We start from the raw sequence: 288,358 nt of genomic DNA on the forward strand, positions 1-288,358 counted from the left end.
ACCTATTTATCTACTCGTGTAGAACATGTGTTTGAATGGTTAGGTGGGCAGAATCTGAGGTGAATGATGGGAGCTCACCCTGCCACGCAGAACTAAGATTCAAACTGCTGGAGTAGAGACCATCTCCAGCGTCATAAAGCCACTGAGCCACCGCGCCTCTTTATTCCAAGAAATAATTTAAGGTAACTGCAAGCAAGCCAAGCGAGGCTTCATTTTGGAGAAGTTGAAAGGATCCTCATGCTTGAAATCTTATTTTTGGAGAGCACATCTCGAATACATGTGACAAAAGGATGACATTTTAGAATGTACTGACAAATGAAAAAATAATGAGCCACTGAGGCCAAATGGCATCCGCATCACTTGAACATCCTTAATATACATACATACATACATATACATACATACATACATATATATATATATATATATATATATATATATATATGTAAGCCCGACTATTGCTGATTGGTGACTTGCAGCTCCACTAAAATATGACCTTGAGGATTAAAATATGAACCACCCAAAAGAGAGCAGCAAAATCCCTTTCGCCCAATTCCCATCCTAGACAAACGAAGGGAGGGCGGCCTTAGAGTTATCGATATCGAAGGAAAAAGATTTGGTGGGAAACAATCAACACGGCTTCTGCATAGGTTCTGCTCTGCATTATTCATTAGAGTGTGCAAATCCTTCAAAAGAGAACAGATAGGAGCGCAGAAGAGTGCATTTCTTTTCAAAGTGTCAAAGCAGCTGTATCAAGCTTGACTCAAGGGAGCCTTTAGCTTTTTGCGAGTAAATGCGCTACGCGGAGGAGAAACATCTCTGGAATTCCTCCTGCCAGCATCTCCAAAATAGTTTTGTTTTTTTTTGCATCACCTTATTCAGGCTCTGAAGTGTTTCTCAGGTGCAATGAAAATGAGGTTGGGGGGGATCTTTAATCTGTTTCTATCTTTGTTGCCGAGCATCAAGAGAATACTGTCTATTCTCAGGGGAAACCATCAGGTGATTTCAAGCACTTAGCATTGAAAAGCAACACCATATTGGGGGTCTGGAGAGGGTTGCTATTAGACTGTGGTATTGTCAGGCCCAAGGAGCCAAGGATGACATGAGGAGTTACTTCAAAGTAGTTCCTTTATTGTTGTTTGTCTATAAACAGAAATCTTGCCAGAGTAAAGCACTTACCTGCATAACTATTAGGTGTATCCTGTGAACAGCTAGGAGGGGTCCACCTTAATCCTGTCTCTTTGCTTCCTGGGAAAGAGGCCCCCCTCCCCTTGGCGGGCTCTGGACTATGTTCCATTACAGCAGGGGTGTGAAACTCAAGATCCAGGGGCCGGATTCAGCCCGCGGGTTGCTTCAATCTGGCCTATGGGGCCAGCCTGGAAACAGCAAAGGACTGGACCACAGTGCCTCTACTAGCTAAGATGCAGCTTGCAGGGGAGAGGGCTGCGCACTGCCCCCCCATGCCCTGTTTTTGCTGGCAGAGGGCTATCAAAACAAACTAAAAAGAAAACAAAAGGAGAAATGTTTCCCCTTTTGCATTTGAGTATGCACGAAGGAACAGGAAAGGAGAAAGGAAAAGAGGAAAGACAAAGAAAAAGTAGGGAAGATGGAAAGAGAGCAAGGAAGGAAAAATAAGAAAAGAAGGGAAGGAAGAAGAAAGGAGAATGAAGAGGGAAGGAAAAAGGAGAAAAGGAAGGAAGGAAGGAAGGAAGGAAGGAAGGAAGGAGGGAGGGAGGGAGGGAGGGAGATTATAATGAGAGTGAGGGAGGGTCTCAGTGAAGTTCTGTCTTAGCACTTGGCCACCACAAGTGCCCTCGACACAAATCCTGTGTCATACCCACCATGGCCCTGCCCCAGCTCCGGCCCTCTAAAGTCAAACAGAACCCTGATGTGGCCCTCAATGAAATCGAGTTTGATACCCCTGCACTACAGGTATACAGGTAGTCCTCAACTTAGAACAGATCATTTACGGACCCTTCAATGTTACAACAGCAGTGAAAAATTGACTTCAGGCCATTTTTCACAGTTACAACCTTTGTAGCATCCCCATGATCATGTGATCAAAATTCAGGTGCTTGGGAACTGGCTCATACTTATGACCATTGGTGTGCCTCAAGGTCATTGATCAGCTTTTGCAAACTTCTCATGAGCAAAGTCAGCGAGGAAACCAGATTCACTTAAGAACTGGGTTACTAACCTATAAACCGCAGTGATTCACTTAACAACTGTAACAAGAAAGGACGTAAAATGGGGCAAAACTCACTTAAATGTCTCATTTAATAACAGAAATGTGGGGTTCAGTTGTGAGCATAAGTCGAGGACTACCTGTAATTGTTAAAGTTCCAGACCTCCATTCACACGCTGTCAGGTACATGCAAACAAAACAACTCCAAGAATGGGTCAAAGAAGTTACTTTATTGTTTATCACCCCTTTACAAGAATCTCACCAGATTGTCTGCTGGAAAGGAACAGGTTTATTTATTTATTTATTTATTTATTTGATTTTTATACCGCCCTTCTCCCGAAGGACTCAGGGCGGTGTACAGGCAAGATAAGACCAACAATGCAATATACAGTTAAAATACAATTTAAAAAACTTATTTAAATTAGCCTGAAGATTAAAAATTGCCATACTAAAAACCCCGTTTAAAAATTAGTAAATTTAACCATATTAAAATTTGCAAGTTTATATTAAAGGTTGCAAGTTTGAAAGAAAGTAATAAAGCAAAGAGCAAGATGTCTGAGTTTTGCAACCATCTTTTGGTAAAACCTCTGGGTTAGGTAGAGATTGAGGCTCAGCATCGGGAAAAATTGAAGTTTGCTTTAAAAATCAAAGCACCGTCTGCTCAACCCCGTTGCATATTTGTCAAATTAGGTATCACAAACCTACCCTGAGACTTGAGTGCTGCAGGAAACTGGGCACAAAACATTAGTCTAGAAATTATTCTCCTGCCATTAAAAGGGTAACAAAGCTGATCGTTGGCCAATGGGGGCAACGGAAGATGATTAATGAGAAGAGAAGAGAAACGAAACAGGGAGGTTCCTTTCAGGCCCTCTCATTATTCTTAGAAAATAAGCCATCAAGTGTTGCTGCTACCACAGCCATCAGGTGCACAAAGTGTCATTTAGTTATTAATGGCCTATTAAATGTAAAAGGTTGTACTTCCCCTTCCTAATCTTCAGCCGCTGAGACAATGCAGAACTTTCCTGAAAGTCAGCCTTACCCATAACAAGTCCATATGGAGTACATTTACCTTCTTGACATAGCAATCTCTGCATTTTCTTTTAGGGTAGATAAGTCCTGTGGGGTTTGTAGCTCACCTTTATGTTAATACTTCAGAAATGCCATCCCAGCACTTAAATGGATATTACATGAGACAGAAGCTCAAGAAGGGCAGCTGTCGAGGAGGGGAAAAGCAGAGACATGGTTTGGCAATTTAACAAAATTCAGCTTCTTAGTATTGTGGCCCAGGCCCAAGTAGGTAGTAGTAGACACAATCAGTTCAAAAGCAAACAGACTTTATTAGAATGGCTGAGAATTAACTCATTCTCAGCGTAGTCCAAACGAAATCAAAGCAAATTCTCCATAACACAATTGTTCAGTCTTATCACCAATGTTGGTCTAATTAGGCAAACTGCCAAAGGCTTTTCTTGGCAAAAGTTCAAAAGCAGAAGATGCCAACAAGAAATAAATGCAGCAAGACAAGGAGCAAGGCTATCAAAGTTGTTTTCCAGCAAAGAGCCCAAATGCCGTTGCTGGTCTTTTAAGCCTTATGGGAAGGGCCAATCATCTCTTGGCCCTATTCCTGAGTCGTCCTCTTTGCTTTAGCTGCTCTTGTCTTCTGGCAGCTCTTCTCATGCGTGCATTAGGAACAAGCTCCTCCTGTTCCTCTGCCTCACTAATGTTAGCCTCTGGAGGCTCCGGAGTCCACACATCACTCCCAGATGGCCCTGGCCCCACCTCTGCCTCTGACGCAGAGTCCTCATATGGGCCTTCCCCAGCTTCCAGGACTGGCCTCAGCTTCACTGCTGTCCAACCCCGTTGCAGCTCCGCAGGCTGCTGGCGAACCACAACAGTTAGCCTCTGAAGTTTAAGAACCAATGTTTTCCATCCTCAAGGCCATATAATTGAAAAGGCCCTCTTGGTGCCTTCAAAAAAGAGAATCCATCACAAAGGAAATAGGTGGACAGGATTTTGTGTACATCCCAGGCGGAGGTGGGATTCACTTATCTTCCCTATGGGTTTGCAAATGTGAGTGCGCACCTCCTCTGCGCATGCGCACGGCCTTCCGTGCATGCTCTTTGCTCATGCATTATGTTTGAACAGGTGGACGGAGCCTCCTGCAGTCACCACTACTGGTTCGACCAAACCGGACAGAACCGGCTGAATCCCACCTCTGAACCCAGGTGTTTTTCTATATAGGCTGGCATTTTAATCTATTGGGGTTTTTTAAGGACTTTTTTAAAAAATATCTGTAAGAACATAGCAAATGCTTTCTATTTATTACTTTTCCAAATTAATGGGGCTTTGTATCTAATTTTCCTTCAGTTTAAGTGTGAGAAATAAATGTGAATATTAGCCTAAAAATGTAAGGTGTCTTTTTTCTTATCCCTTTATTAATTCTGAGCTGAGTTGTCCTTCTGTTCTTTATAGTAATATCAGAGTTGGAAGGGACCTTGGAGGTCTTCTAGTCCAACCCCCTGCCCAGGCAGGAAACCCTACACCATTTCAGACAAATGGCTATCCAACATTTTCTTAAAGATTTCCAGTGTTGGAGCATTTACAACTTCTGCAGGCAAGTTGTTCCGCTGATTAATTGTTCTAACTGTCAGGAAATTTCTCCTTAGTTCTAGGTTGCTTCTCTCCTTAATTAGTTTCCACCCATTGCTTCTTGTTCTACCCTCAGGTGCTTTGGAGAATAGTTTGATTCCCTCTTCTTTGTGGTAACCTCTGAGATATCGGAACACTGCTATCATGTCTCTCCTAGTCCTTCTTTTCATTAAACTAGACATGCCCAGTTCCTGCAACCGTTCTTCATATGTTTTAGCCTCCAGTCCCCTAATCATCTTCATTGCTCTTCTCTGCACTCTTTCTAGAGTCTCAACATCCTTTCTTCAACCATGTTGGGAAGCTGAAAGATGGTAAAGTAAGCACAAAAGAGTCCATTTCTCCCTTGCTGCTTTTGGAAGAAATATTCATCTGGTTCAGTTCCAAGCTGGGAGAAAGGCATTGGAAATAAAATGGAGGCTGGAGGCTGATTGGAAAGAGGGTCCATTTATTGATGAAGGAGAACCACCAGTTGGTGGTTTTCGGCGGCTGACAAAATGGAGTTGAGAGTGGTGTTTTTTTTATACTTTCTTTGGGCTTTGCACTTGAGGTTCCTGTTCCTGTGCAAGGACATGTATTCTATTGGCTGTTGTCAGATTCCTATGGGGTTATGTAGGAGTCATAGCTGACTCTATAGTCAAAAGATGAAATGGGTGTTTGACTGAGCTCCCAGGTTTGGCTCAAGTTTGGACTGCTCTGGGGGGTGATGCAATGAAGGGGCTTGTGTCCTGAAAGGGTGTTGGGCAATTCCTATTGTGGCTTAATGGCTTTTGTCCCAATTTGGATCTTGAGTGAGGACTGATCCTACCATTCTGCTGTTGTTCAGACTTTGCTGCAGGGAGTTTCAAATTATCCTGTCTTGAATGGATTATCAAAGCTGCATTTCTAAAAGCTGCCTCCTCAGTTTCTGCTTGGGGGCAGGGAGATGGGGCTGGTTTCTGAATAGGCTGGCCCAATCGTTCTTAATGGATACAAAATATCTGCTGGGGGCTATTAAGAAAGACTGACCCTGCTTCCTGCCTCTAAAAAAACATGTTTCTCCATTTCTCATTTAGGGAACTATAATATTCTGCATTTTTTAAAATATTCCTCAACATATTCCATTCTTCTAGGAGGGTGGGTGCTGACTTTCTACACCAGGGGTCTCCAACCTTGATCCCTTTAAGACTTGTGGACTTCAACTCCCAGAGTCCCTCAGCCAGCAAAGCTGGCTGAGGAACTCTGGGAGTTGAAGTCCACAAGTCTTAAAGGGACCAAGGTTGGAGACCCCTGTTCTACACTACTATTCTTTCTTACAGTCTCTTTGACTTTCCTTTTATCTTGATTCTTTGGCTCACAGTTATCTTATAAGATAAAATCTCCCAGCCCCCCCGCCACTTTTTGTTATATTTTGCATACCTCATCAACCATATCTTTGATCTTAGTCGAATCTTTATACACTTAAGCTATAAATTTGTTCACCGTCATTGGCTAAAGATGGGACTGATTTACATCATCTCTGGAAAACCATTTGAGAAAAGCAACCAAACAGTTCATAACATAACATAACATCAGAGTTGGAAAGGACCTTGGAGGCCTTCTAGTCCAACCTCCTGCCCAGGCAGGAAACCCTACACCATCTCAGTCAGATGGTTATCCAACATTTTCTTAAAAATTTCCAGTGTTGGAGCATTCACAACTTCTGAAGGCAAGTCGTTCCACTTATTAATTGTTCTAACTGTCAGGAAATTTCTCCTTAGTTCTAAGTTGCTTCTTTCTTTGACCAGTTTCCACCCATTGCTTCTTGTTCTACCCTCAGGTGCTTTGGTGAACAGCCTGACTCCCTCTTCTTTGTGGCAGCCCCTAAGATATTGGAACACAGCTATCATGTCTCCCTTAGTCCTTCTTTTTGTTAAACTAGACATACCCAGTTCCTGCAACCGTTCTTCATATGTTTTATCCTCCAGTCCCCTAATCATCTTTGTTGCTCTTCTCTGCACTCTTTCTAGAGTCTCAACATCTTTTTTACATCGTGGCGACCAAAACTGGATGCAATATTCCAAGTGTGGCCTTACCAAGGCATTATAAAGTGGCACTAACACTTCACGTGATCTTGATTCTATCCCTCTGTTTATGCAGCCCAGAACTGTGTTGGCTTTTTTAACAGCTGCACACTGCTGGCTCATATCTAAATGGTTATCCACAAGGACTCCAAGATCCCTCTCACAGGTACTACTATTGAGCACGATACCACATATACGGTACTGGTGCATTTTGTTTTTTTGGCCTAAATGTAGAACCTTACTTTTTTCACTGTTGAATTTCATTTTGTTAGATAGCGCCCAATGTTCAAGTCTGTCAAGATCTTTCTGTAACTTGAGCCTATCTTCTGGAGTGTTGGCTATTCCTGCCAGCTTGGTGTCATCTGCAAATTTGATGAGTTCCCCATCTATCCCCTCGTCCAAGTCATTGATGAAGATGTTGAAGAGTACTGGGCCTAAAACAGAGCCTTGGGGTACTCCACTGCATACTTCCCTCCATGTGGATGTAGTTCCGTTGAGGACTACACGTTGAGTGCGGTTGGTCAGCCAGTTACGAATCCATCTGGTGGTGGTGCTGTCTAACCCACATTTTTCTACTTTATCTAGTAGTAGGTTATGGTCTACTTTATCAAATGTTTTACTGAAGTCCAAGTAAATTATATCGACAGCATTCCTCTGGTCTACTAATTTTGTCATTTTGTCAAAGAATGTGATAAGATTAGTCTGGCATGATCTGTTTTTGAATTCAAGTTCCAAACACTTGAATTGACTGCAAAGGAATTATTCAGAAATGATACTTGTTTATGATCTTGGTAGCATCCCCATGATCATGTGATCAAAATTCAGATGCTTGGCAACTGACTCATTTATGATGGTTGCAATGTTCCAGGATCAGTTTTTGTGAACTTCTGAAAAACAGTGTCAATGAGAAAGCCAGATTCACTTAACAACCATGTTACTAACTTAACAACTGCAGTGATTCACTTAACAACTGTGCCAAGAAACATTGTAAAATGGGGCAAAACCCACTTAACAAATGTCTGACATAACAACAGAAATCGTGTTTGTAAGTCAGGAACTGCTACTATAGAGAGCCAGTTTGTTCTAATGGTTAAGGGAACCAGACTAGAAAGTGGGATTTTAAGTCCCGACTTAGCCATGAAAGGTAGCTGAGTGACTTTGGGTCTCTCTCTTTCTCCCTCTCAGTCCAATCCACCTCACAGGATTGTTGTTATGGGGAGAATAGGAGGAAGAAGATGTGTTGGATATGTTTGCCATCTTGACTTCTTGGCAAAAATAATAAAGGTGAGACAATTAAGTAAAATGAAATAAATAGTTTTGACCTTATGTAAACCATAAGTATCTGGAGTGCAAATAACTTCGGTCACCACCCTGAAAAAGAAGATACCAAAAAGGGATGATCAAAACTCTTCGTAAGAGGATAACTGAGCTTTTGGATGGAAATGGCAGACGGGAGCATCTCCAAAGAGTGAGGCTGATCGTGAGGGAAAATTTTTGTGAAATGTTAATGGAGAACAGAGAAAATACGCCTGTTTGTAAAAAGCTGCTTCTTTTTTTCTAATATCCCTTTTTCTCTCTCCGTTGCATTTTTTCATTTATCTTTTTTTTTAACTTTGTGCTTTATATTTTTCAAGTTACTTAATTTTAACTTTAATCATGTTAAAAAAGAAGTTCAGTAAAATTATATGAGTCAAATGCTTAGGAGGTTAAAGCAGCTCTTCTATAAAGTGGAGTAACCTCTGGGCCTTGCTGGTGTGGAGCAAAGACAGATAAGGAGACACAGAAGAGAAATATATAAAGATATGTAAAAATGCAAACAAACTCACATGTTTACTACAGCCTCAGCTCATCCCTTAAAACTAATGCAGAAAGATTCCCCAGCAGATCAAAATAAGTTTTTCTTTACAACATATAAACTGTTGGCATCAGCTGTGATGCTTGAAGCAAACATAGATGTTTCTTAGATGGTACAGGAGAATTCAATTTACAACGACAATTGTGACCAGAATTACTAAGCAAGGTACCAATGTCTATGGAGATTCTCAGTCATCCAGGTCACGGTTGTCTCAAAGGTGACTTTTCAAGAGGCAGCTGGACCTTCTGGTTTTTTGCTTCTCGTCCAAGAATAAGTGCATGGCACAACATAGAATAGAATAGAATAGAATTTCTATTTAGGAGAACAAACACATCAGGACTAGATTCAGCTGTCCGTCTGCATTTAAAAGACACAGGCCACTCTTTTGAAGACAGCAAAGTCCACATTTTGGACACAGAAGACTGCTGGTTTGAAAGAGAGGTCAAAGAGGCCATCTGTGTCAAAATTGAACAGCCCTCTCTCAACAGAGGGGGAGGGATATGACATCATCTATCTCCAGTCTACAACAAGGTCCTTTCAACAGTTCCAAGAAGGCTCCACACCCATTTGCACCACTCAGGTGACCCTGATGACACAGACAAACTTCCAGGAGGCCTTAATGACTCTCTAAAAAGAATGCAAATGACCATCTGTCTGCAAGGAGCATAAATCCTTCCATTCCACACCATCCAGTTAGAGCTAAAGAAGCTTCTTGGATGGGAAGCGAAACATCTTCAAAGAAAAACCAGAAAGTCCGGTTGCCTCTTGAAAAAGCACCTTTGGGACAAGGTGCCCAATTTTATGACTTTTCTTGTTACGGTTAAGGTATCACTGCAGCTGCTAAGGGAATCATGCAGTTGTTGAGTGAATCCAACTTCCCTCATTGACTTTGCTCATCAGAAGCTGGCTGGGAAGGTCACAAATGGTAATCACGTCGCTTGGGATGCTGCGCCTGTGTAAATACATGCTGGTTGCCAAGTGTTTTTGATCACACGACTGTGGGGATGTTGTGAGGATCATAAGTGTGAGGATCGGAGGAAATTCAAAGTAATTTTTCCAGTGCAGTGTAACTTTGAATGGTGGCTAAATGAATGATTGTAAGTCAAGGCTCACCTGTACCGAACAAATTCTAGAGAATTGAACTATATTTCCCTGCTATCATAGCATGCACCATCTCTAGCATCACATAGAAACATGGTTATCTGTGTTTGAAATGGGGTTTATTCCAATCATAACATAACATAACATAATAGCAGAGTTGGAAGGGACCTTGGAGGCCTTCTAGTCCAACCACCCTGCTCAGGCAGGAAACTCTACACCATTTCAGACAAATGGTTATCCAACATTTTCTTAAAAATTTCCAGTGTTGGAGCATTCAAAACTTCTGCAGGCAAGTTGTTCCACTTATTGATTGTTCTAACTGTCAGGAAGTTTCTCCTTAGTTCTAAGTTGCTTCTCTCCTTAATTAGTTTCCACCCATTGCTTCTTGTTCTACCTTCAGGTGCTTTGGAGAATAGTTTGACTCCTTCTTCTTTGTGGCAACCCCTGAGATATTGGAACACTGCTATCATGTCTCCCCAGTCCTTCTTTTCATTAAACTAGGCATACCGAGTTCTTGCAACCATTCTTCATGTTTTAGCCTCCAGTCCCCTAATCATCTTTGTTGCTCTTCTCTGCACCCTTTCTAGAGTCTCAACATCTTTTTTACATTGTGGCGACCAAAACTGAATGGAATATTCCAAGTGTGGCCTTACCAAGGCATTATAAAGTGGTATTAACACTTCAGGTGATCTTGATTCTATCCCTCTGTTTATGCAGCCCAGAATTGTGTTGGCTTTTTTGGCAGCTGCTGCACACTGTTGGCTCATATCTAAATGGTTGTCCACTAGGACTCCAAGATCCCTCTCACAATTACTACTATTGAGCAAGGTACCCAGAGGTGGGTTTCAGCAGGTTCTGACCAGTTCTGGAGAATTCTGAGTAGTTCGGAGAACTGGTAGTAAAAATTCTGACTGGTCTCACCCTCATCTATTCTCTGCCTCCCAAGTCCCAGCTGATGGGGAGGAAATGGGGATTTTGTAGTAACCTTCCCCTGGATTGGGGACGGAATGGAGATTTTACAGTATCCTCCCCCAGAGTGGGGTGGGAATGGAAATTTTACAGTATCCTTCCCCTGCCACAGCCACCAAGCCATGCAGCCAAGCCATGCCATGCCCACCAAGCACACCCACAGAACCTGTAGTAAAATTTTTTGAAACCCACCACTGAAGGTACCACTGAAGGTACCACGGTACATGTGCATTTTTTTTTTGCCTAAATGTAGAACCTTACTTTTTTCACTGTTGAATTTCATTTTGTTAGTTAGCGCCCAATGTTCAAATCTGTCAAGATTCTTCTGTATCTTGAGCCTCAATCAATCCCATGTGCAGATGCAAGTGACTGAATTCAGAACATTTAGCATGCAAACAGCTGTTCTTTTCCCCGAGTTACTGCCTGTTTTCTTTCCCTTGAAAGGATCTTGGAAAATGTGTCGGAGAATTAAAAGTACAGAACTAGATTGGCTGGATAAAAGCACAGTATCAGTGCTCAGGGGCATCTATAGCAGTGGTCACCATCCATGGACTACTGGTGGTCCGCAAGAAAATTTTGGTAGTCCACAGAAAAAAATATTTGCATTTTTTTATATCGCAGTAAATCAGGGGTCCTCAAACAACAGCCCCTGGGATGGATACATGTAATGAACATTTGTGTTGCTGCAGAGACCCCCTTTGGGGTCTTTTTGTGCAGGTCAGAGGGGGGCAGAAATACCAACTTGGGGTCTGCTTCAGCCTCCTGGTGCAGGGCTTTGGGTGAAGGCTGGAGGGAAGTGCCGCTGGTGGCAAAGAGCCAGAGGGCCTTGTTCCAGTGGGACTGCATCATGGCCTGGAACTGCCTGACCAACTCAGCCCGCTGAGCCTGGCCTTGAACTCCCACAGGTCTTCCCACTGCATGGAAAGCCTATGCTCCTAGTCCTCAGTGAGGTGCTTCTGCTGAGCCTCCTTCTCGGTCAGATCCAATTTGAACTGAGCTGTTTTGCCAACTCTTTCTTGTGGTGACTGCTTAGGTCCAACAACTGCTTCCTGTTGGGACCCTAAGGAGCCTGGTGGGGAACCAAGGAGTGGCTGGGAGAGGAAAGGTGAATAGAGGCTGGCGAGATACCCCTTGATGTGAGTGACATCAAGTTGGCCACACCCACCCAGCCACGTGACCAGTTAGCCACACCCACCCAGCCGGTCATTAGGCAAATCATATTAGTGGTCCACGGGATTTAAAATTACAAATTTTGTGGTCCCTGAGGTCCAAAATGTTGGTGACCCCTGATCTATAGTATATAAAAATAGCCAAGAGGGCAATCATAGACCCCACTCCTTTTGAAAATGCATTAATCTCATATTCACAGACATAGAAACAGGACTTCGGTTGCATGGTTCTGGCCATCATCCTGAGGTTTTGGAATCTTTTCATCTGCCTCCATCCCATAATATACAGATGGTCCTCAATTTACAATCATTTTTTAACAACCTAGGTTACAACGGCACTGAAAATAATGACTTATGGCCATTTTTCTGACTATGGCAGCATCCCCACTGCCATAGTCAGAAGTGTGAAAAATGGCCATAAGTGATCAAAATTAAGACACCTGGCAACTGGCCTGCATTTAAGAAGTGTCCAGGGATCATGTGATCCTCTTTTGCGACCTTTTGACAAGCGAATCTGGGGAAACCAGATTCATTTAACAACCATGTTATTTAACTTAAGAACTCCAGTGATTCACTTAATAACTGTGGCAGGAAAATTCATAACCTGGGGAAAACCCAATTAACAGGTGTCTTGGTTAGCGATGGAAATTTGGGGTTCAGTTGTGGTTCTAAGTCGAGGACTATCTGTAATGCAGCTAATGCCCTTTCAAAATTTTTCAGCAAATCTGTAGGCATTGAAATAAGATAGGCAGCTTCCTTGAATTTCTCATGAGGATGAAGGTATCCAAAGCCATCTTACAACAAGAATCAGGACTCACGGGAAAACGTCTTGCCTGTGGAGTAAATTGGAGTGTCCAATCTTGGCAAAATTAAAACTTGTGGACTTCAAATCCCAGAATTCCCCAGCCAGCGATGTTGAGGAATTCTGGGAGTTGAAGTCCATACTTTTTAAAGTTGCCAAGGTTGGACATCCTTGACTAAATGAATACATGAGAAGCCAGAAGTAAATGAATACATGAGAAGCCATGATGCAGATCCATAGAGAGATGATTGTATGAGATGTTGGAAGAAATGTCCATCTGGGTTCAGTTCCAAGTGGGGGAAAAAGACACTGGATTCATGGAAGTTGCTTGGAAAGAAGGATTATTGATGAACAGGATCATATGACTTGAGATCCTGGGCAAAAAGGGAAGAGAAGCTGAGAGTCCCTGGGTTTTATACCCTCTCTGGCTTTGAACTTCTTTGGGTACAGGAAGAGTATCCTGATTGCTTGCTATCAGAGGTCATAGCTAGTTTTTTAGATTGTCTGTGTGTTAAGTTTGGTTGAGCCTTGTGGGTGATGATATAATGAAGGGGCTTTGAGCAATACCTACTATGGCTCTGCCTGAAGGAGGTAGATCTTTGTTATGTAGAATAGACTGGCCCAAGTCTTAATGGCCCATTGAAAAAGGTGGGGGGGGGCTGAGTTTCTCCCTCCCTTTGATGGGTAATATTCTGCCCTTTTTAATATCTCCTAAAATATCTCATTTTCTTACGAGACGGGTGGGCAGGGGTGAAATTCAGCAGGTGTCAGGCCTGGAAACCATATTAGACTTTAGGTTTCCAGACGCTGCCACATTTTTCTCCTGAGGGGAGGAGGGGGGGGTTGTGGGGTATGGTAACATTCTTCAAGCAGTCAAGGTCGGATGGCGTTCACGTCTGCAGGAAGAGTGGCAAGAAGATACTCGAATGAACTGGGAGAATGTGGGACCATGTGACCATCAAAGGGGTCAGGGGGGTGGGACTCTTGGGGTTTGTATAACTGGGGAAACGAATCCGGAACTTCAGTTTTGGGAATTGCACTCATCGCGTGCCAGTCTCCTCATGCTAGTAAAGAACTTTGAGAAAAAACAAAAAATGCCTTTGAGTTTCTTTTACGCAGAAGAGGTATTTCTGGAACCTTGACAGCAGGTTCTGGAGAACCGGTAGTGGAAATTTTGAGTAGCTCAGAGAATCGGCAAATACCACCTCTGGCTGGCCCCAGAGTTGGGTGGGAATGGAGATTTTGCAATATCTTCCCCCAGGAGTGAGGTGGGAATGGGGATTTTGCAGTATCCTTCCCCTGCAGTGGGGTGGGAATGGGGATTTTGCAGTATCCTTCCCCTGCAGTGGGGTGGGAATGGGGATTTTGCAGTATCCTTCCCCTGTCACACCCACCAAGCCACGCCACACCCACAGAACCGGTAGTAAAAAAAATTAGAATTCCACCACTGGGAGTGGGTGCTAACTTCCTACAGAGGAAAGAAAAGGGAACCTGTCCACCTTATAAATGACATGAGCCAAAATGTCAGGAAACACCCAGGAGACTTTCTCCAAAAATTCTCTTCCGCTTTGAAAGGATGTCAGACGAACTTCTTTCCCCAGAGGGGATAAAAATTGGTAGGAAGAATGCAAGAGAATTTCTCTGCCTGGCATTCAACCAATTAGCAGATACAGTTTCATCTGTATGCTAAACCCACGGTTCATCTTTCCTGGAACGCGAATCTGCGCTTACACATGTGATGGAAATCAGCCATCGCTGAGCCACCTGGGAATGTGTCCCAAACATAATGGTCCTGATGCATGGAAGTTAAATATTTTCAAAACACTTATTTTTGGAAGCGACAAATATTTCTCGTCTGCCTGCATAAGATTTATCATAATTAATGAGGGGGGAAGATTCACAATAATAGACCAGGTGTATAATGAGTAAACAGGAAATCAGAAACCCCGCAAATTCTAACATTTCACACTGTTCCTTTGCTTCTTTTCAACCGCCTCCTAATTGTTGAGTAATTAATGGCTTCTTGCTTGGAAGAGTTTCCTTCCCCACCCCAGGAAAAGCCACTACTGTTCTTGGCGAGGAGCCCTTGAATTTAGTTTAGGATTTTATTTTGAACCGAATATGTTTATTGGGATGCAAAAAACATGTCAGGAAATGTTGATTCCCCCATAGCTCTTCAGAGGAATTGTTGCATGACAGGGGCAAGTGGAGTACAGGTATTCTTTGACTTATGGCCATAATTGAACCAAAAGAATCAAGGCACTTATGGCCATAAGTCAGGGTGGTTGTTAAGTGAATCACCGTGCGACCGCAATTGATTTTACAACTTAATTTGAAGTGCTTGGTATGCGAAGGGTGCAGTCGTTCAGTGAACACAGTGGTTGTTAAAACAAACTCTTTTTCTTCAATGGGTGGGTTTTTGTTTTTTTTGTTTTTTGCCAAAAATCAAAAGTAAACCTCAGAAACTGGCAAAACCCACCAAAAATAAAGGTCAGGTGACCACTTGGAAATGCCACAAATGTGAGTCAGTGCTCAAGTACTCAAAATGTTATCATGTGACCATGGAGAGATATGTGTGACCATCAGAACTCCATAATTGGGTCATAAGTAGCTCTGCAGAAGCCTTCCCAAAGGTACTTTTCTCAAGAGGCAACTGGACTTTCTGGTTTTTCTTTGAAGATGTTTCGTTTCTCATCCGAGGAATGCAAATGGCCAGCTGTCTGCAAAGAGTATAAATCCTTCCATTCCCCACCATCCAGTCAGAGCTGAAGAAGCTTCTTGGATGAGAAGTGAAACCTCTTCAAAGAAAAACCATAAAGTCCAGTTGGCTCTTGAAAAAAAAACACCTTTGGGACAATCGTGATCTGGATGACTGAGACTCTCCATAGACATTGTCTGTTAAGCGAGGACTACCTGTAGAATGGAGATGGATAAGGAATCTGGATATTTGCCTCCCTTGTACCACTTCACACCTCAGTAACTGTCAGAATATACAGACGAGCCAAACTCAGCTTTTCTTCACTATTGTGACTTGAAACTTAAGAATTAGACACAAGTATATTTACAATGGGGAAATAATACACGGGGTAGGGGTGGGGAGGGATACCAAATCTAGGCTGCTGAACACCAGCTGATGACTTCATGGCAGCAAAGATTTAAAAGTTTGTTTTTCTTTTTCCTTATTCCATCTAGCACATGCCCAGATCTGATAGCTCAAAGTAATAAAGCAGAAATCATTTAAAAATTCAATTCAGTGTCTAAAGGGTTAAATATCTCATGTTTTTGGAAGATAAGATTATCTTCTAATATTTTCTGCAATCATTCTAAATTCACTGTAATTTATTTTATTTTATTTTGGGTTCATTTCTTTCTCATGATCCACCTTTGGACTTATCAGATAAAGATCTGTCCCATATTTAGGATCTCCCACCATCCTTGTATCCTTGCCCAATTCTATCAACCTTCCATCATAAACAACTGAATCAATTGTGCTTTTAGTTTTATATTCATATATACATAAGAATAGAAATTTACTTAAACCTGGCATTTGAAACAGATCTTTAGTTTCACATAAACACAATATATATTCCTCTTACACGCCAAGTAGTAATTTTCCGTACACTTATAATCATCACCAGATGGACACAAAGATATTGACCCTGGCCACTGATCATGGCTTTGGTTAAGCAAGGCTTTAACTTAATGCTTTTTAATAAGATGAAGGATGGATTAGATCAGTGGTTTTCAATTGGTGGTCTGCAGTCCCCTGGAGGGCTGCAATATCATATTAAGTCTTGGGGGGTGCGTGGCCCAAACTATTTAAAGGTTGTCCATGGTAAAGAAAAGGTTGAGAACCACTGGACTAGATCACCAGATCTAGATCTATGACATATATGGTATATGCTCACTAATAGTAATGATGGTACTACCATGATTTTCCCCAAAATAAGACGAGGTCTTATATTAATTTTTGCTCCCAAAAACACATGATGGCTTATTTTCTGGTTAGGTCTTATTTTGGGGGAAATACAGTATTAAATGCTTCCATCTGCTGACAATCTTAACTGGGGGTTATTTTTTGGGTCGAGCTTATATTACAAGCATCCTGAAAAATCATGCTAGGCCTTATTTTTTGGTTGAGTCTTATTTTCGGGAAAACAGGGTACTTTGGACTAAAACGAAAACAAATGCATGAAAGCTTGTTTGTGTGCTGCAAGCATGCTCACATTGAAGGCCAGGACTCTACTTTAGAAAGTACCTTGTAAGCCAACGTACTGCTGCCTGCATACCACGAATATGGAGGTACATGCACTTTACTAAAACACATGAAATTTGTATAAAATTGTATATAAATGCCTACAGGTTTAGACAGGAACCATGGGGGTGCAGTGGTTAGAATGCAGTATTGCAGGCTAACTCGCTCCTCACTGCCAGCAGTTTGATTCTGACCGGTTCAAGGTTGACTCAATCTTCTGAAGTCAGTAAAATGAGGACTCAGATTATTGGAGGCAACATGCTGACTCTGTAAACTCCTTAGAGAGGGCTATAAAGCACTGTGAAGTCTAAGTGTTATTGCTATTGCTACAGTTTTAAGAAGAGTTTTCTTGTATTTCCTAGAGGTCAGCAACCTTAAACACTCAAAGAGCCACACAGGTTCTAACTGGAAGCCCCCCGTTCAATTCTGGAGCTGACCGGAAGTCCAGTTCCCCCACCATAGAGTCTACTCCTAGCACGGTGTCCTTTTTCCTCTACCTGTCCTAACCAAAAGCCCTATCAATTGTGGAGCCAACCAGTGACAGCAGAGCCGCAGCAGAGGGATGAAAGAGCCATATGTGGCTCCAGAGCCACGGGTTGCCGACCCCTGTCCTAGATCAATATGCCAGAATAATCTCATGAATAGAAAAAGAAAGTGATACTGAAAGATTCACCTACCCTTTCAAAAAAAATGTGTTTCCAAACACAACTTTTCATACTGTGAGGCCCCACATACCAAGAACCTCTGAGTGGAGTTACTTCTGTCTGAGTAGTTTATTTGTTGTTGTTCCCTTACAGACAGATTCTTGCCAGACCAAAGCAACTACCTGCATGATTATAGATATCATCTGGGAACTGCTAGGGAGGGTCAGTCCTTTCCCTCTTCTTGCCTAGCAGATATTCCAAATTCCACTTAGAACTCTCTTTGCCCTCTAGGAAGCATCCCCTCCCTCCTGTGACTCAAGACTTCATTTCACTATGTTTTCTTTGTTTACTCTGAGAAGTACTTATTGGGAAGTAATGAATCAGTCAGTAAACTGGTAGCAGTTAAAATAATTTTAACAGATTAACAGATTTGGAAGGGACTGTAGTGTTCTAAATTCTCCCCCCCCCCCGGGGTAACAATATAATATAATATAATATAATATAATTAATATAATATAATATAATATATAATATAATATAATATAATATAATATAATATAATATAATATAATATAATATAATATAATATAATATAATATAATATAATATAATATAATATAATATAATAATATAATATAATATAATATAATATAATACAATATTATAATATAATATAATATAATATAATATAATATAATATAATATAATATAATATAATATAATATAATATAATATAATATAACAGGGACTTTGTAGGTCATCTAGTCCAACCCCCTGCCCAAGCAGGAAACCCTACACCATTTCTGACAAATGACAGTCCAGTCTCTTATTGAAAACCTCCAGTGATGAAGCTCCCACAACTTCCAAAGGCAAGCTGTTCCATTGGTTGATTGTTCTCACGGTCAGAAAATTTGTCCTTACTTCTAGGTTGATTCTTCCCTTGATCAGCTTCCATCCATTATCCCTTGTCTGGCTTTCAGTGGAAAATAGCTTGACACCCCCCCCCCTCCTCTCTGTGGCAGCCCTTCAAATATTGGAATACTGCTGTCATGTCTCCCCTGGTCCTTCTCTTCACTAGACTAGCCATGCCAAGTACTTGCAACCATTCATCGTATGTTGTAGTCTCCAGTCCCCTAATCATCTTGGTTGCTCTTCTCTGCACTTTGAAAGTACCATGTCTGGATGAGAAAAGCTTATCTGTCCATATAACGTGCTAGCCTTTTTTGTTTGGTTGCTGTATCTCACCTTTATTATCTTTACAAACAATTCAAGGTAGCGAGCACATCTAATGCGCCTACCTCCTCCAATTTTCACCACCACAACAATCCTGTGAGGTGGGCTGGGCTAAGAGAGAGAGTGGCAAACCCGAGCTGGCTTTCATGACTAAGGTGGGACTTGAACTCATGCTCTCCTGCTTCCTAGCCTGGTGCCTTAACCACTAGACCAAACTGTTCATAGAGATAAAGGAAGAAGTTGTTTTTCTTACTGAAAGAAACAAAATCTGTTTCTTATACAAACAACTATCTGATTCTTGCACCTCATAAAACTTGGAATTGTTTAACAATGGATTGTTAACTAACCTCACAGTTGACTGAATTTTCAAAATATTTTAAGCCAAAATCAAGCAAACCACACTTTGGTTTATCACGGCAACATCTAATGTCAACGTTAATCCTGCTTTTTCCATACAGAGACCTTCATTGTGAAACAATCTGCTGCTTGAACTGAAGCAAGTCTTTTCTGTATTATTCTTTAGGGAGGCACTTAGAAACTCTCTTTGAGGCAAGCCTTTCCCTGTTTTATGACTTTAGGTTGATGATTTTTTAATGTTTACATACAGTATATGGCTCCTCCATTTGTATTCTAAGGCATCTTTTAGTTATGGGTTTTTAAAGCTCACTAACAAAAGATGCCTAATAATGGCATGTATTATTATATAAAAATATAGCAATCTAGGAGTTATAAAAATAAAAAAAAGAGACCAAGCCATTAGCTCAACAGTCTATTGCTATAAGCTCTCACTGTCATGTTGGTATTTGTGTGCCATTAATTGCTTGGAAGTTCACCACGCTTCAAAAAAAAAAGTTCTTTTAGATAGCAATAGCACTTAGACTTATATACCACTTCACAGTGCTTTACAGTCTTCTCTTAAGAGGTTTAAGTGTCAGCATATTGCCCCCAACAATTTGGGTCCTCATTTTACTGACCTCAAAAGGATGGGGTTAATCTTGAGTCGGTGAGAATTGAACTGCCAAATTGCTGGCAGCCGGCAATCAGCAGAGGTAGCCTGCAGTACTGCATTCTAACCACTGCGCCACCACAGCTCTAAGATACTGAAAAGCTGAAGAGAAGAACAGACAAAAGGATCCGTGAGTTGGAACAATATTTTGGTAATCACTTAGGACATTCAGAGCATCACACACACACACACACACACACCCCAAAACCCAAATAGGAGGGGGACATGAGTGAAGTGCATGAATATATGGTATGCTATGGAGTAATTTTTCTCCTTCTTTGAATATACTGGAATCTGGGGACAGCCAACAAAGCTGATCACTGGGACAAAAATACTTTTTCAAGAGGCAGCTGGGCTTTCTTTGTTTACTCTGAGAAGTACTTATTGGGAAGTAATGAATCAGTCAGTAAACTGGTAGCAGTTAAAATAATTTTAACAGATTAACAGATTTGGAAGGACTGTAGTGTTCTAAATTCTCTCCCCCGGGTAACAATATAATATAATATAATATAATATAATATAATATAATATAATATAATATAATATAATATAATATAATATAATATAATATAATATAATATAATATAATATAATATAATATAATATAATATAATATAATATAATATAATATAATATAATATAATATAATATAATATAATATAATATAATATAATATAATATAATATAATATAATATAATATAATATAATATAATATAATATAATATAATATAATATAACAGGGACTTTGTAGGTCATCTAGTCCAACCCCCTGCCCAAGCAGGAAACCCTACACCATTTCTGACAAATGACAGTCCAGTCTCTTATTGAAAACCTCCAGTGATGAAGCTCCCACAACTTCCAAAGGCAAGCTGTTCCATTGGTTGATTGTTCTCACGGTCAGAAAATTTGTCCTTACTTCTAGGTTGATTCTTCCCTTGATCAGCTTCCATCCATTATCCCTTGTCTGGCTTTCAGTGGAAAATAGCTTGACACTCCCCCCCCTCCTCTCTGTGGCAGTCCTTCAAAATATTGGAATACTGCTGTCATGTCTCCCCTGGTCCTTCTCTTCACTAGACTAGCCATGCCAAGTACTTGCAACCATTCATCGTATGTTGTAGTCTCCAGTCCCCTAATCATCTTGGTTGCTCTTCTCTGCACTTTGAAAGTACCATGTCTGGATGAGAAAAGCTTATCTGTCCATATAACGTGCTAGCCTTTTTTGTTTGGTTGCTGTATCTCACCTTTATTATCTTTACAAACAATTCAAGGTAGCGAGCACATCTAATGCGCCTACCTCCTCCAATTTTCACCACCACAACAATCCTGTGAGGTGGGCTGGGCTAAGAGACAGAGTGGCAGACCCGAGCTGGCTTTCATGACTAAGGTGGGACTTGAACTCATGCTCTCCTGCTTCCTAGCCTGGTGCCTTAACCACTAGACCAAACTGTTCATAGAGATAAAGGAAGAAGTTGTTTTTCTTACTGAAAGAAACAAAATCTGTTTCTTATACAAACAACTATCTGATTCTTGCACCTCATAAAACTTGGAATTGTTTAACAATGGATTGTTAACTAACCTCACAGTTGACTGAATTTTCAAAATATTTTAAGCCAAAATCAAGCAAACCACACTTTGGTTTATCACGGCAACATCTAATGTCAACGTTAATCCTGCTTTTTCCATACAGAGACCTTCATTGTGAAACAATCTGCTGCTTGAACTGAAGCAAGTCTTTTCTGTATTATTCTTTAGGGAGGCACTTAGAAACTCTCTTTGAGGCAAGCCTTTCCCTGTTTTATGACTTTAGGTTGATGATTTTTTAATGTTTACATACAGTATATGGCTCCTCCATTTGTATTCTAAGGCATCTTTTAGTTATGGGTTTTTAAAGCTCACTAACAAAAGATGCCTAATAATAATGTATTATTATATAAAAATATAGCAATCTAGGAGTTATAAAAATAAAAAAAAGAGACCAAGCCATTAGCTCAACAGTCTATTGCTATAAGCTCTCACTGTCATGTTGGTATTTGTGTGCCATTAATTGCTTGGAAGTTCACCACACTTCAAAAAAAAAAGTTCTTTTAGATAGCAATAGCACTTAGACTTATATACCACTTCACAGTGCTTTACAGTCTTCTCTTAAGAGGTTTAAGTGTCAGCATATTGCCCCCAACAATTTGGGTCCTCATTTTACTGACCTCAAAAGGATGGGGTTAATCTTGAGTCGGTGAGAATTGAACTGCCAAATTGCTGGCAGCCGGCAATCAGCAGAGGTAGCCTGCAGTACTGCATTCTAACCACTGCGCCACCACAGCTCTAAGATACTGAAAAGCTGAAGAGAAGAACAGACAAAAGGATCCGTGAGTTGGAACAATATTTTGGTAATCACTTAGGACATTCAGAGCATCACACACACACACACACACACACACACACACCCCAAAACCCAAATAGGAGGGGGACATGAGTGAAGTGCATGAATATATGGTATGCTATGGAGTAATTTTTCTCCTTCTTTGAATATACTGGAATCTGGGGACAGCCAACAAAGCTGATCACTGGGACAAAAATACTTTTTCAAGAGGCAGCTGGGCTTTCTTTGTTTTTCCTTGAAGATGTTTCACTTCCCATCCAAGAAGCTTCTGCATAACTAAGTGAGTCAAGCTATTCTCCAAAGCACCCGAGGGTAGAACAAGAAGCAATGGGTGGAAACTAATCAAGGAGAGAAGCAACTTAGAACTAAGGAGAAATTTCCTGGCAGTTAGAACAATTAATCAGTGGAACAACTTGCCTCTAGAAGCTGTGAATGCTCCAACACTGGAAATTTTTAAGAAGATGTTGGATAATCATTTGTCTGAAGTGGTGTAGGGTTTCCTGCCTAATGGGGCTGGCCTTGAAGACCTCTAAGGTCCCTTCCAACTCTGTTATTCTATTCTAAGTGTTTATGGAGATTCTCAATCATCCAGGTCATGGTTTGTCCTTGATGGGGACAATCCTGACGGGGATGGATATGACACCACCTATCTCCTTTAACAACACAGTCCTTTCAACAGTTCCAAGAAGTGCACCCATTTGCACTATTCAGGTGACACTGAGGGCACAGATAATCCTCCAAGTGGCCTCAACCACTCTAAGAGAGAGAGAGAGAGAGAGAGAGAGAGAGAGAGGGAGAGGGAGAGGGAGAGGGAGAGGGAGAGGGAGAGAGACTGCTAATGACCAGATGACTGCAAGGGATATAAATCCTTCTATTCTCCACCATTCAGTCAGAAGTGAAGAAGCTTCTTGGATGACAAGTGAAATGTCTTCAAGGGAAAACAAAGGAAGTCCAGTTGCCTCTTGAAAAAGCACCCTTGGGACAACCATGACCTGGATGACTGAGAATCTCCACATCACTGATCACCAGGACATTGACAGGCTGTCAACCCTGAAGCTGGCCTGACTGAGGCCATTTTGAGACTTCAGTGCTGACACTGAAAGAGGGACAGGGAGAAAAGGGAGGGGGAATAGAAATAGTTGGGGTGTTGTAGTCAAAACAAAATATTTTCTCTTGGGAACCAAGGACGTTCCTGCAGGTGCTCAGAAGGAGGGGACTGGAGTCACCTAGCAACTAGACAGTATCCTGATTGGATCATGTGACTGATTGTTTTGAGAAAGTGAAAAAGTTTTACTTTTAATTAGGTGAAAACCAGGGGAATAATCAGAGTCGGTTTTCACCAGCCTGTGCCAATATGACATATCCAATACATTTATCCCTTGAGGAATCTACCTGCCTCAGAGTTTTGTTTGCTACAGGTATGTTACTTGGAACCCTGACACAAGCCAAAAATGTACTTCTTTCCACAGACATAGCACGTATGGAGGGGAAGTGTTGCAGTGGGTATACTTTATGACTAGATATTAATTAGTAATTAATTAATAAGTGGAACGACTTGCCTGCAGAAGTTGTGAATGCTCCAACACTGGAAATTTTTAAGAAAATGTTGGATAACCATCTGTCTGAGATGGTGTAGGGTTTCCTGCCTGGGCAGGGGGTTGGACTAGAAGGCCTCCAAGGTCCCTTCCAACTCTGTTGTTGTTGTTGTTGCCTCTAAGGTCCCTTCCAACTCTGTTGTTGTTGTTGTTGTTGCCTCTAAGGTCCCTTCCAACTCTGTTGTTGTTGTTGTTGTTGTTGTTATTATTATTATTATTATTATTATTATATGACTATTAAAACACACATTGTTGTCTGACATTGGAGAGTCAGGACAAATAATGGCCTCCAGTTAAGGGAAACCAAAATATTCTTCCCAACAGAGCAGCTGGGCAGTGGAATTCCCAAAAGAACTATTCACCAAAAGAAATGGCGAATTTCCCATTCCACAGTTTTAAGCAGAGGCTGGAATGTGTGCCATCTGCAGAGAGGTTTTCATATGGAGTCCCATTATTGAATAGGGAATTAGTTAATATCCTTAATTGACCCTTCCAAACCTCCAGGGTCCTGATCCTACTATCTAGCAGAACCCAAGATAGATTCTAATGATTGCCAATAATTAAAAGGAGGAAGAATAGTTGTGATTACCCATTTATTCTCTGTGTGGGCTTTCCAGGGGTATCTGGTTGGGTGTGATAGATTTTTGGCCTGATCTCTAGCACAGCACTTGTGATTTGTGTTGGCTTCCCTCCCAGGAGAAATAATATTTTCGCACCGTTCAACTGTGGCGACTGTTTGAATGAGCCACTGCTCAGAGGCAAAGAAGTCTCTGCTTTGCTAATCAAACAGAAATACCAAGGGTACAAGACGCAGTTTTTCCTTCTGGCTGACTCTGTTTTCTTGGCTTCTGAACTGATTTTGCATTGTTCGGATACAGAGAAATCCGATTTACAACCAAAGATTGAAGGAAAGAAAGGAGAGACAAGTGCACAAGAAATGATCACTCCTTAAATGATTTATAGCAGTGGTGGGATCCCCTGGCTTAACAACTGGCTTGGTGATTGGCACGTGCACAGTTTGAACAAATCTTCACTTCTGGATTTCTTCTGAGGAGTAACACAGCTGACTCAAGCAGCAATCAGCTCTGCCCTGCAAATCAGCTGAGGAGATAAAGGTGGGAAAATAGCCCCGGCAGGCAGGCGGGCCCATCTGATCGTTGGGGCAAACCAGTGTGCTCCCAGCTGATTGTCAGAGCTACCGGTTCGCCCGAACTAGACCAAACCGGTAGAATCCCACCACTGACATTAGAAATCTGTCTCAAGATAGCAAATCAAGATGAGATTGTGCTTTTTTTCCCAGGCCAACACAAAGTCTTGCTTTGAATACACCTTCACAGTAGTTATGCATTGAATGATATTGCTTTTTGCTTTATATACACCAAAAGAGATATTCAAATTCAGGTAGCTCCCATGTCTTCTTTTGACTTGGTCTCTAAGACCAGGGCTTCCCAATCTTGGCAACTTTAAGATATGTGGACTTTAACTTCCAGAATTCCATGGCTGGCTGGAGAATTCTGGGAGTTGAAGTCTATGCATCTTAAAAGTTGCCAAGGTTGAGAAACCCTGTATTAGATTGCATCACGTATTTCCAGTTTCCCCAGATGAACCTTAGTTAAAGAATTCTAGAGGAATTGAGACCCTTTCCCCACCTTTCTCTTTCTTCATCTTCTCCAGATGCTGCAGCATGTTCTCAGCGGTGCAATTTTCTGTGATCAAGCTTTCCTGCTTCAGCTTTCCATAGAAGTGCTGCTCATTGGAGATATTCCATTATCTCCCACAGCTCAATAGGATGAAAACCAGATTCCCCTCCCTACCATTTGAGATGGCATTTTCCTGAGTAGAAGATAGATGACCTAAAGCTCAGTGGGGAAATGTAGGGAACTGGTAATGGATGAGCTACTCCGATGACAGGAGTTATCTGCATTCTGGGCCAGTGAAGCCATTAGCTCTTTTACTGACCTAATTAAGTTTATTGCATGAACCTAGTCAGTAAACGGGGTGTAATGCTTCTGTTGGAGTGATTGTAGACATAGAAAGGTCTTCACTGAGGGCAAATATGAGCATTTTTCTAAGAGCTGAGAAATGAAGCAGAATTATTCCCAAGGCTCATTTGTAGACCCCCTCATGTTATGTGCTTTCTATATAAAACTGACAATTGCAGCTAATCTTCTGCAGGGGTTTGTGGATGCCTACTTCAAGTGGCTGAGTTCATACAACCTTTTATACCCATAAAATACCCTTTTATATTATCAAAACACAATTACTGACAGGAACAAGCAACCAGAGGAATTTATAAATAGCAAGCAACTTTATTATTGTCTACCTAGATTACAGGAATTTCTCCAGATTGCTAGCCTTCTCTTGGGAATGATCAGTTAAGATCTCACAGATCTTAACTGGGGGAGGTCAGGTTTGTGCCTCTTTTGGCTGTGCAATGACTCTAAACTAAGCCCTTGCTTGATTTCTTCCTACCAGCTTAGCTGGTAGTTTCCCAACAGTTACGGTGTTCCCATACCAGGCAGTGCCAAGACAAATAAATTATACTGAAGCCTAGCATAATAACCTGATAGGTGGATGTGATTGGAGGTTTTGTGATTTTACCGAGACCTGGTGGCACAGTGGTTAAAGTGCAGTATTGCAGGTGAGCTCTGCCCACAGCCTGGAGTTCAATCCTGACTGGCTCATGGTTGACAGCCTTCCATTCTTCTGAGATCAGTAAAATGAGGACCCAGATTGTTAGGGGCAATATGCAGAATATTGTAAACTGCTGAGAGAGTGCTGTAAAAGTGCTAAAAATGCCTAAAATGCTAATGCTACTTAACCTTGATATAGTTTTATGTAGCTTTGGGGATGGGAGACAATGGAATCTCTGCAATGAACAGAACTCCTTCTATGGAAAGATGAAGCTGGGAAGAAACATTCAAAAAGGCAAGCTCACACCTGCATAGTGGTAGTCCTCACTCACCCCATCACTCTTCTAAACAAATAATTCCCTCAACACTGTCAAACTGTTCACTATGTCTGCATTACTATTACTATTAATCTTCTCATTGTTCCTATCACCCATCTCCTTCCACTTACGACTGCATGACTGTAACTTTGTTGCTGGTAGCCTTAGGATTTATATTGATTGTTTCCTAGTGTGATTTGACTGCTTACTTGGACCCTATGACTATCATTAAGTGTTGTACCTTATGATTCTTGATGAATGTCTCTTGTCTTTTTATGTACACTGAGAGCATATGCACCAAAGACAAATTCCTTGTGTATCCAATCACACTTGGCCCATAAAGAATTCTATAGTTCTATAGTTCTACAATTAACAACCGATCACTTAGCAGCCATTGGAAATTATAACTTACCCAAAACTGGATTCAAAGTTCCAATGAGTCCTCCCCTCCATGGTCATGTGATCATATTTTGGGCACTTGGCAACTGGCCTGCATTTATGGGCATGTGACCATGATTTGCAAAGGATTTTTTTGCTGGAATCTGGCATTTACTTGCAGTTGTTGGCAAAAAATGCCCATTGTGAACAATGGATTTGCTTAATGGCTGTGGTGTTTGCAATTCACTTTAGGACCAGGGTGGCGACTGTTAGAAAAAATATGTCATAACATTGGATCAGTCCCGTGATGCTATTTAACAACTGGCATGACTTAATGACAATAACTCCAGGCTCCATTATGGTAATAAATCAAGGACTATCTGTTCTGAATTGACCAATAGTGCTGGAGAAAAGTATTTGCCAAGAGATGTCCTGAAACATGAGAAAGAAGGATAATTTATGTGGGAACTCAAGTTAATTCCCTCCCCTCCTTTCTAAATAATCTGGCAAAAGGGGCCTTTAAAATTCAGCCGTTCTGTTAAAAATCCATGAAAGCTCGTGCCTGGAAACTATTCAAGTATTAAGCCATTAAACAACCCGACAGGCCATGTTCAATCATGGGGATAAATAAAAATAAGATTTACATGGCACTTTAGAGGTTGAAGGAAAAGTACTTAGTAACTTAGTAACTGACCTCTTTCTGATGCTTTTATCCAACCTATCTGGTAAAGAGCTTCATGCATTGGGAACAAACCTATTAAAAATAAGTTTCTTGCATCATCTCGCTCCCATTGGGACCTCCCTTGGTGCTTGACAGCCTAAGCGCTTCATCTGATTTGTATTTTTCTTTTCAAAAAATGAAAACAGAGATAAATGGAAGGTTAATACTCCACAGAGCAAAGTACCAGCCTCCTGCATCATCGGTCTAAAAATGCCTCTGGGCTTGATATAGATCCCAAAGGCATCTTTAGAAATGGATAAAAATTGGGAGGGGGGGTGTTGGCTGCAACATAGTGCATACAAACAAGACAAAACAAAGCCGATAAAATAAGTAATATTTGGGAGGTTAGTAGCTACAGAAAAGGAACTAATTCAAAGAATATAACATACTTGAGGCCAGCTTTAAGGGTCCTAAATTGTTGAAGGTACGAACAAGTTAAATCAAGTTAACAGTAAATGTCCAAATAATTAAAAACAGTGGTAATATATCACCTTGACCAAGAAGATAGGGCTATCCTTGAAGAGTGTTTGGAAGCTACAATTGGTCCAGAACAGAGTGGTGGGAACAGTTTTGGAGGCTCCTATGGTGGCACACCACTGTTACGTGAGTTGCAATGGCTGTTGACTTGCTTCCGGGTGCAATTCAAGGTTTTGGTTACTATTTTTAAAGTCTTTTATGGTCCAGGACCTGCAGAACCATCTTTCCCCAAAGGGATTGGCCCACCCCATTCATACTAGCAGAAGGAGCCTTCTGCAGATCCCATCAGCCAAGGAAGTTTGGCTGGTGAGATCCAGAATAACAGAATACAGAGTTGGAGGTCTTCTATTCCAATCCCCTGCTCAAACAGGAAACCCTATACTATTCCAGACAAATGATGGAGTGATGGAGCACCCATTATGGCAAGCCACTCTACTGATTAATTGTTCTCACTGACAGGAAATTTCTCCTTAATTCTAGGTTGGATCTTCCTTTGATAAGTTTCCATTTGTTACTTCTTGTCTTGCCCTCAGTTGTTTTGGAGAATAGGTTGACCCCCTCTTCTCTGTGACAGCTTCTATCATGTCACTCCTAGTTCTCTTTGTTAGACTAGACATAAGCAGTTCCTGCAACTGTTTGTTGTACAGTTTAGCCTCCAGTCCCCTAATCATCTTTGTTGCTGTTCTCTGAATTCTTTCTAGACTTATCATTATATGCCAGCTGACATGGTGTCCTAAAAGAAAAGCTGTTGTCTGGAGATGGTTGGTGCACTAATAAAGAAGGCACCCCCCATCTCTTCCTTCCAACCCATGTTTTTAGTTTGTTTTAATTTTTGTAATTTTAATCAGTTTTTATATTTATAATTATAAAATTGGTGTATTTGTGTGTTTTATCTTGCTGTAAAAATGTTTTTTCTTATGACAGCTCAGTTGAGGGAAGAGAAGGAGAAAGGATGCATGGAGAGATCTTAGCTGCTTTCAGGAAACCATCTGTGAACTTTTCCCCCTCGACTTATCATTATGAATTTCATAAAATAATAAAGGTAGAAATAACCTAGCCCAATTCCCTGTTTAGTGTAGGCTGCGACAGATGACCATGCAGCCTCTCTACTTGAAGACTATTAAAGAAGCAGAATTTACTTCTTTATGCAGTAGCTTATTCCAAAGTTTGACAACTCATCGAGTCAGGAAGTTTATTCTGATGTCCACCTGAACCTTCTTCCTTGAAAATTTCTAGCTTCCAGTCTTGCCTCTGGAACAAGAGAGAATAAGTCTTCCTCCTGTCTGACAACCCTTCAAGTATTTGGAGACTGCTATCATAGCTCTGTCCAGTCAACTACATGAATAGAGTAGAGTAGAGTAGAGTAGAGTAGAGTAGAGTAGAGTAGAGTAGAGTAGAGTAGAGTAGAAGAATAGAATAGAATAGAATAGAATAGAATAGAATAGAATAGAATAGAATAGAATAGAATAGAGTAGAGTAGAGTAGGGTAGGGTAGGGTAGGGTAGGGTAGGGTAGGGTAGGGTAGGGTAATTTTTATTGGCCAAGTGTGACTGGACACACAAGGAATTTGTCTCTGGTACATAAGCTTTCAGTGTACACGCAACAAAGTAATATAATCATAAGATACCAATAAGAGAACATAATAGAAAAAATGAGAATGATAATAGTAATACAGCTCTACTGTGAGTAAATATCCTTAGATATAAGATAGTGCTATGTTATGTCTAAGGTTAATAATGTCAAGTAATTGTTTTTGCTTGTTCAAGGAATTGTTCTCCTGCATAACTGACCGATTTTATTACAGTCCTGTTCTGAGACCACTCATGTATTGTCACCACCTTGTCACCTTACAGCATCACAAACTATAACTTGTCAGTTAGCTCCTATAGTCTGCAATGGACTGACCAAGTTTACAGGCAAGCTTGTGGAGGAATCTTATTGCAGTTTCTCGAGTGACACACATTGACTATATGAAGAGATACAAAGGCAAATGCCATTGTGAAAACCATAGCATGACAAAGATAAGCTTTCTTCTTACTAATGTTCAGCAAGAAATTACATAAATGGAGTCATTCCTAGCCATAGGCAGGAAGTACAGATGAGAACCTGAGGAACAGGGGCATTCTCTAGCATTACTCTAGTGTTGTATGTGATTCCAAAACAGGTCCCTCTCTCACACACACACTGTCTAGGTGGCAAAAACAAGCCTTCTGCCTCCTAGATTGGCCATAGTCTACAAAGCACAGCACCTAAACACTTTACGGATCGATTGCAACATATGGATTTTACGGAATCTATCAAGGAGCCACATAGATTGGAGGAAAATGTAAGTACCACAGTTACAATAGACCCTATTTATTCTTTTTCACAAGTTGATTCCCTTTCATTCATCCTCTCCCGCTTACTCAGTCTTAAAATTATGATTATTTAATCTTTACATAATTTATTGAACATTGTTTGGAATTGAAATGGAATTGAGAGAATCACCCCAGGCAAGGTTGATGGCTTCTGAACATACAGGTTACACATCCTTGGGGAAGAGTAGTTGTGGTCCCCCCCATATGTGATTCACATCCCTGATCCTTAGAGGAACCTATTTCTACAAGCACGTTTTATCTTATTCTGCAATATTTCTATCAACTTGGGTGGATTCTGGATTGATTTAATTGATAGATGGCTGTTTGTCACTCTGTGCTTTCTATGTCCCCCCTATTTGTTCAAACCCTCATTTATACAGTCACAGGCTGGTTAATGCATTCTAATGCTGACACTTCCATTGTTCTCTGCTTGTTTCAAGATTTAATTAATGCCTGGTTTCTCAGAGTTGGGTTGGTAGTTTCCTCCATGGTTGTCATTCTAATCTGAGTCAATTAGCAATTGATGTTCAGTTGGGAGAATTAAAACGTGGGAACAGCAGCGCCCCTCATCATCTTTTACTTAGCAGAGATCACTAATGGATTTATAGACAATGTGGCAAAGCATACAGTACAATACCAATAAAGGAGACTATTTGTAGCTCAGTGTTAAAACGAGGGGTCCCTAGTGCTCTCCGAGCTTGGTTGTTTTCTTGCAGATGTTTCATTACCCAAATTAGGTAACATCGCTAGCACTGATGATGTTTTCTAACTTGGGAAAGGAAACGTCTTCAAGAAAACAACCAAAGCTCAGAGAGCAACCAAGGACCTCTCATTTCAACCGTCAGCTACAACATTCTTGGCTTATATTTCCTTTCTCTCAGATTGTGTGTGCGGTATAAAACCAATTAATATCTGGCATCTTTTTTTGCCATATTCCTGCTAAGCGGGAAAATAGAACACTTATATGTGTAAAAAAATGGCAGAGTATTTGTAGTGCCAGATACGATGAAGTGCACATAATACTAGCTACAACCACAACCATCAGAAGATTGATTTTAGCACCTAATGCTTTAGCAGCCATTTCTTGCTGCCTGTGAATAGCTGGGAAAATGTGAGACTCCCTTGTGTCTCAGAGTGTCACCAGGTGAAGTTACCCTACTGGGCATCAAAACCAGAAGGAAACCAAAGTATAGAGTTGAAGCAGCAGAAAAAAATTAGAAATATCAAATGCAAGAGGGCTTCTCTCTCACCATTTTTCATATCAGGTGTAATGTTGACCCAGAGCTCTTTCTTTAAAGTCATTTTTAGGCAACTGGATATAAGAACAACTCAGTAAAAACCATGTTTTGTTATCTATTTCCCTTTTCTGTTTCAAAAGTGACATATTTCTACTATTCAAGCAGCTTTTTCCAAAGAAAGCTAGAAAGATGTTGAATATTTTAGGTGGAAATGCTACATTGCCTTAAGCCTTCACACATATTCTCGAAGTCTTTTCTTCCTCCATCTAACTTAAGCAATCGGAACCGTTTTAGTCCTGTCTTACTCTTCAGTAATGTGACGGACAGTCAATGTATTTATTTTTTATATGTGTGACATCATTCTCGGGGCAAAGTCCTTTTCATTTTTTCGACTCCTTTTTGGGAAAACAAACATGTAGAGAGGAATTCTTCTCAGTAAATTCATGGATTTGGTCTGAATCGGCTTCCCCTAATTTGACATGAGGGAGGGAGTATCAAAATATAGAAGATGCAGGTGTAGTGACATCCTGAATCAACGCTTCACCCCAATACAAGGACACACAAGGGGCTGAATTTAAATCATGACATTGCATTGGGTATCTGGTAGATGTTGGTATCATTAATACCTCTTGATGATAATGATGATGATTTTGCACTTATGTTGGACTTAACCCTCAGTCTTCTAAATCAGCATGACCTTTGATAGTACTGGCTGTGAATTGAGATGGAGGATTTTGAAGACCCCCCCCACATTGGGAAAGCTGCCCTAAAACATCCTTTTCAACTTTTTTGTGGGATGTGTGTGTGTGTGTGCCTGTCTGCCTGCTTGCCTTCAAGTCAGCATCAATTCCTGGATGCTGCCTGGAAAAGTCCTTGCAATTTTCTTGATAAAAATGTTGAAGTGGTTTGCCATTGCTTCCTTTCTAGGGCTGAGAGGAAGTGACTGACACAAGGTCACCCAGCTGGCTTTGTAACAAGGATGGGATTAGAATTCATGGTCTCTTGGTTTCTAGCCTGACGCTTTAGCCACACCACCGAACTGGATCTCACTTCCAACTCTCAAGGAGTTGTAATTTTAAAATCTCTTTTGAAGCAAACCCTTGGTTATTTCAAGGATGTGTTGTAAAGTTCAAGTAGTTCAGCACTGAGGACAGCTCCTCTGGGCACTGTCTCAGAATTGTTGTGCATGGCTATGTATTTGCGAATAGAATTTGAGAGATAAAGCTCTCCTTGGAATGCTTTATTAGGATTCAAGGAACTAAAAATAAGGAATAAAGAGCATTGGAAAAGTAAGGGGGAACTGCAGAGAGATTATTTTCTTCATTTTCCTTTTTTTTGAGACAATCAAAGATATTGTGCACATGCACAGGTTTTGTTACAAGAATTATTACTATTACTTTGCTCCCTAGATTTCTCCATCACCTTGAGAGCATTTTCCAGATGGTTGCAAATATTTAAGCAGCAGCAGCATTAGCAATCACTGAGGTGGCTCATCCAGTTGATAGATTCAGATTAGATCTGAGGTATCCAACTATGGTTTCTTCAAGACTTATGGACTTCAACTCTGGCTGGGGAATTCTGGGAGTTGAAATCCACAAGTCTTAAAGCTGCCAAGGTTAGCTGCCCTGAACTAGATAAAGCATCGAAGTTACTATCACAGACAAGGGGGCAATTCCACAAAAGCCAACAAACTATCCACACAAGGTCCTGCTAAGCCTAGACTTGCAAGATATATGTCCAGAGGGTCCCCAAATTCAACTCTGAGCCGAGATTGAAATTTGCATGAGATGCTTAATTTGGTTATTGAAATACTCTTTTTCTGGGTTGGTACAATGCACTGAATCGATTCACAAAATGCACTGGGTTCACACAACATGTTAAGCCATGAGAAAGCTAACTTAGGTTAGCCCTCACCCAAGCTTAGCATGATATGTGAATCCAATCACTAATTTTTTTCCCCCTGATTTTATTAAGTCTGTTTTGTGAACACAGAAACATAGTTTTGAGGGGTAAATGGAAACAGTCCTGTTCAAGAAATGAGGATGAGGAAAGATTATTTCCTGCTGCTGTCTGACTAGATATACCGTATTTTTCGGAGTATATGACACTCCGGACTATAAAACGCACCTACCATTTTGGTGAGGAAAACAAGAAAAAGAAATCTGCCTCTGCCTACCAGCAATTTTGCCTCATTGCAGCAAACAGCAAATAGCCTGCTTTGCTTTCCTTTTCATTTTCAGCATAGCTTGATTAGCACAAGAAAAAAAAAATCTGCTTCCAGCAATTTACTTCCTTGTAGCAGCAGCAGGGGCCCTTGCAGCAATAGGCAATGGCAATCCCTGCAGCCTGAAACAGCTGAGAGTCGGGAGGCTGATCCAAGGGACAATCAACTTGTGCTAATTAGGTTGTGCTGAAGCTGAAATGGGCTGTTTCTTCTTGCTGTTTGCTGCAAGGAGGTAAATTGCTGGGAGGCAGAGGCCAAAGGGTGGGGGCCAGTGGGCGGAGAGACTACATTCGGTATATAAGACACACCCAAATTTTCACCCCCTTTTAGGTGGGAAAATGGTGTGTCTTATATTTCAAACAATACACTGTCCGTTTGCTTTTCCTGTCCCTTCTGCTTTTCTGGAGCCTTAAAATCTCTCTGGAGAAAAATGGGGAAGTCAGAAAACAACTGCATGGGGATGCTGTCCTAAAAAGTAGTGGAATCAAACTCCATGAGATGGAGTGACTTGAAGCAGGGGGCTCCAACTTTGGCAACTTTAAGACTTGTGGACTTCAACTCCCAGAATTCCTCAGCCAGCAAAGTTGAAGACCACAAGTCTTAAAGTTGCCAAGGTTGGAGACCCCTGACCTGGAGGACATCAGGCCGCTGAAGCTGGCAGTTGAGTTTCTCACACCTCTTGGAGTAAAGTTGGCTTTACTTCATCCCTGTACATCTCAGGGCATTTGAGGTTGAAAAACAGCAGCTTCCTTAAGACTGTCCACTGAAATTTTAATGAGATCTTTCTGGCTTATGACTGCCACTCTGAAATGTTACGTCAGCTTTCACATGTAGCTCAGGCATTTTCCACTTGCTAGCTTTTCTCTCCATCTCTTGGCACAGAGATGTGCAACTCAGCCCGTGAAGTTTGCAAAAATGTCAACTCGTGAAATAAATTTTAGCTTCCCCTATTTTAGAAACCTAGGCCTCCCTAGCAGGGGGGGAGCAGCATCTGTGGGTCAGGGATTAGGGGCAGTGAGCTCTAGCAGGATGTTTGCTTGAGATGGAGACAAAGCAACCATAGTTCCAAGCAATGCAATAGAGCAGAGGTCTTCAAACTTGTCAGCTTTAAGACTTGTGGACTTCAACTCCCAGAATTCTCCAGCCAGCTATGCTGGGAGTTGAAGTCCACAAGTCTTAAAGCTGACAAGTTTGAAGACCTCTGCAATAGAGGCTTGGCTTCAGGGAAATGCTATCAGAGGCAGACTGAAAGCTGGCCAGGCTCCAGCCTGGAATACTAAACAGAAAGTGGCAAGAATATTTGTTCTGTATTGTGAAGACCTTGCATAAAGACCATTTGACGGCTGTCTCCAGGAGAGCTTTTTACCAGGTCCGCCTGGTCCGCCAGTTGCGCCCCTTTCTAGACCGGGATGCCCTATGCACGGTCACTCACGCTCTCGTGACATCTCGTCTGGATTACTGCAATGCTCTCTACATGGGGCTCCCCTTGAGGAGCACCCGGAGACTCCAGGTAGTTCAGAATGCGGCTGCGCGGGTGATAGAGGGAGCCCCTCGTGGCTCCCACGTAACACCTCTCCTGCGCAGACTGCACTGGCTGCCTGTGGCCTTCCGGGTGCGCTTCAAGGTTTTGGTAATTATCTTCAAAGCGCTCCATGGCATAGGGCCGGGCTACTTACGGGACCGTCTGCTGCCACCGATTGCCTCTCACCGACCCGTGCACTCTCATAGAGAGGGACTCCTCAGGGTGCCGTCGGCCAGGCAGTGCCGACTGGCGACACCCAGGGGAAGGGCCTTTTCTGTGGGGGCTCCCACCCTCTGGAACGAGCTTCCCCCAGGACTTCGCCAACTTCCTGACCTTCGAACCTTCCGCCGCGAGCTTAAGACACATCTATTTATTTGCGCAGGACTGGACTAGGATTTTTAAATTTTTAAATTTTATATTTGGTTTTAAATGGGGTTTTATTGTTTATATTTCTATTTTAAACATTTGGCCTATTGAATAAGTTTTTTAAATCAATGTTTTATTCTGTATATATTTATGTTTTTATCTGGCTGTAAACCGCCCTGAGTCCCTAGGGAGATAGGGCGGTATAAAAGTATGAACAAATAAATAAATAAATAAATAATTATGTAAAAATAGAAATCCTTCGGAGATTGTTCTGCACCAGGAAAGGTTTAGAAATGTTTTTCAACCTTGGCAACTTTAAGTTGATGGGACTTCAACTCCCAGAATTCTCCAGCCAGCATGGTGGCTGGGGATTTCTAGGAATCGAAGTCCCATACATTTTGAGAAAAAATCCAGTTGGTTCTGTGACTGAATGGAGTGTTAAAGCAGAAATCCTGAAAGGTCATTTTTAAGCCTTCCCTCTGAAGGGGCTTGTGATCCTTGAGCAGAAGGACAACTGATCTTGAGAGCCATTCTCTTCTGTAACCAGGGATGATAGGCAGTTGATTGTGCAAATGAAAAGAGCTCCAGAATGTCTATGGAGATTCTCAGTCTTCCAAGTCATGGTTGTCCCAAAGATGCTTTTTTCAAGAGGCAACTGGACTTTCTGGTTTTTCTTTGAAGATGTTTTTTCTTTGAAGATGTTTTACTTCTAATTCAAGGAGATTCTTCTTCTCAGAGCTGAAGTAGTTTCTTGGATGAGAAGTGTAACGTCTCCAAATAAAAACAAAAAAGGTTCAGTTGCCTCTTGAAAAAGCACCTTTGGGACAGAGTTCCAGAATGTTTATCCATTGTAGGCACTGCTATGAATTCTCTGAAAGTGTTAAGGAGTAGTAGGAAAGAGTTGAAAGAGCTGGGGAAATACAGATAGTCCTCCACTTACAACAGTTCATTTAGTGACCATGGTTCATTTAGTGACCATTCAAAAGTTATAACAGCACTGAAAAAAGTGACTTTATGTTTTTCACACTTTACAACCATTGCAGAATTCCCACGGTCACACGATCAAAATTCGAATCCTTGGCTCATATTTATGACAGGAGTGTCCCGGGGTCATGTAATCACCTTTTGTGACTGTCTTACAAGCACGGTCAATGGGAAAGCCAGATTCCCTTAACAACTGTGCTAACTTAATAACCACAGTGATTCGCTTAATAACTGTGGCAAGAGAAGTCGTAATACGTGGCAAAATTCACTTAACAAATGTTTCACTTAGCAACAGTATTTTTGGGGATCTATTGTGATCATTAAGTCAAGGACTACCTGCAAACGTAGCTGGAGGATTCTACCCATGATTTAGCATTTCTATTAGTTCTTCTAACCTCGATCTATGCAGCAAGAGGCAATTACGTGTGCGTTTGTACAGAGAGGGAGTTTGTATCAACTGGGAGGTTTAGAGTAGGGGTCTCCAACCTTGGCCACTTTAACCCTGGTTGACTTCAGCTCCCAGGCTTAAAGTGCCAAGGTTGGAGACCCCTGGTTTAGAGGGTCTGTGTTATTTCAAGATTCTCATATGCGCTGCCTGCAACCAGCCTCTTCTTTCCATCTGTCTGTCTCGCACATAAACACTATGAGAAAAGAACCATCAAACCTAGGTCCTTTTAATTTTTTTGTCAAGACATCTAGTGACAGATAACAATCAACCTCCAATTATATGGAATTTATTGGAGGGAAAACAAATCTAATTTGGTTTGATGTCTCAAAGGTCAGTCAATTGTTTCAGGATGAGCACCCTGGAATAATGAAGGGCAATGGTGGAACACACTAGGTGTGTCAGGTACTTTTAATTAAGCAGGGGAGAGATGACGGCTGTCCATTAGAGGCCAGAGTTTAGGTAAAGACATTTTCTTGGGCTATATTCCAAGTAAGCTTTAGAAATGGTTTCAAGCATCTTAAAATTACATTTTGTTTTATTCTGATAGTCACCTCAAAGAAACAGATAGTGCTTGAATTATGAACTATCGCTTAGCAACTGTTCAAAGTTACAAAGGACCTCCCTGGGGTTGCTTAATACCTGGTTCTGACTGCTGTTGCTTGGTTTCTCTCTCTCTCTCTCTCTCTCTCTCTCTCTCTCTCACACACACACACACACACACACACACACACACACACACAGAGTCATGTGACATTTCAGACACTTGGCAACCATCCCGCATTGGCAGCCATTTACAGTGTTCCTTTATCTCATGTTTTACAAAAACTGGCATTTACTTTTCAGCAAAAACTGGCCCAAAGGGAACAATTGGCTCACTTAAAGTCATAAAATCATAAAAGTCATAAAATCCAGTTGATCACATTGGTGACTCATTTTACGATCGTTACAACTTACGACTGTAATGGGCAGGCCCATTGTAGTCATAAGTTGAAAATTACCCGGATGCCTGCTTAATTCTACAAAGGTTTATTGTAGCTGTTGCTGGGACAGTCGAAGGAGAGTCAGAAAAGGGACAAAGCTATCTTCTTTGACTAGTTGATGTTGTGTCAAAGGCTGAAAAAAAAAGCCTTCTAAATTTATGACATTGATTGCGTTTTGTGATAGCCAGTTCCACAAACTAATTACACAATGGAGGAATACATCTTATTCTTTCTATACAATATTCTTTTTCATAAAACGTGGCTGTCCCAATCCCAAAATGGATGCTGCAATAGATATGGCCAGTCACAAAACTATATATTCATGGTTGACCAGTAATTCTACTCCTTGCCTTCCTCTCTAGCTTTCCAGGATCTTTTCCACAAACTTCTCTCTCACACACACACACACCATTGTTTAAATTTTCCAGTAATGCTTACGGAGACTCATGTGGAATCCAAGGGTCTTCTAAAAATGCAGATTTATATTTTTAATTTAACATTAAAATATATTTGCTTTTTAAAAAATAAAAATGGTAGGACAGGGCAAAGTCTGATAGATATCTTCAAGGGCAGATTGGTGCTGATGGGTGCCACAATAGGGATTTCAATGTCACCTTTTTCCTTTTCAAAAATAGATGGTGAGGTTCCTTTGTTGTGAGCTGCACCTTCTTCCCACCTTCACATCACAAGTTTCTGACAGTTTATAAACAGTTCCAGATCTAAAACATGAAAGTGATTTCTCTTTGCCCTACACATTTCTCTCTGGCTGTAAAAATAATAGTAATAGTAATAATTGAGTTTAGTTTCCTGCTCATTCCTAACAACCAAAAAAAAAAGTTGTCAAAATTTTAAATCAGTAACAACTCATTAATTATTACACACACAAAAAAATGTTGAAGCTAGCTTCGAAACAATTGGTTGCTGCTGTATGGATCTAGTCCAGATTTTTCTTAGCATTATAAGTTGGAATTTCATACAAGAGACTCTGGGTCCTGGTTATCTTTCTTTAAGGTAAACTTAAACTGGACTTTAATATTGTTTGTCTCCACCCAGGAGATGAACTTGGCATTTTGGGGAAGCAATGGACCAACTCATACGAATAATCCATTCATGTGCTGATTACAATAATCTTGAAACTCATTCTCTAAATACTTCCATTCCAGCTCAGTGGGAAACTTTATTTCGTACAGAGCCTAATTCCCAATATTAAAAAAATCCTGTAGTTGCAGTATCCCAAGGCATATTGTCCATTTCCACAGCCTCAAAATCCATCCTACATTAGGCATTTAAAGGCTAAGAGAAGAAAGTAGTTTGGTTTGTTTATGCTAGACAATGGCCTCTTGTTACTTTTTATATAGCCCCCCCCCCAAGTGTTTTACTCTCAAATTGCTATTTATCCTGGATTTACTAAGTAAGTTAAAGGGCATAAAAGGACAACTGTCAAGCAAAATGCTGGTTTCTCCCTGCAAGAAAACTTCAAAACTTTACTCAACTTGATATCATACAGACGGCTTGTCATCATTTTCATCTTGAAGACATTCGGTGGTTTGTGCCTACTGCATTCACAGTCAAGAAGGGGTTATGAAGCAGGATAAAAGGAGCAGCTAATAGCCAGAGTAATCCTTAGGATCTTCAAAGGAAGAATCCCCAAAGAAAAGGCTACTTCTAGTACTGAAATATACGTTTCAATCCTTAATCACCATTCATGGCAGAGTTGAGTGATCTTCAACCTGGGAGTTCCACTAAACAAGACTTGCTGCATGCTAAACCGAGACTATGATCTCCGCATACCCCAAACATTTAGCAGAATTCAGTACCTTACCACCACCATTTCAGATTTTGATTTGGGATTGGCTTCCTTCCTGTGCAAAGAAACATGAATTTTAGCATGATCCTGTGAAGCAAGTTGCATGCTTGCCTCGCTCATGGATTTCCGGAGGTATGTGGATGGCTATTGTAAAAATAGAGAAATCTTATGTTTTTGAGAACTGTGTTTTTAAATTTCATAGCTCTACTAGAAAGGGACCTTCAAGCCCTAGAGAGCAAAGTATTCATTTTAATAAAGGTCGCATATCGAATCGTCGAAGGATAAAATAGTCGTGGTAGAACACAGTGTTTCATAAATTGTTGGAAAATGGATAAGTTTAAAAGACAGGTGATTTTTGCTCAGTTTTGGCCTTGGTATGCATAGATGACCTGGAACATCCTACCAGCCTCATGGAGAAAGTGGATCCTTCAAAACCTCAAGCTATATCCAAGTGATCTAACTTAGGCAAGGAAAGAGTGGAGTCCCCGGCACTGTTCATTATGCTTTTTTTCTGGAATCCTGTTCTTTTTATGAACAAATCACTATGCAAATGCTCATATTAAAACATTTATTTTGAGGGGTGGTGTGACATAATGGATCATTTTACAGTCTGTGAACTCAACCACCACCACCAGAAACCACAAATATGAAGAACAGAGGTCAAAGGGTTCCACTCAGCTCTCTCTCTCTCTGTGTTATTTGCTTTACCCGACTCCCTCCCCTGCCCCCAAAAAGTCCTGAAGGCCAGAAAAAGACACTTGCTGGCAGGATTTGGGTGGAGAAAAGAAAAGAGGAAAAGGGGGAAAAGGGATTCCACAAAGAAAAATGGGGAAGACCATGTCTCCAGCATCTCTGGTCTCTGGATTCTCGAAGCAGGCCTGAGGCACCAGGTGTGAAGTTCCTGCTGGTGGAGCAAAATTTGGCCCTATCAATCTTCGGTGAGTTGAAATCGAATGGATTTTTGTCGCGTGCAAACATTAGTGGCCACGTTTTCAGGAGGCTGAGGAGGCAGGCAAGCACTCTTCAGGCTACTGCCAGCTTCTGTGTGGTAGAAACAGAAACAGAGAGAACTATAAGGAGATAAAATGTCTTGACGCAGCTCACCCATCAAACTTGCAAATCTATAAGACTTTGGTCTTCCTAGAGTGGCTGTCATTCAACCAGAACAGAAATTTTTGGAATATATGGAACAAGGAAGGAAGGAAGGAAGGAAGACAGACAGTTTGCCTTTTTTTTTTTAATCAGCACATGCCTTTCTCCTCTTGCGAATGAAACAGAAAGATTTAAGAGTTCTTAATACACTATTCATTGCTGAATTATACCTACTACCATAACATAGATGACTTTGAAAATGAATTAAACCAATTATGGCAGCGGAAGAGAAACTTATTTATAGCAACTGAGAAACGTGTGTATACTAGATTTGGCTGAACACCAAATAACACCAAATAAGTCTAAACAGGATCAACCCAACTGAAAATTAATTGTGAGCAAAATGGTCCCATGTCGCCTTGGCAATATAACTGGACCACAGACTATCAAGCTAAAGAGAGGGAGAAGAGGAAAAGGACTGACTAGTCCACTTTTTAATTACAGAGAACAATTCATCCAACTATATCAACCAGGAATGGTAAAACACGGGGACACGGCGCTACTACCCTTGGTACCTGCTAATATGCTGCTGTCCTTATAGTATCTGATAAGTACCTCAATTTTGCCTTGCCTTATCTGCCAAAGGCAGAATATACCAAACTGAATCTTCCCCACAAGGTTGCAATAATTTCCATCGCAAAATTCTATCACTCTATGATCGTCCTAATTGCTTGAACTTTGGTCAGTACTATGGAGGCAAATGTCAACTAATTGTATTTGAAAACAGTACAGGCAAAACAGCAACAGCATCTCCCCCCCTCCCCCCCGTAATGGAATAACAGTCCTGCAAATTTCCTCACGTCTACTGAAAACCCTTTTTGCTTTCCTCATTGGAGCCAACGAGACAGGATTTTCACTGCAGATTAGACCTCAGGTTGAAGTGGCAGCTTCCGTTTTGTCACAAAGGGAAACACGCTATTTCCTGAAGCACCGAATCATGACTGGAATTCAACTCTATAGTTAGTGCACACACCTTAACTAATTGATTCGGATGCCTTGCTGTGAAACAAACAAGGCTAAAGAGAAGGCTGTGCTGAATGTGAGGATTAGAATAAAATGCAGAAAGTGATTCCATAACATTCTGGGTTCATTTTTTAAACACAAACATATAACTCAAGAATAATAGTCAGCTTGGCAAAAGACAGCCCAATGAGCAATTAATCTGCATTCATGGCTTGCTGGACTCAATCATGCTGGGAAATATTTATGTACAGAGCAAAAGGGAGTTGCATTAATGTAAAGAAATTCCTTTTGTTCTCATGGATACCTGCTATTTTGAGTATTAATTTATGGGAATGCATGTATATCTTAAGAGAGCCAGTTCGGCGTAGTGGTTAAGGCATCAGACTAGAAACAGGGAGACCGTGAGTTCTAGTCCTGCCTGAGGCACAAAGCTAGTTGGGTGACTTAGGGCTAGTCATTTTCTCTCAGCCTTAGGAAGGAGGAGATGCCAAATCATTTCTGAAAACCTTTGCCAGGAAAACTTCAGGGACTGGTAAAGAAGTCTCATAATTTCATAATAACAGAGTTGGAAGGGACCTTGGAGGTCTTCTAGTCCAACCCCCTGCCCAGGCAGGAAACCCTACATCATTTCAGACAAATGGTTATCCAACATTTTCTTAAAAATTTCCAGTGCTGGAGCATTCACAACTTTTGCAGGCAAGTTCATTCCGCTGATTAATTGTTAACTGTCAGGAAATTTCTCCTTAGTTCTAAGTTGCTTCTCTCCTTGATTAGTTTCCACCCATTGCTTCTTGTTCTGCCCTCAGGTGCTTTGGAGAATAGTTTGACTCCCTCTTCTTTATGGCAGCCCCTGAGATATTGGAACACTGCTATCACCCTAGTCCTTCTTTTCATTAAACTAGATATACCGAGTTCCTGCAACCATTCTTCATATGTTTTAGCCTCCAGTCCCCTAATCATCTTTGTTGCTCTTCTCTGCACTCTTTCTAGAGTCTCAACATCTTTTGTCAACATCGTGGTGACCAAAACTGAATGCAGTAGTCCAAGTGTGGCCTTACCAAGGCATTATAAAGTGGCACTAACACTTCACGTGATCTTGATTCTATCCCTCTGTTTATGCAGCCCAGAACTGTGTTGGCTTTTTTGGCAGCTGCTGCACACTGCTGGCTCATATCTAAATGGTTGTCCACTAGGACTCCAAGAATTGGATATGATTGAACAGAAGGGGGGGAAATATGTATCTTGTGTCTGGCAATCAGGAAAAACTAGAGACTCTGCTGCTGTATTTTCAAACAGTCTCTCTGCTGGAGCTGGAGCTGAAGCAAACAACCTTTTCCATGACTCGTTTCTCAGGATGACTCCTTTGGAGAACCTCAATACACACGCAAAAGGCCTGATTCCCGAGTCACACGAGATGAAACTCTTTTGTGGATGGGATCTGCAGTATTCGCCTTCTGTCAGACATGTTGGGAAAGGCAATTATAATTGGGTGGAGGTGGTTCCCTCAAATAACCTGTCCCCATGCCATGAAAAGTTATTAAAAGTCAAAATCAATCCCTTGAGTTGGACTGCACCTTACAGAGCAGAGGTGTGCTGTGCCATTGTAGGGACATAAGAACTGCCTGCAATGCTGCATTTTGTACCAGCTGAGACTTCCAGATACTATTCAAGGGTAGCCTCATGTAGGGCGCATTGCTGTAGTCCGTTTGAAATGTGAATAGGGCATGAGTGATGGTGAGTAGAGCCTCTCAGTCAAGGAACATGTAAAATTGGAGCATAACACAAAGCTGTGCAAAAACCTTCCTAGCCACAACTTCCACCTGGCTCTTTGAGTAGGAATCATAATATCCTCAAGGTGTTCTGTCAACTTATGATGATTCAAGGCAGGGGTCAAATGTTACCGGTTCACTCCGGACCGGGTGAACCGGAAGTGATAAAAACTACCGGTTCAGGCGAATGGGTAGTAAAAAAATGCTTTAGAAAAGTAAAAAAAAAAAAGATGTTCCAACAATCACAGCTGTGCTACGTGATCATCAGAACCTTTTTTTTTACTTTTTTAAAGCATTTTTTTACTACCGGTTCGGGCGAATAGGTAGTAAAAAAATGCTTTAAAAAGTAAAAAGTAAGAAGTTGACCACACCCACCATCACATGACCCCTCACCAAGCCATGCCCACCAAGCCACACCCACAAAACCAGTAGCAAAAAATTGTGCATTTCACCACTGATTCAAGGGCATGTTGGAATAAATCTGCATGTTGGAATAAATTTTCTGCTGTGGCACCTGCCCTGTGGAACATTGTTTCACCCCTGAGATGAGATTGGCCCCATCCTTCACACTCTTCTAGAAATCATGGCTGTGCTAAGAAGCCTGGGGATCTCAAGGAAAAGAGAAATGATGAGATGGCTGCATTGTTTTTAATATCGATTATATATATATATATAAAACCCGAATAACCAAAGACCTACATATATATATCGTGTCCTGTGGCTTCTTCCCTGGTCCAACACCTTAAAGCCACAGGACACGATATTGACTTTAAAAAGACCAGAACTATCGCCAAAACTGTACACTTTAACAGCAGAATAATCAGAGAAGCCATCGAGATAGAAAAATGCCCACACAGCATGAACAAACGAGATGATACCTCCCGCCTAGCAGCCCGCCCTTATTGACAAACGAGTCCCTAACACGAGGAATGACACCAGACCCACACTCATGAAGTCCACACAGGATGTCACCACCACACATCCACCCAGAAAGCAGACCCAAACCCACACTGATCAGGAAGCACGACCAAGGACCAGAAGCCAGACCGCAGCTGCAACATTAGCCATTTCAAACCCCTCTAATCCATACATACAGCAGACAGACACCCACTATGAAGATGTAGCACGACCACAAACACGAAGCCAAACAACAGCAATGCAACTCACCAGCTCAAATCCCCCTGCAACTCACATTAATCTGAGCACAACCAAGCCCCCACCCAAACAGGACACACCCCCAGCCAATCAGAGCACAAAAAAAACCCCATCCAATCAGAGCACAGCCAAGCTCCCACCCAATCAGTTCAAACCCCCACTAGCAGTTAAAAAGGAAGAAACAGCTGCAATCACACATTGCTCCCAGAAGACGAAGCTGAAGCCTGAAGATGACGAATTGCTGATAAACAAATAAAATATTTCTTTATCAGCAAATATATATTTGGTTTAATATATATATATTTGTCGTGAATGCGACTGCCTGAGGGCTCCTGGATTGGAGCTGAAAGGCGAAAGGGAAGTAGTATGCTCCCTCCCACATTGGGGCAAACCAGGTACTTTGAGAGAAAAACACTTAGATAGATAGATAGATAGATAGATAGATAGATAGATAGATAGATAGATAGATAGATAGATAGATAGATAGATAGATAGATAGATAGATAGATACACAAGAGAGAGAGAGGGAGGGAGGGAGGGAGGGAGATATGATAGAGATGACAGATGGACAGACAGATAGATTTTATCATAGTCGGATCACTTTCTGATTTAGAGTTGCTTCTTTTTCTTCTTTTATAAAGGCTGAGAAAGGTTAATGGATTTCAAAGTCTGTTTCTCACAGACTCTGGGGAAATTTTCAGCTCTTATGATTTGAAGTCCAGACTGCTGCGTGAGATAACAGGCACGTTTGCCAAAACTGCATATGTATATGCAGTTATGCTGTATACCTGAACCTCCTATGCCTGTATACAGAGTTATGCAAGTCTTTGGCATATTCTTCAGCAAAAGGTAATGAAGAAACAGTCAGAAATGATAATGCAGATAAAAAAATACAGGCTAGTCCAACACAGATTTGATGTTCTCATTTAGCATATCTTGAGACATTAACAGTGGAAAAGGGTGTGTCCTACTATTACTGTTTCTTCAAAGTGTTGGCATCACAGCTCCTCTGGATGTTTAGGGGGTTCACCGTAGTCAGTTCTCTAAAACAATTAATAGCAGGAATCTAGGCATTATGCTAAGGCATATTTGTGACTATTTTCAAAATCACAGGGCTTAGATTCCGCATTTCATGTAATTGCTATAAATGGAGCTTCAGTCCAATGTAATATTCTGAATGATTAATAACTGATAAAATGCTGACCACCTGAGAAACTAACATTTAAGTCTTCTTGGCTTATGATACAAGAGAGATGGGGGTGCCAGACTCAGAAAGGTATAAGGTATCCTTTGAGAGGAGATGATTTGTCTATACCTGAAGCAACTGGAACTCTTGACTAGTTGCTTAAGAAATTATCCCAACACAACATAAAATGTTCTTACATGAGAGCTCCATTTAGATCCAGTTCTATCAGGTTTTACCTCTGGTTTTGAAGGAGAAAAATGCCATACTCACTCCACAGGATAGCCTTTATCAAGAGAGGATAGGAAGCACATGATATTGGTATTAGTAGCTTTTTAGCTTTGTATACTAGGTGTTTAGACTGAATTTGGAATTTCTGGCCCCCTATCGAGTCTTTCCCGAGATAGGCAGTTGTTGTTGCTGTTTAATAGTATTAAAGGTATCATCTTAGGTTGTAAGCCAGGGTGTCAAACCAGCAGCCTATGGGCCACCACATGGAGGTCACACCCACCCCAGCTCCGCAAATGGGAAAAACGCCACAAAACATCATGTGACGACAATGTTACACCACAAGTTTAACACCCATGCTATAAGCTGTTTCAAGTGAAACTGCTTTTTGCAATTGACTGGTAGTGATTTTGTCAATGCCAATGATGTTGGTGTCTAAGATGTTTTGGAATTGCATCCAGGGTGCCTATTACTATCGATACTATCTTTGCTTTCTTTTGCCACAGTCATTCTAATTCTTATTTTTACTACTATTATTCAGACAGTAATCCATTTGGACAGGGGTAAAATCTACTTACCTTCCTTACAAGTTCAGAAGTGCACATGTGTGCCATATGCACGCACAGACCTTCTGCGCATGCGCAAAACCTTCTGCACAGAAGGTAAAAAACACATTACTTCCTGGTTAAAACCAAGAAGTAATGACACCCGATTGGGTGGGCAGAGATTTGCTCCGCCATCGGTACCGGATCGCCGAACCAGCAGCCACGATCGCTACCAGATCATGCGATCCGGTCCGAACCGGGAACATTTCACCCCTGCATTTGGACCAATTTGGCATAATGGATAAGACACCAGTCCAGAAACCAGGAAACTGTGAGTCCTAGTCCCACCTTAGAGTCAAAGCTAATCCAGCGAACTTGGACCAGTCATTAACTCTGAGTCCTAGGAAGCAGGCAATGGGAAACCTCTTCAGAAATCTTGCCATAACTAGTCCTTGCAGTTTTCTTGGCAAGATCTCTGAAGTGGTTTACCATTGTTTGCTTCCTAGGACTGACCCAAGTTCACTTGATTCTAGGCAGTTGCCTAAATCAACATTGATTTCTCTTTCCCAGCAGGGGAAGGTCAGCAATTAATATTAATATTTATTAGTTATAAAGCACTACTATTTCAATTGATTTTACCATGGAAATAGCAAGGAAAAACAACTCATACAGCTGAATTTGATACTAGTAAAATAGTGAGTATCCTGGGTGGAAAACCTGTTGGCATGCATTTCTTATCCCTCTTTCTCATTGTCTTAAAAATATTTCTTTTTTATTCTCATATTCTCCCATTCTTTTTTCTCTCTTTAAAAAACCTAATCCTCAAGATGCTTCTCTGTCATGCTCTTGGACTTATATGACTTCTAAAAAGACTCTTAAACACTTTAAATAGCTAAATGGGATGCTGGCATTGTGCAGGGTAAAGTATCAACTTATAGTATCATGTATATTTTTTAGCATTCCTGTGAGGCTCACTGAAATCCATCCAGCATCGAGATTATTCTTTTTATGAACTATAGCAGCATTTTTCAAACCTGGCCACTTGAAGATGTCTCAATTTCAGCTCCCAAAATTCTGGAGGCAGCACATGGAATGGGTAATTCTGAGAGTTGAAGTCCAGACACCTTAAGCTGGGGTGAAATTCAGCAAGTTCCGACAGGTTCTAGAGAACCGGTAGCGGAAATTTTGAGTAGTTCGGAGAATGGACAAATACCACTTCTGGCTAGTCCCAGAGTGGGGTGGGAATGGAGATTTTGCAATATCCTGCCCCCAGGAATGGGAAGGGAATGGGGATTTTGCAATATCCTCCCCCGGGAGTGGGGTGGGAATGTAGATTTTGCAGTATCTTTCCCCTGCCACGCCCACCAAACTACGGCCACAAACCAATAGTAAAAAAAATTGAATTTAATCACTGCCTTAAACTGGCCAGGGTTAAGAAACACTGAACTAGAATATTTAATTGTGCTCTTTTGGCAAAAGTATATCATGTGTAGGCTCAGAGTTTACTTCTGCCTTTTACTTAGTTTTTTTTAATAAAAAGCTTCCTCAAGATGCACTCTACTTCTGGTGACTTTATATATGTTCATGTCATTTCTTTGGCAGGAGTTTGGCAGAACTGTCTTTATTTTCTGGAATATTTGTCTCCGCTCATTCTCATTTACAGGGCTGGCCTATGCTTGTATGGTCCTCATCAAACTACTAACTAGTTCAATATCTGCTTAGTGTTTTCAAGATCAGCCAAGGTTGGCTAAGTGCTGCCGCCTTGTACAACTTGCCTTCTAACAAATAAGAATTTTGTAACTGGACACAAAGCCTCCATAATATCCATTCTATGAATATAGCCATAACAGGTTCTTGTAATTCAGGCCCCAAATTGGCCCCCAAATTGAAGGAGCTTCATGAAACAATGTAGTCCTTCATCATAGACCATCTGAGGTTCCTTCATTTTGCAGCCTGGAACTTTTAAACCATTGGTCAAATATATTATGTACAACAGGATGTGCAATGATCCAATCGTGTTATTTGCACAACGGCACTTGACAACAATTTGCAGATCATCAAGTTGTGCAGCAATAGAAAGAAAGCAACTATGCAAAATTTACCAGACCAGAAGACTTTGTGGAAAGGTGGGGATGGGAATGAAAAGGATCGCTATCTTCATAACATCAAACCACAAAAATCCATAGGACAATGTAATACAGGCTCCCTCTTTCTATCCAGGCCCTCATTCCAGCCAGAATAAGAGTAAGTTTGTAGGAACAAGCTGAAACATTTGGCACAAAAGTTCACACACACAAATGGCAAAAAGTCAACAAAAAGAGTGGGGGGAGTTAATTCTACTCATTGCTCCTTTGATCAAGATGGCTTAATGGGCTTACATTTTTGGTTGTCTGCTTCAATGAAATGAACCTAAAGTCAAAGAGGGATATGTGATCCATCTATGCTGCTAAACTACAACTCCAGATAACAAGATCAATGTTGAGGAATGCTAGGAGGGTGTTTTCAAGATCTGGAAGGCTGCAGATTTCCCTTCTTTGTGGTTGTCAGCACTTCCTGTAATTTCGCATAGCAATAGAAATAGCACTTAGGCTTATATACTGCTCCATAGTGCTTTACAGCACTCTCTGAGCAGTTTACAATGTCAGCATCTTGCCTCCTACAATTTGGGCTCTCATTTTACCAACCTTGAAAGGATGGAAGGCTGACTCAGCCTTAAGCCCCGTCAAGATCAAATGCTAGACTGTGGGCAGAGTTTTCCTGCAATATTGCATTCTAACCACTGCACCACCAGGGCTCCAAGGAAGGCAGCCAATGCAGAAAAACCAGCATGGGATCAATTAAAAGTCTGGCCAAAAAAAAAAAAAAGGGCCTACAAGTCTGGAGCCTTTCTAATCGTCTCTATTCTCTTGCTAAGCTTTTCTGTTCCTCCCAGCTATTCGACATTATTTTTATTCCATCTATTCAGGACATATAAATGTAGTCGTTCTATGGATAACCCAACTCAAAAGCTGACCATCTCCCACAAGGTTTCATTCGAGAGACTACCAATGATAGAAGAAACCAACTCAACTTCTCTTGCTCAATGCTGCATCAACTGAAATTCAAATAGGTCATACAATGTAGAGAGCTGGCTAATGTCTCAGCAGTGAATTGGCACTGTGACCAGAAATCCTTGGTAGGAGGGCAGAGATTGAATTAGCACATCTGCCAACCCAATGAAGACTGCCAAATATTGTTTTTTCAAGTACAGAAATAAGGGTGAGACACAAATGTTTTGGGAGAAAAGAATCAAGAGGCACAACTGGAAATCTATTCACAAGCTAGCTAGTTGGTTACTACCCTAACTTGTTAGTTCGACTTGGTTATCCTGGTGATCTTCTTTCTGCTTTGATTTTGCTTAGTTTTTTTCAAGATCAGCCAAGGTCAACTATATGCTGCCACGTTGCTGCGCAGAGATTGCCCTACTGCCACCTAAAATTGACCCTCAACATGAGAAGGGAAATGGAAAAAAAGAAGACAGAAATGCAACTTAATAAAAAAAAAACACCTCAAATCAAATACTGGAAAGAGGCTTTTTCTGACACTCGTTTTTTTTTCCCAGTAAACCCCGCCCCCCAACTATTTAAATAATGATGCACTGATACAGATTTTAAAAATAACAATTTGTCCAATGAAATCTGCTCCTTTAAGCAACTGCTTCACAGCAGCCATGTTTGAACAACACAACTGACCCTGTAATCTCTGATCAAGTGACCTACTGTCATGTGCTAGCAATACACAGTCTAGAACAATCACCCAAGGGTCATTTTAAATAGATATATATTTAAATCTATATCACAACTAATATGACCAGGATTGGCAATTCACATTTACAGCCCATTTTCCATCCCAGTGTGACCACAGAGGTATGAAGAAAAACCAAATATCCCAGAGAGAGCTTGTACTTAGAGAAGACCAAAGATTCATCTCAATCATGGACAATAGAAAGAACTATTAATGTTCAGGCAATATTACCGGACCAGTAACTCCAAATCAATCCTGGGGAAAAAATGGGTGGGTCAATTCATTATGTTCCATAGTTTGCAGAACATACTAACATTCCTCACCCATCCACTGATTAGCGTAAGTAGGAGAATTATTAAAGGAGAACAAGCCTTACTACACTGCCTAATCTAGATAGCAATTGTCCACAGCAGTTCAAGCAGTGCATCTACTAGTTCAAAGAGTTCCGGAAACTTTACTTACATCTTCCATACTGAATTTGATAGAACTGCCCAGAATGGCTCATTGCTGAATCATGATAAACCTCTTTAAATCAATGGTCTTATATAATAATGCCAGGTTATATTTGTACTGCTTGAGCAATGGACTCCATGGAATATAGGCCGGTAACTTCCCTGCTTTACCTCAACCAATCTCCTTGAAGTCTGTCAAAAAGCAAGAGAGGCTGCACCATTTGAGAGCAGTCTTTAAAGACTAATGCAAACTCCTGCACCAGGACATTTAGTGAGTGATACATAGAACTGGTATCAGGGGTGGTAGTCACTTACCTTCGCTACTGGTTTGCAAATATGAGCGTGCGCCTCCTCCATGCATGCGCAGAGCCTTCTGCGCATGCGCAGAGGGTCAAAAATGGGATGTGATGACGTCTGGGTGGGTGGACGGAGCCTACTGCCACTGGCGCTAACAGATCGTGTGATCCGGATAGAGCCAGCTGAATTTCACCACTGAAATTACAATCACTTACAAATTGAGTTAAACCACAAATGTACAGGAAGATTTAGGGCAGGAACAGTGGATCTTGTGGATGAGAGTTAGATAATACTAATATTCTTCTGTGAAACACTTTTGTGATTTGGGGGGAAGGCAAGCTTGGGTTGCTAATCAGATCACTCCCACTCCCAGTTTCAACTGTCTTCAGATTTCTTGAAAAAAAAACTATTAATTTTGAGTCTGATGAAATGCAAAATTTCCAACACTTTTGAGTTTGAGTTTGATATCTTTTTTTCCTGATAAGTACCATCAAAACATGTCTTATTCATTAAAACACAGAAAAGAGGTCATAAAAGTTTCAATCCCATAATTATATACGATAGCACCAAACCAAAAAAGAATCAAAACGCACTTTTTTTAAAAAAAAAAAATCCTGGTAATACCTCAACAACTTGAACGGGAACTCTGAAAAATGCAGTAAACTCTGCCATGTGCATTAATAGGCATATTTTCACTTCAGCCAAAAGAACAAAGGACTGAGAACGTTTTTAATGACCCTCCAAAATTAAGATGAAGTCATTCAGAAGCCAAATTTCCAACCATGTTGGCTGATGGTTCTCAGGTTGTAGCCTCAATAAATCTTGAGAGCACTTAGTCTGGGGAACCTTCTTCCCACTAATCTCTCCTCCTGTCCCTTTTGTTACGCTGAGTAGCATCCTCTCGGCAAAGGTAGATTTCGGTACCTTTCAAAGCAACGTGAGATCAACTTTATCAAACCTAAATGTCACTGACTCAATCCTGATAATACGTCTCAGCCATCAACAGGAAAGGAACAACAGGAAATTCGGACACTATTCGACACCATTTCGCTTAGAAGCTAAAGATAGACAGAAGCTTTTGCTGGCTCTACTGCTGCTAGAGATCGAAAGCTCTCCCAGACTCCCATTCAGGCTGGGAACTTTCTTGATTTGCTTAGCCAACTTCTCATGCTGTAAAACTTTTGATATGCCTGCCCCCAGGAGTTTCGTTCGGAACCGGGCCTCAGCTGGCAATGTACAGAAACCAACAGGAGTAAAATCGAACATACCTGAACCCAGGAGATCAAGCTATTCCCCCTTCTTTCCATCCGCTACACAGATGGGACAGGGACACTATTCACCAGAACACCTGAGCCCTGATTCAAGGCAAGAGGGGGGAGGGGGGAACCTCTTGTAACACTGACTGAGTGTAGTTATGGAATATTTTATTTTACACAATATAACAACATAGAGTTGTTGAGATTTTACAGCATTTGCCTGAAAATGAAGGCAACACCATTACCATGTGGGGGAGGGGAAGGGGGAGGGGGAGGAGAGAGGGAAGAAAAAGACACTCAGGATTGCTTTAAAAAATATTCTTTTTTGATGTTTGATCCATTAAATGGTTGGTGTAGAGGAAAGACCAACGGCCTCCACACAAGACCTTTTTCCACCCATGCGCTTTTGTTCTTGACCTGCCATTGGAGAACCAAGATGCCAATCCAAGGAAAAAGGAAGGCACTAGTGTCATTTCGTGCTTTTTCCTTGATCGCTTTTTTTTTATTTTTTAAATGAGCTCTTTGAACATGATATTTGCCTTCGGTTGTTATACTAAAAACAAAGAAACCCCAAATGGGAACAAGTGGAAGTTGCCTTGTGGATTGAGCCCAACTCTGCCCATAAACAATAAGGGTGGGAAAAAATGCAAACTGCTCGAATGGATACACGTTTTCCAACAATGTTTGGAGGACGGGGGTAGGTGGGGGTACTCCGTACTTTTCTTTTTTTAATTTAGAAAAAAAAAAAAACCACACATCACAGCTGATCACACAGTGCTTTCCAATATCCACTCGGAGCTTGAGAAAGTTGCTTTGCCACTATCCACATTGGAACAGTCTGTCTGCATGAGCATCCCATTCATAGACAAGCTCCGCTTAGACCAAAATCCACCTGCATTTGAGGAGTTAATATAACAATGGTATTCCATTAATTCTCCGTTCAGGGAGTACCTGCGTTTTGCCCGGGATGGGTCAGCTGGCAAAGTGAGGAACTTACTTGACTTGGCTTGTGCTCTTTTGTACTGGGATCCCCCTTTGGCATAGTCTGGGGTTTGGCTAGACAACTGCAGAGCAGTTGAGTTGTTGCGATTAGTGTTCTGGGTTTCTAGGCTGGCAACGGCGCCTTCGCTCGGCGGTGGAGGATCACTGCTGGGCTTTGGCATGGGCTTACGCTTCAGCTTTTGGGAAGTGGGAGGGCCAGGAGTCCACATGGGAGGCAAAGAGGAGGTAGCAGTGGAGGAGTCCTGGCTGCAGCAGGCTTCCGACGACTGCGCCACATTGTCGTTGCTGACTTTGCAGCACTGCAGGCTCTCCTCACGCCCCACGGCCTGCTTGGACCCAGACTGGGACATGACGGCTCCACTGCACCCCTGGGCCTGAGCCCCGTTGGTCTGGGAGTAAACGTTGCTGACCTTGGTCACCTTGGGGTGCCCGCCGTTGTTACACACCTTATAGCGAATCATGAGGATGATGATGAAGACCAGGACGGAAGCCACGATAATCCCTCCGATGATGATGATCATGGTCCCGCCCAGGAACTGGGACTGCATGAAATGGCAGCGCACGTAGTCCTGTTCCGTCGTGAACTGGGTGCACCCCACCACGCGAGTGGCTGTCAAGGAGGTGATGCCATCGTCATAGATTGCTAAGACACACAAGTCGTACATCGTCCCCGCGGCCAAGTTGTTGACCAGGAAGGTCTTGCTCATGGGAGGTATCATTCTACGAGATGATAGGATAAGACATAGATTAATACATTGGATGGAATGGAGAGGATATACAGCATGAAGTGGATTTCCAGGTGCTCTGCCCAAGCCTCCTTTCCCAGCGCCTCCTAGTGGTGATGGGAGATCCAGTCCCAATACAACTGGAGAACATCATTTGGAAAGGAACTTTTGTCTTTCCTTTTCCGTTCAACACAACAGTCAATCTAAATAAAGCAGAGTTTGACACTAGGTTAAATAAGGAAAGGGAAAAGGAAAACTATTGGCAGAGCACTGGAAGAATTCCCCATGTACTTTCTCCTCAAAAACATACTCTGTTGCCAGATATTATTGCTTCTTGCCCCAGGTTATCAAACCTAAATCTAGGGCACTCAGTGTTTTAAATATGCACCAGCACATTACATAGTAATAAATAGCATTTCAATACAGTCTATATACATGGGACGTTTTCTCAACTATTCAAAACAATCCACCACTGGTTAAAAATGGTAAAGCAATTCCAAATGATACATGGAAACATCCATATAATATAGGAATAAAGCAAATCCAGATGAAAGGAAAAATATTATCCAAAGCTCAGGCAAGTATGAAAGTCAGGAAAAGGCCAAAATAATTACACTTCTTGCTTTCATGTTTCCTTTAGAATATAGAAGTTGTTCCATTTATTAGATTTAAGTATGCAGCTCCCAGAGTTCCCTAAAGCATTCTTCAGTCAGCAGTGTTGAACTGTAAGTCTGCATAGAAGCTCCTGCTATTTATTATCCAAAACAAAATAATATTCCTTTTCTTTTTTGAAAGCTTGGAAACAAGGCCCAGGGGCAACCTAAATGGGCTGGGAGCTGCCTGGTTACTACCCTTGTTTCTTTTTTTGCTTCTCATGAGCTCAGAAACAAGCTTGACTAGATAATTAATTATTTATTCATTCATACATTCATTCAATTTATCTAGCTGCCCTCCTCAGCACAGAAACTCATAGTCCCTCAAGCCTCTCGGTCTCCATCCTAATTCATATACATTGATATATAAAATGTATGTTCTTCCTACACCGGAAGAAAAGTAAACTTGATCTTCACAACCATTTTGTAAGGGATGAGTTGGTAGCATCTCCTGTTCATAGATGGACAGATAGATCTCTAGACCTGGGAGGGATAAGCAGCAAAATTAATTCCAAGGCTTTGTTCTGTGCTGGAATCATAGTGCCTGAACTATTACATTTTCTATTATCCCAGCTTAGAGAGTTAAATATCCTTATTCTATCTGAGAGTGAGTATAGGTACACAACAGGTGATTCAACCCAAGACCAAAGTGGTCTCAAAGTGATCTTAAAGTGGACCAAAGAGACCAAAGACCCAATTTAGCAATAGCAATAGCTTTGCAGCCCTCTCTAAGTGGTTCACAGAGTCAGCATATTGCCCCAACAATCGGAGTCCTCATTTTACCAACTTCGGAAGGATGGAAGGCTGAGTCAACTTTGAGCCGCTCAGAATCGAACTCCTGGAGTGAGCAGTGAGTTAGCCTGCAGTACTGCATTCTAACCACTGCACCAGCACAACTTTTATTTACCAAGTCACAAAGGACATTCTCAGAGTCACCAAAAAGCCAGGCATCTGAGGTTCAACTAGAACTTTCTTTAATGTAGCGACTTCCCTCATCTAAGACCTCTGAATCTTTTCCATATCAACAGAAGGGAATGTTTGTAGCTCAGGGTCAAACTGTTGGGCCCTTATTGCTTCTGAGCTTAGTTGTTTTCTTGCAGACCTTTCATTACCCAACTAGGTAACATCATCAGTTCACTGATGATATTAGCTAGTTGAGTAATGAAATATCTTTCCCATATACCTCTCATCTATTTTTCTTTCTTTCTTTCAGTATACTTTTAAAAGTACTAAGAGTAACTATATTTTAATCCCAATCATCCTTGCACACATTTCGCTTAAATGATCAGAAAATGATATGCTTATTGCAAAAAAAAATAAAAAATCACCATCTTGATTGGGTGTTTTTTTAAGTGGGGGGAGGGATTGTTCCTGATTCTTTTAATCTGCAGGACCAGCTCCCATCCAAGGATATGACACTTTTAAAAAAAGATACTAAGGGATAAACTGTTCTTGAACCGTAACAGCTCCATTAATAGTTTTCAGAGCAAATCCTTATTTAGCAAATGAAAGTCATTGCCTCTTTTCCTCTCTGTTGCCAAATGAGATTGAATAATCGGAATTTTCCTGAGAGGCAAATAAGGGCCTCTTTTTTTAGAACTGTTTCCACTGTCGTCCCAAATAGAGGGTATTAATGTCTTCTTAGCAGTCCAGCTAAATTAACCAGATTACCTTGAAGGATTAAAGTTCAACAAGGATTTGTACAAAAATAAAACAAATTTAAATAAATCAGACTTCAACGCTGAAAACAACACTGCCCTTTGCCCATAAAGGAGGACTCAGGCCTCCCTCTGGATGGAAGCCAAGGTCTAATAGTTCTCATTAATTTATTAATTGGTTTATTTATTTATTTTTTTTAAAAAAACCCGGATCCTGCTTTTTAGTTTGCTAGAATTCTCAGAGTTGCTTAGAACATTCACAAATAACCAGAACATAAAAACAGTAATGAAATAGCCTCGGGGAAATAAAATAAAACCATCGTCAGCTGTTCTTAACATTTGGGCAGGAACATACGGAGGCATATAATCATCTGGGTCATTCTCCTAAGCAATCAAGAACCCTATTTTAAAAGTCAGTTCCTGGAATATGCAGACAATACATACACATTTTTACACTCTTCCTCAAAAGACCTGTGAACAAGAAATCAATGCATTTAACACAGCTGTCACTACTGCTGTTCATCATGTTGTTAGGGGTTTGTTTGTTTTTTTGAGCCTAGTTAGACAATTAGCTCTCCCAGGCCCTGGCCCATTAATGGTTGCAGCAGTCAGTTTATTTACCTGCAGAAATATTATTTGATCGCTTTCTATACCGCAGCTTTTAATACAACCTTTCACCCAAACCACCATGTAGTGCTCAGTAGCATTAATGCAGCACTTTGGAAATAATTTAAAAGGTTACTTTGGGGGACACAAGGACTTGAATGCATTTCTTGCCTGCATTTCTCTTAAACCATAGAATTTCCTGTGCCTAGGAAAAGACAAAGTTACTTTAAAGTAGAGGTGGGGAACTATGGCCCTTTTATGACCTGTGGACTTCAACTCCCAGAATTCCTGACCCCAGCCATGCTGGGTCAAGAATTTATTTTATTTATTTATTTATTTATTTTGTCAAACACAACAGTATATATAAGTATAAGCATGAAATAACCATACGAATTGGATACAATCAAAGGGAACATTAGGACAGGAAAGGTAGGCACGCTGGTGCTCTTATGCACACCCCTTATAGACCTCTTAGGAATGGGGTGAAGTCAACAGTAGACTGTCTTTGGTTAAAGTTTGGGGGATTTTGGGAAGAGACCACGGAGTCAGGTAGTGCATTCCGGGCATTAACAACTCTGTTACTGAAATCATATTTTCTGCAATCAAGATTGGAGCGGTTCACATTAAGTTTAAATCTATTGTGTGCTCGTGTATTGTTGTGATTGAAGCTGAAGTACTTCCTGTTGAAGACATTGTAACAGATGATTCTATGAGTTAAACTCAGGTCATATCGAAGGCGGCGGAGTTCTAAATTTTCTAAACCCAGGATTTCAAGTCTGGTGGTATAAGGTATTTTGTTGTAATCAGAGGAGTGGAGAACTCTTCTTGTAAAATATTTCTGGACACGCTCAATGAAGTCCACAAGACATAAAGGGGCCATATTTCCTTACCTTTGCTTTAAAGAATGGTTGTCCAACCTTTTAGCTTGCCTAGGCCACATTGACTGAAGAGGAAATGTCTTGGGATGCACATAAAACATATAATATAGTTAATGTGTATAAATTATATAAAGTTAGACATTTACGACCTTGTGGAGCTGCATTATTAGCTGTCCAGGGCTGCAGATTGGGCACAGCTGTATTAAAAGGTTAACAGGGAGCTACTACTTTTATGCTCTCACATACTGATTATCTTTTCTGAATTAACTCCAAAGCACTATACAACCCTAGCACCTGATCCGTCATTCTCTCGCCTGTGACACAAACCCAAGCATGGCATAATTCTTCCTTTTCTGAAGACAAGAACCCCAAACTCTGACTGGGATAAGAGTTCATATCCAAAGCAAATGTACCACCCATCATTCCTTTCCTTAAACATATCCAGTGAGCAATTCAGCAGTCAGAGATCGGTTACATAAACTACAGAGAAACATCTCAGGAAGCCGACACCCATGCTTTCCAAACACAGTACTGACAATACCCCAAACCCTTTAAAAGATGATTACGCTAATGGATCAACAAATACAGTAGTGTGATTGTGGAGCTGCAAACTACAGATGTAGACCTACAAACCATTCAAGATCATTCTGCAACTTTAAAAAACAACCACCAGAGTTCTTGGATTATGCTTGAGAGCCAATCTGCTGCCACATGAGCTAGGTAACCTCTTTATGTTGTTTTCTCCTTCCAGGTGGTTGTTACATTATCACTCTTTCCATCCCAACCTATATATATTTAACCATCTGTCCAATAGGCAAAAGGTTTCATTCCTGATTTTTCTGGAGTTTCAGCTGGGCCGGAATCCCCTACCTGTAAACAAGCGAATCATCATATGTTCCATTATACTGAATTTGGAACATACGTATCCCGGGTATATTCCTTTGGAAATTAAATTTGAGCAGGGCAGTGGATGATGTGGCTTCTGCTATCACCACCTTCTTGTCCTGGCTAACTTTTGTTTCCCCGTTGCTACTGCTTGCATTTGAGCCAGATTTGGTCGAAGTTGATATATCCGAGGAGCCAGGATCTGGCTCATGGATGTGGTTTGTGCTGTTTACTATGTGAGGCAGTTTGATAATGTGAAGATCTACAGACTGGGTGTCTTCCCCCGCTGGGTTGGAAGCAATACAGGTGAAAGAGCCTGTATCCTTCATGGTTGTAATATGAATGTCAAGAGTTCCATTGTCGTACACCAGAGACCGAGTTGCATTAGAAATCAGCTTGCCTTCCGGGGAAATCCAATGTATAGCAGGCTCTGGGTCACCACGGGCTTTACATCTCAGGATAGCTCTTTGGCCCTCTAGCACTCTGAGCTCATGAGTGTGCCTAGTAATGAGGGGAGGTTCACACAGGAACTCCTCCTCGGGGACCGACCAGAAATAGCGGCCAGACAGAACAGAAGGTGAAGCACACGTCTCCAGGTCATCCTCCCTGGAAAGGCGTCTCAGCCACAAGAGTTCACAATTGCAATGAAGAGGGTTCCCTCCAAAGCTCAGTGCAAATGTGGATGGGCTGATGATTCCTGAGGTGGCTAAAACCTGAGCTCGCTGGAAGAGAGGGTCAGGCGGCAGTTTATGCAGTTTGTTGGATGTGACGTCCAGCCGGGTCATCTTGTGGAGGTGGGAGAAGGTCCCCTTGGGAATGTTGATGATCATGTTGTGGTCCAAACTGAGGGTGTGCAAGCTGACCATCTTCTCAACAGCATCCCAAGGAATGGTCTCCAGGTTGTTGTAGGACAAATCCAGCTCCTCAAGAGCCAAGACATCGTCAAAAGCAGTGGACGAGATCATAGTCAGCTGGTTATTGTTCAATATCAAATGATGCAGATTGGAAAGCCCACTTAGCATATCATGGGTGATCTTAGTCAATCGGTTACTGTTCAAGTGCAAAGCCCTCAGGTTGCGCAGGTCAGCAAATGCATGAGGGGTGATGAAACTAATTGTATTCCTAGACAGCGTCAGGTCCACCAGGCTGGTCATGTTGGCAAAATCTTTCCGCTTGATACTTGTAACAAAGTTGTCCGCCAGTCGCAATTCTACTGTCTTCCTATCAATGTCAGGAGGGACAAACAATAGCCCTTTCTTTGCACAAAGTGTAGCAAGATTGGGAGACCAGATCTGGCATACGCAGCGCTTGGGACAAGTCTCGGCCTTCAGCACTAAGCCAATGAAGAACAGATATAGAAGCAGTTTTTCCATTGTAGAACAGGGTCAGGATCCTGGGGGGGAAAAGAGAGAATACACAGCATTAGAGGAGAGCATGTCAAGGGCAGGGAAATCAAGAAGTCCAGGCAGTTCAAAAGAATATAAAGGTTTATTGTACTCTTATGTTCTCTACAAGAATCTGAACTACTAACAGTCAAAGCAAATTGATGGTAGATATGAGTCAATAGACATCAAGGTAGGCTGGACTTAAATCTCTTGTGGGCATGAAGGGATTCGAGATTGATGATCCACTTGACACCCACCCCTGTGTTCAGATTTCAGCCTCCTACAGAGCAATTCTACAGAGAAAACAAGAACTCAGAAGCGTATATGGAAGAAATCAGTAAGTATTTCACCAGGGGATTAAAGATTCTACTTCACTATATACCAGCTCACAAGAGAATTAAGTGGACAGAGCTATCTAAGAATTCAGTGCATCATTTCTAGCAAAAAATACATGACTGCAAAATATATGTCTTTTGATAGGCCTTTCAGGTACATTAGGTGTCTGGGAATTCCAATTCATGTCCAATAACTTGATTTCCTTCCATAATAAATGAACCACACTGACTTAATCCTCTTAGTAACTAAAGATTAACATTACATCCACCATCAGAAGAAAACACAACGAAGGATTCTTAGAGCCTTATTTTGCATTTTTATTCAAATAAGCTTGCTAGATCGGGCTGTTAAAGGTTACTTGCTCATGGGAATCTGGAACATTTCATTCAGCTTTGCCTGCAAGTTTATGATGCTGAATTCTTGCCAAAAATGGGCTCCCTCCTGCACACAATCAACCAAAATTGATGGTCTGGAGATGCAGACATTTTGTTTTACTTACATCCTTCCTGGGAAATTCACCTCCAGGTATTTTATAGAAAAATACTGGAGCGTGTCATAAAATCACAAGGTGACACAGAACTGAATTTCACAATCACAATCCAAGTCTCCAGTAATAGAATAACAAAGTTGGAAGGGACCTTGGAGGGTCTTCTAATCCAGGGGTCTCCAACCTTGGCAACTTTAAGACTTGTGGCAACTTTAAGATTTCAACTCCCAGAATACCTCAGCCAGCTTTGCTGTGTTCTGAATTCTGGGAGTTGAAGTCCACAAGTCTTAAAGTTGTCACGGTTGGAGACCCCTGTTCTAATCTAAACACCCTGCTCAAGCGGAAGAACTTATATCATGTTTCAGACAAACGGTTGTCCAATTGCTTCTTAAAAACCTCCAGTGACAACAGAAGTAAATGCCCTTTTTTAAAGACCTCCATTAGATAATTTACCACTCCCAATCTCAGGCTTTATTGCTTTAGGACAGGGGTCTCCAATCCTGGTCCCTTTAAGACTTGTGGACTTCAACTCCCAGAGTCCTGGCTGAGGAACTCTGGGAGTTGAAGTCCACAAGTCTTAAAGAGACCAAGGTTGGAGACCTCTGCTTTGGGAAACATTGACTCAGTCAAGTCCTGTTCCCTCATTAATTTCTGATGCAACATAAGTTTCTTACATCACCCACAGGTAGCAAAATATTTGGGTGGCTGAGGGACTGTCCAAATGGGAATTACATCTTTATTCAATGAGACCCACTTGGCTTATCTGAAAACTTAAGTCTTGTATAGGTTCTTACAATATGTATGACACACCACAGATACTCACATTTGTTATTAAGCACCTCTAAAGTATATAGATGGGGGCACAGTGGCCTATGGGGATAAAGTGGCCTAGCAGTTAAGACACTGGGCTTGTCAACCAGAAGATTGGCAGTGTGAGACCCAAATATCATGATGGGTCAGTTGAGCTCCCGTTCCTGCCCCAGATACTTGCAAATGGAAGTAGATAAATAGGTACCACTTCGATGAGAAGGTAACAGGGTTCTGTGTAGCTTGGCATACAGTACAGCCATGCCAGCCGCATGAACTATGGAAGCGTCTTCGGACAATGCTGGCTCTCTCTACTAGGAAACGGAGATGACACCACCCCCTAGAGTCAGACACACCTGAACAGGGGAAACTTTACCTTTATCTTTAAAGTATATAGGGTGCCTATGCTTTCACCTCAATACATAACTGATCCACCCTTTGGAAGTGCCCAAACTACTAGCAAAGGTGGGATTTAGCCGGTTCTGTCTGGTTCAGGCGAACCAGTAGTGGCAACCGTGGGAGCCTCTGCCCACCCACCCAGATGTAATATGCGAGCAAAGAGCATGCACGGAAGGCCATGCGCATGCGCACACTCACATTTGCAAACCAGTAGGGAAAGTAAGTGAATCCCACCTCTGGCTACTAGCAATTGTGCCAGCAAAATCCTGGTATTATTAAGAGCAGAAAAAATTGGGAGAAATATTTAAAAATAGAGATATTAGAATGGAGATTGGTTTGGGTCCAAGATAAGCACGACTGACTGAGGACAAAGACGTGATAATGTGCAAGTTATTTATTCCACACATTGTCTAAGATGACACATATCTTTATCTAGATGGCACTGTTCAGCAACACTAGCTGAAAAATATGCAAATGTCTGGTAAAACTGATACAACTTTTGTTGTAGTCTGAAGACTGTCTGCCAAGAAGCAGCAGTTGTTCACTGTTCTCTCCTCCTACACTTTGGCATCTTGCACATATTCAAAAAAAAAAATAATCACCAAGATTAGGGTCACCTGATATTTCAAGTCACAGATTCAATGCTTGGAAAGCTGCTGCCATTTGATCATTACATCTCTTCACAACTGAACCATCTTGTAATAAAAACTACCTCCAATTCACCCTTCTTTTCCATAAAGGGCATATAGAGGGTGAGCTCAGAGAAGGAACGTATAGATGCAGTTGAGCCATATACACAAGACATGCACGTTCAATTATTAATATATTCTATTCTGATTGTCTGTATTATCGCAATTTCTTTTATACACCCAAGAGAACCCTGCTTTACATTTTCTCAGGTCACTTTCACAGATTTGCATTTTGTGTGCGTCTGGAACACATTTTTCATTAATAAACACATTTTTGCATACATACATTTATTTTCCTGGTTTCCCAAATAGATGTGTTTATTTCACACTTTTTGTGCTCAGCTACATTTCAAGACAGATGTTGACAGCCTCAGTGAATTACCTGCTTGTTTACAGTGGAACAGATTTTGTTTTAGCAGTTAGACGATTCTGCATGGAAATGAATCCATTAACATTTTTCTGGCACCCCTAGTTCAGCAATTCCCAATTCAAACTTTCACCTCCGGGAGCCCAAGACAAGCTATGACTCTCACGGCTTTGACAAAACGAAAACCATGTATATCCACACTTTTATAAGCTGCTTCTCAAAGCTACTTATTGTAAGATGCAAAGAAGGGTTTAAGAGATTAAAAGGGAAAAGCAGCAACAAAAATTTACATTTCAATAGGAAAACCCCAACAACCTGCAACAACCTAATAATATCAGCAGGTTGCCTTTAAAGCATGCTAAGTCTGAGTAAAATAAAAAGAGGCTTGCTTTATTATTTATTTATTTCATTATTTATATCCTGCCTTTATTATTTTACAAATAACTCAAGTTGGCAAACATATCCAACACACTTTCTTCCTCCTATTTTCCCAACACCACCACCAGTAAGGTGTGTTGAGCTAAGAGAGAGTGACTGGCCCATGCTCATCCAGATGGCTTTCATGGCTAGGAAAGGACTAGAACTGACGGTCTCTAGCTTTCTAGCCTGGTACCTTAACTACTAGATTATTGCCAATAATCTTCATCAGGAAGATTATTATAGGAAGTCGAATAAATAGATTAATCGATTAATCAATACACTAAAACCCACTTTGCCCAGACCAAAATAACACTATTATGTAAAACCTCAATAGAGGCCCCACAGTTGTCCAGCTCTGGAAATAGAGTCTTAAGAGACTTCTGGAAACCAAGAAGAGAGGGAATCGTGTGTGTGTGTGTGTGTGTGTGTGTGTGTGTGTGTGTGTGTTGTGTGTATCTCCAGAAGGAAGAAAGCCTGTTTTCTTGGCCCCATAAGATCACAATATAAAATTGATGGGACTTGGAATGTTCCTTTCTCCTGACCACATTGAACAGGCAGAAACCACTGGAAAAAGCCAATCCCTTAAATAACCAGGGCCTATTCCATGGCTAGCACCGTTTTGAATTTATCAAGGTGTCATGAATATTTTTATTAACAAAGCTGTCCGTAAGTGTTACCTATGTCTATTTTCTTCATTTAATTTTTTCTCTCCCTAAAATATGACATTCTGATGGTCTGTGAGCAAAAGTTATCTTGGGGGTATTTTGTTTCTAAGATATGGAGACTTTAAAGATTTAGAAATGCTAATATAATTCATTTCAAGTGGACCCTGATTTAGATTTTAAGTTCATTTTAATTGAATGGTTTCTTGGCTGAATTTCTAGGTTGAATTGCAGGTAAATGTTTCAGATTTTTTTTCAGGGAAATTCAGCTATTTCTGTTTTGAAATAAAACTATATCCCCTTACTTAGCTCCAAATGTTTCAATTTTCCTTTTTGTTCCATATTTCGAAATTGATTCAGCCATGTACTGATAAAGAAGTTGCAGTATATGTAGAGTGTTATAAAACTTCGAACTGATAAAAACGGACTTTGGCAAAAAGATAATGACACAGATATTTGCATAATTTCTTAACTGTGCGGAGTCCAGATGTGAATTTCTGCTGGGAATTAAATGGGGGGAAAAGGAAAACCCTTACTAGTTACAGTTCTAGAAAATTTATGAAATTGTTCTATCGATTCCTAGTTAGAAGTAGCAACTTAAATCAAAAACAGATTTTAAAAATCAGCCCAGTTTTTTCAACATCAGCTTGTTATGTTCCATGTAGCATTTTTCCCCTTTGCTGCAGTTTTAAAAAATAATTTCAGGGATAAAGATATGAACTTTCCAGATATTCTGAAGGCACCAAAAACCTGATTCTGTTGTTCAGGGAAAAAGATTACCCATTACAGATGTAATTCACTTTGCTATTTTAAGAAGATACACCACCACATGTAAAATGTGGTTTATTTGCATAATTTTCAGTTTGCTAAATTTATTAACACTAAAGCTATAATTTAGTTGTATAATAATTATGTTTGCCAGTTGAATTTATTTTAAAATGTTATTTACACATTGCTTTTGCACTCCTTTGTCCTCTGAAGCGAAGGACAAAGAGGAGAACCGCTGATCTCTCGATAAAAAATCAGCAATAGATAAACCCAGGTGCAAATCAGTATGAATTTCTCCTTTCTTCTTTAGTGAAAATGGAAGACCAACAGAAGTAGCGGGGGAGGGGGGAATCCATTTTCGGTGTTGGCTGGGGAATTCTGGGAGTTGAAGTTCACACACCATAAAATTGCTCAGGTTGAAAAACACTGCTCTAGATCAGGGATTTCCAACCTTGCCAACTTTAAGACTTGTGGACTTCAACTCCCAGAATACCTCAGCCAGCAAAGCTGGCTGAGGAATTCTAGGAGCTGAAGTCCACAAGTCTTAAAGTTGGCAAGGTTGGAGACCCCTGATCTAGATAAGAGACTTCTATAAAAAAACATTTGGAAGGAACAGAGACAAGCAACATAAGCACTTTTTTGTGGTGTTTTGTTGTTGTTTTTCAGAAACTGTCTATTCAAGAGCAGCCGCTATGCCAATTCCAATAGCAATAGCTGCATTCTCTCTACCACTAACGATAGCTGGTAAACCACCATAGGCTAATGAAAGATGCTTTTGTTCCAGCAAACTACTTGACTTCTCAAACATAAAAACAGAGCCAATGGCATGAACCAATTACAAACACGATCCATTCAAAATATAGTCTCTCTCATAAATTTTATAGACTAAATAATTTATTCCAAAACTAGCTTCTGTGGATTTAAGTTCATGAATGTCACAATAACTGTCTTTCTCTATGGCACCACAACACTCTGCGGTTTTGAAGTCAAACACTATAAAATCAATTTAGATCATCCAACAAAACAATCTGCAGAGTATCAGGATGAGTTTTGGTCTGCCTGTTGCTATTTGTTTCGGCAAGTATTATTCCCAGTTACCAATTCAAGGAAAAGCTCTTTAAAGTTCCCAGAAACTATAAACGGATATAAAATGCAGCAGCTAGGCTGATAATCACTGAAGTAATGATGCTACTATTGAAAATCTACACTGCGCACCAATTGCTTAGCAGGCACATTTTAAGGGGGATTTACCCATAAAGCCTAAATGTACAGTGGTATCCAGTATTCATCGTTAATTGGTTCCAGGAGTGAAAGTAATGAATACCAAAAAAGCAATGGGTACCAAACAATTTTTTTCCATGAAGAATAATGTAATGAGGCACAAGGGAGCTGACAACAATAAGTTTTAGCTTTGGTACTCAAGTAGCTTGAGTACCAAACAAACTGTGAGTACCAGGCAGTGGTGGGATTCAAAATTTTTTACTACCAGTTCTGTCGGCGTGGCTTGGTGGGCATGGCAGAAGGAGGATACTGTAAAATCTCCATTCCCTCCCCACTCCAGGGGAAGGTTCCTGCAAAATCCCCATTTCCTCCCAATCAGCTGAGACTCAAGAGGCAGGTAATAGATGGGGGCGGAGCCAGTCAGAGGTGGTATTTACTGGTTCTCTGAACTACTCAAAATTTCCGCTACCAGTTCTACAGAACTGGTCAGAACCTCTGGTACAGGGACAAAATTCTTGCATCAAAATGCATTGAATACCAAATTTGATGAGTTTCAAAGCAGTTGAGTATCAAGGTACCACTGTATATAGAGGAAGAGCCATATTTCCTCCTTAGGTTGTTAAGTAAATCAGAAGCATTTCTGTTGAAGATGCTTCCAACAGGATTATTTTTCTAGGGCATAAGAGAGGGCCCTCCCTGTATTGCTCCCTGCAATGCAGTATATTCTATTGGGAATACTGATTCATCCTCACTCTCTCAGCATTTAGAAAATATCTAATGACACATGGCTTTCACCAGGCTTTTAATTGTTAAAATTATTTTTAGTAACAAGTTTCTTCTTTGAGGGAAATGGGTGGTTCAGAAGTATGAAAAAAATAAACAAGCAAACAAATTAAAAAAATTATAGTTAATTTTAATCTGACTCATCAACTTTTTATATGCTGTTCTGTTTTTCGATTTGGTTCAACCATGTTGAGTATTCACCAAGAACAGAAAAGGGGGGTAAAATCATGAGGATATTGCTCCTTTCAAAAGCAATATTTAGATGTTAACGCCAGCATGCAAAATAGACGTACTAAATTATGGGAAGTAGCCATTCAAATGGGATTTTGAAAGGGATTGAAATTTGTCCAATTACTTTATTTGAAGAAAAAAAAAACCTCCATGACCATGTTTGTGATTCCTTCCAAACCTAGAGAAGGGTATAGGGATATTTTTATTAGATTATTTATTTATTTATTTATTTGATTTTTATACCGCCCTTCTCCCGAAGGACTCAGGCAGATATTAGATTCATTCAACAATGTACCAAGCCAAAACTTTCATCTGCTCAACAGATCAGTACGATGCAAGATATTTGGCTGGTGCAGACGTTTTCTGACAAAGATGCTTTGGACCAAGTCAGGAATGCAGAAGGCAGACATCTAGGATGCTTCTGATTGCTTCACAGCTGAGCATGAAACTTGCACGCACATTGAAAGTCACCTGAATTTTTCTGTGCAAATTCTTCTGCTCTCTTCACCCTCTTCTACAGTACAATAACATCAGCATTTTCGCCTACCAAGCTCAAGGAATTCTCAAAGTTGCAGTCCCAACACCAGTTTCACAGAAGGCTATTCTATGAAAATTGGAGAATTCCACTATCCAGAGTCAGCTTAGAATAATTACCAGCAAAAATGTCACCTACTCAAAAAAAAAAAGGCATAATCTCCAGGGGTGAAATCTACTTACCTCCCTTACCAGCTTGGGAGTATACGCACCACATGTGTGTCACATACGCGCACAGACCTTCTGCGCATGTGCAAAACCTTTGCATGTGTCAAAAACACTTACTTCCTGGTTAAAACCAAGAAGTAATGACACCCAGGCGGATTGGCGGAACTTCGCTCTGCCATCGTTACCAGATCGCTGAACTACCAGCCGTGATTACTACCGGATTGCACGATCCGGTACGATCCAGTAGCATTTCACTCCTGATAATCTCTACTATGATTCTTCCTTGGAAACTGTTTCATGTTTGGCAAACTTCTTTTGCTAGGTGAAGACAACCAATTTTGGCTTGGGGTTTTTTTAAAAACTTTCTAGGATTCTTCCTGCAAATGCAAAATCTGCTTTTTTGGATCAATTGGCTATTGATCCATTGGTTGCAACACAAATTGTCTAATCAGTTTGTCACCCAAGCTTGATTTGTTGGGCTAAGTGAGAATGACTGGTCCAAAGTCACCCAGCTGGCTACCATTCCTAAGGAGGGAGTAGAAATCACAGTTCCCGATTTCAAGCTTGGTGTCTTAACTACTGGAACAATTCTTACCATAGCTTAATTATTTGTATTTCTCCCCTGACTGCTTTACACTGTGAACACTAGTCTTCCTGCAGACTTTATTGAGGACAAAGCCAATATAATTGTAAGTGTATGCTGGCTTTTATTAACTTCCTGCTTCATATCTATCACTTGGGTTCAGCTCTCCCTACCCCTTTAAATATTTCTCCATCTGTAGCGAACATGCAGGGGTGTAATTTGCTATGAAAAATGTGTTGTTTTCACGTCTCCACACCTCACCCTCTAGAAAATTTCAGCCACTAGTTTCAGAGTTTAGGAGCTAGGAGAAGCAGCTAACGACTCTCTTGCCAGCCCCATCATAAATGCTGAGGGAATCAGTGTTCAGTGGTTTTAAGGGAAAGTCACATAAGAACAAATTCATTTTTTACAGGCAGCTGAGAGGGTAATCTCTTCTCTGCAGAATCCAATATTGCTCCAATTTATACATTCAGTTAAAAAGAAAGCTACTGGGGTCCATCATGGAGAACCAGACAGCTCAGGACTATAAATGGAGCAATTAAATTTGCTTCCTTTTGTGCCAGCCTCAATTCAAGAGAGAAAGATTGTTCTGACATGTTTTTTCTTTTTTTAAATCTCTCTGTTGGAAAAGAATGAACAAACACATGGGCATTAATTCTAACAATAAGCAAAGTGATGTTTAAGTGCATCTTTTCAGAGTTAGGTGTTACACCTTTTGAGGCCATCCATGTGTGACACCCCTGAAAATAGTGGATTTGTGTGCACCAGAGATTCAACAGTTGGAATTTGTAGAGACTGATCCTTGATATTTAGTAATGGACATCTTAAAGGCCGATTGTGCGGTATCATGAATCTCTTAGGCTTAGTAATAGAAAATACCACCAATGGAAAACAGTGCAGAAAAGATCAATTCTCATATTTGTCAATACAAGCCAAACCTATAAAGTTAAGGGATATTCTTTTGCTTAGCAGATTGGCATTTGGCTGCTGTCTTCCATATACTTCATACTACTCTTTGTGTGATTTTTCTTATAGGTATTTGATGTGTTAGAACCCAACCTGAAAGGCATTCCCTATGAACTTTAGGTTCTAAAATTTATAAACCACAGGTAGTCCTTGATCACAATTGAACCCAAAATTTCAGTTGTTAAATGAGACATTTGCTAAGTGACTTTTGCCCCATTTTACGACCTCTCTTGCCACAGTTGTTAAGTGAATCTCTCCGGTTGATAAGTTAGTAACACGGTTGTTATGTGAATCTGGCTTCCCTATTGACTTTGCTTGTCATGACCTGGGACATAGCAAAGGTCGTAAGTATGAACCAGTTGCCAAGCATCTGAATTTTGATCACATGAGCATGGGTAATGCTACAAAGATTGTGTGAAAAATGGTCATAAGTAATTTTTTTCAGTGCCAATGTACCTTTGAATGGTCATTAAATGAGCTGTTGTAAGTTGAGGACTACCTGGACCAGAGAAATTAATAAAGTTTTTCAGAAACACTATTTCCACCCAACAAATGTTTGAAAATGATGACCATAAAAAAGGCATTTGGGAGTCTTGGAATATGCAGAGGTGTATGCTGCCCAGATAAACTGCAGAGTTTTCTCTGCCTAAAACGTGAAGAGGAGGCAAGAATATTTGAAGCTGTCTTAATAATGAGTGGATAATCTGTCCATCTAGCTATTCTGGTCTACTGTGATAGGCCACAGGTCTTCAGGTAGGTAAGCATCAGTGGTGGTATTCAGCCAGTTCGCACCAGTTCGGGCGAACCAGTAGAGGCAATTTGGCCTGGGTCGTCAAACCGGTAGCAACTTCTAGATGGCCACACACCCCACCCAGTCGCCTGCTTGCCGCTCGCTCACGCCTTCTGCCCACTCGATCTCACTTACCCCTTCTGCTGCTATGAAAGATTTCAGGGATGCCAGAAAATATATTTTCTGCCACTAACAACTGCAGTGATTCACTTAACAGTTGTGGCAGGAAAAGTCGTAAAATGGGGGCAAAATTCACTTAACAAATGTTTCCCTTAGCAACAAAAATTTGGGGCTCAATTGTGGTAGTAAGTCAAGGACTACCTGTATTGTCAACTCATTCTATCATTCCAACAAAACTACCATAGTCACTACAATACAGAGAGAGTTCGTTTCCTAACATTTCCAAAATCACTGAGCCTGATGTCTTTGGAAGACATAAGGGGCACTTTTGATTTGCAATCAGCCTTTTTGCTTCCAAATCTAATTCAGAATTGCAGTTTGATACAATGCAGAGGCTCTAACAATTCTTTTAAGGCTGAGAGTCTACACTATTTCTACACACCCATACAGCTTTTAAACAACTATCCAAAATTAAAGAGGTGAATGTGGGAATTATTTTCAGATCACACTTCAAGGGCAGTGGGGAATTAGAACTTTTCTTCCCGATTTACCAACAGCTACAGAAGAATCCTCCAGCATTTGAAGTGATAACTGCAATTCCAATTAAACAGCCTTTGCGCATTAAATGCAAATGACTATGAAATGGATTCCTCTCTAGCGTGCTATTCAGCACTCCAAGCTTCTTCCACCTGTGCAGGCTGAAGATTGAATTGCAGCCATACAAAGAAGTAAGTGTCTTCATCGGTTATCAGACCAAAAAAAAAAATGGCAGAAGTCCCCGGAATATCCAGTGCTAATTAGCTAACTTCAGCAATTTGTAGGGACAGATGGATGCAAGTAACCTGTGCTGGCCTATTGTTGAAACATATGGTATCCCTTCCAGGTTAAAGCTGCCCTACCTGCTTCAGCCACAGGCCAGCTATACAGTGCCAAAATAAGCACACTGTGATAGAAAAGGAGAGTCTGGAAGACCTGTAGATAAAGGGCTGCTGGCATGCTCCTGAAATATTTAATCCGCAAGTGTTCAGCTGGTGCTAAGGAAGCAGCTCCCTCCTACATCAGTATGGACTTCCCAGGTATAACGATCACAATGTTATCTAAACAGTAATATGATCAACCATGATTAAATCTCCATAACTAAATAAAGTGTTCTTTGAGTCAAGCCTGACATCTGGTGACTGCATGGACATGCCTGCATAGTTTTCTTGACAACAATCCAGAAGAATACATGCCTTTCTTCCTTCCTTCTTTTTCTTTCTTTCTTTCGTTTCTATCTGGATGGGTGGGTGGGTGGGTGGGTGGATGATAAATGAATAGATTTTCCAGTCTAAATTGCAGCCTGGGATTTCAGCCAAGGTCAGCCAGGTGCAGCCAAAAACAGTTGCTTCTGTATAGGGATGTTTGTGTTAAAGGCTCAATTATTTGTAAGCACGTTTCAGCCAAGATTGATCTGAGAAACCAATTCCCTTTCCCTTCTTACTTATTTATTTTATTTATTTATTTATTTTTGTCACAACATCATATAAAAAGGATTATATAGTATATAAACATATATACGAGTAAATATTAGGAGGTATAAGCATCAATATATATATAGGAAGAAGAAAAGAAAAGAAAAACAATAGGACAAGAATGGTAGGCACGTTTGTGCGCTTATGCACGCCCCTTATGGTCCTCTTAGGAATGGGGTGAGGTCAATAGTAGAAAGTTTTTGGTTGAAGCTTTTAGGATTATGGGAAGGGACCACAGAGTCAGGTAAAGTATTCCAAGCACTGATGATTCTGTTACAGAAGTCATATTTCCTGCAATCTAGACTAAAGCGGTTAACATTAAGTTTAAATCTGTTGGTTGCTCTTGTATTGTTGCAATTAAAGCTGAAGTAGTCTTTAACAGGAAGGACATTACAATAGATGATTCTATGAGTTAAACTTAGGTCTTGTCGAAGGCGACGGAGTTCCAAGTTTTCTAAGCCTAGGATTTCAAGTCTGGTGGGATAAGTATTTTGTTGTTTTCAAAGGAATGGAGAACTCTTCTTGTAAAATATTTCTGGACTCGTTCAATTGTATTGATGTCAGAGATGTGGTGAGGGTTCCAAACAGGCGAGCTGTATTCTAGAATTGGTATTCTAGAATACTTCTGCATGAGGTTCTATCGATTGGTCTTATGTTTATTATTTTGTGTTTAGAGATGTAGAAGCAACATTCCCTTGCATCTTGTAGCCTACGGACAAAAGAGATAGTAGGAATAAGAAGCAAGGGACTTCCCTTTGAAGCAACTCTTCTTTCCCTAGACTGGAAGGTTGACACTGGTAGACTTGCCTCTTGAATTTGCTTCCTCCATGAAGAATACAGTATTTCCTTTCTACAGTTGCTTTTTCTTATCATGAAAGCTGAGAAATGCAAATTATTAGAGTGTATAGCTGTCTTGCTCCTGGGGAGGAAAGCTAAAAAGCAGAGACATCACCCTGCCAACAAAAGTGCGTATAGTCAAGGCCATGATTTTCCCAGTTGCAATGTATGGCTGTGAAAGTTGGACCATAAGGAAGGCTGAGAGCCAAAGAATTGAGGCCTTTGAACTCTGGTGCTGGAGAAGACTCTTGCGAGTCCCTTGGACTGCAAGGCAATCAAACCGGTCAGTCCTAGAGGAGATCAACCCTGACTGCTCTTTAGAAAGCCAGATCCTGAAGATGAAACTCAAAATACTTTGACCACCTAATGAGAAGGAAGGACTCACTGGAGAAGTGCCTAATCCTGGGAAAGATTGAGGGCAAAAGAAGAAGGGGATGACAGAGAATGAGGTGGCTGGATGGAGTCACTGAAGCTGTAGGCATGAACTTAAATGGACTCCAGGGGAATGGTAGAGGACAGGAAGGCCTGGACGAATGTTGTCCATGGGCTCACGATGGGTTGGACACGACTTTGCACCTAACAACTACAATAGAATTTTTTATAGAACAGAATTTTTTTATTGGCCAAGTGTGATTGAACATGCAAGGAATTTGTCTTGCATATGCTCTCAGTGTACATAAAAGAAAAGATACGTAACATAACTCTCTTAAACTTTACTTGCTTTGAGGGATTCTAAACATGTCTCTAGGTCAGTGTTTCTCAACTTTAGCAAGGCTGGTTGGGGAATTCTAGGAATTGAAGTCTACATATTTTAAAAGTTGCCAATGTTTAGAAACATTGCCCTATATGCTCCCAAATAAATATGCTGGAAGTTTTCCAAAAAGGTTACCCTTAAGTTTTCCCTCCAGTTTGTACATGCAATGGAAAACCATGTTTGGTCAATTAGGTTATAACAGCAGAGAGTGAAATGAAAGCAAATGGAAACATGGAATAAAAGTCCAGAAATTCTTTGTGAGGACATGCAAAAAAGAGGAGTGCTGATTTTCCTATATAAAAGCCCCTATATTTTTATTTGCAGTGAATGTATTTATCATAGTAAGTGCATTACAAACAGAATAAAATAGCGGTACAACTTACTAGACTCAATATGAAATCACGATATAAATAATAAGATCAAAAGTGCTTATAACTTCTAATAATATTAACATTTATGAAATAAATAAAAGCAGAAACAAAAGTTAACTGCCAGGTACAGAAGAAGAAGAAAAGAGTTTATTATTTTATTTTATTTTAGATTTAAGAGATCTGGTGGAAGTCAATTCCAAAGAATCAGAACCAGAAGATAAAAAGGTCTCAACTATGACCTGGCTAGTCTAGTATGTGGAAGAATCCTTTAGCCCAAAAATCCAATCAAGCAGACAAGATCATGAATTAGAGGTAACCATATACCACATTTTTTGGAGTATAAGACGCACCAGAGTATAAGACCCACCTTAGTTTTTGGGGAGGAAAATAAGAAAAAAGCTGATTGGCAGGTGGATTGGCCTCCCAGAATATCCCCAATCAGCTGTTCCCAGAGGTGAATTTTAGCAACAGGTTCCTTGGTTGTGAGCTCTGTGCCTTGCTTTTTTTGGCTTTTTATTTCTGCCTCTGAAACCCTCTGAAACAGAGCTTCAGAAAAAAAACCTCTGAAGCTCTGTTTGGGGGCTTCTTTTCTGAAGCTCCGTTTGGGGGCTTTTTTTCTGAAGCTTTGTTTCTGATGCTTTTTTTCAGCCTCTGAAACCTCAGTTTGAGAAGCTGGGTGGGGCTACATTCAGAGTATAAGACGCACTCAGATTTTCACTCTCTTTTTTGGGGGGAAAAGTTGCATCTTATACTCCGAAAAATAGGGTAATCATCAATGAAGTGAATCAGTCAAGGTGAAATCTATTTCTTACTAAGAACAAAGACTAAATATTTTGACTTTCATTAAAATCAAGCAGGAAATTAACAAAGTAGGGTTTTTTTTACTCATTTTGCAGAAGGCCACCCTTACATGAGCAAAATATGGCTGTACTTTTAGTTGGGCTACACAGATACTCCTCCAACTTACAACAGTTCGCTTAGTGACCGTTAGAAGTTAAAAGGGCACTGAAAAAAGTGACTTATGAGCATTTTTTGCACTTATCATTGTTGCAGCATCTCCATGGTCATGTGCCATGTACATTCAGATGCTTGACAACTGGTTCATATTTATGACGGTTGCAATGTCCTGGGGTCATGTGATCACCATTTGTGACCTTCTGACAAGCAAAGTCAATGGGGAAGCCAGATTCCCTTAACAACCATGTTACCAGTTTAACAAATGCAGTGATTCACTTAACAAATGTGGCAGGAAAAGTCGTAAAATGGGACAAAACTCACTGAACAAATTTCTCCCTTAACAACATAAATTTTGGGCTCAATTGTGCTCGTAAAGCTGAGGATTACCTGTAAAATATCCAATACTAAGCCTTTGTGGCCCTTGGATAATCACCCACTAAATTGCTGTAGTGGTTTATCTTCACTTATTATTGAGTTGAGTTGAGCCTTGCAACTACAGTTCAATCAACAAGCAACAAAAAACATATCCACCATGCCTCTCCAAAGCTAAGTTTGCTATGCTTTTCCCAGATTCAATTATAAGATGTAACCAGGAAAGCTGCTAAGCAGTACAAGATAGTCATTAAAGGTTATCTCTGCTCATCTATCCAAGTTAACATAAAGAATGGCACATTAAAATCTGTATCTTTTACATGGTAAGACATCCAAGGAATGGATGCCCACAGCAGGAAAGACTTGCATGGCTAGACTGACATAGGAGATTATGCTGAAGTTGAAACCGAATTAGAATAACTCTTGCTATCAGTAAATAAAGTCATAAAAGGAGAGGTTTCATTTGTTTGAAGTATGTCCGAATAATATGACTGCTTATGGTGCAGATTAGATTACCCAGGAGTAAGCCTTTCCATTAGTAGCTCCCTGACTTAAGAATGCCATTACAACTGAGACATGCTTCATGGCGTCTTTATTGTCTATATTCCCCCCAGACCATTTAATGTTGTGATATTTTTAACATTTGGTTACTTACTGTTTCTACTCTCTTATTATCGTTTTTTGGTTTGTTTGTTCTTTTGCATATTTTATTGTCTGTTCTTCCTATATAGTCCAAGGAAGGAGAAAAACATAAGCAAGAGACTCCAAAGAAACTCCACCTCAGTTACATGTGGTTCTGTGATGCTGCCCTGCTAGCAATAAAGATCATTTTTGAAATCAAAGAGGTGCCTTGAATTTGAATTGTCCAGCTTCAAAAAGGCTTGATACCTATCCGTTTTTCCCTGAAAATAAGACTCTGTCTTATATTTTTTTGCCACCAAAAAAGGCACCAGGTCTTATTTTCGGGGGGATGTCATTCACTGATTCACCTCACTTGCAGGCGTCAGCCCCGGCCTTCTTTTTGCTGACAGAAGCCTTCAGAAACTTCTTCATCTGGCAAGGACAACAAGGCTTTCCTGAAAGCTTCTGCAGCTGGTAATAGCGCTCTGGTGTACGAGGTCTGGCTGCAACTATCAAAAGGTAAGTAGTACGGCAGCTCCGTACATCCCACCCTCACCATAGCTTAATTTATACCAGTGCACCCTGGAATGGGTGGGGTCTTGATTAGGGCTTATTTTGGGGTAGGGCTTATATTGGGGGCATGTGTAAAAATCAAGATAGGACTCGCTTTCTGAGTATGTCATATTTTCAGGGAAACATGTTATTACAAGTAGTCCTCAACTTACAACAGTTCATTTAGTGACCATTTGAAGTTACAATGGCACCAGAAAAAGTGACCTATGATCATTTTTCACACTTACATCCATTGTAGCATTTGGTCACGTAATCAAAATTCAGGCATTTGGCAACTGGCTTATATTTATGACAGTTGTAGTGTCCCGGGCTCATGTGATCCCCTTTTGTAATCTTCTGACAAACAAAGTCAATGGAGGAACCAGATTCACTTAACAACCGTGTTATGAACATAACAACTGCAGTGATTCACTTAACAAATGTGACAAGAAATGTCGCAAGATGGGACAAAATTCACTTAACAAATTTCTGTTCATGTAGCAACAGAAATTTTGGGTTCAATTGTGGCTGAAAGTTGAGGACTACCAGTATTTCCAGAAAAAAATTGGGGGATGGTGTTTATTTAGTCAGTTTATATAACTACTCATCTTGGCAGGTGACTCTTGGCAATTGTAATTAAATCAACTGTAATTGCTTTATTGTAATTAAAGTAATTACAATAAAAACAATAAAACATTAACAATACATAGCATCCTTCATACATTTGGGGGATCCAAGTCCAGGTACTCCTTGATTTATTACCATAAGTCATGTCATCCATACGTCAAAGAACCCACATGACTGACCCGATTTTACAATCTTAAGTGAACCCTGTGGTCATTATGTGAATGCCACAGATGGAAAGTGAGTCCATTCATCCCTACAGGCATTTTGCCAGAAACCAACCAAAAAGGCCAGAAAGTGGCAAGAAACATTACAAATCATGGTTAAGAAGGACTAATATATAAAGTGCAATGGTGAAATCCAAATTTTTTTATGACCCGTTTCATGGGCATGGCTTGGTAGGCGTGGTGTGGCTTGGTGGGCGTGGCTTGGTGGGCATGGCAGGGGAAGGATACTGCAAAATCTCCATTCCCACCCCGCTCTGGGGCCAGCCAGAGGTGGTATTTGCTGGTTCTCCAAACTACTCGTAATTTCCGCTACCGGTTCTCCAGAACCTGTCAGAACCTGCTGGATTTCACCCCGATAAAGTGAATTGAGTCTTTAATCCACCATTGGTTGATTGAGGAAGGCACTATTCTGATGTTTTTCATTTTAATGAATCTTCCATAATAAAATATTAAATGATACAGGATAGATTCTTATTTAAAAAATGAAGAAATTGATCATTTTTATTTTAGATCTTTTTCTATAACGTAACTTCTCAGCATACTCAATCATAAGAAAGAGGTGTCATGAAGCTGATGATAAACTATCAGAGAGATCCTAGAAAGGAATAGATTATTTTATTTATTTTTCCAACCCATCCCAAAAAAATGGGAATCGTTAGTATCTTTTTATTTTTATATTCCCAAAAAGACTTAACTCACTGAAAGGAATCTCATCTTTCCTGCTAAGGAAATCCCTCTCTATCTGTAGTTTAATTATTTCCCAAAATAATTTTAAAAAATGGCAGGGCTGGTTGTCCATACAGGCTTTATTGCAGTTGTGAGTGTAGATGGAATACTAGGAATCCATTTCTGAAGTTAATCCACTGAGAACAGCCATCCGGAGTACAAGTGAGTTATCTCATCATCTCCCTTTCATCCAGGGTGATTTTGCTGGCCAGCATCTGCCCTTTAGCTAGCATGCTCACCTGCAGTGTCTCTCAGCTCCTACAGAGATATCAGTCCAACATAATTCCTCACTGAAAGCTTTCAGTACTTCCAGTTTTTAAACTCTACTTAATGGAACTGAAACTACTAACATTTAGAATCTAACCATTTCATTCAACTGAGCCGTGGTGGTGCAGTGGTTAGAGTGCAGTACTGCAGGCTACTTCTGCTGACTGCTGGTTGCCTGCAATTGGTAGTTCAAATCTCACCAGGCTCAAGGTTGACTAAACCTTCCATCCTTCCAAGGTGGGTAAAACGAGGAACCAAATTGTTGGGGGGCAATATGCTGACTCTGTAAAGCACTTACAGAGGGCTGCAAAGCACTATGAAGTGGTATATAATTCTAAGTGCTATTGCTATTCCAAAGTCCCCTTACTGACTAGATTAATGTTACATTGTAATGCTCCTTAGCTGGGTTTGGGGCAGTGTGATGTGTAATTTATGGAGCAAACTATCAATCATGGATTAGTGTGATATGTGACTCCAACTGCTGCTCCAGTAAAACGAATGGTATAATATAGTACATTCTTTGTATTCACAGATGACAAAAAGCTCGAGGCATACTCTAAAGATCTTAGAAAAACAGAATTAGTTCCAGGTCATTTGATTCTCAGAGCTTGCCAAGGTGGCACAACAATGGGTGCAACAATGGTAGCTTACCTTCGACCCATATTCCTGTGTCCTCACAATCCAGATTCAAGCAGATGGTGACCAATTGGCCAAGAGATTCTAATCATATCAACAATAAACCTGCCAAGTAGAATTTCTCCTCTTAAAACGTTAACCTTTTAAAAATAATTAAAATGTTAAGTAGCTGGTCATACTTGCTGCTATAATTATTGCCACCCTGAAAAGACTATGCGCCAATGGAAAGCTCTCCATGGGTCTGCCTTTCAAGGGACATGAACCCGGAGCAAAGGTTAGAATGGAAATGAGTCAAAGAGAATGATGGGTTCCACACTTATTTCTTTTTGGAAAAGATTGAGTTGAAAAGCTGACCTTATCCTTGCTTCCCTTGGTCTGAGCAACAAACTGAGGTCCTGAAACAAGAAATGGAAACTACTTTTTGAAATTAATCCCTTAGGGACTTGGGGCTTAAAAAATATCTCAGAGGTTGTTGGTTGTTTTTTTTTAAAGTGTTTGCAAAGTGCTATATAACCCTACTGACATGAGAGGTTTTTCTGGGGAAATTAAACCATTCTTCCAAAATATTAAAAAGCATCAGCTCTGATGTAAGGTTTTTTTTTTGTTTGTTTTTTGATATTGAAAAGAAAAATTGGAACCAAAAGGGAGGTGGGGTGAAGAATCAAAAGGCTTTTATGGAAAGACATTAATCAAAATGCAAATGAAATTAAAACTCACAAAGATGCAAAGCACTTGCATTCTAATAACGTTTGAGAGGGAAAATGTATTTGTAACAAGGTAGGTAATATATAGAATACAATTAGGATACAAACATTCTGGTCCTGCTTACTGTTTTGAGGGAAGGGATGTCTACCATAGGAGGGGCTGACAATAAGGACAAGCATACACAACATGTTCTTTCCATGGTGGGAACAGCTGCAGGTCTGGCCCTACCACTGGGCAAACTAAGGCAGTGGCTGAAGGTAGCACAACCTAAGAAAGAATAAATGGCCCATTTTCTAACTTACCCTGTCCAAGATATAAATACCTAGCTCTCTGGAGAAGGTTCTAATGCTGCAAAAGGTGGAAGGAAAGAGAAGAAGAGAAGTAGCAGCGTGGTGGACTCAGTTACAGTGGTGATGGGGCTGCTGTTGGAAGAGCTGAAGGACCGGCTTAGATACAGAGCATCATGGAGAAAATCTACCTATGTGATCTCTATGAGTCAAAAACAATGATGGCATATAATCAACGCTAGCCTGCCACCTTCGCATGTTAAACTAATTGTCCACTCAGCTTCTAACTGCCAAGCTAGACAGGTTTCGCACAAGGAAGGGGAGAAGGCACCAACTTCTTTTTCACTACAAGTAACAAAGATCTTGACCTAGTCTTGAACAGCTGCACCCACTGAATGTGGTCAGGGCAGATGAGTGAAAACTTTGTTGGGATTCCCTTTTAAGAGCTTACACAATATGCATATTCTTTTGCAAATGGAACAAAAAGAATGAAACAAAAGGAATGTGGGAGAAGCCCAATTAGCAATTATGGGCATTAAGGCAAAAGGTTGTGCCCCATGTAGCTTAGAATCTCTTTGGAGAGAGATCAGGTCCTAAGAAACTTAAATCTCAGTGGCAGAACATAGTAGTGGAATTCAATTTTTTTTACTACCGGTTCTGTGGTTGTGGCTTGGTGGGTGTGGCAGGGGAAGGATACTGCAAAATCTCCATTCCCACCCACTCCAGGGGAAGGATACGGCAAAATCTCCATTCCCACCCACTCCAGGGGAAGGATACGGCAAAATCTCCATTCCCTCCCCACTCTGGGGCCAGCCAAAAGTGGTAATTGTCAGTTCCCCAAACTACTCAAAATATCTGCTACCGATTCTCCAGAACCTGCTGAATAGCACCCACCACTGGCAGAACACATGGCTTCCCGTGATATAAAACTATTTAGCTCATATCTAATGTGAATTTCTATATTTTGAAGAAGGCCAGCGAAAAAGAAGGGACCTAAAGAAAAGAAATCCATTTCTGATTGCATGCCATTTTAGTCAACATTTTCAGAAGAAGCTATTTTTTGATCCACTGAAGAAAAGGAACTGCAAAATAGGAAGAAGAACCAGATAGACGGGACCATCAAGACACAATCAGAGTCTCTGGTAGATCTCTAATCTCAACAGGCAAAATCCAGATGCACAATAAAGTTAAACCGGAACAGGGCCCTAATATCTTTCAAATTTCTGAAGATGTTTTTCATACATTTTCTTTTAAAGAGAGAAAGACACATTTCTCAAAGGGTACCATTAATGGCATCACCTCTCAGAGTCACTGGTTGGAGGTGGGTGGCATACAAATTGATTGATTGAATGAATAAAATAAATAAATTAGCCCATTCCTTCCCCAATTAGCCTCAGTCTTAACAAGGTGGCCTTGAGCACAACACAGCTCTTAAGCAGAGCACAGCCCTGTCGGCTTCTCCTGTTTTATATAATGGCAGACAAATTAAGAAGTATGGATTATAGCACATGTTGAGTGTTTAAGGGAGGGCTGGAGCAGAAAACTGCTGTCAAGACAGCATTTAAAAAAAACAAAACCTCACCACTCCCACCTACAAATAGGTTCGGGTTCCTGACATCTTGCTTCTCTTTTAATGGATGCAGACAGGGAGTCTTCTCGGAGCCACAGTAGTAGACACTGAATAATTGATGGAGGAAATAGTGTGCACTGAATGTGCAGCACGTAGAGAGACCTTTTCTACTCTGCAGCCATTTTGTAGATACCCAACCCTGTCCTCCCCCATCCAGGCATTCTCATTGGAGAGAAACGAGTTGTGCTTGAGAAGTTGGTACAGGTAGTTCTCGACTTACGACCACAACTGAGCCCCAGAATTTTTGTTGCTAAGTGAGAAATTTGTTAAGTGAGCTTTGCCCCATTTTACAACTTTTCTTGACCCATTTGTTAAGTGAATTGCTGCAGTTGTTCAGTTAGTGACAGGGTTGTTAAGTGAATCTAGCTTCCACTCTGACTTTACTTGTCTGAAGATCACAAAAGATGATCACATGGCCCTGGGAAATTGCAATTGTCATTAATATGAACCAGCTGTCAAGCATCTGAATGTAAATCATGCAACCATGGGGATGCCGCAATGGTCTTGAGTGTGAAAAATGGTCATAAGTCACTTTTTTTCAGTGACACTGTAACTTTGAATGGTCACTAAATGAACTGTTGTAAGACGAGAACCATCTGTACTTTCCTCTGTCTTCCCTCCTCTTCCAAGGCAAGAAGTTCACTAAAGTGTCAACCCATAATGAAACTTAGCAATGAAAGCAGGGGTGAAATCCAGCAGGTTCTGGAGAAACTGGTATTGGAAAATCTGAGTACTTGTTCAACCAACCATAGTTCATCCAACCAACCTCCAACTGCCTGTTGAACAAAACCTCCAACCATTCGTAGCTCAACCAACCAACCTTCAAATGCCCTTAGAACAGAACCTCCAAACATTCGTGGATCAGAACCTTCAACAAACTGTCATCAACAAATAGGTACGCACGCCCCTTATTTCCTCTTCACCAAACGTAGCAGATCTTAAATGCAAATGGATAAACGCAAGAAGCATTATAAATAAATTGCCTGAATTTATCCTCATGTTAAACAATGGTACATTTGATATTATATTTGTATGAAACATGGCTGAACTCATCCATCCCTGACTCCATTATTTCAAACAAAGAGTACCATGTTTTTAGATCAGATCGTGAAACCCGCAGAGGAGGTGGAGTAGCTATCTTTCATAAAAGTCACTGAATGTAAATCATGCAACCATGGGGATGCCGCAATGGTCTTGAGTGTGAAAAATGGTCATAAGTCACTTTTTTTCAGTGACACTGTAACTTTGAATGGTCACTAAATGAACTGTTGTAAGACGAGAACCATCTGTACTTTCCTCTGTCTTCCCTCCTCTTCCAAGGCAAGAAGTTCACTAAAGTGTCAACCCATAATGAAACTTAGCAATGAAAGCAGGGGTGAAATCCAGCAGGTTCTGGAGAAACTGGTATTGGAAAATCTGAGTAGTTGTTCAACCAACCGTAGTTCATCCAACCAACCTCCAACTGCCTGTTGAACAAAACCTCCAACCATTCGTAGCTCAACCAACCAACCTTCAAATGCCCTTAGAACAGAACCTCCAAACATTCGTGGATCAGAACCTTCAACAAACTGTCATCAACAAATAGGTACGCACGCCCCTTATTTCCTCTTCACCAAACGTAGCAGATCTTAAATGCAAATGGATAAACGCAAGAAGCATTATAAATAAATTGCCTGAATTTATCCTCATGTTAAACAATGGTACATTTGATATTATATTTGTATGCGAAACATGGCTTAACTCATCCATCCCTGACTCCATTATTTTAAACAAAGAGTACCATGTTTTTAGATCAGATCGTGAAACCCGCAGAGGAGGTGGAGTAGCTATCTTTCATAAAAAGTCACTGAATCTAAAAAATGTTCAAGTTGCACATAAACTTGCTATCCCAGAAACTATTATATGTGACCTGTCTCTTAACACCACACTTCGATTCCTACTATGCTATAGAGCCCGACTACGACATCGCACATGCGAACATGTTAACCTCACTACTAACTTGGGCTACCTCTTGCCCATATCCTCTCATCTTGCTGGGTGACCTCAATATACCTCTTATTAACTGGATAACTAACGAATGTACAACTGAACCCATCCATACTACCCTATACAACGCTGTTACAAATATAGGTCTTGAACAACTAGTAACTAACAATACAAGACTTAACAACTGCCTTAACCTCATCTTCTGCAACAACTCAAACTCAATTTATGGACTACAAATAAAAGAACCCTTTTCCAACAGTGACCACAGCATGATAGACTTTTGTCTCAATATACGCCCTTACAAAAATCATCATAATAATAGTATTCCAAACTACAATTTCAAAAAAGCCAACTATGACCTTATAAACACCTACCTCTCATTTCTTGACTGGCAAAATCTATTCTCAACCTGTATCACTACTGAAGACCACTACAGAGTTTTCCTACTCGAAGTCAATAGAGTCATTAAACTCTACATACCACAAACCACCAAAATCAGGAAAAACAAATTACCCATATCAATAAAAAAGCTTCAATCCAAAAAAAAATCCCTTTGGAGAAAAAACAAAAAGGGATGTAGCTAATTTCAAAAAACACTACAGAGATATATACAACCAAATAAAAATTGAATGCACCAATTATCACACCAAGCAAGAAGAAGACCTTCTGGGCCCAAATTCCAATCGTGCTTTTTATAATTCTGTGAACAACAAACTTAATGATTCGAGATCCATCCCACCACTAAAAGAATCCAACAGCAAAGAAAATAATGATGAAGCAGTTAAAGCAAACCTCTTTAACACATTCTTCGGTTCAATCTTTGTTAACAGTAATGGCTCATACCCGACATTCCCCAACCGCACCAACAATGACCTAACACATATAGATTTCACTGAAGAAAATGTTGAAAAAGCTCTTCGCAAACTGAAACCATCCCTATCTATATATAGGACCTGATGGACTATGTGCATACTTCTTAAAAAAAGCTTTCCTCTAACATAGCAGAACCCCTAAGCCTTTGGAAAAGCCTTCACGACCAGTTCCCTTCCAAACTTTGGTCACTAGCCACAGTCATCCCTATCTTCAAAAAAGGAGACCCCAGCTTAGTTGAAAATTACAGACCTATCTCTCTATGTTGTGTCATCTGTAAAGTTATGGAATCATCAACTAATCCATTACCCTCCACCTAGAAGCAAACAATCTACTCTCTAATAAACAATTTGGTTTCAGAAAAAAATTATCATGTAACTTACAACTTCTTCACTGCAAAAACATATGGACTACAAATCTTGATCAAGGCAAAACAATAGATGCAATTTACATAGACTTCTGTAAAGCTTTTGACTCAGTGGTACATGACAAACTTCTCCTAAAACTAAAATTCTACGGCATCTCTGGACCCCTCCACAACTGGATAACAGCGTTCTATCAAACAGACAACAAGTAGTCAAAATAGGCAGTGCCCTATCAAATCCTTTTCCTGTCAATAGCGGCATTCCCCAAGGCAGTGTTCTTGGACCAACACTCTTTATATTATACATTAATGATCTCTGTGACTATATTAAAAGTAATTGTGTTCTCTTCGCTGACGATGTCAAAATGTTTAACACTACCACAATACAGTTACCCTCCAAAAAGACCTTGACTTTATGTCAGAATGGTCAAAAACTTGGCAAACTCCAGATCTCAACCAGCAAATGCTCTGTCTTACACATTGGAAAAAAGAATCTAAATGCTAAGTACAAACTCGATGGACATTACCTTACAGATGACCCACACCCTGTTACAGACCTTGGAGTTTTCATATCCAATGATCTAAGTGCCAAAGCCCACTGCAACTACATCGCAAAAAAGGCTTTAAGAGTTGTAAACCTAATCTTACGTAGCTTCTTCTCCAGAAACACTACACTGCTAACCAGATCTTATAAAACATTTGCTAGACCAATTCCTGAATACAGCTCGCCTTTCTGGAACCCATACCACATTTCAGATATCAATACAATTGAACGTGTCCAGAAATAGAAGAGTTCTCCACTCCTCTGAATACAACAAAATACCTTATGCCACCAGAGTTGAAATCTTGAATTTAGAAAACTTACAATTATCTATTGCAATGTCCTTCCTGTTGAAGACTACTTCAGCTTTAATCATAACAATACAAGAGCAAACAATAGATTTAAACTCAATATTAACCGTTTCAATCTTGATTGCAGAAAATATGACTTCTGTAACAGAGTTATTAGTGCTTGGAACACACTACCTGACTCTGTGGTCTCTTCTCAAAATCCCCAAAGCTTTAACTAAAAACTCTCTACTATTGACCTCACCCCATTCCTAAGAGGTCTATAAGGGGCGTGAATAAGAGCACAAACGTGCCTACTGTTCCTCTCCTATTGTTTCCTTTCATTATATCCAATTAATATAGTTATCACATACTTATGCTCATATATATGCTTGTATATTGTATAGTTATTTTCATGTTTATTCTTATATATACTGTTGTGACAAATAAAATAAATAAAAAATAAAAATAAATAGTTTGGAGAACTGGCAAATACCACCTCTGGCTAGTCCCAGAGTGGGGAGGGAATGGGGATTTTGCAGTATCCTTCCCCTGCCACGCCCACCAAGCCACACCCACAGAACCGCTAGTAAAAAAATTGGATTTTACCACTGAATGAAAGTCTATTGTTTCTGCCACCAAGGTAGCATCAGGGGTATCTACAAGCAAACATTCCCTTCAAACTCAACCCTCCAAATCTTTCTTTTGCAACTTCCTCCAGTATTATTTGTTCAATTTCCCAGTCCAGTCAACAGCCCTAATATTTTCTGATGGTTTCCCTCATCCATGTACTAACCAGGTCCCATCTTTCTTATCTGGCAAAGCAGATTAGTGCAGAAAAAGGAGAAAGAAAGAGGAAGATTGCAGGAAGATAGTCCAGCCAACTAACTCTCCTTACCCCAGTTTATTTATTATTTATTTTATTTTTATTATTTAAATTTGTATACCGCCCTTCTCCCGAAGGACTCAGGGCGGTTCACAGCCAGGTAAAAATACAATACAATAAATACAAATTAAAATACAATTAAAAAACTTATTAAAATTGGCCAGGATTAAAATTTGGAGCTAAAAACCCATTAAAACCCATTAAAACACTAACCCAGTCCAGCGCAGATGAATAAGTAGGTTTTAAGCTCGCGGCGAAAGGTTCGGAGGTCCGGAAGTTGACGAAGTCCAGGGGGGAGTTCGTTCCAGAGGGCGGAGCCCCACAGAGAAGGCCCTCCCCCTGGGCGCCGCCAGACGACACTGTCGCGCCGACGGCACCCTGAGGAGCCCCTCTCTGTGAGAGCGCACGGGTCGGTGAGAGGTATTCGGTAGCAGCAGGCGGTCCCGTAAATATCCCGGCCCTATGCCATGGAGCGCTTTAAAGACATTCACCAACACCTTGAAGCGCACCCGGAAGGCCACAGGTAGCCAGTGCAGCCGACGCAGGATAGGTGTCACTCGGGAGCCACGAGGGGCTCCCTCAATCACCCGCGCAGCTGCATTCTGGACTAACTGTAGCCTCCGGATGCCCCTCAAGGGGAGCCCCATGTAGAGAGCATTGCAGTAGTCCAGACGAGACGTCACAAGGGCGTGAGTGACTGTGCACAATGTGGTACCAAGAAAAGAAGAACGGCGCTTTTAAACGCCATTAAATTCCTCAGACCTTTTGTGTGATCTTTAAGGATTTCTCCCTTCCAATCGATTATTATCTGTAGCAGGGGTGTCAAACTCGATTTCATTGAGGGCCGCATCAGGGTTGTGTTTGACCTCAGGGGGCTGGGGTGGGGGTGGGGGCTGGGGTTGGCGGGGGCATGGCCCAGGATGGGCATGACCAGGGGACATGGCCAGCTCGGTGTCAGCCACGACAGCCTCCTGCAGCCCTCTGCCAGCGAAAATGGAGCTCCGCAAACTCTTTTGGTTGCCAGATGCACCACGGGCTGGTCCTTTGCTGTTTCCAGCCTTGAATTTAATGCCCCTGATCTGTAGGATTAGCTGCAGGACCAGCTCGCCACTATAGTTCTGAGGAAAATGAGGGCATCAAATCACAAGGAACTTCTACCATGTGGGAAGAAAGTATAGCATCCTTCTTACTAATTGAGGTTGTTTTTTTTAGATTTTTTTTTATCCAATCTTCATTATTTTTATAAAAAACCCAACGTGGCAAACATACCTAATTCTCCTTCCTTTTCCTATTTTCCCTACAACAACCCTGTGAGGTGAATTGGGAGATAATGATTGATCCAAGGTCACCCAGCCAGCTTTTATTCTCGTTCTAGTCCAGAATTCCCAGTCTCCTCCTTTTTAGCCTTATACTTTAAACTGACTAGACCAAACTGACTCTTTTGCTTGAATTATTATACTAAAATCAAATGCCGGAGCAGATATACTCCTCCAAATCTATATGTATAAAAGCAAAAACCACTCAACCATTAATCACAAAACTTCCAGAACCTTAAAACCTACAAACTTGAAATTTGCCACATATGTTCCTCTTGGCTTCTAGGTGCTCGCTAAGAAAGGATTTTTCAAAATGATCATCAGAGCATTAGTATCACCTATATTATTATAACACGCTGTGATGCTAATTAGTTAGACATTCTACTCCCCCTCCCAACTTGAAAATAATTCTGGAGAGAATGGAATAGGATGGGGGAGGCGTCTGTGGGGCAAACCCCATGGAGAGAAGGGGCTAGAAAGCCTGAGGGAGAGAAGGGGAGAGGATAGGAGACGTTTCTGTGGGGCAAGGCTGAGGGAGAGAAGGGGAGAGGACAGGGGAGGATTCAAGCTGTAAGTGTCGATTTATCAAGCCCAATCACATAGTTTTGTAGTGAAGCACAAGGATCCAGCTAGTTAAAAATAATGGAAACAAAATGTGACAAACAAAGATTAATTTTATCTGGCCACTAACATTTCATTTCCTTTCGTATTGGAGGAATTCTAGTCCAGATGTCTGGAGTTGCAAGGTAAATAGTCTCAGGTAAAAAAAAAAACCAATATGTTCCCAATACCATTATGGAGCACAGCTATTTAATAACAATATTCCTCTGAGTTGGCATCAATCTTCCCAAGGCTTAGCGGCATTCTACCCTAGAAGAGTGACCTGAAATTGTTCAGCCTCATGCAAATAAAATATTTTATGGCATACCAGGAAAATGTCAAATGTCTCGTAACTTGGGTATGGAGCGAAGGTGCAACTTGGTGCAATTCAATAATATGTCCACCGCTGTTGTGAGGAACAGAATACTGATAAGTAGAAATGGGTCTTAAAAAACAGCATAATGAAGCAGGAAGGAAGTTTTTAGCCTAATTATGTCACTGGATCCCTCATAGCCCTTTTGGCATTTTTAGTTCTGTGAAGCCAAAGTTCAACTGCAATTCAGAAGCCCCCACAATTCCAATAAGCAAGCAGGACAGCTCTATAATCAAGCTGAAGTGTATACAGTAACAGAATTATGGTCCACAGCTGCTATACATATAGTCCTTAAGCTTTTTTATAGCTCCTGGAATCCATGGAGATTCTGCTGAGTGCATAATATGGCTCTAACTATTGATATGAAACAGCGGGAACTTCAGTGAAAGCTAACATTAAGTTTATTGCAAATGTCATAACTAGAGATTTGATTTCCCATCACTGTATTAAAAGCAAAGGAAAAAGGTTTTATAAGCTGAAGGTAGGTTTAGTACAGACCTTTATTTAAAGGGTATTTTTAAAAGCCTAACCAACCTGAAAATAAGGAAAGCAATAATACCATTGCTATTTTCTTCAATTTTGCTCTATTTTTTATTTCCACAAGACAAAGTCTTAATTCATAAGACATATTTAAAAAATGTAAAGATCTAACCAGCATATAACTTTTCCATTCTTTATAGTCAGGGGGGAAAAAGCACCAACAGAAACATTTCAGCCCATAATAAAACACACTTTTCTCCTAATTTTGTTTAATCTTCTCTCATTCTTCAAGGTGAACAAGCACAGCAGATGGACCCAAGGAAAGAACCGTCTTCCTTTTGCTTCTATTTTATTCCTATACCATTCAATTCTGCAGAGCCTAGCAGAATAACAAGCTGCCCCATTTCAGTTTAAGTGTTCATACAACAAAGAAAGAATTGTTGATATTACCCAGCACTGGCTCTTTGTTGCAATGATGAAGTTCTTCAACTTTGTCTGAAGATGCAAAAATCAGAATCTACTTTCTATATGCAAAATTATTGCTTGATCATTGTCACTGAGGTTAAAGAGAGGTGAGACTCTCCTTTCACTTCTACGTCTCCGTCTCCCTCTCCCATTCCCTTGCACTTTTCATTAGAGTAGAAACAGGTTCTTCTAGAACAGGGGTGTCAGAACTCACATCATGGTGGCATCATGTGGCATATTGGGACTTTCCCTCCCCTTTATTAGACCGGGCGTGGCCAGCACATGACAGATCCGGCCCATGGGCCAGGATTGTGACAACCCTGTTCTAGAATCTAGAAGAACAGCTTCTCCTTGCTATTTGGTAAGTTTCTATGCATGATATTTAACAGAACAACAGAACAGAATGACAGACTTGGAAGGGACATTGGAGGTCTTCTAGTCCAACCCCTACTCAAGCAGGAGACCCTATACCATTTCAGACAAATGTTGTCCAATCTCTTCTTAAAAACCTCCAGTATTGGAGCACCCAAAGCTTTTGGAGGCAAGTTGTTCCACTGATTAATTGTTCTCACTGTCAGCAAGTTTCTCCTTAGTTCTAGGTTGGTTCTCTCCTTGATTAGTTCCCATCCATTGCTTCTTGTCTTACCTTCAGGTGCTTTGGAGAAGAGATTGACCTCCTCTTTTTTTGTGACAGCCCCTTAAGATATTGGAACACTGCTACTATTTCACCCCTAGTTCTGTCATTAAACTAGAGATACCCAATTACTACCCAATTTAAAGTACGGTTTCTACTTCTACTGCCTGCCTGCAGTTTGGCAATTCAAATCTCACCAGGCTCAACGTTGACTCAGCCTTCCATCCTTCTGAGGTGGGTTAAATGAGGACCCAGATTGTTAGGGGCAATATGCTGACTCTATAAACAGCTTAGAGAGGGCTATAAAACAGTGTGAAGTGTAAATAAATCTTAGTGCTATTTCTAACCCAGTCTTTCTTAACCAGGTAACCAAGGCCAGAGAAGATGATAAAATTAGGATTATATTTAGGAACATGAAAGATGTAATCCATCATATCTACAGGACACTCCAGATGGGGCAACCTGCCACAATTCATTCAACTTTAAATTGGCATGTAATTTGTAATATAATTACTTGAGGGTAGATGTTGTGTTTATTTTTTTCACGAGGCCAACCCTCAACCAATTCATTTGCTTTGTTTGCAACAGTCACATCATTTGGGGACCTGGAATAAGTGACAGTGACAACTGTTTGGCAGGGGTGAGATACAATTTTGAAAAGTAGCTTAAAGAGCAACTTGATGGAAAGATCACCCTTAACCAAGGAACCTCTCAGCAGGGAAGAGCTATTAGAATAGATTGCCTTACATGAAGAAAATTTGAGACTCTAATTTCTTGCAGCTCATCCTATACTTGTGCACTTGATTGGCCTCATTTCACAAACTGAAATAAATTAAGAAAACAAAGCAAAAAAAAAATCAATGGGCAAAGGATAAGAAGTACCTGGCTAGGTAATATTATGTAAAAAAAAAAGATCTTGAACTGTAGTAATCACAAGCTGAATATAAATCATTAATGTGGCTTCAAAAAAGGCAAACATAGTTTTAGAGCAGGGGTCTCCAACCTTGGCAACTTTAAGCCTGGAGGAGTTGAATTCTGGGAGTTGAAGTCCTCCAGGCTTAAAGTTGCCAAGGTTGGAGACCCCTGTTTTAGAGTATATCAATAGTATTGAATACAAATTTTACAACAACAGAAAGCAGCTTTTTTGGTAATGAGCTGAAACTATTTTTATTTTATTTTTTTGGTCCCAGATTAAAGAGTATAAATTAGGCTTTGGGGTTGTATTAATTGACAGATATGTGTCCTAGAGCAGACATGGTATAAATCACTAAGAGAACTGAGTATGTTTAGCCCTGAGAAAAGCAACTGATGGCAGATTTAATTGCATTAAATCTGAAGCTCTACCCCCCCACAAATAAAGCTGTGTTCATTTTCTAGCATCCCAAAGTACAAAATGTGAAACAATGGCCTTAAGTTTTTAGAAGACAGATTCTTGCTGCAAGTTAGGCAAAACTTCCTAATGGTAAAAATAGTTAATCATTATTAATTATTTCTTCAGATCATATTCTGAAGATATGTTTAAAGAGGATTTGAAATAACTGTTCGTCATGATTGCTTTTATTTAGATTGAAGTTTATAAATCTACAGCATGTTTGATGTTGTGAAAAAGTAGGGCAATGTTAATTGCCTGCTAAATCCATTAAAGCCTAGGCAACTAAACCAACATTTACAGATCTACCCATTATATTTTCATTCCAACCTCTTGCGAGAATGGAATTCAAGATATCATTCCTGGAATTTTACAGGCAGGTTCCCAGCCAAACACCAACCTGCTCACTTTTAGCCAGGTATTTCATCACTTACCTCTGGACTAAGCTGGTACAAGTAGTCCTCAATGTACAACCACAACTGAACCCGAAATTTCTGTTGCTTTAGCGAGACAATGGTTAAGTGAGTTTTGCCTCATTTTATGACCTTTCTTGCCACAGTCCTTAAGTGAATCACTGCAGTTGTTAAATAAGTAAAAGGGTTGTTAAGGGATTCTGCCTTCCCCATTGGCTTTGCTTGTCAGAAGGTCACAAAAGGTGATCGCGTGACCCCAGGACAGTGCAACCGTCATAAATATGAGTCAGTTGCCAAGCACCTGAATTTTGATCAGATGACCATGGGGATGCTGCAACAGTCATTAAGTGTGAAAAACGGTCGTTTCAGTGCCGTTGCAACTTTGAAGAGACACTAAACGAATGACTGTAAATCAAGGATTGTAATTCATCTCTTAATCATCCGGATACACCATTTTTGCAGTTCTGCATTCTATTTAGATCTGGAAAGGGAAACTGAGAAATTAACAGATTTCCTATTTGCTTCTCTGTGGGTGAAAATGTTCCTGAGCTTGTTCACTAGTATTTTCCAAGCTTGGTTGCTCTCAAACCCAATTACAACCCTATCTCAGTTTACAAAATGCACAAGTCTTCTCCCCTGTACTTCTATACCTCAGTCTAAAGAAAAATTATGTTACAATGTTCATACAAAATGGAAGGCATGGATTACCCACTGTTCTTCTGAAACTCATTGAATTTCATTGAAGGGCAAGGAACAAGTTTGTGTGCTTGAAAACTAAATATTCTGAACCTTAGAGAAACAGGGAATGATTGATAGACAACATACAGTTTTGTTTTACAAAAGGCAGATAGTAAATATCCATGCTTTTTGGCAACCATAAAATTGGGTTATTTTTATTGGCTTGGCATTGTTTAATTTCCAAAGGATTTCCAGATGGGCTAACAAAAGCTAAAAAAGTAAAGTAAATGCCCATAAACAATATAATTAACTATGTAAAGCAACTAGAAATCTTAGCATTAAAACATTCAAGACATAAATTTCGAGACTTAAAAGCACTGAGTCATTTAAAAGAGAGGACACATCAAAATCTTATGATTCTGCATCAGAAAAACATCTTTTGGAAAGCTTCTTCAAAAGCAAAGCACCACAATTCAAATGTTCTATTTTAAGGGCATGTGGTTTTAAATTAAATGAGGGCTTATCTTTTTCCCTTAACCCTTCATTTAAAACTAAATTGATACAGAGATCAGGTTACTAGAAAGACCAATATAATGTCAATGCACAAATGCCCCTTTCCTGATTCAATTAGAAAAATGAAATCAACTCCCATTTCCAAATTGGTTCAAATTATTAATTCAAATTGGATTAACAATTGATTAGACAATACAAATCAGATTAGGGCCATTTTCATAGCACTACTTTAAATGTAAAAGATTGGGAAAATGGATTACAAAACCCAGAACGCTATTATTACTCAAGTATCCATAATCCCTAACCAGATTTGTGCTTAACCAGTATATTTCTATATAAATGGTCAAACATTGATCCCATGAGACTTTTTATTTCCTAGTAAAGAGTGATGAATATCACAATACCTTTATATTCTCACTTGATTTGCTGTAGGTTAGTTTAGTTCATGAGTGTCAAACTTACGGCGTCACATTGCCATCACGTGATGTATTGCAACATTTTTCCCTTCGCAGAGCTGGGTTGGGCGTGGCCTGCATGTGACGCATCCAGCCCATGAGCCACCAGTTTGACATCCCTGGTTTAGTCAAACATTAATTAATACGGTGGATGGCCATCATTGTCACACTCTTCCAAAAATTAGTAAAAACTCAGCTTTTCTGGAAGCCCTTAAGGTGTGGATATAGAGCTATAGGTGCCTCTTTTTTTGTATGTGTGCATGTGTGTGTATTTTTCTGATTTATTAAAAATTATACTTTCTCTATTGATATTTAAAATGCAGTATTATTTTATTGCTATTTTCATATCTGTGAACCACCTAGAATCTATGAGGACATGTGGAATAAGTAGATTGCCCCAAAAGATAAATATATATGGACTTAGATTCGTTCTGACATGTCAAAGAGAAAAATGAAATCCTTGGCCCCCATTCTCCAATTCTAGGAGTTCTTTGTAGCAAAGATTTTTTTTTTCTCAGTTTTGAAGACCAGTGGCAGATTTTTAAAACAATGTATATAAAAATGGGGCAACCATCTTGACAAAGTTTTGCTTAAAAAGAAGACAAGGAAACAGGAAACCAATTAATCAAACCTTAAACCACTTCAGATGCAAATTTAAGCATGAACTTGTTCAATAGCTGGGATTCAGCATGGCTAAGTAATCTCCGTTTTAGGCAAAAGGTGTTCTTTATATTCAGAACCCAGGTAGCCAACTCAATCATCCTTTTTTTTTTCCTTTGCAATTCCTGGAGTTCCCCAGTCTTCTTCAAAAACTTTGAAATAAATAGCTGTATTAATCCCTCCAAATTGAAATAGACCCCTCCAAAGGCTGCAACAATTGTGTCTTTTTGAGGGGCAGTGTCAATCATACCTTCTGAAACTGTTGGCTTCTGGGAGGAAATGATTAAAAAAACAATTACAAAACAGTTGTCCCACTGGATGTAATAATCTGTAGCTGTCAGGCACAAAAAATCAGGAACTAAGGCTGTTCAAATAGGTACAAGTTTATTCCATACTACCTCTCTACAAGAAGCTGAACTATTAATGGTCAAGGCAAATTGACAGTAGATAAAGAGTCAAGGAATTCAAGGAGGACTTGACTTAGATCTCTTGTGGGTGTGATGGGACTCCAAACTGATGACGTGCTTGATCCTTGAGCTCAGTCTGGTCATCTCCCACAGTAATACAGTTAATAAAACAATGTTCTCTGGAAGCCAGAGAAAATTTTTTGAGAGGGTGCAAATGTTTTACGTGCATACAGATTTCTTTCCAAAAAGTAGTCACCTTGATATGTGACAGAGCTCAGTAGGTTGAATGGTGCTGAGAACAATGCTGTTGGGAATGTGAGTGCTGTAAGGATAACCTTGATATCAAAATGAAAGGGGGAGGGGTGCTACCAAGGGATCCACCATAATTAGAATGAGAGTCAGTGGGACTTTGCAGGTAAGGAGAAGCCAACAATCTAAGAAGTGCAACTCCAAAATTATATTCAGAAGGCAGAGCGCTAATGTTACCAAGAAAGCTGTGGATCTAACTGAAATACACAGACTAATTTGTGTGAGAGATAATGAGTTTCTCCAGATCAAAAGGCACTTTCTAGTGACTGGAGAAAAATGCTGAATACTGATGGTGTGACCAGGCCGAAGTTGCATGAATTTTAATCACTGATGAGTCTAATACAAAAAGAGGAGTAACTTGTTTTACACAGAGAAATATAATTGGAATTGGAATAGGGGTAGTTTGAGCCAAGGAATACTTAAAATTATCAAAGTGAAATGAAGTGTATTAAATTAGAATCTGAGAGCATCTGGAATGCAATCGTGCAGGAGGTAAGTTGATAAGAGTTTTGCAAAGAAATTTTTTATTGCTAATACCTGCTTCAAGCAACATAAATTCAGACTCTATAATGGGATATTACGATATTACCAGATGGGCAACATCAAAATAAAAACAAAATTGGGAGTTGGAAAAGAACAATCCAGTCAACCAGGACATTTCCAGGGCAGATTGTGAACAGACCATAAATTATTGATGTCAAATATATGGGTTAAACATAGGAAAAAATCTTAACAGGTAAATTGTACCAGCAAGATGTGATCTGGAAACGTACCATTAATATTGAAGATCAATAAGGTATAGATTCAGTAATCTTAGCTTGATGTAGGAGGAGAGAAAAAATTTGAAAAAAAAAACTATGGGAAAAATAAAGACACTACAAAAAAACTGAAGCATCAAAAATCCCAACATTTCAAAGAGGAAAAGAGCCAATTAACTTGCAAAATAAGCTATTTTGAAGGCCAGGGAAGACACAGGATGAAAGTTGGGCAAGGAAAAAAGAAACACCGATTACAGACTTTCAACATCAAGCAAGAAACAAAAAAAGAAATACAGCTCAGGCAATAATGACAACAAATAGAAGAAAATAACTAGAAAAGAGAAATGAGAGGTTTCTTTTAAAAAGATCAGAAAAATCACACACAAAAAGTACAGCCCAAGTAGGGCTATTCAAGAATATCCAAAAACGGGGTTAGTAGAGGCAAGTGAGATTAAAAGAAAATGGAAAGATTATACTAAACAATGCATATGTAATTATACAATGACAGAAATCATTGTAAAGAAAGGGAGAGAACCAACTCCCTTAAAAATTGTAGTATGAGAAGCAATAGACCAGCTGTCAAATAGAAAACCACCAGGTGCAGATGAAACACCCATTGAGCTGTTTAAAGCTGCAGGAGCAGAGGCAGTTAAAATAATAACAGCCAACAAATCTGGAACAAGATTGTATGATCTGGAGAACTGAAAAGAATGGTCTTATAAAACTGCCAAAGAAGAGAAATACAGGAGAATGTGCAAATTTCAGAGTGACTGTATTAATTTCTCAGACAAGCAAAGTTTAAATTCTTACAGTGAATAAAAACATACATGGAGAGAGAAATTCCAAATAAATAGGCAGGTTTCATGGGGACTCAAGATAAGATAACTAACATAAGATACATAATGAAGACAGCAAGAGAATTTAAGAAGTTTATCTTTTCTGTATAGATGCAGAGATCAGGTCAGAGTGTGACATATTAAAGCTCATGGATATATCAAAACACCTGATTATTCTTCTTCTTAGAAATTTGTACAATGAAAAAGAAATCTACTGTAAGAACATTTGAAGAAACAGATTTTTAAAAAATAGCAAAGGTATAAGCCTTTGATGTGTATTATCCCCAGATTTGTTTAACTTATTTAGCATATAAATTATAAGAATGCCACAGTTGGAAGATATGACAGCCAAATCAAAAGTGGTGGCTAAAACATTATTAGTCTGAGATATATAGATGATACCACTCTGTAATTTGAAAATAAAGACTTAGAAGATACCATGGAGAATGTAAAACTAGAAAGTGAAAAAGGCCTTAAGTTTCTTGAGCCAAGAGAGTGGAAGTAAAAATTAATCCTAGAGGGGGTGGCAGTGAAAAATGTAGATAATCATTCAATACAAGGGCATTTCTACAAAGTTCTGAATAGTCAGAGCAGTGGTTTTCATTGTAAAGCTAGAAATAGTGACAGAAAACTGACAAATTATGGACTCTTAGAGAGAATTTCTGGGACTATCATGGATGCAAGAAGAATGAATCAACCTTGAAGAAAATAGTGAATGCTGTTTTCTTGAGGCAAAGATCCTGAAGCAGAAACTCTCATTCTTTAATTATATCATGCAAGTGGATGATGCACCATAAAACATGACTACACATGAAAAGCTGAGGGAAACAGAATTGGAAGACAAAGGATAAAGTGGAATAAAGGAATAAAGGCCCATGTCCCAGGATAATGTTGTAGAATCCAATCTGGGTCAGTTACCAGTCCTTCGGTCTCATGCTGGAGCCCATTCTCAGGGAACTTCTCTCTCGCCACAATATGTGAGGGAGAATTCTGACAAGAGAGAAGTTCCCTGAGGATGGGCTCCAGCACCAGTCTGAAAGCTCAGAAGACTAAACCTCTGGTTCTAGTGACCAACCCAGATTCGATCCTGAATGGATAGGATCAAGATCAGCTAAAACGGGGTGTCAAACTCAATTTCATTGAGGGCCGCATCAGGGTTGTGTTTGACCTCGGGGTGGTGGGGGTGGTGGCCAGTGTGGGCATGGCCAGCTTGACAGCACTCATCAAGACTCTGTTTTGGCTCTGTGATGGCCTACTGCAGCCCTCTGCCAGCAAAAATGGAGCTTGGGGAGGCCGCATGTGACCCACCCAGGCTCCATTTTCGCTGGCAGAGGGCTGCAGGAGGTTGTCACAGCTGAAAACAGAATCTGGGCGGACCGCACGTGGCCCTCCCAAGCTCCGTTTTTGCTGGCAGAAGCAGCACAGGCCGGTCCTTCGCCATTTCCAGGGTGGCCCACGGGCCAGATCTAAGCACCCTGCAGGCCAGATCCGGACCCCAGACCCTGAGTTTAACACCCCTGAGCTAAAATGTCCTTAGAAGATGCACAAATTACTGCCAGTGATTGGTCAAGATGGAGAACATTTGTCCATCCAGTTAAGAATTAAGTCTAGGTAGGTTCTAGGTAGGTTCTTCCATACAACATGCTAAGTTTTCCCTTCCCCCTTTTGTTGTGTCTCGCCCGCTCCCCCTGCCGCAGCCAGGCCCCTCTTATCTCCTGCCGGACGCTGATAGTTCGGAAGAATGTCCTGGCATGCTTCCAGCCCCCAGCCCTGGCACCATGCCCGGACAGGCCAAGCAAGACGAAGGGCCTGACGTGCCTTCAGCCCCCAGTCCTGGCACCATTGCCCAAACGGAGCAACTAAACCCCTCCCCCACAGCATGTGAGCCTGAAGAATGTGAGGCCAATCATGAGCTAGGATTGCCAACAGCTGGAGGCTGGAGAGATCCTCGCTTCCGGAGAGTTGAGAGGTGACGTCAGCAAAAGGAAGGGAGGGGCAGGCCTGGATAAGTGCTGAGTCATGGAGCCACACCCCATGGCCTATATAAAGGATCTGCTTTCTGGCATTCTCTGAGTCAGGCAAAGTCTAACTTGGTTTGCTGAAGTCACTTCCTGGTCTCCTGCCTGCCTTGAGAACTTTGATAGGACTTTGGCAGAGCTGCAGAGGCACACTTGATACGGACTTCCCCGACCCAACCGTCAGCGGAGGAGTGGGACACGACACCTTTTCTTCCCTATTCCCTCTACATAAGCACTGTTACAGCCTACACACTGGATCATTTAATTCATGATTAGCCTACATTGGGATTGTGTTTTAGGCCTTCCAGGTATTCCTAGTCTGCAAAGCACAATGATGTTTCTGACTACCAGATTATCTATGTCAGCTGAGATTATGCATTCACTGAACTCTGAAAAGCATAGTTTGCCAACGGCAGTTTAGATTTCCTAGATACACAACAGGTGTCTGCCCCTTCTCCTTTCTCCCTACAAATGCCAGAAGTGACACTCCGGACTCACTGCATGTGCCCTGCAATGGAGCTGCATAAATTGAGATTTTTAATGGGGAAAAAAATCTATTTTTCCAAGTTAACAGCCTCATAAAATTAATTAGTGAAACTAATTAGTAATGAATATTAGCCAAATCTATTTCAAGTCTGTAATTAGCTTTCACTGAATGACCCTAAGAAGAGAAGTAGAATCTGCAAGATATCACTATTAATTTAAATATAGAAGAATACCCAGGCATCTACATTCACACTTGTACATGTACACATCACAGTTGGTTTAGGCATGTGAATGTGTCAATAGTTTTCAATCTCTTCCTTCTTCAACGTTGAAATATGAATAATGTAATGAAAAGATATTCCACCAATTTATCATGACTTTGGAAACAATCATACTATCCCTAAGGTATCAGCTAAGAAAACCGTATTAGCTCCCCACTTGTAATATTGACTGCCACCTCTCCCTTTTAAGTCCTTAGACTGGCTCTTTCTGAAGTAGCAAATTGCTACAGTAAAAGTGTGATGGACCAATCATAGAGTAGGCCAAAAATGGAGCTAGACGTAGAACAGGAAGATTGATGGATCCTCAACCTTCCAGCCTGGAAAGCAAAAATATAAACCAACTGGTTGCAAGCATTCCAATCCATTTTTAAATACAGTAATAAACTGCATGGGAGAAGACATTTGAAAGGATCCACATCTTGTGTTAAATAAACAAAGCTCCAGAAATAGGTTTACAATTGTCTGTCTTTATTTTTTCTTTCCAAATGCAGATAGAAGAAATGTCAGAACACTCTGACTGAAGAAAGCTTAGAATATTCTAGTTACTCTACCGAAATCTGTACAACTGGTTACAAGTGGAACCAGTGGAACAGCTTGCTTTTGAAAGTTGTGGGAGCTTCACAGTGGTGAGATTCAAAAAATTTTACTACCGATTCTGTGGGTATGGCTTGGTGGGCGTGGCTTGGTGGGCATGGCAGGGGAAGGATACTGTAAAATCTCCATTCCCTCCCCACTCCAGGGGAAGGTTACTGAAAAATCCCCATTTCCTCCCAATCAGCTGGGACTCGATAGGCAGAGAATAGATGGGGGCAAAGCCAGTCGTAGGTGGTATTTACCGGTTCTCTGAACTACTCAAAATTTCCACTACCAGTTCTCCAGAACTGGTCAGAACCTGCTGAATAGCACCTCTGGAGCTTCATCGCTTGAGACTTTCAAGAAGAGATTTGCCATTTGTCAGAAATGGTATAGGGCCGTGATGGCAAACCTATGGCACATGTGCCACAGCTGGCATGCAGAGCCTTATCTGCAGGCACACGAACCATCGCCCAGTTCAGCTCCACTGTGTATGTGTGCACCTCCTGCCGACCAGCTGATTTTCAGGATGCAGAGGGGGCACGGCGCATGCAGGAAACCGGGGCCGTAATAGCTCAGGAAACAGGGGCCGTAATAGCTCAGGCTGTAAGGAGGAGCCTGTTATTAGAACACAGCAGCCTGCAATTACTGCAGGTTCGAGCCCGGCCCAAGGTTGACTCAGCCTTCCATCCTTTATAAGGTAGGTAAAATGAGGACCCAGATTGTTGGGGGGGCAATAGATTGACTTTGTAAATATACAAATAGAATGAGACTATTGCCTCATACACTGTAAGCCACCCTGAGTCTTCGGAGAAGGGTGGGATATAAATGTAAATAAAAAATAAAAAAAACACGCACGCATGTGTGGGGAGTCACACGCACAAATGCAGGGGAACAGGGGTCGTGCACATATGTATGGGGCAAGGGGAGTGGGGGGCAGTGTGGCCCATTTTGGGGCCCAGGAGACTCCCAGGAGGCTCCACGTGGCCCGTTTTGGATGTCTGGTAAGTGCGGGGCCCATGCAGAGCCTGGGAAGTATGAAAACGGGCCTACTGGAAGCCTGGAAATAGGCCCATTTCCAGCCTCCAAAGCGCCTCCGGAACACCTCCAGTATCCAGGGGAGGCTCAAGTGAAAGCCTCCGGAGCCTGGGGAGGGCAAAAAATGGGCCTCCAAGAAGTTCTGGAAGTCCAGTTTCTGGCCTCCGAAGGGCCTCCAGAGCCTGAAGGAGGGCAAAAACGGCCCACCCGGAAGTTCCAGAAGTTCTGGAAACAGGCCTGTTTCCGGCTTCTGGAGTCCGGGGGAGGCCATTTTCACCTCCCAGAGGCTTGAACAAAGCCTCCGGAACCTGAGGGGCCAAAATGCCATCTTGCCGTGGTGCAGTGCCCACCATGGCCATGCCCACCTAGCAACTGGGCAGAGAACCAGTTGCTAAAATTTTTTAATCCCACCCCTTGCGTGTGCATGCATGGGGGGGTGGAAGAGTGTGGGGGGTTGTGTGAGCATGTGCAGGGCGCATGGGGGGCATGTGTGCATGCTAGGGGGTGCACTGCATTATGGATGCCGGCACGCGCTGTTGCACACATGCGCACGTTTTTGGCACATGAAGAGAAAAGGGTTAGCCATCACTGGTGTAGGGTCTCCTGCTTAGGTGGGGGGTTGGACTAGATAATCTACAAGGTCCCTTCCAACCAGAGGTGAAATTTAAAAAATTCCCCTACCAGTTCTGTGGGAGTGGCTTGTTGGGGGGAGGTCATGTGACTGGGTGAGCATGGCCAACTCAATGTCACTCAATCGAGGGGCTCCTTACCGGCCCTCCCCTCCCAGCCACTCCTTGTCACGAATGGCAGGAAAATGGGGAGGGGAATATTCCTGCCTACCATCCTTCCCTCAGTCTGTGCTGAGATTGAGGAATGGATGACAGGCAGGAAAATCCCCTTCCCCATTTTCCTGTCTTTCACAAAAATGGCTCCATTCCAGCTGCTCCCCCCCTCCCTCCTGGGGGCTACCTTAAAGGGACAGACTGCAGCAGCTCCGTTGTGAATGGAGGGAGAAAAGTGCATTTAACATTGAATTCTGTGGCAGAGAGCATGCTAACTTTTCTCCCTCCATTCAGAATGGAGCTGGTGCTTCGTTTATGGTTCCCTCCTGGCCCCCTTCCTCCTGGGGACTACTTTAAAGAGACAGGCTGCAGCAGTTCCATTCTGAATGGAGGATAATTCATTTAACATTGAATTCTGTGGAATATCGAGTGGCCAGAAGAAGTGAGTGGCGACCGCCCGGGCGTGGGTGGGGCCAAGGTGGGGTAATTACTACCGGTTCGGCGAATTGATGTCCATAATCCCTAGCAGTTCGCCTAAACTAGTCCGAACTGGTAGGATTTCACCCCTGCTTCTGTTAATCTGTAAGTAAAACTGCCAGTGAAAGCTCTGGACAACTTTCCCATAACATTTAACACTAGCTATTCAAATATTTTTGCATCTGTTCCTGTGTTTGTTCTATGGATAAGCAACCTTTTTGGAGGGGGGGGGAATAATAGACGCATCTGAAATTTTGAGATTGTCTTTCAGGTGCTGTTGCTAAACTGCTCCTAGGGGGTATAGAACATTGTAATAAACATTTTTATCAGGAAGTAGTTCAATGAGGTTGTTTCCCACCATCTATTTAACATTTGGATATCTACCTATTTTTGGCTGCTTTTTTTAATCAACACTTCTCAACAAAACAATGGATGAAATGATGATTCACTCTCTTGTTTTATATTTTTTTAATCCCCATGGCTCCTTTTTAAGGCCTAGAGATATAAAATAACAGCTATGCTTAAATTCCTTTGGGAAATGCTACTTCAGCACATTCAAAGCATGTTTTTAGGAATTACTTTCAAAGCAACCTCTATCACAAAGGATGAGTAAGGAACATCTGTGTTCTAGTCTATTAAATCTGAAAAATTTTGTCAAAAAGAACTTCTGGGGGCAAGGAGGATGGAATGAAGAATGCAGATCTGATCAAAAAATTGCATGAAATGATTTAGGACATCTCTGCTTTACCAATGAGCCTCAACTCATTGACTTACAATAGACACCAAAAAAAATTACTTGTGACTGTCCCAAAGGTGCTATTTTTTCAAGAGGCAACTGGACTTTCTTGTTTTTCTTTGAAGACGTTTCGCTTCTCATCCAAGAAGCTTCTTCAGCTGTTTTGAAGTTCTGAAGGTCAGGAGCACCCCACTATCATGTGGTCGCAATTTGGGCACTTAGCAACCAGCCATTTACAGCTGTTTGCAGAGTCCTGCCATCATGTGACTGCAATTTACGACATGTTTTGCTGGACACCAGCATTTACTTGTGATTTCTGGCAAAAAAACCAAAACACCATTGTCCACATGGGTTTGCTTAATGACTGTAGCACTTAACAATCTCATTGTTCGCTTCACAACAAACTGCATTACTTAACAACCATCAATAAAAAAGGTTGTAAAATTGGATGCAGTCACGTGATGACCCACTTAATGGCCAGCATGACACACAACCATAATAATTCCACGCTCAATTACAGTCATAAGTCAAGGACTATCTGTATGCAGAACAGATGCATAGGGAAGTCAGTGACACTGAATACAGGACTGACCTCTGGATCAATATTAGTGTGCCTTTATCTCCTGAATCAAATCTTTCAGCTCCACCAAAAATTTAGTTTCTCCAACTGAATCTTAAGAAGATGCAGTATTTGTGCTCCCACTATCCAATTATGAGATTTATAGCATGAGTTTTATAGCACAGGAGTTTAAACCAGGACTGTATCGCTGTGCAATTAATCACTTCAGCAAAGTTAAGCAGTGTAGTACAATATATATTAATAAGAGAACAATCTCAGTTATAGACTTGTAAATCAGATGTCTTAGTGGTAATATTTACAGTGCACGAAGAATCAGGCTGTGAGAACTGTCCATGCTATCAGTTACATAGCAAATTTAGCCCTTTTATCCTTGATTCCTTAATCCAAATTCTTATGTCACATCATGACCACTTAGACTTTTTTAAACCTTTGACCAGCTCTTTATGTAACCTGTACTATATGAAGAAGCATTATGACCCACTGTTTTAATTAAAATTCACAATGCCTCAAGTGACTGGAATCCTACAGTGAATCCCATAATAAGGCATTGAATACCTTCATCTTTCTAAATCACAAATAGGAATCCAGCTTAACTGGAATGAACAATGGAACTCCTACTTTCCACAGAAATGCACGGTTGACATAATAGAAAATAAGTGGTTCATTTAAAAGTGTTGCAGATCATTGATACATTTGTGCCATCACACGCTTCACCTTACTGGAATTGAATCCAAAGCATTTCACAGCTTTAATATTCAATGCACCAAGTATTTATTTATCTTTTTAAACCAGAATGCAATAGTAGCACTTGACATCCATTTTCCTACAGATTTAAAGAAGAATGCCTGGATAAGGAAACTCCATTAACATTCCAAACAAGGAGATCAGATTTACACACTGCACTCATCTGCTGCCTGCTTAACCCTGCTTTAATGAACAACTCATAACAGGAAGAGTTCACACAACATACTCAGCAATAAACCATGGATTAAAAACTGTCGTGACTGCAGTGATACCCAAGACCCCGAGAGGAAAAATCGGACGAGCCACAACACTTCTTTATGGAATGCATAAAAAGCATTAAAATCTCTGAAGTAGTTCCTTAAAACCGGAAAGCCATTTTCTATATACTCTCTCTCTATATATATATGGGACTAAAAAGGACTTCCATGAATTGTAAAAATTAGTAGAGGCAACTAAGTCCCTTCAGTCTCATTTCCTGCTCAGTGTAGGAATCCAAATTAAAGCATTGCAGAGAATAGGCTGTCTGGTCTCCCACTGAACACATCTAAGTGACCACCATCCCTCTGATTAATTGGTTGCTTAGGGCAAGGGTCTTCAACCTTGGCAACTTTAAGACTTGTAGACTTCAACTCCCAGAATTCCTCAGCCGGCTTGTTCTGTCTCCTTCCCCACTTCGGATTAACGAGCTGGCCTTCAGCCAGTGGATTCATGGCTCTTATCAGTTCTGGCAGAGAAATCGCAGCTGCCTGCCAAAGTTCAAACAAATGACTCACTGTAGCAAGACTTTCAGCCCTTTTTGAAATGGTTCAGCTAAACTTTTCCTTCCCGTGGAGTGAGAGTAGTCCCAAAGCTCCTTATATATCCTGTGGGACAGGAGCCTCACCCTTCCCTTTGATGACGCCGCCTCTCTAATCTTCTGAAGCGCGGGTCAATCTAAGCTTGATTATTATTATTATCATCTGGGTCTGAAGGTGAAGCCTGGGGAAGGGAGGACTCAGGGGATGACGGCCTCATTACGTCCTCCGACTGGCCTGGTTCTGGCTCCTGGAGCCAGGCCAAAGGAATTAGTGCTCCCGAGGTAAGCCTTACCGGCCCTTCCCCCTCACTCTCGGAGTCACTGACGTGCATGGGGCCAGGTTCGGGGGCTGGAGTCACAACACAGCTTTGCTGGCTGAGGAATTCTGGGAATTGAAGTCCACAAGTCTTAAAGTTGCCAAGGTTGAAGACCCCTGGCTTAGGGAACTGCTTTATTAGACTGGTTTTTCTAGCATTGCATCAGAATTTGAATTTTCTGAAGCTTAAATGAGTTATTCCACAGCCTCCATTTGGCAATGCGAGATGGTGAAATTGTCAATGTAACGTCTTTTCAGGTATGCTCTACCATATCGCTTCTCAAATTTCTCATTTCTCCAGGCTAAACATGCCATCTCTTTGAAACTTTTTCATAGACTTAGTTCACTGCCATTCTCTGAATTTTCCCCAAGTAAAGTACCCAAAGCTGAAACACAGGGCGAATCTGACCAGAGAATAGAATGGAATCATTACTTCCCATTGTTTGGAAATTATTCTGCTGTTGATGCACTCTAAAATTTGCATTTTGTAGCCAGATCACACTGCTGGATTACATTTGTCTACTATTATAGCAATAACACTTAGATTTATATACCGGCCCATGGTGCTTTCCCTAAACAGTTTACCATTTCCCTAAACTCTCCCTAAATGGTTTACAGAGTCAGCATGTTGCCCCCAACAATCTGGCTCCTCATTTTACTGACTTCGGAAAGATGGAAGGCCGAATCAGCCTTGGAGTCAATCTCATCAGGATCAAACTTCAGGCTGCAGGCAGAGTTTACCTGCAATACTGTATCCTAATCACTGCGCCACCAGAGCTCCTAAAATGGCTATCCCAAAATGTTTTTCACAATCGTATTACTAAGCTTAGTATCCCATGTCCTATACCTCTGCATTTGATTTTTAAGTGAGAAACTTTGCACTTGTATCTGTTAAAATTCATTTTCTCTTTAAATATACCTAAGTCCCCTTTCTTGTATACGGAGCACATTCTAAGCTTTCCCCACACAGCTTCACAATTCTGAGCTACCTGTCTGTACTTTTGAAATCTGTCCCTTCCCTTCTCCTTTCCATTTCTCCTTCCATTTCCCTCCTTTTCTTCCTGTTTCTCACTATTTGTTCTGTAAAACCATATTGCCTTCTTTTTCTTGTTTTTTTTAAATTCGTGTTCTTGTTGGAGTTGTTTACAACCATGCTTTTAATATCACTTTCGTTAAAATTAGGATTTTCTCATTAACTTTTCTTCCTGCAAGAGCCTATCTAGCCTTACGCTAAATTTATTAAAAGCTGATTTTTGAAATAGAAGTAAATAAAGTGTGTGCCTAGGTTCCAATTCTATTTTCCCTGAAGTCAAGAACTCCAGTATTACCTGATCACCTCCACCAATTTTCCTGCTATTTCCACTTCCTCAACTGAGCCTCACATTGGTCAGCCACTTCCATCTACTACTCCCATGATGGCGAACCTATGGCATGCGTGCCACAGGTGGCACGCAGTGCCCTGCCTTGAGCACACGAGCCGATGTCCCAGGTCAGCTCTACCGCATATGCGCATGCGCCTCCTACTGGCCAGCTTGTCATGTCTCTGCTGCGCATGCATGGGGGGGCCGCACATGTGGGAGAATCCCACACTTGCATCATGGGGCGGGACGCATGCGCAGGGGCTGCATGTGAATTGCATTCTGGAGGTGCTAACGCTTTGGGCACTCGGTCTGGAAAAGGTTAGCTATCACTGTACTATTCCATCTGGATTGTCCAGATTGACAAGCATTATTTAGTTATTTAAAACGTGCTGTAATTTAAAATATTTTAATCTCACATTTGCATCTCACATAAAGCACAGATGCTAAATGTCCACACCATGCCTAAAGCTAGTTCTCATAATTGCGCCTCACTTAGTTTTCCAGTGAAGCATTCATATTTTACCAGAAACGGGAAGCAATGAAAGGAGTGTCGTTTTTAATTGGGACACCCTGACAGCAGACATTGTTGTGCCCAAAGGCAACTTACCTGGCACCCAAATTGTTTTTCTTTATAGAAGCGGTGGGGGGAGGGGCACGGACTCGCTTTGTTGCACCACTCCTGCTATTTTAGCTTCCATGTTTATTTCATGTTTCTTATCTTTAGATACAAAATGCTCTAATTTATAACTACTCCTCTCCTAGTTTACTGGCTTCTTTTCTAGGAACAGAATGGGAAAAAGAGGGTGTTTTTTTTAAAAAAAAACATGAGCTGGACAAGGGACTCAAGGGAAATGACCTTAGCAACTGGTCCTGTTGTCATGCCTTCTCTCAAACCAGCATCCTTAAAGCAGGTCTGAAATGAGAATTCACTGCCTGGCTACAGTTGAATTCTCCACAAAAGGAGGAGAATCGCCTCTCCAAATCTGCCATTCAACAGATCCATTGTTGAATGCATTTATGTATTTATATCAATACCCACCTCACAACTGGACATTGGATATGGTTGAGCTCTGCCTAGGAAAGGCAAGCTAATTAATTAATGCACTCCCAGCATTTTGAAGTGGAAAACACATAGGGGGAAAAAACAGATTGAGAAAGCTATAATCCAAAAAAAAATGTAGTTTTTTTAAAAATCCTACCTTTACTGTTTTTTATAAACAACTCAAGGTGACAGACATACCTAATACTACTTCACCCTCCTATTTTCCCCACGACAATAACCCTGTGAGGTGAGTTGGACTGAGACTATATGATCTGGCCCAAGGTCACCCAGCTGACTTACATGCTTAAGCAGGTGGGATTAGAACTCACGGTCGCCTGGTTTCTAGGCCAGAACCTTCACCACTATGGCAAACTGGCTTCCCATCACTTCCTTTACAGTTTGTCATCCCAACTGGTCACTAGCAGCAAAGCTGTCCTGGCTGATGCACCAGCAGGTATTTTGTTCAGGAAACAGCTCTCAGCATACTTTCTAACCTGGTGCCTTAACCGTTAAACCAATAGCAATAGCACTTAGATTTATTTATTCACAGCGTTTTTACAGCCCTCTCCAAGTGATTTAGAGTCAGTCTATTGCCCCCGACAATCTGGGTCCTCATTTTACCAATCTCGGAAGGATGGCAGGCTGAATGAACCTTGAGCTGGTGAGATCTGAACTGCCAAACTGCAGCTAGCAGTCAGCTGAAGTAGCCTGCAGTACTGCACTCTAACCACTGCGCCACCTCGGCTGGCTCTTTGTCTACTTGTCTTTTACTTTGCCTATTCATGTTTGCAGAGACTACTTGCATATACCAGATGGAACTGGTATATACATATACTAGATGATATATTATATACTTATATTTGTGCAGGCCTAGCTCCAATTAAATTGTTAGTTTTGTTTAATGGAGAAGTTGGGGTTTCAGACAAATTCAGGCATCAGTTTAAAGCTTTACAAGACTGCAATATTCATTCTTGGGCTAGAACTGTTCATCCTATATGAAGAAAGGTGGAACCAATATGGATTAGGGAGGTAATAATTGGGAAAAGCACATAAAAGTCAACCACAGCTTTGTATGTATACATCCATTAAATCATCCCTAAGAGGTGGCCATCCAGCTCATTTGAAAACCTCCAGTGAGGAGAATTCCCTCACTGTTCTGTGCAAACTGTTCCAGCACTTCAACAATTTTACTAGCTAGAAATTACTTGTAATATTCACCCTGAATCCATATATGACCTCTTAGATTTTCTAAAGCAATGGCTCCCTAGGGTCCTTCTGCTAAATTCCCCTGCTTAGCCAGCTGTACTGGGTATGAATCTGTAGGTCTTTCCCAGAGCAAAGAAATGGCCAACAGGCAGAATATCACTGTGCAAGAGAGCTTGGCCTTGACTGCAGAACTGTGAACTTCAACTGCATAAAAATAGAGAGCACATATTCAAGCCCAGCAGGCAAGACCAATGACATTAAAGAAGCCTCATCTCATCTGTGCCACTGCTAAGACACGAATCAATTCCAGGGAAGCCTCACCAACACTGTACAATCTGCAGAGACAACGCAGGAATCCTGACAGCATTTGGGGAATGTAAAGTCACTAACACAGTGATGGTGAACCTGGTTGCACACTAGGCCATTTTTGGCGACACACCAGACCACAGCCTGAGGAACCTGAAAATTGTTCAAGTATGACTTTCTGAGGCTCCAGAGGCCGCAGGGAAGCAGGGTCCTTTTGCACAATTTCTAGAGAGTCCAGAGAGAAGGACTGGAGAGAGCTCTTTTGTGGGTGGGTGGGTGTGTCCTGCCAGCAAGAGTCAAGGCATTTTCTGAATTTTTGACAGTTCAAGCCCAAAAGGTTTGCCATCCCTGCACTAAGAGCACAAGGTAAATCATGCTAGAAACTACACGGGGTTATTTGTGGGAAGCAAGCTCAAGAATAACATATAGCACCAGTGTACATGCCAGAAGTAAACAGAGAAAGGATATTTATATTTTCCCTCTAAGAAGCTCAAGCACTAAAGAGAAATGTTTTTCAGGCAAGACATATGTCTTAATTAAACCAAGCAAGACTGACGTCTCTGCTTTACAATACTAGGAACTGAGAGGATCAAAGGGCAGCCCTCCCAGTTCTGCTTCCCCTTCCCAAATCTGTGTCCATGACAACGCTTCTCCTCCTCCTCTCATTCATCAAGCAGGGATGCTGAGAAAAGCTACATTAGTAGCAGCAGCAGATGGACTGCCTGAGCGCCATTTTGAGTGGAAAGACAGGATTGTGTATAATTAAGAAACAATTCAATTTGGAGCTCTACCTCCCAGCTGAGCCTTCCTTTTTTACTCTTCCATTTCTATTGTGGGACCAATAGGATCCAATCTCCCAGAACTGCAGCAAACTAACCAGAGATGGAAATGGGTTTTTTTGATCTCAGATTTCATGCTGAATAGTGGTTGAAGAGGAGCACATGCAACACACACCTAGAGAGAACAGCTATAAAAAAACCAGAGAGTAAACTAATCTCCCCCCCCTCCCTCCAGCAATCAGTACAGTACCATGATTGCCCCACTGCTAATAATATTCTTCCCCTCCTATCCAAATTGCCAATCATTCTGCAGAGCTATAGCTGTTAACAGGTCACTTGTGCCATGATGGAGCCTAGAGCCCTCTTATAAGACTCGCTAACCTTCAAGGGGCCAGAGGGGCAGTTTTAGAAGCAGCTTTAAGAGGGCTCTATGATTAATCATAGAGTCCACTGACAGCTGTTGCCAGAGCAGCAGCTACCCTTCTCAAAGCCTGAGTGATCCTATTAGCACCCGCACTGTAATGCCCATCCCTGAATCAAGGGAACTCTGTGATAGATGGAAACTTCCTTGAAAGCTGCAGGGTTTAAATTTACAAAGAAAATGACACACAGGGGAAAAAAAGGGGGGGGGATGCTGTTCCTCATCCTTCAAAACAGCATTTTTATTAGAATAAGCAAATAGAAAGAAAAGAACAAAAGACAAAAGCCAACAAAAACATTTTTTCCTTGCTTCCCTCATCTATAGACATGGCAAGGCCTTCTGTAAAATGCAGAAGGAAGCTACTATTATAGTCTCTGGATGTGTTTAAAATTGCAGGTTTTAGACCATCTGATTTAAAATGCTATTAATCTCTCTAACCTTTGATGTTGTCTCATTTGAATTCAGATAAGCAATTAGTATAATTCTGTTAATTTCAGATACTAGCACACGCCACTGATTTGATATTAATTTCATGAATTTGTAATGTATTTTCATCCCACACCCATTTTAATTGCTATGGTGCAGAACAGGATCAGGTGTACAATACAGAATGTCATAAATTGGAGAGTGGAAAGGACTCCTGCTGCGAAAATGTTCCACACAAATGGGAAAAAAATCAGCTTTGGGAAGGGAACTATCAAATCTTGTGCTTATATCTAATATTAATCTGGAGGCTCTATTGTCCTTTAACAAATATACTGACCACACACACACACACACACACACACACACACACACACACACACACAGACAAAAGAGTCAAGTATAAATTTAATTCAAAGTAACAAATAAATAAAAATCTGTAAGATTATACAGGTAATCCTTGCTTGACCATGCTAACTGAAAGGAAATATTGTAAATTTAAAAAACTATGTGGAGCATGCCTCTTAGTGATGGCAGTTCCAGAAGACCCAATTACAATCATTACACAAGGGCCATGAAGGTCATTAAGTGAGGAGCTCACCTGAACACGACTTGCAACTTTCTGCCAGTTTCTCTGACTTTGTCAGAAGCTGGCAAAGAAGATTTCAAATTGCAATCGCTTGACCCCGTGGGATGGCCACAATTATGAGGACCTTCTATAATTATCACGTAGTTGAATTGAATTGATTTTTTTTTATTGGCCAAGTGTAATTGGATACACAAGGAATTTATCTTGGTGCATATGTTCTCAGTGTACATAAAAGAAAAGATTCGTTCATCAAGAATTCTAAGGTACAACACTTAATGATAGTCATAGGGTACAAAAAAGCAATCAGGAAACAATCAATATTAATATAAATCGTAACGATACAAACAACAAAGTTACGGTCATACAGTCATAAGTGGAAGGAGATGGGTGATGGGAATGATGAGAAAATTAATAGTAGTGCAGACTAAGTAAATAGTTTGACAGTGTTGAGGGAATTATTTGTTTAGCAGAGTGATGGCCTTCGGGAAGAAACTGTTCTTGTGTTTAGTTGTTCTGGTGTGCAGTGCTCTATAGCGTCGTTTTGTAAGTAGGAGTTGAAACAGTTTATGTCCAGGATGTGAAGGGTCTGTAAATATTTTCACAGCCCTCTTTTTGACTTGTGCAGTATACAGGTCCTCAATGGAAGGCAGGTTGGTAGAAATTGTTTTTTCTGCAGTTCTCATTATCCTCTGAAGTCTGTGTCTATCTTGCTGGATTGCAGAACTAAAAGAACATTCTTTGTTGTGCTTTTTTGATGATGTTTTTGATGTTAACTGTCCATTTTAAATCTTGCAATATGGTAGAACCTAGAAATTTGAAGGTCTCTACTGTTGCTACTGTGTTGTCTAGTATTGTAAGAGGTAGAAGTATGGAAGGGTTTCTCCTAAAGTCTACCACCATTTCTACAGTTTTGAGTGTGTTCAGTTCCAGATTGTTCCGGTCCTATTCCGGTCCTGAACTAATAGTTCAGCATTATTGTAAGTCCAAATGGTCAGTGAACAAGTGGTCATCAAAAAGGACCATGTTTAACTTCTTCTGGGTACTACTTCTTTCAGTACCGATATAACAAAAAGATTGTTTGGAATTGTAAGCTGTTCAGTCACTGGATTGGTTGAGTTAGGTGGCTATAGAAATTGAATGAATGAATGAATGATGCATGGAGGTGTCCACATGAAGCTATCAGACCTTGTTTCACTTTTAAAAATATGAACTTATTGCATGCATAGCCATCAGCCTTTTATAATGCAACATTTATATTTATGGGAAGTAAATACACAGTTCTTACACATTTCATTTATGTCCTTCTATATATCTCTCTCCTTGTACACAGAGGAATCTTAAAAGAAACCTAAGAATGGCAGTCAGAAAGTCTAGTCACATGATGATTGGGTCACCAGAATGATCCAATGGGACTTTATCTCAAGTAAATCTACTAAAGCAGGGGTCTCCAACCTTGGCAACTTTAAGACTTGTGGACTTCCAACTCCCAGAGTTTCTCAGCCAGCTTTATTCTGGTAATTTCATGAAGTCTTGATAGAATCATTATTTCTGGCCAGCTCTCAACAAGGCTCTCACCTTCTCTTGAAACCCTTGCATCCAAAATACAGAGAGAAAAATATAATACAGAAGGGGAAAAAAACACCTTTGGAATCAACTGCTGTTATAAAGGGCACTGCCTGGGAGTGTCTGGCTTACATTTCAGCAATTGTTTCCTAAATGTCAAATAAACGGAGGGGATTAGGATCAAAGCTTCTTGAAGATACATTATTTACCCTGAGTCGCAAAAGGAAACATTTCCACTCTCACTTTCCTTAATGACTCTGTGCACGACTATTCAAGGCAACCCAAGAGCACCACATAATCCTTTTCTGCTGTTGCAATGCAAAAAAGGAAACTACTAGAATTACACTGAAGAAGAGCATTTTTAAAAGACCACATAAAAACTTGCATCTGCAGTCTGGCACTTCTAATGGACAATTTTGGCTAGCGACTCATGACTTGCCCAACCGGGTAAAAACAGAGGGTCCATCTTGCTGAGCAATCTGTCTTCCACAAAAACTGGCCAGAGTCTCCAGAGGAAATCACCAGCAAGTCAGGAAAATAAGGTTATATTCACTCACCCTGAATCAGTAGCAGTCTTAAGGACTGCCCTGTTTAGCCATCATTCAAAGGGGCCTCTGTGGCTCAGACTGCTAATGCAGTCTGTTATTAACAGCAGCTGCTTGCAATTACTGCAGGTTCTAGTCCCACCAGGCCCAAGGTTGACTCAGCCTTCCATCCTTTATAAGGTAGGTAAAATGAGGACCCAGATTGTTGGGGGCAATAAGTTGACTTTGTATATAAATATACAAATAGGATGAAGACTATTGCTAACATAGTGTAAGCCGCCCTGAGTCTTCGGAGAAGGGCGGGATATAAATGCACATTTTTTAAAAAAAGTGACGACAATACTGAAAAAGTAACTTGATGGCTAGACCTCGCACTTACAACTGCTGTAGCATCCCCATGGTCACGTGACTTCACAGCCAATGGGCGTTATGACCAGGGGTGAAATGCTCCCAGTTCGGACCGGATCTCCCAATCCGATAGCAATGGTGGCGGGTGGTTTGGAGAACCGGTAGCAAAAATCCCTGCCCCCGCCCCCCATGCCCAGCTGAGCCACGCAATTGTCAGAGCCTTTTTTAAAAAAACTTTTAAAAGCATTTTTTAAAAGGTAAGAGAGCTGAAGCCTGCTAAGCAAAAAATGGGGGATATAGGCAAGAAATCATGAAGCTGGTCTGGCCGAAGCCATCTTGGAATTTCAGTGCTGCTACACTGGAGTGAGGGATAGGGAGGGGGGATTAAAGATAGCTGGGGTTGTGTACTCAAAATAAAATACTTTCTCTTGGGAACCAAGGATGTTCTCACACCTGGCCGAGGAAGGAGTTAGGAGTAATGTCACCAGACCAGCCAGGATGGATAAAAAAATATTAAAAAATCATTTTTTTAATTTAAATCAGATTTTATTTATTTTTATCAAATTTATTTTAATAAAATGCTTTTGGAGTTAAAATCTATCAAAGTACAGTTTTCTATTTAAGATACATTAACAATTTAGTTTATTCAGCATGGAGCTAAGTTATGTAGCATGAGGCTGCATTTTCTGCAATATTTACATTTTTTGGTAAACTCATTCAATGAACCCAAGCTCTGCAAGCTAAATAGGAAACCTTCCATTTTGTTTGCAAATAATAATATTAACGATTCTAACTACCAGCAAAAATGAGTCCTTACGTTTAAAGAGTACCTGTCATTTCAGATCCATCATGGCAGCGCCTGTTAGCGGACATCCACTTACCTGCTGCCTGCCACGTCTCTCACGCTGTGGTATCACTGCCGCATCACCAGCCATCCCATTAAAGTGAATGGGACTGTCGGTGAGTCAACAGCAGGTCAGAGGAGGAGCCGCTGGGGGACAAATATGACAGTTGCTCTTTAAAAATAATGATTTAAATTAAGTTGATTTAAATCAAGCCTTTTTACTAGTGATTTAAATCATGATTTAAATCAACTTGATTAAGGCAGACGCTGCCTTAATTGGGCCAAGTGCCTGATTGTTTGAGGTTGGAGGAAAACCTTTTACTGTTAATTAGGTGAAAACCAAGTGGCCGCTCACAGTTGGTTTTCACAAGATATGTGCCAATTTGATATTTCCAATGAAGCTATTCTTCGAGGAATCCACCTGCCTCGGAGTTTTTGCTTCCAATGGATAGGAACCCTGACACAGAGTCAATGGAAAAGCCAGCGGTAAAATCTAAGTAGAGGTCAAATCATGTCTCATGTCGTGACTGTGGGTAATTTGGTTAACAACTGCAACGCAGGGGTGAAATGTAAAATTTCTTACTACTGCTTCTATGGGCATGGCTTGGTGGGGTGGGGGAGGTAATGTGACTAGGTGGGCGTGGCCAACTTTTTTTTTTTTTTAAAGCATTTTTTCTACAACCGCTTCATCGAAGAGGTTGTTAAAAAATGCCTTTAAAAGCCTGTAATGATCAGACAACTCAGCTGGGATCGCCAGAGGAAAAAAAGCTTTTAAAGGGTTCTGACGATCCCAGCTGAGTTGCCTGATCGCCAGAACCTTTTAAAAGCATTTATTTTACAACCTCTTCAGCCAAAGAGCTTGTAGAAAACATGCTTTTAAAAGGTTCTGGTGATCAGGCAACTCAGCTGGGATCGCCAGAGGAGCCTTTTAAAAGCTTTCTTTTTTATAACTTCTTCGGCAGAAGAGGTTGTAGAAAAAATGCTTTTAAAGGGTTCTGACAATCCCAGCTAAGCTGCGCGATTATCAGAGGCTTTTTTTTTACTTTTATAAGTATTTTTTCGGCCGAAGAAAAAATGCTTTTAAAAGTTTTTAAAAAAAAAAAACCCTGATGATCGCGAGGCTCCGCTGGGGCAAGTGGGGACAGGGATTTTTGCTACTGGTTCTCCAAACCACCCACCTCCATCGCTACCAGATTGGACGATCCGGTCTGAACCAGGAGCATTTCACCCCTGCTGCAATGGGACATCATTAGTCTGGCATAGTCATGGGATGATTCACTTAACAACTGTGTCAATTAGCAATGAAGTTGCTGGTCTCAATGGTCATTGTTAAAAGGACTCCCTGTACCAAAGTCACACTTCTGCTTTGCCACTAGACCCACATTCTAATAAAATACACAGTTATTTCAAAGGGAGTTTCATCTGCACTTTGTACAGAAAAGAAGAAAAATTGTGTCTTTATTGCATGTTGTACCTAGAACATCCATTTTTCAGAACATGAAAGAACATTTATATTTTGTCCTACTACCACTTGCAATGGCATTAGAAATCACAATCTGTATGAAATATTCACCCCAGGTTCATTATAGGATTGAACTTGATGTGACGGTTAAAGATTAGGACTATGCAGTGTTTCAGATCTGATGCCAAATGTTGCTTTGGACCTGTGGGAGTGCAAATGCATCATGTCAGGACTAATTAAAGCAGCTGCACCTGTTTCCAGAACTGTGAGGCTGCAGCAAGATCTGCTGAAATAACACAGAGCACAAAAATCTCTCTTAAAGCTAAAGGACCAAGCTTTTTCCTCATCAGGGGTCTGCAAACTTGGCTCTTTTAAGACTTGTGGACTTCAACTCCTAGAGTTCCTCAGCCAGCAAAGCAAAGCTGGCTGAGGAACACTGGGAATTGAAGTCCACAAGTCTTAAAAAAGCCAAGTTTGCAGATCTAGAGAGCCAATTCAGTTTAGCAGTTAATGCACCATGGTAGAAACATTGTGAATTCTAGGCCAGCTGAGTGACCTCGGGCCAGTCACTCTCTCTCAGCTCAACCCACCTCACAGAATTATTGTTGTGGAGAAAATAGGAGGAAAAATAAATATTTTGCTGCTTTGACATATTTAAAAATATAATAAAGGTGGAATAAAAATAATAAATCAAAGATCAAGCTGGGCTTCATTTCACATTAAAATCAGCGGTGAAATATTACCAGTTCGGAACGGTTCAGCTGAGCTAGTAGCAATGGCGGCGGGTGGTTCGGAGAACTTGCAATGGCGGTGCAAGGCTCCGCCCACCTGCCCGGTCGTCATTACTTCCTGGTTAAAACTCTGCGCTGAAGGGTTTATGCATGTGCAGAGGGTCTACACGCGTACATGACGCGTGTGGCACATGCACTTCCGAACTGGTAGGGAAGGTAAGTAGATTTCACCCCTGTTTAAAATGCGGACTCAGAATTTCACCCTCTAAAAAAGAGAGTGACTAGTTCTGAGAGCCAGTTTATGTTTACAATAGATATTAATAGAACAGAAGCTTCCAGCTTCAGGCAGGCAGGCATCACATCCTGAGCATCAAGGTCCCCAGAAAGCCATACAACACATAGCTAGGAACTGAATTTTTATTCTATTACAGGCAACTGTCATTCACTGATTTAAACAAGAGGTTAATTCAAGAGTTTATGCCTTCTACTAATTCAAATCCAGCACACTCTTTTTCCAACAGATTTCTTGAACCTTGCCTTTCTCATTCTTAGTCATTAATGGCAGTTGTCTGCCCATCTATCATCTATCATATTTGTAAGCCTTCCCATCTCATGTAAAAGTGATTTTCAGCAGCATATATTTATATTGCTTGCATTTCTGAGAAGGTTTGCCACTAGCAAATTCTGACCCAGATGCTCTGAAGACAGCTGCAAGTTAGAACAGACAGAAATATAATCTTATTGTCTGTACCCACACAATATGATTAACCTGATTACAGAATTAACCCATCTTCTGGGTTCATGAACTACAAAGTAATCAAACATAATAACAGAGTTGGAAGGGACCTTGGAGGTCTTCTAGTCCAACCCCCTGCCGAGGCAGGAAACCCTACACCATTTCACACAAATGGCTATCCAACATGCTACAGGAGTCCTGGGTTACAACAATAGAGATCAGCAATTCCATCACTAAGCGACGTGGACATAAAGCACATTTTGTGACCACAGCAACTTACAATGGCAGTTCCAGCAGTTCCAGTTGGAGAGATTAGGTGAATCCTATATGAAAATTACCTACCACATAACGATTGCCATTTGCAATTTTTTACCATCTTCCCCATTGACTTTTCTTGTAGGTAACTTACAGTGAAGGTCACAAATGGCAATCATTATGACTGCAACAGTGGTGAAATCCGAACCAGTTTGCTACCGGTTCTCTTGCCACGCATGTGCACTGCGCACCAAATGCACAATGCATGCAGAGCGCATGCGCAGTATGTGCAAAAAGGAGGCTCAGGAAAGTAAATAGAAGCAAAGGGGAGATCAGCTGTGACACGCAATTTAGCTTCACTAGAAAGCAGGATTTCCTGCTTTGTAGCAAAGCTAAACCCTGCTGTACAGCTAATCCCCCCCCTCCCCCCGGCTGTTCTACTTAACCTTCCCAAGCCTCCTTTTGGCGAGTGCTGTGCATGCACACATGCACAGTACACAAAAAAGGAGGCTTGGGAAGGTAAGTAGAACAGTGAGGGGGGGATCAACTGTGGCGTGTGATTTAGCTTTGCTAGAAAGCAGGTTTTCCTGCTTTCGAGCAAAACTAAACCCCACTGCACAGCTGATCGTCGGAAATACCAGTTCAGAGGAACAGGTAGCTTTTTTTTACTACCGGTTCACTCGAACCGGTAGTTCTTATCTCTACCAGTTGGCCTGAACCGAAGCGAACCGGTAGCACTTCATCCCTGGACTGCAGGATGCTGCAACAATTGTAATTGCAGTTGTAATTGCAAATTGATTGCCAAGTGCCCAAATCAGAATTACATGACCAAAGAGACACTGTGATTGCCACAACTTCAAGGACTGGCCATAAGTCTTCAGCACCACCATAATGTTGTTGAACAAATGCTATCTAACCAAATATAATCTGTACTTTCATCTAGCCATAAAAAAAATAATACTTACCAAATTCAGAATATTGTAGAAACACAGTTGCTAAACCTTTAAGTGACCTGATCAAACATGTTGTATGAAAGCAACTACTTAATCCAAGGAAACTTCTTATAGTTTATCTCTACAGGAAATTACACAACTCCTTTTACTACCCATACATATGTCCCACTTGAAAATGCAATTTCCAACTTATTTTATCACAACTTCACACTAGCCTTATTTTCTAACAGTGAAGGGTCCATTTATTTATGACTGCAACAGTGGTGAAATCCGAACCAGTTTGCTACCGGTTCTCTTGCCACGCATGTGCACTGCGCACCAAATGCACAATGCATGCAGAGCGCATGCGCAGTATGTGCAAAAAGGAGGCTCAGGAAAGTAAATAGAAGCAAAGGTGAGATCAGCTGTGGCACGCAATTTAGCTTCACTAGAAAGCAGGATTTCCTGCTTTGTAGCAAAGCTAAACCCTGCTGCACAGCTAATCCCCCCCTCCCCCCGGCTGTTCTACTTAACCTTCCCAAGCCTCCTTTTGGCGAGTGCTCTGCATGCACACATGCACAGTACACACCAAAAGGAGGCTTGGGAAGGTAAGTAGAACAGTGAGGGGGGGATCAACTGTGGCGTGTGATTTAGCTTTGCTAGAAAGCAGGATTTCCTGCTTTCGAGCAAAACTAAACCCCACTACACAGCTGATCGTTGGAAATACCAGTTCAGAGGAACAGGTAGCTTTTTTTTACTACCAGTTCACTCGAACCGGTAGTTCTTATCTCTACCAGTTGGCCTGAACCGAAGCGAACCGGTAGCACTTCATCCCTGGACTGCAGGATGCTGCAACAATTGTAATTGCAGTTGTAATTGCAAATTGATTGCCAAGTGCCCAAATCAGAATTACATGACCAAAGAGACACTGTGATTGCCACAACTTCAAGGACTGGCCATAAGTCTTCAGCACCACCATAATGTTGTTGAACAAATGCTATCTAACCAAATATAATCTGTACTTTCATCTAGCCATAAAAAAAATAATACTTACCAAATTCAGAATATTGTAGAAACACAGTTGCTAAACGTTTAAGTGACCTGATCAAACATGTTGTATGAAAGCAACTACTTAATCCAAGGAAACTTCTTATAGTTTATCTCTACAGGAAATTACACAACTCCTTTTACTACCCATACATATGTCCCATTTGAAAATGCAATTTCCAACTTATTTTATCACAACTTCACACTAGCCTTATTTTCTAACAGTGAAGGGTCCATTTATTTATTACTTTAATTAATGCCATTCCATTTCTAAAAGCTCTAAGGGGCATACAATTAACAACATAAAATTAAAACACAGAAAGTCAATATTTAACCATAATAACAGGAAAGTCCCAATGCGTCACCATTTGGATAGCAAAACCTTCAGGCATCCTCAAGTACTCTCTGAAGAGTCATGTTTTTGTTACTCTTCAAAAATATGTTAGAAAAAAATGATGTCCCGTTCTGAGCCGGGATTGCATGAGAATAACACAAGATGGAGAGAGGAGGTAGGACTGAGGAGGTGCTGCTCAGAGGAGGGAGTTTATTCAAGAGCATAGAGGACAGAAGTGAAAGGTAGCTACAATTTGGCATTTTGAGGTTGGTAATAGTTATAGGAAAAGTGGTCCTTTATATGTGAATGTGCCCTTTGAAGTTTGCTTATTTTGGTGGATGTGCCGCTCCAGTTGGGGGAATAAACTTATCGAACCTTGCTGAGTGCAACATCTTTTCCTTTCAAATGGCTTATCTGCTGACTTTGGAGCAACCCTCTTTGTGCGTTCAAGAAAACTCTGCAGTCTGGAAGATTTTCTGCCTGTTTGTTATTCTTTGCGAGGGGTGCAGTTTAATCACTTTTTGCCTACCTGTCAATTGAGGGCTAAAAGTTTAAACAATCTTCCCTACATTGCATTATCTTTGTTTGCAACATAGAGGTTGACTTACGACCACAGTTGAACTCAAAATTGTGTGTTGTAATTACGACAGTGGTTAAGTCATTTTATGACCTTGCTTGCCGCTGTTGTTAAGTGAATCACTGCAGTTGTTGAGTTAGTAACACAGTTACTAAGTGAATCTGGCTTCCCCATTGATTTTGCTTGTCAGAAGGTCACTAAAGGGGATCATATGGCAGTCAGTTGCCAAGTATATGAATTTTGATCACATGACCATGGGATATGCAACAGTTGTAATGTGAAAAATGTTCATAAATCATTATCTTCAATACCGTTTTTAATTGCTAATGTTCACTAAATTAACTGTTGTAAATCGAGAACTATCTGTAGTTTCTCTCTGCTACTGACAGGTTATGTTCATCATTGAAAGAGTTTAAAGGGAGTTTATGAATAAAATTATTCCTGAATCTAAATTTCTTCCACCAATAACAAGGAGTGGATGGTCTGAATATTAATTCCGTAGGATTAAATTCCTATGGAAACAGAAGTATTCACTATGAAGGTTCAAGCTCGCATAGATGATATTTCCTTAAATGTGGTACTGCTAGCAAGTCTTCTTTAGCAGTTTTCATCTTCGATTTTTACATCCAGAACATCCCCCATTCCTCTGAACGAAGGGGAAAAAAACCACTCAGAGATACGATTTTCAAATTTGCAGGAAGTAAATTAGTCATGCAAAAATATGTTTGTCTTTTATCCAAATGCAAAGATTGAAGCAATAATGTTAAAATGATATACCGCCATGGTAACAGAGTTCACATTCTGTTCTCTTTATCAGTTTTAGAGAACTTAAAACAACTCTGCACAGAGATCTCTGTTAAATTTGCAGATAAGGCAGTGCAGCCTTTCCCACTGTTGCTTCACGGATGAAATGAGCTTCAGATTTCTTAATTCCAAATCATTTTGGCCTCGAATAATGGGAATTGGTCCACCACATCTAGAAGAGGGCCGATTAGCTGGTGGCACTGACTAACTACACCAAGATGGAGAAATCAGAAGGTAAATGTGTTTAATGAGCTGCTACGCTGTGGTTCACTGTCTTCCTGGCCCTTTATATGTGTTCTAGGAGGTCTTCCAGGTAGATAGGTGCATAAAGTGCAATTGTCACTAAGCTAGAAATGTACATTGGTTCAGATTTCTTCAGGTGGAAGAAATGGAGGATTTATTAACAGGTATGGCAGCTAAGCGGAACTTCCAATATAATCCTAATTACAAGTTCTCAAGGAGAAAAAATTTAGGGAAGATACAGCTTTTCTGATTAGCTGTGATCTTCTGTTTGGAAACTGAATACTGGACGTAGTGGAATGCTTGTCCATCATAAAAGCAAAGTTCATTCCATACTTCATATCCCATATCATTTTTTTTTAAAAAAAGAAGGGAGGGAGCATATTATGAAAGTTGCTTCCAACACACATACAGGTAGTCTTCCATTTACAACAGTTCATTTAGTGACCGTTCAAAGTTACAACAGCACTGAAAAAAGAGATTTATGACCATTTTTCACACTTACACCCATTGTAGCATCCTCATAGTCACATGGTCAAAATTCAGATGCTTGGCAACTGGATCATATTTATGATGGTTGCAATGTCCTGGGGTCATCTTTTGCCACCTTCTGACAAGTAAAGTTAATGGGGAAGCCAGATTCAATTAACTACCATGTTACTAACTTAACAAATGCAATGAATCTCTTAACAACTGTGGCAAGAAAAGTTGTAAAATGGGGTGAAACTCACTTAACATCAATTTTAGGCTCAATTATGGTCGTAACTTGAGGACTAACTGTATTCCTGCTATAGGACATACATTTTAAGAGTACTAATTGGCATTATAAACACAGCACAAACATTAAAGAAAGATGGGCTGAAGCTAATGGTTCTGCTTATGGAAGGCAGAGGTTATTTTTATTTCAGTTAAGGTTGTTCAATGTTTCTTCTGAAATTGATTTAAAACCTGAACGTGCTGATATAACCTGAGCTGCAAATCTTAACAGCTCCACAGAAATATAATTTCACCTTACAGCAAGATGGATGGCAAATAAATTTAAGAAATAAATGAGCAATAAATAAATAATTTCAACCTTAATTCAAGTGACCAAATTACATTCTAAAATAATCCCAGTTTGAAAATATTTATTTTTTAATATTTCAGATCAGCTTACTGGCAAACAATTTTAAAACCATTTCATTTATATAAGAAGAATTTGAACTATTTAAAATTACAAAATAATTTTATGTGCAATTAATGTGCAATTCTTCATTTCATAATTCCAATGTTTCACTATGATGGACATTAGTTCTTTGCAGAAACTCTGAAATAAATGTTTGGGCAATATCTCATATTAACAAATCATTAACTGAAGTGTTTTTTAAAAACTATACTATTCTCTTAAATTCATCAATATTCAGTTTAGATTAAGGACAGATTTCTATGAAGGAAATCTATCTATGGTTGCTAAAAGCTGATACCAACCAATTACTTAATCAATTTATTTAAAAAAGCATCTATTTGCTCGGACACTCCAGATAAATTTCAAAAGGATTGACTGACATCCTTATCTTTGAAGAGTAAAATAGGTGTGAGAAGAATGTATGTGCTAGTTTGGCTTTTATATACACTAGAATAAAATTCTTCATTGGACACACAAGGAATTTGTCTCTGGTGCATAAGCTCTTCTGTGTACATACAAGCAACAAGTGATAAATCATGATTATAATCATCGTAAAAATACATTCATCATAAATCATAAGATAGCCCACGGATACTAAATAAGCAATCAACACAAATCATACTAGGATACTAAATAAAACAATTAATATAAATCATAAGATACAAGCAACGAAGTTATACTCGTAAGAAGATAAGGAAATAGGTGATAGGAAACATGAGAGGAATAACAGTAAAACAGGTAGTTTGACAATGTTGTGGGAATTAGTTTTTTAGCAGAGTAACGGCCTGGCGGAAAAAAATGTCCTTGTGTCTACTTGCTTTGGAGTGCAATTCCCTATTTGTTTACGTGCTATTACAAAGATACTATAGGTAAAGGTAAAGGTTCCCCTCGCACATATGTGCTGGTTGTTCCTAACTCTAGGGGACGGTGCTCATCTCCATTTCAAAGCCAAAGAGCCAGCGCTGTCTGAAGACGTCTCCGTGATCATGCGGCCGGCATGACTCAACGCCAAAGGCGCACGGAACGCTGTTACCTTCCCACCAAAGGTGGTCCCTATTTTTCTACTTGCATTTTTTATGTGCTTTCAAACTGCTAGGTTGGCAGAAGCTTGGGACAAGTAACGGGAGCTCCCTCCGTTACACAGCACTAGGGATTCAAACCACTGAACTGCTGACCTTTCGATCGACAAGCTCAGCGTCTTAGCCACTGAGCCACCGCATCCCTAATAAGAAGATAATAAGGGCCGGGATAGCTCAGGCAATAGAGAAGCCTGTTATTAGAACACAAAACCTGCAATTACTGCAGGTTCGAGCCCGGCCCAAGGTTGACTCAGCCTTCCACCCTTTATAAGGTAGGTAAAATGAGGACCCAGATTGTTGGGGGGGCAATAAATTGACTTTGTAAAAAATATACAAATAGAATGAGACTATTGCCTTATACATTGTAAGCCGCCCTGAGTCTTCGGAGAAGGGCGGGGTATAAATGTAAACAAAAACAAAAACAAAAACAAAAACAAAGATACTACAGATTAGCTCTATACTACATGTGGCCCACTGGTTGTTGTTTTTTTTAAATAGCCAATCTGCTGTCACCAATCCCTCCCACTACTGCTACCTAGATTTTCATAGTCACTTCAACCCCAAAAGAAGCCTTTATTGCATCCAGGCCTATCAAAAACTGCCAACTCCATTGCAAACCACCAAGCAGCTGACTTATGCACCAGCTATTCCTTTGGGGGCCACAATTATTTTTAAGGCATTAATCTGACTCTTTCCCCTCTACCACTTATGTAAGACTTCTAAAAATTAAATGCACTTTTGAATTGCAGGTAGTCCTTGTATACTGACCACCTGTTTTAGCAAGCATTCAAAGTTACTATGGTGTAAAAAAAATAACTTTGCAACCAATGCAAAGGGTTGTTGCAATGTCCTAGGAGGGCCACATGATTACTATTCATGTGCTTCACAATCAGTGTGTAACAAGTATAGTTAACACAGAATGCAGAAGTAAAATCAGAAGTTGCAAGTCATGTGATATATATATGTCGTGCCTCTGCGGCCTCTGATCCGGCGCAGATCCCAACCGGCTCCTTGGTTCTCCGAGGAGCTGAGGGGGATGAAACGCCGGAGAAGACGCCTAGAGAGCTCCTGGAGGTCTAGGCGTTTAGAGGCTGATCGACACTAGTTAGGCCCTATCCTAGGACCTCCCTAGTGGCACTGAGGGAAGCGAGGCGTTGCTACGCCTCCTCCCCCATTGCGTCGGCAGATAACCGCCCAGCCGCCCTTTTTCGGGTGACCCGTTCCCTCCTTCACCAGGGGGAGCGGGATGACCCGTTGCAGGGACGTGTTGAGGAGTTTAACGGTTATCTATACGATAAAATCGTTCAGCTTCGAGACAGTCAAGACCAAAATTGTGGCGATTCAGATGAGGCGTCTGAGGGTGGTCTTGGTGACATTTTTTGGGATGAGTTTGACCCTGTGGCTCCGAGGACATGGACAGGTTGTTGGGTAGGCTGAATGCCACCACGTGTTTATTGGACCTGCCCTCCTGGCTGGTGCTGGCCACTCAGGAGGTGACACGAGGCTGGCTCCAGGCGATTACGAGTGCCTCCTTGTTGGAGGGAGTCTTCCGCCGCCTTGAAAGAGGCGGTGGTGAGGCCCTCCTCAAGAAGCCCTCCTGGACCCGGCTGTCTTAGGTAATTATCGTCCGGTCTCCAACCCGCCGCGAAGGTTGTAGAGAGTATGGTGGCATATCAGTTTCCCTGCACCTGGATGAAACTGTCTATCTAGACCTGCTCCAGTCCGGTTTCCGCCCGGCTACAGCACGGAGACGGCTTTGGTCGCGTTGGTGGATGATCTCTGAGGGCCAGGATAGGGGTTGTTCCTCTGTCCTGGTCCTATTAGACCTCTCAGCGGCTTTCGATACCATCGACCATGGTATCCTGCTGCGCGGTTGGAGGATTGGGAGTGGGAGGCACCGCTTATCGGTGGTTCTCCTCCCATCTCTCCGACCGGTCGCAGACGGTGTTGACAGGGGGCAGAGGTCGGCCCCGAGGCGCCTCACTTGTGGGTGCCGCAGGGCCGATTCTCTCGCCTTCTGTTCAACATCTATATGAAGCCGCTGGGTGAGATCATCAGTGGCTTCGTGTGAGGTACCAGCTGTACGCTGATGACACCCAGCTGTACTTTTCCACACCGGCCACCCCAATGAAGCTATCAAGTGCTGTCCCGGTGTTTGGAAGCCGACGGGTCTGGATGGGGAGAAACAGGCTCAAGCTCAATCCTCCAAGACTGAGTGGCTGTGGATGCCGGCATCCCGCACAGTCAGCTGAGTCCTCGGCTGACTGTTGGGGCGAGTCACTGGCCCTGATGGAGAGGGTGCGCAATCTGGGCGTTCTCCTGATGAACGGCTGTCTTTTGAAGACCATTTGACGGCCGCCTCCAGGAGAGCTTTCCACCAGGTTCGCCTGGTGCGCCAGTTGCGCCTTTCTAGACCGGGATGCCTTATGCACGGTCACCACGCCTCGTGACGCCTCGCCTGGATTACTGCAATGCTCTCTACATGGGGCTCCCTTGAGGGGCATCCGGAGGCTTCAGTTGGTCCAGAACGCGGCTGCGCTGGTGATAGAGGAGCCCTCGGGGCTCCCGTGTTACACCTATCCTGCGCAGACTGCACTGGCTACCTGTGGCCTTCCGGTGCGCTTCAAGGTGTTGGTGACAATCTTTAAAGCGCCCATGGCATAGGGCCGGGCTATTTACGGGACCGCCTACTGCTACCAAATACCTCTCACCGACCAGGCGCCTCACAGAGAGGGACTCCTCAGGGTGCCGCCAGCTAGGCAGTGCTGCCTGGCGACACCCAGGAAGGGCCTTCTGTGGGGCTCCCACCTCTGGAACGAACTCCCTCCAGGACTTCGTCAACTTCCGGACCTCCGAACCTTTCGTCGCGAGCTTAAAACGCACTTATTCATCTGCGCGGGACTGGATTAGATTTTAAAGTTATTGGTTTTAAGGGGTTTTTTATTATTTATATTGTTTTTTAAATTCGGCAATAGAATAAGTTTTTTAATTGTTGTTTTTTAATTTGTATTTATATGTATTTTAACTGCCTGTGAACCGCCCTGAGTCCTTAGGGAGATAGGGCGGTATATAAATTTGAAAAATAAATAAATAAATAAATAAATAATTTTTTTGCACTGTAACTGAGTTGCCTGTCTCCATTGTAGTCGCTAAGCAAGACCTACTGTATCTGCACATTATAAAATCACTCAATCAAGTATTATGGATTTATTGAGCATATGTGCACACAGACACACACTCAATAAATCCATAATATATGCTTATCTTTCAGTGTTTGAAAGACTCAAGGTTTACAATCTTGGATCACTAATAAGAATTCACTTTCTGCTTTTTGCATCAGACCAGTAAAAAGTAAAGGAGCTGAACAGAAACCTGACTAGATGAATTCTATAGGATTTCTTTCCAAAGTTAGCATGTTTTAGATTACACAGAAGTTTGCAACCATTTTCAGATCAATGGCTACACTTTGTTTTCAGACCTTATGTGTGTGGCCAAAGAGAAAAAAATAATTGTTAGGGCAAACTTAAAATAAATCAAATACTTACCAAAGTTTCAGTTTCTTAGAATCTTGTGACCCATGTGTGTCTCATTGTTTGCGATGTTGTGAAGGAGGGAATAATTGTGGCAAATTATAATTAAAATATGTATAGTTGGGATCGCTTTTAAATTATTATTGATTTAAATTCATTTGTTTTGCTTTTGTCATGCAGTTTTGTGCTTTGTAGTTTTAAACATTAGTCTATATCCAAGAGCTCCTTTTGGACAAAACAAACTATCTATCTATCTATCTATCTATCTATCTATCTATCTATCTATCTATCTATCTATCTACCTACCTACCTACCTACCTACCTACCTACCTACCTACCTATCCACCTACCTAATCTGGCTAGCTATCATACATAACAAATAACTTCTAAAGGCTACAAAAGTGTGTTATCACAGCATAGTGGAGAAACTGAATAGACAAAAACATGCAAAATTTCAAGGACAGAATAATTAAGAGCTTGTCCAGGTGACTACGTATGACAGATTAGAACAGGATTTGGTAATTGGAAGCTGTTATAATCCAATTTAGCATATCCGTGTTTCCTCAAAAATAAGACCCTGTCTCATTTTATTTTATTTTTTTGAACCCTGAAATAAGTGTTTTGCCTTATTGCCATGCGCTCAAAAGCCCGATTGGGCTTATTATCAGGGGATGTCTTATTTTGGGGAAAACAGGGTACTAGTGAACCAAGGCATCACATTAAGCCATAATGCAATTTATTAATTTGATATAGCACATTGCATGAAGACTGAAACTGTGAACCCAGATTTAGTACACTGTACTGTGTGAACTCACCAACATTTATGTTTCCATTGACCTAGAAGCTGAATCCTTTTAATAGTCTTGAAAGCCTTTGCAGACTCTGCTACCGGTCTCAAAATTACAATGTATTATTAAAACTTGTAGTTCTCCTGGCACTATTTAAAGCCATATGCAATTCATAAAATGGAGGGAATAAGAAATAAACCACTTAAGTTTACAAAAATAATGCTTTCCAAAATCGATATCATCATCATCTTTCCAGAAATGACTCAGATTTTCACGTTTTGAGCATGAAGAATGCCTGAACAGGAACAATGCAAAGTAAGTGAAAAACAGCAACCATTAGTAACTGCAGCTAGGCACCTGCTTGGCTCAGGAAGAGAGAATGCAAATGAGGTTCATTACACACCCACAAATGCCATTCAAGCCGCTTGCCAACTGTTTTATGCACCTCGCTTAGTGGAAAACAGCATTCGGTAATCAGCAAATTTTGCGCTCTCTATTCATTATCCATGGGGTCATATTCCAACAGAAGATTATTTTTCTTCCCAAGATGGTCTCACCCTAATCAAGATGCCATCCTTCCTATCTTCAGTCAATATCTCTCTGCTCATTTGGAGGGCACATTTCATACTTTAAGACAGGGGTGTCCAAACTTGGTCAATTCCCAGAGTTCCTCAGCCAGCTTTGCAAAGCTGGCTGAGGAACTCTGGGAGTTGAAGTCCACAAGTCTTAAAGGGACCAAGGTTGGAGACCCCTGCTTTAAGACATTATAAGGCCACTTGCATTTTATATCCATGCAAGTAGATAAAGCAACTTTTCAGAAGGATTCTTGCCCCTTTCTGTGTCATCTTGGGTCCCAGAGAGGCAGGCAAATATGAAAAGAGCATCTCTAGTCAAGTTGGCCTTCATGACTACACAATGCTCTTATGAACTGACTGGCCAGCCTTGCTCAGAAATTACGGTAGTATAAATCAGTTTACCTTTGCTATCCCTGTGGCAGATTTGGGGGTGCTTCACTCTCTGAATTTCACAGATTAGTTACACAGGTGCAATAATTGGCATTGTGGGGTTTTCTTTGGGAAGCATTTATTGCTGTTGCCTCCTTCTTCCTATGGCTGAGACAAAGGGACTAGCCCAAAATTTACCCAACTGGTTTCATGCCTGAGGCAGGACTAAAATTCATAGACTCTAACCCAGAATCACAACTCAGCAGAACAAATCCTGTATTATGTTTTCATAACATAACATAATAACAGAGTTGGAAGGGACCTTGGAGGTCTTCTAGTCCAACCCTCTGCCCAGGCAGGAAACTCTACACCATTTCAGACAAATGGCTATCCAACATTTTCTTAAAAATTTCCAATGTTGGAGCATTCACAACTTCTGCAGTTGTAAATCATCTTAATGGAGTTTCCAGTTTAGACAATGCTAAATAAACCATGGGCTGCCAACTCTTAAAAGTCCTTCATACTCAGTCACTCAAACTAATACGAGAAACCCAACCTTAAAAAGTCCAGGAGCAGAAAACCATTTGCTTCATCATATATTCAAGATTATTTTTGACTTGTGAATGAAAACCAATTGCAGAGTGAACTGTCCTGAGTGCATAGCAATAGCACTTATACTTATATACCACTCCATAGTGTTTTTCAGCATTCTCTCAGTGGTTTATAAATATTAGCATTGCCCTCAACAATCTGTGTCCTCATTTTACAGATCTCAGACGGATGGAAGATTGAACCAACCTTGATCCCATCAGGATCGAACTCCTGCCTATGGGCAGAATTAGCCTACAATACTGCATTCTAACCACTGCACCATCATGGTGCCAGTGAAAATTTGGGGTCACCACTTTTTCACTGGTTTAAAATTGAGATCTGTTTTAGCATATACATCTCACTTAACATTATGGTTTAAAATAAAGCGAAGAAGTATGTTACACTAACTATATGCAATATAAAAATATCTGCACTATATTTACTATCTGAAAAGAAGTGTTTTTCCATCTGATAATGTTAAGTTCTCCTCCCATTTGGTACTGTGTCCCCTGAAACTTTAAGAGAAGAGAGAATCACACTTATATTGCAGAGAGATAAAAGAGAAAGGCTGAAGGCACAGGGAGTGTGCATTGGGGCTAGGGGCAATTGGAAGTGACCACACACACACACACACACACACACACACACTGCAGCGGGACCTAAGAGCTAGAAGGCAGAGAAAAATATAGGTAGTCCTCAACTTACGACTACAACTGAGCCCAGAATTTATGTTGCTAAGTGAGAAATTTGTTAAGTGAGCTTTGCCCCATTTCACAACTTTTCTATTTGTTAAGCAAATTACTGTAGTTGTTAAATCAGTAACACATTTACCATATCTTTCGGAGTATAAGACGCTCTGGACTGTAAGACACACCTACCTTTTTTGGGGGAGGAAAACAAGAAAAAAAATCTGCCTCTGCCTCCCAGCAATTTGCCTCCTTGCAGCAAACAGCAAACATCTTGCTTTAGTTTCATTTTCATTTTCAGCACAGCCTAATTAGCATAAGAAAAAAAATCTGCCTCTCAGCAATTTGTCTCCTTGCAGCAAACAGCGGAGGCTGGTGCGGCAATAGGTAATGGCAATCCTTGAAGCCTGAAACAGCTGAGGGTCGGGAGATCGATCCAACTGACAATCAACTGCTTGTGCTAATCAGACTGTGCCGAAGCTGAAACAGGTTGTTTGCTGCTTGCTGCAAGGAGATAAATTGCTGGGAGGCAGAGGCCAAAGGGTGGGGGCTGCCGGGTGGGTGGGGCTACATTCGGCGTATAAGACGCACCCAAATTTTCACCCTCTTTTAGGGAGGAAAAAGTGTGTTTTATACTCCAAAAAATACGTTAAGTGAATCTGGCTTCCCCATTGACTTTGCTTGTCAGATGGTCACAAAAGGGAATTACATGACCTTGGGACACTGCCTACCGTCATAAATGTGAGTCAGTTGTCAAACATCTGAATGTAAATCATGTGACCATGAGGATGCTAGGATGGTCATAAGTGTGAAAAATGGTCCCAAGTCACTTTTTTTAGTGCCGTTGTAACTTTGAACAGTCACTAAATGAACTGTTGTAAGTCAAGGACTACCTGTATAGAGCCAACTGTAAATAACTTAAAGACCATTAAGTTGGGTTAACATTAATAGGATTCTCAGTCTCCAAAGGAGAAGGCTACAGAAAGAATTGTGTGTAAGTAGTCCTTGACTTACAACCAACAGCTTAGCTGTGACCATGATTTTTGCCTGTTTCCCATGGAAAGCCACACCATCACAAATAGTAGCTTTGCTTAACAATTGCAGTGTTTGCTTAATAACCACCACCAAAAGGGATTGTGAAATTTGGTTGGTCACATGATGAGCCACTTTACAACATCACAATTTGCAACCATAATGGGCAGACTCGTAAGTTGAGGACTACCTGTAACTATTTTATTGTTAAGAAAGATAAGCAAGATATGAACACAATGGCAAAGGACATTCATAACTTTGCTAAGTGCTGTACACAATATCCTCATCAGTTATAGATACTATTAAATATTGATAGGAAGTCTATGGAGATTCTCAGTCATGGCTATGCAGGTCATGATAATGCCAAAGGAGCCAAGTGGACTTTATGGTTTTTTCTTTGAAGAAATTTCACTTCTCATCCAAGAAGCTTCTTCAGCTCTGACTGGATGGTGGGGAAGGATTTATACTCTTTGCAGACAGCTGGTCATTTGCATTCTTTTAGCATTGTTTTGAAGACAGCAAAGTCCACATTCTGGACAGAGAGGGCTGCTGGTTTGAAAGAGGGGTCAAAGAGGCCATCTATGTCAAAATTAAGGGACACGGTGGCTCAGGGGCTAGGACGTTGAGCTTGTCGATCGAAAGGTCGGCAACTCAGCGGTTCGAATCCCTGGTGCTGCTGTGTAATGGGGTGAGCTCCTGTTACTTGTCCCAGCTTCTGCCAACCTAGCAGTTTCGAAAGCACGTAAAATGCAAGTAGAAAAAATAGGGACCACCTTTGGTGGGAAGGTAACAGCGTTCCGTGCACCTTTGGTGTTGAGTCATGCCGGCCACATGACCACGGAGACATCTTCGGACAGCGCTGGTTCTTCGGCTTTGAAACGGAGATGAGCACCATCCCTTAGAGTCGGCAACAACTAGCACATATGTGCGAGGGAAACCTTTACCTTTACCTTTATGTCAAAATTGAATAGCCCTCTCCCAACAAAGAGGGAGGGATATGATATCATCTATCTCCAGTCTGCCAGACAGTCCTTTCAACAGTTCCAAAAAGGCTCCACACCCATTTGCACCACTCAGGTGACTCTTAGGACGCAGAAAAAACTCCAGGTGGCCTTAGTGACTGGCTAAAAGAATGCAAATGACCAGCTGTCTGCAAGGAGTATAAATCCTTCCATTCCCCACCATCCAGTAAAAACTGAAGAAGCTTCTTGGATGAAAAGCTATACGTCTTCAAAGAAAAACCATAAAGTCCAGTTGCCTCTTGAAAAAGCACCTTCGGGATATCGATAGGCTGATATTTTTGTAGATTAGGCTTAATGTACTAGGAGAGTATTGTCTGTGTAATAAACTTACTTCTTGTAAATACAAGAGGAGAAATATTCAGGCTACACTTTGTACCATATTTTAAGTACAACACTGCCAGAAGGTAGAAGAAACTGAAATATTTAATTAAAAGGTGGGGAGTGAAGTCGGCTTTATTTAGTTTGATTTAAAAGTTATGTTCAAAGAACTTCAATGTTTTTCTTAGAAATTATTTTTACTGGAGTACTTGTAAATATTTTAAGACACAATAGCTCAATAGGGTCCACTTCTCTTACATTATTTAGATTTATGAAGGAGAGGTAGGATAGAATGAAGGCAGGGGGAACTCTTAGCATACTAATTTTAGCATGCCTGAAGAGCCGTGTACATAAATATGTATCTGGGCAGAATTTCATTTTACTGTTAAATATGTTCAAGTATTGAAACACAGCAAAAAAGTAAAAGAATGAATAATTAATTAGGCTCTCCTATTCTGGCCTTTAATATTTTGTGTGTGGTTGTATCTAAGATGTGGTTGGGGAGTTGCTTCTATTTTTATTTGGTTTACTTATTAGAAAATCTGTATGGCCTTCCAACTCACAGCAACCTTGGGCAGTTTAATTTCTATCTCATGCTAAAAGTTTATACACAAAATAAATGTACCTCTTCTAATTCTTATGAACAGGGATTTATCTGCAACGTCCATGATCCTGAAATAAAGAGCTATTCCAGAATGTTCTGGGAAGCAGCAATGCAGCCAAACCCTTCTGTCAGCCATTTTTTTGGAAGATGGGGACTGTGATTTAGGTCCCTCAGATATAAAATATGCATAATGCTGTAAGGAATGTTCACAGCTAAAGAATAAAAATAGTCAGCCAGATGTTCAGACTGGATTTGGCATTTTTATCCACCTCTTGTGTTCTTCTGAAAAACATGGGATAGGCGGATGTGGATGACCCAAAGGAGAAATGGGACACAGCGAACTCACTGTAGCCATCTTACCATGGCCAACTTGTAGTGGCCAACTTACCACAGCCAACTCGCTGTGGGACAACTCACCGGACAATTTATCAATTCAATTTAATTATTTAAAATAAAAAATGTTTTAATTTTTGACATTCAGATTTCATTTTGTCCCTCCTTTCGCATTCTTTCTTCAATGATTCTATTCCACCATTCCCTTGATATCAGTGTAACTCTTGTCCTGCAGTGAGCTGTCCCACAGTGAGTTGACCATGGCAAGTTGGCCATGGTGAATTGGCTGTGGCAAGTTGACCATGATCAGTTGGCCAAGGCAAGTTGGCTGCAGCGAATTGTCATAGAACACCCGGCCCCCCAAACTGGACTTTCTTTGTTTTTCCTTGAAGATGTTTCGCTTCTCATCCAAGAAGTAAAGTGGAGCTGAAGGAACTGAAGAAGTTTCTTGGATGAGAAACAAAACATCTTCAAGGAAAAACAAAGAAGCTCCAATTGCCTTTTGAAGGAGCATCCTTGCAACAAACTTGACCTGGATGACTGAGAATCTTCACAGACAAATAGATGTGGGTATCTGATGGTTTTAGAGCAGGGGTGAAATCCGGCAGGTTCTGACAGGTTCTGGAGAACCGGTAGCGGAAATTTTGAGTAGTTCAGGAACCAGCAAATGCCACCTCTGGCTGGCCCCAGAGTGGGGTGGGAATAGAGATTTTGCAATATCCTTCCCCCAGGAGTGGGGAGGGAATGGGGATTTTGTACTATCCTTCCCCTGGAGTGGGATGGGAATGGAGATTTTGCAGTATCCTTCTCCTGCCAGGACCACCAAGCCACGCCCACCAAGCTACACCACGCTCACCAAGCCAAACCCACAGAACTGGTAGTAAAAAAATTTGGATTTCATCACTGTTTTAGAGGTATCGTAGCAGAATGTAAGCTATTCCCAGAAAAGCTCCCTTTTGCAATTGATTGATGGTGAGTCTGTCAATGCCAATGGTGTTCAAGTGGTGTTCCAGTTGTTTTGGGATTTCTATTATTCTGCAGAAGCCAAGGCTTGATAAGTGATTCATTTCAATTTATTTGAGCAGTTTTATTCAATTCATCCCAGTGACATAAAAATTAATAAGCAACGCAGGACATCTTTAATAAGCGAATTTTAGGGCCAGACGACATTCATAGAGAGAAGAGTTATATCAGATCATGTCAGGATAGTTGTCACCTGGTGTCTGCATAAAACTCTGGCATGCCTCATTTGCAGTTCTCAGCAACCAACACATCCGAAATTACTTTTGTCTGCAGATGAGAAATGTCCAGCTTTATCAGATGGGATGCTTGCATCAAATGAACAGATGTCTCTGTCAAGCTCTTATGTAGAACATGAGATTGAGGACTTACACAAATCTTTTCCTCACCATCTAGTCCTCAATATTTTATTTATACTAGGATGCTCAACTTGGTGCTCTTTAGTTATGTAGAATTTCAGTTCCTAAATATTCCAGTTAGTGCGATTTGTGGCTGAGAATTGTGACAGGATTAAACATAGCATTTCTGGAACATGTAAGCTTGGTTGAGCTTTGGATCCTCCACGTGTTCCTATGGTGATGAATACTGGACAAATTCAGTGGAATCTTAGCAGCAAGTTCCATAGCCTTCCTTCCCATAAAAAGAGCCACAAAATGTTGGGGGAAACCAAAAGAAAATCTTCTTCTCGCACAATACTTCAGAGCTCCAGAAAACCTGCTAAGTTACAAATGAAGAACTGACATTCCTCTTTATCCCATGAATAATTAACTTGTAGAAATCACTACTATTAAAGTGTTTTCAAAGAGATGTAGAATACAGAGGAGACACTATACTAGTCAGGATACCCAAGACGAGACCAGATAAAAACAGAAAATGTTCTCCTTGAATTCTTTTGACAAAATGATAGCCAAACTTTCCATATGAGCTGGAGGGGAGAAAAAGAATTAAACCATAAAGCTCTGGAAGATACAAGAAGGAAAAAAAATGGAAAAATGAAGAGACATGAAAGTCACAAATACCCTGAGCGAGGAAGAACATTCCAATCCAAAGAGGAAAGAGTAGTAAAATCACACGTACTCTAGAGCAGAGGTCTCCAACCTTAGCCACTTTAAGATTGTGGACTTCAACTGCCAGAATTCCCCAACCAGAATTCCATGGCTGGCTGGGAAATTCTGGGAGTTGAAGTCCACAAATCTTAAAGTGGCCAAGGTTGGAGAATCCTGCCCTATAGATCATTTACAGATAGTCAACCACTGATTTATCAACTGTTCAAAGTTAAAATGGCACTGCAAAAAAATGACCTATGAGACTCCTTGCGCTTATGACTGACAGCATTCTCATGGTCCTATGATCAAAATTTGGGAGCTTGGCAACCAGCACATATTTACAGCAGTTGCAGCATCCTGGTGTCATGTGATCTCTTTCCCAGCTTCTGAAAAGCAAAGTCAATAGGAGAAGATGGATTCATTTAATCACGTGATTCACTTAACAACTGCTGAAATCTGATTAACAACTGTGGCAAAAAAATGTTCATGAAGTCGGATATGACACTCTGGAAATTCTGGTTCCAAATGTAGTGGTAAGTGAAGGACTACTTATTGTCCAATCAACTGCTTAATAAAGGATATGCTAAAGCACTTCAGATAGATGGTTATTCAGAGACCTCATAACATAACATAACATAACACCTCAAGTGAAGAGAAACATGCCACTTCATGAGGTAATCTATTCCATTGTTACCATTAGGAAATTCCTCTTCATATTTGACTTAAATCTACTTCCCGGTATTTCAATCCACTGGTCCTGGTCCAGCGTGATAGAGAAAAAAATCACTTTCTCCTGTACAGCTTATATATTTACCATTTTCTATGCCATTTTCTATGCCAACACCACCTGTGGCTCAAGGCTGATATATATCTCCCTTTACTATTCTCTTCTTTACAATAAGCATAACTACTTCTTTTTAGTTGCTCCTCTTAGGACTTGGCTTCCAGTTCCTCACACCATCTTAGCAGCCTTCTTCTGAATTTGCTCATTTAATAGAATAAAATAGAATAGAATAGAATAGAATAGAATAGAATAGAATTTTATTGGCCAAGTGTGATTGGACACACAAGGAATTTGTCTTGGTGCATATGCTCTCGGTGTACATAAAAGAAAAGATACCTTCATCAAGGCACAACACAACATTTACAACACTTAATGATAGTCACAGGGTACAAATTTAACACTTAATGATACAACACTTAATGATAGTCATAGGTTACAAATAAGCAATCAGGAAACAATCAATATCAGTATAAATCATAAGGATATAAGCAACAAAGTTACAGTCATAAGTGGAAGGAGATGGGTGATGGGAACGATGAGAAGATTAATAGTAGTGCAGATTTAGTAAATAGTTTGACAGTGTTGAGGGAATTATTTGTTTAGCAAAATGATGGCATTTGGGGAAAAACGGTTCTTTTGTCTAGTTGTTCTGGTGTGCAGTGCTCTATAGCGTCGTTTGAGGGTAGGAGTTGAAACAGTTTATGTCCAGAATGCGAGGGGTCTGTAAATATTTTCACAACCTTTTTTTGACTCGTGAAGTATACAAGTCCTCAATGAAAGGCAAGTTGGTAGCAATTATTTTTTCTGCAGTTTTAATTATCCTCTGAAGTCTGTGTCTGTCTTGTTGGGTTGCAGAACCAAACCTAACTGAGGTCTTTAAAAAATCAGAATGGACCACTTCCTGTGATCTGATTCTGTGCCCCTGTTAATACATTCGAAAATAGCATTTGCCTTTTAGCAACTGCATCACACTGTTAGGTTCATATTCAAAACAAAAACCTACAAACCTGTAAAGGCATCTGAAATGAAGGGAGGTGGACACAACACAGGAATAGTGATATATTAACCTGCCCTACATTTAGAAGCTCCAAGGCTGAGATATTTCAAGCATCATCTCACACAGATCTCTGGGAGCAGCAGGGTTTGAGGAAATGCTGCTTATTTGAGCCTGCTGTTCGAGATGAAGAGTCTGACTCAGTGTCGAAGTTTGTACATCACAAACGTTAGCCATAATAAGGTTAGTTTAATTTTGGCTTAATATTATGCATGAATGAAATCGCTACATTTGTAAACTATGGTTTATTCATTTGTGTGATACAACACATTGTGCTAATCGGGCCATACCGTATATATTGTTAAGCCATCTTTAGTTTCAATAGAAGAGAATATATGTACATCAGGGTTGAATTGTGGGGCCCTTGGTTTTCTGAGCTTGGTTGTTTCTTGCAGACATTTCATTACCCAACTAGATAATATCATCAGTTCTAGAAGGGGATGGGATCTGCTGTTTATTTGAAAGTAGCTTGCCCTGTCATTATTGCTTGGAGTTATATTTTCTTCTTAGTAATTCCTTGGGGCTAATGTTTACTGTTTGATTGCTGATGTAGTATTAATCCTGATATTTATTTCTGCTTATTTGGGTTTTGATTACTTTACCTATTAGGACCTAGCATTGTTATTCAAATCTAGTCACTGTGATTTGTAAACGTGGAATATGGTTTTGTATGAAGTCAGCCAACTTGGGTATAGACAACACACATATTACATAAACACACAATTACATAAACCATGGTTTTATGGAAAACACATACTAAACGTAAAAGGTATACAAGGCAGTTTCATTTGTTTGAAAAGCTTTTCCATGTTGGCATCCCCAGATGTACTATACTAGGAATACAGAGCCCCAAAATCTAAGCTAACATGTCCCAAATTTATCTGGCACCAGTCCAGGGAACATTACTTTCATGATATTAAAGGGAGGAATTAGAGCAGAAGAATGAAGCTGTCCCTTACATTAACTTACATCTCTGTTTTCTTATTCTCCCTATTAAATTTATCATGCTAACCATAACAGCTTGGCCCAAAGGTGCTTTTTCAGGAGGCAACTGGATAGTCTTGGTTTTTTTTTTCTTTTGAAGATGTTTCACTTCTCAACCAAGAAGCTTCTTCAGCTCTGACAGGATAGTGGGGAATGGAATCCTGTCAGAGCTAAAGAAGCTCTTGGATGAGAAGTGAAATGTCTTCAAAAGAAAAAACAAGAATGTCCAGTTGCCTTCTGAAAAAGCACCTTTGGGACAATCATGACCTAGATGACTGAGAATCTCCACAGACACTACAGCTTGTACACAGACACTAAGTATGAAAAACAGCAACTGTTCTACATTATTGGAAAGGATAGAACATAGACCAAATGGTGACATCCCAAACTAGCCTAAAGAACATCATCTCCACCATTAAAGCAATCCAACTGGGCCTTAAAATATAAAGGCTCCATCCCTTCTAAGGGAAAAGATGTTTTCCCATCTACCTTTCCAAGATATAGGTTCTCCTCATTTACCAACCGCTCATTTAGCAACCCATCAAAGTCGCATCAGCGCTGAGCAAGTGGTACTTATGGCCATTCCTTGAAGTTTTGGCCATTGCAGCACCCTTGTGGTTACACGGTTGTAATTTGGGTGCTTAGCAACTGGCTCACACTTAGGATGCTTTCAGTATCCCAGAGTCATGTGGTCACCATTTGTGGCCTTCCTTGTGGGGTTTCCCACAAAGTCAATGGGGAAGCCAGCAGGGAAGATGACAAATTCTCCCCCAGTTTCTCTGTGTTTACACCTCATGCTCTTCACTCCCATATTTCCTGTGCTCACGCCATGCCACATCATGCATCTTTGTAGTCACCCTACATCCCACATAGTACTCCTGCAACACCACTGCCTCCCTTAACTGGGACTCCTACCGTTTCCTGCTTAATGATCTGCACATCTTGGGTTGCAACAGCAGTCAGGACTGCTGGGCTTGTTGTTGCTAAGCGATGGGATCACAAAACAACAGTTTACGACTGCATTGCTTAGCAACAGTATCCTAGTCGCAATTGCCATCATAACCTGAGGACTATCTCTAGGCAAAGAGTGTAGCCCGGCTCAGTCTGCATTACCTTCAGGGATTGGAGAGGATAACATCTCAGCTGAACGTATTCAATTACATTTTTAAAAATTATGATTCGATTCACTTTAATTAATTTCAGAACTCTGAAGACTATCTCTACTTATGCTTTTCAGAAAAGGCAGATCAAGCATTTTGCCACAAATTCCAGAATAGACTTCTGGTAATTATCCTTTTTTTAATTCAACTAGGCAGAAACAAAGACAATGGGGAAACCTGGTCTTGGACCGCGAAACCCTTCAGCTGGTTTTCAAAGATCCCTTTCAGGGAAATTAATTACCGTACTTCAAGGAGATTGGTTAGCTGCCCTTCCATATCCAGACTCACTGTATTATATGAAGGAGACAAATCAGACTCTGCCTAGAGCTACAAAACAAACTGCCTTCAGGGGCTCCAGCAACCCTTTTCTCTCTCTGCAGCAGCAACCTTTATGGGTCTCTTGATTCCAATGTTCTTATCTCAGCATTCTGTGTCTGAACCTTTTAGATAAGGGAGAGACACTTATAGTATTGGCACAGTAAAGCCAACCCCCCCCCCAACCATTTGAAGCACTATATAAAAAATTGATCAGGGATGAAGTTGATTGCAAAGACCTGCTATAAAACAACTCTTGAGTCTAGATTCTCTTTGGGGAGAAAAAGTATTTGGTGGGGGAAATAACTATATATATATTTTCTTCTAGGGCAATGTAGCACAGAGGATACTGTGAAAGACTATTCGGTTTTGCAGATGTAATGATTTGCTAAACTATGTCTAGGAGGGAATATTATCTTTCAATCCTGAGAAGCCAAAAGCCAACTTTGAGGGCCGATCCTTTGCAGCACTGCACAGAATTCAAAAATCTTAACACTCATAAACTGTGGGATTTTCTCAATGTAGCTGTTAGTGGGCAGTAAGGGAATGTAACAGCTTTTGAGAATCTGACTCAGAACATTCAAGGCATCCTCCACCTCCCTCTCACCCATTCCTCTTATCTCCCATTGCTGAAAGAGGCAGAATGTTTTCAGCTATAGGATGGTTAAGGGAATGAACTTATTGTCTACTTAGGGTAAGGGATAGGAAAGCTGTCCCACCCCAGATATTGCTTAACTACGATTCCCAGCATCCTTCACTGTTAGCATGGCACTGCTGGAGATTATTGATATATTGAATTTGCATCCAGTCTCCTATGTAAGAGCTCAGGGTGACTTAAATGAAAGAGACAACCCTTCTGCTGCTATATCTATAAGCAACCATTTAAAGCAGATTGAATTGAAAGGTGCCTGTCCCCATACTATTAGGTGAGCTCATTTGTGGACACTTGAACATGGATCTTTTTGGTCCATGTCAGGGACTTTCCACATTACACTCCAACATCTGTGTCTCAGTAGCATCTGGAGGATCACTGTCATGCCCCCAGCGGAGCCTGAATCCGTGGAGGAGGATGAGCCGGAGCTGGGGCCAATGGAGATTGAGGGGGCAGCCCCATTGGCTTCAGAGGAATGCGGGGAGTAGTGGGACAAGGAAGCCCCAGGCCCTTCAGGCTTGGGATGGCTTGCTAGCAGGGAGGAACAGGGGCAGGACGACCAAGAGAGGACAGGCATTGGAGATGAGGAACGATGGAGCTCAGATGATGAGCAAGGACTGCCCCCTCCTGATCCCCAAGCACAGAGAGTGGAGAGGAGACAGGAACAGTGCAGGCTGACCTGATGACTCGGGAGGAGAGTGCCCCACCCCTCTTCACAAGGCACACCTGGGGACTGAGACTTAAGGAGACACTGTGGGGAGGGGCATTTGTCGGGAACAAATGCTGAATTTGTGGAGTTTTATGTGCCATTGCTGACGTCTGGAGTTTTCTGGACTTCTTGCCTTGTTCCTTTCTTCGTGGATTCATTGCCTTATTCTTTGTTTTGTAGGCTCATTGGCTTATTCCTTTGTTTTAGTGGACTCATTGCATTGTTTCTTTGTCTCACTGGACTTCTTGCTTTGAAGCCGTAGTGCTAACAGTGTTTTGCTGGACTACTCACAGCCAGAGGCTGCTGTGTGTGTGTGTGTGTGTGTGTGTGTGTGCATGAGCACTTTGCTCCAGGACTTGCCATAAACATCGGAGCATTTGGGGGAAAGTTGGAGTAATAAAGGGGAGTTTGAACTATCAGCTGCCCATGTTGCCTCCATGCTATGCCCCTGCTCATCACAATCATGTGATTCCTGGAAAGCTTAAAACAGAGACTGAATCATGCCATAAAGCAAGTCTGCAGTCACTTTGGGGGAGAGCTTCTAAGATAGCCTCTTCCTATCCAGAGAGAGAAGCTTCAATCAGTGTAGTGGCATTACTCCAGTTCTTCATCTTCAGTCACATGCATCTCAGATAATACAACCAGACAGCTGCTCCCACTATTCTATGAGCTGCATATGCAAAAGTACTGTAACAATACCAAAAGTACTGTGACAACATCTATCTGACCTAGATACTTTCAAGAAAGTGAGGACAAAGATACCATTACGCTATCTTGCTCAGGTATATTCATTCAGAAACCCTAAGCAGGTTCAACACAGTATGTGTTGGTGTTCTTTAGCACTGATGGTGCTTGTAGAAACTACAGCCAATCTAAGTTGTGTCTATATTCCCCAAGGTTGGTCAACAGGAATACAACTCAGAACGATATACTTCTCTCTTCTGGCTCATTTTCTTGAACAGATGGTTTAGCAGTGTGTTGGCGGGTGGCTCAATTCTTATATTTACCTAGGCAACTTACACAATTTTAATTTTAGCCTAGGGCTAAAAGTAGCATTAAGTAGATGGGCCACAGCATATGCTACCATACCTTATGCATCATCCTCTAAGTCTGGCAGCTGCCCACTATACTATTTGTTTACACCATTGTCCTATCATGATCTGATTTTCATCAAAAGCCTCACTCAGGCAATGGAAAGCCTTGTTGAAAGCCACTCAGACTGTGTCAGCCACCCTAATTGCCAACAGAAGCTTCAAAGGCCCATGATGAACAACCTGCAATACATCACAACAGATGTCTCTGATCACGAGTGAGCTAAAGTGGGAACCACAAGCATGGAACAAACTGGGGAAATGTGAAATGTGAGGAACTGCCTAATGTGCCAGTCTTATTCCAAATGTTTTTTTTTCCTTAAATATGCATCAAATAGAATTAGTTACAAAAAGCCATAGATATCCTTTCTCATCTATCCCATTTTTGATAAATGCAACCAATAATGGGCATTCTTGCAACAAAGCAACAACTCCTCCATAAACACAAAAGACACTCAGCCAGAAAGAAGTTGTTGGTTCAAGTTATTGAGAAGGGGCCAATTTTCTCTAAGAACTCAAGGCTTTCTTTTAAGCAGGTATAGCTATATGTGGAGACTGGTTCCAGTTACGAAATCTGACACAATCCCAATGATCTTATAGGCACCGATTTGCCTATGAAAAAGTCTTCTCATGCCTACCAATGCCTCTGGTTCATCTATTTCAATTACCTTTTATTTAATAAAAAATGAAAAATGATTTCCAGTTGCTTTTGCTCTTCAGATACACTCTGACTAAATAAACAAGCAAAGAAAGAAACAAGCATAGCTGTAGTAAAATGAACTGTAACAGGTATCGGAGCAAATGAACATGCATAATAATGCATATTCTGGATGGCTGTTCCATGTAAAGGAAATGAATAATAAGTTACTCTTTTATAAAGTGTAATGTATTAAAAAGCTATGATGTTCTTACTGTCATAAAATGATCACAAATTGTATTCAGTGAAATAGTACGTGATGACTTGCTAAAAATCTTCCTTGGAGACAGGAACCTACGCCTTGGACAAGACCACTATCGGTAAGAAAGGAACATCCGCTCAAGGTGAAAATTAAAAGTAAACATGATAAAATAGTTGGTTAGGCAGGAAATGTCAAGATGAGAGAAGTGTAAAACAACTTGGAGAATAATTTAGGAGACTAAAGGGGAGTTGGGAGGGCTTCTTAGGCATGGCATGCATTGTGTAGGAGTATAAAATGTGTAGCTTGAAAACTGTTTTTTGCGCTCTTTGAATTCAATCCATTTGGGAAGGGTCTAAGAGGCCGCGCTTGCAACCGCTTTTTATTTTTCTTCATTTTATCTCCAATAAACCTTTGATTTTGTGAACCAGACTTGTTTATAAATTGTGAGGATTAAAATATTTGGGTCTTATATCTCACACATGCAAATGCAACTGTTGATTCTAGAAGTTCTGATTCATAGAAGTAAATTGATAAGACCCAACTTCATGTTGCTTTGTTTGGAAAAGTGAAAAGAAGATGACAAAATTGTTGGCAATAGCTTTTTTTTCATAGCATAAAAGGGTACAGCAACAAAATTAGCCATTCAGTAGTTGTAGTGCTTGAAGGAAACACACAGGATCCCAGACCACATTTCTACATATTATTCATATGTATATGGCCATCTATCTCACAGGAGGTGACTCTGGATGGCATACAACTATCTGATAAAACAATAAATATCAAATAATCATCACTCAAAACCATTATAAATTATTAAGAAACACTGCAAATGATAAAAGCAGAACTAAACAAGATAAGGAAAGTAAACAATTAACTCTGTGAGTGGATTCAATTTATTAACTGATGGTCAGAGATTTGAGTAGGTGAAAAAAAAACAGCAAGTTTGATCACTATTCATTTTTACAGGGATTACCTAATCATGTTGTTGCAATAATTTCTCTTACCCCTCCCCTGTCCCAAGGTAAACTAGCTAACTCAGTTCTTGTATTAATCCAAAAAGCTAAATCACCATCACTTTCCCAAAAACTATCTTTCAATTTTATCAGACCTTAATCAAGGTGTCCTGCAGTCAGTGGCCCTTAAGAATTGCAGAAAAAACTGGAAAATCTAGATTCTTGGCTGAGATATTTCTCAGAGGGAAATACTTCAGCCAGCCTGTCCTATAATGGTGCTGTCCAAGGTGCTAACATTATTTGCAATTTTCATCTTGAATTCCACTTTGTAATACAGACCATCCAGTGAGTGTCTATGCCAGCCTTACACAGCCAGATGCCCTACTCATATTTGGACCCAGGGGGTTTCTACATATCCACTAATTGTAATTTCGAGCAGCCAGGCACTTCCTTTAGTATGTTACCATAGATTTCCAGCAATAATATAATACATAAGTATTGGTTATTCTTAATTTCCTTTATCAGGATTCAGGAGACAGTCTAGCTAGCAATTATGTAGTTATTGTTGTGTTAAACCATGGAGACATCTAAGGCAGCTGGATTTGAGAATATGCAAGAATATTGGAACACTGAATGCTTCTTTGTACAGATCTGATCAGACAACTGAACTACAGTTAATTCTATATTAGCAAAAAACCTCTTCAGCAAGTATTCAAACTTATGATGGTGCTGAACAAGTCATGCTTATGGCTGGTACTCAACTTCTGGCTATCCCAGAACTCCCATAGTCACTTTATTGAAATCTGGGTACTTTGTAGCCAGTACACATTGATGACATTTTCAGTGTTTTACAGTCATTTGACTGCCATTGGCAACTGTCCCTATTGGCTTTGCACATGCAAAGCCATGGGAGAAGCCAGCAGGGAAGGTCACAAATTGCTCAGGTAAGTCCTCTCCCAGCCCATTCAAGTCACACCTTGCAGGCCAACTGCACACCCTTCATGCACTTCCCATCACCTGGCAACAGCCACTTACCTGCCAGCCAACCTGCTTGTAAACTTCCTGGGGCCTGCAACTTCCTGCCACCTTCTCCATGGACTTTGATTGTTGGAAATCAGTGTGAAGTTGCAAGGAGATTCTTGTTTAATGACCTATGATCCTTGCTTAAGAGCAGTAATGGAGACTGAAGGGATTGTTATCACTAAGCAATGAGGTCATGTGACATTACATATTACAATCCCATCACTCAGAGATGGAAAGTACAGTCCCAAATTCTGTCATAACTCGAGGATTATCTATATAATGTTTAAATTATGTGCTTAGAAGCATAGTATATGCAAGTTCCAGGATATGCAATCGTTCCCCTTTATTTATGTTCCAAAACATATTTATAAAATTTTTAAATGTATTTGGTGTAAGGACATCAAAAACTTATAAGAGATTTGAATATTTTCATAAGAAATAATAACCTTTATCATAATCTTTATTCAGACCTTTAAAAATTTCTATTGGGGAATGCCAAATACTATTTAAGTACCTATTGCAGAAAGCTGTCTTTATCTTCAGAAAAAGAAAGGAATGAAGAAGGAAGGATTGGTTGGTTCAATTTGATTTTTTAGCATCATCCTCATGATTCAGAAATTAATAAAGAAACTCCTTTGTCTAAATTATAGATGCTTTAAAAACGCCAAGGTAAAGGCTCAAATCCATGGTTGAAAAAAAAATTATTCTATTGTCACAGAACTAGAGTTGGGACACATATAATGAAGATCCTCTCACTTTATAGCATATCTTCTCTGGCTTTATCTTCTCCGGATAACTGCAGAGCATCCCCATCTATAATATACTCAGCTTCTCATATGCATGATCTAATTCAGGGGTCTCCAATCTTAGTAACTTTAAGGTTTGTGGACTTCAACTCCCAGAGTTCCTAGCCAGCAAAGCTTGGTTGAAGTCCACAAGCCTTAAAGTTACTAAGGTTGGAGACCCCTGATCTAATTAGCTAAACAATACACCTAAATAGTCTTTCTTACAGGTAAAGGCCACAGACTTCACACAACTCACAATTTTTCACTAAGCTAAGCAACTTAATAGCAATAGATTGCTATTAACAATTTCAAGTTATCTGCCAATCCACCTGGCTAATTTGTAGCCATATGTGCTTGTTTGTTTAGCAAAGAAGGCAGTGACTATTATTCTGGCAAAAATAACAACAAAGGTGTTGCTGACAAACTGGAAGAACATCTTGACCAGAAGAACTACAGGATTATTTGTTGCTTCATTAGAATTGGTACCGGTAGCTATGCCAGTAGGTAGAAGAGCTACAAGCTTCAACTGTCTTGGTTTAAACTGCATTCAAGTTTATTTTTTTTATTTTAATGATGTAGAAGGGACCTCAACAGAAAACAAGTGCGCAACACCACCCATATTTGCATGTGATCTCTCATGCATGGAATTTGTCATGTCCATGTAATCACCTACATAGCTACTGATCCAGTTCTACAGAGGAATTATTGAGTCTGTCATCTGCACCTCTATAACTATCTGGTTTGGTTCTGCAACCCAACAAGACAGACACAGACTTCAACAGACAATTAGAACTGCAGAAAAAACAATTGCTACCAACCTGCCTTCCATTGAGGCCTGTATACTGCACAAGTCAAAAAGAGGGCTGTGAAAATATTTACAGACCCCTTGCATCCTAGACATAAACTGTTTCAACTCCTACCCTCAAAACGATGCTATAGAGCACTGCACACCAGAACAACTAGACAAAAGAACTGTTTTTTCCCGAATGCCATCACTCTGCTGAACAAATAATTCCCTCAACACTGTCAAACTATTTACTAAGTCTGCACTACTATTAATCCTCTCATTGTTCCCATCACCCATCTCCTTCCACTTATGACTGTAACCTTGTTGCTGGTATCCTTACGATATTTATATTGACTGTATCCTAATAGGATTTGATTGCTTATTTGTTCCCTATGACTATCATTAAGTATTGTACCTTATGATTCTTGATGAATGGATCTTTTCTTTTATATAAATGAGAGCGTATGCACCAAGACATATTCCTTGAATGGCCAATCAGACTTGACTCCACCCTGCAAGGGATTATGAGATTGTTAAAAGATGATGATGGTGATTAGAGTCCTGTCTTTTGAAAGCCAGTTTGGTCCAGTGGTTAAGGCACCAGGATTGAAACCAGAGGACTGTGAGTTCTAATCCTGGAACCAGCTGGGTGATTTGGGTCAGTAACGCTTTCTCAGTCCTTGATGTCAGGCTCAGGTGACAAACCAGTTGTTAACTCCTATTACAACCAATGGATCAACATTTAGTTGATATGAAAAAGGACATTCTACATTTGCAGGAAAAATGCTAGGAAGAAAAAAAGTTAAGAGACCTGCCTTTTGAATGAACAAATAGGCTCTTCTTTGGGCTTACTTGAAGACTCAAAAGCAGATTCTTATACTTCAAAAGTACCAGAGAAATTCATACTTTAAAGGCTCATTACTCCCCCCAAAATGCTTAGGAACAATAGCTTTTTCTGCAAAAAGATGTTTCAATCAGCATGCATTCAACTTTTCTGCGCTCAAAAAATATTTGCCAACTTCTATTTAAATATGCAAAACGTTACCCATTTATGGTAGTCTCTCTTTTATGTACATACTGCAGGCGTTTTGATATGAAACTATGATGATTCTTGAATTAAGGATCAGATACACCATTAGACTTCCTCACCATCGTCTCTCTTTAATTGACAATGGGTGTTATCTGTCAGCATATTTAAGTGGTCCAAGTTTTCCCCTCCCTGCAAGTAGCCATTGAAGCATTCATGTCCAATATATAGAAAACAATGCTGTGGGAACTAATAGCCATAAACAGGACAAAAATCATTTTATTAAAATTATTTCATTCCAAAAAATTATGTTGCTATCCATCTCATCTTAGAAATTCTATGTGGCTTACAGAAAATTGAAACCAGAAACAAAACACATATTCTAGGTATGATTCAACCAGATTGAACATAGAACCCAGAATAATGGAGGTGGAAGGGACCTTGGAGGTCTTCTAGTCTGCTTGAGCAGGAGACCCTATACCATTTCAGAAAAATAGTTGTCCAGTCTCTTTTTGAAAGCCTCTAGTGATAGAGCATCCACAACTTCTGAAGGTAAGGTATTCCACTGGTTGATTGTTCTCACCATTAAGAAATTTCTTGTTAGTTCTAGGCTGCTTCTCTCCTTGGTTAGTTTTCATCCATTGTTTCTTGTCTTAACTTTTGGGGCTTTGGAAAATAGGTTGACCTCCTCTTCTTTGTGGCAAACCCTCAAATATTGGAACATGGCTATCCCCTAGTCCAGTGATGGTGAACCTTTTCAGCACCGAGTGCCAAAAATGTCGCGCAGAAACATTGTATGTGTGTGCGTGCACCGTCATTGGGGCCGCACTCCAGAAAAGCCGAACTTCCGGGTTCTAGCACGCATGGGCGCCTGACGATCAGCTGGCAGGCAAACATATGCACACTGGTTTTCAGCACTGCCTCGCACACGCAGGACAGTTGATGCATGCCAGAAACCCGGAAGACAAGTAGGCAAGGCCGCGCGTGCCAGGCGACATGGCTTCGTGTGTCACTTTGGGCATGCTTGCCATAGGTTCGCCATCATGGCCCTAGTCCTTCTTTTCATTAGACTGTATATACCCAATTCCTGTAGTTGTTCTTTGTATGTTTTAGCCTCCAGCCCCCTAATCCAAAAATTGGAATCTTCGCTGGGGAAACAACTGAAGCTTTACACATAATGTGATTTGTCCTCTGCAATGCAAGGCCATTTAGTTATATTGCTTGACTGACTGACTGATTTAACCAATTTATAGAGCTATCCATCTTGTAACTATGGGCAAGTAAAAATGCATTAAAACATTTTTTTAAAAAAATTAGGTGCCTGCAACATAACTCAACCACTAGGTTCCTTTCACTCACCCTTCCAGATTAGAAATATTTGATGACTTTGAGAGGCATTTATGTATAACTGTTCTTCGGGATCTACCTGGTGGCTATCCTCAGGTTCAGCCCTCACAAGAGGATGGACAACTATGCTCCAGGAAGGCTTTAATTTATTCAATGCCTCTTAAGTGGGGTTCTATGTTACTGCATTTCAATAACATTTCCCTATTCCCCAATATTAGCAGCCAGGTCCCCTCACCTTCCAAGCAGGGGTGGGCTGCTGAAGGTTCGCAGGGGTTCATGAGAACCTCTAGCTAAGATTCTGTGCAGTTTGGAGAACCCCCACATCCCACTTCTGGCTGGCCCCTCCCACCCCACCCCTCCCCTTCCAGGAGTCCCCACATGGCCCATTTTGGATGCAGGTAAGTACAGGGCACATATAGAGGCTCGGGGAGGGCAAAAAATGGGCCTACTGGAAGGGCCTCCAGAGCCTGGGAAGGGCGTTTTCGCCCTCCCAGAGGATCAAGGAAAGCCTCCGGAACCCAGAGAGGTCAAAAATGTCTGTCTCCCCTGCCAAGGTGAAGGAGGCTGACTAGGTGATACCCACCCAGCAACTGGGCACAGAATCCCTTGCTAAAAATTTTGAAGCTCACCCCTGCTTCCAAGCAACCAAATTCAGCAGAACCATATCTCTCTCCTTCTTTCTATCACCTCCTATCCTCCTTCCACCCTGCAAGCAGCAAGCTCCTCTTGCATTCATTTTGTTCAGACTCCCCTTCTTAATCTTCTTCATCCCTATGCAGCTTGGCCCCCAATATTCCACTGAAAGACATGTCTTAGCCAAACAAATTTGCACAGCACTTACTTAGGATAATGATGCAATCTGCCTGCCACTTAAGTTGTTAGGAAAAGAGATGATGCCTTGAGACTACAGATATTCAGCCCTGCCCAAGAAGGCAGGCTTCATTGGAATTCTAAACAAATGCATCACCTTTCTTAGCTATTCGCACACAAAGAGACACTCTATGAAATTAACTCAGTATTGCTTTCCTTATCTCACCAAATAAGTGTTAACCAATAATTCCAAGCAACTATCTGCCCCAGAATGCTCAACGGAAGTCAGCATTACAATTAATTTCATGCTACAGACTCAGTAGGCATTGGCATTTTAGACATACCATCTTGCAGCAATCTGATTTTTATCCAAAGACAATACTTTTTAATGGAGCTGAACATCGGTCGGTGCCAAACTTTTCCCAAATAATATTCAGGCTGAGGATGGAAGACAAAGAAAGCAACTAGAAGACTGTGGAATTTTCTGGTTTCACTTCTGAAATTCCAGAAAAGATTATCCAGCCAATTTCTCCCCTGATGTAAAAGTTTTTTTAATTCAAAATCAATTTAAATGCAAAGTAACTGAGACAGCTCTATCTGGTATTTTACTATTTGCTGAGAAACACTGGCCCTGCATTCAGTCCTCTATGACAGGGGTCTCCAACCTTGGCATCTTTAAGTCTTTTGGACTTCTGGAGTTGAAGTCCACAACTCTTAAAGTTGCCAAGGTTGGAGACCCTTGCTCTACTAGGCCAATCTTGGGATGGACTGGAAATCTCTGGTTGAACTACCTAGCTAAATTTTGGGACTTTCTCATTTACACTCTATTTCTGTTTTTGTAGCATCTTGCTACACAAGAAGAAAGTAAAACATTACCAAAGCTCTACTTATAGTTTCATCTTAATTTTTCTTCCCTTCCACTTCACATCATTTCTGCCTTTTTCCAAAATGTAGCCATAATTTTAAAAACCACTGAGGGATGTTCTGCAGACACATATGCAGTTCTTTTTTTTTATGTAACATAATAGTAAAATATTTAAAATCCTAGTCTTAAAATATATACAGCCTTTTCTAAATTAAGAAACATATATAGGGTTTCCTGAATTCTGAAAACAGTGAGAAAAAAGAACTAGGCACACACTGATACACAAAATTGTAAATTCTGGAGCAATAAAGAAGAAGAAGAAGAAGAAGAAAAAGAAGAAGAGGAAGAAGAGGAGGAGGAGGAGGAGGAGGAGGAGGAGGAGGAGGAAGGGGGAGGAGGAGGGGGAGAAGAAGAAGAAGAAGAAGAAGAAGAAGAAGAAGAAGAAGAAGAAGAAGAAGAAGTAGTAGTAGTAGTAGTAGTAGTAGTAGTAGTAGTAGTAGTAGTAGTAGAAGTAGTAATATACAAGTGAAAAGTGGTTTTATGCATGTTCACAATCTGACTTTTCAGGGGACGAAATAGGAGAAGGGGGCAAATAAATAATAACAAACTGTTACCGGTATCTTTAATATCTGTCAGCAAAGCAGTAAAGATCATCTACATTCAACATTTGAGGTTCCTTCCCTGGGCTTTCTCACTAAATAATTTGTTCCTATTATGATCCAAAAAATTGGTCAAATAATGATTTTTTAAAAACCATAACTCAGTTTCTCATAAAACCACCTTAACAAAAATGTCCTTAAATATGTGAAATGCTGTATGTGGAACCACCCAGAATGTAGAGCTACAGCTACAATGATTCCACTTTCTTATTTGAATTGACAACAGGTCCAATGATCAAAAACCATGGCCAAATCTAAGACTTTGCAATGAGTATTTAACAGGATCTCAGTGTGAGCTATTTGGACTGATGTATCTGAAAAGAGATCTTTCAGAGGAGCTGAGCCATGTTAAAAAATGCTTTACTTTAGCAATCTCTCCTCTGTTTGGCTCCCAGCAATTTATCTTAGCTGGCAACAGTCAAACATATGAAGTTACAGCGAAGGAGACTCAGAACAGAGAGATCAGTTTTCAAGGTTGGTGGAAGAGTAACCTTTAAAAAGGAAAAAAACAATTTAAACAGGCTAAGAACAATAAAAACAAAGAATGGAAAGCAAGACAGACAATGGCTTACAAGATTTTTCTCAACTGATTTAACAACAGTAGCCAGAGGAATCTGTATTTTTTTCTGGGTAATGAAATAACATTACCAGAAGACATGTTTCTATTTCCCATTCACGTGGTATCTGTTTGCGTTTGTATGCATGTACTGGTAAGCACAGGGCAAATCAGGTAAGCAGGCAGGCAGGCAGGCATACTGGAAGGAAGGAAGGAAGGAAGGAAGGAAGGAAGGAAGGAAGGAAGGAAGGAAGGAAGGAAGGAAGGAAGGAAGGAAGCCTGACAAAAAACTGCTTATCTTTGTCCTAGAGCTATAGACATTTATTTATTCATAAATGAATAAATCTAGACAGGATCTTACTTTAGGCACTGTAGGCAAAAACCTAGTTCTGAAAAGAAGGCACTAATGGAAGGAAAAATGGAAACAAAGACTGAAAGAGGCAACCAGCAGTAAGGGAGAATTGATTCAATTACAGTGGCAATGGATACACTGGGGAACACCAGAAATTAGAGACAGACTGTCATGGATAAAATCTGTCTACATGTTTGCTAAGAATGGACAGTGACTATAATCAAAGACCCACAGAGGTTTTCTCAACTGGCTGTGACTCACCTCCTCATCAGGACAGCCACTAGTGAACAGCATTTTAAGATGATATCAGATGTCAGTGCCATCATTCATCTTGGACTTTCAGCAAAGGAATGTGGGCACTTAAAGGAGTGTGTGTGTAACAAAACAAAAAGTATTCCATAGCTCAAGCATATTCACTTTATCATCTATGTTGCCTAAATCATTGTAGCCCATTCCAATCTCTTTCTACAATCCCAGAAATAGAATAGAATAGAATAGAATTTTTTATTGGCCAAGTGTGATTGGGCACACAAGGAATTTGTCTTGGTGCATATGCTCTCAGTGTACATAAAAGAAAAGATACCTTCATCAGGGTACAACAATCCCAGAAAGAGATATCTGCATTAAAGACTCTGGAAAGACTGCGGAGAACAGCAACCAAGATGACTTAGAAAGCTGGAAGGTAAAACTTATGAAGAACGGCTGCAGGAATTGGGTTTTTCTAGTCTAGTGTAAAGAAGGACTAGGGATGACACGATAGCAGTATTCCAATATTTGAGGGACAGCCACAAAGAAGGGGGGGTCAACCTATTTTCCAAAGCACCAGAAGGCAAGACAAGAAACAATGGATGGAAACTAATCAAAGAGAGAAGCATCCAAGAACTAAGGAGAAATTTCCTAAAGGTGAGAATAATTAACCAGTGGAGCAGCTTGCCTTCAGCAGTTGTGGGTGCTCCATCACTGGAAGCTTTTAAGAAGAGACTGGACAGCTATTTGTCTTAAATGGTAGTGAATCTCCTGCTAGAGCAGGGATTTTGACTAGAACACTTCCAAAGTCCCTTCCAATCCTGATGATGTTTTATGTTCGAAATATGATCCCAGACGCTAATGCTTTGCAACAGGATAGCCTCCTATTTAAGGTATATGTTATTAAAAGAATACTTCCAAAAAATGAAGTCTAGTAGGCACAAAAAGAGATGTTTAGAGCCCATTGGCTTCCATGGAATACCCTATTTACTACTCTGTTCTCAATTTTCTGGGAGATGTGAAACACAGGCTATAATATGTCTTTTTTTTTCCCACCAAGACTCTTAATGTGAGAATCAAAACATATAGAAACCACCACCATAGCCCTCCGCTCTTGAGAGATATGACTTGGATAGCCTGTATCATCCACTTAAGAACCAAAATCATGGATGACAGAACCGCTTGAAAAAAAATTACCTGAATCAATAAATTATGTCTTCGAATATGACATGCTTCCAATTTAGTTTAACACTTCTCCATAATCTCAACTGCAAGAAATGTAAAACACGGGGAGTGAGAATCCAATTAATCTATTTCAAGTTATTAAAGGCCTTGTGAAGCATGCAAGCTGGCCCTTCAGTTTTAAAAAACCAGGCTGATATTTCAAGCTAAATTAAGTACAATTTTATACCGCTGTACTCCTTTGTGGCATCTATCAGAATCTTATGTCTTCTGGCTAGGTCTGCACTTAAGACTCTCTCCCACTACTAATAACTGACTGAGCAAGATCTGGCATTGATAACAGATTAATCATCCAGCCCCAGAAAGAAGCTTCACATTAGCTATAATGTCGAGCAGGCTGAAATTGCAAATCTAACAACTGCTGATTATAACTATTAAAATGCAATTTTAAAAAAGCCCCAGCTTAGAGATCTACAATTATTTATTAATTAAGATATTTGCAAATGCAAGTGCAGGTAGTCTTTGGCTTACAACCATACATTTAGTGACCATTTGAAGTTACAAGGGCACTGAAAAAGTGACTTATGACCATTTTTCACACTTACAAACCGTTGCAGCATTCCCATGGTTACATTATCAAAATTTGGACACTTGCAACCGTCATGTATTCTTGACAGTTGTAATGTCCCGGGGTCATGTGATCACCTTTTGCGACTTTCTGACGAGCAAAATTAATAGGGAAGCTGGATTCAATTAACAGCAGTGTAACAACTGCCGTGATTCACTTAACAATTGTGGCAAGAAAGGATGTAAAATGGGCAAAGCTTCACTGAACAACTGTCTTGCATAGCATAGCAATGGAAATTTTGAGCTCAATGTGATCATAAGTTGAGGTCTACCGGTAATGCATATATAGTGTCAGCAGGCAATGTGGATGGATGGATGGATGGATGGATGGATGGATGGATTCACAGTTACAGTGGATAATGTAAAGTGTGTTTCAAATTCAGCTTGACTTCTAATAACTTCGTGGACAAGTTTATGCTAATTTATTGGCAACAATATGGAAAAGTTTGACCACTGTCGTCCCCTCCCCCACAAGTTTTTTTCAAATTCCCAATGTAATATATTATACTGTATCAAACGGATAAGATGGCTCAATAAGTTATCTATATGGCTAGATTTAATATAATATTAAAGGACTGATCTAGTTCTATGTTAATATTTTGTAGATACCATATATTTTTAGTTTATATAAATGTCACTCATTTATTTACTATTCTGTACATTTATTCATTTTATCTTATTTTATTAGTACGCTTATACTGTATTTTTGTTGTATTTCATCACATCCTTTGATTATTATACTTACCAATAAAACATAAGATTTCACAAATGATTTGCCATAGCCTGCTTCCTAGGGATGACTGGCCCAAGGTCTCCTAGCCTGGTGCCTTAGCCACAACACCAAACCTGTCTATTTAGCGCTATTTTATTTATTTCCTAGGTTCTATTTTATTTATTTTTCATGAAATTAAAAGGCAAATACTTGAGCAAGGCAAACAATGGAGGTGAAGACACGATGAAGTACAAATAAAAAGTGCATATGTTCATTCTCAACTACTGTTAATCTCAGATTTCTGAAGTTCTGCTAGGTTTCATTTCCTGATCAAGGCTCTTATATCCTGACCAAAAAGGCTCTGAATATGGAACTGACTATCCTTCTCTTGGCAATTCTTCAGCTGTCACTTACTAAAAGGTACTGAAGGTCATGCCAGATGCAAATATTCTGTTTGGCCAAATCTATATGCACTTCTGGACTCTGCCTTCATCAAAGTCAATTCCAATTTGATTCACTGTTGAAAGAACAAGGCACCATGAAATAGGGAGTGTGAAGGACTGTGGGGTTTTGGTGTTTTTTTTTAAATAAAAAAAGACAGGCAGAGCAAATCTTCTGATAGCTTAGGTATGTCCAAATCGGCTATTAGATAAATGCCATGAGTAAACAGTTTTCTGTATCTTTTTGATGCCATCTACCAATTTTCTGGATTTTTTTTCAACCCACATGAGATGGCCTTAAGATAGCCAAAAAAAAATAAAATTAAATGGCTCAACTTCTTTGACTCTGTTCTGATCCTCAAAACAATCTCAGACAGAATGATTCTTTGTCTCCATCTCATTGCAGAAAATATAACACAGATGTCTGTGCCTGAACTATTACAGTATTTTCAGAATGAAAGACTCAGAAACTACAGCAAGTAGTGGTGACAAGGCATAAAGTTGGAGACCTCAACAAAATGAACATACAAAATGAACAAACCATCAGGTCAGAGAACACCCATTTGAAAGTTCCTGAAGGACTGAAATGTGAAATTGTTATCTTTACTTACTTTTAACAGAAGCAAGTGCCCTTGAATTACACCTCTGTAATCTAACAATGGATACTAATACTGTAACCTAACAATGGATACTAATCAGTCTATTTCAGGAGTGAAATCCAGCAGGTTCTGACAGGTAGCGGAAAACCGGTAGTGGAAATTTTGAGTTCGGAAAACCGGTAGTGGAAATTTTGAGTAGTTCGGAGAACCAACAAATACCACCTCTGGCTGGCCCCAGAGTGGGATGGGAATGTGGATTTTGCAGTATCCTTCCCCTGAAGTGGGGTGGGAATGGAGATTTTGTAGTATCCTTCTCCTGCTACGCCCACCAAGCCACGGCCACCAAGCCACACCCACAGAACCAGTAGTAAAAGAAATTGTATTTCACCACTGGTCTATTGGTCTAGTCTCGGATGGAAATTACATATAACCAGTACAATCCTTTTTTAAAAAAAAGAGACAAAGAAACAAACCCAAAAAGAATCCAGGACATGGCAAACTGATAACTTTTAAATCTCTTCTTCACCAAATGGCAGAGAAAGATTTTTGCTTTTACCTTTTGTTTTACATACATTTGTCATTTGTATAGAAGGATAAGGCAAGCCATGGCTATAATTTCTGGATTTTTTTAAAATTGTCAACATATAGGTGGATAGGGATGAGTAGATACTATTTTCAAAAGACTTTGTCAAACCCAGCCATCCTGTGATCATAAGAGTGTTGGGTTAAAATACAGGGAATAGGAATAAATAATTTTATAAAGATCAGAACTAAGAACTACACTGGGGCTTGCTTGTCAATCTACAACAATAAGATCTTAATGAATGGCCCGTGGATGAACAAACAGAGAGATGACCAAGTTTGTTGATAACACAAAATTATTTAAGGGTCTAAAATAGAAAAAGATTATAACTGTTTAGCTGCTTACAAAATTGCAATTCTACAATGAAATTAGAAAAGGAATCAAAGATAAAATTGCTAATGTCATTATGCTTTGAAATAAATGTAGGACACAATCACACTTGGAATACCTTTGTAATTTTTATCACAGCTGAAAAAGAAAAAAAAGATTACCAAATGATCAAAGGACTAGAATAAATCTCCTATGAGGAAATGTTATTTTGGTGGCATTTCAACTTGGGAGCAGGAAGCTAGAAAAGGAAAACAGAATAGAATAGATTTTTTCCCCCTTTCTATAATAATACAAGGGCTTATGTATCATCCATGAAGTAGAATGTTGGGAGCTACAAAACAGATAGCAGAAGGGACTCAATAGGCTATATACCGTATATACTCGAGTATAAGCCGAGTTTTTCAGCACGTTTTTTGTGCTGAAAAACGTCCCCTCGGCTTATACTCGAGTATATACGGCTTATACTCGAGTTTTTTTTTTTGTTTTTTTTTTCACATTATACCGGATGGTGCAAACTTGGCGGGCTTTTGCATTAGCGTGGGGAAGCCCTGCCGGTGCAGTGAGAGGGCGGGGCGGGGGAGCCGCCAGCCTTCTCGGCTGAGGGAGGGAGGCTTTCCCTGACCGGTAGCTGCCTCATTTCCCTCCCTCGGCTTATACTCGAGTCCCCAGTTTACCCCAGTTTTTTGGGGTAAAATTGGGGACCTCGGCTTATACTCGGATCGGCTTATATTCGAGTATATACGGTAGTTAAATTGCTAGCAAAATTGTTTGCTACTGAAGACAAAATGGCAGTCGCCAACTTAGACATCTTAATAAGTAGATTAGATTGACAGGTAATACTACTTGAGAAGATGTCAATGAAGGAACTTAGTCATCCAGGTAGAGTTGTCTGGAAGATGAATTCATGGCAAGCAGACTTTTTTTTTCTTTTTGGTTTGAAATGTTTCACTGCTTATCCAAGTCTCTTCTTCCAGTTGCCATGATTCTCTTTGACAACATTTTATTTTTTTTATTTTTTTTTATTTATTTGTCAAGCATATATAAAATAACACATAAAAGTATAAACATGATTTGAATACATGAAAAGGATACAAGTAAAATGGGACATTAGGCAGGGATGGTAGGCACGTTGATGCGCTTATGCATGTCCCTTACAGACCTCTTAGGAATGGGGTGAGGTCAACAGTAGACAGTCTAAGGTTAAAGTTTTGAAGATTTGGGGAAGAAACCACAGTCAGGTAGTGCATTCCAGGCATTGATGACTCTGTTTCTAAAGTCATATTTTCTGCAATCAAGTTTGGAGTGGTTCAGAGGTGGTATTCAGCAGGTTCTGACCAGTCCTGCAGAACCAGTAGGGGAAATTTTGATTAGTTCGGAGAACTGATAAATACCATCTCTGACTGGCGCCTGTCTCCATCTATTCTCTGTCTCCCAAGTCTCAACTGATTGGGAGGAAATGGGGATTGTGCAGTAACCTTCCCCTGGAGTGGGGAGGGAATGGAGATTTTACAGTATCCTTCCCCTGCCACACCCACCAGTCACACCCACTAAGCCACATCCACCAAGCCACATCCACAGAACCTGTAGTAAAAAAATTTGAATCCCACCATGGGACTGGTTTACCTTGAGTTGTTATCTATTGTTTGCTCTTGTATTGTTGTGGTTGAAGCTGAAGATGGCTAATGTTTTACCCCCATTAAGATAGACAAGATACTGCTAAATGCCAGATTAAACAATATCATCTAGCAGGACTCCAGAAGCAGCCCTTCTTTGTAGCAGTTCCTTCACTCTGGAATGAGATTCTCCTTGAGATCCAGATAGCCCTCACTGTGCTGTTGCTTAGAAAGCTTCTGGTTCTTCATCTCTAAGCCCTTGGTGAAGGAGAGTGACATGACTCCAATCGTTTCCATCCAGTCTGTCATTCTTGCCAACTCTTACCTTCCTTCCTTTTAGATGATTTTATTGAAATTCCCTTCCCTTGATTTTATTGAGATTTCATTGAAATGACTGTGAACCACCTAGAGTCACTGAGGGTCATAGAGCATACAAGTTCAATAGAAAAATAAATATAAATAAGCATGCTTTTAAAAAAAGAAAGCAGGCAGGAGAATGCTACAATAGCCATAGTCTTTCCATCATAGACTTCATGTTGATCACTCTAGAAATAGACTCTTAGGCAATCAATTAGCCTGATCGGTGGGACTTCTTTGTATTTCATAAGATGATTCAAGCATTTGCTGCACAAATTGCCTCATAATTCTATTTAAGCATTAAAAGTCGAATCAGTGTGGTTACAGAATGATTCATGACCCCCAAAGCTCAGAGCTTTCTAATATAATACGATCAGTATTCCACAGTTTTGAACACCCATTCATGGGTGTGCCCTTCCATCTTCACCCCAACCAATCTTTTATTCTAGCAGGCAACTGCGATACCAATATAAGTGGCTTAACAATCATGGATAACAATGCTTGGTTGTACACTTTAAGCGTCCAAGTCTAGCAATCAACCTTCTGCACAGTTCAGCTATTGTTACAGCGTATTTATACATAATATAATGTGAGCACAAATGATTATAGTGATAACATCACATTTTCTCTATTTATAAATGTTAAGTGTAACGTATTTTAGAGTTCTAAAATTTAGATAAAATCAATTCATCTAAACCCCAAATCAATGGGAGCTAGGAAGGGAGAGAGAGAGAAGTTCTCCTGAAATTTCTCAATGGCAGCAAAGTCTTTCTAGCCATTCACCAGTGGGAAAGGAGAGACCATTTTTGAGAGGAGAATTTGTAGAATCCCACAGGCTATACAGGTAGTCCTCCACTTACAACAGTTCGCTTAGTGACTGTTTGAAGATATAACAAACTGAAAAGATTGACTTATGACCTACTTTTCAGACTTACCACCATTGCAGCATTCCACATGATCAAAATTCAGATGCTTGGCAACTGACTCATATTTATGACGGTTGCAGTATCCCAGGGTCATGTGATGCTTTTTTGCGACCTTCGGACCAGCAAAATCAATGGAGAAGCCAGATCCACTTAACAACCCTGTTACTAATTTAACAACTGCAACAGATTCTTTGGCAAGAAAGGTCATAAAATGAGGCAAAACTCACTTAACAAATGTCTCACTTAGTGGTCTCGTGGACCACTAATATGATCTGCTTAATGATCAACTGGGTGGATGTGACTAGGTGGTCGTGTGACTGGTGGGCATGACGAACTTGATGTTACTCACATTGAGGGGTGCCTCGCCGGCCTCTACTCACCCCTCCTACCCACTCCTCCCCTCCCTGCCCAGGCTCCTTAGGGCCCCAACAGGAAGCAATTGGAGCTAAGCAGCCACCATGAGAAAGAGTTGGCAAAACAGCTGGCTCAATTCAAATTGGATCTGACCGAGAAGAAAGCTCAGCAGACGCACCTCACTGAGGACTAGGCTTTCCAAGCAGAGGAAAGACCTGCAGGAATGCAAGGCCAGGTACCGCGCCTGGAGGCTCAGTGGGCTGAGATGGTCAGCCAGTTCCAGGCCATGATACAGTCCCACTGGAACAAGGCCTTCTGGCTCTTCACCACCAGCAGCACTTCCCTCCAGACTTCACCCAAAGCCCCATACCAGGAGGCTGAAGCAGACCCCAAGTTGGAATTTCTTCCCCCCCCCCGACCCACACAAAAAGACCCCAAAGGGGGAGACTCTCTGCAGCAACACAAACATTCATTGCATGTATCCAGTCCAGGGGCCATAGTTTGAGGACCCCTGATTTAGTGCAATATAAAAAATGCAAATAATTTTTCTGGGGACCACCAAAATTTTCTCGCGGACCACCAGTTGGTGACCACTGTTCTAGTCCAACCCTCTACTCAAGACAACACAGTATTATGGTTGCCCAGTCTGTTTTTGAAAACCTCCAGTATACATATAAGCAAACTGTTCACCTCCCCCTTGCTATTGTTGCAGCTCCAGCACTCATTAGAAAATCTTCATAGAAAAGAAAGCACCACTTTCGAGAGCCTACTGCATGGGTTTCAAACCCGCAAGTCACATTTTCGTCACATGACGTATTGTGCCTTTTTCCCCCCTTCGCTAAACCAGGGATGGGCATGCCCAGTGTGTGACACATCCAGCCCACGGCCTGTGAGTTTGAAACCCCAGCCTAGTGGTACCAAAGCTCCGGATCTCTTTTGACTGATCCTCCTCAAAGCCTATCACCACCATCTTTGACAACAATTACTGAAAGTTGCTGGCATAATTGCAACTCTTATGTTGAGACTGGAACCCACTGAAATGGTAGCAGGAGCCATAATATAGTCTTATATTATATTATAAATAGAATTGTTGCAATAGCAATAAGCACAGACTTATATACAGCTTCACAGTGCTTTACATCCCTCTCTAAGTGGTTTACAGATTCACAGAAAGGTCAACCTATTTTCCAAAGCACTTGAAGGCCAGATAAGGAACAATGGATGGAAACTGATCAAGGAGAGATTCAACCTAGAAATAAGGGGAAAAAATTCTATCAGTGAGATCAATCAACCAATTGCACAGCTTGCCTTAAGAAGTTGTGAGAGCTTCATCACTGGAGGCTTTCAAGAAGAGACTGGACGGCCATCTGTCAGTCAACATATTGCCCCAACAATCTGGGTCCTCATTTAAACAACCTCAGAAGGATGGAAGGCTGAGTCAATCTTGAACCTATCAAATTGAACTCCTGGCAGTGGGCAGAGTCAGCCTGTAATATTGCATACTAACCACTGTGCCACCATGGCTCTTATATACACACACAGCTCATCCATACAAGTAGTTACAATCATAATGGAGCCCAGAACAATGGTCCTAAGTCATGGCAGTTGTTAAGTGCATCACCACGTGACCCCTTCCAACTTTGCAACCTTTTTATGGCAGTTATATTAAGCAAATGCCACAGTCATCAAGCAAACCCATTTTCAACTAAGAACCATTTTTTTTACCAAACAGAATACTAGAAACTGTCAACAAGGACCAAAAAGCATGGTCCTGTGACCGCAGGTCACTGAAAATGGCCATAAATGGAAGCCAGTTGCAAACATCCCAAATAACATGACTGCAGGGGGTGCAGCTGTCAGAACTTTGAATAGTTGCTTAGCAAGGATTGCCTGTATGAATAAAGTGGTCCTGCTCATTTGACCAATCCTCTTTTAAATTCAACTGTGACCTTCTTAGCCAGATAGATAGATAGATAGATAGATAGATAGATAGATAGATAGATAGATAGATAGATAGATAGATAGATAGATAGATAGATAGAGGTAAAGGTTCCCCTCACACATATGTGCTAGTCGTTCCTGACTCTAGGTGGCGGTGCTCATCTCCGTTTCAAAGCTGAAGAGCCAGCACTGCCCGAAGATGTCTCCATGGTCATGTGGCCGGCATGACTCAACACCAAAGGTGCACGGAACGCTGTTACCTTTCCACCAAAGGTAGTCCCTATTTTTCTACTTGCATTTTTTACGTGCATTCGAACTGCAAGGTTGGCAGAAGCTGGGACAAGTCACAGGAGCTCACCCCATTACGTGGCACTAGGGATTCGAACCACTGAACTGCCGACCTTTCGATCGACAAGCTCAGCATTTTAGCCACTGAGCCATCACATCCCTTTTAGATAGATAGATAGATAGATAGATAGATAGATAGATAGATAGATAGATAAATAGATAGATAGATCTCTGTATATCTCCAGATCTCTCTATATTTATCTATCTCTAGCTATCTAGCTATCTAGCTATTTATCTATCTATCTATCTATCTATCATACATACATACATACATACATACATACATACATACATACATACATAAAACAATCAATAAGCAACACATGGGTACCTGGAGGAAAATCAATACGCAAGGACAAAATGTGGAAATACAGGCAGTCCTCAATTTATGACCCATTGGGAGCAGAATTTCCACTGTTAAGCAAGGTGGCTATTAAGTGAATCACACCTGATTTTACAACCTTTTCTGGCCAGGGTTGTTAAGCAAATTGTTGCAGTTGTTAAGTAAATGGTCATACAGTCATTAAGCGAATCTGGTTTCCCCCATTGACTTTGATTGGTGGAAGCTGCAAATGGTGATCACATGACCCTGGGGCGCTGCAACTATTGTCAATCCATGCCAGTAGCCAAGCGCCTGAATTTTGATCACGTGACTGTGGGGATGCTGCAACACTGGTAAGTGGAAAGTGGAAAGATCAATCTACTTGATGTTGTAACTTTGAATCATCACTAAATGAATGGCTGTAAGTCAAGGATTACCTGCATCCTTCCCAGCCGATATCTTGACTTCAGAACTGTGATGAATTCAGGATAGCACCAGTGAAATACAAAAGCTACCTCTTTTCTTTTGAATGAATGATGGCTTGTTCCTGGAATAAATGCCTCCTTCTATATCACAAATCTCAGAGATCCATCAACCAACAGAGAACCATTAAATGGGACACCTGCTTGGTCCCACTAGGTTCTTTCTTAATTACTCTCAAGAATTTCCCTGCTTCATGGTAAAAAAAGAAACTATTGGCTGAGTGCCAGCTGCCTTGCCAGCTGCATCACTGTCCATTTTGGACAGTTTTCAAGCAACCATGTTACCCATGATTATAACTATTTCTGACAAGATTTTAATCCTTCAAAATCTGTGCAGATTTAAACGGTGGGATATTTTTCTGTTCCATACCATTATCTATTTCTACCTGCTAACATCACAGTTGAATTCCCCTGAAACATTCTTCCTACGAATGCCAAGTAGATTTGGCTCAAAAATATTTAGGAAATCTTCCAGCTAATAATGTATTGTGCTTCCCTCCCCACTCCATCCCAGAAATTGTTTCCAGAGCTTCATTCTTCTTAGAAAATTATCGGGGGGGGGGGGAATGACCCCTCTCACATTCCTGCTACAGATGAAAATCTAAATAACATTTAATCTCAGAACTGCCCAACTTGCCCAATATTGTATTTGAAGTTAGTTTTCATTTTTTATTCTTTCTATAATAAATTCATGAACTGGAACATTTTCTGATTAGAAATAAGCGTTAGAAAAAGTGGGGGGGAATTGAAGTAGCATTCCATTTCTAAACCGTGGACTGACCTGGATAATCAGGTCTTCTGCAGTATGCAAAAGCTCTTGATTTGAAAGCTAGGTATCTCACTGAGGCAGAGAAATATATTTTACACAAAGCACATCTAGGTATAGGCCCATTTCTGAAAGATAACACCCCCTCCTCATAACACATTCCAGACAACCTACAAACATCAAGGATAAGCCAGACCGTGACATTCATTCATAATACAGCCTATTTCTTTGGTCACAGCATGTTACGTGAGCAGAGGAGCCATGTTTTCTTAAGCCAGGCTTAGAACTAAGCATGTTATAGGAATCCAGGCATTTAATTTTAACCATTCTCCACCAAGGCTACAGAGAAGAGGGTTTGCAAGCCAGGCAGGAATTTGAATTGGCCCAAGATTCTCTAGCACTTCCTGGGAAATGCAGACTTTGAAGAGGAAAGAACCCAGTGCCTGAATACCTCTGTCCAGTTCCCATGTCCATATTCAGCACAGTCTTGTTAACAAAGGAAAGCAAGGATGGGTATGTATGGAAGGGTTAAAGAAACATCTTCAAGCTACAGAGGTTTTCAGAGGTTGAAGTTAAGTGGCACGTGACAACCTAGCAAAAGCTAGGGTTCAACACCCTATCAGAAAATCCCAAGGGTGAAGATAGATAGATAGATAGATAGATAGATAGACAGACAGACAGACAGACAGACAGATAGACAGACAGATGATAGACAGACAGAGATGGATGGATGGATGGATGGATGGATGGATGATAGACAGACAGACAGACAGATGTCAGAAGGTCACACTGGCAAACCACTTCCAAAGTATGGCCTTCAAAAACCCAACATGACCGTCACATGGTCCCAAGGAACCAAGCTGCACTTCAATGAGGCTTTAATTTAAATCAACTTGCCTTTAGTATTTATCAGAAGGATGCAGGCAAAAAAAATTCTGTCATTTCTCTTCCCAATCTATCAAATCGGGCACTACAATTGCTCATGTGTGACTCAAATTGCATGAGAGAAAATCTGAACTGTAGGAAATTGCCTACTTTCAATTATGCATGCACACACGCACACATACACACACGCACGCACATGTATCATTTTGTCACATCCTGCCTAAATCCTTTTGTTCTTGTATTTGAAGCTTTTACAGTTAGGCTGCCTATTGCAATTGTAGAGGCAAGAAGCGAGTCCTACCTTGTAAATTCTGTTGCTTCCACCTAAAACGTTACCTAATTCAGGCCCAAGGGCATCTAAGACATAGGAAGCACAGGCTGCAGAAAAATAGTCCTTATTCTAACCCACAGTACCTTGAGACAAATCACTTGTTGGAAGTCAACTCCTTTCCCATGCTTTTTCTAAAAGGTAGGGAACCACTTTTTCCAATAAGATCCACATATCCAGGAGTAAAGTCATTATCTGTTTCCTTGGAAAACTGCAGTATTTTCAGCAGGAATTAGTAATTAATTTCCAACCTTATTGAAAAACAAAGGCAATAAGCATCCTTAAATATTTCCAAGCAGCTAAACCCAGGACAGATTTGCAACATCAATCACTCTTTCCTTTGTGACTCAAGCAAGTCAGAGGTGGGTCACCTTGAAAAGCCTGGCTTGCAGCAACCTGCTCATTTCTGTTACATCTGAGCCAAAGGCCTTCCATGCAGTGGAATGAGAAGCCCTCAAATACAGGTATTCCTCGACTTAAAGACCACAAACGGGCCCAAAATTTCTGTTGCTAAGTGAAACATTTTTTAAGTGAATTTTGCCCCATTTAATGACCTTTTTTGCCACAACTGTTAAGTGAATCGCAGCAATGTTTAAGTTAATAACACGGTTGATCAGTGAATCTGGTTTCCCCATTGACTTTGCTTGTCGGAAGTTTGCAAAAGGTGATGATCGCATGACCCCAGGAGCCTGCAACCGTCATAAATATGAACCAGTTGCCAAGCGCCTGAAGTTTGATTATGTGACCATGGGGATGGTGCAAGGGTCATAAATGTGAAAAACAATTATAAGTCAGTTTTTTTCAGTGCTGTTCTAACTTTAAATGGTAACTAAATGAACTGTTGTAAGTCAAGAACTATCTGTGCCACTCAGGAGACTGTGCAGTTCATGGAACAACCCTCTATCCTGGACTCAGGCCCAACATGGCCTTCTAATCACAAAGCTCTGCTAATGATTTTCAGAGCAGTATATCTACCGTGATTCCATTCCAAAGATGTTCCTATAAAAACAGCCCTGTTACCAAACCCTCAAACAGAATAAATATTGATCTCCAGAGAAGAGAGCTATTATATCTATAAAGGTCACTACGGCCCTTTGTCTCATCTATAAAAATAAACATCTAGACTTCTCGTTTGAAGTTTTCCTTGGTTATACAAGATTTTAGATTTTTTTTTTCTTTTGCAGCTACTTGGAACCTCCTCAAATAAAAACAGCTGTTAAGGTGTGTTCCAACCACTATATCAGGGGTCTCCAACCTTGGTCCCTTTAAGACTTGTGGACTTCAACTCCCAGAGTTCCTCAGCCAGTTTTGCTGGCTAAGGGACTCTGGGAGTTGAAGTCCACAAGTCTTAAAGGGACCAAGGTTGGAGACCCCTGCACTATATCACCTGTATTCAACACCAATAGCCTTATAAGGAAAGCCAATATGTTTATAACAATTATGCAAGTGGAAAGCAAAGATAACCTCACAGAAATGTTATTCAGTTTACGACAGAGGTAGTCATTGAACCAAACTCTTTCCTGATGTACCCAGTCTGAGCAAAGCTATCCCTTTATATTTACATTAGCAAAGCCATGCCAAAACCTGAATCTGCTAGACCGGCGAAATAAACTGTCTTAGAAAGGGAGGTGCCTGACACAGGACTAGCTGAATCGAGACCAATATTAGAAAGAAAACAAGGTCAAACAATGCACTTTCCCCTCCAAGATGAAGTAGAATGGAGCAGGCTGTTTTCAAACTTGAGCATAATGTCCAAAGTCACAAAGAACGAACAGTAGCACCAATCAAAGATTATTATTTTTATTATTATTTATTAGATTTTTATACCGCCCTTCTCCCGAAGGACTCAGGGCGGTTTACAGCCAATATAAAACAATAACAGTGTACAATTAAAATAGAGAATTAAAAAACTTATTATATAATTGGCCAAAATTTAAAACGTTTAAACCTAAAAACCCTTAAAATTCATATATATTAATTCAACCCCAGTTAAAATTGATATTTAAAATTTAAAATTTAAAAAATTTAAAAAATTTAAGCCAGTCCCGCTCGAATAAATAAATGCATTTTCACTTGTGTTTCACTTAGATATTTCACTTGTGTTTCACTTAAGATGTTTCACTTAGCTTGGAAAAAGCTCCAACTTGCCCTCTGCTTCCTTCCACATCTCGATCCCATTAAAGCAGCCCTCTCCAAAGGAAACAGATCACACATATTAACCCTCAGCTCTGGAGAGATCCCCACAAACATTTTTGCCCCACCCAGCCTAGTTTGCCCTTTTCATTTCCCAGCTGCACCTGCCAAAGGCCCAGAATCCAAGTGAGTGGATAATTTTTTTAAAAAATACTCCCTACACAAGGGAAATCCTAAAGTATCTTAAAGAATAACCTAGAATATTATGAAAAACAGGAGAAAAGCACTTTAATAAAACCCCAGGTCCACAGATGGACATGCAGGGCTGCAGTAAAATTATTGGTCAAAGATGGGCCAAGCTGAAAGATTAAACACCCCAATGGACTGAAACTTCCTAGTGGAATTTCCTCTTCTTTCTCTGGACCCAAAAGGCAGATCCTTTCAGAGCCACCCACCATTCCTTCTCCCTCCACTTTGGCTCTTGGCCTCCAAGATGCCCTGCCTGGATCGAAGTCTACACCTCTTTCCTGCTCTCCCACCTGGGGCTCCACCTTGCCTTCCTCGCCAGGTCTTTCATAAGGCTTTTCCTCTGGGGAATCCATCCAAATTGGTCCCCTGGGCAGCCACTCAAGAACTTTCTGCTGCCCTGGCCAGAAGCTTTCCAAAGGTAGGGGGCGGTGGGGGGAGAGCCTAGGCTAACTGGACCCAGGAGAGGTGAAGGGCCGAAGGGACAGCCATCCAAAAGCGGCGCACCCATCCTGGCTGGGGAGAAAAATCTACGCCGGCAAAAAGGAAAAGCGAGGCGGGCTCCCCACGAAAAAAGGGGGGTGGGGAAGTGACCCGGGGGTCGTCCGACAAAACGCCCCCTGGCAAAACGATTCCACCCACAGGCGAATCTAAAGGCCTTTGTCCCCCGGATTTGCGCGCTAGAGGCAGGGAGAGAGCGAGGAAAAAATATATATATAATAAAAGCGGGTTTTATGTGCTTGCCCTCCGTGGGGGACTCCCCGTCTAACGCGCCGGCACAACCATCCTCTCCAAAGCCGGCCCTGGAGCTCCCCCAGTCTGCCAAAGCCGAAGTAGCAAGAAAACTCCAGAACCGTTTAAGGAGGGGGGGCAGAGGAGGGGTGCGGGACCTTGACGCCCCCCCCCCACTCCATGTAGACGGCGCGGGGAGGGGCTTGTCCACAAAAGGCTCCCTTCGCCTCTTTTTACCGGGCCAAGAAATAACAGGGCAAAGACGGCTGAATGTCGGCGATAGCGATACTTTCTTGGCCGTCTTCCCCACCGGCGGCCCGGTAGAGAAAACCGCTTAAGACGCAGCGGCCACACCTGGCGGGGCCGGGGGCGCCTCTCGCTCCCTCCCGGACGCGTTTTAGGAGGACGGGGCGGGAAACCGGCTCGCTTCGTTTTGTTTCTCACCTCCGCTCCCATCGCGCCCAAAAAAAAAAAAAAAGACGCCACCACCTTGGAAGATCCCCTCCCCGGAGCCCTTGCGCACCTCTCGCCGCTCCGCCGACCCAGCCCAGCCCAGCCCAGCCCAGCCCTCCCGCCGGCAGCTGCGCGGGGGCTGCAATGCAGAAAGCAAAAAGAAGCCTTCGCCGGCACTTACCTGCTGCCTCCCGGGGAATCCGACCGCCCGGGGAGCTCCTTCTCCCACGGCCGCCTTCCACGTCCCTGCTCCAGTGCTTCGCTTAGCAGCAGCAGCCGCCGCATCCTAGAGGTAAGAGGCGCCGGTCAGCAATGTTCGGGTCGGGCCCGAAGCGGCCAGCTCGGTTCGAGCGCTCAAACCGCGTCGCCCGCCCCATGGAAAGCTTCGGGGGCGTCGGCGGCGTCGGGAAGTGAATCTAGCCGGGTGTGACCTTGCCCCACACCCGTCGGTGGTTTCTCCGCTCGCCCGGTTGCATCAAATCCCGCCGCGCTCCCACACGAACACGGTGCCCGCCCGCCCGCTCGCTCGTTCGCTCGCTCTCCCCGGCCGCCGATCGGAGCTCCACCGCGGAGTTCGAGCGCCTCCACCTCCCTCCTAGCTGCCGCCGTTCACATCGCCGTCACTAGCGGCACAGGAGGAGCGATGGAGTCGGAGCCTCGGCCAGGCGCTGCTTTAACGAAGGCGGAGGCAGCAACGGCAGCAACGCAGCAACGCCCGGACGCTCCCCGACCGTGTCTGGGCTTCTCCGACGCCCCTCGGCCGAGGTGCGCAGCCCGCCGCAGCCCGCTCCATCCCCGGCGTTGCGGCCGCTGGTGCGAGAGGCAGATGAGGAGGCTGCCGCTGCCGCCTGACCGAAAGCCGCTCGCCTCGCTGCCGCATGAAGCTTTCCCGCGGCGGCGCCGGCGCCGGCGACTCCTCCGCAGTCAGAAGCGCGCTCGAGTGGCGGAGACTGGAAGCGTCCAGCGCCGCCCGCCGGGGAAGGGCGGGATATCGAGGGGCGGGCAGGCGGAGGAGCGCCCGCCCGTTTGGGCCGGCCCTCGCTCCGCCTGGCCTCAAATAAAAACACCCGTGCCGGGCAGACGCGTCGCCACTTGGCGACAAGCGCCCTAGCTGGACGCGCCGAAGCGGCGCCCGGGCACCAATGACACCGGTAGTGGGTGGTGGGGGAGGACGGAATGAGGAGGTGGGGGGAGAATGAAGAGGGTGGTGATGTTGGTGCCAACTAACCGGCCGGCTCGCGCTCCTACTTTCCTCTTCCGTCTCTGCCAAACCGCTTCAGGGAAACTTTCCTCACGACCGCCCGGGAAGAGACCGGGTGAACCGTTCCTGCGCTCGCCGGCTCGCTTTGAGGCTTCTTCGAATGGGACCGCCGCTTGACGTTTGGGGCTCGAGAAAAGGAACTCACGAGGGGAAAGCGCGCCTGCTTGGTCGGGATGGGATGGGATGGGGGAGCGACTTCTGCTGGGACGCTGCTGCTGGCGAGTCAGGCCCCTCAGCGTTGCTTTGGCCTGGAATCGTTTCCCCATCTTCTTCAGCCTCACCCACCCACCCCGAGCTCGAAGGGCGGCGGGGATACCAACTGCGCTTTTCCCAAGCCGCGCTCGCGGTGCCCTGGGCGGCCAGGTGGAAGCGCACGGCGGCACGTCGAAGTTTCCGCAGGCGAAAGTGCGGTGAAGGCGGCGTTGGCAGTTATTTTTTGGGGTCGCCTGTCGGGGTCGGCCGGCAATTTACCGGTTGTTTCTTCAACAAGGGATAGAGAGAGAAGGCGGCAGTTTTATATGCAAAGGGAGGGGAAAAGGAGTGAAATCTAACAGGTTCTGGAGAACCGGTAGCGGAATTTTTGAGCAGTTCGGAGAACCGGCAAATACCACTTCTGGCTGGCCCCAGAGTGGGGTGGGAATGGAGATTTTGCAAAATCCTTCCCCAGGAGTGGGGAGGGAATGGGTATTTTGCAGTATCCTTCCTCTGCCATGCCCACCAAGCCACACCCACAGAGCCAGTAGTAGAAAAATTTGGATTTCACCACTGAAGGGGAAGGGAGAGAAACAAGGAAATAACACTCTTTTGACTGTGACTTTGTTGGTTTTGCAGTTCTGCGTGCCTGAAATGAGATGGGACTTCTAGTTTGATGGACAAAAGACCCAGCAAGGAGGTGAAGGATCCTGGCTCCCAATTGAAAATTCCATTCATGCACAACTCTATCAGCGGCCTAGCTACTTCTCTCTTCCAGCTGCATATAAGGATATATAACATTACCTATCCTGAAGAGTACTACTACTTTTTACTTAATGTTACTCGTGAAATTCACCTGGTAGAAGATTGGATTCTTGTGGGAAGGGGTTCTCATGGTCCCTTCCAATTTGAAATCCTTTGAAGGCTCTTTAATCGCTATAAAAGTACCAAGGTCACTTTGCCAGTTGCATTTCTCAGTATAGCTGTAACAAAAAAGAGAAGAAGCAAACAGAATGGAGTGGGGGGCGGGAATCAACAAGGCAGGATTGTGGGCTTCTCTTGGGGCTAGTTTGTGGCTTAAGCCACCTGGTTTGAGGTGGCTGCCAGTTTCTCTGCAAGGAATTAAAAGGATCCTCTTTTTAGCAAGAGAGGCTGGCAGCTTTTCTTCTGATAGTCTGTCCCTGTTCCACAAGGTCAGGTCTTTTTGTGCTGATGGCTGTGAAAGTTGAAGATTGATTAAAGGGCACCAGCATGAACTATAAATCCCCGCACACTGGCTGGGCAGGACATCATTGCAATTAAATCAATAGCTTCTTATTCAACACTATCCCATTTGGGGTGATTTTTGTGCTGGCTTTGCTAATGCAGATGATAGCCTAGTTGGCACGGTTGGTCATGTGTTTAATCTCTGGGAAGTAGAGTTGATCCAAACTGAATGAGAGTCAGGCTGACATCTCTACAAAAAGCAAACATGAGTTTTGGCTGCCTCAGTAGAATTATAATTCCACCTTGCTCTGCCACGGTTAGAAAGAAGCCTATAAATATTCCACTGTCAGATTCAGACAATCGGGCCACTGAGGACAATTGGAGAACTAGAAACAAAGGCCTGTGCCAAGAGTAGGCTAAGTAAGTCCCCAGTTCCTTTTATTAGAGTTTCCAAATTGACAACAAATTTTGAAAATTGAGAGCAATGTATAATAATATAAACCCTAACGTTGGCTTAATGTCATTTTAAAATACAGAGGGAGAAAACCCTAATTCAAGAGAAGAGAAACAAAAATTCCTAATCCTTCACAAAGAATGGCATGTCCAGTCTACTATGGCCCCTGCCTTGTCTCTCCAAAAGATTACACATAGGCATCGGACATCAAAAAGTCAAAAGAACTAGAAGAGATCTTTTGAGTTCACCTAATCCAATTCTTTTTCACAGTACAGAATCCATAATGATTTGCCTGGTAGATGGCTTCTCCTTTGTTGTTCGAAGGTTTCTAGTGAAAACACATGACATTGTTGCACTGGAGGACAACTCAAACAGTCCTCGTGTCCATCTTATAGTTTTAATCCACTGGTTCTACACTTTGGTGCAATAAAGAATTAAATCTATTCCTTCTATGCTAAAGTCTTAAAAACCACAACCATATCTCCTATCTGTCTATGGGGATTCTCAGTCATCCATGCCATGGTTGTCCCAAAGATGCTTTTTCAAGAGGTAACTGGGCTTTCTGGTTTTTCTTTGAAGACATTTCACTTCTCATCCAAGAAGCTTCTTCAGCTCTGACTAAATCCTTCTGTTCCCCACCATCCAGTCAGAGCTGAAGAAGCTTCTTGGATGAGAAGTGAAATGTCTTCAAAAGAAAACCAGAAAGTCCAGCGGCCTCTTGAAAAAGCCCCTTTGGGACATACCTCCTATCAGTTCTCCCTTCAGTAGGTTAAATATACCCAGACTCTTTCGATGGTCCTCCTGAGGCTTGGTCTCCAGATTCTGTCCCATCTTGTGGCTCTTCTTTGAATTTGCTTTTAATTTGTCAGTGTACATTTTTAACATTGGTTGTCAGAAATGGATATAATATTTCTAATTTATTCTGACAAGGGCAGAGTAAAGTAGAATAATTAACCATTCCTATGATCTGGAGTCTAATGCTTTTGTTAGTGCACTCCAATAATATGTGTGTATGTGTGTGTCTACTCTGCTTTTAGATCTTACAAATTCACACTGTCCTGTTTAATTTCTCAATTTCCTTTTTTGTGTGGATTGTTTTTAACTGTGCCTTCAGTATCTCCTTTCATAGGATTTTCCATCCTTCAGGAATGTTTTTCTGCTTCAGGATTTGGAGCTAATGGAGCCAAGTCCAGTCTACCGTCTGTTGGAATTCTTCAGGATCTACTCTTCTCAATTGCTCCTCCTCTGGATATCACACATCTGAGGATAACATTGGATAGGTTTTTATTGGCACTTGCTTTTGGGAGTTTGATGATTTCTTGAACACCACCCAGAATGCATGCTCTCTGAGTTGGGCAGCCAAATAAAGGTTCTAGATTAATATAAATAAATAGCCACCATCACTTTTTCCCAAGGTGCCCGTCACCCTCATTTCTTCAATCAATTGCTCTTGATGATTAGGTCCAGGCTAGCAGAACCCCTTTTCCTTTCTTCCACCTTCCTGCAAATGAAGTTGTCAGTAAGAACAGGCAAGATTTATTTGTACTCTGTCTAAAGATTTCTAGCTGGTATCAACGTAATTGAAATTCCCCATTATCACTATTGTATGTCTCTTTCACGTACTGGTCATGTGATTCAAGAAAACCTCATCTGTATCTTTTGCCCGCCTGGGTAATCTGTAGTAAACTCCCACAATGGTATCACTTTTATATCTCTTTTTATTCTTACCCAAATACTTTTGACAGGTTTTCCGAGTTCTGAGGAGGTATTAATAGAATAGGGTACATATATCTTGTAGAAAAGATGAGAAAGGGGAAAGGATATGACCTATATTGCAGTGTTTACCAATCTTGACAACTTTAAAATGTGTGGACTTCAACATCCAGAATTCTGCCTGGGAAGAATTGAGCTACACTGACATATTGAGTCTCCTAAACTGGCTCAGCAATAGATCAGTGGTCTCCCAATGCTTCACACTTGGCAGAAAACTCTTAGACAGGACTCACATAAACTGCAGATAAGACTGAAGCCACATGCACGAGAGTTGATCGTCGAACAGAATGCATCAGGGACTTTTATTCACAAGCTTTACCCATGCAAACTTGTGTAACAGCTACATGTTGGACAAACATGGTGCAACAAATGGCCTGTTTGAACTGAGCCATCACTTAAATTCATTTAGTTTTGACCTCCTTTGTTACCATGAGAATCATATTGCTCTGTTGTAAATACAGTCATCTTCTAATTTGCAGGATTGTTGGAAGGGCTGAAGCTCTTTGAACAGCTGAAAACAGTGTATTAGGATTTTGCAGATTCAAATTACAAAATGCATTCCTGAGTTTGCATTGACAGAGACATTGTTTGAAAGCTGAAAACTAACATTCCTGAGACTGTGGGTCAATGCAGAGGACAATTGCTTGAGTTCAGGAAAAGATGCAACTACTTTAAGGAGTTCTTAGAGGCTGCTGCATGCACTCTCTGAATCACATTTTCTCCTTTGGTTCTCTACAAAGTCCATAGTTTAGAAAAATGGCTAGCTACTATATGAAATGTCTGGGAAATAAGCCTTCCATTTCTTATTATTACTTAAATATAAATTTAATGGGTTTATTAAATTTATATGCTGCCCATCTCTTTATGGCCATAACTGCTGATGGCTAAAGTTACCTTTCATAAGTAGTCTGCTCTTCAATTATCAGGGAACATGAGAAAATAACCAGCATCATAGAGCCAGGTTAGGTTGGTAGACTAGGATGGTAGATTACTAGACTGGACACTCTTAGCCATACAAGTTCACTGATTTCAAACTAGTCTATCTTTAGTCCAACATACTTAGCAGAGTAGTTGTACAGGAAAATATATATATGTTCATATACTATATAATCCTTTTTATATGATGTTGTGACAAAAATAAATAAATAAATAAAAATAAAAAATGAAGAAGAGAGTGTTATCCTAAGCTCAGTAAGCCAACGCAAGAGATAAATATAATCGTGAATGAAAAAACAAGAAAAAAAGTTTTTTCAAAGAAAAAATAAAGTCCAGTTGCCTCCTGAAAAAGCACCTTTGGGACAACCATGACCTGGATGACTGAGAATCTCTACAGACTTTTAGCTATACAATTTGGGATGAACACCCTTTGAATAGTGTGGGAGTAGGAATGGATTTCCAGAGGAAAAAATTGCAAGCTACAGGAATCAGCAGCACTACTCAGGTGAACCTGAGGACACTGATAAACCTCCAAGTGCTTCAACAACCCTCTAAGAGGATGCAAATGACCAGCTGTCTGCAAGGAATATAAACCCTTCCATTCCCCACTATCCTGTCAGAGCTGAAGAAGCTTGGATGAAAAGTAAAACATCTTCAAAGAAAAAAACAAAGTCCAGTCGCCTCCTGAAAAAGCACCTTTGGGACAACCATCACCTGGATGACTGAGAATCTCTACAGACTTTTATAATAGTGGATGAAAAGCAGCTGTTTACAAGGTCACAGAAATGAGCAGGCAGGATTTCTTTCTTACCTGAATGTCCCAAATGCTGTGAGCCTCTGGAGAGGCAGAAACCGTGAATGGCATTCACTTAGATGGGTATTTAGAATCCAGATAAGGTGGTTTACAATTGCACATTGAAAGCTAATATGAAGTAATCAAAGAAGCACTTTTGAGCAGACAGAAATCTTCCCTGCTTACATGAGATCATAACCCAAGGTTTGCAGTCAAAAATAATGGAGAACTGCCAGTCTAGGGAATTTTTGAAGCAAGTCACGGCAAATGCAGGAATGTTCAGAAATGTGCAGAAATGCTAGCAATTCTAGTTTTGCGAAACGGGAAAGAGACGTGTACTTAGGAATGGACCAAAGACAGCAGGTTGAGACAGTTACAGGCCAGTTAAGCAAGTCTTGAGTGCTTAACATTTATCTATGCTCAGCTGTTAACTAGAAAGGGCTTATACTGATTGACTGGTAGTTCCTTGCAACCATTGTAGACTGACAGACAGATAAACCTAAACGTGCTTATAATAACGTTCAAATAGACCTGGAAAAGTTAAGCCAGTCCAGTTCAATCCTAGATGCATTTACAACTTGATTAAGAAAGGTTGGCAAACAGAAAAGCTGGTTGTCTGAAAATGCCCTCTGCAGTGATAGGAAAGTAATCTTCTTCCTGTCTTTAATTTGGTAGCGGAGTTGTCAACCATCCCATTTGGCACATTCAACAAAAAAAACTCCCGGCTCTTTAGATTGACCAAGAGTGTAGCTTTATTGAAAGATCCATCTAGGCACAGCAGAAGCAAAGTCAGTTCTGAGGTTTTCCTGTGAAAATCCACATTAGGTAACTCCCCTTTTCCCCTGTGGGCCACCCACAGCTCATAGTTCACCAATTGAGTTCAGTTCTTTTGCTTTGGGAAAAACTGTCTATGCCGGTCAAACATTCTTCATAACTTGACCTTGGTAGATAATGTTTCTCCAGCAACAGAAGGTTCTCTTGCATTCCATAGCCTTTCCCTCCCTCCCCCTTAGAAAATCATCACCCTCCTCCTGTCACTTTGGCAAAGATGGGATCAAAAGCAGCTGGGGAGTCAAGTCAGGTTTGACAAGGGTATACTCAAGCAAATCGATTTGTAGAAACCATTGTGCATTACAACCTTGGACATCCACTAGCTTCTTTTATGGGCATGGTAGATCCCAATACATTTGGAGAGCATCAGTTGGGGTAGGGTACTCTTAAATTCTATGCCACAAAGAAGACTTGTTAATTTGCGAGTACAAGTAGTTCTAGGTTTACAACAGTTCATTTATTGACCGTTCGAAGTTACAACGGCACTGGAAAAAAGTGACTTACTGCATGACCACTTTTCACACAACCATTGCAGCATCCCCATTTGTGACAATTGCAGTGTCCCAGGGTCATGTGACCACTTTTTGGAGCCTTCTGAAAAGCAAGGTCAATGGGGAAGTCGGATTCAGTTAACAACCACGTTACTAACTTAACAACAGCAGTGATTCACTTTGCAGCTGTGGCAAGTAAAGTTGTAAAATGGGTCAAAATTCACTTAACAACTGTCTCATGTAGCAAAGAAATTTTGGGCTCAATTGCGGTCATAAGTCAAGGACTATCTGTATGAGAAAAAGAGGATAGAGCTATGCTTCATAATATGCTAGTGGCTGGGGAATGAGTCTCCCATGGGAATTTTTATACTCTTCCCTACCTAGCAGCCATATAATATCCAAGTCAATTACTAATGTGGAAATTCTCTTAATTAAAGAGTCCAGTTTCAGCACAAAATCCAGTGAATACCAATAACCCCTTTACTGGGATTCAAGAACAATCATTGCAAGTGAAATTGACTAAATAGATTTAACTCAGGCCATTTGGGAACAGGGAACACAGGTAGACCTTGACTTATAATCACTCATTTAGTGACTGGTCTAAATTACAGCAGCACTAAAATCTAGGCAGCGTACTAAAAAGCAGAAACATCACCCTGCCAACAAAAGTGCGTATAGTCAAGGCCATGGTTTTCCCAGTTGCAATGTGTGGCTATGAAAGTTGAATCATAAGAAAGGCTGAGCGCCAAAGAATTGAGGTCTTTGAACTCTGGTGCTGGAGAAGATTCCTGTGAGTCCCTTGGACTGCAAGGCAATCAAACAAGTCAGTCCTAGAGGAGATCAACTCTGACTGTTCTTTAGAAGGCCAGATCCTGAAGATGAAACTCAAATACTTTGGCTACCTAATGAGAAGGAAGGACTCACTGGAGAAGAGCCTAATGCTGGGAAAGATTGAGGGCAAAAGAAGAAGGGGATGTCAGAGAATGAGGTGGCTGGATGGAGTCACTGAAGCAGTTGGTGTGAGTTTAAATGGACTCCAGAGGATGGTAGAGGACAGAAAGGCCTGGAGGAACGTTGTCCATGGGGTCGCAGTGGGTCGGACACGACTTCGCAACTAACAACAACAACAAAAATGACTTATGACCAGTCCTTGCAGTTATGACCATTATAGCATCCCCACAGTCATGTAATAAAAATTTGTTATTTGTGTTCAGTAACCAGCATTTGTTTACAATGGTTGCAGAGTCCTGGGATCACATGATCACCATTTGTCTTATTTTTTATTTGTTTATAATATAAAATAGAAAAACAAATAGGAAAAATAGGAAGGGAAGGGAAGGGAAGAGTGCAGAAAAGAACGGAAAAAGAAAGAAAAACCATTGACTTCTGACACTCTGTGGTGCAGTTTAATAAGATAGTAACATCCAACCTCAATGTTTTACTTTTGCATAGTAGAATAAACTAGCCATTTCTATAACAACAAATCTATCTAATCAGTAAAACCCAAAATCAAAGTTTCATTTTTTTCCACCTCAGGCACAAAGTCCAGAAGAGGTTTCCAAGTAGAAACAAAAGTATTTATGTTTTGTTCTTTTTATCAAAGCAGTTGGTTTTGCCACCTCTGTTAACTCCATCAACTTTTGCAGCCATTTGTCCATAGTGGGGATCGAAGTATCCTTCCATTTTTGTGCATAAAGTAATCTTGCTGCCGTCAACCTACATAACATCAAAGTTCCAAACTTATTTTTCCAAGTCTTTTTCCATTAGACCCAAAAGAAAAGTTTCTGGTTTTCTCTTTATATTCACTTTAAGAATCTTCTGTATTAGAATATGAATCCTATGATCAACATTTGTGAGCTTCCCACTTGGCTTCTGATAAGCAAAGTTGATGAGGGAAGATGGATTTGCTTAACAACTGCAGCAATTCGCTTAACAACCATGTCAAAAAAGATTGCAAAATCAGGTGTGACTCACTTAGCAACTGCCTTGCTTAGCAACACAAATTCTGGTCCCAGATCATAAGTTGAGAATTATCTATTTTTTCCCCTGGCTCTGAACAAGTATGTTGATATCAACCTTGTTAGTATTTCCAATTGATTCAGTCCCGAATAAGACTAAGCAACATGGCCCAATAGCTCATCTATTCACTAGGTCTGCATTACTATTACTATTAATCTTCTCATCGTTCCTATCACCCATCTCCTCCCACTTATGAATGTATGACAAATTTGTTGCTTGTATCCGTACAATTGATATTGATATTGATTGTTTCCTGATTGCTTATTTGTACCCTATGACTATCATTATGTGTTGTACCTAATGATTCTTGATGAACATATCTTTTCTTTTATGTACACTGAGAACATATGCACCAAGACAAATTCCTTGTGTGTCCAATCACACTTGGCCAATAAAGAATTCTATCTATCTATCTATGTTCTATCTATCTTGTCCTGTCTCACACAGTATCCAATCAGATACATTCAGAAAGCTTGCAAAATATAGATTGTATCTCTCAAGGAACTTTTATTTAAATACCGTTCTTAATAATTCTACAGAAAGGAAACAGCCATCAAAACTATAGCTACTGATTCCCCCATTCTCTATGAGGTTGTACGGTTCTTTTTTTAAAACCATCTAATCAATGGCCTCATCATGTTCAATCACCAGTAATTCTGATGGTTTTGAAAAGGGCTATGCATAGAGGAAAGTAAGTAAGTAAGTAAGTAAGGGACGCGGTGGCTCAGGGGCTAGGACGTTGAGCTTGTCAATCGAAAGGTTGGCAGCTCAACGGTTCGAATCCCTAGTGCTGCCGTGTAACAGGGTGAGCTCCCGTTACTTGTCCCAGCTTCTGCCAATGCAGCAGTTTCGAAAGCACGTAAAAATGCAAGTAGAAAAATAGGGACCACCTTTGGTGGGAAGGTAACAGCGTTCTGTGTGCCTTTGGCGTTGAGTCATGCCGGCCACATGACCACGGAGATGTCTTCAGACAGCGCTGGCTCTTCGGCTTTGAAACGGAGATGAGCACCGTCCCCTAGAGTTGGCAACAACTAGCACGTATGTATGAGGGGAACCTTTACCTTTACCTTATGCATAATGGTGGACTAAATTTTGCAGACACTGAGAAGGTATGAGACTCATCAGTGTATATAAGGAACACAGACTAAGGTGACTTAGTGAACACTCAGACCAAGAATTAACCATGGAGGAGGGAGCTTTATTCCAGCAAAGTAGGAAAATGATAGCATGCATATGGGAACACCATGGAAATGCCAGCATTCATTCATACTTACATACATTTTCAACAATATAATTCATATAACATTTGAGCAATGATTATATTTGCACATATTTCTTCATTTTCCGTCATTCTACCCCATCTGCATATTGCAAGGGAGAAAGATGTAATATCTCTGCTAATCTAATGATACTTAATTCAGTCAAGGTGTTTACAGTCAACGATCATGTTTCTTTCATTATTGGCCTTTGATAGTCCATCCTGAAGGACAGATAAGATGACGGGACAAGCAGCAAATCACATTCTTTTGGTCGATAAATATCAAGGAAGCAACTGACCTGAATCCTTATTTCAATGCAGAATGAGATTAATCCTTGGAGTGAAGCTGTTGAGGACAGGGTCAATATTATACTTGATTGTATTTTAATGAATGGACATTAAACTTGATGACTCCAGTGTTTCCAATTACGGGGTAATTTGGTTTGTGTGGTTGTTGTTTGGCATTTTGATGGGGTGCAATAATGCTTTTAGGAACACAGAATGATTTGGGATAGAATTGTAGTAATAGTGACTTTTAAAGTGCCATTCGTTAGGGAAAGTTTAAGATTGCTTTGAGAAGCGTTTTAAGCTGGTGAGAAAGGATGATGGGTTGTGGTACCGCCAGTGTGATCAGGAAAAGGACTGAAAGAACCCTCTTAGGTATGCATATGAAAGCAAAGCACTTCAAATGATGCTTTGTGTTTCACGTTGTGTGTAATTTATACATATTGTATTCTACATATTGTACAATATCAAATTATAATGTTATGGTTCAGGTTGAGCATGTTGTATAAACTAGTCCGGAATATAGCACCTTCTGTATGCTTATATAAAATAAAGTAAGATTCCGTCTTTGTCATTCTGTAGAATTTATTTTTAGAAGAAGCATTTATGGCTTAGCAGGAAATGTGAACACATCTTATTATAGCTTGTTCAATAAGCTGTATTAAACAGTACAGGGTGCAACGTTTTAAAGCCAAGCTTATACAGAAATTTCAAATTGCATAGAGAAAGATGAGAAAAACACTGCAGATTTCATGGTAATCATAAGACAAGAAACTGTTTTCTGGTGAACCTGACTCAGGTAAGCACAATGTGTTTAACTCTGTTGTTGTTTTATTGGGTTTACGTTACATTAAGCTCAGAGTCATGATTAACATGCCACAATGGCTAGGTTTGAATTACAGATTATGGGTTGAAAATGATCTTGCACATCACCTAAACTCCCTGCCCAGTACACGAATCCACCACTGCAGCCTCCCTAACAGATAACCATCCTATTTCAATTTAAGAACCTCCAATTTAAGAACCTCCAGCAAAGAACATTCCAGACTTTTCCGAGGCAGTTTGCTCCAGCTCATACCGAAATCTACTTCCTGATAATTGAATGTACTCTGGAGAAAATGTGAGCCCCTGCCTCTGCTTATAATGGTCTTCCTGGCCTCCCCATCCCCCTCGAAAAACCAAGCGGAGCAGAGGGATTAGCAGTTTGCATCTATTGTTATATATCTCACTAGAAAGGCAGCTTTTAATTTAAGTTCTCCAACAAGTAAGCTGGGGGTGCTGTTGCATTAGAGAAAAGGACACAGAGAAGGTGTCACTTTTCCTTTTTCTTGCATCCATACTTTTTTCTTTTCTTTTTGGCATCGGTCTCATGTGGATGGAATCCTTTTCTGTTCCAAATCTCCTGGAACTAAACAATCAGAAGGGGCAGATTCAGACACACTCTAAGTAAACTTTGTGTACTGGACAAAGTGATGGAAGTATAAAACTCACCCCTCCTCATATATTTGTATGGGATGAGCAAGTGGGAAAGCAAAGGACTGAGCTTGTAGGGCAACATGGCAACGTGCTGTGATGTAAAAATAATCAAAACGGTGAACTTTTCCCCAAACTCTCTCCTCTCTCTTTCCCACTTTTTTCTTGCCTCTCCTTCCCCCTTCCCCCCACCTGTCCTGGTGCAACTCCTTTGCCTATCATGCTCACACTATTCCAAAAGGCCAGGAGAAAGGAACCTGCCTCATCACGGGAAGAGAATATTCTAAAGGGTGGGGCAGAGAAGACTCTCTTCCTGGACTCTGCTAATCAAAATTCTTTATTTAAGAGGCTGTAGCATACCTTCTCTGCCTAACTAGATTGCACACACATACGTAATGGGGAGAAGACAATTCTACAGGAAGCCTGGCCCCATGTCATTGTTGTCACCCAGGCCCAAGTAGGTAGTAGTAAGTAGGTAGTAGTAAACTCAGTCAGTTTAAAAACAAACAAACTTTATTAGAACAGCTGAGAATTAACTCATTCTCAGCGTAGTCCAAACTAAATCAAAGCAAATTCTTCCTAACACAGTTCTTCAGTCTTATCACCAATCTTGGTCTAATTAGGCAAACTGCCAAAGGCTTTTCTTGGGAAAAGTTCAGAAGACACCGATACAAAATAAATGCAACAAGACGAAGCTATCAATGTTTTTCGGCAAAGCCCAAATGTCGTTGCTGGTTTTTTAAGCGTTATGGGAGGGGCCAATCATCTCTTGGCCCTACTCATCCTCTTTGCTTGAGCTGCTCTTGCCTTCTGGCAGCTCTTCTCATGCGTGCATTAGGAACAGGCTTCTCCTGATCCTCTGTCTCACTACTGTCATTCTCTGGAGGCTGACCCCAATGGCCTTGGCCCCACCTCTGCCTTTGACACAGAGCCCTTATCCAGGCCTTCCCCAGCATCCAGGACTGGCCCATGTTCTTCCTCAGCCTGATCACTGTCTGACTCCGTTGCCAGCTCCACAGGCTGTTGGTGGACCACAACAGTCATATAGGGCTTTAAAGGTTCTGCCCATTACTTTGAACTGGATGTAGGAGCAAACTTATTATTTTATTATTTTTATTTTTAAAAAATACTGATGGAAAGAGGAAGCTTGACTAAATCAGAAGTCTGCAGCAGCAAATTTATTTCCAAACATGTCTTTTAAATCCTTCATTTTGGCTCATAGATATTTTTCTATGGGTTTTTCCATGCTATCTTCAGAACAGGCTCATACATTACAGTACATACGAATTCCTTAAGAACGGTTTGTAAAATAAACCACAATACCTGGGTTTGCACAGTATGGCTAACCAAAATGAATCATACTATATCATGGTTTAGCATAATATGTGAACTCAGCCTCATTGTAAGACAATGAGACCAAACAACAAAAACTGAACCCAAAGGCTCAACCATTATCCTAACCAGGGGTGGTATTCACTTACCTTTGCTACTGGTTCAGAACTGTGAACATGCACATGCAGGACCTTCTGCACATGCACAGAGCCAAAAATAGGACATGATGACATCTGGGCGGGCAGGCAGAGCCTCCCGCTGCCACTACCGGGGTGGCGGTTGTGATTAGAGAGAGTCTGGAGCCGAGGGAGACCACTGTACCTCAGATTGCCGGGTGTGAATCCCTCTTTGTGAGGTGGGGTCATAGATGTCAGATGGGCTTGTTTGTCACGTACCTGGCTCCTTGCGGCATGGCAGCAGCCCTGCCCGAGCTCCTGGAGGTGTTGGCTGGAGTGGCGGTGGAGACCCCCAGACTTATTGTCATGGGGGACTTTAACTTGCCATCGACCGGCCTGTCATCTTCAGTTGCTCGGGAGTTCACGGCTTCCATGACGGCCTTGGACCTGACTCAAGTAGTTGATGGCCCTACTCACAGTGGGGGTGGCACTCTGGATTTGATTTTCATCTCTGGACAGTGGTTGAAGGATCTGGACTTGAGGGATTTAGTCATTGAGCCTTTGTCATGGTCAGATCACTTCCTCCTTCGCCTAGACTTTCTGACCACCACTCAACACCGCAGGGAGACAGAACCAATTCATTGGTTCCATCCCAGGCGCCTGATGGACCCGGAGAGGTTCCAGATGGAGCTTGGGCCGTTTCCTGAGGGTCTGGCTCACGGCACGGCCGAGGAACTTGTCGTGGCTTGGGAACGAGCCGTGGCGGGGGCCTTGGATCGTGTCGTGCCTTTGCGGCCTCTGACCCGGCGGAGGTCTCAAGCAGCTCCCTGGTATTCAGAGGAGCTGAGGGAGATGAAACGCCGGAGAAGACGCCTAGAGAGTTTTTGGAGGTCCAGTCGTTCGGAGGCTGATCGGACACTAGTTAGGTCCTATACTAGGACTTACCTAGTGGCAATGGGGGAAGCGAGACGTTGCTACGTCTCCTCCCTCATTGCGTCGGCAAATAACCGCCCGGCCGCCCTGTTTCGGGTAACTCGCTCCCTCCTTCAACAGGGGAGCGGGATGACCCGTTGCAAGGACGTGCTGAGGAGTTTAGTGGTTATCTATACGACAAAATCGTTCAGCTTCAGAACGGTCTGGACCAAAATTGGGTAGATCCGAGTGGGATGTCTGAGAGCCGTCTTGTTGAGATTGTTTGGGATGAGTTTGACCCTGTGGCTCCCGAGGACATGGACAGGTTGCTGGGTAGGCTGAATGCCACCACATGTTTACTGGACCCGTGTCCCTCCTGGTTGGTGCTGGCCGCACAGGATGTGACACGAGGCTGGCTCCAGGGGCTTACAAATGCTTCTTTGTTGGAGGGGGTCTTTCCGGCCGCCTTGAAAGAGGCGGTGGTGAGGCCTCTCCTCAAGAAGCCTTCCCTGGACCCAGCTGTGTTAGGTAATTATCGTCCGGTCTCCAACCTTCGCTTTGCGGCGAAGGTTGTAGAGAGTGTGGTGGCATGTCAGCTCCCCCGGTACCTGGAGGAAACCGTCTATCTAGACCCGTTCCAGTCCGGCTTCCGGTCCGGTTACAGCACTGAGACGGCTTTGGTCGCGCTGGTGGATGATCTCTGGAGGGCCAGGGATAGGGGTTATTCCTCTGCCTTGGTCCTATTAGACCTCTCAGCGGCTTTTGATACCATCGACCATGGTATCCTGCTGCACCGGTTGGAGGGATTGGGAGTGGGAGGCACCATTTATCAGTGGTTCTCCTCCTATCTCTCCGATCGGTCGCAGACGGTGTTGACGGGGGGGCAGAGGTCGGCCCCGAGATGCCTCACTTGTGGGGTGCCTCAGGGGTCGATTCTCTCGCCCCTCTTGTTCAACATCTATATGAAGCCACTGGGTGAGATCATCAGTGGTTTCGGTGTGAGGTACCAGCTGTACGCTGACGATACTCAGCTGTACTTTTCCACACCGGACCACCCCAACGAAGCTATCGAGGTGTTCTCCCGGTGTCTGGAGGCCGTACGGGTCTGGATGGGGAGAAACAGGCTCAAGCTCAATCCCTCCAAGACGGAGTGGCTGTGGATGCCGGCATCCCGGTACAGTCAGCTGCAGCCGCGGCTGACTGTTGGGGGCGAGTCATTGGCCCCAATGGAGAGGGTGCGCAATTTGGGCGTTCTCCTGGATGAACGGCTGTCTTTTGAAGACCATTTGACGGCCGTCTCCAGGAGAGCCTTTTACCAGGTTCACCTGGTTCACCAGTTGCGCCCCTTTCTAGACCGGGATGCCTTATGCACGGTCACTCATGCTCTCGTGACATCTCGGCTGGACTACTGCAATGCTCTCTACATGGGGCTCCCCTTGAGGAGCACCCGGAGACTCCAGGTAATTCAGAATGCAGCTGCGCGGGTGATAGAGGGAGCCCCTCGTGGCTCCCATGTAACACCTCTCCTGCGCAGACTGCACTGGCTGCCTGTGGTTTTCCGGGTGCGCTTCAAGGTTTTGGTAATGATCTTCAAAGCGCTCCATGGCATAGGGCCGGGTTACTTACGGGACCATCTGCTGCCACCGAATGCCTCCCACCGACTCGTGCGCTCTCACAGAGAGGGACTCCTCAGGGTGCCGTCGGCCAGGCAGTGCCGACTGGCGACGCCCAGGGGAAGGGCCTTTTCTGTAGGGGCTCCCACCCTCTGGAACGAGCTTCCCCCAGGACTTCGTCAACTTCCTGACCTTCGGACCTTCCGCCGCGAGCTTAAGACACATCTATTCATTTGCGCAGGACTGGACTAGGGTTTTAAATTTTTAAATGACTAAATTTTAGCTTTGGTTTTAAATTGGGTTTTATTATTTATATCTTATTTTAAATATTTGGCCTTTATAATAAGTTTTTTAGATGAATGTTTTATTTTGTATATTTGTGTGTTTTTATATGGCTGTACACCGCCCTGAGTCCTTAGGGAGATAGGGCTGTATAGAAATACGAATAAATAAATAAATAAATAAATAAATAAATAAATAAATAAATAAATAAATAAATAAATAAATAAATAAATAAATAAATAAATAAATAAATTCCCAGTTGCAATGTATGGCTGTGAAAGTTGGACCATAAGGAAGGCTGAGCACCAAAGAATTGAGGCCTTTGAACTATGGTGCTGGAGAAGACCTGCGAGTCCCTTGGACTGCAAGGCAATCAAACAGGTCAGTCCTAGAGGAGATCAACCCTGACTGCTCTTTAGAAGGCCAGATCCTGAAGATGAAACTAAAATATTTTGACCACCTAAGGAGAAGGAAGGACTCACTGGAGACAAGCCTAATGCTGGGAACGATTGAGGGCAAAAGAAGAAGGAGACAAAAGAAGAAGGAGACGGCAGAGAACGAGGTGGCTAGATGGAATCACTGAAGCAGTCGATGTGAGCTTAAAAGGTCTCCAGGGTATGGTAGAGGACAGGAAGGCCTGGACGAAAGTTGTCCATGGGGTCGCGATGGGTCAGGCATGACTTTGCAACTAACAACAACATTATCTATTGAGACTGTGATTGAATCTTTAAAGATATTGGAAAAGACTCACAAGGTAATAATGGTTAGCTCTCTTTATGTTTTGTGGGGAATGGTTTTGCAATGAATGAGGGGGGATGTTATATATAATCTGTATAAAAATTCCAAGCGATTGTACTGAATAAAACACAAATGGAAGAACTGAATTAATGTTTAATAACAACTCTTCCCCACACTCTTTATAGGACACTCTATATATTTGTGTCTGTATGTGTAACATTCTATATATACTCGCCATAAAGAATGCAGAGTCAGAGAGAAAATAAAGCATAATGAAGGTTAGAGTCTGGAAACATATGAAACCAAAACAGAAAACACTAACTTAAAAGAAAATCAAAGCTATACATTTCGAGCCAAATTGAGATAAGAGAGGTAGAGATATGGGAGACGGCATTGCCTATATATAATCATTAACTATCAACCCTCATGTACTGTAGGAAAGATTCAAGCAACACTAAAAATAAATTCAAATATTGTGAATTGGGTTTTAAAATGGAAATGAATTAAGAAGAAAAGAGTAAGGAAGGGGACCGATATACAATAGGGTAGTTATTGACTCACAACCACTTGGTTAAAGACCATTTGAAGTAATGATGGTGCTGAAAAAAGACTAGTCCTCAACTACTTATGACTGTCTCAGCATTTTGGCACCTACCAGTTGTTGCACATTTACCACAGTCACAGTATCGGGCAGTCACATGATTGTCATTTGTGACCTTCCTGGCCATCTTCCAACTAGCGAAGCCATTAGGAAGTCAGCAAGGCAAGTCATGGTCATGTTGGAAGGAAAAATCCATCTGGTTCAGTTCCAAGCTGGGAGAAAGACACTGGAAACAACATGGAGGCTGATTGGAAAGAAAGGTTTAATGATGAACAGTAGTTCTGGGTCAGCTGAACAAATGGTTGAATGAGTGGATCAGTGGTGGGATTCAAAAATTTTTTACTACCGGTTCTGTGGGCGTGGCTTGGTGGGCGTGGCATGGCAGGCATGGCATGGCTTGGTGGGTGTGCTTGGTGAGCATAGCAGGGGAAGGATACTATAAAATCTCCATTCCCTCCCCACTCCAGGGGAAGGTTACTGCAAAAGCGAGACACAACAAAAGGAGAGATGATAGTCTGTGCTACTTTTAAAAAAAAAAAATATTGAGGTCAATTGTAAATGAGCTTTTCATTTTCTGCTTTGAGGAGTTTTCAAATGCTTTCATTTCTTTCTTTCTTTTTAAATCCCATGGATCAATAGTTCCATAAGTTGGGTGGAAAATAGCAGTCAGACTGGATTTGCACCCGCTTCTGTGGTTTTAGGAGGAGGAAGTAAAGGGAGAGACACTGAAGAAGTTTCTTGGATGAGAAGCGAAATGTCTTCAATGAAAAACAAAGGCAGTCTAATTGTCTTTTGAAAAAAAGCACCTTTGGGACAACCATGACCTGAATGGTTGAGAATCTCTATAGACATTTAAAGAGGGACACAGAGACCTTTCTCCAGTTCCTACTATTCCCTACGGCAGAACATTTTAATTTTTCCTCACTGATGGGATGCTCCACATGTTGGAACTGGATGTTGCAACATTCTGATGGAACGCTCCACACGAGCTCTTCTGTTCTATGTTTGGAACAAATGGGTTTCTTTCATTCATTCATGCCTCTAGCATAGGTTCCTGTTAACTATCAATTTTGCAAGGCATGGTTCGGTCTTATCGTTGGCATCTGCAACCGAAGTGTTTAGTATTCCTGAGACAGATGTTTTATTTCACTAATGGCAAGCCTCTCTGTAAGTGCTAGTAGGAGCATGTGTGGGTGGGAGGATGATACATGCTGGTTTCTCCTCCTTCTCTTCCTCTCAGGAATGCCTCCCGACTGTCTTCCCCTGATATTAACACTGAAGCGAAATTATGTTCTAAAACAGAGACCTTCCTTCCTAGATTAAATGGTAATGTTCGAGGAGTAACACTCATTAATTAGGGGAAAGGGAGTTATTCAGCAATTAATGGGAATCGTGGCACCTCCTTTGAGTTAATTTCATGTAAATGGGTCACATAATCATCTCCATTTTGAATAATTAAGAGTGAGTTAATGTAACTATTTAACCTTTGGCCATCGATTGTTGAATAAAAGCCACACACACACAAATCCAGTAGCCACATCTGTGGTTGTCTAGCAGAGAGATATTGAGCCAAAGCATGACCATCTTTTCTGACCTCATCCTTCCCGCTGAGCTCTTCAGAGCAGCCACCCAGAAGATGGCAACTCAGCCCCTTCTGAGTTCAACCTTCTTTCTCAGAGCCTCTCTCTTGAAAAGCAGTGATCTCTGTTAAAATGCAAAGATGGCTCCCTGCAGGGAGGCAAATGAGGGCAGAAGACGAAAATAAGCAACGGACAAAGACGTTCTTTCATTGATACGTGCCTCCACCCCCTGTTTATATCTTTACATTCCCATTTTTATATTTTCCATCCAGCTGCCCATAAATATGGTTCTCCATGACCAGGAATCCAAAAACAAGGCTTTTGTACAATTCTTTTTAGTCAGGTAAAGAAAAAACAACCTTAGTACCAGCTTTAATCTTACCTATGCCACATTCAGCATTTTCTGTTAACAGTACAGGTAGTCCTCGACTTACAATTGGATGTATCTGGAAATCCAAATATTTTTACTACCGGTTCTGTGGGCGTGGTGTAGCTTGGTGGGCATGGCTTGGTGGGCATGGCAGGGGAAGGATACTGCAAAATCTCCATTCCCACCCCACTCCAGGGGAAGGATACTGCAAAATCTCCATTCCCTCCCCATTCCTGGGGGAAGAATATTGCAAAATCTCCATTCCCACCCCACTCTGGGGCCAGCCAGAGGTGGTATTTGCTGGTTCTCTGAACTACTCTGAACTCTGAACTGAAATTTCCAGTATCGGTTCTCCAACTGCTCAAAATTTCCACTACCCTTTTCCAGAACCTGTCAGAACCTGTTGGATTTCACCCCTGGGCCAGGGGCAGTGGTGGGATTCAGCCAGTTCGCACCTATTCAGGAGAACTGGTTGTTAACTTTCTAAGCAGTTTGAAGAACCGGTTTTTGGAAGAAATCATATTTTTTCTCCACTTTACAGAGCTAATCCCCTAAGAAAGGCAGGAAGGAAACATTCTGGTGTTGTTTCTAGCCTAATGTTTACTGCCCTGCTTACAGAAACTGCCTCTCTGGTTAACCCTTAATACATTGTAACAGCTAAGGCAAAGCGCCCATTGACGTTAGTGACATTGATTTAGCCACGCCCACCGAGTCACATGACCATTGAGCCACACCTACCCAGCTGGTCATTAGGGCAGAGAACCGGTTGTTAAATTATTTGAATCCCACCACTGGCCAGGGGATATCATGCGCCTCAATCCGAAGCCCATTTTTCAGCTGCAGAGGTCTTTCCTAGAAATCTCTGACAGTGAAACAGAAGCCAGGGGTAACACATGCAAGCGGCAGCAAGTGGCCACACAAGAAGTGGGACAGCAAAGCAAGGCAGGTGTCAGGGTGTGCGAGGCCTGGTAAGTAGGGCAGCTCCACCCACCCATCCCCACCCTAGCTTAATTTTTACCCGTGCACCTCCCTGCACCCCGGAGTGGGCAGGGTCTCTATTAGGGCTTATTTTGGGGGTAGGGCTTATATTGGGCGACCATGTAAAAATCAAGCTATGACTTATTTTGGGGGTAGGTCGTATTTTCAGGGAAACACTGTAGCTTCCTTAAATTTGCTTGTTAGAAGCCAGCTGGGAAGATTATAAATGGTGGTCACATGACATCTGAATACTGCAGATGTCATAAATACATGCCAGTTTCCAAGCACCTGAATTTTGATCACATGACCAGGGGATGTTGCAGTGGTTGTAACTGTGAAAAATGGTTATAAGTCACTTTTTTCCGTGCCATTGTAAGTTTGGATGGTCATTAAATAAACAGTTGGAAGTTGAGGATTTCCTGTGACACCAGAAACCTGGTCAATTCTGGCTGTTTTTATGCCCAGTATGCCACAAATGCAACCAAAGCTTACTTGTATCCCAAACCTGCTCACACTATTCTGTGCAAGCTAAGATATCTAATCCTAAAGTTTGCCTTGCAAGCTAATATGCTGTTGCACATCCCCATTAACATAGTATATTATCACACTCAGGTTATCCTTAAATTTTTGTTTACGGCTTGTTCTTTTTCTGCACCCTGCATAAAGTTGTCCACCGTAAAAAGGAATAGTATTGTGGGCTTGTATATAAGAAGCCAAACTGCCTTCTCTGTGTTCAGTTTCTTCTAGTAATGTGACAGCAGCTGTGGAAGGAATCTTTTACTGTTTAATCTATGGTAGAGAGCACTGATTAGTGTCAAAGCACCTGCTTTGCAAGCAGAAAATAGTAAATAATCCCCCAAGCAAAGTGTCCACTTAAAAGAACCAAATGGAAGATACTGGCAAATATTCCTCCTTTCTCTTCTTTACCCAAAGACTTATGGATTTGGGGATCAATGGTTAATAGCCTTGATGGCTATCTGCTAGGAGGCAAGTGAGTTTCCTGATACAGTTGGTTGGTCACTGAGAGAACAGACTGAGGGACTAGATGGGCCAGGGATGTAATCCAGCAGCTCACTGCTAATAGTCGGTAGAGCTTTTCAGTCATCCAGATCATGGCTGTCCCAAAGGTGCTTTTTCAGGAGGCAAGTGGACTTTCTTGTTTTTTTTTTTCTTTGAAGATGTTTTGCTTCTCATCCAAGAAGATTCATCAGTTCTGACAGGATAGTGGGGAATGGAAGGAATTATATTGCATCCTTTTAGAGCAGGGTTCTCCAACCTTGGCAACTTTAAGCCTGGAGGACTTCAACTGCTTTAATCTTTCCCCCATCATCTGATTGTACATTTGTCTACCCAATCTACTTCATGTTTATGGATTAAAGGGCATCCTCCAGATGTTGTGGACATCAACATACCTCTGCATCATCCAGCAAAGATTGTGATACTTATTGTCCAAAGCATCTGGAGATGACAATTGTGCTTACTCTGATTTAACATAACATAACATAACATAACATCAGAGTTGGAAGGGACCTTGGAGGCCTTCTAGTCCAACCCCCTGCCCAGGCAGGAAACCTTACACCATCTCAGTCAGATGGTTATCCAACATTTTCTTAAAAATTTCCAGTGTTGGAGCATTCACAACTTCTGCAGGCAAGTCGTTCCACTTATTAATTGTTCTAACTGTCAGGAAATTTCTCCTTAGTTCTAAGTTGCTTCTTTCTTTGACCAGTTTCCACCCATTGCTTCTTGTTCTACACTCAGGTGCTTTGGTGAACAGCCTGACTCCCTCTTCTTTGTGGCAGCCCCTAAGATATTGGAACACAGCTATCATGTCTCCCCTAGTCCTTCTTTTTGTTAAACTAGACATACCCAGTTCCTGCAACCGAACATTAAATCATTCCAAATTAACTGCATATAGTTACACTGAAAAACTGAGCAATCTTGTTAAATGGAGATGGTTTTGAACTTTAAGGAGGACTCGGTATCCTAGTTTGGGATGCTACCTGGAGATAACCAAAAATGAGGAGTCATCCTAGAAAAAATATTTGCACCAGCACAGGGTTGATACAATTATCATCTTAAGGTTCCCTACAGGTACCACCATGAAATTCTACCAAGTTTCTATTTTCATATATTTCTTAAGGGATCCTTGTTTTCAAAACAAGGAGTGTGTGCATGTCTCATTTGGTGCTGTCCACAGTTTCCAGAACTACCCACTACAGAAAATGAACCACTAAATCATGAAGCAGGTTGCACTAGACTAGAGAGATCCATGAATAAAATGAGAAAGAGGGTGTCTCATAAGCAAATCAAATGAGTCATCCAGCATGGAAACATGACCCATAATTGTAGCTCTCCCTGCCACTCAAGTAGTATTTTTCTTTGTTTGCTTGCATTCGCCAGATGTTTGAGCTTCTGGCAATCTGTATGAAGGGCAGTCAACTTTATATAAAGAAGAACAAAAAAAAAGAGAAAGAGATCAACACTCACTATTAAGTTAAAGTGAAATGGGATATGAAATTTGATTAGATTATAACTGAGTGCTCTGAACAGAGTAAGGAAGGCGGGGGAGGGGGGAGATAAATTCAGCTTTGGTAGATGCCTTTTAGTAGCTACCACACCGAATAATATTTGCTATCACAAATAATATTTAAATTGGTTTTTAAAATATAGATGGGACTTCTTTGGTCCAAATATCAGCTCCCAACAGTCCTGTTAACCTGGCCAAAGCAAAAAAAAAAAAAAGATTCAGCAAATTCTAGAGAACAACAGATTCTACAACTCTGAGCACATCAATATTAATGTGTTTTCCTGGGAATGGAACTTTTTTTAAAAAAAAATGTTCTAGTTATAGAATATAGTTTTGGTTTTCTAATGACAGAACTTGAGAAAACAAATGTGATTTCCAACCCCTAATGAAAAATTACTTCTTATGCATATTGAGGGAGGGAGGCTGCCATATAAGAGCTGCAGAACCTTTTTTATTATGCCCCAAAGGGAATTTTGACTTCCTGGTAGACCTGAGGTCAATCTTCTATGAAGTTCATATTCACATGACTGAAGCACCAAAGAAGAAGAAAAATAGAGGCTAATCCAATGAGATATCAAATCCTTATGATTTATATTGATTTATATTATGATTTATATTATGATTTATATATATTTATATACTGGCAATCCTTATGATTTATATTGATATATTGATCATCAATTGTGTTGTAAATGTTGTACCTTGATGAACGTATCTTTTCTTTTATGTACACTGAGAGCATATGCACCAAGACAAATTCCTTGTGTGTCCAATCACACTTGGCCAATAAAATTCTATTCTATTCTATTCTATACCCCTGGCACAGGTAGGAAATCCAGTAGGTTCTGACAGGTTCTGGAGAACAGGTAGAGGAAATTTTGATAGGAGTTTGGAGAACCGGCAAATACCACCTCTGGCTGGCCCCAGAGTGGGGTGGAAATGGAGATTTTGCAATATCCTTCTCCCAGGAGTGGGGAGGGAATGGAGATTTTACAGTATCCTTCCCCCAGGAGTGGGGAGGGAATGGAGATTTTGCAATATCCTTCCCCTGGAGTGGGGAGGGAATGGAGATTTTGCAGTATCATTCCCCTGGAGTGGGGTGGGAATGGAGATTTTGCAGTATCATTCCCATGCCATGCCCACCAAGCCACGCCCACAGAACCAGTAGTAAAAAAAATTGAATTCCACCACTGCCCTGGCAGCTACAGAAAACTAGGCACCAACCATATCCAGTGGATGGATGGGAGAGAAGAATCCTGCAACAGATCATTGGACATTAGCAGATCAATTGGAGCTCAGCAGACCCCCAACTTCCCAAAAATAACTCCACTAGGCAGTCTAGGCCAGGGGTCTCCAACTTTGGCAACTTTAAGACTTGTGGACTTCAACTCCCAGAATTGGCAGCGGATGCATAATAATAGTTTCATAACCTTAGCTTGAATTCATGAAGTAGAAGCTCCCTTATGAGGCACGTGACATCTCCTCCATAAATGGTTAGTGGAGCATCTTTACACCATGGCAACTCGAACTTAAAGCAACATCCCAGCAGAACCTATTTCCAGGAAGGTATATATTTTAATGCCCAGTCGGCAACATCTACCGTATGTGTGTGTATTTAAAGAGGTTTTGATTTGAAGTGCAGTGAACTGTGTCATTGAAGCCTCTGAAACAAAAAAATATCTCATTCCTGCATTTTATGTATGTGTGTGTCTGTGTATTCATTCAATTTATAATCCCCAAAGGAACAGTCCTGTAGAAACAGAAAGTGTATTGCCAAAACAAATGATGAATAAAGCAGTGAATTTAAGTTATAAAAAGACAACATTACACTGTTTTATTGGCATAGCTAATATTAGAGTATTCCAAGCAGGAAATTCCTAGGCTGTAATGTGTTGCACTGAGAAAAACTTGGGCTTTTAAATGGAGCAACAAATTCATATATTGCACTCCTAAAAGAATGACAGGCCACAGAAGAAGGATCAGTCAAGGTTTTAGCCAAGCTATGCCAGCAAACCGGGGAACTGATTGGAAGAAACCAATCTACAATCTTGTACCAAAAAAAGGACACTTAGCAAAATGTGGAAACGATCGCATAATATCCTTAATTTGGCATGCTGGAAAAATAATGCTTAGGATCATCCAATGCAGATTAGAACCTCCTTGGAAAGAGAGTTGCCAGAGTTGAAGCCAGTTTTAGAAAAAGCCACATAACACGGAACAACAACAACGTTGATGTATGCTGGATAATTGAGAAAGCCAAAGAATATTTTTAAAAAGTCACTATGGGCTTCATCAATGATAGAAAGACTTTCAATTGTGTCCATCACATCAAGAGGTAGAAAGAAAAATGGGAATCCCAGAACATCTCATTGTTTTCATGACAAACTCATATTCAGGTCAGGAAGCCACAGAACAGAAAGAATGTAGCGAAACTGACTGGAGAGATATAGAGATAGAGATAGAGAGATTGGGGGAGAGGGAGGGAGGGAGAGAGAGAGAGAAGTTGGACTGGAGGAAAATGAGCATAGTTTTAAAATTGGAGGAATAAACATCAACCACCTGTGCCAAGTTGACAATACTACCTGAAAATGCAAATTAGCTGCATACCATAATATTTAAAATTCAAGAAAAAAAATAGGAGTAAAATTAGAGTCGGAAAGTCATAGAGAAAATCCATCTATGTGGTTTCTGAGTCAAAAACAACTTGACGTCACCTAAGCAATCAAATCAACCTTAAAAAGAAAAGGCAAGTCTTCTTGCATCACCTTCGACAGATATTCAGAATCAGATTTTGATCATCTCCAAAGAGATTATATTACAGAATTGAATGAAGTAACTCTTCTACTTAGACTGATTTCAAAAAGTTAAGCATGTTTAGAGGTGGAAGTACCACAACTGCAGCAGTGGTGGGCTGCCCCCGGTTTGGACCGGTTCTATAGAACCGATAGTAGAACCGGCAGGAGGCTCCGCCCACTGACCCAAACATCATCAAAACTCTTCTGCGCATGCGCTGGCACGATGCGAACCGGTAATAAAGGTAAGTAGAACCTACCCCTGAACTGCAGTCTGGACTGGAAACTCAAAGAAACACCGCAGAAGGCAGCAGTAGCAAACTAGATTCCACAATAAATTTCAGTTTAGTTGAATATTGCAACTTTTCTGTTTAGTTTACTTCTCCTTTTGGAAAAGTGGCTTTGCACGTATTTGAATCAGTAAGAATCAGGTGTGCTATTCAGCAGATTCTGACAGATTCTGGAGAAATTTTAAGTAGTTCGGAGAACTGGCAAATACCACCTCTGGCTGGCCCCAGAAATGGGGAGGGAATGGGGATTTTGCAGCATCCTTACCCTGGAGTGGGTGGGAATGGAGATTTTGCCGTCTCCTTCCCCTGCCTTACCCACCAAGCCACAGCAACCAAGCCACGCCCACAGAACCAGTAGTAAGAAAATTTGAATTCCACCACTGGTAAGAATCTGTGGCTATTGCTGTGCATCTAAATGAAACTGCAAAGAAGCATCCAAAACAAGCTTGTCATCTTCAGGAAACATAAGAAGGGAGAGAGGGAGGGCAATCTTCCCAATTTGACATGTTGCTATTAATTTCAGGCATCTTAATTAACTCATGATATTTGTCTCTGCGCAACTCAGCAGTCAAATTTCCCTTCTCTTCTCCTTAGCTAAGATTTTTCACCACCTAGAGCGTGTGTGTGTGTGTGTGTGTGTGTGTGTGTGTGTGTGTGAAACCTTGGCAACTTTTAAGATCTGTAGATTTCAACTCCCAGCATTCCCAGGCCAGCCATGCTGGGGATAATTCTACATTGATTTCTTTGAACATTTGTTCAAATGTTTGTAAACGAACATTTGAAAACAAAGATTTGTTTGTTTGCTTAGTAGTCCGCAGTATCTCAGGAGCTTTATTCAGCACCAGAAGAACACCAACGATACCTATTCTGCTTGCTTGCTTATTTATTTATTTATTTATTTATTTATTTATTTGTCAAACACAACAGTATATATAAGTATAAGCATGAAATAACCATACAAATTGAATACAATACAATCAAAGAGAATATTAGGACAGGAACGGTAGGCACGTTTGTGCCCTTACAGACCCCTTAGGAATGGGGTGAGGTCAGACTGCTAAGACAGTCTGTTATTAACACAGCTGCCTGCAATTACTGCAGGTTTAAGTCCCACCAGGTCCAAGGTTGACTCAGCCTTCCATCCTTTATAAGGTAGGTAAAATGAGGACCCAGATTGTTGGGGGCAATAAGTTGACTTTGTATATAATATACAAATGGTGAAGACTATTGCTTAACATAGTATAAGCCACCCTGAGTCTTTGGAGAAGGGCAGGGTATAAATGCAAACAAAAAAAAAATAGTAGACAGTTTTTGGTTGAAGCTTTTGGGATTTTGGGAAGAGACCACGGAGTCAGGTAGTGTGTTCCAAGTATTAACAACTCTGTTACTGATATTTTCTGCAATCAAGATTGGAGCGGTTCACATTAAGTTTAAATCTATTGTGTGTTCGTGTATTGTTGCAATTGAAGCTGAAGTAGTCTTTGACAGGAAGAACATTGTAGCAGATGATTTTATGAGTTATACTCAGGTCATGCCGAAAGCGGCGGAGTTCTAAATTTTCTAAACCCAGGATTTCAAGTCTGGTGGCATAAGGTATTTTGTTGTGATCAGAGGAGTGGAGAACTCTTCTTGTAAAATATTTCTGGATGTGCTCAATTGTATTAATGTCTGAAATGAGGTGTGGGTTCCAGACACATCTCATTTTCATTTCGAGAGAAGAATTCCGCTGACTGCCAGCAGTTCAATTCTCACTGGATCAAGGTTGACTCATCCTTCCATCCTTCCAAGGTCAGTAAAATGAAGACCCAGATTTCTGGGGGCAATATACTAACTCTGTAAACTGCTTACATATATTTCTTAATGTGAAAAATAATGAAAAAAACGAATAAAAATGGAAACAATCATGCATAGAAAGGAGAAGTCAAAACATTCCTCTCATCTTATAATTCCTATTTACTTTATGTTTATTTAAAAATGTAACAACTTTCCATTGGAACCAAGAAGTGATAGCTTCACTTTCTTAAATTCCTCTACTGAGGATACAGTGTTTTATATCACTGGGAAAGGAAAGGAAACTAAAATACTAATAGAAAGCTGAAATACATCCAAATTTGCAATGCAGTATACAGTTCTGGCTACCCCTCATTCAGGAACTGAAAAAGTACTAAAAAGACAAGCACATGCTACACAGTTGATGGCATAAGAGTTGAAGAGGGATAAGTTTAAAAAATGATGCAAACAATAGGTGTTTCCTGGGAGAATCAAAGATGTTAAAGCCTGGATTTGTATTTATCAACAAATCGTAAACAGGATCTCAAGATGGTAAAGTAAATAGGGGATAACAAATAAAAGGATAAAGTGGTTGCTGTTAGCTTGGAGCCAGGGAAGGAAATTAGAATTAGGTACAAGGGAGAGATTTGTCCCAATGCGGAAAGAAAAAAATAGAATCAAAACTTGGGAGTTGGGAAAAATGAGTTGGTAGCCAGAACTGGGCACGAGAAAGATACCCTGGGGAGAAATGAGAGAGGCAGTAGTTTAATCTGGATAAATAGAATTAGTATGAATAGAATAGAATAGGGTAGAGTCGAGTTGAGTAAAGTAGGGTAGAGTAGCAGTAGAGTACGAATAGAGTAGAATAGGAGTAGGAGTAGAGTCGAGTGGAGTGGAGTGGAGAAGCAGTAGAGTAGCAATAGAGTGGAATAGGAATAGGAATAGCAGTAGAGTAGAGTAGAGTAGAGAGGAATGGGAGTGGAGTGGAGTAGAGTGGAGTGGAGTGGAGAAGCAGTAGAGTAGCAGTAAAGTGGAATAGGTATAGGTATATGTATAGGAGTAGAGTACAGTAGAGTAGAGTACAGTAGAGAGGAATAGGAATAGAGTAGAGTAGCAGTAGAGTAGAGTAAAGTAGAGTGGAATAGGAATAGGAATAGGAATAGGAATAGGAATAGGAATAGGAATAGGGTAGAGCAGAGCAGAGCTATCGGCCAAATATCATTGGACATGCAAGGAAGTCCCTGGTGCATAAGCTCTCAGTGTACATATAAAGAACAAGATAATATAATCATAAGATGCCAATAGGAGAAGGTAGTAGAAAAATGGAATAGTAAAATAGTAGAAGATAGCTGGAAGAAATAAACCAGAACTGAGCAGTCAAAGGAGATAAAGGAACACAAGATGCAGGATCACTCATGAACAAGCAAGAAGTACTGTGAGGTTTTTTCTCCTCTCTGCAACACTCTGCCCAAATAGTTTCACAAGTAGTTGCACTCAGCCCATGAAAAGAAACCGGTTGGCAATGCTCAACCACAAATATAGAGAGAGGCTGGGCAAGTTTTTACCAGCAAAGCCATCGTTCAGTGAATCAACTGGAGAATGGTTACCATTTAAAGAACCAGAAGGAGAAAGAGATTGAGTCAAATGAGGAAGAGTGGAACTGATCTGATCCAGAAGGAGGAATCAAGCTGCCAAATAGAAAAGAGTGAAAAATCTCTTATGTATCCTTGTTGTTGTTTTGAATATTTTGCAAGACAAAATTTGTACAGAACTTTTAAGGAGACTGCTCGGCCTGTTATGTAAGTGAGAGAAAGGAGGAGGAAGAATTGCTAATTTCTAAGCAAGATTCTCTAAGCAAGTCAGCAACAGGGGGTTATTTATTTATTTTTCTTGTATTCTCTGCGTCTGTATGGTGGTTATTTTTCTAAAACGAATACAGGCAGTTCTCAATTTACAACAATTCATTTAGTGTCCATTCAACATTACAATAACGCTGAAAAAAGTGACTTGTGACTGTTTTTCAAACTTATGACCTTCACAGCTTCCCCATGGTCACATGATCAAAATTCGGATGCTTGGCAACTGGCATTTATTTATGATCGTGTCTCAGGGTTATGTGATTACCTTTTGTGACCTTCTGACAAGCAAAGTCAATGGGGAAGCCAACATCACTTAGCAATGGTGTTGCTAACTTACAGCTGCAGTGATTCACTTACTTGTGGCAAGAGAAGTTGTTAAAATTAACAATTAACAATTAATTGTAAAATTAGGACAATTAACCAGTGGAATAGCTCGCCTTCAGAAGTTGTAGATGCTTCATTACTGGAGGTTTTTAAGAAAAGACTGGACAACCACCTATCTGAAATGGTATAGGGCAGTGTTGGCGAACCTTTTTGGCATCGAGTGCCGAAACAGGAGCGCGCAGGGCCGGAGCACAGGAAACCAGAAGAGCAGGTTCCTGGCACGCAGATGCGGGAGCGCCAGAAACCGGAAGAGCAGTTCCTCAGCGAGCATGCACGCTGGAAATCTGAGCTTCCAGTTCCCAGCGTGCGCATGTGTGCCAGCCACCTGGTCTTCTGGTTTCTGGCACACGTGTGTGCAAAGACCAGCTGGCCAGCGTGCATGCACACCAGGAAGCTGAGCTTCCAGTTTCCAGCTTGTACATATGTGCCAGTTACCCGGTCTTCCGGTTTCTGGCATACGTGTGCGCAAAAACCAGCTGGCCAGCTGTTGTGCCTCGCTCGCCCCCCTCTCCACAGCCGGGCCCCTCTCATCTCCTGTTAGCCAGAGACGGATAATGAAGACGAACGGCCTGGCATGCCTCCAGCCCCCAGTCCTGGCACCATGCCCAGACAAACTGAGCAAATAAACCGCACAGCACGTGAACATGAGGAGTATGAAGCCAGTCACGAGCTGGAATTGCCGGCAGCTGGAGGGTGGAGGGATCCACGTTTCCGGAGAATGGAGAGGCGACATCAGCAAAAGGAAGGGAGGGGCAGGCCTGGATAAGTGCTGAGTCATGGAGCCACACCCCATGGCCTATATAAAGGATCTGCTTTCTGACATTCTTTGAGTCAGGCAAAGTCTAATTTGGATTGCTGATTGATCTTGGACTCCTGCCTGCCCTGAGAACTCTGACAGAACTTTGGCAAAGCTGCAGAGGCTTTGTGGCCACGCTTGATACAGACTTCCCGACCTGGCCGTCAGAGGAGGAGTGGGACACGACACCAGCATGCATGCACATCAGAAAGCTGAGCTTCCGGTTTCTAGCGTGTGCATGCACTCCAGTCACCTGGTCTTCCAGTTTCTGGCATACATCTGTGTGCAAAGACCAGCTGGCAAACATGCATGTGTGTGCCGGAACCCATAAGAGCAATGGGCAGTGGCTGGCGTGCCCAGAGAGATGCGTGCCACTTCCGGCACACGCGCCATATGTTTGCCATCACGGGTCTAGGGTCTCCTGCTTGAGCAGGGAGTTGGACTAGAAGACCTCCAAGGTCCCTTCCAGCTCTATTCTGATTGAAAATGGGAAAACCCCACTTAACATCAGTCCTGCTAAGCAGTGGAAATTTGGGGCTCAATTGTGCTTGTAAGTTGAGGACTATCTAATAATGTTTTTGTTTGTTCTTAATTAGAACTCTATTTACTGAATTTGCAATGGAAGGGAGGAGTGAATTCACCTCTTATAATACCCTCCTCACCCTCAAATCTGGTGGAAGACTTGGCCACGCTGAGGCAGAAGTTGGAGTCAATGGCCTAAGTGACTCTTTCCAACTTTAAGTCAATGAGAAATGAGATGGGATGGGGTGGGTTTCAGGCCTTGCTCATAATTATAAATCCAAGGGTTAACCAGTGAAATTGAAATATGGGAAATTCCAGTCAAAAGAGAAGAAATACCTCTTCCCACCGTACAAAATTTATCTATGAAATTCTCTAGCAGAAAATGTCATGTCAACCTGAACAGTTTTGAAAAAGGGTTACGTAGATTTATGGATGATAAGATTATATACCATATGAATGGCTATCACATTGTGATAGCTATATATTAAATCCAATATCAGACCCAAGATGACCCTCATACCAAAATATAGAAGTGGGGGAAAAATGAAGTTGCATCTATGACCTGCTAGTACAAGTAGTCCACAATTTACCGCCATTCGTTTAGTGACCATTCAGTGTTACAATGGCACTGAAAAAGTGACTTATAACCATTTTTCATACTTACAACCATTGCAACATTCCCGTGGTCACATGATCAAAATTCAGACACTTGGTAACTGATTCGTCTTTTTGACAGCTTCAGTGTCCCAGGGTCATGTGATCTTTTGAGACCTTCCAACAAGCAAATGGGGTAGCCAGATTCACTTAATAATGGTTTTTACTAACTTAACTCCAGTGATTCACTTAACAATTGGTGGAAGAAAGGTTGTAAAAAAAAATTCACAACTGCCTCTCTAAGAGCCGTGGTGGCGCAGTGGTTAGACTGCAGTATTGCAGGCTGACTCTGCTCACTGCCAAGAGTTCGATCCTGACCGGTTCAAGGTTGACTCAGTCTTCCATCCTCCCGAGGTGGGTAAAATGAGGACCCAGCTTGTTGGGGGGGTGGCACATGCTGACTCTGTAAATCGTTTAGAGAGGGCTGTGAAACACTATGAAGCGATATATAAGTCTACGTGCTATTGCTACTTAGCAACAGAAATTTTAGGCTCAATTTTGGTCGTAAATCAAGGAAGTCAAGGAATGTAGTCTTCTAAGGCTGCCTGACTGTCCATTACATGAGCAGTGTGGTGGCCACATCTGGGCTTTAGCTTGGTCTAGCAAGTAACCTTTTTGCCCTTGGATTAACCCGTTGAAAAGGTCTCCCAGATGATACTGTTTCATACGGAGAAACCCTGATGCCTTCTGCAGGATCAGGGTGCCGTCGACCAAACAATGTAGGTTGGCGACCCCCAGGGGGAGGGCCTTCTCTGTGGCGGCATCAGCCCTGTGGAATGAGCTTCCTCCGGGATTACGACAACTCCCCGACCTCCGGACCTTCAGATGTGAACTGAAGACTCTATTATTTCAGCGTGCGGGACTAGCCTAAGAACAAAATGTTTTAGATTAAATTTTAATGGAGGTTTTACTGGTTTTTACTTTTTTAGTGATCAGGCTATGATAATATTTAGTTTTAACTGGGTTTTAATGTTTATTTATTATATTGTTTTTATATTGTTTTTAATATGCCTGTGAACCGCCCTGTTTTTAATATGCCTGTGAACCGCCCTGAGTCCTACGGGAGATGGTGCGGTATATAAGTTTGATAAATAAATAAAATAAATAAATAAGGATGTCAACTCCAGGGACATTGTCATTCTCACCACCGATCACTGCAAAAGCTTTTCTCTTCATGACTAGTTATTCTGCAGTCCACCAACAGGTAACATTGCCAAGCATATTTTATATTCTGCTCAGGTGTCCAATTAACGTTGTAGCAATAGTGACAGTCACATCAGGCAACCAGCCTAGCACCTGTAAAATGTGAGATAGGGCCGGCTGCTTCAGTGACATCCAGTCTGAGCATCTCCTGTCTCCATATGCAAAGGTTTTTCAAGCTTATTTGAAGTTGCCAAGTCACTCCCACAATAGGCAGTTGGTTTTCCTAACTGAGGCTCATTATGCAAAATGCCTTATTTTAAAATAGTGTTAGACCAGAGTCTGTGTTCTGAAAAAACTAAAGGGACTGCACTCATAGAAAAAAAAACCCAACAACAATAACAACAACAACAACAACAACAATAATAATAATACAGATCGTCACATGGAACACACCAGATATCACAGTTGTCAAAAACCGAAACGTACAATTTATTGACATCGCGGTACTAGGAGACACCGGAGTCGAAGAAAAAGAACTGGAAAAAATCATGAAATATCGTGACCTGGCCATCGAAACTACACGGCTATGGATGAAACATGTAACAGTGATACCCATTGTCATCGGGGCACTTGGTATCATGTCCAAGAATTTTACAAAACACATCAACAATTTGCAGCTTCCTGCAATAACACCAGCGGAAATGCAAAAAACTGCACTACTTGGAACATCGTACATCTTAAGAAGGTACTTGGTTGATACCTAGGACGCTGGCAACAACCCGTATCAACCATTAGCGCCAGTCAATGGTATTTGTGATGCATTTTTGAAAGTTCAGTTGACTGAGTTTCATGTTTAATGAACAAAGTAAATAATAATAATAATACCTCAAAAAGAAGTTCTATCAAAAAAAATTGTTGTATTCTATGGCAAAGAGAAGAAATGATACAATTTCACATTGTACTATTCTGTCTGTTGGATCCTTGGTGTTCTCTGAGCTTCAGTGGTTTTCTTGCAGATCTTTCATTACCCAAATTGGTTACATCATTGGTGCAAGCATTGATGATTTTACCTAGTTGGGTAATAAAACGTCTGCAAGAAAATCACCAAGCTCAGAGAGCACCAAGGACCCCACAGTTCATTCCTGAGCTACAGATATTCTCTTCTATTTATACTATTCTGTTTTCTTGATATTGCCCAGGAAGATCTAAGGAGCAGTTAGGACTATTTTTGGAATTTATACAATAATAGATAACTTATTGGCATAATAGGTGGGGCATGTTTTTAATATCTTTGTTTATTGTTAAGATTTCCTAAACTATAAAGGGTATAATTGCAAGGCAGTAACATCACTGAAGCTGCCTAAACTGAAGGGGTAGAATAGCAATGCACATGTATTTTGAGATTGAAGAGGGAGCAAAATAGCTCAAACAACGTTTATACTTTTCCGCTAAAATCTGATGCAGTGATCATGGAGGATTTCCAGAGCTGGGAAAAATGGATGACGAACTACATGCAACTGAGTTGCCCTGATTGTCGTTTTCTGCTCTGTAAACATGAACCTGATCTAAGCAAGTAATTGAATGGAGAATTGGATTTCAACACTTTTTTTTTTCCAGTTCTTGCTGCCAAAAAAACCCCATCCCCCCTCCTGAAAGTGGCTAAGTCTAAATTTTTCAGACTGTTGTGTTGTTTATTGGAAGAGAAGTTAAAGGGAAAACATGCCATAAGCTTTGCAGGATTTGAAGGTGCCCATTATGTTTCTTATTAAATCATCTGGTCCACGATGGGGATCCGATGGATGCCTTAAGACTCTGGAAGGGAAGGAATCTATTTTGTCCCCTAGACAGGAATTTGAAAAGTCAGAATGAATGGGCCAGGTTCGTATCGTACAGCAGTTGAAAATGGGGTCCCTCAGTCAGGGCTGAGATGAATAGAATAGAATAGAATAGAATAGAATAGAATAGAATAGAATAGAATAGAATAGAATAGAATAGAATAGAATAGAATAGAATAGAATTTTTATTGGCCAGGTGTGATTGGACACACAAGGAATTTGTCTTGGTGCATACACTCTCAGTGTACATAAAATAAAATATACATTCATCAAGAATAATATGGTACAACACTTATGATAGTCATAGGGTACAAATAAGCCATGAGGAAACAATCAATATCAGTATAAATCGTAAGGATACAAGCAACAAAGTTACAGTCATAAGTGGAAGGAGATGAGTGATGGGAACGATGAGAAGATTAATAGTAGTGCAGACTTAGTAAATCGTTTGACAGTGTTGAAGGAATTTTTTGTTTAGCAGAGTGATGGCGTTTGGGGAAAAACTTTTTCTTGTGTCTAGTTGTTCTGGTGTGCAGTGCTCTATAGCATCGTATTGAGGATAGGAGTTGAAACAGTTTATGTCCAGGATGCGAGGGATCTGCAAATATTTTCACGGCCCTCTTCTTGATTCGTGCAGTATACAGGTCCTCAATGGAAGGCAGGTTGGTAGCCATTGTTTTTTCTGCAGTTCTAATTAATTCTGAAGCCTGCGTCTTTCTTGTTGGGTTGCAGAACCAAACCAGACAGTTATAGAGGTGCATTTTGAGTTGTTCATACTTTCAACATATAATGGATGGCATTAGGAATGGAAAGGGAAGCTGACCCTGAGAAAGATAGGACAGATTCTTAGCAAAGCAACAAGAAGAAAATCATGGCTGAAGTTCAAAACAAGCAGAAAATATGCATAAATGGCTCAGAAAGAAATCTCCCACATTTACATAGGTATAAGAAACTGAGGGGCTCAGCATAAGCAGACTTGCAAGGTTATATTATTGTAGCCACTTTTAATAAAAGTAGTCTTAATGTTACTGTGGAGTTGATTCTTGGTCCAGCCTATTTGATATCAGGCTGACATCAAGTTTGTCAATCATACAAACTCTCGTCTGGACTACTGCAATGCTGTCTACATGGGGCTCCCCTTGAAGAGCACCCGGAGACTTCAGCTAGTCCAGAATGCGGCTGCGCGGGTTATTGAGGGAGCGGTTCGGAGCTCCCACGTAACACCTATCCTGCGCAGACTGCACTGGCTACCTGTTGTTTTCTGGGTGTGCTTCAAGGTATTGGTTACCACCTTTAAAGTGCTCCATGGCTTAGGACCGGGCTACTTATGGGACCGTCTACTGCCGGCCTCTATCTCCCAGCGTCCGGTGCGTTCCCACAGAGAGGGACTCCTCAGGGTGCCGTCAGCCAAACAGTGTCGACTGGTGGCCCCCAGGGGGAGGGCCTTCTCTGTGGGGGCTCCTACCCTGTGGAACGAGCTTCCCTTCGGGCTTTGACAACTACCTGACCTTAGGACCTTTCGCCGCGAACTTAAAACCTATTTATTTCGTATGGCTGGACTGGCCTGATTTTAAATTCTAAATTTTAAATTTTAATTGAATTTTGATGGGTTTTAAATTTCTGTAATTTTATGGGGTGTAATGTTATTTTAAATTTTCTGGCAAATTTGAATCAGTTTTTTAAGGGTTGTTTTAATTATGGTGTATGTTTCTGTTTGTATTTTATTTGCCTGTTCACCGCCCTGAGTCCTTCGGGAGAAGGGCGGTATACAAATTAAAACATTATTATTATTATTATTATTATTATTATTATTATTATTATTATTATTATTATTATTATTATTATTATTATTATTATTATTATTATTATTATACCAGATTGTTCAGTATAACACAGTTTTTAAAAGGATTATGAAGATTGTGAGATTATAAAAAAATAAAAGGTCATACCCACACACACACACACACACACACACATATATATATGCATACTCTCTCTCTCTCTCTCTCTCTCACACACACACACACACACACACACATATATATATATTTTCTGAGGTTTTCACGGGTGTTTGTATGTAGGTCTTTGGTTATTCGGGTTTTCTCCCGTGTAAAATTGGAAGTGTCTTGGCGACGTTTCGACGAAGTCTCATTTGTCATCTTCAGGCTTCAGCTTCGTGCTCCCAGAAGCACGAAGCTGAAGCCTGAAGATGACGAATGAGACTTCGTCGAAACGTCGCCAAGACACTTCCAATTTTACGTGGGAGAAAACCCGAATAACCAAAGACATACATACATACATACATACATACATACATACATACATACATACATATATATATATTCATACACACACACATACATACATACCAGTGAGATCACAGTGGATAGTCACTAATCAGGAAAGGGATTCTAGATTAGATGAAAAATTTGATGACGATATCAAATTGATGCCATAAAAAGGTGAATTTCATGTTTGTAATTTTTAAGATATGAATTTAAGCTAAAATAGCCAATACAGTTACATCTTTATATGGATTTGTGGTGAAAATGCAATTGGAATATTATGCATAGCACAAATCACTATGCTTCAAAATGGATATTACTGAACTAGAAAAGATGCAAAAAGCAGCAATCAAAAGTTAGGGAACTAAATCCCGCATGATGAAATCTTATAGCACCTGAAGTTTTATACCCTGGAGAAAACCCTGAGAAAATTTACAAAAATACTGTGCCCATAGAATGGATAATGTGAACACAAATTTTCTTCTTCTTCTTCTTACAGTGTTGAAAGAAAACATCCTTTGTAATGCAGAGAGATTCAAGAGATAAAGAGAAAAACTTTATACTCAACATATAGATGAAATATAGAACCTATTGCCATGAGAAATAGTGATGGCTATGGACTTAATACTTTAAGGGAGGACAAAATTCCTGGAGGAGTAAGATATGAACAATCTTTATGATTAGGTGCTCAGAGGCATTTTTATTTATTTATAAAATTTATAAAAAATTATTGGCCACCTATCTTACCATAGGGTACTTCTGGGCAGCTTACAATCATAAAAATATGTCTTATACATATGCAATTAAAACATTAGCAATAGCAATAACGTTTAGACTTATATACCACTTCACAGTGCTTTTACAGCCCTCTCTAAGTGGTTTACAAAGTCAGCATATTGCCCCCAAAAATATGGTCCTCATTTTACCCACCTTGGAAGGATGGAAGGCTGAGTCAACATTAAGCCTGGTGAGAATTGAACTGCCAAATTACAAGCAGCTGGCAGTCAGCAGAAATAGCCTGCAGTACTGCATTCTAACTACTGCGCCACCGCAGCTATTAATTAAAACCTATGGTCACATGGGATGGGTGTGGGCGGGGGGGGGCGAGGTGGCATCTGTTATTACTTGATCAACCACTTCCACTGTGCTGTTCCCCCTTTGGCACCCCAAGTCAACTAGTAAAGCCAGGTCTTTAGGCCCTTACAAAAGGATAAGTGGTTTGGGGCCAAGGGGCAAGATCAGTGGTGGTATTCAGCCGGTTATATCCGGTTCGGCCAAACCCATAGCAGCGGATGCGAGAGGCTCTGCCCACGCACCCGGACGTCATCACATCCCGTTATTGACCCTCTGTACATGCGCGAAATGCTCATGTGCTCACATTTACAAACCAGTAGTTTACAAACCTGGGCAAGATGTTCCCGAGGGCAGGAGCAACAGCAGAGAAAGTCCTTCTCCTGGACCCACCAGCTGGAATAATCATTTTTCCCAGCTGGCATGTAAGTTCCTCTCCAAAAGTAAATTGTCTGTCATTGTCTTTCAAGAAGACTTATTGCCTTGTCAACCTTGGCTTGTTTTCCAAGTGCATCACACAAACCGGATTAGGGGTCCCATGGCCACTACCTTCCCTGCAATGTCAAGGAGAAGATTTTCCAAATGCCATCAGCGTGGGAAGGAAGCTGTTGTCACCCACCAAAGAGTTGTTTTAATTTCCTCCTAAGTGATAAGTTGTCATTCCACTCCAAGTTTATGGCCCACTCCATCTTCATAAGGAATGTAATTTGCCATGTTTTCTTTATTTAATCTTGACAGAGATTGAAGAGGCTTCTGTCTTTCTCTCACATTTCACACATGTTCTTCGCCCATTCGGGAGGCACAATAGCCCATACCGTTGTTTTTCCAATGTTATGTGCCGTTCCTCTGGCCCTTTTTCACAATGCAGAATTAACATAACTAAACCATCCTTTCACCGTTTCAGTCAGAATAAAGGTCTGTGGGTTCCCCCACTCCCTCCATATGCAACCACAGGCTTGTTATCAGTCCTTGGAGGCAGGCCAGATCAGGAAAAAGAGACCACAAACCAGGGGTGAAATCCAGCAGGTTCTGACAGGTTCTGGAGAAGCGGCAGTGGAAATTTTGAGCAGTTTGGAGAACTGGCAAATACCACCTCTGGCTGGCCCCAGAGTGGAGTGGGAATGGAGATTTTGCAATATCCTTCCCCTGGAGTGGGGTGGGAATGGAGATTTTGCAGTATCCTTCCCCTGCCATGCTCACAAAGCCACACCCACAGAACCGGTAGTAAAAAGAATTTGGATTTCATCACTGCCACAAACACTACTGGAAGTCTATTTTAATGTTTTGAGCAGAACTGGGCTTCACATATGGTAACAACCAGTTCACCTAGGACCAGAAATGTGAGCGCACGCCATCCGCACATGCGTGCGACGTCAAACAACATGGCAATTCGCTCGCGTGCGCCATCCACAAATACATACGCCATCCACAAATACATATCCACAAATACAGAGCAATATAGGATGGGATTGCACCCGGGCAGGTCGCCACTACCAGTTCATCCAAACTGGCTGAATACTATCTCTGGTTATAAGGTATACTAGCAAAATCTTAAAAGCCCTAGAGCAGGGGTCTGCAAACTTGGCTCTTTTAAGACTTGTGGACTTCAACTCCCAGAGTTCCTCACCCAGCAAAGCTGGCTGAAGAACTCTGGAAGTTGAAATCCACAAGTCTTAAAAAAGCCAAGTTTACAGACCCCTGCCCTAGAGAGTTTATCTCTCTTATACCAAAGAGAATTCAAATAGGAGCAATACTGAGTTTCTCTTTCAATCTCTTCAGTCTTTCCAGGCTAAATTGATGTTTTCATAAAGTGTTCTGTCGCCACCTCAGTCCGGGAGGCACGTGAACTGACTCAATTAGCCAGCAATTTAATCCATGGCAGCTATCAGCTCTGGCAGCAAACCAGTGATCGTCTGCCAAGGTTTTCTTTATCTTCCCTGATGCCGGCGTCACAGAAGCTCGTTACTGGAGCAACCAGGAAGTCAGGAACAAACAGCAATCCAAGCCAAATGCTCAGTCAAATAGTTCAGCTCAAGTTTTCTCCAGTCAGTTTGTTTTGTCCATCACGAAATAGTAGAGCAGCCCCTCCTGCTTTTATACTCTATGGGGTGTGGCTCCGTGACTCAGCGCTCTCTAGGCCTGCCCCACCCCATCTTCTGTTGTTCCCATCTCTCTTGTCTACAAAACCTGGGATCTAACCAGGACTGATTGTCCACAGCTGGGTCTGGAAGAGTTGCCTGGTTGGGGAAGAGATACAGGAGAAAGAGGCCTCGTCACTTCCTCCACCTGGCCTGCCTCTGGCTCCTGGAACTGAGCCACAGAGGGCGGACCTGCAGAGTGGAGCCCTGACGGCCCTTCCCCCTCACTCTCTGAGTCACTTTCTGGCAGGGGGCCAGGCCCGGGGGTAGGGCTGGAGCCACAACATAAAGGCTGTCACTTTCCAGAAAGTTATTTTATTTTATTTTATTATTTTATTTTATTAATCAATCAAACTTATTGACTTTTTTTCATATTCTTCTATACCTGCCTTTATTTCAAGCGAACTACACAGGTCTCTACCATTTTTCCACTTTTGAATCTGACACATATACCCAGTGCCCAACTTTATGATCCACAGGTAGTCCTTGACTTATGACAGGTCACTTAGCGACCGTTTGAAGTTATGACAGACCTCTCTAGGGCTACTTACAAACTGGATTCGAAGTTCCACTGCAATCACACGATCACATTTTGGGCACTTGGCAACTGGCTCACATTTACAGCATCCTGCAGACACGTGACCGTGATATAAAACCTTTTTTTGCCGGAAACTAGCATTAACTTCTGGTTTCTGGCCATGATGGACAAAGGATTTGCTTAACAATCATAGGGATTCGATTAATAACCACTGTAAAAAAAAAAGTCATAAAATCAGGCGCAGTCATGTGGTGACCTGCTTTGTGACCTGTAGACCTTCTGACCATAATTCCAGGTTCAATTATAGTTGTAAGTTGAGGACTATCTATGTTTTCCCCCACCCCCCAAAAATAATGGATGCATCTCTTTCTCCCCCAAATTCTACTTGATTAACCAACTGTAACAGCCTGTCTGGTGTTATCCCCTACCACACACTGCACTTTACTTCTTGCCACCTTCTCTTGACATTCTTCTCAAAATATTGATTGTGACAGTTCCTCTTCATCATCTGCCTCTGCTCTAGTACAGATGTTTATCTCCAGATCCTCCCTGACAGATGCTGGTGATTTTCCAATTTCCCAAGTGTCCTGGATTTGAAGAGGCATCAGTTCCTTCACTTCAGCAAAGGACTCTTCCAGTTAATCCTGGCAGATACAGATTAAAATACAGATTAACAGAGTTGGAAGGGACTTGTAGGCCATCTAGTTCAACCTCCCGCCAAGCAGACCCTACACCATTTTTGACAGATGGCAGTCCAGCCTCTTCTTGAAAGTGATGAAGCTCCCACAACTTCCAAAGGCAAAATGTCCCATTGGTTGATTGTTCTCACTGTCAGAAAATTGATCCTTATTTCCAGGTTGAATCTCTCCTTGTTCAGTTTCCATCAATTATTCCTTGTCTGGCCTTCAGGTGCTTTGGAAAATAGCTTGACCCCCTCGTCTCTGTGGCAGCCCCTCAGATATTAGAACACTGCTATCATGTCTCCCCTGGCTCTTCTCTTCACCAGATTAGCCATGCCCAGTTCCTGCAATCGTTCATAGTATGTTTTAGTCCCCAGTGCCCTAATCATCTTGGTTGCTCTTCTCTGTGCTCTTTTTAGAGTCTCAACATCTTTTTCAATATCACACATGCTCATGTCAATGCTTTCCCACTCCAGGTCTCAATGTAAATGTATACCCAAATGAAAACTGACTCTTAGTTACTCTCTATAACTGTGATGGCGAACCTATGGCACGTGTGCCACAGTTGGCACACAGAGCCTCTCTGCAGGCATACGAACTGTCCCCAGCTCAGCTTTACTCACCTGCGCCCCGCCCCCCATACATCCCGAAAATCAGCTGGATGGCAGGAGGCACATGCACGCAGTGGGTCGCAGGTGCGCATACACAGGGGGGTGCAGTGCGCCCCCTACATCGGCCCAGGAGGCTGCAGGGAGGCTTGCTAGGCCCAAAACGGGGCATAAGGGTGTGGAGCTCCCCCCTATGGCCTGTTTTTCGACCCAGGAGACTGCAGGGAGATCTGCTAGGCCCAAAACAGAGGGACGGGGGGGGCATGCACGCATGCATGGGGGGTGGGGGGAGCCGTGCTCACATGGACAGGGGGGCACATTGCATTATGGGTGCCGGCGTGCACTTTCGGCACACAACAAGAAAAAGTTTAGCCATCACTGCTCTATAAGAACCACAGTATAGATTTTGATCATTACAAGTAGTTTTAAGACTCTCCAGAGCTGTCCAAGCACAGACAGGAAATCCACTCAGTGTTAAGGATTCAATCACAGTATCCACAAATTCATGAGCAGCAGCAAAATTTTCAGATGCAAATGAGTAACCAATCACAGTGGCCTTTCACTCTTTGCAATAGGGAGGAGAAATACGGTTGTTTTTCATCTACAGAAAAAATATCATATAACAGAGATGCATTGATCATGGACTTGATAGATATAGAGAGGAGGTTGCATTATGTCCATTGAAATTACTTCTACCTAAATTTCTCACCTGGTGAGGCATAGATGGAATACAGGTCATGATTGACAGTTTGCTTAACAATTATTTGAAGTTATGACAACACTGACAAAGATACTCTCACGGTGTCTCCAGGGTCACTTGATCAATATTAGCACACTTGGTAGCAGATATGTATTTATGATGGTTGCAGCATCCTGAAGTCAATGTCAACTTCGAAACGAACCTGACAACAGCCATTTTCCTGTTCCTCAGTTGCCACACAGAGGGGGCAGGGGGAAAGATGGTTGGAAAGCCTTACTAGACACAACAGAGAGTTTCCTCGTGAAAACCAAGGTCATTTCTACTGGCAACTTATAAGGTCAGGGAAGAAGATCCTGGAGAGCCCGCCAATTAACCCAATTGGCCAACGTGACCTGTGACACTTCGGGATGGGGTTATTTCCTATTTTAATTATACTGAAAACCACGGGAAAGATTTAGAGTTGGTTTTTGTGGCTGTGCCGATACGATGTACTCAATAAAGATCTTTGAGGAGGATTCTAGTCTCAGGCCTCTAATTTCTTTGACAGTCACATGATTGCCATTAGCAACTTTCACAGAGGACCTCTGAAAAGTCAATAAGGGAAGCTATATTGCTTAATGACTGCATGAATTGCTTTGCAACTATGGTGATTTGCTTAGCGACCACAACAAAAAAAGGTTGTAAAATCAGGTGCACCTCACTTAATGATTGCATCACTTTGCAATCCCAATTGAGGCTGTAAGTCAAGGTTATAAATCCACGCTTAAAGACAAAAAAAAAACCCTCCCTACTGCTGATAAGGGCTAATTGCATTGTTTAATTGAGGCTGAAAGGCACCACAGTATATTTTTGATTAAACAAGTACTTTGCTAAAACCATGCAAAACATTAACAGAGATTTATAGGATGTGTTGATATCCTCTTTTAGGGGGGGAGGGGAAATGTTTAGAAAATGTGCAGCTACTCACCAGTGATAGGATGTGTAAGTGGGTAAACAGAGAGAGATAGTAAGTGGTCCTAACCAATTTAAGCTTCAAACTACCCATCAATTGATAGGTGGTTTCCAACAAAGAAATGGAGCCTTCCACAACAACAACAACAGATGTTTGCTTCTCCTTGATTGAAAGAGATACCTGAAGAGATTTATACAGAAGCCTCCAGCTCCTTATGCTCCAGCTACCTTATGCCACCAGACTTGAAATCCTGGTTTAGAAAATTTTAAACTCTGCTGCCTTCGACATGACCTGAGCTTAACTCATAGAATCATCAATTACAACATCCTTCCTGTTGAAGACTACTTCAGCTTCAATCACAACAATACACGAGCACACAATAGATTTAAGCTTAATGTGAACCGCTCCAATCTTGATTGCAGAAAATATGACTTCAAAAACAGAGTTGTTAATGCCTGGAATGCACTACCAGACTCTGTGGTGTCTTCCCAAAATCCCCAAAGCTTCAACCAAAAACTGTCTACTATTGACCTCACCCCATTCCTAAGAGGTCTGTAAGTGGCGTGCATAAGAGCACCAATGTGCCTACTGTTCCTGTCCTAATGTTCAAAATAATGTAATCACTACCAGCGATTCTTTGAAGGAAAAGCACTTCCCTGAGTTACAGGTGGGGTTAAGGAACCTCCTTATCTGGCTAACAATATGACATTTGTATTTAACGGCCTTTATTGCATCTGAAAGATCGGTTCATTCAAGGAATTAATCACCAAGGTATCATGAGGCTAATTTATAGATTACACACCTAAAGACTATGGCATAAAATCAATTGAGTTAAAAAATCTAAACTAAAAAGATGTATTTTCAGCTTCCATTTAAGAAACCGAAACACATTTAAGTTTGCTCCCTGGGTTTCAAGTAAATTATCCGGAGGATCAGAAGCAGGAGATTCCAATCTCCAGAACCAATGATCTCCAGAACTTTCAAATGAGAAAGTTCTTAGATGAGAAGCAAAACATTTTCTTCTTCTTCTTCAAGGGAAAACAGTCCAGTTGTCTTTTGAAAAAGCAACTTGGGATCTCAAGAGGAGTTGCTGTATTTTTTATCTCCCAAAAAAATAAAATCAATGACTTTGGAGGCCAGCAACCAAGGCTTTTGAAGACAGGTCAAATGACCTCCTGTCATTTTTCTTTTCCTGGAAGAATCCAGACAAGATGATTGGTGCTTATGAAGAAATCAATAAGACTCAAGGAAACAGTCTGCATTGAAGTTTAAAACCAGGAGGAGAATATTTGTCTGATGAATCTCTGGTAATAATTGTTTTATGAGTCTGCTATACCCTCAGGACCGACTGCTACTGACTCCATTCTGCTCCTCAAAACATAATAAACAGCATGCCTGAAGAAACAGGAAGTTCTTCCAAGCCAATGTGAAACCCTTGAGAAGCTATCAGTAGAACACAAGCACAATAGTGTCTTCACAACCAGCATTCAAAGGCACACTACTTCTGACAGAGAAGTCGAATTGATACCTTGCAGGCACAGAGTGTGGAGATGTCTCCATTGTCCCAGAATCACGGAACAAAACAGCAAATGGTTTTTAGTCTTACAGTCAGTGACAATGGAGACATCTCCAGCCTTCATGCTTGCAAGATAGCATAAAATGCCAGATCCCATGTTCTGTGTTTCAGATATAGATAGGTTGCCCCCAGTCATATTGTTCATAAAAGTCACCATACTTAAACTTTATTTCAAAGGGGGAAAAGAGAGTCTGTAGAGGGGCAAATTTTATACATTTATCCATTCTGTTCCTTTTTCCTTCCCCAGCACACATATCGCCTAAAGGGCTACTGTATATCCAACGGAGCAAATAATAGCAATTTGAGTTAAAGCAACACCTGCCTCTAAGCCTAAACTAAAAGGAGCATGTAGGGAGTTAACAAAAGAACTTCTCAGACACCAACCCACCGAAATTCTTAAGAAGTTTCTTTTGCCTGTCAACTTATGTTTTATGGATTATCTGGTGATCATTCGGTACAGTTGTACACCCTGAATACATTAATTGAATTCCAGCCTGCTTCAAGGTGAACAAGCTATTCATCCACATAAAACAGTCTTACATCCTGGTAAATGTTGAAAAGCAGTAATTGATGATTCAAATCTTTCGTGAGCTTTGCCTACCTGGTGTCAGCAAGTTGAGCTTCCAATTGGGTTGCTTGCAATCAGCTTGAAATGTGACTTTTTTTTCTTGTTCTTCTTGTTTCCTTCCTTGTTTTTTTCTCCTATCCCATTTTTTTTTGTCTTGCCTTGTTTTGTGTTTATCATCCCCCCCCAAATTAAAACGAATGAAGCTGCTGGTTGAACTCAGGCAAGATGCACTGATTTCTCCTTCTTTGATTGAGTTCTAAATCCTGGTGCCTTATTTTGTCTTCTCCTAAGCTTCCCACCCAAGAAGAACAGACCTTGTCCTCCCTAACATATTTACAAACAGTTCATGTGGAAAGGAGGAGGAGGAGAAGGACTGAAGCCGCCTCATTTTAACTATTCACAAGATTTCAACTATGGGTAGTTCTCAACTTATGGCCGCAACTGGAACAGACAGAATTTCTGTTGCTAAGCAAAGTGACTGTTACGTGAATCATACCCGATTTTTCAACCTTTTTTTTTTTGCCATGGTTAAGCAAATCACTGCAGTTGTTAAGTGAATCACATGGCTGTTAAGTGAATCTGGCTTTTCTCTCTCCCTTCCACATTGGTTTTGCTTGTCAGAAGTCATCTAGAAAGATGAGAAATGGTGATCACATCTCTCTGGGATGCTGCAGCCATTGTAAACACATACTAGTGGGGGAGCCCAAGTGGCACAGCGGTTAGAGTGCAGTACTGCAGGCTACTTCTGCTGATCACTGGCTGCCAGCAGTTTGGCAGTTCGAGTCTCACCGGGTCAAGATAGACTCAGCCTTCCATCCTTCTGAGGTGGGTAAAATGAGGAGCCAGATTGTTGGGTGGGCAATAGGCTGATTCTGCAAACCACTTAGAGAGGGCTGTAAAGCACCATGAAGTGGTATATAAGTCTAAATGCTATTCCTATTTTGATCCTGTGACCATGGAATGGATCAAAAGTGTGAGGACTGGTCATAAATCACTTTTTACAGTGCCATTGTGACTTTCAATGGTTGCTAAATGAGTGGTTGTAAGCAGGAGTGAAATGCTCCCGGTTTGGACCAGATCGGTCAATCTGGTAGCAATGATGGCAGGTGGTTCGGAGCAAAAACCGGTAGCAAATATCCCTGCCCCACCCCACCCCTATGCCCAGCTGAGCCGCACGATCATCACAGCCTTTCTTTCTTTCTTTTTTACTTTTAAAAGCATTTTTTAAAAGGTAAAAAAGCTGAAGCCTGCTAGGCAAAAAATGGGGGGGGGTTGTTAGAGAGAGAGAGAAGGAAAGAAAGGAGGGAGGGAGGGAGGGAGGGAGGAAAAAGGAGAGGAAGGAAGGACTACAAACCTGGTACTAAGTGCAGCTTCAGAGGATAATCCAGGGCTGGAAGGGACCTGGAGGTCATCTAGTCCAACCCTGCTCCATCAGGACATTGTTAGTGAGTTTCTGTCTTTTGATCCCCCAGTCACATAGCCACGCCCACCCAGTCACATGACCCCCCACAAGCCACGCCCACCAAGCCGCATCCACAGAACTGGTAGGAAAGAAATTTAGATTTTCACCACTGGCTGTAAGTTGAGGACAACCTGTATGCCTGATTGTTTTCATTTTCAGGAAAGACTAAAACTTGACCGAATTAGGATCTGCTTCTTCACTTTTCATGACTCCTCTGTGGAAGAGCTCCAATATCCCTGAGCACATTTTCTTCTTGAATTCACAGCCTAGTAATTCATTAAATGTGCTACTTTGAAGGTGACATGAGGAGCAATGGGAAGCATTGACAAGAGACCAATCTTACACCTTTATTCCTGTCCCTAATAAGTTTCACTAAAAGATCCCAAATTGGTGATAGGCAGCCTATTAGGGTATACATACACTTCCTTTCTCCTCATAGAGGAGAGGTAATAATAATCAAGCTCTCTCCTGGTCTTGTTTCATCTTATTTTTTCCCCTCACATTAAAGTTGTCTTTGCACAGTGGATTAGTTACACACTATAGCTACCAGGTTGCTAGCCAGTATGAGCCGCAGATTAGCTCTTCTGTGTTCAAAGCTCCCGATAGAATTCTTCTCCATCTATCTGTGTTTTGTATGTGGCTGAATCTCAAACTGGAACAAATTGATGTGGATATTTTGAAATGAGATTCCTGTAAAATGAATCAAAGCAGAATCTGATGAGGCATCACTACTAATCTGAGAACACTGATATTTTATTTGCTACTGTGATTTACATGCCTCTCCACTCCCAACAACTCCAAGTACCACGCAGTTTCAGCTTCAAATGCAGGCAGAGAGGCATATAGGCAGATGTTTTCAAAAAAATAAATAAATTGCAACATCAGAATACATTTCTAAAAAATATGTTCACTATAAGGCTATAAAGTAGCACCAAAACTAACTATCGCCACCATTCCAGTAGTCTTTTATAGGAAGGATATTGCAATAGATGATTTTTTATGTTAAACACAATGATGGGAAGACCCCATCCCCCTCCAGTTCCAAATTGTGTCAAGCTGAATACTTCAGCTTCAATCGCAATATTACAAGAGCAAAAAATAGATTCAAACTAAATGTCAACCGCTTCAAACTTGATTGCAGAAAATATGACTTCTGTAACAGAGTTGTTAATGCTTGGAACTCATTACCTGACTCCATAGTCTCTACTCAAACTCCCAAAATCTTCAACCAAAAACTGTCTACTATTGACCTCACCCCATTCCTAAGAGGACTATAAGGGGCATGCATAAGAGCACAAAAGTGCCTGCCGTTCCTGTCCTATTGTTCTCTTCATTATATCAAATTAATATAGCTGATGCGTATTTTTTTTACATACATATATATATATATATATATATATATATATATATATATATATATATATATATATATATATATATATATATATATATATATATATATATATATATATATATATATAGGTCTTTGGTTGTTCGGGTTTTGTCCCGTGTAAAATTTTACACGGGACAAAACCCGAACAACCAAAGACATATATATATATATTTCTTCAAGATATGTTGTTTTATCTATGACAATTGTTTGTGTATACTGTTGTGACAAAAAGAAATTTAAAAAAATCATTCCTGATGAGTCAGCCACATTCCACTGTCTGGCTGACCTGAGGAGAAGGAAGAGAGATGTTGCTGAGCAACCAGCTCCCATCCTGGTTGGACAATGTGACCAATGTTTTGAAAACTTGAGAAACTGAAACTTATACTGAAATGAAAAGCCCGGGAACGTTAGCACTGGCTTTTCACCAGTTAGTGCCAATATGATGTATCTAAATACTTTGAAAAACAGGAATGCCTCTGAGTTCAATTTATGATGGATACATTACTTGGAACCTGACAACACCCTCTCCCAAAGACTCCACTCATTTAGAAGGAGATTGAGGTATCCTTACCAAATGACCAATACCTGGGTGTTTTGAAGACAGTAGCAACATTTGTATATTTACTTTTAGCTTATAGAAACTGTTTGGTGCCTCCAATGAATTGCTACTTTTTCCCCCTCTTATATATGTCCATATTATCACTATGCAATATGCAATATTACATATGTAAGCATTAAAGAGGCACGATGGCTCAATGGTTAAAGACGATGAGCTTGTCAGCTGACAGTCCAGGTTTCAGACTCAAGCACCACCCAGTGGGGTGAGCTCCTGTTTCTTGCCCCAGCTCCTGCCACCTAGCAGTTTAAAAGCATGCCAGTGCAAGTAGATTAATAGGTACCACTATTAGGCATTCTCAACAAAAATATATGATAGAATAGAATAGAATAGAATAGAATTTTTTATTGGCCAAGTGTGATTGGACACACAAGGAATTTGTCTTGGTGCATATGCTCTCAGTGTACATAAAAGAAAAGAAAAATTCTATTCTAAAAATATATGATGCCTCTAATATTGCTCCCTTCATCATAGGACCGGAGGGAGAATGGCTGGTGTGATGCCAATTTTAAAACAAGGATCTGTGGACATCCAGGAAATCACAAGTCAGACCACAAGTTAGCTTAACATCTGTTCCAATAATGTTGGAACAAAGCTTCATTAAAAGTAAACATAGCAAGCATACTAAAGGGACATGACTTGCTGAATCAAAATCAACTTAACTTCTGCAAAAGTAAATACTTTCTCCGTAACCTTTTAGAATTCTTGGGGAGCGTCATAAAGCATATGGAAACGTGTTTTCTTTTACTCCTTGTTTCCTTGGCTTTTCCAAAGCCTTTTTTTTTTTTTTTACAAAGCTCCCTTATCAAAGCTCCCCAAGCAAAGTTGGACCACATAGAATCAATAGAGATTTCCCTTTGATGGGTTAGCAGTTGGCAAAAGAACTAGGAGCGATTGGTAGAAAAAACTAAGCCAGATTTTTGCGACGGAGAGAAATAAACATTAGAGTCCTCCCTTACCTAATATTCACTTTCTTAATTTAAAAACGGGGAGGGAACTTTCCTGAATATGTTTTGAAAGTTTTGTTTTGTTTTAAATCACTGAACTGATGTTAACATCATCTTTGATTATTTGTTGCATATGTGTATGTGGCTGTCAGTTCTGCTATTTTGATTATGCTGGTGCTGCTTTTTATATCCAGAAATGCTGACATAGTATCTGATTATCTTGATTATTATAATTTTGAGACTTATAATTGATTCAAGTTATTACTTTGACACCCCTTTTGATCATCCAGAAATAATGCATGCCAACCACTCCTCGGGGTTGTCATAATGTCTGCATGTTTTGATTGATGATGTTTTCAGTTTACACTGGCACTATTCTCATTTTTACAAACTTCTTCAACGACTGAATCTTTCTTGCATAATGAGGCATTGGCAATAATGGTGGGTATTCTTTGAGAAGAGTCACTTAGGTGAGATGAGGAAGGGAGGAAGGGAAGGGAAGGGAAGGGAAGGGGAGGGAGGGAGGGAGGGAGGAAGGAAGGAAGAAAGGAAGGAAGGAAGGAAGGAAGGAAGGAAGGAAGGAAGGAAGGAAGGAAGGAAGGAAGGAAGGAAGGAAATTACATTAAGTTCGATAGATCAATAGAAGGTACACAGTCACCATTTGTTTTCATGCCAACCTGGTTGGTTACAATTAGCATTGTTCGATGGATGAATAATTAAGCATAATTTTTTCCCAGAGATGCTCGAATTTCATTCTGACTTCACTGTCATTCTTGCTCTGAGTAATCTATGGTTTGTGAGAGCTGGATCTCCTGCTCGGAATAGCAAATTGTTTTAATGAGGGATGCTAACTGCCTGCCACTTTTGGCTCCCAGTGATGGATTGAAGAATCAGTTCAGCAAAAAAGCAATCAAGACACCACAGAGTCATCTGGCTGAAAAGGATGGCATAAGAATTTTGCAGGGCATGATTTTTAGAAGCTCCTCATACTGCTTTTGTTTACTTGCTTGCACCCCAATGGGACATTTGCAGGGTCAAAAACTGTTTTGCCTCTTCACAAAGAAATGGTTCCCCCTTGCTTTCCATTGACCATTATCATCAGCATATAGTTTGCTAGAAACCTGATCTCCCATTTAGCAGAGCAGATTTCTGCGCTGGAGAATTTATGTCTGGCAGATTTATGTTTGTATTCTAATTAGAATAATTTAAATATAAATCCAATCTTCCAGTTAAGGGCAAAAGGGATTTTATTTACATTTGAAAATATACACAGTTGTGGGACTTTTGTTATTTTTCTTCTCACAGAATAAACAACCCATTCACTCTCATCAGCGCAGGACGTTCCTAAGAAGTTGCTTATTCTTTATAGCATATCCTGGAATGACCCATGGCAAAATAATAAAAAAAATCACAACCACAACCAATCAAGTTATTATTCTATTCTATTCTATTCTATTCTATTCTATTCTATTCTATTCTATTCTATTCTATTCTATTCTATTCTATTCTATTCTATTCTATTCTATCTACTCTACTCTCTATTGTACTCTACTCTACTCTCTATTCTACTCTACTCTACTCTCTATTCTATTCTCTATTCTATCCTTCTCTACTCTACTCTCTATTCTATCTTTCTCTACTCTACCCTCTATTCTATTCTACTCTACTCTCTATTCTACACTACTCTCTATTCTATTCTACTCTACTCTACTCTCTATTCTATCTTTCTCTACTCTACTCTCTATTCTATTCTACTCTACTCTACTCTACTCTATGCTTATACTTAGCACAAACCTTAAATATCGCATAGATTCAGGTCATTCAGAGTAGTCTTTAACTCTTTTAAGAAAGAACTAATTTGTCCACAAACCAGTTCTCGGTGAAGCCCAGCCTCCAAACGCTTTACTCCACACCAAGATGTGGGAGTTTTTTTGCATGAAAAGCTCTTATTCAATGGGGAGTGTGGGAACCAGTGTGACAGATTTTCCTTCAAATTGGAATGACCTTGTATCAGACAACCATCAGGGTTCCTATAGTGTTTTCCTTGCATGAGTGAGGAGAGGATAAGTGAGGAAAAAATCTTACTTTAATCACTGGCTCATATCATTGTTCCCTGTGCCATTGTTAGAAGCAGTCAGAAAAAGGTTTAGAGGTTATCTTATCTTCCTGACTGACCAAGGAGTTGTATTTTCTTTTATACGAAGAATCTTGAGGAGTTTTTTCTTTCCTGTAACGGTCATCCTACTATGATTATTCCTAAAGATGCATTAACTAAGAGATGTACGTTTACTTCTTAGACCATATTTCTTATTCTGTCAAGAATTTCTCCTTCGTTCTAAGTTGCTTCTCTCCTTGATTAGAATAGAATAGAATAGAATAGGACAGGACAGGACAGGACAGGACAGGACAGGACAGGACAGGACAGGACAGGACAGAACAGAATAGAATAGAATAGAGTTGGAAGGGACCTTGCTAGTCTTCTTGTCCAAACCTCTGCTTAGGCAGGAAACTCTACACCACTTCAGACAAATGGTTATCCAACATCTTCTTAAAAACTTCCAGTGTTGGAGCATTCACAATTTCTGGAGGCAAGTTATTCCACTGATGAATTGTTCTAACTGTCAGGAAATTTCTCCTTAGTTCTAAGTTGCTTCTCTCCTTGATTAGTTTCCACCCATTGCTTCTTGTCCTACCCTCAGGTTCTTTGGAGAATAGCTTGACTCCCACTTCTTTGTGACAACTCCTGAGATATTGGAACATGGCTATCATGTCACTCCTAGTCCTTCTTTTCATTAAACTAGGTATATCCAATTCAGGCAACCGTTCTTTATATGTTTTAGCCTCCATCCCCTAATCATCTTTGTTGCTCTTCTCTGCACTCTTTCTAGAGTCTCAACATCTTTTTTACATTATGGCAAACAAACTTGGATGCAGTATTCCAAGTGTGGACCTACCAAGGCATTATTAAGTGGCATTAACACTTCACGTGATCTTGATTCTATCCCTCTATTTATGCAGCCCAGAACTGTGTTGGCTTTTTTGGCAGCTGCTGCACACTGCTGGCTCATATCTAAATGGTTGTCCACTAGGACTCCAAGTTCTTTCTCACGGGTACTACTATTGAGCCAGGTACCACCTATACGTCATCTGTGTATTTGGTTTTCCTTGCCTAACTGTAGAACCTTACTTTTTTACACCATTGAATCTCATTTTGTTAGATAGTGCCCGGCTTTCAAGGCTGTCAAGATCCTTCTATATATTAAGCCTATGATTATAGTAAATCATGGGAAAGAGTTTTTTTCTGATTTACTGACCATCTTCCAAACCAATATTTGGCAAATTAGGATATTTCTTGAGTGGAACATCAGATCCCAAAGATCTTTGTGGACTGGAATATTTCCATACCCCAAATGGATGTGGAAATTTGGTTGGAAGGTTGGGATATTTCCACATTCAAAACATCCAATCAAAAAAAATTACCTGACTTCAGACTATGAGGTAGGCCAGACAAAAAAGTCCAGCCAAATGAGTCAATTGTACTTTATTTTAAGGTTATGTTGATAGACTCTTGCAAATGTAAAAGTATATGTCTCTCTCCTCCCCTTTACAGCCCAAGAAACTAGAGAGAGTCCGTTGTGAATCATTTGTCCTGTCCACATTCCTGCTGCGGGCTATGCTGCCTTTTATCTGACTGTTCCCTTGACTGCAACTTTTCTTCCTGTCTCTCAAGGTCATTCCCACATGCCATTTTATCTGGGCAGGCTCTTGCACAATCCCATATATAAAACCTGATTAGCCTCCAGCATATTGTATCAATCAGAAAGAGACATATCGACCCAAAAGCACAGTTCTGCTCGGGGTAGTTGGGCTTGCCATTACGATGTTTCCTTCTGCGATTATGAGCCAGACTTACAAATAGTGGAGAAATGGGGGTAACCATGGCAATTTATGGCAAGCAAGAAACTTTCATCAAGGTTCTCCCATTGCCTTGAGGTCTCTTTACAACTCTATCCAATGAGCAACCACCATTCACACTAAACTAATTAAAGACCTGTTTCACACTAGAGAGAGCAAATGTTACTGAGGATTAATTGATTTCCCATCCACTTCTCCTTCTGCCTGGACAAAGCAGAGCGAACGTTCCACCTCTCTTCTCTCCAACTAAGTCAAGTGCCACCTTTTACATGCAATTAATTTCACTTTTTCATTAGCAACCAACTCTGGAACAGGGTGAAGTGCCTCTGGTGCTATTCCTTGAATATCCTCGGCTTCCTTAGATGATGAAAAAGGCATTTGCTGTTCTAAAAAAAATATCCCTTTGCTTCCTATTGGCTAAATCTTTTGCTATTATATCTTTCTTCCCTGTCTCTTCTTCTCTGTCATGTCCACCGTCATATATTTTATATTGCTTTAATTGCACTATACATTTTAAAAATTAATCTTGCATTTTCTTTTTTTTTTTTAAACCATCAGTCAGCTCCCAGTTGTGATTGGTTAAATAATAACTATTATTTTTCTGGGCATAATTTTATTTCACACCTAGGTAAAAGATTGCATAGTTTTGCTACTTTCCTCTCCAAAGCTTAAGAAGCTTGTTCAGCAATCTTGAGAAGGCCTGCTTGCTGGTTTGGCTGAACCAACTACAGAAATTTGTTGAAACAAGCAAGCTCTTTCCCTCTGGGGAAAAAATGAAGATAAGTCTAATGAAGAGAGGGACTAGGCTAGGGGGTGGCATGATAGCAGCCTTCCAATATTTGAGGGGCTGTCACAAAGAAGAGAGGATCAACCTATCATCCAAAGCACCTGAGGGCAAGGCAAGAAGTAATGGGTGAAAACTTATCCAAGAGTGATCCAACCTAGAATTAAGGAGAAATTTCCTGTGAGAACAATTAATCAGTGGAATGGCTTGCCTTCAGAAGTTGTGGGTATTCAATCACTAGAGGTTTTTAAGAAGAGATTAAATGGCAATTAGTCCGGCCAAAATGTCAAGAGCTAAATCCTATTTGTTTATTGCTAGTTCAAGCATGGCCTTTCATTCTGCAGATAGTAACCACTGATGGTCTTATTCTTTGTGGATTTGTTCGATCCTCTAGTAAATGGCAGCAAATCCCATAATTTGATTATGCATTGCGGTAAAAAAAATATTTTTAGCAATCCTAGCTTTCTTCCAGTGTTGGAGCATTCACAACTTCTGGATGCAAGTTCTTCCACTGATTAATTGTTCTAAATATCAGGAAATTTCTCCTTAGTTCTAAGTTGCTTCTCTCCTTGATTATTTTCCACCCATTGCTTCTTGTCCTACCCCCAGGTGCTTTGGAAAATAGTTTGACTCCCTCGTCTTTGTGGCAGCCCCTGACATATTGGAACACTTCTATCATGTCTCCCTTAGTCCTTCTTTTCATTAGAATAGAATAGAATAGAATAGAATAGAATAGAATAGAATAGAATAGAATAGAATAGAATAGAATAGAATAGAATAGAATAGAATAGAATAGTACAAATAAGCCATGAGGAAACAATATCAATATAAATCATAAGGATACAAGCAAAAAAGTTACAATCATACAGTCATAAGTGGAAGGAGATGGGTGATGGGAACGATGAGAAGGTTAATAGTAGTCCAGACTTAGTAAATTGTTTGACAGTGTTGAGGGAATTATTTGTTTAGCAGAGTGATGGTGTTCGGGAAGAAACTGTTCTTGTGTCTAATTGTTCTGGTGTGCAGTGCTCTGTAGTGTCATTTTGAGGGTAGCAGTTGAAACAGTTTATGTCCAGGATGTGAGGGGTCCAGTGGTGGGTTTCAATTTTTTTTACTACCGGTTCTCTGGGTGTGGCTTGGTGGGTGTGACAGGGGAAGGATACTGTAAAATCTCCATTCCCACCCCACTCCAGGGGAAGGATACTGTAAAATCTCCATTCCCTCCCCACTCCAGGAGAAGGTTACTGCAAAATCCCCATTTCCTCCCAATTAGCTGGGACTTGGGAGGCAGAGAATAGATGGGGGTGGGGCCAGTCAGAATTTTTACTACCGGTTCTCCGAACTACTCAAAAGTTCCATTACCGGTTCTCCGAACTACTCAAAAGTTCCACTACCGGTTCTCCAGAACTGGTCAGAACCTGCTGAAACCCACCTCTGAAGGGGTCTGTAAATATTTTCACAGCCCTCTTTTTGACTTGTGCAGTTAACAGGTCCTCAATGGAAGGCAGGTTGGTAGCAATTGTTTTTTCTGCAGTTCTAATTATCCTCTGAAATCTGTGTCTGTCTTGTTGGGTTGCAGAACCAAACCAGACAGTTATAGTGATGCAGTTGACAGACTCAATAATTCCACTGTAGAACTGGATCAGCAGCTCCTTGAGCAATTTGAGCTTTCTGAGTTGGTGCAGATTAACACATACCCTTAGACATACCCAGATCCTGCAACCGTTCTTCATATGTTTTAGCCTCTAGTCCCCTAATCATCTTTGTTGCTCTTCTCTGCACTCTTTCTAGCATCTCAACATCTTTTTTATATCATGTTGACCAAAATTGGATGCAATATTCTAAGTGTGGTCTTACCAAGACATTGTATTAACATGTCACATGATCTTGATTCTATCCCTCTGATTATGCAGCCTAGAACTGTGTTGGCTTTTTGGCAGCTACTGCATACTGCTGGCTCATATTTAAATAGTTGTCCTGGCTCATATTTAAATGGTTGTCCATTTCTTCAGATTTAGTTTCCAGTTACTTTCCCTACCGGTTTAGAAGTACGCGCTCTGGTCAAGCGCATCACGTTCGATTTTGGACCCTCTCCACATCTGCAAAGCCTTCTGCGCATGCGCAAAGGGTAAAAACAGGTTACTTCCTGGTTAAAACCAGGAAGTAACAACATCCAGGTGGGTTGGTGGAGCCTCGCACTGCCATCGCTACCAGTTCTCTGAACCACCCATTGCCGCTACTAGTTTGGCCCAACTGGTCCGAACTGGTAGCATTTCACCCCTGAAATGGCCTCTTCAGACCCTAACCCTAAAGACTTTCCTTCTCTGAACCACTCTAAAGGACTTGAGTATTAACAATGAGACATTTTTTTAAAAAATCAATGATCAAACATCAATGTTCAACATCAGTTATGAATCTGAGCCACAACAGTTAAAGGCTGTGTTCCCCACAAAGATGCAGCCAGACTGGCCCCAAGCTCCCTCAGAGTCTCCTTTAAACTGAGAAGGCTAATCTATTCAGGTTCTTGGTTTTCCTGGGTGGCTCTGAGTGCCAGCTCATTTTTATAGGCCCTCTCAGCCCTTCTTGCACACAAGAGCATAATAATAACGTTGAACTACATTCGACACACAGGAAACATTTCGCTGTGGGGGGTTCAATTACACAGCAGACAGGATCCTGCCTGGGTTTCCCTGGCTGCAAAGTACACCGTGACAGATGGCACACGCTGACTGCAAATCAGGAAGGAGAAACACACTGTGATTAGTGGGTCCTTTTGAAATGACCTTTTGACAGAAATCACAGGGTACTGTGCTAAACAATCAGCCTAACTGGAAAACAAGGCAGCCTTCAAAAGTGGGGAGAGGACAAGGATTTAAACAAAAAAACAACAAAAAAACGATAGTTCCTTCTTTACTTTCTCGTAACGTGAATACAGACAGGCCTTGACTTACAACCATTTGTTTAGTGACTGTTCAGTAATAGAATAAAAAATTTTATTGGCCAAGTGTGATTGGACATACAAGGAATTCGTCTTGGTGCATATGCTCTCAGTGTACATAAAAGAAAAGATATCTTCATCAAGAATTCTAAGGTACAACACTTAATGATAGTCAGAGGGTACAAATAAGCAATCAGGAACCAATCAATGTCAGTATAAATCGTAAGGATACAAGCACCAAAGTTACAGTCATACAGTCATAAGTGGAAGGAGATCGGTGATGGGAACGATGAGAAGATTAATAGTAGTGCAGACTTAGTAAATCATTTGACAGTGTTGAGGGAATTATTTGTTTAGCAGAGTGATGGTGTTCAGGAAGAAAATGTTCTTGTGTGCAGTGCTCTGTAGCGTTGTTTTGAGGGTGTGTTGTGGCTCCAGCCTCTGAACCTGGCCCCATGCCCGAAAGTGACTCTGAGAGTGAGGGGGAAGGGCCAGTAAGACTTACCTCAGGAGCACCGATTCCTTTGGCCTGGCTCCAGGAGCCAGAACCAGGCCAGTTGGAGGACATAATGAGACCAACATCCCCTGATTCCTCCCTTCCTCAGGCTACGCCTACAGACGCAGCTGATAGTTATACCAATCAAGCCTGGATCGAGCCGTGCTTCAGAAGATTAGAGAGGTGGCATCATCAAAGGGAAGGGTGGGGCAGGAGCCCCATCCCACAGGATATATAAAGAGGTTTTTCCCCAGCCCGGTTGCTGGGTTCACCATATAGTAAAGAGCTGTTGTCACTATCCTGGTCTCCTGTCTCGTTATTGCCCGAACTTAACATGTGTATTTGGTTTTCCTTGCCTAACTGTAGAACCTTACTTTTTTACACCATTGAATCTCATTTTGTTAGATAGTGCCCGGCTTTCAAGGCTGTCAAGATCCTTCTATATATTAAGCCTATGATTATAGTAAATCATGGGAAAGAGTTTTTTTCTGATTTACTGACCATCTTCCAAACCAATATTTGGCAAATTAGGATATTTCTTGAGTGGAACATCAGATCCCAAAGATCTTTGTGGACTGGAATATTTCCATACCCCAAATGGATGTGGAAATTTGGTTGGAAGGTTGGGATATTTCCACATTCAAAACATCCAATCAAAAAAAATTACCTGACTTCAGACTATGAGGTAGGCCAGACAAAAAAGTCCAGCCAAATGAGTCAATTGTACTTTATTTTAAGGTTATGTTGATAGACTCTTGCAAATGTAAAAGTATATGTCTCTCTCCTCCCCTTTACAGCCCAAGAAACTAGAGAGAGTCCGTTGTGAATCATTTGTCCTGTCCACATTCCTGCTGCGGGCTATGCTGCCTTTTATCTGACTGTTCCCTTGACTGCAACTTTTCTTCCTGTCTCTCAAGGTCATTCCCACATGCCATTTTATCTGGGCAGGCTCTTGCACAATCCCATATATAAAACCTGATTAGCCTCCAGCATATTGTATCAATCAGAAAGAGACATATTGACCCAAAAGCACAGTTCTGCTCGGGGTAGTTGGGCTTGCCATTACGATGTTTCCTTCTGCGATTATGAGCCAGACTTACAAATAGTGGAGAAATGGGGGTAACCATGGCAATTTATGGCAAGCAAGAAACTTTCATCAAGGTTCTCCCATTGCCTTGAGGTCTCTTTACAACTCTGTCCAATGAGCAACCACCATTCACACTAAGCTAATTAAAGACCTGTTTCACACTAGAGAGAGCAAATGTTACTGAGGATTAATTGATTTCCCATCCACTTCTCCTTCTGCCTGGACAAAGCAGAGCGAACGTTCCACCTCTCTTCTCTCCAACTAAGTCAAGTGCCACCTTTTACATGCAATTAATTTCACTTTTTCATTAGCAACCAACTCTGGAACAGGGTGAAGTGCCTCTGGTGCTATTCCTTGAATATCCTCGGCTTCCTTAGATGATGAAAAAGGCATTTGCTGTTCTAAAAAAAATATCCCTTTGCTTCCTATTGGCTAAATCTTTTGCTATTATATCTTTCTTCCCTGTCTCTTCTTCTCTGCCATGTCCACCGTCATATATTTTATATTGCTTTAATTGCACTATACATTTTAAAAATTAATCTTGCATTTTCTTTTTTCTTTTTTTTTTTTAAACCATCAGTCAGCTCCCAGTTGTGATTGGTTAAATAATAACTATTATTTTTCTGGGCATAATTTTATTTCACACCTAGGTAAAAGATTGCATAGTTTTGCTACTTTCCTCTCCAAAGCTTAAGAAGCTTGTTCAGCAATCTTGAGAAGGCCTGCTTGCTGGTTTGGCTGAACCAACTACAGAAATTTGTTTAAACAAGCAAGTTCTTTCCCTCTGGGGAAAAAATGAAGATAAGTCTAATGAAGAGAGGGACTAGGCTAGGGGGTGGCATGATAGCAGCCTTCCAATATTTGAGGGGCTGTCACAAAGAAGAGAGGATCAACCTATCATCCAAAGCACCTGAGGGCAAGGCAAGAAGTAATGGGTGAAAACTTATCCAAGAGTGATCCAACCTAGAATTAAGGAGAAATTTCCTGTGAGAACAATTAATCAGTGGAAGGGCCTGCCTTCAGAAGTTGTGGGTATTCAATCACTAGAGGTTTTTAAGAAGAGATTAAATGGCAATTAGTCCGGCCAAAATGTCAAGAGCTAAGTCCTATTTGTTTATTGCTAGTTCAAAAAATGGCCTTTCATTCTGCAGATAGTAACACTGATGGTCTAATTCTTTGTGGATTTGTTCGATCCTCTAGTAAATGGCAGCAAATCCCATAATCTGATTATGCATTGTGGTAAAAAAAATATTTTTAGCAATCCTAGCTTTCTTCCAGTGTTGGAGCATTCACAACTTCTGGATGCAAGTTCTTCCACTGATTAATTGTTCTAAATATCAGGAAATTTCTCCTTAGTTCTAAGTTGCTTCTCTCCTTGATTATTTTCCACCCATTGCTTCTTGTCCTACCCCCAGGTGCTTTGGAGAATAGCTTGACTCCCACTTCTTTGTGACAACTCCTGAGATATTGGAACATGGCTATCATGTCACTCCTAGTCCTTCTTTTCATTAAACTAGGTATATCCAATTCAGGCAACCGTTCTTTATATGTTTTAGCCTCCATCCCCTAATCATCTTTGTTGCTCTTCTCTGCACTCTTTCTAGAGTCTCAACATCTTTTTTTTTTCAAAAAGTTTTATTTTGACATTCTTATCCAATAACATATTTAATGTACCATCATATACAATTAATCGGGTCTGCCCGGTCACCACCCCTTCCTTTCCTTTTACTCTCCTTCTCTACCTTCTTCTACTTTCCATAACCATCCTCCCCTCTCTTATCTACATCCTCTCCTCTTTCCTCCTTCTCTCTTCTACTCCTTCTTTCCTTCATTCTAAAGTAGTAGCCAGGCAGGTCCGATCTTACATTAATTATACATCTTCAATCATCTTTGTACATTAACTATCAATCCATTTTCTGCCCCTCCCCTCCCTTCCCTTCCTCCCCACCCCCAGGACTTCCGAGAACCGAGTACAGGGTATAAAACTAACAACAAAAATTAAAATCTAGCACAAATCATAATCCATAGTCATTCCTTAAAACCTCCACTCCTTCCAAAGACAAAGAAGATACTTTTCTTCCACTCCTTCCAAAGACAAAGAAGATACTTTTCTTCCACTCCATTATATATCAGACCATTCCACTCCTAGAGTTCTCTGAACCACCCATTGCCGCTACTAGTTTGGCCCAACCGGTCCGAACTGGTAGCATTTCACCCCTGAAATGGCCTCTTCAGACCCTAACCCTAAAGACTTTCCTTCTCTGAACCACTCTAAAGGACTTGAGTATTAACAATGAGACATTTTTAAAAAAAATCAATGATCAAACATCAATGTTCAACATCAGTTATGAATCTGAGCCACAACAGTTAAAGGCTGTGTTCCCCACAAAGATGCAGCCAGACTGGCCCCAAGCTCCCTCAGAGTCTCCTTTAAACTGAGAAGGCTAATCCATTCAGGTTCTTGGTTTTCCTGGGTGGCTCTGAGTGCCAGCTCATTTTTATAGGCCCTCTCAGCCCTTCTTGCACACAAGAGCATAATAATAACGTTGAACTACAATCGACACACAGGAAACATTTCGCTGTGGGGGGTTCAATTACACAGCAGACAGGATCCTGCCTGGGTTTCCCTGGCTGCAAAGTACACCGTGACAGATGGCACACGCTGACTGCAAATCAGGAAGGAGAAACACACTGTGATTAGTGGGTCCTTTTGAAATGACCTTTTGACAGAAATCACAGGGTACTGTGCTAAACAATCAGCCTAACTGGAAAACAAGGCAGCCTTCAAAAGTGGGGAGAGGACAAGGATTTAAAAAAAAACAACCATAGTTCCTTCTTTACTTTCTTTTAACATGTGAATACAGACAGGCCTTGACTTACAACCATTTGTTTAGTGACTGTTCAGTAATAGAATAAAAATTTTTATTGGCCAAGTGTGATTGGACACACAAGGAATTTGTCTTGGTGCATATGCTCTCAGTGTACATAAAAGAAAAGATATCTTCATCAAGAATTCTTTTTTTTTTTCCAAAAAAGTTTTATTTTGACATTCTTATCCAATAACATATCGAATAACATATTTAATGTACCATCATATACAATTAATCGGGTCTGCCCGGTCACCACCCCCTTCCTTTTCCTTTTACTCTCCTTCTCTACCTTCTTCTACTTTCCATAACCATCCTCCCCCTCTCTTATCTACATCCTCTCCTCTTTCCTCCCTACTCCTTTCTTCTCCCTCTTCCCCTCTTCCTTCCTTTCCTCCTCCTCCTCTTCTCTTTCCTCCTTCTCTCTTCTACTCCTTCTTTCCCTTCATTCTAAAGTAGTAGCCAGGCAGGTCCGATCTTACATTAATTATACATCTTCAATCATCTTTGTACATTAACTATCAATCCATTTTCTGCCCCTCCCCTCCCTTCCCTTCCTCCCCACCCCCCAGGACTTCCGAGAACCGAGTACAGGGTATAAAACTAACAACAAAAATTAAAATCTAGCACAAATCATAATCCATAGTCATTCCTTAAAACCTCCACTCCCCTTCCAAAGACAAAGAAGATACTTTTCTTCCACTCCATTATATATCAGACCATTCCACTCCTAGAGTTCTCAGAAGTTTCCGATTGAGTTAGTGTTTATTCTTGAATAAAGTACGTAGTTTTTAATATCCAACCTTCATCAATCAATATCAAAACAACGTTCCATCTTCCAATATTCACCAAGGGTTCTTCTAAAATGTCTTTCTTCCCTTAGCAGTCTCTCAAAAATAGTTCATATTTCCAACTTAATTTCTTTAATTTTTCTGTCCAACCTTCAGGGGTAAGCAATATTCCATCTTTTCACAACTTTAACATTTATATATACAACAAATAATATTACAAATATCCAAAGTATCAATTGTAGTAATTAAAATCTTCACTTTACCTTACTTATATCAAATAACATTATTAAAATTACACCTATAACTTATCCAAAATATATCTATTATAACAATTACATTCTAATTAACATTACATCCATCTCTTAAATATAATATTTAATCCAAATTCCTAAATTTTACTATCTATCCTCCAAAATTAAACAATATTCCATCTTCCTATTCCTTTATACCTTTAATATATCATATAGTACCCCTAAAATTACACATTTATATCCACAATAAATCATTTACAAAAATTAACCATAATCATATGTAATAAAGTTAAACATTCTCCCTCCCCTTCTTCTATCTTACACATTTTCGACCATCTATTCACCATTCAACTTAACATCTGTTAACAAAGAATTCCCAATCTTTAATACATTAGTATAAAAATCTCGTGCTTTACAAATTGTGTTGAGAAAATACTTTCTTCCTTTATAATTCAGTGTTAAACCTGCTGGAACCTCCCATCTAAAATATATCTGATGTTTCTTAAGCTCATCCACCAGAAAGGCAAATTCTTTTCTCTTTCTTAACATTTTAGGAGGAATTTCCTTCATCATTATTATATCTTGTCCTAATATTTGAAATTTATTTTTATAAAATGCTCACAAAATTCCATACCTAATCCTCTTATTTGTAAAATAAATAACCACATCTCTCGGTAAACACTTCTGCCTTGCCCACCAGGAATTAACACGATAAATTTTTCAATATTAACTTCAAAATCTTCTGGTTCCATTCCTCTATCTGAGCAAAGGCCTGAATAAAAATCTCTTTCAAATTTTCCTCTTTAGATTCTCTTAAGCCCTTACCCTTATAGCATATTCCATTAATTTATATTGTAATATAACCCTTTCTTCCTCTGCCTTATCAGCCTTAACCTGAATATCATCTATTTTATTTTCTAAATTCAAATTAATTTGAACTTCATCTATTTTCCTTTGCAAATCTAAATTAATTTGGTTAAATTCATTCAGTCTTTCTTCTGTCTGTGTACTAGATAACAATAATGGAGTAATTGATTCCTTTAATTTTTTCATCTCCCTACTCTGCTCTTCCACCAAATCTTTAAAATCCAGTATTTCTTTCTCCATTTCATTAAATTTTTGATCTATTTCTGAAAGATGAGCCTCCATAAGCTCCTGTAAAAAATTCCTTAGACTTTCTTTAATATCCTCTCTCAATTTCCGTACCTGAAGTGAAGAAATTTCCAATATTTTAGAAGTGGTTAAATCTCTTTGCTTAAAAGCCATTTTAAACTAAGTAATACCAAAAAGAAGAAAAAAGAAAGGGGGGGAATAAAAAGAAAAAAAAACCCAATAAATTTTTCTTCTTAAACACTGTAAGAAAAAGATAATAAAAAAAAAAAGAATAGATTTTTTTAAAAAAAATTCCATTTAGAAAAAAAATCTTGTTATTTTCTTCTTAAAGGTTCCACGCCAGCAATTGTAATCAGCATTTCCTTAGCTTTCACTTTCAAAACACAAAACGCCATCTTTCTTCATCTCCACTCTTCAAATAACTTCTCTGTCAGGGAGTTAAAATCATCTTACAAACAAATGCCAGCCCTCCTGCTTTCGATTCTTTCCGTGTTGACAATTTATCAGTAATCCTCTTCAGTCACGGAGATGGACGCTGCGTTTTGCTCTGCTTTTGCAGAGGCGTTCTGGATTCTGGAGCTTTTTTTGAACTATAGAAGGAGCGTTCCCATCAAACCACCAGAAATCATTCTGGGGCTTTTCTTGGGGGCTCTACTTCAGTTCAAATGCTCATCTCCCCCTCCTTGCCCGAGGGCAGAGATTTACGAGCTGTTAACAGCAGATTAACGCTGTATAAACAGCTCTCACAGAATCACAAAGAACGGGCGGACTGAGATTGTCCGCCATTTAGCGCAGCGGCGCCACCCGGAAGCCCTTCATCAAGAATTCTAAGGTACAACACTTAATGATAGTCAGAGGGTACAAATAAGCAATCAGGAACCAATCAATGTCAATATAAATCATAAGGATACAAGCACCAAAGTTACAGTCATACAGTCATAAGTGGAAGGAGATGGGTGATGGGAACGATGAGAAGATTAATAGTAGTGCAGACTTAGTAAATCATTTGACAGTGTTGAGGGAATTATTTGTTTAGCAGAGTGATGGTGTTCAGGAAGAAAATGTTCTTGTGTCTGGTTGTTCTTGTGTGCAGTGCTCTGTAGCGTTGTTTTGAGGGTGTGTTGTGGCTCCAGCCTCCGAACCTGGCCCCATGCCCGAAAGTGACTCTGAGAGTGAGGGGGAAGGGCCAGTAAGACTTACCTCAGGAGCACAGATTCCTTTGGCCCGGCTCCAGGAGCCAGAACCAGGCCAGTTGGAGGACATAATGAGACCAACATCCCCTGATTCCTCCCTTCCTCAGGCTACACCTACAGACACAGCTGATAATTATACCAATCAAGCCTGGATCGAGCCGTGCTTCAGAAGATTAGAAAGGTGGCATCATCAAAGGGAAGGGTGGGGCAGGAGCCCCACCCCACAGGATATATAAAGAGTTTTGGGACTGCTTTCAGTTCTACGGGAAGCAAATTAGCTGAACCATGTCGAAGTGAGCTGAAGTCTTAATCTGCTTGAACTTTTTGGCAGGCAGCTGCGTTTTCCGGCCAGGACTGATAAGAGCCGTGTATCCACTGGCTGAAGGCCAGCTCGTTACTCCAGAGTGAGGACGGAGACACAACAGGGTAGGAGTTGAAACAGTTTATGTCCAGGATGTGAGGGATCTGTAAATATTTTCACAGTCCTCTTTTTGACTCGTGCAGTATAAAGGTCCTCAATGGAAGGCAGGTTGGTAGCCATTGTTTTTTCTGCAGTTCTAATTATCCTCTGAAATCTGTGTCTGTCTTATTGGGTTGCAGAACCAAACCAGGCAGTTATAGAAGTACAGTTCAGTACGTGTATAGCCTAGCAAGAAGTTAGGACCTAAGTTCTTAGGTCCATTCCCAATAGTGAAAGTTATTAACCCAGTGACAGTTCAACTTAACCTCCCATGGATTCTGGGGAAAATACATCCAGTTTCCCACTGTAGCTTGCTGAAGCCAGTCATACGTTCCAGACTGAGACTGCAAGCTCAAGCACCCCCCAAGCCTATTGCAGTGCAAGGGGAAACCCACTATGAAGTAAAAAAGATCTTGGAGTCTAGATTGTATAGAGGTAGATTACAATATTTAATACATTGGAAAGGTACCCTTTGTCTGAGGCCATCTGGGTTAAAAGTTGGAATGTCAAAGTGGATAGGCTAGTAAAGCAATTCCATGATAAGTTCCCTGATAAACCAAAGGCTTATCAGAGTTCTCCTGGGGGAGGGAGAGGTGGCTAGTATGCTGAATGATTAACCACTATGCTACTCTCGTTTCAGAACACGCTTTTCTGACCAGGGAGGAGGAGCGGCCTGTCAGGCCATCTTTTGTATTTAGGACTTCAGACCTGCCACATTTACTACTGTGGGAAACTGGGAGGGGGGATTGTATGGAGCATGGGTGATATATAGTCATAATAACATTCCTTTCTCAGATAGTCAAGGACATCTTGCCCTGAACCTGGAGGTTGGAACTGGGAGGCATCTCCAGTTGTGGAACGGTGCTTTGATTGGACCATGTGATGGATATGTGGGTGCAGGAGAAGGGACTTGGACTTTCCTTTGGGTGGGGAAAACCCGGAAGCTTTCAGATTCGGGTTTTCCCAGATGTGTCAATGTGACATCTCTAATAAAATGGAACTTTGAGGAAACTCAAGCCTTGGAGTTTTCTTTCGTTGGGGGTGTTACTTGGAGCCTTGACAGTCTGTTTTTCACACTTATGACCATTGCAGCATCCCCATGCTCACGTGATCAAAATTTGGATGCTTGGCAACTGATTCACATTTATGACAGGTGCAGCATCCTGGGGTCATGTGGTTGCCATTTGCGATCTTCTGACAAGCAGAGTCAATGGGGAAAACACATTGACTTAACAACCATGTTACTAACTTAACAACTGCAGTGGTTCACTTAGCAACTGTGGCCAGACAGGTCATAAATTGGGGCAAAACTCACTTAACAACTGTCTGGCTTAGCAACAAAAATTTGGGGCACAATTGTGGTCGTAAGACGAACGCTACCAGTATGTCATCGATTGACGTCTTTTGTTCTAGCCTTTTCCATCATGAGTAAGAGGTTGGGCTTGGTTTGGTGTTAAGGGGAGATGAAATCACTAGAGTAAAACTCTTAAGTTTTACATTATAGGTTGCCCTCAGCCTACAACCCATTGTAAAGTGCCCGTTACAATCAAAAGTCATGTGGTCCTATTAGGATCTTTTTTTGCAGTGGCCTTTAAGTGAACATGTTGGTTTTAAGTGTGAATATCGTAGCCATTAAATGTATGCCATAGTGGTTAACTGAAACCGTTGTTGGGTCTGGTGTGGTTTTGCCAAAAACTGGATGTAAAACATTGTCACATGACTGTGGGACCCTGAAAATGCCCATAAATGTGGCCATGTTGCCCAGCAGCTGAAGTTCAATCATATGATTGCCAAAGGTCCCCCAACCATCAGAACTTCAAATCCAGCTAAGTAGCCCAAAGAATAGGTTTGTTGTAACTTCAAGCTATCATAACTCAAAGACTACCTGTATTGCTTTAGTTTCATTTAGGTTGTTAAGTTTAGGATCTGCGGCTCTCAAAGAGTTCCTGGAAAGCAAATTCAAGCATCCTTCATCATTAATCAATTAGTACTTGCTGGGAGTTCAGAAAGCTTCTATTTCCCCATTTGTTATTTCTATTTTTTTTCCAAGGAGTTGTAAGTAATGTGTCAGCGTTCCAGAATGACCCAACTCCAATTATGACTCTCCACTCAAAATTATCTTCATAAAAATCCTTGGAGTTAAACTATGGGAAAACAAAAGTTACCCCAAAAGCTTCACAACTAGATAAAATTGTTTTCCATTTAATTATTTTATTTTACTTTATATATAAGATTTATATAGCTACCCAACTCAGAGAAATGTAATTTTGAGTGGCTTACATCAATAAGGGGGAAAAAATACAAATCACAATTATGGTAAAATCACAATAAATGCAGTTTGTAGGCAATTGTGAACCCACAATATATATTGCACCTATCCAGGTAGGAATTCTTATTTTGGTGGCCCCACCACCCAGGGGAAAAATCAATTTTTTAAAGCTTTTCTAAAGATCATTTTTGTTAGGACCAAAAAAATGCAAAGAGAGATCATTCCAGAGGACAGGAATCTTGGGTTCAAATCTTTTGAAATCCAAGGTTTCACAATCTTATTATCTATTCACTATGATGGTTCTCACCATACTTCTCTTTGTGGACAAGACTGTGATGTTTTTGTCAGCACAAAAACATTCAAGTGTCCATGGAGATTCTCAGTCATCCAGGTCATGGTTGTCCCCAAGGTGCTTTTTCGAGAGGCAACTTTTTTCCTTGAAGATGTTTCGCCTCTCATCCAAGAAGCTTCTTCAGGTCTGTCTGGATGGTGGGGAATGGAAGAATTTATACTCCTTGTAGACAGTTGGTCAAAAAAGAATGCAAATGACCAGCTGTCTGCAGAGAATATAAATCCTTCCATTGCCCCACCATCCAGTCAGACCTAAAGAAGCTGAGAAGCAAAACATCTTGAAGAAAAACAAGAAAGTCCAGTTGCCTCTTGAAAAAAAGCACCTTTGGGGAAACATGCAAGATTGAAAATATTTTATATTATGCTTCTTGAACATCCTTTGTGACTATCTGAAGCACCCATATATTTAGTCAGACTACTGATGAGTTGCCCAGATGTTTTTGTTTGGCAAACCTAACCTGGTTCCCAGGTTCTGCCAACTGATATCCATGTAAACACAGATGCTGAAAACCAACAATGCCGCTTTTTTTTTTTAAACTTTACTTCTCATTTCTCTTTGGTTGCCCTAGAACTGGGGTCACCAACCTTTCGGACCTCAGGGACCACTAAATTCATAATTTTAAATCCCATGGACCACTAATATGATCTGACTAATGACCGTCTGGGTGGGCATGGCTAGGTAGTCAGGTGACTGAGTGGACATGGCCAACTCAATGTCACTCATGTTGAGGGGACCTTCGCCAGGCTCTACTCACCCCTCCCCTCCCAGCCATTCCTCTCCTCCCCACCTGGGCTCCTTAGGGCCCCAACAGGAAGCAGCTGTTGGAGCTAAGCAGCCACCATGAGAAAGAGATGGCAAAAGAGCTCAGTTCAAATTGGATCTGACCGAGAAGGAGGCTCAGTAGAAGCACCTCACTGAGGACTAGGAGCATAGGCTTTCCAAGCAGAGGGAAGACCTGTGGGAGTGCAAGACCAGGTAAAGGCACCTGGAGGCTCAGCGGGCTGAGATGGCCAGCCAGTTCCAGGCCATGATGCTGTCCCACTGAAACAAGGTCCTCTGGCTCTTCGCCAACAGCGGCACTTCCCTCCAGCCTTCGCTCAAGCCCTGAACCAGGAGGCCGAAGCAGATTCCAAGTCCAAATTTCTGTCCCCCTCCAACCCACACAAAAAGACCCCAAAGGGGAAGACTCTCTGCAGCAACACGAAAGTTCATTGCACGTATCCGTCCCAGGGACCGTAGTTTGAGAACCCCTGATTTAATGCAATATAAAAAATGCAAATAATTTTTCTGCAGACCACCAACATTTTCTCACAGACCACCAATGGTCCACAGACCACCAGTTGGTGACCGCTGCCCTTGAGCAGGGGTCTCCAACCTTGTCAACTTTAACCCTGGTGGACTTCAACTCCCAGAATTCCCCAGCCAGCTTTGCTGGTTGGGGAATTTTGGGAGTTGAAGTCCGCCAGGGTTAAAGTTGACAAGGTCGGAGACCCCTGCCCTAGAAGACCAGAGAGATTTGTTAAGTCTCCTTTGCAACCCTTATTTTGACTTCTTCTGTTTGAAGATAAAGTGACCAAAGATTCCCGGATCAGAAACTCCAGTTTTGTCTTCTTCCAAGAACCACAGAAGTCCATTTGTCCATGTAATAATATCACCTGAAAGAGCAGGACTGCAAATTAGAATTAAAAAAAGATAGCAAAATTTATGAATACAACAAATATTGAAAGTTGTGAGTACAGTGGTTCGTATATTTTTAATTCTCGTTTGTAATTTGAACTTTTACTTGAAATGGCCCGGAGTCTTAAGTTGTGAGTACAGTTGTTCGTATATTTCTAATGCTCATTTGTAACTTGAAACTTAACTTGAAATGGCCTGGAGTCTTATTCATTAAATTATTTACTTACCTACTTCTTTTCATTTGTAGCTTTTAAGGACATTAATAAAACATTTCTTTTTTTTTTTAAGTGAGAGCTTTGGAAGTGTTCTGCTCTTATTTGTAGTGATGGGTTTAAACAGAAGAAATATGAAGGTTATCTACCACATGCCATTGCAACTCTGCTGTCATCGTTCCGATAAAAACTGTAAGCATCTGCAGATGTCTACAATCAACCCCAGAGGTCCATTGTTATCTTTTTAAGGATTAAAAAGATAGATTTAAGATAGATTTCAAGGGAATTTGCCTCCCAGTAACTCCTTGCTACCATTCCCACCCTTAATTTTGAAGAGCAAAAATGTGGGGGGGGGGGGAGAAACCCCACAGCTAGCCAAAATTCAACCAGTTTTCATGTTTGGTCTTTGTCCACTTTTCAGCAATTCTGGGTCCTTTTATTACCATAAGCACAATGTGAGTTGCATTAACTGACTTAGCAGAGATAGTTTTAGATGCCAGATAATGGAACAGAACCTCAATGGGAAGTATTTTCTCTACCCAGAAGAGAAGTGAGTGTAGGAGAAGAAGACACAGAGCCTGGAGGTGAAGTCAAGAGAGGAGTCAGCCTAGAATCATTATATATTCACAAACACTCCAAGTCCAGCCCACCTTTAAATTTTTTGATTCTTTTCTAGCACCAATTTAGTAAAGGCAAAAGTTCCCCTCGCACATACGTGCTAGTCATACCAGACGCTAGGGGCGGAGGTCATCTCCGTTTCAAAGCCAAAGACGTCTCCATGGTCATGTGGCCGGCATGACTAAATGCTGAAGGCTCACAGAGTGCTGTTACCTTCTCACCAAAGTGGTCCCTAATTTTCTACTTGCATTTTTATGTGTTTTCGAACTGCTAGGTTGGCAGAAGCTGGGACAAGTAACGGGAGCTCACTGTTACACGGCCCTAGGGATTCGAACTGCTGAACTGCTGACCTTTCTGATTAACAAGCTCAGTCTCTTCACTCCTGAACTACCTCATCCCCTACCAATTTAGTACTGACAGTTAATTGAGCAGAACCTTGTGTATAGGCTTGGAGCAATAAAACTTCTTAATTGGAACTTAACCTGACAATGAGTAAAATATACATGTTCCTTCAGAGCAGGGGTGGTTTCTACTTACCTTTATTACTGGTTCACAACAGGATCACGCTGTCAGTTTTGGAAGGCAATTTTCTTTCTTGCTTCTTAATTGCCACGTATTTTAGCTGGGGAAGTTGGGAGGGGGTTGTTGTTGGAGCGGTAGAAAGTTAGTCATAACAACATTCCGTTTTCAAGGACATCCTGCGTCTGATGGAGACTGCCTGAAGATTGTATCCAATTGAGTGTGAAGATTGGACAATGTGATGAACTTGTGGTATGGGGCAGGGCTGTGAACTGATAACTGGGTGTGGAAAACCTGGAAGCTTTCAGTTTCAGGTTTTCCCAGCTGTGCCAACATGACATCTCTAATAAATTGAAACTTTGAGGAACCTCAAGCCTCAGAGCTTTATTTCGTTGGGGGTGTTCCTTGGAACCCTGACACATGCTTCTGCACATGTGCAGATGGTCTAAGATGGCATCTGGGTGGGTGGGCGGAGCCTCCCACCAGTTTTACTACCAGTTCTCAAGAATCGGACCAAACTGGGGTCAACCCACCACTGCTTCAGAGTAGCAAAACAATATGGGGGAGTTTGGAGGTATTTTGTGGAACTGTTTCTATCTCCTTTTTAGTCACCTGACTGACAGGCATCATTCCATTCAGCAAGCCCCTTCGTACTCTGTATTTCTAAAGTAAGACACGTACAAATAATGCAAACAGTAACATACAGGAAGGGGAAACCCAAATCAAAAAAGTTGATTGGTGTGGATCTCTAATTTGCTTTGCGGGAGTTTCTCCAGCAGTAGCTCAACTTTTGGGGTTAGTAACTTTTTCAAGAAAAAGTCTTTTTTTAAAAAAATATGTGGATTTTAATTAAAGATTTTCAATTATGTAAAAAATTTCTGGCACTAAGTTAAGATTAACTGCTCTGGGAACATGTCAGTCTGCTCAGTATGATCTCTGGTGAGTTTAATACAGAGCTTTCCCACCTTTATTAGGGGATTATTCTTGGAACAATTTTAAGGAGCAGCAAGCAAGGATGTGCATTTTCAGCTTGTTTCTTTAGAAGGGCAGAATGAAATTTTACTACTCTGCTGGCAGTGTCATATTGAAATTTTGTCTTGCGTTTTTCTAATTATTCCCCTTCAATTTAATGGAATGAGATGGCTTTTAATTAATTTTCCAAAGGATATAACTTCTGTAATATGTTCTGCCCTTTACTTAGTGATGAGATGGCCAAGCATTGAACATGAATGTCCTGTCTTTCACGGTAGAATCTTCTCTTCATATATTCTGCCTCCCTGACTTTTAGTAATTAGCATTTTTATTTGGTATGTGCGTGTATTTTAGTGCAGTAGAAGTCGCAGGGTGTCAGGCAGCTTATAAATTTAATAAATTATGGTTGATCACAGAGTCTGCCAGATGTTTAAACCAGAATTGGTATGAAATGTCTTTGAATATTAGTGTTCTGACCTAGGCTCCCTTAAAAAACAGGAAGCAGAGTGTTGGTCCCTGCAAAACCCTTTTTATTTACATGACTGTGAATTCCTTTCATCCACAGTCAGCAAGGCCTGGCAAACAGTCTTTCAGAGGAATATTTATCAACACAGACCTTATCTCACTTGGAAAGCTGCCAGGTAACTAGTTTCCAAACGCAGTGTGAGGAAAAACTTGGCACAGAGTCAAGAAGGACAGATCTTCCCACTCTTGAAACGAACGAATGAACGAATTGTTTCCTGCAAAAGCCCACTCCCCATCCGCTCATCTTTTATCTCCTAAGGGAGGGACCAATCACCTCCAAGGTGTGGCTTTACTCCCAAGTCAACCTGCTTTCTTAGTTGTTCTTGTCTTCTGGCAGCTCTGCGCATGCGCACACTAGGAACAGGCTCCAACTGTTCCTCTGCCTCACTGCTGTCTAGCTCCCTCTCTGCCTCTGAGGCAGAGCCCTCGTCTGAGTTTTCCCCAGCCCCAGGATCGGCCCATGTTCCTCCCCAAACTCCACACTGTCCAATTCTGTTGCCAGCTCTGCTGGCCGCTGGTGGGCCACAACAATTAGTAGGTCGGGTTGGTAGTTATGTTGTTGGTTTGAGCTCTGAGCTTGGCAATTTGATTGCAATTTGATTGCAAATGTTTTGTCCCCATTTGAGGAGACATTGGATTTTGTTTGTCTGGGGAAGCATTAAATATCTTTCTGAATCCTGGTCTGATTTTGGGTTGTGTGATTGGCTGGCTGTAGTTGCTGAGTCATAGTCCTTGGCTTTAAGTACCATCTGTGTGAAGTAAATTAGTGCTGGTGTTGTTGCTTGGCTGCCTTTTGATGATGTCACGGTCTAGTTTTCAGTTGATTTGATTGGCTGTGTGTGATGTGGTCCAATTTCTTATGATCTCTCTCTTTGTTTGCAACGTGGCTGTTCATTGGTCTTTAAATGCTGTCTTCGGCATCATGGTTGATGTTGTTCTTTCATTCTAAGTGGTTGGTAGATTGGGTTGATATCAGTGTGTCTGTTTATTGATTTATTGGTGGCTCAACAGACTAATGCAGTCTGTTATTAACAGCAGCTGCTTGCAATTACTGCAGGTTCAAGTCCCACCAGGCCCAAGGTTGACTCAGCCTTCCATCCTTTATAAGGTAGGTAAAATGAGGACCCAGATTTTTGGGGGCAATAAGTTGACTTTGTATATAATATACAAATAGGATGAAGACTATTGCTTGACATAGTGTAAGCTGCCCTGAGTCTTCGAAGAAGGGCGGGATATAAATGCAAAAAAAAAAAAAAAAACAGGCTCCCAGGCAAAGTCAAGGAGAGAGAGGGAATTCCTGGAAGCCTGGTTTTTCACCAATGTATGTCGGAGCAGGTGCTTGACTGAGAGAGAATTAACCACTATTTGGAAATTTGAAAAAATAGAAAATGCTGAGGAAAAGACTTGGTCAAGAACTTCCCTACTCATTAAGATGAGTTACTGTACTCAGCCATGGACAAGCAATACAAGAAATCACTCAATAATCAGACTTCCCGTGGTGACGTCACGCTGTTGCGGGGTGAACGAGTGAGGCTCCGCTCATTTTCACCCGGTTTTCTGTGCTTTAAGGCCCCCATGGGCAAGCCTGATCCTGGAGGGATAGATACAGTAGAGGGTATCCTCGGAGCCTGAACGGAGAGTGGTGCGAGCTCCCATTTGGCAAGAGGAACTCTCCAATTTGACACAGAAGAAATTGGCCTGGCATGGCGGATCCAAAGGCATGATGACCCGATGGTTTGAGTAGAAAGGAAATAATGAGAAGCAGCTTGAAAGATTGGCAAGAAGAGAAATAAAAGAGACAGAAAGGAAAAACTCTCAATGATTGTGAAACGACGAGATATACTAGCGGTGAATTGAGTCTCCAAGAAAATGAAATAGGCGGTGGGAGCAGAGCAGAGACTACGAGCTGTCAAATATTGGAAAGGAAAGTAACGTGTGTGAGGTGTGAGTGAATGAATGGATTTGGGCTTTATTTCTTTTTTTTCTCTTTCTAAAAGAACAATTGACATCTGAGAACAGCGTTTGAAAAGAGAAAATTTTGTGTGTGCTAGAAAAGAAACTTTGCCAGAGACTTTGAGTGTGCATTTTTGAACCAAGAAGACATCTTGGACGGGGGAAAAAACTTAAAGAGAAAAAAGAAACAAATCATATGACTTTATGAATCCTGACATGGTGAACTTATAATACCCATTTAGAAGGACTTTCATAACTTGTTTTTTTTTAAAGAGTCAACTAAGGAAAAGGATTAAATTAATAATAATAATAATTGTAATAATTGTAATAATAATAATAATAATAATAATAATACCCATTGTCCAAGAATTTTATAAGATACATCAACAAAATCCCAAAATCTTCAACCAAAAACTGTCTACTATTGACCTTACCCCATTCCTAAGAGGACTATAAGGGGCGTGCATAAGAGCACAAAAGTGCCTACCGTTCCTGTCCTATTGTTCCCTTCATTATATCAAATTAATATAGTTGATGCATATTTTTTTTTACTTATATATATATATATTTTCTTCAAGATATGTCGTTTTATTTATGACAATGTTTGTGTATACTTTTGTGACAAAAAAGAAATAATAATAAAAAAATGCAGCTTCCTGAACACCAGTAGAACTGCAAAAATACTACACTACTTGGAACATCATATATCTTACTTGGAACATCATATATACTTGGTTGATACCTAGGACGCTGGCAGCAACCCGTATCAATCATCAGCACCAGTCAATGGTATTTGTGATGCCTTTTTGAATGTTCAGTTGACTGAGTTACATGTTTAATGAATAAAGATAAATAATAATAATAATAACAACAACAACAACAATAGTCCTTGAAGAACGAACAGATGCATGTTATAGATAAACCTGCAAGAATTACTGGTGAACCGTGATATATTAACTCACAGTTATATCTATATCTATATCTATTTATATTTGTACATCTATATTTATTTATGTACCCTATAGACAATAGATACCTGTGCATTTAATGATAAGGATAGTATTGTAAGCTAAAGAACACACTCCATCCAACACAACGTTTATAAAAAAGGCGCTAGAATTCTCAGAAATGAACAAATTAACGATGGAACTAAAGGTTGCTCTTTTCTGGAGCACAATGCACACTGAGCTCCTACAGTTCCAGTAGTTTGTCCTATAGCAGTGATAGCTAACCTTTTTGCCATCACATGCCAAAAGGGGGGGAGCACGGGATGGTGGTGGTCATGCGTGCGTGTGCCCACACCCATAATTATATGTGCCCCGCTCCTGCGCATGTGCATGTGATTCCCCCGCGCACCCCCCACTTTTGGCATGCGATGGCACGGTGGGCACGGTAGGCCCATTTTTTGCTCTCCCCAGGCTCCAGAGCCCCTCTGGAGCCTGGGGAGACCAAAACACAGGCCTTCTGGTCCCACCGGAAGTTGGCAAACAAGGCCATTTCCAGCCTCTGGAGGGCCTCTGGGGGTGTGGGGAAGGCAGTTTTCGCCCTCCCCAGACTCCTAGAGAGGCTCTGGAGCCTGGGGAGAGCAAAAAACAGACCTTTCCCACCCCACCCCACCCCAGGCCCTCCTGAGGCAGGAAACAGTTTGTTTCCCTATTTCTGGTGGACCCAGAAAGCCCGAAAATCAACTGGCTCGCATGCCCAACGATATGGCTCCGTGTGCCACTTGTGGCACGCGTGCCACAGGTTCACTATCACGATCCTATAGCAATAGCACTTAGACTTATATACTGCTTTACAGTGCTTTACAGCCTCTCTAAGCAGTTTTACAGAGTCAGCATCTTGTCCCCAACAATTTGGGTCCTCATTTTACCGACCTCGGAAGGATGGAAGGCTGAGTCAACCTTGAGCCTGGTGGGATTTAAACTACCAAATTGCAGGCAGCCAGCAGGCAGCAGAAGTAGCCTGCAATACTGCACCCTAACCACTGTGCCACCAAGGTCCTATAGGTATCTCTTGCAGTCTGTCTTTCAAGCCAATTTAAGAACATCTGAAGCATGCAGAGAAAGCAGCAGTACCATGAAAGGAAGACCTGGAAATTGACAAAAGCCAGCTGGTAGCCTGGAACATAATCATGTTAACAGGACTGGCAGAGTTTACAGGGTGGACTCCCTCTTTTCTGGTTTCCGGTATCTGCGTTATGCTTAAATAACTCAAAACATCCATCCATTTGGAAGATAAATATGAGCAGCCTGTAATGTGGATCAGTGCTTTGAGCTGTAGTAGAAAATGAAAAGCATAAAAGCAAGGAAGATTTGCATACAGAGTGGCTATACTTGCTTTTGGGATTCCTAGGTCTTCTGTTTCTGGATAATTTAGCGCGTAAAAGTGTTATTTTGAGGCCAAAGCGGCCCTGTAGTCATACCTATAAATGCAGAAGAGAGGGAAGAAATGCACAAGAAGAAGTGGGTTTTCAGTAATCAGGGCAGACAGCTAGAAACACACAGCAGGTTGCCTGGATACGAGTTACCATGTGCCATACTTTGGAGCTCTGGAATAAGCTGCCAGGAAAGAGCATATTGGAGAGATATTGTTATTCTGCTCCAGAGAATCATGGCTCGGAGTCTTTAAAACAGTATTGTTATCGCCCAGCTTCAAAGAGGAATGAAATTACAGATCATCCTGAATTTACGACCATAACCGAGCCCAAAATTTCTGCTGCTAAGCAAGACAGTTAATTTTCCCCAGGGGTGAAATCTAAATTTTTTTGCTGCCGGTTCTGTGGGTGTGGCTTGGTGGGCAAGGCTTGGTGGGGGGGTCATGTGACTGGGTGGGCCTGGCTATGTAACTGGGGGATCAAAAGACAGAAACTCACTAGCAATGTACTGCTGGAGCAGGGTTGGACTAGATGACCTCCAGGTCCCTTCCAGCCCTGGATTATCCTCTGAAGCTGCCAGGTTTGTACTCCTTCCTTCCTCTCCTCCTTCCTTCCTTCCTTCCTTCCTTCCTTCCTTCCTTCTTTCCTTCCCTGCCTCCTTTCTCTCTCTCTCTCAAAAATGAACCTCCCCCACACCCTGTTTTTCCTCCCAGCAGGCTTCCCTGATAACCAGACCAAAAAACGGGGGGGGGTCTGTATTTCCTCCCAGCAGGCTTCAGGGAAGCTTCAGGGAAGCCTGCTGGAAGGAAAAATCGACTCCCGTTTTTGGTTTGCTAACAGAGACTTCTGGGAGGAAAAATGGACTCCTTCCCCCACTCCCTCTCCCCCCATTTTTTGGCTAGAACCCAGCTGAGCTGCGCGATCATCAGAGGCTTTTTTTTTACTTTTAAAAGCATTTTTTTGGCCAAAGGAAAAAATGCTTTTAAATTTTTTTTTAAAAAAACATCTGATGATCACCTGGCTCAGTTGGGCATTGTGGGGGCAAAGATTTTTCCTACCGGTTCTCTGAACCACCCACTGCCATCACTACTGGATCGGGTGATCCGGTCCGAACTGGGAGCATTTCACCCCTGATTTTGCCCCATTTTATGGCTTTTCTTGCCACAATCATTAAGTGAATCATTGCCATTGTTAAGTTAGTAAGTTTTTAACTGAATCTGGCTTCTCCATTGACTTTGCTTGTCAGAAGGTCATAAAAGGTGATCAGGACACCACGACCATCATAAATGTGAGTTTATGGATTTTAATCATGTGGCCAAGGGGATGCTGCAACAGTCATAAGTGTGAAAAATGGTCATAAGTCACCTTTTTCAGTGCTGTTGTAACTTTGAACAGTCGCTAAACAAACTGTTGTAAATTGAGGACTACCTGCATTTCCTGATCCCTCTTAGGCAATGCCTTACCCTGAATTCTAAAACTCATCCCAAAAACTATAGCGGGTACCCTTATAGTGGACTTCGTTGGACATCATATTCAACTAAAGCCCAATCCTTGGTTATTCATCAAGTTCCCCAGCCATGAGACTTTTACCTATACATATATAGCTGGAACTAGAGATTATATAACAAACAGCCTTGAGTTTTGCCTTATCTTTCTTTTTCTCAGTCCTGATAAAAGATATGAGAATGTATATCTACCAAAGAATTCAGCTGATTACACTATAAATTCTGTCAATAGCTCCAGAGAGGGATGGAGATAATTTTTACTTCGATTCTGAGTCTGCTATCCTTGGTCCTGAAACTGTTTCTAATACCTTTCCAGGGTCCTGAATGTGTTTTCACATACTTTTTTCTAACCAGGACATTGTTCTCTCCTGAGTTATAACCTGTTTGGACAGTGACTGCTGCAACGGAGAAGGTTAAAACTGTTTGAAAAACTGATTTCTTTAGAGCCCTGATGTGACACGTCAATGCTCTATGCTGGTTGCCTTCCAAATTAATTTTCTTTTCACAGTATGCAAAATGTCACTAATAAAAGCTTGTTTAATACATTGAATTAATCCCCATTGTCCAGGATACACCTTGAAACCTTTGCAGAAGAAATTTTTATTAATATAACATTCCTATATTTTTTCAAATGTTGATTGTTTGTATGCCATCAAGTCAGCTCAACTCTTAGCATAGAGGGATTTTCTCCACAAAAAACTGCCCTTTATCTGGTACTTCAGGATTTCCAACAGTGCACCCATCCCCACTGTAAATATCCCTTTGTTTCTTCTCTCTTCTTCTACCTCTCCCAGCCTTAAAGGCTTTTCTAGGTATTTATGTTCAAAGTAGGATAATTGGGCCCGGTCATTGTGTTTTGAATAAGACTGTGGATTGATTGATTGATTTGTTTGATGAGCCATTTGTTTGTTTTCTTGGATGTCCATGGTTTTCTCAGAAGCATTTTACCAGCAACAAGTTCAAAAGCATCAATACTCTTTCAGCCACACTTTCGGAAATTGCTTGTTAATTGCTTTTCAACTATTAAGAACCTTTGGCTTGATACATTTTGAAGCATTGGATGATTTTCTGTCAAACCTTAAAGAGGTTTTAACTATAAGTTTAAGAACTTTTAAAAATGGGGGAGGGAGTATTTTTTTAAAGTGTTTTTGTTTTAAAAAGTCAATGGACTTTTGCTGACATCAGGATTGAAATGACAATGCTTTATGGATTTGTTTATAGAGAAGAGATTGGACAGGAAAAGAAGAGACAATTTGTTGTATTTTAAGAGGTGATAAATTACAAAAATCGCTTATATTTGTGATGAAAATGGAAAGTCACTATGTTTCTTTTTCCTCATTCTTATTTTTTTTTTCTTTCCCAATTCTCTTTTCCCTTTTTTTTCCTTTTCTGCACCTTATATTCTTTCTTCTGCCTTTTTCAGATTGTACTAGCTTTTTCTGTTGTAATTATAATCTTTAATAAAATCACTGTTTAAAATATAGCTCCGTCAAGCACAGTGTGGATTATAGATGATCCTAAAAGATTAAAGAATAGATCTCAAGGAATCAGCCATAGAATGTGGTTGGTATGCAGCCAGGTTATTCATGGAACTGCCAGTACCTGATTGTTTATACATGTTCCAATGGCAGGTCGTGCTCCATTAAAAGTTGTCATCTGTCACAACCCAGACAGAAACCTTTTCTGTCTCAGCACCTGGTCTTTGGAGTACCATCTCCCTAAGGTTAGGCTGGCCCCAGCCTTGTCGGTTTTTCATAATGACAATTGTGAAATAAACTGAAGTCCTTGAAATGTTATTATTTTACTATTGGATGGATTCCGTCCTTCATTGCCAGCATTATACTGTTGTTTATATTGTATATTTTTGTTCATTTTTATGTGGTCTTAGCCACCCAGAGGCATTATGGCAAGATAGACAGCCGTATAAATTGAATAAATAAATAAATCATCCCAAGGCTTTGTTAAGTGACCTTAAATCGCCTCTACTTTCTGTTTAAAAAAATCTTCCAACAGAAGCTTTAGATAAGCACTTATGTCCATAATGAAATTGCAGTTTATAATTCTGGCCTCTCTTTTTTTTTCACAAAGGAAAAAGGGAGAGGGGAGATTAAGAAAAGAGAAAGATGGTGGGCAGTTCATCAGATTTAAAAAGAGGGAAAGAAAAGACCAGCATTCTGTAATGGAGGAGTTTTGCTGAGCTAGCTTTTTTTTTTAAAAAAAGAGAACCAACTTGCTATTGTTTCATTTGGTTTAAACTGTTCATTGTAAATTGTTTATTTATTACTGGTTCCTGAGTAAACGAGAGGCAGAATACAATCCCATGACTAAAAATTATACTGACATGAAAAAAGAGGAGGCAATATCCATTTCAGAACTCTAGATATACAATTTTCTTGGAGAAGATGGTTGTGCAGCAACTCTACTGAACTCTGAAAGGAAATGGATAATCTGGGCCACTTTCAGATAAGATTCTTATTCAAGGTTCAGTCAACACTGATCACACTTGTGGATGACCACTGGCGAGAGTTGAAAATGGTTAGTTCAGCCATCTTCACTTTTCTTGAACTCTCAGCAGCTTTCAAGACTGACTCTAGAGAGTGGGCACTACTCTATTGTGTTGGTTCTCTTCCTTTCTCCAGAGCTGATTCCAGTCAGAGTTGCTAGGAGAGGAGGGGTCCAGTTCTAGACCTCTGCTTTGCAGAGCCATTCCAGGTTCAGTTTTCTTTCTTCTCCTATTTAACACCTACATGAAGCTGTTGGGTGAGGTATCCAATGGTACGGAGTGAAGTATCACGAGTGTCCTGATGACACCCAACTTTACATCTCCACAACTGCTGTCCAAGGGATGCCATGAAGAGTGTCTGGAGGCTGTGGGAGTTTGGATGGGAAACAATAGGCTTCAGCTCAATCCTGGCAAAACTGAGTGGTCTTGGGCATTAAGATCTCCTGGTCCCAAGAATATTCCATGTTTAGTTTTGGTTGGGTTAGAGCAGGGGTGTCCAAACTTGGCAACTTTAAGACTTGTGGACTTCAACTCCCAGAATTCCTCAGCCAGCTTAGTTGGCTGAGGAATTCTGGGAGTTGAAGTCCACAAGTGTTAAAATTGCCAAGGTTGGAGATCCCTATTCTTTGCCATATCTTTTCAGGGATTGAAAGAGACTTGTCATCATACTTTCCCTCGGTTCTTATGTTTGATGGCTAAACATGCCCAGGTCCTTCAATTTTTCTGTGTAGGCTTCGTTTTTGTCAGAATATTCATGAACTGGAATGGAGACATGGTAACAAGGTCAGCCAATGAATAGGTATAGCAACTGGGTCAGCCAAGGGGGACTGTTTAGAAACTGAAACTAGTCTGCTGAATTGAAACTGAAACTCATCTCTGCTGTACTCCCTGTGTGTTTGTATTTACAATCTCTCCTCTCTACCACATTGGAAGAATCAGCCATTGATATTATATATTTACCTTCATGTGTTATATTGTATATAAAGAAACATTAATGAATCCTGCTGAATCAGTTATCTGTGTGTGCTGTCTGGGTGTGATTTCTGCAACAAACTCTGACAATTTTCAGTCCTCATATTGTTGTGGCCCAGGCCCCAGTAGATAGCAGGAAACTCAGTCAGTGTAAAAACAAGCAAACTTTATTCAAACAGCTGAGAATTACTTCATTCTCAGCGTAATTCAACTAAATTAAAGCAAATTCCTCCCAACACAAATTTCTCAGTCCTATCACCAACCTTGGTCCAATTAGGCAAACTGCCAAAGGCCTTTCTTGGCAAAAGTTCAGAAGACACCGATACAAAATAAGTGCAAGAAGACAAAGCTATCAACGTTGTTTTCTGGCAAAGCCCAAATGCCGTTGCTGGTCTTTTAAGCCTTATGGGAGGGGCCAATCATCTTTTGGCCCTATTCCTGAGTCATCCTCTTTGCTTGAGCTGCTCTTGCCTTCTGGAGCTCTTCTCATGTGTGCATTAGGAACAGGCTCCTCTTGTTCCTCTGCCTCACCACTGAGACCACCTCAGTCTCTGGAGGCTCTGGAGTCCACACCTCACTCCCCGATGGCTCTGGCCCCACCTCAGCCTCTGACACAGAGCCCTCATCTGGGCCCTCCCCAGCCTGACTCCGTTGCCAGCTCCGCAGGCTGCTGGTGGACTACATATCTTCCTTACTGGCCTTCCCTGAATCTATTCCAATTTCTGTGGAACTTTCTGTGGTGCCCAGATTTCTCATCCCAATGGGGTTGGCCCACCCTAGTCATTCAGGCAGAAAATGCCTGGCTCCAGTTCCCACCCAAGGAACTGCAGATGGCAGAATCCAGTTGAAGAACATTTTCTGCCATGGCTCCCACTCTTTGGAACATCATGCCATTTTGAACTGAGATCCACCCACACCCTCTTGACCTAGGCAATGAACATATCCAACACAGTTCCCTCCTTTTATTTTCCCCACAACAACAACAACCCTTTGAGTTGAGTTGAGTTGGGCTGAGAGAGAATGACTAGCCTGAGGTCACCCCGTTGGCTTTCTTGGCTAAGGTGGGACTTGAATGTAGTGTCTTCTACTTTCTAGCCTGGTGCCTTAACCACTAGACAAAACTGCTTTTTTTAACCACTATACCAAACTGGCTCTTTTCCCCATTCTCCCACCCTTTGGAATCCTTCCCTCAGTTCTGGGCTAATTAGCAAGGGGGGAAAAGAGATTACAAGAGAGTAAAGCAAGCCCCCGATGGGGAATACACTTTGAAAGGAACAGCACAGTTATTTGCTTAATGTGTTCCTGACCACTTAGGATACAAAAGGAAGCCTTTCGGGTGAAATTGATTAGGATGATGCCAATTTCAGATAGCAGCAGAGATGCTAATTAACCATTCGGGGCAAAGAAAAGCAGTTTAGGAAAAGATAGCTTGTTCAAATAATCTCTCCCCTCTGCAAGGGAGGAAATTCTATGAAGGGAAAGAGAAGAAAATACCAAAAAAAAAAATACCAGTTAGGCCAGGGGTCTCCAACCTTGGTCACTTTAAGACTTGTGGACTTCAATTCCCAGAATTCCTCAGCCAGCTTTGCTTTTGTCCTGTGCTGACTGCCTAAGTCAGGGGTCCCCAACCTTGGTCACTTTAAGACTTGTGGACTTCAATTCCCAGAATTCCTCATTCAGCTTTGCTGGCTGAGGAACTCTGGGAGTTGAAGTTCGCAAGTCTTAAAGTGGCCAAGGTTGGGGACCTCTACTTAGGCAGTCAGCACAGGACAAAAAGTTAAAAAAATAGAAGAGTTAAAAAAAGGAGGGAGGAACATCCCTAAGATTGTGATGCACTCTTGAACCCATATTCCAGTTGGCAGAACCAGGTCCAGAAGCTTTTCCAGAAGGCCAGAAGGGGGATTACCTCACCTCCAGAGGAAAGATTGCTATAGGTGGAAGTGACACCAGAGAAGGCTCTCTCCCTAGACAGGCAGAATTCTTTAACCAATGGGCTCTACAACATAATCTCCCTGTTTAACTGGATAGAATGAGTCAATGAAATAGGGACAAGAGGAGTCCTCAGCTAACCTGATAACTTGCCACAAAGGGCTATAAAGGGTAATAACCAGTGATGGGAATCAGCCAGTTCACACCTATTCGGGAGAACCGGTTGTTAACTTTCTAAGCAGTTCGGCGAACCGGTTGTTGGAAGAAATCTTATTTTGCTTTTTTCCACTTTATAGAGCTAATCCTATAAGAAAGGCAGGAAGGAAACATTATGGTATTGCCCTGCTTAGAGAAACTGCCTCTCTGGTTAGCCCTTATTACATTGTAACAGTTAAGGCGAAGCGCCCATTGACGTGAGTGACATTGAGTTGGCCACACCCACATGGTCACATGACCACTGAGCCACACTTACCCAGCTGGTCATTAGGGAAGAGAACCGGTTGTTAAATTATTTGAATCCCACCACTGGTAATAACACATGTTGAATTGGACCCAGAAGCAAACTGTCATTCAGTGAAGCTCATGCAGCAGAGGTGCTTTATATGCAACCTCACAACTGCTTATGCCACCCCATTCTGCAGTAACGACAGCTTCTGGATAGCCTTCAAAGCTATTGTAGATTGCACTCCATATGGGCATGAGTGGCAGAAATAGGAATAGAGAATAGAATAGAATAGAATAGAATAGAATAGAATAGAATAGAATAGAATAGAATAGAATAGAATAGAATAGAATAGAACAGAACAGAACAGAACAGAACAGAACAGAATAGAATAGAATAGAATAGAATAACAGAGTTGGAAGGGACCTTGGAGGTCTTCTAGTCCACTCCAAAGCCCATCAGACCCTAAGTTTCCCCCAATCTGGCCTCTCTGCTTTCCTGGTTATGGATTCTTCCACCCACTCTGATGTTGCAGAAATTCTACTAATGGACTGTGGGTAACTGTGGGCCTTACAGTGTTTCAGCCCTTCTTCTCAGCACTGTTGAGAGCCCTAAGTCCTTAACCCCATCCCATCCGACTGCACTTCCATAACTGGCTTGTCTCACTAGCCAGCAAGTAGTAGCCAACCCACTTTTCCCCTCTTCCTAACTCTTACCCAGGTAAGAGAGTGCCCAATTAAATACACAGAAGTATTGGCACCAGCATATTAATATTTGTATTTTCTAACAGAATAACAGATTTGGAAGGAACCTTAGAGGTCTTCTAGTCCAACCCTCTGCTCAGGCAAGAAACCCTACACCACTTCAGATAAATGGTTGTCCAATCTCTTCTTTAAAATCTCTAGTGTTGGAGCATCCACACAGCAAGTTGTTCCTCTGGTTAATTGTTCTCGATGTTAAGAAATGTCTCCTTAGTTCTAGGTTGATTCTCTCCTTGGTTAATTTCCATCCATTGCTTCTTGTCCTGCCTTCAGGTGCTTTGGAGAATAGCTTGACTCCCTCTTCTTAGATATTGGAACACTACTATCATGTCACCACAATCCTTCTTTTCATTAAATTAGACCTATCCCATTCCAGCAACTGTTCTTTATATGTTTTATCCTCCAGGCCTCTAATCATTTTTGTTGCTCTTCTCTGCACTCTTTCTAGAGTCTCAACATCTTTTTTTTTTACATTGTGGCAACCAAAACTGGATCTACTTCCTTTATGCTTTCAATATATATAACAAACTTCTCCAGTGAGACCTTCCTTCTCATTAGGTGGACAAAGTATTTGAGTTTCACCTTCAGGATCTAAAGAGCAGTCAGGGTTGATCTCCTCTAGAACTGACTTGTTTGTTTGCCTTGCAGTCCAAGGGACTCGCAGGAGTCTTCTCCAGCACCAGAGTTCAAAAGCCTCAATTCTTTGGCGCTCAGCCTTCCTTATGGTCCAATTTTCACAGCCATACATTGCAACTGGGAAAGTCATAGCCTTGACTATACACATTTTTGTTGGCAGGGTGATGTCTGTCCTTTTTAGTATGCTGTCTAGATTTGCCATAGCTTTCCACCCCAGGAGCAAGCGTCTTTTAATTTCTTGGCTGCAGTCCCCATCTGTGGTGATCTTGGAATCCAGGAAAATAAAATCTGTCACTACCTCCATTTCTTCCCCATCTATTTGCCAGGAATTGAGAGGGCCAGATGCCACAATCTTAGCTGTCTACATACTAATAAGATTATAGGAAATGTACCTAAGATTGAGCCTACCAAAGTCATCTTTTGTTTTGGTGTTCCTCAACATACTAGTAAGTACAATTACCTGTGCATTGAATGCTTCACCGATGGAACATTATTCTCACGAAGGTGGTCTGCCGCTGAGAACTATTTGAATGCACAAGGAACAGCGTGTTAGCTTTACTTGAGTTAACAGCTGAATCCAACTCAAAAACCCCATCTGGACATAAAGTCAAGCAGTCTTTCTTCTCTCCTCCCCCCATTTATTCCTCCCAGGTGATAGAAATGCTAGTCAGACATTCAGAGAGGCATCGAAGGTTAGAAACTTTGTTTTGTTCCAATGGAAGATTTCCTCTCCCAGATGAATCTCAGTAGTAATTACATTAGAAAGCTCTCCCTGCCTGCCTTGTTGTAACCGGGACAATATTTTTAAAAGATTTATTATTTCAAAGCTCTTCAATTTCCACCGAAGCAGAGAAACTTTAGAGTCCCATATTGATTAGAAAAGGGGATTGTGTTGCAAGGTAGAGCAAGTCCTAGAGACCTTTCCTTTCCTGCTCTTTGCTGGAAAATTGCATCTAACAGCTGCATCCTCCCACTGCCCAAAACCTTGGTGAGTTATATGAATCTAGGCACTTTTTCCCATTATTCATCCATATGCAGGTGTTGATAACCCTTACATGGAGGGGAGGGAAGATATTCTCCCTGCACAAGAAAATGAATTTAGGAAATGTTGGGGGGAAGCCGTGGGAAAAAGGAACTACAAATTATCAAAAGGAAAAAAGGAAGGCCTCTGACGGACTCTTTGCTGGGAGTATTGGGGAAGGAAACAGAACATTTTGTCCAAGACCCGACTAGAACATCTTCTACCAAAGATGGATCAGCAGCAGGTACAGCAGCAGTTAGAGCAGCTACAAGCGGCTAATCAACAGCTCCAGCAGCAAGGGTCTCACTTGGCAGGCCAACTTGCTGCCAGGAATGTGCCTGCAGCCCCCCATCCTCCCACCTCCTCCTCGCCGCAAGTGCCCGATAACCGTGCGGATAAGTTTTCTGGGCAGCCTGAGATGTTCCCGACCTTCTTGGGACAGTGCCAGCTCTACATGGCTATGAGGCCAGAGGATTTCCCAGTCGACCGGGCTAAGGTGGCCTTCGTGGTTAACCTTCTTTCCGGCTCGGCTGCTCGATGGGCCACGCCCCTCTTGCTCCAGGACAGCCCCCTGCTGGCGGACCAACAGCGTTTTTGGCAGCACCTGCGCACCATGTATGAGGACCCCATTCGAATGCTGACGGCAACCAGGCGCCTTAAGGAACTCAGTCAAGGGAAACGCCCCCTGCAGGAGTACATCGCCGAATTTCGTCTTTTGTGCCAGGACTCTGACTGGAATGATGCAGCGCTGGTGGGCGCGTTCAGGAGGGACTCTCAGAGGAATTGCAAGACGAGCTGGCCCGCGTGGGCGCCGCGGACCCTCGACAACTTGGTGCCCTTTGTCTCCGCCTCGATGCCCGTCTGCAACGGCGACCGTCCGTCGCACCCCGGGACCCTCCGTCGACATCTGCACCCCACTTCCTGCACCACCAGCACCCAGGGTCGCCCCACGTTTTGTAACCGCTGCGGAAGAGCCCATGGAGTTGGGAGCGCCAGACCTCGCCTGACAGCCCAGGAGCGGAACCGAGGCGCCAAGGGGATTGTGCCTGTACTGTGGGGAGCCCGCCACGCCGCTTCTTGCCCCAGAAAGCGGTGGGGCACGACGCCGTCCCCGAATCACAGCGTGACCAATCGGAAGCGGAGCAGGCCCGACCTCGGGAAACCCTAGGTCGGGCACGTACTAAGCCCCACTGGACGTTGGAAGTAGACTCTGGGCCCCTCGGCATCTGATTCTGGACACACGGATATGGTTGGGGAACCAGTCGGACGGGCTCCAGGCGCATGCGCTGGTGGACTCAGGGCCACAACAAACTTTATGGACCAGGCCTTTGTGACCCAGTTTGCGGTCCCGTGGTTCCGGTGGACCCTCCGATGCGGTAGAGACAATTGATGGGCGAGAACTGGTGTCCGCCCCATTAAATTGCCACCCAGCCTTTGCGCCTGGCTATTGGGGACCATGAGGAGGCGATCCAGTTTTATGTCACGGCGGACCTTCATTTTCCTTGGTCCTTGGGTTGGCCTGGCGGACCCACGATCCTCAGGTGGCCTGGTCGCGAACACCATCTCTTTCCCGAGTCTGCAGTGCGTCGATCACATCCGCCACACCTGTGCCGCCAGAACGCCCCACCGCTGCCATCACCTTGCCTCCTGAGCTGACGGACTTCGCCGACGTGTTCAGCGAGAAGGAGGCGGACCGACTACCCCGATCGGCCCCACGATTGCCCGTGGACCTTCTGCCCAACGCACCACTGCCTGTGGGACGCCTGTATTCCATGTCGGAGCCCGAGTTGGCCGCCTCAGGGACTTCCTGGACAAAAACCTGGCCCGAGGGTTCATCCGCCTTCAAAGTCCCCTCTCGGCCCCGGTCCTCTTTGTGAAGAAGAAGACAGGGACTTGCGCCTATGCTGTGATTACCGCCGGCTAAACGCCATTACGGTGCGGAATCGCTACCCCTGCCGCTCATCCCGGAGCTACTGGAAAGGTTGCGGAGGCCACGATCTTCACCAAGCTCGATCTCCGGGGGGCCTACAACCTGGTGCGGATACGAGAAGGAGACGAATGGAAGACGGCATTCGGCACCCGATACGGACACTACGAATACACTGTCATGCCATTTGGGTTGACCAATGCTCCCGCCGTTTTTCAGCACTTCATGAGCAGCGTGTTCCGAGACATGTTGGATCGGTTCGTGGTTATCTACCTGACGACATCCTGATTTACTCGGTCCAGGAAAGCCACCTTCGACACGTCAGTCTGGTTCTGCAACGCTTGGAGCACCAACTCAATGGGAAGCTGGAGAAATGCGTCTTCTTCCGGACTTCCATAGAATTCCTCGGGCATATCATCTCGCCCGAGGGCATAGCCATGGACCCATGTAAAGTAGAAGCTTTGTGTAGCTGGGAAGCCCCTCGTCGGGTGAAGGATGTTCAGGGCCTACTGGGCTTCGCCAACTACTACCGGACCTTCATCCCGGCTTCGCCACACTGACAGCTCCACTTACCCAGCTCCTCAGGAAGAAGGTTGCATTCGGTGGGGACCCCCCCAGCAAGAAGCATTCACAGCCCTCAAGAAAGCCTTCGTCACGGAACCCGTCCTGAGGCATCCCGACCCGCTCCGGCCTTTTGTGGTGGAAACGGACGCGTCCAATGTGGCTCTGGGAGCGGTGCTGCTACAGGCTCCGACGAATGGTGGCACACTTTTTCCCGCGCTTACTACTCCGGAAACTCAACCTTCCGAGCGCAACTACACTATCTGGGAAAAGAGTTGCTGGCTATCAAGGCTGCATTCGAGGCTTGGCGACACCATCTGGAGGGCCCGACATCAGGTGGAGGTCCGAACGGACCATCGGAATCTCGAGCACCTCACCACAGCTCGGAAGTTGAACCAGCTTTGGCGCTCAGCCTTCCTTATGGTCCAATTTTCACAGCCATACATTGCAACTGGGAAAGTCATAGCCTTGACTATACACATTTTTGTTGCTCTTCTCTGCACTCTTTCTAGAGTCTCAACATCTTTTTTTTACAGCCCTCTCTAAGTGGTTTACAGAGTAAGCATATTGCCCCCAACAATCTGGGTCCTAATTTTATCAACCTCGGAAGGATAGAAGGCTGACTCAACCTTGAGCCTGGTGAGATTCGATCTGCCAAAAGCTCTGTTATCAACCATTTAACATTAGCAACACATGTATATATACAAAGATATATATAACAAAGAAGTTTCTTACCCACCATATGAAACATTCATTTATTTATGTCTCATATTTCTCATCCCCCTAAAGGATAGTGTCCTGATATTATCATCAGAAGAAGGGATTCGCACAGGTTTTCTTATTCCTATAAGATGCAATCCAAAACGTTATAGGATTTTCATGACACAATAAGATTCCCTAACCTTTCTTGACACGTATAGGTAATCCCCGACTTACAACTACAATTGGCACCAGTATTTCCATAGCTAAGGAAGGCGGTTGTTAAGTGAGCTGAGCCCAATTTTATGACCTTTTTTTGCAAGTGAATTGCTGCAGTTATTAAGTGAATCACATGGTTGTTGAGTGAACCTGGCTTCCCCCATTGACTTTGCTTGTTGGAACCTGGCTAGGAAAGTCACAAATGGCAATCACACCACCCCTGGATGTTGCAACTATCATAAATAAGGAGTGGCGATGGGGCAGTGGTTAGAATGCAGTACTGCAGGCTACTTCTGCTGACTACCAGCTGCCAGCAGTTCGGCAGTTCTATTCTGAACACTCAAGGTTGACTCAGCCTTCTTTATGGTCCAGTTTTCACAGCCATACATTGCAACTGGGAAAGTCATAGCCTTGATATACACACTTTTGTTGGCAGGGTGATGTCTGTCCTTTTTAGAATGCTGTCTAGATTTGCCATAGCTTTCCACCCCAGGAGCAAGCGTCTTTTAATTTCTTGGCTGCAGTCCCCATCTGCGGTGATCTTGGAATCCAGGAAAATAAAATCTGTCACTACCTCCATTTCTTCCCCATCTATTTGCCAGGAACTGAGAGGGCCAGATGCCACAATCTTAGCTGTCTACATACTAATAAGATTATAGGAAATGTACCTAAGATTGAGCCTACCAAAGTCATCTTTTGTTTTGGTGTTCCTCAACATACTAGTAAGTACAATTACCTGTGCATTGAATGCTTCACCGATGGAACATTATTCTCACGAAGGTGGTCTGCCGCTGAGAACTATTTGAATGCACAAGGAACAGCGTGTTAGCTTTACTTGAGTTAACAGCTGAATCCAACTCAAAAACCCCATCTGGACATAAAGTCAAGCAGTCTTTCTTCTCTCCTCCCCCCATTTATTCCTCCCAGGTGATAGAAATGCTAGTCAGACATTCAGAGAGGCATCGAAGGTTAGAAACTTTGTTTTGTTCCAATGGAAGATTTCCTCTCCCAGATGAATCTCAGTAGTAATTACATTAGAAAGCTCTCCCTGCCTGCCTTGTTGTAACCGGGACAATATTTTTAAAAGATTTATTATTTCAAAGCTCTTCAATTTCCACCGAAGCAGAGAAACTTTAGAGTCCCATATTGATTAGAAAAGGGGATTGTGTTGCAAGGTAGAGCAAGTCCTAGAGACCTTTCCTTTCCTGCTCTTTGCTGGAAAATTGCATCTAACAGCTGCATCCTCCCACTGCCCAAAACCTTGGTGAGTTATATGAATCTAGGCACTATTTCCCATTATTCATCCATATGCAGGTGTTGATAACCCTTACATGGAGGGGAGGGAAGATATTCTCCCTGCACAAGAAAATGAATTTAGGAAATGTTGGGGGGAAGCCGTGGGAAAAAGGAACTACAAATTATCAAAAGGAAAAATACTGTAGCAATAGCAATAGGATTTAGACTTATGTACCGCTTCATGGTGCTTTTTTTTTACAGCCCTCTCTAAGTGGTTTACAGAGTAAGCATATTGCCCCCAACAATCTGGGTCCTAATTTTATCAACCTCGGAAGGATAGAAGGCTGACTCAACCTTGAGCCTGGTGAGATTCGATCTGCCAAAAGCTCTGTTATCAACCATTTAACATTAGCAACACATGTATATATATAAAGATATATATAACAAAGAAGTTTCTTACCCACCATATGAAACATTCATTTATTTATGTCTCATATTTCTCATCCCCCTAAAGGATAGTGTCCTGATATTATCATCAGAAGAAGGGATTCGCACAGGTTTTCTTATTCCTATAAGATGCAATCCAAAACGTTATAGGATTTTAATGACACAATAAGATTCCCTAACCTTTCTTGACACGTATAGGTAATCCCCGACTTACAACTACAATTGGCACCAGTATTTCCATAGCTAAGGAAGGCAGTTGTTAAGTGAGCTGAGCCCAATTTTATGACCTTTTTTTGCAAGTGAATTGCTGCAGTTATTAAGTGAATCACATGGTTGTTGAGTGAACCTGGCTTCCCCCATTGACTTTGCTTGTTGGAACCTGGCTAGGAAAGTCACAAATGGCAATCACACCACCCCTGGATGTTGCAACCATCATAAATAAGGAGTGGCGATGGGGCAGTGGTTAGAATGCAGTACTGCAGGCTACTTCTGCTGACTACCAGCTGCCAGCAGTTCGGCAGTTCTATTCTGAACACTCAAGGTTGACTCAGCCTTCCATCCTTCCGAGGTGGGTAAAATGAGAATCCAGATTGTTGGGGGCAATAACTCTGTAAACCATTTAGAGAGGGCTGTAAAGCACTGTGAACTTCTATATATGTCTAAGTGCTATTGCTATAAATACAAGCTGGTTGCCAAGCACCCAAATTTTGATCATGTGACTGTGGGGATGCTGAAACAATCATACATGTGAGGACCAGTTTTAAGTCACCTTTTTCAGTGTCATTGTAACTTTGAACAGTCACTAAACAAATACTTCTAAATAGAGTAGTTACAAAGGAAAGTTACAAAGGAATGGTATTGCCACTTCAGACACATAATGAGTGATTATTAATTGGAGCATTCATAGACCACCAAGTACGGAAAGTTTTTAAGAAAGATACACAACATCCCAAGAATACAATAAATGGTCAAAAGACATTAAACATGGGTTTTAATCTAGTATTTCTAGAGATTTCAGAACTCACTGACAGCTACCAGGAATAATTAGCCAAAGACCATCACTAGATAGCTGTAGATAGGATATTTATGCTGTTTTTAATAATCATAGAGAACAATATGTAAGTAAACATGTTCATAAATAACTTGAACCTAAATTATTAAGGCCCTGATAGGAAATTTCCAGTACTTCGGATTTCATCTTGAACATTGTAATTTAAGGTTAACATAACATAACATCAGAGTTGGAAGGGACCTTGGAGGCCTTCTAGTCCAACCCCCTGCCCAGGCAGGAAACCCTACACCATCTCAGTCAGATGGTTATCCAACATTTTCTTAAAAATTTCCAGTGTTGGAGCATTCACAACTTCTGAAGGCAAGTTGTTCCACTTATTAATTGTTCTAACTGTCAGGAAATTTCTCCTTAGTTCTAAGTTGCCTCTTTCCTTGATCAGTTTCCACCCATTGCTTCTTGTTCTACCCTCAGGTGCTCTGGAGAACAGCCCGACTCCCACTTCTCTGTGGCAGCCCCTGAGATATTGGAACACTGCTATCATGTCTCCCTAGTCCTTCTTTTGTTAAACTAGACATACCCAGTTCCTGCAACCGTTCTTCATGTTTTAGCCACCAGCCCTAATCATCTTTGTTCTTCTTCTTTGCACTCTTTCCAGAGTCTCAACATCTTTTTTTACATTGAGACAACCAAAACTTGATGCAGCATTCCAAAGTGTGGTCTTACCAAGTCAATATAAAGCAGTACTAACACTTTACGTGATCTTGATTCTATCCTCTGTTTATGCAGCCCAGAACTGTGTTGGCTTTTTAACAGCTGCTGCACACTGCTGGCTCATATCTAGATGGTTATCCACTAGGACTCCAAGATCCCTCTCACAGGTACTACTATTGAGCAAGGTACCACATATACGGTACTGGTGCATTTTGTTTTTGGCCTAAATGTAGAACCTTACTTTTTTCACTGTTGAATTTCATTTTGTTAGATAGCGCCCAATGTTCAAGTCTGTCAAGATCTTTCTGTAACTTGAGCCTATCTTCTGGAGTGTTGGCTATTCCTGCCAGCTTGGTGTCATCTGCAAATTTGATGAGTTCCCCATCTATCCCTGGTCCAAGTCATTGATGAAGATGTTGAAGAGTACTGGGCCTAAAACAGAGCCTTGGGGTACTCCACTGCATACTTCCCTCCATGTGGATGTAGTTCCGTTGAGGACTACACGTTGAGTGCGGTTGGTCAGCCAGTTATGAATCCATCTGGTGGTGGTGCTGTCTAACCCACATTTTTCTACTTTATCTAGTAGTAGGTTATGGTCTACTTTATCAAATGCTTTACTGAAGTCCAAGTAAATTATATCAACAGCATTCCTCTGGTCTACTAATTTTGTCATTTTGTCAAAGAATGCGATAAGATTAGTCTGGCATGATCTGTTTTTGACAAACCCATGTTGGCTTTTGGTTATTACTTTGTTTGCTTCTAGGTGTTCGGTGATTCGTTGCTTGATTATCTTTTCCAGAATCTTCCCCGGTATTGAGGTCAGACTGATAGGTCTGTAGTTTCCTGGATCTGTTTTTTTTCCTTTTTTGAAGATGGGAACTACATCAGCTCTTTTCCAGTCCTCTGGCAGCTCCCCTGTGCTCCAGGATCTTTGAAAGATATAGTTCAGTGGTTCTGAGATCACGTCTGCCAGTTCCTTCAGAACCTTGGGGTGTAATCCATCCGGTCCTGGTGATTTGAACTCGTCTAAGGAAGGCAGTTGTTAAGTGAGCTGAGCCCAATTTTATGACCTTTTTTGCAAGTGAATTGCTGCAGTTATTAAGTGAATCACATGGTTGTTGAGTGAACCTGGCTTCCCCATTGACTTTGCTTGTTGGAACCTGGCTAGGAAAGTCACAAATGGCAATCACACCACCCTGGATGTTGCAACTATCATAAATAAGGAGTGGCGATGGGGCAGTGGTTAGAATGCAGTACTGCAGGCTACTTCTGCTGACTACCAGCTGCCAGCAGTTCGGCAGTTCTATTCTGAACACTCAAGGTTGACTCAGCCTTCCATCCTTCCGAGCTGGGTAAAATGAGAATCCAGATTGTTGGGGCAATAACTCTGTAAACCATTTAGAGAGGGCTGTAAAGCACTGTGAACTTCTATATATGTCTAAGTGCTATTGCTATAAATACAAGCTGGTTGCCAAGCACCCAAATTTTGATCATGTGACTGTGGGGATGCTGAAACAATCATACATGTGAGGACCAGTTTTAAGTCACCTTTTTCAGTGTCATTGTAACTTTGAACAGTCACTAAACAAATACTTCTAAATAGAGTAGTTACAAAGGAAAGTTACAAAGGAATGGTATTGCCACTTCAGACACATAATGAGTGATTATTAATTGGAGCATTCATAGACCACCAAGTACGGAAAGTTTTTAAGAAAGATACACAACATCCCAAGAATACAATAAATGGTCAAAAGACATTAAACATGGGTTTTAATCTAGTATTTCTAGAGATTTCAGAACTCACTGACAGCTACCAGGAATAATTAGCCAAAGACCATCACTAGATAGCTGTAGATAGGATATTTATGCTGTTTTTAATAATCATAGAGAACAATATGTAAGTAAACATGTTCATAAATAACTTGAACCTAAATTATTAAGGCCCTGATAGGAAATTTCCAGTACTTCGGATTTCATCTTGAACATTGTAATTTAAGGTTGTCTGGGAAATTACCAACTACTGCATCAACTTGTGAATTCTTTTTTTTTTTAAAGCTCTACATGCAAATGTGCATGCATACTCTTCTAATGGATATATTTGGTATGTAAAGAACTTTTCCTGTCTCTGAGGCTGATTGTATGGCAGATTTGCCATGATTGCAGACTTCTACAGATTGGAATGTATCAGCATTTTGATGGCAGGGTTAAAAATAATACCGTTCTAAGCCAAGTCAAAAAAAAACAAAACATCCAGTATCAAAACTTGAACCACTGGCCAGGGCAGAGTTATACTATCAGCCCTTTATTAAATTGTAATAGTAGAAGTCCCACCATAAAAAATAGAGAATTGTTGACTCTGGACACATCCATGGTCTCTCCTGCAAAAAGTATCTGTTGAAGATTTATGGAAACAGACAATAAATCATTTTGAATCAAAGTTGTGTAAGGCTTTATACATCATTGAAAGGTCGTAAGGACATGAAATTTTACCTGGAAACATCTCATATCTAAAGCTTACTGAAGATATTGGCTGCTTCATAGTATAACGGGCTTTTCACCCAAGGAGTGTGGACTATATTTTATTAGAATTTTTTCAGATACATCTGAGTGCCAGAAATATATTTCCAGAACTGCACGAGCAATGGTTTGGATTACATAAACCATTATAGATATATAGTCTTCTTAGATATTTTCCACGGATGCCAATACTTGATTACTCCAATTATCAAGGATGTCGTGTTAATTCTGCATCAATAAGGATGTATCATGGGAAACCAAAGGTTGAGATTATGTGGCCCTGCATCCAAATGATTTCAATGCTTGGGCTAAATGAGGGTCCAAGACATCACAAGTAGCTAAATGGGAACATGAATTAAGGATCTCCAGCTGCTCCTTTTCAAACATTGGATGGAATTCAGGACCAATTAAAAACCCATTAGGAAACAGTACATTAGGACCACCTTATGAATAACTTCCACAATACTTTTCTGCATCCAGGACAAAAATTATTTATACTAGTCTTCAATTTTATGCTGCATTAAGTTATTTTCTTTTCTACACCTAGGCAGATATGTCTCGGGGAGTGCTGTGACAGAGAAAGTATGCTTCCTAGATCCCATCAGATGACAGTGCTTAATGGACAGAATTTGGAGCACTGGAATTGAATGTGCATTCTTTTAAGAAATTATTGAAATTGTGAATTGGAAGGTGACACTGAGTACAACTCCTTATTCTCAACGAAGGAATCAAAGTCCTCTTTCCAGCCTCTACTTAAAGACATCCAATGAAAGGGAATCCACATTTCTCAGTGTAATTGGTTCTGTTCTTGAACTCCTCGTACTGTTAAGAAGTGAAGAAAACAGCAGGCTGTGCAACTGAGAGATACATAATCTCATACACCCATCTATGTAAACTTGGCACCCAACATCTAAAGGCTGCATGATCAATCCCTATCACATATAGGCAAAGAGGATAAAAGAGAGGTGCTCTGTGAACAAACTGTTGCCATGCACTTCAAGGAAAGAAACTCAGGAAGCAGTTTGTTCTCTGACTTTTTTGGGTTTTTGGGGTTTTTTTCCATATCTCTCTCTCTCTCTCTCTCTCTCTCTCTCTCTCTCTCTCTCTCTTTTGAAGAGTTTTAGGTGACTTGCTAGCTGTCAGAAACTCTGAGCCCATGTTTCTGTCTGCCTTATTTTATTTATTTATTTAATTTTGTCATAACAATATACACAAGCATCACACAAAAAGATTATATAGTATATAAACATATATATGAGGAGAAACAAGGAAGTATAAGCATATATATATAAGAAAAAGAAACAACAGGACAGGAATGGTAGGCACGTTTGTGCTCTTATGCACGCCCCTTAAAGTCCTCTTAGGAATGGGGTGAGATCAACAGTAGATAGTTTTTGGTTAAAGCTTTTGGGATTATGAGAAGAGACCACACTTTTCACTCAGGTGATATTCCTAGTCCTATATGCCTCACATCAATCATCTTGTGAGTAGATTGAGCTAAGAGAGAAAGACTGGCTTAAATTCTCATTCCCCCACACCCACACCCATCCTCCACACCCACCCCACAACTAAGAATCTAAATCTTCCCTTCCTAGATGGACACCTTCACCGATACGTTAGCCTTTAAGGCTTTTCGGCACTCTGTCTCCTTACTTTTCTTCAACAGCTAGATATTTTTATTAATAACTTGAAGCCCCAAAGATCAAAAACTTAGTCTATTTTGCCTCTGAGGAATAATGAGAGAAAGATTTCAATTGCCCAAAATCCATTTAAAACAACAGCTTTGCACTAAAGTATACACCACCACCATCCCCACACACACAAACAGTAGAAAAGAATAATGAAATGCAGGCTTTAGGATTTTTATGGCGTTTTCCTCCCAGGGGAAACAGGCATTTGAGGGGGAAAAAAACCTGTTTAAATTAAATACTCTTAAATTTGTTGCCTTCTACTTTTGTCCTGCAGCTTTCCAGTCTTCAGATTAAGTGGAGCTGAATTCCAGAGCTGAAAGGATAAGCCAGATCTTGCAAGAGTAAGCAAAGAATTTATATAGCAGTTTGTAGTCTATCATTCTGAGTGGTTTAAAAACTGCCACTCCTCTGGCCTCAAAGCCATATGTTTCATTTATTTTCTTTACTACATTTATAGTGTGACCTTTTTATTAAAAAAAAAAAATCTCAGGGCAGTCATAAAAGTATACATGCCAACTGCGTCTCTGTGTCTAAAATAAATTTTGAGCAGATACATCTGCGGCACTTTCTCATTTAAAAAAAACAACCCAAGGTTTAGCTTTATCAGTTGGGGAATTTAAATGCCACCTTGAAGCTGCAGGGAGGCCTACTAGGCCCAAAATGGGGCACGGGGAGTGTAGCATGACCCCCCGCAACCCATTTTTGCTCCTAGGAGGCTGCTGAGAGGTTTACTAGGCCCAAATTAGGGCATGGGTGGGCGGTCCCCACAGCCCGTTTTTGCTCCCAGGGGGATGCAGGAGGCCAAATACTGCCTGTCACACTCCCTGGCCACGCCCATCATGGCCACGCCCACCCAGCCGGTCATTAGGGCAGAGAACCAATTGTTAAATTATTTGAATCCCACCACTGGTCCCATCCCAATGGGACTAGTGTGCCAGCAGAGGAGGCATGCTGCGGACATTGTCAGTCAGGAAATTTCAGCCGGCGGGGTCATAGATTTCATAGAATAATACAATTGGAAGGGACCTTGGAGGTCTTCTAGTCCAGCCCCCTGCTCAAGCAGGAGACCTTATATCATGTCAGACAAATGGCTGCCCACTCTCTTCTTAAAAGCCTCCACAACTTCTGAAGACAAGCTGTTCCACCAGTTAATTGTTCTCACTTGTTAGGAAATTTCTCCTTAGTTCTTCTTTCCCTGAGTAGTTCCATCCATTGCTTCTTGTCTTGCCGTCTGGTGCCTTGGAAAATAAATTGACTCCCTCATCTTTGTGGTAGCCCCTCAAATACTGGAATACCGCTATCATAACTCCCCTTGTCCTTCTTTTCACTAGACTAAACATACCCAATTCCAGGAGAAGAGCCTTCTATACTTTGGCTCCTGCCCTTTGGAACATCTTGCCCCCCATAATAAGGTCTACTCTCACTCTCCTGACTTTCCATAAGGGCCTGAAGACATGGCTCTGCCAGTTGGCTTGGGGCTCCAACAGGGTAGTTTCATGCTGGAGGTGTTTGATGGACCAATAGCACATCCCACTTCCCCTCCTGCACATTCTGCTCCCTCATCTGTATAAATATTTTTGTATTTTTATTAATATAGGGGCCTCTGTGGCTCAGACTGGTAAGACAGTCTGTTATTAACACAGCTGCCTGCAATTACTGCAGGTTCTAGACCCACCAGGCCCAAGGTTGACTCAGCCTTCCATCCTTTATAAGGTAGGTAAAATGAGGACCCAGATTGTTGGGGGCAATAAGTTGGCTTTGTATATAAATATACAAATAGGATGAAGACTATTGCTAACATAGTGTAAGCCGCCCTGAGTCTTCGGAGAAGGGCGGGATATAAATGCAAATTTAAAAAAATTAGATATATGTGCTTGTAGGATTTTATTACTTTTACTGTTGTAAGACGGGGGGAGAGAGAGAGACAGAGAGAGAGACATAGAGAGAAAAAGAGAGACAGAGAGACAGAGAGAAAGACAGAGAAAGAGAGAGAGAGAGAGAGATGTTTTGGAAGGAGAGAAAAAGAGACAGTAAGAAAAGCTTCTTCATTTTTCTGCTTGCTGTGAATCGCTTTTGGTCAAATTCATTGTTTAGTTATGAGCTGAAAGGAAAGCATTTGATCTATATTCCACTAGCACAACAGAAATAATCAGGTAACACAATCATCTTTTTATTATTGTGCAAAGCACTCAGGGGGGAAATTTAGGGCCAGGCCCTTGAACATTACACCAAGTTTTAAAATTCATTACATGTGTGGATTTGCAGAGACAGAGAGAGAGTTCATCAGAATAATTTAAAATGATTCAGAGTTTCTCAACTTCAGCAATTTAAAAATATGTAGGCCTCAACATGCTGACTGGGGAATTCTGGGAGTTGTAGTGCACACATCTTAAAGTTGCTGAGGATGAGAAATACTGGTCTAGAGCAGAGGTGGGTTTCAGCAGGTTCTGACCAGTTCTGGAGAACTGGTAGTGGAAATTTTGAGTAGTTCGGTGAACCAGTAGTAAAAATTCTGAGTGGCTTTGCCCCCATCTATTCTCTGCCTCCCAAGTCCCAGCTGATCGGGACGAAATGGGGATTTTGCAGTAACCTTCCCCTGGATTGGAGAGGGAATGGGGATTTTACAGTATCCTTCCCCTGCCACGCCTACCAAGCCACACCCACAGAACTGGTAGTAAAAAAATTTGAAACCCACCACTGGTCTAGAGGATTATTGCAAAGTGTTGTTTTTCTGTGGGTGCTTCCACGTTTTGCTTTAATCTGAAACAACTCCAGACACAAGGGACTACATAATATCAGGCAGGAAGCATGAGAAAGGGACTTGGAGCGAGCAAGAGACACCGTTTAGCAGCATTTTGCCATCCTCCTGAAGTAAAGTTATCAGTTGGGAACTGAAAGATTGAATCTACCTCCCCAATTCCGGGATGCTACAAGGCTCAGTGCTTTCCCGTCTGCTAACCATTGGTGTGAAACCACTAAGCAAAGTCATCTGTTGGTTTGAGCCACGTTTCATCACTGTCCTGATGATAGTCAACTGTATATCTCAACCTCTGGGCAATGTTGTCAAAGTGCTGCTTGGAGGGTGTCTGATCCTGATGAGGAGGAAAAGTTTAAGACTCAATCTCATCAAGATGGAGTGGCTGCAGGCTCAAAGATCTATTGATTCCAGTGAAACTCCATCATTAGCACTGAATGAGGTTAAACTCCCCTGAGGTAGCTTTGTTATGCAGATTGACAGGTGTGGCAGTAAAATAAAAGAGAGCCCAAGTTTTTATTGATAAGACAAAATGTGTTTATTCAGCTGAATAAAGCCAGGTCCCTACTAAGAAGGAAGGAACCCTGAATGAAAGACATATATTTATACATTTCTTTGCTTTCACTATGTTACATAAGAGGCAGCTGGCACACTACAATTATCATAAATAGGAGGCAGTTGCCAAGTGCCTGAATTTTGATCACATGACCATGAGGATGTTGCAACGGTCGTAAGTGGGAAAACAGTCATTTTTTTTAGTGCTGTTGTAACTTTGAATGGTGACTAAATGAACTGTTGTGAGTCAAGGACTATCTCTATTTGAATTTTTCAACTGGTAGTCCAGCTTGATAACCTTTTCATCATAATGTTAATTCATTTTTATATATTTCTAATGCATCAGAAATGGGCATTATGCTTTATTTCTGAAAACTACTGTTCCAATCCCCTTACTAACTTCTCGGCGTTTGTTTATTTTGTACTGTTTGGATTGTGACTTTTTTTGCCCCTATAATGAGATTACTCTATGCAAGTAATTGTAAACTAGGGATAATAATTTCCCCATAATTAACATGATTAAAACAAGATTTTATCCAGTGTTTCAAATGTCTTAAAGTCTTTGGGATTATCTTCCCAGTTTTAAGCTGCTAATCCTATTTGCATTCATGAAAATACCAAGCAATTGTCAGTAGCAAATTAAAATGCCCTAAGGAAGAAACAGGCATTTGAAATTAGTTTCACAATAACTCCACTAGTCTTTCCTTCTGCTCCCCTGACAATGTGGGATGACACCTGAAGAAAGCTAGGTAGGCTGCAACATGCTTTTGTCTAACCCAGAGGCATAAGAGAAAAAGAAGGTGGTTCCATTACAGTTTTCTTTCTCTAGATCATAACATTCTTTCTTGGAGGTAAAGAGGATGGGGGCATGAAGAAAGACCTGAGTGATGGCCCCAATATTATGGAATAACTTACTGGACTTCCTCCCAGACATTTTTTTCCCCATAAAGCTATACAGTTAGTCCTGTTCAATCAGGCTTTGGAACTGCCATTTTGTTCTCTTTTGTTTACTAGTGTGGTGGAATCACCAGCTAAAGTGGAATGGGGGGAAGTTAAGAAGCATTCGGGTATGGAATCACATTGGGGGAATGTCATGGACCAGACTAATGAAGCCTTATCTGTCGGTTCCCAAGAGAATGTAGCCAGTCTAGCAAGATTCTTGTAGTGTAGGTGACCAACAATAAAGAACTGATTTGATCTGTTCATGGAGTTGTTCAGTTCCTTGCACTTGACACTTGGAAATTTTTCTTTTGGTTTAGATGTTCTAGGCTACATGAATAATAAACATTTGTTATTATATTCATAGACCAAAGCAACTTAAAATATTAAAATAGATACAGCAAAGTCCAAGCATTAAAATAATATACCAAAGAACATACAACGTTAAAATGAAATAAATCAATACTCACACTTACCCAATCTGAAACAAACTTTTTTTTCAGATCTATACCCAACTTTATTTAATTATTTGTCAAATGTATATGGGCACTCATCTGACATGAAGTGAATTTGGGCAATATGCAATAAAATTAATTATCCAAACACTCTCCAATAAATATAAACAAGGTCATGAGAGGTCACACATCAAGATATTACCTGTGATTCAGCCAGTGGACAGGCTCCCTATGACCACGGGACCCCCTGCCCTATTGAAAATTCCATAATTTCATATTCCAGAAGAACACAAGTGTTGGGGCTAATCTCACCTTGGGGGAAAGGGAACAATGTTCCGGAGAGTGAGTGCCATGGCATAAGAGGCGCATCTCCTAGGTCCTGGCAGATGAAACTCTTTAGCAGACAGGACCTGCAACATGCCTCTCCTGCCTGACCCAATGGGATGGTAGATTTAATTGGGGAGAAGCAGTATCTCAGACACATACTATGCCAGGGGTCTCCAAACTTGGCAACTTTAAGACTTGTGGACTTCAACTCCCAGAATTCCTCAGCCAGCAAAGCAAAGCTGGCTGAGGAATTCTGGGAGTTGAAGTCCACAAATCTTAAAGTTGCCAAGTTTGGAGAGCCCTTTACTATGCTATACACTAAACAAATTATTACTTCATAATATAGGCAGTATATAGAACATACCACTGTATCACCTGAAATCTTCATTTCCTGATCATTTAACAGGTGACTAAAGTAGCCCTTTGTTTTCATCGGTATATGTTTTGGAAGAATCTAAGAAACAGGCAGTAGAAATAAGAAAATCAGGTACAAAATCATAATATGGATGGATAAACAAAAAAACCTTAAATATCACAAAACTAATAAAATCCCACATATTATTAGAATTTACACAGTATTGTGATACATATTTTACATACATTTTCCACTCAACACCCCCTCCCCTTTTACTTCTTAAGCTTTTGAGTCAAAAAGTACTTGGTTAACTTTGTCCAATTCAGTGAAAGAAAACTATAAGTAAGTAGTAAATAATGCATAGCACCAATTTCCAGTCCTGTCCGTATATTCTGGTATGATTTGGGATAATTGGATTGTATAGATTTTATTTTATGAGCGTGAAGAATGAATATGATATATTTTAATGCTTTTAATTGTGTTCTATCTCTGCGAACCACTTGGAGGATGCAACTAAGCCCTGTGCACATTTTTGCAATTGATCACTCTTATTGTTCCGCTTCAGTGAAGTGGGAATACCTGCACAAATGAGAATTTTCTAACATACCAGGGGATTTTGGACTACAAATCATTTTGGTTGCTAATGATTCAACGGTAAATTTTGGACACGCCTGTTCTGACCCAGCCTTCGCGAGACCCACTCAACAGCCTACTCGTGAGGAGAAACTCATTTTTTATTTAGAAAGGAAGGAATACACAGCATTCACTGACAAAGCTCCGGGTCACACATCCTTAGGTGATTCACAAGCCATAGCAGTCTCTGAGTTCCCTGCAGGGAACTTCAATTAGCACTTCAATCCCAGCACAAAGAGTCCTGACCAACCTGGATAGTGGCAAGGGAATCCTGGCAAGGAATCTGCTGGAGGAACTTCTGGAATCTTCTGGAACAGGAATGGTTGTCTTCAACAACCGCATCTCCCACACCCCTCCTCCTTATATCCCAGCCAGGGAGGGGCTTGTTAATGTCTCCTTCTTTTCCTGGATAGCTGGCCCTCAGTCCTGTGTTGCTGTCCTCTCCATACTACTCTGTGCATACGTGCATCTGGGACAGGCCCCAGCTGCCCCCACCCTCGCTCACTTCAGGCCTCGAAAACAGCTGTCTCTCCTTCTGAGCATGAGTAGATGGACCCTGCTCTGCGCCTGGCTCTGAGACCTCCTGCTCCTCAGAGCCTTCCGCAGGCCCCAATGGTAACCCAGCCCACCCCCACTCCAACTCCTCTGACTCACCTGAACCACAACCACACAAGGAGAATCCATGTCCGATAGCCAGCAGGAAAGTAGCTATGGTAACATTATGAGGATGCATAAGCAGGGAACTGCTGGAATCTTCTCCCTAAATTCTAATTAGTAGGATATGTGTGATACAATATTCAATTATTTATTTATTAAATTTATAGGCCTCCCATCTCACTATTCTGATAAATACAATATATGAAACACAACCAGTGAAAGACAGCAAACCACCTCTCCCAAATTGCTCTTAGAGTTAAGAAGTGTTCCTAATATTCGGTTGGAATCTGCTTTCCTGTAATTTTGTTATTCTGTGTCCAGCACTTTAGAATGATGGAGAATGGGTCTTAACTGTCTTCTGCCTTCTTTTAGGTATACTTGAAGTGTCTTCTGTTTTCAAGGTTAAATATGCCTTGAATATTCTTCTTCAATTACTCTTCATAGGACTTGTCCTTTTGGTGCATTTAATTGCAGAGCTTTGTAATGTCCACATGCAGAATGACGTACTTGCCCCAAGAAAATTGGACACTTTCCAGCAGAGTTGCCAAATTAAAATTGCCCTTAGTAAGGAATACTCTGGAGTCCTGGAATCTTGGATTAACAGCTGTGCAAGGTACCATAGCCAAAGACCCAGCTGCTCTTTGAGCAAACGAATTACAAGATACAATTTGTCCACTCATCTGCAGACTCTTATAGCAATCTTGGCTTTCTTCTACAAACCGCAATCTTTTTGACACATCCTGAAAGAAAGAAAGAAACCCAATCCACAACATTTGTTAAGTTATGAAAAAGATCCATTGAGCCTGGCAAAATTCTCAGATGATTGGTATGGACTTCCATTTTGTGATCAGGTACTTTAAGACATGGGTTTTTCTTTTGTAAAACTATAGAAGCCAGAAAAAGCAGCCCCAAAATCATGTTGCTATTACTTCTGAGGGACGCCAGGTAAGGAAGGCTGACCTATATGATCATACCCATGGTTTCCATCTGGTTCTTCATTAGCATCTTGTCATTAAAACCAACATTTACAGATACAGGTAGAAAGATCTTGTTAGCAAGCTGCCAGAACAGGTTCGATGCTTTCGTCCCTTCCTACATTTTATGGTTATACTCACTGTTACACTTTGGCTATTCAGCTTTGGAGGACACACCAATGACAATGAAATGTTTCTTTCTGGTGCTTACATAAATTAACAGAATAGCAGAGTTGGAAGGGACCTTGGAGGTCTTCTGGTCCAATCCCCCACTCAGGCACGAAGCCCTATACCATTTGTCCAATCTCGTCTCAAAAAGCACCCAAAACTTCTGGAGCCAAGTTGCTCCACTGATCAATTGTTACAGAGGCAGGTTTCAAAACCCATCACTACCAGTTCGCTTGTGGGTGCAGGCATGCGATGCTTCTGCGCAGAAGCAGAAGCATCCAGGTGGGTAGGTGAAGCCTGCCACTGCTACCGGTTCGCCTGATCCAGGGCGAACCAGTAACAACCCACCACTGAATTGTTCTAATTGTCAGGAAATTGTAGGATGTAAATATTATTAAAACTATAGATGATGAAAAAGTTGAATCCTCTTTTTTTGTTTTTTTTTTATGATTCCTACGATGAAGAAGGAAATGCCACATGGCTGTATTCACATAGCACACGAGACTAAATCTATTGTTGCTCTCAAGAAAATTTATACAGGGATCCAGCAGCAGACAACTGATGAAAACAGCAAATCAGTACAATAAGGTTACACCGCATGGCAACATGTACCTGGCCTTGGGCCATCTTGAAAAAGCTAAGCAAGGTCGGGCCTGGTTAATGCTAGAATGAGAGCCTTTCCTCAAAATACCAAAACTGTAGGCTCACTTGAGAAATTTAAAATAATGGAAAAAAACAGTGCCAAACTAAACTTTTATTGCTAACCAAAAGACAAAATCTACATGGTAGCATATACTCACCGCAGGCCAGGCAAATTCATAGGAAGTTTACTTTCTGGTGTGTGTCACAGCTTTCTTAGATTTGGCAAGGTGGTTTTCTTACATTTTAAAAATATCTGCTGTGCTTAATTAGGGTCATTACTATCACCTTTCTACCTCTGCTACTTTCTTTCTCTTTCTTTCTCTCTTACACAACCACATGGAGGAATGAAAAGTGAAAAACCATAAAAAAGAGTCCTTAGACCAGCCCAGTTTTGCAAAGCTACTCTAGCCTTCTGTCTTTATGATCAAAATTAACCCTGTTTTCTGGATTTGTGCAACACAACTCAATTCAGGATAAATAATCTATCATTTTCCCAAAATATTCTGGAATTGCTTCTATTTGATCCTAACCAGGTTCTTGGATTTGTAGAAAATGCTGGGGTTTTATATTCAGGTGAGCACATTATGTGAACATTTTCCACAAATAAAGATTGACCAGATGGCCAAATGCCTTCCTTGCTGATATTCCTACATTCCTACCAATCTCAATCCACTCATTTCCCTGCTATCTCTCATTTCTTCTTCCATCTCCTTTCTTCATGTAGGTCAGGAATATATTGTTTTGTTTTTTAAGTGCCTTTGAGAAAAGTTGAATGAAGAAATATTTGCACCAAGTCAGCACATGGCCCTCTTGTCTGCCTTTCCCTGTGGTTAATCTTTTCTAATATCTCCCTATTATTAACTAGACTTAGACTTAGAATAACTTTATTGTCACTTTGAATCAGGGGTGAAATGTGACCGGTTCGGACCAGTTCGGGCGAACTGGTAGTAATAAAAGCTACCAGTTCAAGCAAACCGGTAGTAAAAAAATACTGAACCTGTATTTCCAACGATCAGCTGTGATTCTGTGCAGAAATCCTGCTTTCTAGAGAATCTAAATTGCACAGCACAGCTGTTTCCCCCCCACTCGCTTTTCAACTTCAAATGGCTCCTTTTTCTGCGTGAAGCACGCATTTGGTTTCGCACGCACTGTGCATGCACGGGCAGCAAACCACTGGAACCTGCAGAGGATTTCACCACTGCTTTGAATGTGCACTAATCAGCCTATCTTAAAATAAAATTTCATTCCATACAGCTCTCAAAGGGTCACCACCAGGGATGAAATCCAGCAGGTTCTGACAGGTTCTGGAGAACTAGTAGCATAAATTTTGAGCAGTTCAGAGAACTGGTAGTGGAAATTTTGAGTAGTTTGGAGAACTGGCAAATACCACCTCTGGATGGACCCAGAGTGGGGTGGGAATGGAGATTTTGCAATATCCTTCCCCTGGAGTGGGGTGGGAATGGAGACTTTACAGTATCCTTCCCCTGTCATACCCAACAAGCCACACCACGCCCACCAAGGCATGCCCACAGAACCGGTAGTAAAAATATTTGGATTTCACCAATGGTCACCACCTCCATATCCTTCCCTGTCATACCCAACAAGCCACACCATGCCCACCAAGGTATGCCCACAGAACCGGTAGTAAAAATATTTGGATTTCACCACTGCTTTGAATGTGCACTAATCAGCCTATCTTAAAATAAAATTTCATTCCATACAGCTCTCAAAGGGTCACCACCAGGGATGAAATCCAGCAGGTTCTGTCAGGTTCTGGAGAACTAGTAGCAGAAATTTTGAGCAGTTCAGAGAACTGGTAGTGGAAATTTTGAGCAGTTCAGAGAACTGGTAGTGGAAATTTTGAGCAGTTCAGAGAACTGGTAGTAATAAAAGCTACCAGTTCAAGCAAACCGGTAGTAAAAATACTGAACCTGTATTTCCAACGATCAGCTGTGATTCTGTGCAGAAATCCTGCTTTCTAGAGAATCTAAATTGCACAGCACAGCTGTTTCCCCCCCACTCGCTTTTCAACTTCAAATGGCTCCTTTTTCTGCGTGAAGCACGCATTTGGTTTCGACGCACTGTGCATGCACGGGCAGCAAACCACTGGAACCTGCAGAGGATTTCACCACTGCTTTGAATGTGCACTAATCAGCCTATCTTAAAATAAAATTTCATTCCATACAGCTCTCAAAGGGTCACCACCAGGGATGAAATCCAGCAGGTTCTGACAGGTTCTGGAGAACTAGTAGCAGAAATTTTGAGCAGTTCAGAGAACTGGTAGTAATAAAAGCTACCAGTTCAAGCAAACCGGTAGTAAAAATATTTGGATTTCACCACTGCTTTGAATGTGCACTAATCAGCCTATCTTAAAATAAAATTTCATTCCATACAGCTCTCAAAGGGTCAGCACCAGGGATGAAATCCAGCAGGTTCTGACAGGTTCTGTAGAACCAGAGGCAGAAATTTTGAGCAGTTCAGAGAACTGGTAGTGGAAATTTTGAGCAGTTCAGAGAACTGGTAGTGGAAATTTTGAGCAGTTCAGAGAACTGGTAGTGGAAATTTTGAGCAGTTCAGAGAACTGGTAGTGGAAATTTTGAGCAGTTCAGAGAACTGGTAGTAATAAAAGCTACCAGTTCAAGCAAACCGGTAGTAAAAATACTGAACCTGTATTTCCAACGATCAGCTGTGATTCTGTGCAGAAATCCTGCTTTCTAGAGAATCTAAATTGCACAGCACAGCTGTTTCCCCCCCACTCGCTTTTCAACTTCAAATGGCTCCTTTTTCTGCGTGAAGCACGCATTTGGTTTCGCACGCACTGTGCATGCACGGGCAGCAAACCACTGGAACCTGCAGAGGATTTCACCACTGCTTTGAATGTGCACTAATCAGCCTATCTTAAAATAAAATTTCATTCCATACAGCTCTCAAAGGGTCAGCACCAGGGATGAAATCCAGCAGGTTCTGACAGGTTCTGTAGAACCAGAGGCAGAAATTTTGAGCAGTTCAGAGAACTGGTAGTGGAAATTTTGAGCAGTTCAGAGAACTGGTAGTAATAAAAGCTACCAGTTCAAGCAAACCGGTAGTAAAAATATTTGGATTTCACCACTGCTTTGAATGTGCACTAATCAGCCTATCTTAAAATAAAATTTCATTCCATACAGCTCTCAAAGGGTCACCACCAGGGATGAAATCCAGCAGGTTCTGACAGGTTCTGGAGAACTAGTAGCATAAATTTTGAGCAGTTCAGAGAACTGGTAGTGGAAATTTTGAGTAGTTTGGAGAACTGGCAAATACCACCTCTGGAACGAACTCCCCCCAGGACTTCGTCAACTTCCGGACCTCCGAACCTTCCGTCGCGAGCTCAAGACACATTTATTCATCTGTGCAGGACTGGCTTAGATTTTAAATTTATAGGGGTTTTAAATTGGTTTTAATATTTATATCTATATTTTAAAATTTGGCATTAGAATAAGTTTTTTAATGGTTATTTTAAGGTGTATATAAATGTTTTATTTGCCTGTGAACCGCCCTGAGTCCTTCGGGAGATAGGGCGGTATACAAATATGAATAATAAATAAATAAATAAATAAATAAATAAATTTACAAAGTCAACTTATTGCCCCCCCAACAATCTGGGTCCTCATTTTACCTACCTTATAAAGGATGGAAGGCTGAATCAACCTCGGGCCGGGCTTGAACCTGCAGTAATTGCAGGCTGCTGTGTTCTAATAACAGGCTTCTTACCAGCCTGAGCTATTACGGCCCTAGTGTTGTGGTGGGTGGGCAGGGGTGGGCCTACCCACGATCTACACTTCCGGTTCACGTGAACCGGTACAAACCGGCTGAATACCACCACTGGACTCCAGGATTAGCAAGATCAAGACAACTTTGTGCTAGTAAAGGTAACTCTCGACTTATGACAATTGAGCCCAAATTTTTTGTTGTTAAGAGAGACACTTGTTAAGTGAGTTTTGCCTCATTTTACAACCTTTCTTGCCACCGTTGTAAAGTGATTCTCTATAGTTGTTAAATTAGTCACACAGTTGTTAAGTGAATCTGATTTCCCCATTGATTTTGCTTGTCAGGTCACATGACCCCAAGACACTGCAACCGTCATAAATATGAGTCAGTTGCCAACTATCTGAATTTTGATCGCATGACCGTGTGGATGCTGCAATGGTTGTAATTGTGAAAAAGGTCTTAAATCACTTTTTTTCGGTGTTGTAACTTTGAACAGTCACTAAACAAACCGTTGTTAAGTCAAGGACTCCTTTACTCTGTGCTTCCAGACTGGGATTGTGAAGCTATTTCCTTGTCTACAGATAAACTGCACAGAATGTTTTCTTCAGACCCAAAGGACTTATCATATATATCAAAGAAACTTTGCATAAAGATGAAACTAAAGTTAACCAACTTCCAGGCTTGTTTTGAAATTGATAGTCTAAGGGCACTCAATAGGAGCCATGCTTTTCCTGCTGTTTGGATTAAAAATGTATTTAAAATTGCAGTTTGATCACTGTTTGTAATTGTTTTCATCTCCCCATCTTTTATCCATTTTGAAGTTGCCACATCTGAAAAACACCCTGGCTGTGCTTAAGCCCCTTAAAAGCTCAGAATGCTTTTCATTTGTCAAAGAACAGGACTCATGGAAGAAAAGCTCAGTCTACTCACTACAGATCTGGAGGGTCCAGGCAGCCTCTCCTCCAACCCACCCTGCTCTCCTCCCTGCCACTGTGAAATCAAATTCATGGGGACATTTATTCTAATCGGTACCAAGTTCTGAAAGTATTAAACAGTGGCAACTGCAGGCAGTCGGGACACTTGCCGTCTTTGCTGTATTTACTGTAAGCTGCTTATAAGCAGGGGTGACATTTGAAAATCTATTTTGGTTAGATGTTGACCTCTCTAGAAGGGAGACAGTCACTGAATGGGAATAGGAAAGTCATGGAGATAGAATCTGAGTGTCAAAAGTGTGATCAACTGCAAAGGGTCAAGTCTTGAGGATCTTCTGACCCCAGAAAGTAGCAGGAGTGAATGAAATTAAAGATCTCTTAAGATAAAGTCAGCCTTAACGGATAACAGAAAGAATTTAGGAGTCGCGGTGGCACAGTGGTTAAAATGCAGTATTGGAGGCTGGCTCTGCTCACTGCCAGGAGTTTGATCCTGACCAGTTCAAAGTTGACGCAGCCAAGACCTCCTTCCAAGATTGGTAAGATGAGGATCCAGATTGTTCGGCAAGATGCTGACTCTGTAAACCACTTAGGGAGGGCTCTAAAGTACTATGAAGCAGTAAATAAGTCTAAGTGTTATTGCTATTGCTATTTAGCTGTGGATTTGAGGAGGTGGGAAAGATGGATCATTTGTTCTTCACTGGGAATATAGAAAGTGTGTGAAGGAGACTCAGACCAACCCTGCCTTGCACCAATCATTCTTAAAAGGGGGCAGCGAAGGCTCAGAGCAGGTTTTCACATTTCTGTTAATATATCCTACAACAGTAAAATAACAATCCTGGAATCCTAGGAGATCTGTCTCCTGTGCTAAAAAGTAGAAAGATTCCTGGACTTAAATGTTGAGCTTTCCAAAATATTCCTTTAAAATTAAAGCACAACTGTTTTATAGACCCAGAAGCAGTAGTGGGATTCAATTTTTTTTTACTACCAGTTCTGTGGGCGTGGCTTGGCTTGGTGGGCATGACTTGGTGGACGTGGCAGGGGAAGGATACTGTAAAAACTCCATTCCCTTCCCACTCCAGGGGAAGGTTACTGCAAAATCCCCATTTCCTCCTGATCAGCTGGGACTTGGGAGGCAGAGAATAGATGGGGGCGGGGCCGGTCAGAGGTGGTATTTACCGGTTCTCCGAACGACTCAAAATTTCCGCTACCGGTTCCCCAGAATTGGTCAGAACCTGCTGAATACCACCTCTGCCCAGAAATCAAATTCACACATACACAGAGAGGAAGGGAGGAAGAAAGAGACAAATCACTGAAGTCCTTTTCACACATTTACAGTTTTTATTAACTTACATTTACATACATATACACTAAAATGTAAATATTGAAAAGTAAATAAGAAAAAGAAAAAAAAGAAATGAAGGAGAAAAGATAAAAATGCAAGAATGGGGGGGGGAGTAAAAGAAAGATAGAAAAGAAAGAAAAAAGATTCAAAGAATTAACTTTGGGTCTGCTTTACAGTTGTTATAAGTACAATTATAAATTTACTTCTTCCTCAATGGTTACAACATAACTCTCTTCTTTCTGTAATCTATCCTATTGAATCAAGAAAACCGTAAAACATAAGTTCATTTTTTTCTGCACCACATGAAAAGCCAATAAGGGGTTTCCAAACAGCAATAAAAGTAAATATTGTCTTTTCTCTGATCAAACCAGTCAATTTAGCCATCTCAACAAGTTCCATCATCATCACCAACCATTCCCATTGTGGGCAATGCCAAATCTTTCCATTTTGGTGCACATAATAATCTTTCTGCAGTTATTGTGTACAAAAACAAAAACATAACTTTTGTCCAACTGTTTGTCCGTCAATCCTAAAAGAAAATCTTCTTGTCTCAATTGTATATTAAACTCCTGTGTGTGCTTTTCAATTCAAAATTTATCTAGCTATCTAGCTATCTATCCATCCATCTATCCATCCATCATCTATCATCAGATAGATAGATAGATAAGAGAGAGAGAGAGAGAGAGAGAGAGATGAACTATCTATCAAATTTATGTAGCTGTTCATCTCACTGGAGGTAACTCTTGGCAATGAACAAGAATCATCATCAAATACAAACAAAAAGATAAAACTTGTACTAAGAAACATCATTAAAGCTAGAAATACAAGGCTTTTTACTTTCATGTCCACCAAGCATGATAAAATATTGCTCACATTTCCAACATAAATTGGAAGACCCTTTAGAAATTCTAGACAATTTCTCTTGTGACATGTATACTATTGGTGTATCATTTTATAAAAATTATCTTTAAGATTATAACAGAAAGTAAATTTCAACCACTTATTTTCTAATTTTTCAATTCTGTATATTACAACCAAAGGTTTGGCCCACTTTATCATATAATTTTTCACTTCTTCTTCTGTTTCAAATTTCATGGTTAAAGTTCATAACTTCTAGCATTTACATTTTCACCATTTTCATTTGTACATAGTTCTATTTCAAACTCATATGGCTTGACGTTCAAAACCATAAATATTTTGTTCACTTTAAATCTTTTTAATGATTGCAAATAAGAAAGCCATTGATAATTATATTTCTGTGCCACCAGTTCTTCTCTTGATTTTACTTTACCTTCTGCTTGACAAAAATCCAATGTCTCATGATGTTAGCCATTTGCGATTGCTCATTATTTCTCATCTATACAATGCTTCTTGTGCTGAGAGCCACAAAGTGTTTCTTGTCCCTTTTTGGGTATAGGTAGGAGAAGGGAAGGGAGAGATGGTGGGCAGAGTTAAATGTGTTATCAGTTTTGAATCCTTACATTGGCACAAATGGTCCAAGTCCTACCTTCTTGAATTCCGTTGACCCTTATCTGACACCAGTTTAGTACTGAACTTTAGTTCACTATATTCTTGTCTATAGGTTTCAATAAATTTGCTGTGCTGCAACTTAACATACAGTCCTGATTCTTTGCACCTGACAGTATCACTATATTGCCTCTTTCCAGCTCTCTGTGCTCTTTTCTCCCTGATTTCATCAGCATTTGTAAAGATCGCAAAAGTTCATCCTCAAAACATTTGTAATTAAAAAAAACCTGACAATTCATCTGGTCTCAGCACCTTTTATGGTTTACTCTTTTTATAAACAACAAATGAATTAGTTTCAGAAATTCCCCTTAATGTTATAGGTTCTTCATAAACTGAATATTGCATTCAGTTTCGGTCGCCACAATGTAAAAAAGATGTTGTGACTCTAGAAAGACTGCAGAGAAGAACAACAAAGATAATTAGGGGACTGGAAGCTAAAACATATGAAGAACAGTTGCAGAAACTGGGTATATCTAATTTAATGAAAAGAAGAACTAGGGGAGACATGAGAGCAGTGTTCCGATATCTCAGAGGCTGCCACAAAGAAGAGGGAATCAAGCTATTCTCCAAAACACCTGAAGACAGGACAAGAAGCAATGGGTGAAACTAATCAAGGAGACAAGCAACTTAGAACTAGGGAGAAATTTCCTAACAGTTAGAACAGTTAATCAGTCAAACAACTTGCCTACAGAAGTTGTGAATGCTCCAACACTGGAAGTTTTTAAGAAGATGTTGGATAACCGTGTCTGAAGTGGTGTAGGGTTTCCTGCCTGGGCAGGGGGGTTGACTAGAAGACCTCCAAGATCCTTTCCAAATCTGTTATTCTATTCTATTCTAATCTGTCTCGGTTCCTCTGTAATCCCCAGTAAATTTTGTTTCCTTAGATAGCCATCTAGTTTCTCTAGAGAGATGTCACTTTCTTTATACAAATTGGAATAATGTTCATAAAATGCTTTTTGTATGGCCGCATTGCCTGTAAATACATTGCCTCACTGTTGTAATTTCATAATAATTTTCTTTTCTTTGTGCAATTTATAGGGTAGCTGCTTCCTTGGTTTATCTGCAAACGTAAAAGTTTTTTGCCTTACATAATTGATTTTTATATCCATTTCTCTTAGCATATACACGTATCATAAAAGCTTAATTTGCTCAGAAATACTTACCTGTTCTGGAAATGTCTTCTTCTTTTCTCTCTATTCATCAAAAGCAGCTTGTGTTTATCTTGACTCTTTGTTTTAAGTTTACTATTATGTTGTATAAAATAACATACAATAAAATCTTTTCTTGCCTCCCAAAGTTATGTATTAAATTTATTTGCCACCCATCTCACCCATCTTAAATAAATCCTTTACCTAAATTATTTTTTTCAATCTTTTAGTATCTTTTTGCAGTCCTTCACTATTGCTTCTTTCTGTAGCAATATTTTGTTTAGTTTCCATCTAAAGTAATTAGATTTTCTTTTATACACCATACTCACAGGATTATGGTCTGAGAAATGTCTTGGTACTATTTCTACTTTAGAAACTTTAGCATCCCAGTTCTTTGAAGTCCAAATTATGTCTATTCTTGAAAACGATTCACGTCCTTCAGAAAAATAAGTATGTACTTTTGAATTGCCTTTTTTTTTGTCTCTGTATAGCAACCAGCCCTAAATTGTCCATCAAATCAAAGAAAATTTGGGGTAATTTGTCTTGAATTATTTTAATATTTTTCTCAGAAGTTCTGTTCAATGGGGGGAGATCATTCTATTTTTCCATAAAACATAAATTTGCATAAGAGAAATCATAATCTCTCTATAAATAATTCATAAAATAATACTTTGTCCTCATTTGGTGCATAGATACCCAGTATTAAAGTATTAGTCCCCTATATATTAAGTTCCATGCTCATCAGCCAATACAAATTCTGGCTTTAGTTGGAAATTAATATTTTTCTTTTTACTTTTTCTGTTACTGTTGAAATTCATTGTTCACTCTAATTTTTATAAATCAAATATTTTAAATCTTTTTTCTAGTAGTTTTGATATACTAACTGTAATCATGTTATTTGAATATAGCTTGCATTTTGGTCTAGTGGTTAAGACCCCAGGCTAGAAACCAGCAGACCATGAGTTCTAGTCTCATGTTAGGCAAG

At 41.2% G+C, this 288,358-nt stretch overlaps 1 protein-coding gene across 3 annotated transcripts; it reads right to left on the reverse strand.

The window, feature by feature from the left end:
- Positions 1-40,824: 40,824 nt before the first annotated feature.
- LRFN5 (leucine rich repeat and fibronectin type III domain containing 5) lies at positions 40,825-171,381 on the reverse strand. Of its 3 annotated transcripts, none has more exons than XM_058163167.1 (4): positions 170,641-171,381; positions 59,505-60,912; positions 54,561-54,834; positions 40,825-41,370 (listed from the first exon to the last, which is right to left on the reverse strand). In XM_058163167.1, the coding sequence occupies exons 2-4, from the start codon at positions 60,890-60,892 to the stop codon at positions 41,353-41,355; spliced, it is 1,680 nt and encodes a 559-aa protein (XP_058019150.1). In that variant the 5' UTR covers positions 60,893-60,912; positions 170,641-171,381; the 3' UTR covers positions 40,825-41,352. The 3 variants fall into 3 exon arrangements, with proteins under 3 accessions (XP_058019150.1, XP_058019149.1, XP_058019148.1); XM_058163166.1 differs by having other exon boundaries at positions 40,827-41,370; positions 54,110-54,834; XM_058163165.1 differs by lacking the exon at positions 40,825-41,370 and having other exon boundaries at positions 53,362-54,834.
- Positions 171,382-288,358: the final 116,977 nt, after the last annotated feature.

The sequence above is a fragment of the Ahaetulla prasina genome, chromosome 1 (assembly GCF_028640845.1).
Source record: "Ahaetulla prasina isolate Xishuangbanna chromosome 1, ASM2864084v1, whole genome shotgun sequence".
In the NCBI taxonomy this organism is placed as follows: Eukaryota; Metazoa; Chordata; class Lepidosauria; order Squamata; family Colubridae; genus Ahaetulla; species Ahaetulla prasina.

Bases quoted from the DNA above. Each gene is read 5' to 3' on its own strand.
- LRFN5 (XM_058163165.1), bottom strand. From the start codon at position 60,892: ATGGAAAAACTGCTTCTATATCTGTTCTTCATTGGCTTAGTGCTGAAG. The intron at 54,835-59,504 runs GTAGGGGATTCC...ATCATCTCGTAG, and splicing joins GATGATTCGCTTGTTTACAG to AATGATACCTCCCATGAGCA.